The sequence below is a fragment of the Melospiza georgiana genome, chromosome 22 (assembly GCF_028018845.1).
Source record: "Melospiza georgiana isolate bMelGeo1 chromosome 22, bMelGeo1.pri, whole genome shotgun sequence".
Classification (NCBI taxonomy): Eukaryota; Metazoa; Chordata; class Aves; order Passeriformes; family Passerellidae; genus Melospiza; species Melospiza georgiana.
This window is the reverse complement of record NC_080451.1, coordinates 7,115,500-7,351,123: the sequence shown is the minus strand read 5'-3', so window position 1 is coordinate 7,351,123 and position 235,624 is coordinate 7,115,500. Positions and strand designations below refer to the sequence as shown.

The following is a 235,624-nucleotide window of genomic DNA, read 5'->3' as shown; positions in this document are numbered from 1 at the left end:
CAGGGATGAGGCTGGTGTGGGATATAGGAGGGATGAGGCTGGTGTGGGATACAGGAGGGATGAGGCTGCTGGGGGATGCAGCAGGGATGAGGCTGGTGTGGGATACAGGAGGGATGAGGCTGCTGGGGGATGCAGCAGGGATGAGGCTGCTGGGGGATGCAGCAGGGATAACGCTGGTGTGGGATACAGGAGGGATGAGGCTGCTGGGGGATGCAGCAGGGATGAGGCTGCTGGGGGATGCAGCAGGGATGAGGCTGGTGTGGGATACAGGAGGGATGAGGCTGATGGGGGATGCAGCAGGGATGAAGCTCCTGCAGCCTCCACTGCCATGGAAGAGCAGGTCAGGGGGACAAAGCCACCCAGAAGCCCCTCCTCAGCCCAGGACACACAGACACAGGGAGTGTGGCCCCTCTGCCTGCTGTGGCTCAGGTGAGGGGGGATGACCTGTGTCACCCTGCACAGGCTCTGCATGGTTCCCACAGCACAGGGCAGAAGCCTTACCAGGACTGGTGTGGCACTCTGACACATTCCTGGCTCCCAAAACTTTTAAAACCACAGATGGGATGGATGAGCACCCACACCCCATCCCATGTACAAAGGACAACACCAAATCTCAGCAGGGAACTGCTCCAAGTGCAGCAAATCCCACCATGGGCTGTGCCCAGCTCATGTTTGCTGTGCTCAGCAGTTGCCCTTTAATGCCACCTGTAGTTCCCATTAACGCTGGATTCCAGCTGTAGGTGATAGAGTTGGAGAGCCAGCTGGCTTCTCTTGAGTTTTTCTTATTTTTCTTTGTTCCAGCTCTCCCCATTTCAGACTATGCTCTTACCTGCTCTTACCTGCTCTGCAGCTGCTCCCAAACCCAGGAGGCTGTTTCTGTCAGAAAAAAGAAGAAAGAAGAAAAGGTACATTTCTTGATCTGTACTCTGATTATGGGCTTGAAACTCATTGCAGGTTGCCTTTGCTCCAGCCTGCAAAATCACCACAGACCCCAAAAGGGCATCAGGCCCCACTGGAAGTGCTGGCACACCCCTACAGGTGACCAATATCATCTCAATAAAATAACAATAATACTAATTTATCAACCTCTACATTGATAACAATGATTTTTCCAGTTGGAGCACACTTTCTAATTTCTCCATCCTTTCTGCAGTTCTTAGTACTTCCCATTATATTTTCCATACCCAAGCAGGACATCTCCTGGCAGTCCTTACTTACCTTAAACCCTTGAAATCCCCACTTCATATGGATGCAGACAGTCCCAGCCTCCTGCCAGCATTTTTGCATCCAGGAGCAGGCATTTGGCTGGTCCTGGGAAAAGCTGGCCCAGGCTTCTCCTGAATCCTCCCATCACCCTGAAGCCCCCAAAATTCACGTGGTGCTCAGGGTGTCCTGCACCCTGGTGCCAGGACAGAGATGCCAACACCCATGCAGGCTCTCCAATTAAACCACATGGAGTTCATCCATACTTTAAAATAAGCTTTATTTAGATCTTTTATAATTTTATATTTGCATCCATGCCTTCAAGGATTCTCCCCCACTCACAGGGGGAAAAGTTAAATCTAATGTTACCCATAATTCATATGCTATTTAGCAAAGTTCTCTTTTAAATAAATCATCCTCTTAGTAATTTTTAGAATTACTTCCTAATTTACAAAAAAGCTGAAATGCAAAGGAAACTACTCGATAACAAGGAGATCACTCATCTGTTCTGGTGGTTTAGAGTTTAAATTATAAAAAACGCAAGGAGAACAAAGAAAAAAAAACAGAACAGAACCCAAAAAAACAACAAAATATATAAAAATGCTTCTCTGCAGAGAAAAGATGCCATGGGGCAAAGCCTGGTCTGCCACCCCAGGAGAGCCTGGGGGGGCTGGTCCCTCTGTCACCCCCTCCATGGCCTCTCTGCATCATCCCTTGGAATGGAATATACAGCGCGAGGGCATCGGTTTAGTTTGTGATTTAAGACAAAATACCCTTATTTTTTTCAACCAGGGCGCAAGTATCAGAATTAAGAAAAATAATACACTATTATAGTTCATTAAATAAATCTTAATACATTTTTTTTAAGAGCTTAAAATTATACTGTAAGCATTAAAGCATAAGGTACTTATCTTGGCATAAGCAGAGCGCGGCACGTGTTAGTGGAGAGGGGAGGCGGCTGCCGCACCGGGGGGTGGTTTGGGGGCATTTCCAAGGAATTTGGAAAAACAAGTTCCACCTGTGCTTCCAAATCACCCCAGAGCCAGAAAAACCTCCCTAGTGGGGACTCGTACCGATTTCCCCAGCCCCCTCTGACGGCAGTAACACCCCAAACTGGAGAGGGGTGGCCGGCCCTATCTGAGCAACCTCTTGGGATATGGGATATCTGGGATATCACCTTTCTCCCAGCTCGTGCCGGATCCCCCTAAAATTTACTTGAAGCAAAGGGTGAGCACCCCTCAAAAGCAGGGAAAAACAGAGGGCAAAGCTCCCACCAGCTTGCCCCCATCTGATCTCCCGGCATGTGTTTAGGTTTGCGTTTTCCAAGGCGTTAAGTGCTCCTGGGGCAGCTGAGGGAGCCCGGGCTGGGGGGTCCACAGCCCCAATCTCCCCCAACAGCAACATCCCAGGACAGTACAGTACAAACACCCCCTTCCTCCTCCCCGCCCCATCCCAACCGACGTGGAAAAATATAAAAATCCCAAAACTTCTGCAATAATTTAGTTAGAATAGCTCCTCTGGGTTTGTGCAAATAAATTAAAACAACTAAAAAGGAACGTTAAAACACTTATTTCCAGACCGGCAGGCGTAAGAACCAGCCCGGGTCGCCTCCGCGGGGCTCGGCCAGGAAGACATCACAGCGAAGGAGATTTTCTTGGTGTTGTTTTTGTGTGTTTTCTCTCTAAGATCCCTCAGCTGGGCAGGTCCTTCGTCCCCAGGCGAGGACATCCCGCAGGCTGGGCTCCGGAAAACAGCGGTTTCGGACAAGAGACATCACAAGCACAAAGTGCACAATATTTCTCGTATTTACAGAGACACAGCAGTCCTTCAAGTTTCAAGTTTTGTCAAAAGAACAAGAAAAAAGAACAAAAAAACCCTCCCAAAACAAGAAAAAAAAAAAAACCCAACCCAAACGGACAAACTGAGGCGACAACAAAGGAGTTACCAGGATGGAAAAAATCAACAAAAAAAAAAAAGGAAAAAAGGGAAAAAACTGAAGTTACGACACAGCTGCATCGCTCCCAAGACAACAGGTAACAGGTCCACAGGTGGGACGGCTGTGGGTGGGGATATGTACATGTGCAGGGCCGGGAGAGGCTCTGGCGCCGTCACCAGTCCGCGTCCTCCTCGATGTAGTAGTCGGGGGCCGTCCCGTCGAAGAGCCCGGGATCGAGGGACTTGCGCTGCTTCCCCCGGGCAAACACCCTGGAGATGGAGCCAAAGCCCATCTTCTCTTTCTTCTTTTTCCGTTTTTGGTCTTCCAGGTCTTCTAGAGACTGTGGGAGGGAGGACAAGACACAAGTTTAGGCATCCAGATTTTCCTTTACCATTTTTCCCCTTCACTCACATCAAGGGTGATGGACCATGTGGTCCCAGTCCCAAAAAATTTGAGTCCAGGTCCCAAAAAATATTTGCAGCCAGATCCCACAAAATATTTTCATCCAGGTCCAAAGTAATGTTAAGATCCTGGACCAAAATACAATAACATTCCTGAAACCTGTGTGGTGGAATTTGCAGTGTAATTGGGCCCCCTCTCCACAGCTCAGGATTTTGGCCTCTTTAATTCAACTGGATCAGGATTCCAGCTCTGGGAATAAATAGTCAGAGCATCTGTCCAGATTGCAAAAATATCCCAATGTTTTAGGGCCAAATGCAAAAGAATAACATGCTTTGGCTGGACCTTATAAAAATCAACACTGGGATAGGCCTGAGCTCAGTGTATGCCTATGGCATTACCTGGACTTTGGGGCAAATTATGGGAATAGGAGACATCCCAGACTTACAATTCAGGATGACTTCCATTCATCCCAAATTGGTTCCTCTGACCCACCACCCCCAAGTACTTTCTATCACAGGAAGGAGTCTCACAAGCAGGATTTGAGAGGATTGGTGCCCTACCTGTACGATTGGATTGTGCAAGTTCTTCTGTACCGGTCCAGGACTGTCCCCCTATGGCACAAGGAGATGGATCCATTGAATCAACAACCCTGATACAGCCCAAGACCCTCCACCCCCAGGTCAAAAGGCAGCATTTGTGCAGCTGAACTGCAGTGGGGCTGGGATAAACCCTAGGGAGGCAGCTTTCCATGTCAGCCAAGCCCCAACATGCCCCACCCTGCAAACCCAATGCTGTTTTGGGAAGTGGAGGCCCCACAGAATGGCCAGAGCCCAGCTCCCCAAGGCAGAGCACCAAAGCCCCAGCAGGCAGGCTGGGAAGGAGAGGCCCCACAGGATGCCCAGAGCCCAGCTCCCCAAGGCAGGGCACCAAAGGCCCAGCAGGCAGGCCCTTACGTTGCAGAGCGAGTGCGTTCGGTGCCGGGGGGAGTTGATGTCGCTCGGCGTGGATGACCGGTCACCCTCGGCCGCCGAGGCGTCGGAGATGATGGACGGCTGCCGGGAATGGCAGGGGCTCACTCTGACTGCTGCAAGGCAGGGGGGAAACAGGGAATGAACACCAGCAAACCTCTGATGCACTTCCAAAAGAGCATGGGTTGTGGGTTTGAGCCCCACATTGGGTTGCCAAATGTTGTGGTCTCTCTGAGTGCCACTGAGGGAACCCCAGTCAGCCCCAAGATGGTGAACAGCATGGGGGGGGCACTGTCCTGTGCCCTGGGGGTGTGGAAGGCAGCCAGGCTGATCCCTGGGGATACAGAGGGCAGCCAGGCTGATTGCCTGCAGCAGAGGAGACACTGGAACAACAGTGGAAAATGAAGGGGTCGACTCTCAGCAGAGGTTAATCCAAGGTTTATTTTAGGAGCTCCATGGAGCCCCTCTTGCTGAGAGCCCCAGGAGAGGTGCCAAGGTTACATTTAAAGAGAGGTGGAAACCTAAAGTAGATAACATTTTACTAACCAATAAATGACCCTAAGGGATAGACACTGGGGGATAGATATTTAGGACTGCATATGGGGTAACACTTGGGGGGTTGACCCCTGGCCTCTGGCTAATCACTTGATGTCCTAGACTGAAAGTTCTAGATGGAGGGGATGGGATGCTGAGTGACTGACAGAGAGCCAGGGTGGGGATTTGGGGATGATCTCGGCAAGGGGAAGGGAGGGGGTACAGGTAGAGGGAGGGGGTACAATCTGGAGTAAACCATTTGGAAAAAATACAGGGATACAAAACCAAATCTATTACAAAGTATAAAAGCACACTACAACAGGGAGGGGTGGTTTTGACCATCTTTCCTCCCCAGAAGGGGTCTGGCACTGAGGATTTGCCATCCCAGGGGTGCCCACCTTGCCGGTCTGCCGAGTGCTGGGGGTGTGAGTGGTAGAGGGTCTGCTGGCTCTGCCGGATGGCGGCGGTCAGCGGGAGGTCAGCCTGCATCACCCACTCCTGGTTGCCGTTCAGCACCGTCTCACCAGGCATGGCCAAGGAATGGCGCTTGGGCACGTCCTTGGTCAGCGTAGCCAGGGACTGCTTGGCCTGGGGAAGGACATTAGGACATTGAGGTGGTGGTGGGGGAGTGGGAAAACCATGTGAACATCTCCCAGAGCAGCAGAACAAGCAGCAACACAATGCACCGCAAACCCACCCTCCCCTGGGCAAGCAAAGATGCCAGCTGTGCCAGAGATATCAAGTTATTTTTAAGTGATCTCCATGCCAAGGATGTCAAGCTCCTTTTGAGAGATGGAATATTTTCCTCTCATTTTTGCAGTAGTGCAGCCACTGCAGCGAGCACTGAGATCTGTACAAATGATCCAGCTCACCATGGCCAGCTCGGCCTCCAGCTCCTTCATGCGGTTGTCCTTCAGGTCGAGCTGGGAGCGGAGGGCGCTGGCGTGGTCCGTGGCCTCCTTGGCCTGCCGCCTCAGCTCCCACTTCTCCCGCTCCAGGAGATCCTTCTCCTTGGCCAGGGCCTTCACCGCGTCCTCGCTCTCCTGCTGGGACAGGGGTGGCCATCAGCAAGGGAAAATCTAAACTAAAAACCCCTCTGTCACAACCCCCCTTGGGGACCACACAACCACGAGCAGTATCTTTGGTGTCACAAGAGCTCTGTGCTGACAGGAATGTCAACGCTTTTTGGGGAGATCCAGAATGCAACTGTTCCCCAAAAATAAATGCTCACTGTGCACCTGGTTCAAATTACATCAAATCCCCCAGCTCTGCTTTCTTTCCTCCATTTAACCTTCAATTGCTGCGGTCATCCCAACCCCTCCAAGAGCCCAGCTGGGGCTTTAGTGGGATTTTGCCAGACTACAAAGCAGCTTTCCCACTCAGCCCTCAGTGCCACGAGGGCACAGCGTGGGCTCTGCACTCACTTTCCTGTGCTGCTCGTAGTTGCGGATGAAGTCGCGGAGCTGCTCCTCGCGGCTCTCCAGCGTGGCGTACAGCTGCTGCATCTGGCTCACCAGGTCTGTCTTCTCCCCCTTCAAGCGCTTGCGGTCGGCTTTCATGGCTGTGGGAGACAGGGTCACTCCAGCATGGCAGCCCCTTGGCTCCATCTCTTTTATTTTTCATGGAAAAAGCATCAAATTTGCAGTTCTAAGGGTTGGGCTGGGAGAAGGTGCGCAGTTCACCCCCATTGCTGCACCCTTCAAAACACTCCTCATCACTGCCCATGCTCCAAGGGGCAGCTCAGACCTTGGAAAAGGAGGTTTGGGAGCAAAACTGCAGCCTCAGCCTCAGGGCCTGGCACAGGAAAAGCTGCTGCTCTCCTTCCAGGATAAATAAACCACAACCAGTTTATTTTCAGCAGTGAGGCAGATTCCAGAGTGCTCCCACGAGCCCAGGGCACGGCTCTCTGGGTGTCCCCATCCCCTTCCAGCTCAGGGATGCTGTGTTGGGATGAGGGGATGGAACAGAGGCACGTGGGATGTGCTGGGTGTTTCAACAGCCCTGAGAGGAACCCAAAACCCTCATGTTTCCCCTCCTCACTGCACCAGTGAGGGATGCTCGCTGACCACCGATCCCAAGACAGCCATGAAAGCCAAATCCAGGGAGAATTACAGAAATCTCATGTAGGACAAGGAGTTTTGGTCACTTCTGTACATCAGTGCTTTACCCAATACTGAACCTGGTCCTTGGCAGAAGTGCCCTGTTGCTCCCTGCTCCAGATACACCCCACATCACCAAAATAATGCCCAGTTTAGGATTCAGATCACAAATATTTCATTATATATCCCTGCTTTTCCACCCTGCTAACTCAGGGATGCCATGAAACACCCTCTGCCCCTCCAAATGTCCCTGCACTCATTGTATTGAATCACTGGATCTTGCAAGTTGTTGTTTGTGTTATTCAAAAAATCCTAAATGCCCCCAAAACTCTCCAGAGAAAAACAAACCCAAAGCCACCCAGAGGCTGTGGATACTACAAAAGCTGCCAGAAGATGCTGCAGCATCACGAGTGGGACCTGTCTCCATGCACACATCCAACCTTTCTCCATCAGCTTACAGAAATCAAGGCAGCTGTTTCAGCCCACACTGTGTTTTCTACCTGCTGTAATGAGTCACTTCATCTGGAGGTTAAACTGCACGTCAGGAACATTTGGGTTCCTCTCAACACTGTAAGGAAAGGAGGGGCTTTGCAGGTGAGAGGAGAAAAAGATAGGGGAAAAAAATGAGACTAAATAGTGGAGGAAGAGGGAGATGCTTTGAACTATAGAGATTTTTATCTGTTAAAATCCAAGAGATGAAACTCTTTGGACCAACTATTCTGCCAGTAAGCACTGGAGATAAATCAGAACGCCACAAACCAGAAAATGAGGTAGGAAATGCTGCAAAAATTCACATTGTCCTGTGACAAGGAGCTCTTGGGAGCCTTCCTTGCCCACTTCAATGAACACGACTCCTCCTGGGACAGCTCGGCCTCTTCCGACACCACGACTTCCCTTGCTTTATTCCCATCTTAGGAAATTCCTACAGAAACCCTCTAAAAACAATCACAACCACACCCATGCCTTTGAAAAAGCCCTTTCCCACTGCCTGTGTGTACTTAACCACCACCTTCCCCTGCCCAATTCTTACACAGGAATGAAAAACTTCCTAAAAATAAAAATTAATGATAAATTGACCAAACCATAGTGGGTCCAGACCCCACAGACACATACGTATCTATATATGTAAAATTTAATTTCCTCAAGGATACTCAGAGGCTCTTACAAAAGTTTAAGTCACATTTGCCAATCTCTGATGCTGGAGGCAACAAAAAGAATCCTAATGAACTTAATTAAATAGTGAGTCCCCTATAGCATACAAACTCCTTTAATTAGTGGCAGTGTTCATGGCCCTTAAAGATTTACAGAAAACACTTAATCATTTGCCAATAATAAAAAGAAAATGCTCTTTAGTACTATTAGAAGAAGGGTAACTATATCCCAAGGTTGAATATGCTTTGATATACCAATATTTACCAACATTTATGCCAATGTATCAGTATTACAAGAAGATTATGAGGTTTGGGTATTGAAAGAGCAGATTTTTTCCTATTAACCCAACAGGACAATTTACCATTCACTGCATTTCATATTTGAGAGATTTGCTGAAATTAACAGACCTTTTTTTTTGCTCCCTTCTATTGCTCTCCTTCCTCCAAGAACGATTAGCTCCTAAGCTTAAAGAAGATTTATCAGTCATTTGAGAACTTCATTCCAAGCCAAATTAATAGGAAATTAATTGAAAAAGGCAGGAGAAAAATAAAAAGTGAGGCAGAAGTGAGCTGTGAGGGCTGCCAGCAGCTCCTGGACCGAGCCCCACTTGCTGCAGCAGCTTAATTTGTCCTTAGCAAACAAGCCCAGCTAATTGCTCAGTCGGGGAAAACGAGCCTTTGCAATCCATGGCCAGCCAAGGAGGGATAAAGCAGATTTTCCCTGGCTATCGTGTCCATCTGAGGAGGTGAAATGGCTTTTTCCTTTAATCTGATGATCCAGGGCCTGGTTTCTATATCCCAAACCCCCACAAGTATCCAAATAAACTCCCCCAGCCCATTGGCACAGCAGGCTCTGGACAAACCTCTGACCTCTTCATAAACCCAAGAAAAGAAGGAAGAAATCCTAAACCCAGCCCATGAGTGGAAAGTACTTCTCTTACTTGCATTATTCATTTTCCCCTCCCTCCAAAGCACGTGGCAGAAGGACAGGGGGGACCCAGCAGCCCCCCTTGGACTCAGCAGCTCAGCACCAGCCTTGGCACCAAGGGATGGGGGAGATGGGTTGGGATGGGCTGGGTGAACCCCCCCAGCTCCCACCACCATCCCCACCTGCACCAGCTCACCCTGCCCTGGTGTCATCTGAGCTTCCACCTCCTGCCACTCGATCCTCTCTCGGTCCTTTGGGAGAAGGACACAGAGGTAACGGGGCCAGCTCTGAGCTGGGCCCCTCCTGCAGCCACAATTAAAATCCACCCCCTCACTCAGCCCCTTTTATTCCCAGTTCTACATGAGGAGCCAAAATCCAGTGGCTCCATTGGAGAGGCACAGCCCTGTCTGGGACAGCAGCAGGGCTGGAACCACCCAGTGATGCCACCACTGGCCCCAGGCTGACCTCACCATCCAACAGCTTCCAGCTGGGAATTACCTCCTGTATCCTAAACCCAGGCATCCCCCCAGCATGGGGGCTGTTCTAAATACTCCCTTCTCTCTTTGAGATTAATAGTGTCAGATGAAGGGGATACCAATTACAGAACATCCTGATGTGGAAGGGACCCACAAGGATCCCTGATGTCCAACCAACCCCTGGCCCCACCATCCAGCCACGGTTCCCTTAGAGGACATATGAATAATAATTAGTTTCACTACCTTTATTAATGTGATATTAGATGAAAAACTACTGCTTGAACCACAGAAGCAGCATCTCTGCCTAGTTTCACATTCCTGGGATGAGGCAGCAATGCCCAGATACACACCAGGGCACTGACAGAAGATGCAGCACACCCCTGAACTCCAAAGAGCAGCTTCCCATGACTCCCATCCACTTCCAAATCCTTCTCTCACCCCACACAATGTGAATTTTCATGCCAGGAACAGAATCAGAGCTGACTTTCTCACTTACTGAATCACACACTCATTTTCTGATGCAGGGCAGGGCCTCCTTGGGGAGCATGGCTGAACCCCAGAGACCCCCTGAGCAACAAGAATGTGCAAACCCATCCTGTCCCATTAACATTTACTTAATTCCTCCTGTTTCTTCCTTGCAGCCATGAAATCCAATATTGTCACCATGACTAACCCATAAAATCAGGATGGCAGTGCTGCTCCTTGCTTTGCAATTAAAGAGCCCTGTGAGGTCCCTGGGGCAGCTGTCACCAGCAGGAAGATCTTGACATTGAAAACATCAACATTCCATGGTGTCAGGCAGAGCCAGCACTCACTCCTGGGGCTGTGCAGGTTTGGAGCAGGCAGGAAATTAGAGCCCAATGTCAAATTTCAGGAAAAAGTGAGGTGAGGCAATTCTCCATGAGCAAGTTTAGCTGGTGACAGCCAAGGGCTTTCCAAACCTCACCCAGCAGTCAATAAGGTGATCAATAACTTCTGAAAACTTCAGGTGGGTCTTCAAAGGAGAACAATAGGTTTTCTGTAGAGATCCAGGTCCTTATGGTGGAGATGGCTTCCTTGGCTGGGTTCACAGATGGGACATCCATCAGTCAGGACATCCATCTATCCAGGACATCCATCCAGTGGGACACCCATGTGCCAGGTCACACATCCTTCTGGGATATCTATCTGATGCCACCTCATCTTCTGGAACATCCATCCACTGGAACACCCTTTCTTTATTACTCACCCGCTCACTGCAGCAAGTTGAGTGTGCTGTGGATCTCTGTATGAGACTTTGCCCAGCCCAAATACTATTTCTGAAGAATCACAGCTTTGAGCTGAAGGTGAGAGAAGGAGAAAACCAGGCTACAACCCATTCATGGAGCAGACACAAAGTTGGTTCATGCCTTTCCAAGCAGCAGGGAAAGCCAGCCTGAGGTTTCCAGGCTGGCATCAAAAATGAAACAGAAACCAGGTTTGCTCTCAGTGTGATAATCCCGCAGGCGAGCTCCAGCAGATTGGATAAAGCTTCCCAGAAATGGGGTTTGTGCCATTAGCCCACATGCTCATGGATGTCTCCCAGCCAAGAGGCTCCTCAAGTCCCCCAGGCACTTGGGCACAGTCCCTGCCCACAGCAGGAGCAGCAGTAATAAAGCTGTCTGCAACTTCTCCCATCAGGGATTTCCACACCAGAAATCCAGACCACATCCACACCTTTCCAGCCAGGATGGGGGAAATAATAACTGCACAAATGCTGGAAGCACAATTCAGAGTCCCAGACGTGGCAGAAGTGGAGAGGGAGGTAGGATGTAGCACGATGGGATTTTAATTGGATGATAATGGAATAAAAAAGTGCAAGAGATGGAATTAGCCCAGGAAAAAAGGTGGATTAAAGATGCACAAAGCACATGCTGACAGAAATAAAGGAACTGGTGGAGTTGCTCCTGCAGAGCACCCTGTGCTGGGCCAGATCCCTGCCCCTACCCTGCACAGCAAGGACATGGTAAACAGCACAGGGAAGATGCAGCACAGGCTTATCAGCTTTATCCTGTGCCAAATGCTGCTGAGAAGGGCTGGAAATGCATCTCCAAAGGGGGACAATGAACCCACCCTTCATGGAGCCCATCACAAACCAAACCCTGTGTGGCTGTGCAAAGTAAAGGCTCTTAAAAACTGCTGGAGCCCCCAAAGCAAACCTGAGCAGCAAACCCTCTGTGCTTCCCTCTGCAGCACAGCCCAGCAAGCCAAGATCCCTCTGAACCAGCTGCACTGCACTTCCAGGCTCAGAGCCAGCAATGATGACAGATTTCAATATAATTTATCTGCTAATGACATTCCACAGGACCCACCATGGATCGTGGGCTGCTGCAGCCTCTGCTGCTGGTGTGGGGCAGCCTTTGGTGAGGAGGATGTGGGGCTGGAGATGCAGGACACAACTGACACAGATCCCTGAACTACAGGACAGCGTGGCCAAGGTTCCCTGTGCTCCTGGCACAGCCTTATCCCACACTCAGAGCCATGGTTTCCCCACTGTGTCCATCAGCAGCTCCATCTCCCCTGGCAGACCCAGCCACCAGGCGCCGTTTTCCCTCCACTTTTGGCTACGTTTCTCTCTGCACAATTTTTCACAGAAAGGAAAAAGGATTTTTTCCCCCTCCAGCTGCTGAGCTCGTTTTCAAGTTATCCATCTCAGTCACTGCTGCCAAGCCTGCTCTGCTGCCCAGAGCCTCCAGCCCAGATCCAGCCTGGACAACTTTCCCAAAACCACAAAAGCTTCTCAATATTGCAGGACAGGGAAGGAGCATCAATTGAGAAAAGCTTCTTGCTGTGTGCCCATCCAAGTGTCAGCTGAGATTCTCTCTTCCTAGCCACCACACCTGCAGAGAAGTCCTGGAAAACCAAGCTCAGAGGCTTGAATATTGGCAAACAAAAGCCTAATAAACCCCCAACATTATATTCCTTAAATACTCTCAATTTTCAAGCCAAACTCACTTTTTCTCTGGGCTATCCTCCACAGAAGCATTGCAGCTTCTGAGATGACTTCTTACTCTTATTTTTTTTGTAACTAGTTTTATAATAGTTCTGCTTTTCTGCATTTTGCATTTATCAGCACATCCCCCCTGCCCCATCCACATGGAGCAAATATTCCCTAATTAAGACTTTTCTCCTCCAATTACAATTCTATAAACCCAGAGCATTTCCTGCTGCCTGAGGCTGCACTGGTGGTGTGGGGGGAGGCAAGATTTTGGAGGTATTTTCTCTGTTGCTGATTTATAAGGACATTTTTGTACATCAGAGAGTGATAACAAAACTTCCTGAAGTCCTTTCCCCAAATACTGACTCAGCCCAATTCCCTGTGCCTTGGAGCATCTCAGCATCCTGGGCAGGGGGAGATGCAGAGGCCCCACAGCTCCCCACGTGCTGCTCAGCCTCTGAGCCTGAAAACTTTTGACAGCTTCTCCTCATAATCCTCAAATATGAGCTGACAAGTGCAAGTTACACTCGGCATGCTGGGGATTTCAGATGATATTTAGAGCCAGGGTTTGACGAGTGAGAGCCTTCCCTGCCCAGGATCATCCCCTGGCTCCAGCTAACAAACCATCCTGCCTGCATTGATTGGCAGTTTGGTTTTAGAGCAGAAAAGCTGCAATGTTGTATTTTGCTCCACACAGCCCAGTCCCAGGGTTTGCTGTGCTGGTAAGGAAGGGGGAGCACAGTCCCAGCTGACACAAAAACCCCCAAAGGCAGGCATGAAGGAAGGAGGAGAGCCTGAATGTCACCTGGAGGAAACTCACAGCTTCCCTCCTGCAAGTCTGAGGGGCTCAAATCCAACCCAAAGCCCATCACCAGCTGCATTTCAGCTGCTGCCTTGGCTCTGTTCTACAGCTGTGGAAGAATTCCTTTGCAGTGCTGCAATCAGCCCTCACATCCCATTTCCCAGCCCATGGCTGCACCCCAGTCCTTGCCAGCCCCACACTAGCCCTGGCTGGGACAGGAGAGCAGGGGAGTCCCAGGGACACCAAACCCCCAGCAGGAGCAGCTGAGGAATGCACTCTGCAGAGCCCAAGTGAAAATGTTGGCTTTTCCTTCCCTCATTGATCAACATTTTGAAAGTTGAGGGTGCTGGGGAGAGGTGGAGCTGAGGGAGATACAGCCCTTACCTGTGGAAACCCAGAGCACTGGGAATATTTCTGTCTGCTCTGGGCTGCCCTGACCCCCAGGGCAGCACTGACTCTGACCCTCATTCATGGAGAAAGTTTCCCAGATTTCAAGATAGACTGGAACCCACAAAAGTGTGAAATAGATTATAGAGAGTAGTGTAGGTGTATCACTTGGTAAGACATTTAGATTTGGGGATTTTTAGTGTGTTGTGGATGGCAGCAGGATGGAGGGCACAGGGATTTGTCCTGGGTTTCTTCTTCATGCTTCTTCCTTCTCCATGGGTTTGGGGGCATTTTGTAATTGGGCAGAAAAGTCTGCATTGCAGCTCTTTGGGATCAGTTATTGGGTTAAAAGGGGAAATAATCCAGGTGTCAGTTCTTAATTGGACAGTTTAGATTTAAAAGCCCTTGTACCAAGAGATTGTTGGCCATTTTGTGCCTTCTAATGAAAAGCTGCAGAACTCACAGCAGTGAGACTGTTTTAGTGATAAGAAATAATAAACACCTGAGTGTGAACATGAACTGCTGTCTCAGTGCCTTCAATCCCCAGAGAAACCCACACTTACCCTGCAGAGCCTCCTTGGCACGTGCCAGCTCCTGCTCCTTCTGTGCCAGCTGCACCTTCAGCTCGGTGGCCGAGAGCACCTCTGGGGATTTGCTGCCGTGGGTCTCCTCCAGGTCCTTGCTCAGCATTTCCTTCATTTGCCGGAGCAGGTGCACCTCCTCCTGCAGCTGGGCCACCTCCTCCCGCAGCAGCGCTGGAGGAAGAAGGGACACAATGGCAGGAAGTGAGAGCCAGGTCCGGCACAGCCCCAGCTCCTGCTGCAAAGCCAGGCCCTGGGGAAATGCTGCTGGGATTTGCTGAGCCCCCGCTGAAGGGAGGAAGTGATGAATCTGACTCCATGTTCTTAGAAGGGTAATTTATTATTTTATGATCTATATTATATTAAAGGATACTAAACTAAACTAAACTATACTTGGGTGCTGGTTGACAGCCAGTTGAGCCAGCAATGTGCCTTGGTGGCCAAGAATGGCTCCTGGCCTGTGTCAGGAATGGTGTGGCCAGCAGGAGCAGGGAGCTCATTCTGCCCCTGTACTGGGCACTGGTGAGGGCACACCTTGAGTGTCCAGCTCTGGCCCCTCAGTTTGGGAAGGATGTTGAGATGCTTGAGCATGACCAGAGGAGGCAACGAGGCTGGTGAGGGGCTGGGAACACAAACCCTGTGTTTGAAGGAGCTGGGGGTGTTTAGCCTGGAGAAGAGGAGGCTCAGAGGAGACCTTATTGCTCTCTACACCTTCCTGAAGGGAGGTTGCAGACAGGTGGGGTTGGTCTCTGACAGAACCAGAGGACACAGACTCAAGCTACATCAGGGAAGGTATAGGTTGGATATTAGGAAAAAAAATTTTCACAGAAAGAATAATAAAGTACTGGAATGCTTTTCCCAGGGAGGTGGTAGAATCACCATCTCTGGATGTGTTTAAATAAAGACTGGACATGGCACTTGGTGCTACAGTCTGGTTGAGGTGTTAGAGCATGGGTTGGACTCGATGATCTTAGAGGTCTCTTCCAACCTCATTATTCTGTGATTCTGTAAAGAATTCAGAAAGGATACAGACAGAAGGCTAAAAGATAATAATGAAAAAATTCGTGACTCCCTCCAGAGCCTCGACACAGCTGGGTCATAATTGGCCAATAAGTAGAAATAATTCATATTAAACCAATGAACAATCAACTGGTGGTAAACAATGTCCAAACCACATTCCAAAGCAGCAAAACACAGGAGAAGCAAATGAGATAATATTGTTTTCCTTTTTCTCTGAGGCTTCTCAGCTTCCCAGGAGAATCCTGGGCAAGGGGATTTTTCCAGAAAATATGGCAGTGACAGGGCAGCCCCTCCCTGCTGGCAAACCTGCACCACATGGGACTGGAGAAGGAGGATGGGATGGATGTGATGGGAAGGCACTAGGAGAAGGCAGGGAGCCTCCACTGGGTGATGGCTTTAGCATTAAAAAAATAAAAATAGTTGTTACTATGTAATAGTAACAAAGAAGGACTTTCCTATCCAAAGCACCTGCTGACAGGGCTGGGGTCCAACAGAGTCTCCTGAGCTCCCACACATCTCAGCTCTGCCTCCAGCCGCCCACTTGCTCAGGGAACACTCAACACAACCACTGTGAGGCTGGGAAAGGGAAGATGACGCTTCCATCCACAGCCCCAAATCCTGAATTTTGCAGATTTACACCCAGTGATTGCTCACTCCTCCAAGCTGCTACACTGCAGGAGTATCCTGGCAGAACCCAGCTGGGATCTCCTCCATATGAAGCACTGGAGGAAAGCTCCAGCACCTCATTTCCTACAGCTGCACCCACTATTTAGTGCAATAAAGTGCTTTTCTGCTATTTCCACATTGCACCCATCACCCTCATCCTGCAAAACACTTTCAGGCTGTGCAGGTGCCACTGCAATCCTTCCTCTGAGTCTGACTTTGCTTTCCCTCCCCTTTAAAAACAGGTGTAGAAAAGCTTTTTCACATCCCAGATTGGCTTATTGATTTCATAGAATCCCAGAATGGTTTGGATTGGAAGGCACCTTAAAGACCCTCCAGTCCCACCCCCTGCCATAGGCAGGGACACTTTCCAGTAGATTGAGTTGCTCTAAGTCCAACCTGGACTTGAACACTTCCAGGTGTGAGACATCCACATCTGTATTGGAAATTATTCCAATACACATCCTCTTAAGTTGGCATCATGGACATGGGGAGAAAAAAATGCCCCCATCAGCACCCACATCACAATTACCAGAAAAACAAAACAAAAATCAAACCCAAACACTTCCTCTCCAAACCACCACGGCTGTGTCCTTTCCCCAGTGCCCCCGAGTAGCAGTGAGCCTGGGGGACACCAAGGGGACACAGAACACAGGGATTTTTCTCCTTGTTCTTCCTCAGGGCCGTTTCCTGTCTGGCTTGGGAGGTGATGCTGGTGGCAGGACAGGGAGAGCAGCAGGACAGGGCAGGGAGAGCAGCAGGACAGGGAGAGCAGCAGGACAGGACAGGGCAGGGAGAGCAGCAGGATGGGGAGAGCAGCAGGACAGGGCAGGGAGAGCAGCAGGACAGGACAGGGCAGGGAGAGGCAGCTCCCCCCGGCAGCTGCGCCAGGAAGGCAGAAAATCTGCTGCACATACTTGAAATGCTTCCCCAATGAAAACTGGCAAGGCCCCATTCTGTAAATTATTTAGCAATAAAGTCACTAATGAGGAACAGTCGAGCTCCGGGCTGGGGGGGGGGTTTGGTGCAGCCCAAAGTGATTTCTTGAAATCCGTGCAAAAAGCAAGAACTGGAGGAGGCCAAGGCCAACAGGATCCTCCCCAGGGATGGGAGGAACACAGTGTGATCCCTCCAGCCTCTGGGAACCCTGAGAGGATGTGAGGGCTCACACATGGTGCAGTTTTTGTGTGCAAAGCCCAGCAAACACCTTCCCCAGCCACAGAAAGCCCCCTGCAGCCCCACAAAGTACCCCTGGCTGCAACAAATTGGCTTTTTTTTCCTCCCTGATAACTTATTTTCACCTTTCCTTGCATGCCACTTCATCAAGGGCTATTCCTGGGAAAAAAAATGAACCAGCAGATGAGGATGGAGGCAGGGCAGCTTGCACAGGGTTGAGTGATCCCAATGGATTCCTGCAAATTGCAGCATTTTGGTGGGAACCAAGAAAATCCCTGCACAGCAGGAAGTGATCTGGGACAGGGAGAGGGGAAACAAGACCAAGGACAGACAGAATTCCAGAGGGGTGCTTGGGCATGGCCCAAGGTGCTGCAATCACTGCCCAGTGCAGCTCTCCAAAAATGCACTGACCCACTCTGCTCACAGTTAGAAACTCTGAAAAAAGGGAAAAGCATCTCTCCTCCTAAACAGGCAACAAGGGAATTTCATCCTCACTTAGTACTCGGCTCCTGATCCAGGCAGAAACCGCTGAAGGATTCAAATCTGAGATCTGTGAGAAGCTACAGATGTAATCTGGAGAGAAACACGCAGCACCACGCTCCTCATGCTGGCTGCAAGCCAAAGCCTATGGAGAACCTGAATTATTGATCAGCCATACATCCCAAATTCTTGCTGGTTTAGACATATAATTTGAGATAGACACACACACATAGATATATATATATATATATATGTAGAAAAAAGGATTATGCTTTGCAATATATAGTTATATTTGCTACATATACATTATTATATATATGACAAAGCCAAATCTAGTTTAAATAAATAATTTTTTTTCTCTGATAACTTATTTTCACCTTTTCTTACGTGCCACTTCATCAAGGGCTATTCCTGGGGAAAAAAAATGAACCAGTAGATGAGGATGGAGGCATCCAAATACATCCCAAATTCTTGCTTTTAGACATATAATTTGAGATAGACACATATATATATGTAGAAAAAAAGGATAATGCTTTGCAATATATAGCTAGTTTTGCTACATATACATTATTATATATACAGCAAAGCCAAATCCAGTTTAAATAAATAAATTTTTTTTTTCTCTGATAACTTATTTTCACCTTTTCTTACATGCCACTTCATTAAGGGCTATTCCTGGGGAAAAAAATGAACCAGTAGATGAGGATGGAGGCATCCAAATACATCCCAAATTCTTGCTTTTTAGACATATAATTTGAGATAGACACATATATATATATGTAGAAAAAAGGATTATGCTTTGCAATATATAGTTAGTTTTGCTACATATACATTATTATATATATGGCAAAGCCAAATCCAGTTTAAATATATATATATATATATATATATATATCTTTTTTTTTTCCCCCTGAAAACTTCTTTTCACCCTTCCTTACATGCCACTTCATCAAGGGAAAAAAAATGAACCAGTAAATACATTCAAAATTCTTGCCTTTTAGATATATAATTTGAGATAGACATATATATATATATATATGGATTATGCTTTGCAATATATAGCTAGATTTGCTACATATACATTATTATATATATGGCAAAGCCAAATGCAGTTTAAATATATATATATATCGGTTTTTTCCCCCTGAAAACTTCTTTTCACCCTTCCTTACATGCCACTTCATCAAGGGCAAAAAATGAACCAGTAAATACATTCAAAATTCTTGCCTTTTAGATATATAATTTGAGATAGACATATATATATATATATATATATATATATATATATATATAAAAGGATTATGCTTTGCAATATATAGCTAGATTTGCTACATATACATTATTATATATTTGGCAAAGCTAAATCCAGTTTAAATATATATATATATATATATATATATATATATATATATATATATATATGTAAAATTGGGAAGCACAATCCATGCAGCCAGGGGTTGATAGGAAAATCCCTCTTTCCAACTCCCTCTCAGGGCTCCTGAAAATGTCATGGAGTCACAAACTGGTTTGGATTGGAAGGGAGCTTAAAGCTCATCTTGTTTCATGGGCAGGGACACCTTCCACTATCCCAGGATGCTCCAAGCCCTGTCCAGCCTGGCCTTGGACACTTCCAGGGATGGGGCAGCCACAGCTTCTCTGGGCACACACCTGTAATGACACCTTTGTACAGGATTTCCATCTCTCCAACGCTTCCTCTGGTATTCTGCCCACCAAAATCTCACCAATTCTCCCCCTCAAAGCACTGCTCTCCATCACTCTTCTCCAAGCTTCCATCCCAACCCTCCAGCACCTCCTGCTCACAAGGGTCCTATGGAGAAATCCCCTGTTATTGGCATGATTTGCATTAAAAGACTCAGCTTGAAAGGGAAATTTCAGCTTAATTTTAAAACAGGGGGGAGAAAACCCTCACTGCTGTGCCAGGTTTAAGTACCCAAATAAATGACCCAAAACGTGCAGGCAGCTCTCGGAGATTGTTACAGAGAAGTTCCAGTAGCTGGGAATGTGGGGTCAATTATTCAGGCACCTCATTTCAGCCTCTGCTTCTGCCACATCCAGAGGGCTGAGGGAGGGTTTCCATGGGATTCCTGTCAGCTGGATGGAGCTGTGCCCCTACTGAGGCTGCAGAGGAGTCTGCAGTGAGCATCAGCCCTCTCTAGCAGGGACCAGGCTCAGTGCCCCTCGCCAGGGACTCCTCACACCCCCCAGCATGATGCAAAAGCAATCAGGAGGAAATAATATTTTTAAAGGCTTTTTTTTTTGCAGTTCAGCCTCACAACGGTCACTATGTCAGAGTGCAAAGTTAAATTTGTCATTAGGAATCACCTCCTAAATGCAACAACCTCAATGTGAAAAGCTTCCACAGCACTTTCCCCACAATATTTTTGTCCCTTTTAAATTTTCCCTCCTCTTTTTAATCTTTTTTTTGGAGGGGAGGGGAATTGGGTGCTTTCTGTAATTCCTGACTACCCAGAGGAGGAGATATTGCCTTGCATGAACAAACCCCATCACTCATTCCAACCCCTTCTACACCTGCTGCAAGTGGGCAGAGATGAAATGAATGCAATTTAAACATTTCCCAGACCAACTGATGAAAACTACCATTCCCACTGAAATAATTGGCTGTTAATTATATTTTAGTTGATCGCATTAAACTTCCACGACACTGCTGGATTCAGCATCCTTTATGCTTCAACCACTGATGGGTGTTAATAGACAACATCAATGAGATTTTTTTCTTTTTTAAATTGTGGTGAACATCTCCAGACAGCATTTGGGGCTGAAGTTTCCACTCCTGCTCCTGCAAATCCCATCTTGGACTCCTCTGGGCAGCAGACCAACCCTCCATGCAGCAGCAAAGCCTTTTACTGGCCTTGGAACAGGCACCACTTTAAAGAACATCCATTTAAAAGCCTTTTTTTTCCATGTAACTCAGCTGACATGATTGCTGTACACGCATTTCTGCCTTTGGAGGGGACATATTAAAAATGGATGCAGAACAAACGGCGAGTGAGTGAATCAGTATCTCAGGTGAAACCTGCATTTTGTGCTGCTTTGGTGAGTTTGACAGTGAGATGGTTTTTGCTTTGCTGGGCACAAGTCAAGGGTGTGTTTTTATCCAGAACATCAGCAGGATAAATATACATGTACACAGACCTCTGTCCTAGGATGAGAAATGCAAGGGTCATAGAGAACCATACTAGAAAAAAATAAAGATTGAAGACTCAGGGATGAGCTGAGTTTGTATTTTAAAGAGCATCTCAACCCCTCTGATTTTTAAGTAGCTTCTCAGCTTGGGACCTCCTTCTTGCAAAGGTGCAGAAAGCTGGAGAGGGATTTCTGACAAGGGTCTGGAAGTGACAGGACAAGGGGGAATGGCTTCCCACTGACAGAGGGCATCTTAGATGGGATATTAGGAAGAAATTCTTCCCTGTGAGGGTGGGGAGGCCCTGGCTCAGGTTGCCCATAGAATCCGTGGCTGCCTCATGCCCAGAAGTGTGTGATGCCAGACTGGACAGGGCTTGGAACAACCTGGGATAGTGGAAGGTGTCCCTGCCATGGCAGGGGGTGGGATGAGATGGGCTTTAAGGTCCCTCCAACCCAAACCATTTATAAGAGAACCCAGCTACTGCCACTGCCCAGGCCTTGCTGGGGCAAAGCCAATACACCCAACCTCTTCCTTTGGCACCTGGGCACCACGATGGACTCACAGTGGCTCAAACCAAGCCCCCTTTCCACCCCACAGCATCATCTCCTCAAGGGGATAAGCACAAGGGCCTGATTTTGTAAATCACCACTTCAGCCCAGCCCTGCTGTGCACCCCAAGCACATCCCTCAGTAGCACCATGGCACTCCATGCCCTCAGAGGAGCTGTCACACCCAGTGCTCCCTCCCAGGTGGGTATCAGGGCACTCAGCAGAGCCTCTCAGATTAATAAAATGAATTCTGCCTTTGCACACCTATGTCTTACTTTTAAATAAGCTTTTATTTCCACCCTGCGCTGCTGCTGCTGCAATGCTATGGGTGAGCAGTCACACCTGGCCACAGACAATCCATAAGAATTTCAGGTTAAAGCTTTCACCCCGTGACAGCAAATCCTTGCAAACACCACTTTGACCATTTCCTGAGTTAGACACCAGCCTGTGCCCACATGGTCCCAGCTCTGGGACAGGACCCCAGCCACACACACTGACCCATGCCCCATCACCCAGCTGGGGCAGGAGGTGCTTGCCAAGTTACCCCCATGTCCTGGCATTCCTCACCCCAAAAATAAAGATTATTTCCACCACGCAGTGTCCCAGTCTCTGCCCTGCCCTGCCCACACGCTGCTGGGTGTCTCACAGGGAATATAAGTAAATAAAACCCCGTTTAAACCCCTGTGCAGGCCGGCGGGAGGGTGCGCAGAGCCCTGTGGGGGCCAGGCCGGGGGTGTGGAGGCTGCCGGCAGCACCCACGGCAGAAAGCCACGGGCTGTGGGCTGCGACCCCCGGGGCTGGCTCCGAGCCCTCCAACCCCTCCGGGAGCCAGGCAGGACTGCGGGGGAACCGGGGGCCGCATTCCCGGCCCTCCGGGGAGCCCCTGGCCGGCCCTCTGTGGGGACAGCACGGCCACCACCGCCACCGCCACCTCCGCCACCCTCCCCGCGGCCCCGGCGCTGTTTCGTTTCCAGGAGGAAGCGAGCTGCAAGCACAAAGCCAGCGAGGGGAAGCTCCGAGCGCTCCCGGGGAGCCCCCGCGGACCCCCTTACCTGCGTGAGGGCAGCACAGCGCCCTGCCCGCAGCACCGCCCGCGGCCGCCCCTCGCCGTGCCCGGCCCGCCGGACAATGGGCCGGGCGCGGAGCGGAGCCCGGCTGGCAGCGGCGCGGCCCCGCCGCGCTCTCCTCCTCCTCACGCTCCGACTTCATGGCGGGGCACGGCGGGCCCGGGGCCGCGGCGGGGTCCCCGGTGGGCGGCTCCTCGCCGGTGCCGCGCGGAAGTGCGGCCAGCGCTACCTGCGCCGGGAATTTGACCCCTCGCCGCTCGCTTGATGTCACACGGCTCGGAGGAGTGGCTCTGCCCCGCACTGCCCCGGCCGCGGCGGGACGGGGGCCCCACAAGACTCCCGGAGCCCCGGGGCCGAGCAGGAACCCGCGGGCGGCCGGCGGCGGAAATGATTCCCGGCTGGAATCATCCATCGCTCCCGCCGCTGCCACCCACCGAGCGGCCACAGCCGGGTCCCCGCGGCTCTGTCGCCAGCGGTGTTCGCGATACTCGGAGCCGGCAGCACCGGGGAAACTGAGGCGGGAGGGTGGCGAGGCAGCGGCCCCGGGGCTCGGGCCAGCTCGTCCCCACGAGGCAAACACGTGCAGCGTTTCCTCTCGCAATGCAGTTCTTAATTATTTTATGCGGGACGGCGTGAGCAGAGACAAAGCAAAACGCGTTACCTGCCTTTCTGTGATAAAAGCCACATAAAAATACAGCAGAACAACCGAACTCTCTGAAACCCAGCACGCTGGTATAGCTTTTCCATAGATTCATCAAGGCTGGAAAAGACTTCCAAGATCAAGTCCAACTCTTAACCAAATAGCACCATGGCCACTAAACCATATGGCAGTGTCTCATCTGCTTGGTTTCTGAATACTTTTAGGGATGACAACTCCACCACTTCCCCTCAGGAGCCGGGTCCAGTGCCTGACCACTACTTCAGTGAGGAAATTTTACCTAATACAAATATTTTTGTTCCCTATGGCGCACGGTGCACTGTTACCTGCCCTCACCCTGCTGCCTAGGCTGCCTGTTTCCAAGCCCCTCCACAGCAGACCTGCTTTATAAATTTTAAAGCGGCGAAGAACTGGGCAAAAGCCCTTTGGGTTTGTGAATTTTTGCTTGTCTTTACACTGATAACCTCACTAGATAAGCCCTGCATGGCCGGGGGATGCTCTGGGGGCAGCCCCAGCACACTGCAAACACACACCTCTTGCTCTGCCCAGAAAGGCACAGAGTGCTTGCACAAAGCTCCTAAAACACAAAAACCCCACCACATTCCACTTTTCAACAGCACCGAGCCTCTGCCAGCCACAGCTCCCCCACCCTACAGCAGCACTATCTCAGGCATGGGGAAACTGAGGCACACCCCATGTCCATAGGCTTTGACGTTTTGGGGAAGTGCGTGACAGTACAACTGCGGGAGGAGTGAGCTGTCCTGGCTGGGAAGGAATGCACCCATGGCCAGCCTGTACACAAAAATCAATAAACCAGGTTGTCACCCACCCCGTGACACCCTCGTGTCCTCCCAATAAACCACGTTGTCACCCTCCTGCCCTCTCAGTACACGCTGCTGGGCATTGCCCCTTCCCTGCCCTGCTGCTTCCTTGCCAGCAGCTCGGGAAAAGCAAGGAGAGGGAGATAAGGAGAAGGAGAAGGAGAAGGAGAAGGAGAAGGGGAATGGAGTCGGTTTTGTTGAGCAACAAGCACTGGTTCTCATTACAGCAAACAGGCTGGCACTGCCACATGGCCGGGCACATCTCTGCGGTGTCCCTGCCCCTGCCATCACCTACCTCAGCTCCGGGAAGGCCAGGGAAGCTCTGCGTCACCTCCCTCCCATGGCAGCCTGTTTGCACAGCTCCCCTGGCCGGGATCAAGTCGGAGCCCGCCCGTGCCCGCTCCGCTGGCGGTGCTGCGGGAGCGCTGCCACGGCCGGAGCCGCCCCACGCGAGCCGGGATCCCCGCGGCACCTGCGGCTTTAACCCTGCTGGCTTCCTAATCCCCGAGCCAAGGCAGCCGTGCGAGCTCGGCAAGGTGCTGAGTTCAGCGCCCCGAAGCAGAGGGAGGAGGTTCTGCACGTCACGGGCATTGCACAAGCCCGAAGCGCCCCAAGAGCCGCTCCCTGGCAGAGGAGCCCGGGGAGCAGCGGGAGCTGGGCTGGAGCTGCCTCTGCTGAGTAATGGTGGCCCGGCAGAGTTACTCACAGCCGCAGCACCCGGGCGGGATGAGACACTGCCGCTCTTTGACCCGGCTGTGGGCTCACAAGGATTCCCCTGCCCGTTCCCTTGTGGTTAATGATCCCTTTGGAAGAATGGAAAAATGGTGCTGCTGAAGCACCAGCTCATGGCTCGCTGGGTTTGTGTGGTGCCACCAGGCTCTGAGTGTGTCCCTGTGACAGGCAGCAGTCACCCTTTGACTGTGGGGTTGGTGTTGGTGTCCTCTCCTTGCTCTGGATCAGTCATTGCTGTATGGCCAGTGGTGGTCCTTGCCCAGGTGGAAACTGAGCCCAGGGAGGTGTTTGTGTCCCTGGAGTCACTCCCTGAGGATTCTGGCTGCTGCTGGGATTTGCATTAAGGGCCAGACACAAATCAGCCAGCCTCCTTCAGCCCTGCCTAGCCAAGAGCCTTCCTCAGGGGCAGGAGAGACCCTTCCCACCCAAGCCTGGCCCTGAAGGTCTCTGCAGGCTGATCCAAACTTGACAACCCCCACCAGTGGACAAACCTGTATCATGTGTCTCATCTCCAGCTTCCTGGGCTTGGAGGTCTCACCAGGGTTATGGTTCTGGAGCAAGCAAGCTACAGGTGGTCACCACCAAAAGTTGTCCTGGCTCTGCCAAAAATCCCCACCCCAAGCACCACCCCAAGGGCAGGGCCCACCAGAGACGGGCAACAGAGAGTCAGAGTTGGGGTCAGAAAGTTGTCCAGCCCTGGCACAGGCTGCCCAGAGCAGTGGTGGAGTCCCCAGTCCTGCAGGGATTTAACAGACACATGGATGTGGCACCTGGGGACACGGCTTAGTGGTGGCCTTGTTTGGACTGGATGATCTTAGAGGGGTTTTACAACCTTGATGATCTTATGATTGTGTGAAAAAGCAACTCAGCTCCAGCGCTGCTGCTCCAAAGGGAACAGCTCTCCCTCCCTGCAGCACAGAACAGGAGCTGGTGGCTGATCAAATGCAGCCCGAGCATCTGCCTGGTGCTGTGTGCCACTGCCCTGGAGGCACCAGCACCCGCAGCCACTGCTGAGCGAGCTCAGCCCTGCTGGAGAATCCCTGCAGAAGGCCAGAGATCCGTCCCTGCACCTTCAGAGCCACATCTGACCTGGAGGACAGAGCTGTCCACAAAAACCACCCGAACAGAAAAATCTGGAGACCTCATACAACGCCCCCTGCTTCCAGGAAAACTTCCTAAAACTTCCCTCCCACAGCCATGGAAACTCCCCTCTCCATCCCCCTCTTCTGCAAAATAAAGATAACAGAGTGAGGACATGTTTCAAAACAGAGCTGATTTCTTTTTTCCCCCTGGTTTTTCTTTCAAGGCAAAACTTCTCTCAAAAATGACAGATTTTTGTCAAACACTTCACTCATGACAAATTGGCATTGTCATGGAGGAGAGCGCTCGGCTGGGAGTTTCAGAGGCACTTTGGGAACCTCCATCTGCTCCTCCTGAGCTAAAATCCAACGGTGCTGAGGTTGGAGAACGGAATGTGTGAGGCAAGGATTAATTAACATCGATCTGGCTCCAGAACCAGAGGCACTGAGAGTAATTTTCATTGAGGAACTTGGCACCATTTAGCACCTCCTCCTCCTCCTCCTCCAGTGCTGTTGGAGTATTTTAAGCTCCTGAAAATCACACGTGCATCACCAAGAGTTTTTGCAGTTATTAATGAAAGCCTCGATAGAGAGAAAAATCTGAATTTTTTTGTTAGCTCCCTATCCAGGCCATACACAGCATTTCCCCCTTCTTTAAAGCAGCACTGCAAAAGCTGTTTTAAAGAGGCAAAAAAGCAACAGGGAGAGGGCAAACATTATCATGTTGGTTCTAATCTCATTTGGTACAACTTCCTGAGCACATCACAGTTACTTCTATTGTGTTTTTTAATTTTATCACGAGGATTATATTTATCATCCCAGACATTTTATGCCTAACTTCTGGGCTCTTCACAATATTTTCATTCAAATGCTAAAATGCTGTAATGAGTCTAAGATAATGGCCCTCAAATATAAATGACACAGATCAGAATAGGGGGGGAAATTGGTTAAAAAGGAAAACAAATAGAAATTATCCATCCTAATTTGCATTCAGAGATGGTAACTGGGGGAAAAAAACTGATGTTTTATGGAGAGGGAGGTTTCACCTGAGCCCAGCAGGACCTGCTGTGCTTCTGCAACATCTGGATCCAGCTGCAGATGTCAGTGACCCCTCCCTGCCCTCCCCAGCTCCATCAGCACCAACGAGGGAGGGGTGGCACTGCCAGCTGCAGGTTTGTGGCCCTGCAGGGACAGGGTGGGCACGGATCAGCAAAACCTGAGTTCCCCGAGAGCCCTGAACCGCCGAACCCCACCAGAATCAATATTTTCCTTTTTCAAACAATGCTGGGGGGAAAAGCACATCTCATATAGATTCAGTGTTATTCTGGGTTTTACATTATTCATTGAGCCTCATCCCATGTCATGCTGCAGTGAATATATTACCATAGATGATGCTACAAAAATTACATGACTCCTGCAAATCCCCGATAAAGTGTCAGCCTGGGCTGCTAAAGGAGCTGCAATTGCTCATTAGCAACGTGTAATTAACACTGCCACATGCTGGGGCTGTGCCAGTACAGGGAAAGAGAAGGAAAAAAAAAATTATTATTATTGTTAATAATAATAATAATAATAATAATAATAATAATAATAATAATAATAATAATAATAATAATAATAATAATAATAATAATAATAATAATAATAATAATATAGTAGAAGAAAAATAATCATAAATCAGGCAACAACAAACCCCAGACCTGCGTGATGGGTCTCAAACTTCAGTAAACATTTTCTTGTTTACTACTACTACTACTACTACTACTACTAGTAATAACAACAATAATAGAAAAAAAAAATCATAAATCAGGCAACAACAAATCCCAGAGCTGGGTGGGGGGCCTCAAACTTTGGAAACATTTTCTTGTTGAAGGCTAATAATAAAAAAAAAAAAAAAAACAAAAATCAGGCAACAGGAAACTTCAGGGCTGTGTGGGGAGCCTCAAACTTCGGGAAACATTTTCTTGTTGAAGCATAAGAATATTAATAATATTGATATTAATATTATTAATATTAATAATAGCACTACTACTACTACTAATAATAATAATAATAGCAGCAAAATAATCATAAATCAGGCAACAAAAAACCCCAGAGCTGTGTGGTGGGTCTCAAACTTTGGGAAACATTTTCTTGTTGAAGCCTAATAATAATAATAATAATAATAATAATAATAATAATAATAATAATAATAATAATAATAATAGAAAAATAATGATAAATCAGGCAACAGCAAACCCCAGAGCTGCATGGCGTGTCTCCAAATTTGGGAAACATTTGTTGTTTCTAAAAATGGCTTTGCAGCCTCGATGCCACCTGAGATTCCAATGGGGCTGAAGGTGGGCAGCTCCACTCTGATATTGGACATTGTCTTTATACCCAGCTATTATTGCATTTTAAGTTTTTTTAAGCAGCCCTGGAGCTTCCACAGAGTTTGTAATGCTCTGTCTTCATCAACCACCCCACCTACATATATATATATAAATAAATAAATAAAGTAAAATAAAAAAATGTATGTATTTTAGGGAATTCAGTATAGAAAATATGTTTTTATGACACCCACACAACCTGCTGCATTCATCAACACAACCAAAACTCACCCAAACCCCATTTCTTTCCACCCAAAACCTGACTCTCACTTGGCACAAGGCTTGTGCACGTGCACAGACTCCAAGTGATGCCACAGCCCAATTTTTGGTTGCTTGCAGGAATTGCAAAGACAAAAAAAAAAAAAAAAAAAAAAAAGTGGGAATAAAGGGTAGGAAAGCCCAAGGGGCTGCATGGATCAATGACCCCTGAGCCTGGACATATCCCATTCCCCTCCTGTCACTGTGTGTATCAACAGAATATTTATAAATCAATTGAAAGCAATTAATCAGCTCGAGAAAGGTAAGGGATAATGAAGAAAAGAGATTAGCTGGTGATGCACAAACAGGGCTCCTCTGGGGAGGAACTGCTGTGGTTGGAAGCCTCCTCTGCAAAGCCTATTAGCTCCACTTAAAAAAGAAATTTAAAAGAGGCAACCTGAATAATTAAAAGGACGAGTTAATGGTTCATGCTAACAGCTTCTAAAAACCTGCAGCAGCCGTGTTTGTTAACCAGGGGGACCTGCAGATAAAGCACAGCTCCAGGGCTGCAGCTGCAGCCCCACAAACATCCCTGCAGCCCCTGGCAATGGGGAGCCAGGGAGCCTCACCTGGACCTGCTGGGCTCACCTGAGTGACCAACCCTGAGAGCTGAGCCATAAATAACAGAGAAATCACTCCAGGATGTGAGGAGAAGCCTCCTGTGATGTAAATCCCAATATTGCCCACCCAGTGTATCCCATGGTGACCTCCCAATGACCAACCTGCTCCTTGTTGGCTAAGCCAAGACTAAATCTATAGCTTTGTTGGTTGCCAGCTGAAAAATTAACATTTGGGCAGGGCAGTCACCATTTCTGCCATTTTTTGTAAGTTTTTCTACTGATTTTTCCACCCTAACCCTTCCACACCAAACCCTGAGGAGGGGCAGGACCAGCAGCTTTTCCTTGGCTGCCAATAATAATTTGTTTCACACCCAGAAGATGCCAACACCAAGGCTGGGCTTAATCCAGTCCACACCACCATGATGGTGCCAGTAAGAACTGGGTAATTTTGGCCAAAATAACTTTCTGAAGCTGCCACTTATTATTTTTGATGAGAATCCAAAAATGCAGCATCCCCCAGCTGTGACATCCTGGGGATGTCTTGTGAGGAGCTTTCCCAAATTTATGGGGAAATTTGCACCTCTTCCAGTGCTGGAGGATCCCACCTGAGAGCTGGCATCTTAATCAGGAATCCCCAGCAATTCAGAGGACTAAACACAGCATTTCAGTGCAATTCTTGCCTTTTTCAAGTAGTACTCAACAAAATTGCCAGCTCAGAGCTGGAGCTCGTGGGTTTTTTTTCCAGAGGAGGAGGGTAAATATCTCCCCACCTTCCTCACCAACCTGCAAGGCAGCAATTTAACCTTCAAGGCAGAGCTCACATTCATTTAGTAACAGCCCTTATCTACAGGTTAGGGCCAGAGTAATTCCACTGGGAACAATATATAACAGATAAAAATAACTGCAGTGCAGCACAGGCACGAGCAGCTTCCTCCCTGCCCATCCACTCGTGGCAGGTGAGGGGCTGAGAGCAGGAAAACTCCCCAGGTTCTGTGTTTAGGGGCTGATGTTGATTTAACAGATTAAAATCCACAGGCTGAGCCCACCCTGGGCTCCCCAGATACCCCAGAGCCTCCTGCTCCCACCCCACTGCCCTTCAACCAGAGCCCTGCTTCAAAAACCTGATTTTTCCCCTCTTATTGTCAATATTTTAAAATATAAATGAAATAAACTTGGTTTTTCTAAGCATCAAGACAGATAATATTTTACTTACCTATTATGCACCACTTAATGAACTTCTAATCTGTGCTTATTAAAGATTTTCCCTGCAAAGTTTGTTCTGCCCTGCCAGGAGGTTCAAGACACACCTGGAGGTTTTAAACCACTTTTTTTTTGCCACCAAAGTGTTGCTACTACACTAAAAATCACAGCACACCTGACTGTGATGAAACAAATAAAATAAATCCTATAAAATCCTATAAAATTACAGAGTGGTTTGGGTTGGAAGGTCCAGATGCCACAGAGCCTCCTGCTCCCACCCCACTGCCCTTCACCCAGAGCCCTGCTTCAAAAACCTGATTTTCCCCCTCTTATTGTTAATATTTTAAAAAATAAATGAAATAAACTTGAAGGTTTTTCTAAGCATCAAGACAGATAATATTTTACTTACCTATTATGCACACCACTTAATGAACTTCTAATCTGTGCTTATTAAAGATTTTCACTGCAAAGTTTGTTCTGCCCTGCCAGGAGGTTCAGGACACACCTTGGAGGTTTTAAACCACTTTTTTTCCAAAGTTACACCAAAAAAAAGTAACACCAAAGGGTTTCTACTTCACTAAATTTTACAGCACACCTGACTGTGATGAAATAAATATACCCATGCCTATAAAATGCTATAAAATCACAGAGTGGTTTGGGTTGGAAGGGACCTTGAAGCTCCTCCTGTTCCACCCCCTGCCATGGCAGGGACATCTTCCACTATCCCAGCTGCTCCAAGACCTCTCTGGGCAAAAATAAAACCAAAGTGGCCTCAAATCAGTTTGGAAATGAGGTATTTCAGTCTGAAAATGTGGAGAAAAATGCCAAGCAGTACCAAAAAGATCTTGTTTTTCTGAATACCCACAGTATTGGTGGCAATGGGGGGTGTAATGCTGCCCCATCTATTTTCCACACATTCCCAAAGGCAGGAAAAGCCATTTAAAGCTGAGGGGGCTGGAATTAAACACCACCCCAGGCAGCAAAGTTAATAAAAGTGACAGCCTTTTATTCACCTGGGCTTGTGCTGCAGTGCTGGAGGCAGCAGGGAGCTGCTCTGATGGAGTTATCAGGGCACTGCACCAGGCAAACCTGGGGCTGGGAGAATAAAATAAATTTTAAAAAAATTTATTAAAAAAAATTAAAATAAAATAAAATAAAATAAAATAAAATAAAATAAAATAAAATAAAATAAAATAAAATAAGCTGGGCCTGGGAGAATAAATGAAAAAAAATTTAAAATGTAAAAAAATAAAATAAAATAAAATAAAATAAAATAAAATAAAATAAATAAAATAAAATCTGGAAGAATAAAATAAATTTCAAAATTATTTTATTTTAAAAATATAAAAAATAAAATAAAATAAAATAATAAAATAAATAAAACCTGGGGCTGGGAGAATAGAATAAATGAAATAAATATTTAAAAAATATAAAATAATCAAATAATCAAATAAATAAAAATAAATAAAATAAATAAAACCTGGGGCTGGGAGAGTAGAATAAATTTAAAAAAATATTTTTTAAAATAAAATAAAATAAAATAAAATAAAATAAAATAAAATAAAATAAAATAAAATAAATAAAACCAGAGAGGGCATCAGAAGGCACAGAAGCTGATGTCAAAGCCAGCAGCACAAACCCAAGTTCTGCCAACATCAGGGTGGGGACATGTGGGGCTGGGTCCCTGTGCAGTGAGCTCAACACTTTGTGGATCAACTCTTGTTAGGGTGGAAAAACCATCCCAGAGGAGGGGTGAGGATGCACTGCAACCCAGCTAAGCAGAGAGAAAATAAACAATGTGTTTTATTTCCATCCAGATGAAGCAAAGCAGTTCTGCTTCCTGGGGGAAACCACTCTGTGTGTCTGGAGAGCCCAGGGCAGTGGAGCAGAGCAGCTCCTGCAGCAGCAGAGCCCCAGGTGAGGGAGCAGGGAGCAGCTGAGAACACCCAGCTCCAGGAAAACGCCATCCCAGTGACCCCAGCTGCTGCACTGGGGATGGAAATTGGGGCTTGAATGATCAATTTGAATTTTAAGCTGCACTAAATTCCTTGCCAAGCTCCCCAGGTAACACCCAGTGCTGGGTTAAGGTCACAGGGGGTACCGACCCTTGCATGCCCTGTTTTTCACAATCCCAGAATGGTTTGGGCTGGGAGAGACCTAAAAGCTCATTTTTAAAACCATTTTTTTTCCCACTAAAATGTTACTGCCACACTGAATATCACAGCACACCTGACTGTGATCAAACAAATATTCCCATTTCCATGAAATCACAGAGTGGTTTGGGCTGGAAGGGACCTTAAAGCTCATCTTGTTTCAATCCCTACCATGGGCAGGGACACCTTCCACTATTCCAGGGTGGCTCCCAGCCCTGTCCAACCTGGCCTTGGACAATTCCAGGGATCCAGGGATGCTCTGGGCACCCTGGAAAGGTCCTGCCACTCCTGCAAGGGAGAGCAAGCAGGGCACAGTGACACTGATATGAGAATGATATTCCCAAAATAATCCAAGGTTAAACATGGGACAGCAGGGAGGGAGGTGGGACAGGAGTAAAGAGGGAGAGAAGGGAGAGGAGTAAAGAGAAAGGGAAGGGCACAAAGTGAGGCAGGAACAGAGAAATCCATACCTGATACTGAGCATCTTTTACCTTTTGAGTGCACCAGGTGTTTGAGGAAAGATACAGGTAAACCCAGAGGAAATGTGGATTAAACCCCCAATTTTTAGCTAACCCAGGAAGTTTTTTTAGTGAGCAGTAACAGTGCTGCCCTGGTGGAGCAGGAATGTTTATCCAAGGATAAACATGGGACAGCAGGGAGGGAGGTGGGACAGGAGTAAAGAGGAAGAGAAGGGAGAGAAAAGGAGTAAAAGGGAACAGAAGGGAGAGGAAAGGTGTAAAGAGAAAGAGAAGGGCACAAGGTACAACACAAAGTGAGGCAGGAACAGAGAAATCCATACCTGATACTGAGCATCTTTTACCTTTTGAGTGCACCAGGTGTTTGAGGAAAGATACAGGTAAACCCAGAGGAAATGTGGTTTAAAACCCCAATTTTTAGCTAACCCAGGAGGTTTTTTTAGGGAGCAGCAGCAGTGCTGCCCTGGTGGAGCAGGAATGGGGCCACAGAGGTGACCCCACAGCAGAATTTCCTGCAGCACAGGGAGCACCAGGGTGGGACTGGGGTGATGGAGGCAGCAAACCCCACCAGGGAAGATGGGCTGATGGCTCTGCAAGCACTGCCAGAATATTTCAGGGAGCAGCTGTGCCCTCCCAAAACCATGGAGAACCATGCCAGCTCCCAGCCTGAATCCCAACCCTCTGCACAGGGCAGTTCCCAGGCCAGGTAATGAATAATTGCATCTGGACTCTTCTCTTCTTTCTTCTCTTCCCAAACTTTGTTTTTTAACTCAGACTCACGAAATTCTCATAAATAAATTCCCATGAGTATAGAAATGACTCTTGCATTTCCCCCATGTGCTGCACAAGGCTCAGCAAGCAAAGCTGACAGCAGGAGCTGTTATCCCTTCCACATGTACTCCATAACCCAAACCACGACTTTCAAATAGCCAGAGCTAGAAAATGAAAATAAGCCATACATGATCCTAAGAGACAGGTAGTCAAGAAGCAATTGTATTTACTCAAAGCTAAATATGATCAAGAGTAATAATTCAAGTAGGGGTTTTCAGTGTGGTACTTGAGGAAGACAAAAAAGATGTTATTTCCTGCTATTTATTCACATAAAGGTTCTGCATTCACCTTTCTACCCTGCCCTCACAGGACCTCTCCCAAGCTGTGCCCAGCACTGGGCATTTTCCCAGAAAAAACATTGTTTTGCTGAATAAATGAGGCCAATAATAACAAAAAAAAAAATACCCACAGCAATGGGGGGATTTGGAGGAGATAAAAAAAGCCAGAGGCAAATGCAATTCTTTCTACTTAGTGCAAGCAGCAGTGTGTGGGACGAGGATGGGAGAAGGGGCACACAAATGACTTCAGGATTAAGTTTATAACTTAAAAAATTAAAAAAAGAACTGATAATTCACATACTAGAAACCCACTACCCCCTTCACACACTGCTGAGCACACCCAAAAGATTTCATAAACTCAAAATTCTTCAAAACTCTTTCTAACTTGGTAAAACAGTGATTTTTAAATAAATAAAAAATAAAACCCAGTGATTTTTAAATAAATAATCCAGCTGTTTTGTGCTGGGACAGGATGCTGGCCAAGCCCCCTCTCTCAGAGGCTGCCTGAGAGATTAGAAGAAAAAGCATCTAAAATTCAGGGTGAAAGGGTCTCCATTTCAATATTTCTAAATATTAAAGTCTCAGCAATGCCTTAAATAATTCAGAGCCTTTAGGAGAGGCACAGCCCCACATTGAGCCTCTTTTGGTAAATGCCCTTTTCACCAACTTCCCCTCAGCTACACCACAAAAATGATGGAAAAAATCCCTTTATTTTCTTAAGGGAGATTCACCCTCGCACCACAGTCCCCACAGGAGTACAAATATTTGATGCAATCAGAAAGAAAACAAAACAGTCCCGAAATGACAACTGAGAGGGAAACAATCTGGGGAGTTTTAACCTTCAAAATCTGTCTCTTAATTCTGGTTGTGATTTCTGCAGGCAAGGGAGGAGGGAAAAAACACAGAGTGGTGGCTGCTCCTGCCTTGCAAAGGCAACTGGAAATGGGATTTTAGGAGAACATGACTAGGCCAGAGTTAATGCTATTAAAAAATTCAAAGTGCAAAGAGAGCTGATAATCCCAGCTGGTTCCTGGGACAAGAATCTGATTGTGCAGCACACAGAGGTTTGGTGCTGCTGGCTGATATTGATTTGATTTGATTTGATTGGAAGGGGGGAAAAAAATAAAGGTGTCGCGGGCATCATTTTATGAAAATCTTTTCTTTGGAATTTTTTCTTCCTGAGGAGCTGAGAGGCCTCAGGAACAAAATGCAAACATTGATTATCTGCTGCTGTGGAATGCAACAGGTGCATCTGGGATTGGTCTCATGTGGTTGTTTCTAATTAATGGCCAATCACAGTCAGCTGGCTTGCACAGAGAGTCTGAGCCACAAACCTTTGTTATCATTCATTCCTTTCTATTCTTAGCCAGCTTTCTGAGAAACTTTTTCTTCTATTCTTTTAGTATAGTTTTAATGTAATATATACCATAAAATAATAAATCAAGCCTTCTGTAACATGGAGTCAGATCCTCATCTCTTCCCTCATCCTCAGACCCCTGTGAACACGGGCACAAAAAGGGAGAAGGATCAAGAAGGAAACTCAGAGCTCTTCAGCAGCATCAGCTCAGCAAGAAGAAAGGAAACTGCTGGCAAACTGAACTGAAAAATCTAGAAAAAACAGAGATTTGGAGACAAAATCATCAAAATGATCCCCTGGGCTGTGGGAGCTGCCCAGGCATGGATGTGTGTCTGGGAGGGCTGAGCAGCAGCAGCGTGGAGGGGATGCAGCTGCAGAACAGCCCCAGAGCATCCACAGCAAGGCAGGAACACAAAATGCTTCCCTCAGAGCTGCAGCACTGCCCTGGGAGCTCTGGAGAGCTGAAATCCCAAACTTGATGATGATCCTGTGCACCTCCATCTCCTGCACGCTCCAGCCAGGCCCTCCATCTGCAGGAGCCACTGAGGGACCACTTAAAAGGAAACAAGTGGAAATGCAGTCACTGTATTTACACACAGAGAGTATTTTGATTTTTAAATGATTTTTTTTTTAAGCACACAGTCAAATACTGCCTTGATTTTGTACCAATTAATCCTCCAGGCAGAGATTTCCTTCTGTTCTTCAGCCACTTGCAAAATCCTCCCAAAAGATTGCTGGGGGTTATAGAGGAATTATGTTGGTTAGTGAGCCAGTTATTATCCCTCTGATAAGGGGAGCTGATCTGGGCAGAGAGGCATTGGCTCCACACTATTTGCAAGGAAAAATTAAAGCAGAGATAGTGGCAGGTTTGCTCAGCTCCTGCCTTATCTCCAAAGTGTGGCAGAGATATTGTTTGATCCAGTTCTGGCCAGGGAAGGAAAGCAGGGCTCCAGGGGAATTCAGCAAAGGCAGTTTTTTCCAGGCTCTAACACTGCAGAGAAAAATCAAAATACAGCAGCAGAGGAGTCCAGGAGAACCTGAATTCTGGGGGTTTTGGGAACAGACACCTGGAAATTGGGTGTGCTGGGACTCAGGTCTATTATATGGCAAAAAGCACCCATAAACCTGCAAGGTGTCATAAATCCCTTCCTTGGTGGATGCAATCAAGCTGGGCAGGCTGAAATCAGCCCTGAGGGGAGGCCTGGGAGCACCAGCTGCCCTCCAGAGAAATCCCTGCAGCATGCCAAGCAGCATCTCCAGAGAAAATGTGTCCAAAAGAAACTCTGCTCTGCCTTCAGAGCCAGAAATAGGGCAGGACTGGATGTCACCTGTGGTGCTTTGCACCTTGTTCCACTTGGGAACCACTGGGAAATGATTTGCAACTGAGGAAAGTTTTTTTTTTTTTTTAAAGTTTTATAGCATTTTATTTTTAGATTTGGGGTCACCAATGAAGCTCCCTGGAGTTATTCACTGCCCTGAGCCTGGTGTGAGAGGGCAGCAGCACACAAAGCTTTGAGGAGATGGGGATGTGGTGCAGGACAATGAGCTTTGTCCCAAAGCCAGCTTTCCTCTGGGAACTGCAGGTTTGGGAGCAGGTTTCTCTCCACTTTCCTTAGGAGCTGTCATTGTTTGGGCTCATTTATTCCTTCAAGGAGGTTTCTGAGCCTTCACTACTCTGCAGCAGCAGCACAAGCAGATTTACAAGCAGGAATCTCTCTCCAAATGTACTCCAGGGAGGAAAAGGATATCCTTGGGAAGATAAGAGTATTTGAAGGGCTGGGTTTTTAATTTTAAGATATATTTTAATCCAAATTGTCTGGACTCAAGGACCAGACAAACAGCATTTGGTCCTGCCACTTCTCATGGTCTCTGCCATCTCAGCAGAGGAAGGGAAGAGAAGCAGATCAAAAAAGCCATGTGGGGAAAATAATGAGTTTGGGTTTTATTGGTGGCACAAGGTACAGCACAGAGTGAGGCAGGAACAGAGGAATCCACACCTGATACTGAGTTTCTTTTACCTACTGCTGGGCTTTTGAGTACACCAGGTATTTGAGGAAAGATACAGGTAAACCCAGAGGAAATGTGGATTAAAACCTCAATTTTTAGATAACCCAGGAGAATGTGAATTAAAATTCCAGTTTTTAGATAACTGGGGTGATGGAGGAAGTAAACCCCTCAGTCATGGTCCATGTGTTGAGACTCTGGAAAGAGTAATGAGTTTATTATTATTATTTACTATTATTATTTATGAGTTGTTTATTATTATTATTGTTATTGTTATTGTTATTATCTTTTTAGCCTTCTGTAAGTATCCTCTCTGTATTCTTTGGTATAGTTTAGTATAGTGTTCTTTAATATAATATAGTGTCATAAAATAATAAATTAGCCTTCTGAGAACATGGAGTCAGATTCATCATTCCTTCCTCTGCAATGCAAATACAATGAGGGAACTTCATGGTCCTCACTGCAAGACACTGAACATCCCAGAAACCAGCCCCAGGAAGGTGTGGGGAGCTGGGGAATGCTCCATCTAACTGGATTAAGCTCCAAAATCATCTCTGGAGCTGCAGCAAAGCAGCCAGGGCACTGCAGCTGCACGCACAGATCCGATTCCTCCCCATGAACAGACCCCTGGCATTTATCTCTGCTGCCCAAAGATCTGCTGGAGCCCTGAGCATCTCACCATGAATCAGCATCAGCCAGGGCTCTGCTCACTCTGCTCTGCCCCCTCATCCCAGCATTAATTCCCCCCTACCAAAAAAAGACCTGGAGCAAAGCACAGAGTGAGGAGCAGCCCTTGGGTCCCAGGCTCTGCAGCTCTGACATCTCCCATGGAAGGGAGGAATTTCCCTCCCAGTGAACAGTGGGTGATGCATTCCTTGGCAGCCTGCTCCCATTAGCAAACACAATCTGGATTTCTGCCTGCCTCGTTTGTTTGCCAAGTGCATTGGAAAGGAATATTTTTACCCACTGCCAGATAAAACCCACAAGCCACCGTGCCCGGGGTTCTGCTGCAGGTATTGAGGTTTGTTCCTGCAAAAAGGACCTCCAGAAACCCCCACCTGAATCAAATCCATCCCACAGGGATCTGAGAGTGGCAAGGAGGTGGCATCCCAACCCCTCTCCTGGCCTGGGATAAAAGGTGGGGGAAATAATGGAAAATTTTCTGTACCAGAGCAGGGTTAAAAAGCTCCTGCTGGATTTGGGATGGAGAAGAGGAAAAACCCTCCCAGCTCAAGCTGCCACCTGTGCTGGTCCCTGTCAGTCCCTGGGTTTGCTCTCCTGCAGCTCTGGCCCAAACTCAGCTCAGCTCAGCAAACCTGGGTTTAAACCAAGCTGCTTTCAGCTCCTGGATTCTCCAAGCCTGGGTTTAAACCAAGCTGCTTTCAGCTCCTGGATTCTTTAAGCCTGGGTTTAAACCAAGCTGCTTTCAGCTCCTGGATTCTTTAAAGCCTGGGTTTAAACCAAGCTGCTTTCAGCTCCTGGATTCTCCAAGCCTGGGTTTAAACCAAGCTGCTTTCAGCTCACGCCCCAGTTCCTTTGCCTAGGGTATAATTTAAACAAAACTCCCTGAAAATGCCCAAAGCAGACATTTGTGGTTCCACAAGTATTTTTTTTTTCTCCCCTTGGTGATCTGCACATCAAACACATAAAAAAAACCCCAAAAAACAGACAGAGGAAAGGGCTTGTTTGAGTTACTTTCTCTTTCCTCTGACCCAGCTCTCACAGCTGAGCCTTTCCTGCACCCCCAGTGCAGCAGAAGCAAAATTCTGAACACACGTGGGAAGAGATCCTGGGAAAGGGGGGCAAACAACTCACAAGGTCCTGCCATCCAGCCTCAGTAAGCTTAAAAAGCCTTTCTTTTCCTCCCTCCATAGGTTTTAATTTAATTTTTTCCCCCATTTCCTGCCTGTATTCTGCTCCTCCAGCTGGAACATGCTGCACACAAAACTCCAAACCTGCACAGGGGTTATTCCTATGGGAAAGGAGCTCCAACAAGGGGAAAAGCACAGCCAGGACAACACACAGGGCCAACAGCAGCTCCCTGAGCCCTCATTGTGAGACTGCCCCTCCTCAGCAGCCCCACAGCCAGACTAAACCCTCCAACCTGCATCCCAAAGCTCCCAAATCCCACCGGCAATTTCCACAGCCATCCAGTTCCACCCTTCATTTCCAGAGCAACCTTTCCCCCTCTTTACTTGGCTTCCAAGTTCAGTTGAAGACATTAAGCTGAAGACATTCACCTAATTACAGCTATCTCTGGCATCGTTTTTGTCTCCCTCTCACCCCCCTGCATTCAGCCCAGGTCAATTTTGCAGCTTATCCCAAAAATCCCTGCTTGTTTGGGATTTTTTTTTTTCTTTGCAACAGTTCCACTTCAGCCAAAAGGCAGGAGAAAAGGAGATGCTGTAGGGGAGGGAGAATAAATGGAAAAAGCTGTGCCAAGGGTGGCAGAAGGAGAAAAAACCTATTATTTTAAATTAAGAATTAAGAACACATCCGCTCCCAGGATGCTGTTGAGCTGAGGATGGGGTGACTCTGGAAAAGGCTGGCACGGAGCAGCTCAGTCTGATTCCCTGCAGGGAATTTGGGGGGCACAGAGAATGGGGGAAATGATCCCCATTTCACCCCTGCAAGCTGCATGCCTGCAGCTCTTGAAGATTTCAGATCAAGCAGGATTTTCAGAGCACCAAAGCTGTTTAGGTGCCTAAATCCCATTGAGAGTCCCTTTGAACGCTGCCACCTTCCTAAATTCTGGTGTTTTAGTGCCATGAAACACCCAAACACCCCAGGCACACATCCCAGTCCCAGGGCTGGGAGCTGCTGAGCATCACCAGGACATCCAATGTCCAAACCCAGGAATTCCTCTGGAGAAGTTGGAACCCAGGAAATTCCTCTGGAATGGCTGCCCTGGAGGATTTGAGACCCTGGTAGAGGGTCAGAGATCTTGGCATAGAGTCAAAACCACCTGTGCCTTTGATTTTAACCCATGGAAACAATTACCAACTTTGTGTGAAGATTTACAAGCCACAAGAGTTTGAGTAGAATGATGGTGAATTTGCCACAGGGTGAAAAAGTAGAATTTTGGGGATTTAGAATGGCAAGATGGAAGAATCTGAGCTTGTTTTATCCTTCTTATCCTTCTTCTTGTCCTCCATCTCCTGCTGTGATGGTGGCACTTTTAGATTGGTTTAGAGTAGAGACAGATTGTCTAACATAGGTGATAGGTATTGGAAAATTATTGTAAATAAAGTACAAATAATTTTTAGTATAAAAAGCCAACACCACCCCAAGTGTGCCATGAACTGACCTGCTGGACGGATCTCAGCAGGTCAGAGAAAGAATGGAATAGATAAGAGCAAATAAACAGCCTTGAAAAGCAGAGCCAATGAATCTTCTTTGGTCATGGGGCCGGAAAAAAAGAGATTTTAATACCTCAGGGTCATCTCAACCTGCAATACATGGAATATGTGGGCAGGGAATCCCCATCTGGGCACCTCCAACTTGTTCCATCCCCAACCCTTTCCTGTCTGAGCTCGAGTTCAGGTTTGTCCTTTTCTCCTTTTTCCCCCTCTTGCTCTGTCTGGGCGAGCATGGCGTGAAGCAGAGATCATTACCTACAAACCCTCTTGGAAATGGTTGTACAACAAACCCCCAGCATTTCCTCCTGTCCTGGTGAAGGATGAACCTTTGAACCAAGGGACAACCCCAGGGGAGATGTGGCAGGGATGGAGCCACAGCTCCTGGAGCTGTGGGTGCTGCCAATCCCCCCAGGCAAACACCCCAACACCCCAAATCTGGGCTGGTTTTTACCTTTCTGAGGATGCAGCTGCAAGCAGAGCTCTTGGGGCTGCAAACCTCCCAATTTCTTTCCTGCATTCTCAAGGCATTTCAGCTCCGTGAAGCTCTGTGATAAAGCAGGGAAGGAACGTGCCAAGGCATGTGTTTGGCTTCTATCGTGTCAAATACATTTTAATTGGTGATAATTCCTGCCTGCCTGGTATATCCAGGTGAAAATGAACCCCGTGTGCTCCTCTCTGCAGGTTAATGTTCCTCAGGCAAGCTGGTATTAAAATCAAGGGGCTGGAGCAGTGGGAATTAAAAAAATATCAGCTTTTAAAGGGCAGCTCTCCCAAAACCATCATGAGATGTTTAAACTTAGCTGCAATCTGGGAGGAAAGTCCTGTTTTAATAAGTGTAAGGGATTTGGGGATGTTCTCTGTGAATGGGAGGGACATGTGGCATCAAAGCAGCCCCTGGGGGGGCACATTCCCATTTTACCAGGTACAGGCACAGCCTGGTGCTCAGGGGAGGATGTACAGCTCCCCACCACCTCCTCCAGGCTGAGATATTTTGATCCATTGCCTTATTCATGTCCTGAGGCAGAGGAAGGCACCTGATGTTTGCTTCTCCCTCCCTCTGACCAGGGAGCAAACACGGGAAGGACAGAGGAGGGTTTGGGAATCATCCCTGGGCTGGAATCAGCCAGAAACCTGAATGGGGCTGTGATTAATTCACACACAGAGCTGAATTGGTGGGATATTTGTATTTTTGGTCATTCAGCCACCTTTAATTACCCCACAGATGATGCCCCATGGCATTGAGGTCTCTGCCCTCTCCCTCTCCCCAAGCTGGGTTTCTGCATGAGGGCTGTGCTGGTTTGAGGGTGGGTGAGCAGCCAGGATGAGCCACAGGAGCCCCAAAATGTCAGTGATGGAGCCACAGCAGCTCCTCCTGCACCAAGCAGGCAGGGGTGAGCTCCAGGCAGCATCAGCACAGGTAATCACCACCCTGCACCAACACCACGGGCCAGCTCTGCAGGGTTTCCACCCCATCTGTATTTCCCCCCCAGTGCCCACCACCTCTGCAGGTCCAGAAGTGGCAGGTGGGAATGGTGAAAATTCAAATATTCATTGGGGAGGGCTGGCAAGAAAAGCACAAATCTTCCCTTTGAGCTGCATGTGAAAGGCAGCTTTGTGCTCGTGTGCCTTTGGAATCTGTGCTGGAAATCTGAATCCAATCTGATGGGGGCCTTCATTTTATTTTTTCCAAAACAAGCCAAACAACTTTATATAAACAAAATATGCTAAAGCTCCTGTTTTCCCTCACCTGTCTGATTATTTCTTCCTTTCTTGCTTCGCTGTATCAAAATAAACAAACATTATTCTATTGATTCTGACTGTTCTCTGAAGATTTCTGGCAGAAAGCTGAAGGCTCCTGAGTTACTGCAGAAAAATAACTGGTTGGCAATGTTTCCTTGGAACAAAAAAGAGAGAAAAAAGTGGCTGTATCATGGCAAAGGACATGCTTTGCTTCCTCAGACTGGAAGGAAGTGTGAAGTATGACTTCGTTAATAATTCATTTTGACAAGTCTCCATCCTTCCTGCCTTTTTTTTTAAATCCAGGATACACTAGGAAAATCAATAGAAGAAATACAAAGTTTTGTTTTATTTTATCTCCCAGAAAGCAGCAGGGTTCACAGACCCTGCATCTCCTTGCACTCAGCACATCCAACCATTTCCACCAACCATTCCTGCAAAAATACAGGAATTTTCCTATTTCTTTTCCACAATGGCATGAAATTAAAGGCCTTGCTCTCCTCAGTACCTTCTGCACCCTACAAAACTTCAAATTAACCTTTTGCTTTCAGAGTAATTAATGCTGCAACACCACTAACGACCTGGTTGGATTCCAATCCACTGGAGAGCTGCTTGTGAACCCAGCTGGGATGCCCTTGGTCCACACTGGATGCAGAATTATAATCTTCTTAAGGAACACTGCTCAGCTCAGTAATTGCCTCACATTGTAAAATCCTGCAGCAAAAAACTTGCCCTGAAGCACATTTGATATGTTCTGGCTCTTGGCTAAGCTCTGCACAAGTCCATTGGACTTTAAATTTTACTTTTTTTGTAAAATTTTCTCCTTTAAATTTTACTTTTTAAAAAATTTTCTCCTTTAAATTTTACTTTTTTGGGGTTTTTTCCCCTTTAAATTTTACTTTTTTTGGCCTTTTCCCCTTTAATTTTTACATTTTTGTAAAATTTTTCCCTTTTAAATTTTACTTTTTTTGGCCTTTTCCCCTTTAAATTTTACTTTTTTGGGGGTTTTTCCCCTTTAAATTTTACCTTTTTGTAAAATTTTCCCCTTTAATTTTTACTTTTTTGTAAAATTTTCCCCTTTTAAATTTTACTTTTTTTGGCCTTTTCCCCTTTAAATTTTACTTTTTTGGGGGTTTTGCCCTTTTAAATTTTACTTTTTTTGGGGTTTTCTCTATGGTTACCATGGCAGGATTCAGCACATTTCATGCACAGGGAATGAAAGCATCAGTAGAACAACAGAGACCACAATACAAGGTCCTCAAGAGCAAAAATCACATGAAATCCCACCAAAAAAAAAAAAAAAATCTGGATTAAATCAGCTGCAGCAGTTCAAACTGAGCCACCTTCACCCTCAACCAGAAATCCAGCCCAATCCAACCCTGGTGTTACTGCTGAGGTTTACTCACCACCACAACCCAGAGTGATGCTCAGGTCACCAACCCTGTGTCCCATTTATCTTCACTGGCAGCTCTATTAAAAATCTCAAATGCCTGACTCATAAAACATTGAGATTTTGTCCCAAACCCACCCTGAGCTGAGCAATTCCAGCGCAGATCCCAGGGAAGGGAGCACTCAGCAGCTCTGCTCATTCCACAGCATCCTCTGCCAGGACTTGGCTCCCAAAACCCAACTTCCCCTCCCATGTTCCACAACGAGGAAAGACCCCAGGGGAGGAATTCAAAGCACTTTCTGGAAATCAGGAGCTTCATCTAAGCCCAGACAGGGTTAGAGGCTGCACATCACCCCCAGCTATGCAAAACCAACCCACAGGTGGCTCACAACAGAATTCTCTTTGTTCACAAAGCCCTTGGAGTTCATTTGCACTGAGTTTTTTTCTCCAAAAATTTGGGATTTTTTTTCCCCCAAAAGCTGGGATTGTTGGCGTGGCACAACCACCCCAAGTGGTTCCCCCTCACGAGCACTTTCTATTAAAGCCATGTCTCTAATGTTATTTACCAATAACCAAGCTAAAACACTGTATTTCAAGAAAGAAGCTGCAAAGATTATTAGATATAATCTGAGATTTAACTGAATGCACTGAAATCAAATGGCATGAGGCCATAATATAAGAGTTTTTTCTCAGAGAGCTATAGGTTAGGAAAGAGTAATGTATCATGAGTCTTTGAGACTATTTTACAATTGCAAAAGCTACTTAAAACTTTCAGAGAGGATGTGACTTTTGTATAAAAATATGAAAATTAGTTCAGGGCCGTGAATGCGAAACCACTTCCAACAATAAAGGAGGAAAAAATAAGAAAGAGAAAACCCAAGCAACCTGTTTCACCATCAAGGCTAGTCCTAACAAAGGAAAACCTAGGAAAACTAGGAGAACTTGGTGCCTGAGGCTGCACTGCCTGAGGCTGCAAACAAGCTCCCTTCTGCCCATCAGGCTGCTGGCTTTTTCTTTTTTCCCCATTTTAAGACTTATGATCAGTGCTTTAAAGAGGGAATTAAACTGATGGATTGTGGATGGTGTAAAACCTCGATGTCCTAGGAAGATGTACAAATAAATGTTATCAGAGTAACTAAAAGGGCAAGAAATGGGATTGAGAATTTTCTCCATCTTCCCTGAATCCCACAGCGCTGGGATCACCCATGCACAAAACCACCTGCAGATGGAAAGGGCTTGATTGGAACAACTTCAGCCCAGGGAATTCAATTTGTGTTTCCACTGACACCAAGCCATGGCCACCCCTCTCCCACCACTGCTGATCTTGAACTGGGACCAGAAGCAACCTCAAGAAAGCCAGGAGGGGTTTTTTTGGCAGAAACACAAAACCAGCACAGATTTCTGTCATGGCCTCAGCTCCCACTCCCTGCCAGCACATCTGGCCAGCTGTGCACCTGCCCTTACTCATTTGGCCACTGCTTCAGCAATTACAGATAATTAATCATCACCCTGCAGTTGTTCTGATTTCTGGTGCCCATCTCCTGCTCTGGAGCTCAGCTGGAAGGGGAAGGGTGGGAGAGGCTTTCAGGGGTGCAGATCAGAGAGTTTCCATCTATTCCCTGCTGCAGAACAAGGACTCACACAGATGGGAGAGGTGGCTGCTCTTGGAGGTGAGGAGGACCAAGGCCAGGAGGGTTTGGTGGCCCCCAGGAGCATTTGGTGTCCCTGGCAGGATTTAGGAGCCCCCTAGGAGGGTTTGGTGACCCTGGCAGGGTTTGGCGGCCTCCAGAAGGGTTGGGCTGTCCCCAGGAGGATTTGGTGGCCCTGGCATGGTTTAGTAGCCCCCAGGAAGTTCTGGTAGCCCTCAGGAGCATTTGTTGGCCCCCAACAGGGTTTGGTGTCCCTGTCAGGATTTAGGAACCCTCTAAGAGGGTTTGGTGGCTCCCAGGAGGGTTTGGTGGCCCTGGCATGGTTCAGTAGCCCCCAGGAAGTTTTGGTAGCCCTCAGGAGCATTTGTTGGCCCCCAGGAGATTTTGGTGGCCCTGGCAGGATTTAGGAGCCCCCTAGGATGGTTTGGTGGCCCTCAGGAGGGTTTGGTGGCCCTGGCCCTGCACAGGGATGCTCTTTTCAATTTTCAGGCCCAAAAGCCACACTAAACAACCCCAGCCAGGTGCAAGAACAGACTGGGAGCTCTAAGGCACACAGGTAATTTCATCTGCTGGGGGAATGCAGTGCCCAAGAGAGCAGGTTCACACCTTCCCCTTTCCCTGCACACTGGGACAGCATTGCTGTGTCCCAGCAGGGAAAGGTTATCCAAATATCCAAATACCAGGGCTGGGAGCAAAGGGGATGTTCCAGCCACGCTCCCTAATAACAAACACCAAAGCAATCCCTTCCAGGAGGAGATAAAGAATTTCTTCCTCCACTGGCAATAAATCAAAGGGCACTGCTCAGCTGATGGGAATTGATTTTTCTCCCTTGCTTTGCACTCAGAGTGTGGTGAGAGCCCCCAGAGGTGACAGAGCCCAGTACATGGCAGGGAGGGGACACAGGGGGGACACCAGATATCCACCATGGCATTCCTGCCCCATTCTCAGCTCCCACCCCAATGGAGAGACACAGGAATGGAACCATTTTAGCTGGAAAAGCCCTTTAAGATCACCCAGTCTAACTAACCCAGCACTACCAGACCATCACCAAAACATGTCCCCAAGTGCCACATCTGCTGTCTTTTAAATCTTCCCCTGCCCTGAGCAGCTGCTTCAGGGCTGGATAACCCTTTTGGTGAAGAAATTTTCCCTAATATTCAACCTAAACCTCTCCTGGTGCAACTTGAGGCCATTTCCTCTTGTCCCATCACATGGGAGAAGAGATTGACCCCACCTGCCTCAAATTTCCTGTCAAGGAGTTAAAGAGAGCAAAGCTCCTTCCCAAAAAGAAAAGGGCACAAGTGAACTTTAGTAGGGAATGAATGAGATTTGATCAAAATAAGAATGGGAAGGGAGTGGGAAATTCTCTTTAGCACAAGCAGAGCTAATGCTGTAAGGGGGGAATGCAGAGCTGGGATGGGATGGGATGGGATGGGATGGGATGGGATGGGATGGGATGGGATAAACTCCCTGCACCCTCCTGCCTTTACAAGTGATAATTAGAATCCTCACTGCCTGCCCAGAAAAACCAGGCATCTGCCATTCCAGCTAGAACACAGCTCCTGTTCTGATCCACTGTTAATTAAAAAGATTTTCACCATAGGTTCAATCAAACCCAAACCTCTTTGGCTTTTTATCTGCACAGAAGGAAAGGTGGGGAATTAAAAAAAACCTGTCTGTAATACAGATCATCCAGAGATCAATCCCACCAAAGTCTTTAGCAGGAATCACTGAAGGCAGGGATTCACCCCCTTCCTCTGCTGCAGGATGGGGGACCCTGGATTCATTTGGTGCCCCTCTAAACCCCTAAAACAGTCTAAAATGGGTTTGTGTAGAAGCAGAGGCCTGATTTAGCCGGTTATAAAGCTGCACTGTTATCTCACTATTGGCTTTATTGCAGCACATAAGATTTTTAATGAGAAATAAATTGCTAGAGATACATTACCACAGGGGAACTCTGATCTGCTCGTTTGCCAGCTACAGCAGCACGGACCACACTTCTGAAATCCAGAGGGAAAAATGCACTCGTGGTGTCTTTGTGTCAGTGTTCAGCTGGAATGGGCACCTGAGGTGTCACCTGGGTGGTGGTGACACCTGCAGCGATGCAGGGCAGTGGTGGTGGCACTGATGCAGGTGATGCCCTGCAAGTTCTGTGCCAGGGGAAGCAGAGCCTGGAGAGGTGGAAGGAAAAGCTCAGCTGCACCAAACCAGGGAGAAAATCACCCTTTGCACCCCTTTGCACCCCACTTTGGGATCTACCTTGTCCCCCTGCCTTGGGAGCAGCTGAGGCGCACCCCATGATAGAGACATCTCTGGCTGTCGATATTTACATCAGCCAAACCCAGCAGGGAGACCTTCACACATCACTGTGGGGTTAAAAACCACAACAGACTGGTGTTTCAATAAAAAACAACAACAAAAAAAAGGAAAAATTGGCCTGATGTGGAAGTGCTGCCCTGTCCTGACATGAGCATTGGATCTTTGTCCTTCTGCCACCTTCTGCAGAGCTCCTGTCCTCCTCAATTCTCCCCTGGCATCTCTCCCACCTTTCCTCCAGCCCAAGGCAGCTTCAGGTACCTGCCCAAAATGCCAGGACACACCAGGCAAGGTGATGGCCTTGGGAGGAGAAGGATGGCAGAGCCCTTGTGGCCACCAAGGGGATCTCATGCACGGGGGGACCAGAGGTGACCTCCATGCTGCCCCCAGATGTGCTGCTGCACATCTGGATAAATCCCTTCTCCTTTTTGCTTCCCTTATCAGGAGAGGCAGATCAAAGCACAAACATTTCAGAAATGATGCCCAGGAATGCCCTTTCCATGGACAAACCCTGCATTTCTCTCCCTTTCTCCCTCCCACGTTCCTGCCCACATGCTCCAAGCTCTGCCACTCCTACCCCCACACAGCTCTGCTCTCCTGTGCCAGTGATGCCTCTGGGCAGATTGACCTGGAAATTACTCCTCTAAACGTGTATTCACACTTACATGGGCAACATTATTTTATTATTTTTATTAGTATAATAAAATATTGTATTTTTATATTTATAAAATCATTTTATATGTATCTTAATAGATTATATATTAATTTTTATATAAAATACTGTATTATTTTTATTAGTATAATAAAATATTGTATTTTTATATTTATAAAATCATTTTATATGTATCTTAATTGGTTATATATTAATTTTTATATTAAATATTGTATTATTTTTATTAGAGTTGCCACATCTGATAACCCTCCTGATAAGACAATGGGTACAGGTTCCTTCTGTGACACCCCCACCCCAGAGCTCTGCCCTGACACTCTGAGTTCTCCCTGATGGCAAACTGGGATCCTTCAATACTTTAATTAACAAGAACTGGAGCAAATCAAGCCAAATCTCATCTTCTGCCCTTTCTTTAATTTTTTCATTGACATTTAGGGGGAGAAGAAAACTCCTCAAAGGTGAAGTTTTGATATTCAGAGTGCTGGGAGAAATACTGGCTCCTACTGAGGACAAATGTGCATATTCTGGATATCCAAAGGAGAAAGAGAGCATTTAAACTATAATAAAACAACTCTAGGTGTTTGGTATTGTGCTTGTAAAATAATAAAGATCTTTATCAGCTTCCAGCTTGCTGCTGATGGTCAATAACACACATCCTCGTGCTGTGGGACAATGGGATTTGGGGAGCTGTGTAGAATGGTGTTTGGAGGAGATGTGCAGCCACATTCTCATCCAAAGGGTTTTGGAACCCCAAGCAAAGCAAAAACCAGCAACAGAGCTGAGCTTTGCAAGGTGTTGGTTTTGATCAGAGAAAAGGAAGGTACAATAAAAGGTATTTTGCAATAAAAAAGCACCCAGGTTTGTCTCCACTCTGGGGTGGAAGGGTTCTGTGTCTGCCTTAGCCCAGAGCTGCCAAGTGCTCCCAAAACCAAAGTGAACAAGCTTGTAAATTATGGCTGGCACATTCCTCTGCATTTTTATTTTTTTTTTTTCATCCTTGCTGTACTTTCCAAGCAAGCAAGAACCAGCTCCTTCCCCCTCCACAGTCCTGGCACTTTGCACAACACAATTTCCTCACCAGGATTTCCTGGAAACACACACAGGCCTGAGACAGGGGGTGGGTGCAAGATGCTCCCAACATGATTTTACTCCAAGAGGATCCTTGTTCTTTCTGTGTGCTGGCAGTGGGCAGAGCACAGGTGTGGCCCTGGGAACGCCTTTCCCATGCTGTGCTCTCAAACTCTACCAGAGTGTGGCTGTTCCTTAGCTAATGCCTTGGGTATTTTCCTGGAGAGGAGCTCAGGGCTGTGGAATGGGCTGAGGGAACAGAGCACAACAGTTCATCTTGTGTGGAAAAGGCACACAATGTCCAGAAACTGGCATGTTTATAGCCTTTAAAACTGCTCACTTCTGAAACTGCTGCAGCCACTCTCTTATGAATGGAGAGGGACCAAGAGGAACGGCTCAGACCTGGCAGGAGGTGCAAATAAAACCCCAAACCCTCCAACCCTCCCTCCCCAAAGTGCCCTCCTTAGCTTTAATAACTCATTATCCTATTATGAGGCAAAGCTCACAGGATTATGGCATTTAGTGATATTATAATGGATGTGAGCCAGCCTTGCAGAGAGCTTTTTGTATTCCTGCTTTGTGCTGACCTGGCCTTAGACCTGGGGTTTGTGTCCCACTGAGCTACCAAAGACAAACACCCCCTGCTCCCCATCAGGAAACACACATGTAGTAAATAAATGCTTAGTAAATTACATATATATACACAAAAATAGATGTATATGTGTAGCACAGGTGGGTGGGAATTTCAGAAAATAGAAATATACATGCATTTAGTAAATACATGCTTAGTAAATTTTATATATATACATACATACATATATATACATATATATATATATATACAAAAATAGATATATATGTGCAGCACAGGTTGGTGGGAATTTCAGAAAATAGAAACACACATGCATTTAGTAAATACATGCTTAGTAAATTATATATATATATATATATATATATATATATATATATATATACACACAAAAATAAATATGTATGTGTAGCACAGGTAGGAGGGAATTTCAGAGCATGAGATTTTCTGGCTGCTTCCACTCAGACAAACAGGTCATACAATCCTTGAGCAGCAAAATAAACAGCTTAGAGCAAACAAGAGGCTTTGTGTGCCACTATTTTGTATTTTCTGGCTGGGGCTGGCCATGGCTGAGGCCACCAAGCCCAACCCCACCCTGGTTTCATCCTTTGGGTCACCCAGTTCTGTGTGCAGCTGCATTTTCCTCTCTTTTGGTGCACTACAGAGTTTCTTCTGGCACAGATCAAAGCAGAAATAATAAAACTGGATGCTCCTGTGTGCAGAGCCATCCTCAGTTTCACAGAATCGTGGTTTGAATTGGAAGAAACCTTAAAGATCATCCAGTTCCTTCCCCTCCCATGGGCAGGGACACCTTTCCAGGGTGTTCAAAGCCCATCCAAGCTGGCCTTGGTTCCCAAAATTAGTTTTAAGCACTCCCCAGGTATCCCCTCCATTTCTTCATCCCTCACTAAAAGGCCACTAAACTCACAGGAGAAACCCCAAAGTTGTTGAATGCACAAGAAGGCAAAGCAAAAGAAAACAAGTTTTCCTCCACCTTTTCTCAATTATAGCAGCAAACAAGTTTCCAAGCCAGCAGAATTAGAGCCCAGACCAAAGGCATCATTTCAATGTGAGAATGAGAGACAGCTTGGGTGGTTTGCTTTGTGGCAAATATGCAGATGCATTTTTGCAATTCCAGCTTAATTTCAAAACTTCCTTTCCCTGGAGGAGGGCACAATCACATCCTACCTGCCCAACCCAGCACACCAGAGCTGTGTTTCCTCACAGGGATGGTTTTTACCTCATTAACACCCTCCTCCAGCCTTTCCATCCCTTGGGAGTTGGAATAGATGACCTTTGAAGGTCCCTTCCAACCCAAATTATTCAATGATTCTTTGATTCCCACCCCATCAGCAGCAGCTCTCACTGATTTCACAGGTCTGACATGGCTGCAGCCCATCTCCCATCACAAGGAATTTCTGGGAGTATTTGCAGCATCACAGGAGCAGTCAGACAAACAACTATCCCCATTTCTACTAAAACAAACACAAGTTTTTAAATTCCAGCATAAGAGGGAAGGACTATTGCAGCAGTGTGAGAGGAGGCTGAGTTTTCACTCTTTTCTCCAGCATTTTCACACCAGCCCTCTCCCAGGCAGGTTATTGAATCAGAAACATCCAGGCTCATCAAGGCTCTGTCTAAACAGGATTTGAGGTCTCTAAGGGCCACTGGAGAATATCAGGTTTAAAGAGAGATGCACAACAATGCACTGAGAGCCAAGTTCCTTCCCAGACAGAGCTACACACATTAAAAGAGGCACATTAGAACTGGATCTCCCCACTCTCCTGCCAAGTGATCAAATTAACTTCCCAAATCTTGCATTTCACATCTGTGAACTCTTGCTAAGGAACACAAGAAATTATTTCCTAGCAGGGAATGAAACTGTCCCAGTGGCCAACACCAACACCAGCCCAGAGCATGGAAGGGAGCAGAAAGAAGCAACACCATGAAATTCTCCACAAGGACAATTTATAACAATCCTCTCACAGCCTCAGCTTCCTCACAGACAGAAGTAATTTTGCACCCTCCAAAAAAAGATTTTCATGTGACATGGGCTGATTTAAGAAAAATTCCAGGAATAAGGAACTTGTGAGTAACTTTTGAATAAGGAATTTTTGAAAACTTTGCACTGGAGCAAGACCCCTAAGATGAAGCCCAGTGAGGAGGGTCCAGCCCTACTTCCCCACCCCACCAGGAGGAGGAGGAGGAGGTGGCCTCTTCCCCAGCCACACAAAGCCAACAATCCTGACACATGCTCCATGCTGGCCCCCTGGCCAGTCAGTACAGAATATTTTAGACTTCAACAAGGCTGTGAGATGCCTCTAGACCCCAGCCTGTGCAGTGTTTACACGCTGTAATGGCCCTCCCCTCTGCTTCAAGCCTCCTTATGTAGAAAAACCTCCAGTGCAAGCAGTGGGAGGCTCTTAATTGCCTGTGCTGCAATCAATACAAACAGTGCTCAGCAATGCCAAGCACCACAGACAATGCTGCCTCCCCAGTGGCACCATTTCCACATTTTCTTACTGCTCCCACTGCAAAGAGAGCAGGCAGAAGGTACTGATCTACTGCTTCCAGGATGGGCCCAGCAAACCCTGGGGCTGAGGGCTTGGATCCAAAGGGGTCCCCTGTTGTGGGGAGGAAAGATGAATCTGGCTCCATGTTCTTAGAAAGCTAATTTATATTATATTATATTATATTATATTATATTATATTATATTATATTATATTATATTATATTATATTATATTATATTATATTATATTATATTATATTATATTATATTAGTATACAGAATTATATAGCATATATATAACATACATAAAATTATACATAATACATATAAAATTATATATGATATAATATGATATAATATGATATATGATATGATATGATATGATATAATATAATATAATATAATATAATATAATATAATATAATATAATATAATATAATATAATATAATATAACAGTATAATATAATATAACAGTATAATATAATATAACATAATATAAATTATAATATACTAAAGCTATACTAAAGAATACTAAAGAATATTGAAAGGATACTTACAGAAGGCTTAACAAGATAATAATGAAAAAACTTGTGACTCTTCAGAATTTTGGCTGTGATTGGTCATTAAGTTAAAACAATTCACATGTTGGATAAACAATCTCCAAACACATTCCAAAGCAGCAAAACACAGGAGAAGCAAATGAGATAATATTGTTTTCCTTTTTCTCTGAGGATTCTCAGCTTCCCAGGAGAGAAGTCCTGGGCAAAGGGATTTTTTAGAAAATGTGACAGTGACACTGAGCCAAGATTTATGTGGAACCATCCAGGACATCAACAACCAACCACTGCCCTTCCAAAGGCTGGAGAGAGCTGACACCAAGCCCTGCACGTGCCCAGCTCTCTTCCTTGGCTGGAATAACAAGGAGGAAGCCCTGGGAGCTCTGCTGGCAGGCAGGATGCAGAGCATCCCAGTCATCCCTGCCCTCACATGAACCACTGCCAAGCTGGGCCCGAGAGGAATGACCACAGGAATTTTGATTGAATGCCATCTGCAAATCATCTGAAGTTCTCCTCAGCAGGAGGCACAGCAGCTGGGATTTGCAAAGCTGCTGGGGCAATCTGAGCTCCTGGATCATCCTGGTTCCTGGGATACTTCACAGTCAGCACTAAGCCTGCTTAACTCCAACAAAGCACAAGAGAAGAGTCTCCCCTTACGCTACCAAATCCTGCTTCAGAGCCTGAGAAAACTCAGCAATGCCAGAAATGTATCTGAAAAACCCAGGGTTAAGCAGTTCTTGAGGATGGCACTACCTTTAGCTGAAGTGAACACTAAATTACCTTTAAAAATATGTTAATTGACAGGGTTTCACCAAGTTTATTAAACAGTTCTTGCCTCTATCACAGGCAAGTCCTCAGCCCTGCAAGTTTCCAAAGGGCTTCCACTGAGTAATTACAGCCCTGCCTGTGCTGTTAGCTGGCCTGTTATCCTCATTTGACTCTCCTGTTCTAATTACTGAGATGATTTTACCAGGTAATTTGGCAGGGCTGTCATCACCTCTGAGTGGAATGTGCTTCACTGACAGTGCCACACTCGAGTGTTGCCCTGCAGCCCCCAGAGCAGCCCAGGGGCCACGGGTGGGAATTTCTGCAGCATCCAGGACCACGTGCAGGGCATCAACATTGCACACCCCCAAAAGCAGGGCACAGGCAAGACAAGCAGGTGGCTCCTCTCCAAATGACTTGGGATGAGGTGTGGGATGCCAAATTAACACTGAGGGGTGGCAGAGAAGGAGGAGGAGACAAGGCAGTGTTGGCAAGCACAGCAGCGGCAGCAGATTGGACTTGCAGCAGACCAATAAATATGAATTTTTAAAAAAGCCATATCTTAATATGCAGATTAGCCTTGCAGCAGACCAATAGATATAGATTTTAAAAAATCCAATATCTTAATATGCAGATTAGCCTTGCAGCAGACCAATAGATATAGATTAAAAAAACCCATATTTTAATATGCAGATTAGCCTTGCAGCAGACCAACACATATAGATTTAAAAAAAACCCCATATCTTAATATGTAGATTAGACTTGCAGCAGACCAATAGATATGGGTTAAGAAAAATATCTTAATATGCAGATTAGATTTGCAGCAGACCAATAGATATGGATTAAAAACCCCATATTTTAATATGCAGATTAGCCTTGCAGCAGACCAATGTAGATTTTAAAAAAACATATTTTAATATGCAGATTAGCCTTGCAGCAGACCAATAGATATGGATTAAAAAAACCATATTGTAATATGCAGATTAGCCTTGCAGCAGACCAATAGATATAGATTTTAAAAAAACATATTTTAATATGCAGATTGGACTTGCAGCAGACCAATAAGAAAAAATATATCTTAATATGCAGACTGCACTTGCAGCAGACCAATAAATATGGATTAAAAAAAACCCCCGTGTCTTAATATGCAGATTGGACTTGCAGCAGACCAATAGATATAGATTAAAAAAAAATCTTAATATACAGATTAGATTTGCAGCAGACTAATAGATGTGGATTAAGAAAAAACATATTTTAACATGCAGACGGGACTTGCAGCAGACTAATAAATATGAATTAAGAAAAAACATATTTTAATATGCAGATTGGACTTGCAGCAGACCAATAGATATGGGTTAAGAAAAAGACCCATTTTAATATGCAGACTGGACTTGCAGCAGACTAATAGGTATTGGTTAAGAAAAATATCTTAATATACACATTAGATTTGCAGCACACCAATAGATATGGGTTAAGAAAAACATATCAGAGAGTGATGGAATGGTTTGGGCTGGAAGGGACTTGGGAAGCCCCATCCAAGCTGGCCTTGGACACTTCCAGGGATGGCACAGCCACAGCTTCTCTGGGCAATGTGTGCAGGGGCCTCAGCACCCTCACAGGGAGGAATTCCTTCCCCATATCTCATTAAATATCTCATCTCTGCCAGGTTAAAGCCCTTCCCCAGTGCAGGACCTGCTGCTCTGGGAGTGCAGGAGATCCCTGGGTGAGCTCCCAAGCAAGGGCAGAGTCTGAGCAGGGATGAACCATGAACCTTGGCAAGGCAGAGCTCTGCTGCCACCTCATTCCCCACTCTCCTCCCACCTGTGGCCCCAGTGAGGGCTCTGTGGTTTTCCTTCCAAACCAGGGCTCTGAAAGCACTGGCAGAGGACATGGGCTTCAGCCAGGCTGCAGAGAGCACCAGGCTCCTTAATTACCTCTTCTCCCTGGCTGTGCCTGTTTGTGCACAGCTATTTCATGAAATTTGTCAGTGTTAACAACGCAGCCCCCTCCAGAGACCCATCCACTTCACAGGGCTGCAAATGTGATTGGTAAGAAATTAATTTAGGGTGCAGCAATATATCAAAAAGGAGATGGAAATAAAACAAGAGGCCAGCCCTGCTGTACCAGGAATTTCAGGGGATCAGCAGCAAGACCATGGTAATGATAAAAACCATGGAAACTACACCATGATCATCTCTATAAAACAAATCCCAGAAAGAAAAAAAAAAAAAAAACCCAAAAATCACCAAAGCATCCCACCCTTTAATGGTAATCATTGTGTTAAAGTGGGATCCAAAGCTTAAAATGCCTCCTTATGATACATTTCTGCAGTCTTTCCTCAGGTTCTAAATGTGTCAGCTCCCTGTTTCCCATAAATCTGGGCTTTCTTTTTAATCTCCTTAGGATATTGTGGGGGAAGAACTCTTAAGAGTTAACTTAAGACAACAGCCAATAAAACTCAAGAGATTCCCATAGAAAGGACTTCAGAGGAGCTGGTGAAGAGGAGATGCCACGAGATGAGAGGAGCTGGAAGGCTGTGGAAGAGCCTTTCCAGTGCACAGGAGGTCACCCAGCCCACTACATCCCAGCTTGCTTGAAAAGCAGTTTTCAGATGGGTATGAGAAAAATAACAGAATCAGAGTTAGATTGATAGAGCTGATTCCATCAGCTGGAAACTGCCTTTCTTATGAGCTCAAGGAAGGGGAGAAGAAAGGGAAAAGACTGAAATGTCACCCAGCAGAACACAGAACCTCCTGAGGCATCCCTCACTGAGGGTTCCTGCTTTGGCAGGGAGGGACAGAAATCCCTCAGCCTTGCAGAGAAGCTCTGGAGGGCCCTGAGACTTCAAGAAATTCCATCTTTTGCAGGAAGCTAGAAGGAAACTCAAGAAATTAGACTTAAAATCCAACCCAACTGTGAGTGGTGCTCGAAGCACCTGGCAACAACATAAACCAGCACAGGTCCTTATTCATGCCTTCAATCCTGGCATTGGGCAAGGAAACAACATCAATTTACACCCCTGTTCCTCCTTCCCCACCCAGCACACAGGAGCATCTGAAGGGTGCAGGTCTCCAACAAAAGTGGGGCTTGAGGACACCCCCACCAACAACCCCATCCTTGTGTTTCACAGGAGATGATGAATTCTTCTTCCAGGAGAGGAACTGAGTGGCCTCAGTGGCTGCTGTGCCTCTGAGTGCCTGTGAGAGAGCTGCCATATGGGCTCAGATTTATCACTCGTGTTTCCCAGCTTGCACATCTGTTTTCTATAAGCAGCTGTCCGAGTCAATGCATCTCCCCTTTCCTCAGGAGCTGCCCGTGGAGCCTCCCAAGGACAAATCATCCTTCCCTTGGGGCTTCTCTGCTCAATGGGCTCCCCTCTGTCACCTCAACAGCCCCAAATGCTGCTCACAAAACCCCAGAGTGGGCATCACCCTCTAAAAAAGGGTAAGACTGGCAGTGCTCACTGGTTTAATCAGGGTTCTGAATGAGAAGAGAGTGATCTGTTCCCATCAGCAGCCCAGGAAATTCCCTGTCAGCTCCTCAAATTCCAGTGAAGTCAAGGAAGTTGTTCCCATTGCCCTGTGTCAGGACATGTCCTCCTAAACTGAAAGCTGAACAGAGGGATCTGAGAGAAAAGGGGAATTTTTCCAAGGTCAGGAGTGTTGGGAAAGTGGCACAAAGCCAGGGGGGTCACGAGGAACTAATGAGGCTTCCCAGACCCCTTCTCATCTGGACAGGAGGAATGTTTGGCATGCAGGGGGCAGAAAGGGGATCCCAGATGCAGGAAAACTTGGTTCCTGTGGATGGCCACCAGAGCAGCTAACCCTTACTGCTTTGAAATTCCAATGAATCCCAATGATTTCTCTTTCTTCCAGAAAAATGAAAAAGGACAAACCAAAGGACCTCAAACATTTCTCTGCTGAAAATGTTGCGTACAATCTCTCCTTCCTTCTTTTTTCAGTGTTTACAAAAAAACCTACCAACTTGGTACTGAAGGGCAGGGATAAACTGAATAAAATGATAAAATTATTCAGAAAAAAAGACTACTAAAGGAAATAGAATTATCTACTAGGAAATTTCTGCTCTGAGAGTTAAGGACACAGCTCAGTGTGGCCCACCAGGGCAGCAGTGCCACTGGGCTTGCAGTGCTGTGGGGACAACGTGGTCCTGCCCAGCCACTCCACCATCCCAGCCTGGCAATTTCACATCACTTCAGCAGCTCCAAGTGACTCAGAGATGGGCAAAATTCTGCATTAATGGAAAACAGGACTGTCCTCCTCTCCAGGCTGTGAGGTGCTCTCAGGCAGGACACACTTTGCTCCAAGAGAAGTGCAATTAGGCAGCAAAACAGATTTAAAATAAATGAATATTCTCAGCTGGTAATGATGCCCTCCAGCAGAAGTGCCCTGTTACCACCCCCAAGAGGAACCACGGGCAGCCCCTCAAGGGTTAAAGAGGAGGGAGGCTCTTGTGGATGCAAAGTGGGGAGATGAATTGTGAGTGTATTAAAAGTGATAAGACAGCAGGCAGGGATTGAATCAGAGATTGCAGAGGATATTTGAGAAGAAACTCTCCATCGACAGAAGAAATAAAAGGTCAGTGAAGAGAGACAGTGACTCCTCTCAGAAATGCCACAAGTGCTTTCCTGACACAAATATTGACAGCAGAGACAGATACAGAAAATTTATTCATTTCCCTTGCCCTGATAGCAGGGAAAGTCAAGCACCATGTGAACAGGGGGAGAGGAGGATGGAATAAAGCAGGAAAACTGAGCAGGTAATCAAAGGCCAGGGCCACTCAGGGCAGGCAGGAGTCACCCAAGCAGGACACCACTCATGATTTAATATTTACACTAAAATCCTGCCTCTTGCTGCTCCACCAAAAAAAAAAAAAAAACCTCCAGCAACAAGAAAGGAAATTTATCTCAAAATGTCTCTGAATTCACCAAACTGCACTGCAACAGATTAAACCATAACAACACAGCCCAGAGAGGACAGACAAAATATTAAGCAGAATTAAGCCTTAAAGGATGTTATGGTCCTTGGAGAAAAATGAGCTCAATTGCTTTTATCCTTATGTTTTACAGCAACTTTAAAAAGCCTCTTCTTCAGAGAATGCTCAGCAGTGACTTTCAGACCAGGCTTTCAGCAGCTGCCTCCCTCTCTTCCCTAACATATATAACCTAAATTACAGTGGTCACCAACAGTATTACCCTTGCAAGAGCTTTATTTCAGGGCACTGTCTGCTCCAGTAGTGGCAGAAGAATTTACAATGTGCCTTTGCCCCTGAAATGCAGATTTACAGGAAGAGACATTTATTTTTATTCCAGACTAATGATTCTCCCTTTCCATCAATGCATTTAATTCCTTGAAGAGCTCAGTTTCCAGAACTATTTTGCAAGTCTTCCTCCTACACCTCAGTTAATTATTCCTGACAAAACAGCAGAATGTGAAGTGCTGCTCTCTATCTTTGGGTAGAGGTCCCACTGCTGCTGGGCTGGGGGAAGGTGGAGATTTGAAGGTATCTGGAGTCACCAGAGAGGTTTTCCTGCAAAATGCTGCCCTTCCCCAGCATCAACAGCAAGCCCACAACATTTTTCATTGGAAAATAAAGGAAGAATTAATAAAGCAGCTCCTGCTGGACTTCCTGCACTGAAGGAAAGCAGCCTCTGTGCTTTCTGCTCTGTCTAGACACTCCTGTTTGTACCAGCCCAAGCTGCCCATCAATAATCTTTAAATATTGAGGAGGGCTCCTGCTGCCCCCAGGGCTGCTCTCAGCCCAGGTGCCACTGCTGGGGACAGCCAAGGCCATCAGGCAGAGCAGGTGGCACCTGCTGGAGTGGGTGCAGTTGCTTAAGTGCACAGAGGCAGCCCCCAGGAAGCAAATCCAGCCCTTAATTATTAATAACATTTAGACAGCACGTGCAGAAGTGAGAGAGAAAGCCTCAAACCCTGCTGTGCACCATGGCCTGGAGCAGCTCCTGTGCTCTGTGCTCTGTCCATGGCAGCCTGGAGCAGGGATTCACCTCCCAGCATCAAAAGGCATCTCCTGTTTGCTGCTGAGCTGCCAGGGCAGCCTCTGGTACCAAACATGCTGCTGGGGAAAATCAGTGCTGGGCTTTGTGGCATCATTGTGCCCAGAGCCCAGGCTGTGAGCAAAGCCTGGCACTGCACTGCAGGTCAGCAAAGCCTGCCACAACAGCTGGAAATGCAGGTCTGAGCCCCATTTTTGCTTCCTACCACATAGGATGGTGTGGTAAGTTCACATTTCTCTTGAAGAAAATGAGGAATTGCAGCCAAGCCTGGCTGTGGCTCTTCCTTGGCCTTGAGATGCTGCAGCACATGGCCAGGCAATGTTTGGAGCAGTGCTGATGGATCCAGCCATTGTTCCCACCACCAGCTGGGGTTTTATTATCACACTGGGAGGTTTGCCTGCCCTTTGGTGGTGTCTCCTGGCTCCATCTCCTTCCCAAATCCATGTTCTGCCTTCCCCCAGCCACAGACCATTCTCCTTCCTTTGTTCCTGGAGGACAGCTTTGTTCCCTGCATAATAACAGGTGATTTAGCAGCTGTCACATTCAGGAGCTGCAGGATTTGAAGGCAAACTCTGCTGGGTAAAATGTGCTCCTGGAACCCCTCTGGCTGCCACATCCACCAGAGACAGAGATGGCAAAATTCACTTCTGTGGCAGAAAGACTCCAGTCATCCACACAGACCAAGGGATGCTCAAAGCCACCCAAGACAGATGCCCAGCTCTCATCTGAGGCTGCCCAGTGCTCCCCAACAGTTATTTGGGCTGCTAAAATGACATCTCAGTTCCTCAGAATGAGGTGCCAGAGCCAATATTGCCCCCAGACCTGTGTGCCTGCTCACAGCTCTTTGCTGCAGCACCATCCTTGGGTGTACCAGCACCTGCCTCCAGACCAGAACCAGCCATGCTCAGCATTGCTTGGATTTTTGCAATAAAAAAATAAATAAGTAGAAAAACAACCCATAAGTAACTCAGCAATAAACCAAAAAATTAAATAAAAAATTAAACTCAAATCCACTGAGCTGTCACAGATGCCACAGTCTGCTCCATCCAACTCCAAAATCCCTTCCAATCCCAGTTTATCCCTCATCCCTCTACATCCAGACTACATCCCTCTCACCCTGCCCCTGACATGAGCCCAAAAAATAAAAAACACCCCAAGTATTTCAGTTTCTCCATAATTCATGACAAGCAATAAAACACAACAAACAAACACAGGGAAGACAGATTCCAAATCAGCACAATTCCTTTTCCTTTGGTGCCCCAGGCCTGGCATGCACTGGGTTACACTGGTTTAAAGGTGGGCTCATTATGCTGCAGGCAGGATCCCATCAGTGAAATTAAGTAAAATTAATACTCTGTCCACCCATGCTGGGGTGCAAATAGTGGGGCTTGGAGGACACCCACAGCAACAACCCCATCCTTGTGTCTTACAAGAGATGATGAATCCTTCTATAAGGAATACTTGTATGAAAGTACACCTTAAAAATCAAAACAAATTAACCTTAAATATTGTATTATGTATTATGACCTTAAATGTTATATATGTAATTATGTGGGAATAGCAGGGAGAGAGAATGGTATAAGAAATAAATGATTGAGAGCGATATGTTGTGATCCACCACAAGTATTTTCCAATTAACAGTGAAATTCTTAAGTCCAGATACTGATAAACACCTTTAATCAACAAAAGACATATTAGGTGTTAAGTTCTAGCACTACCTACACTACAACAGTACTAACCAACGTACAATGATAAAATTATTTAGCCAGTTTCCATCCCCCCCAGTCCCTCCCCAGACTTCCAGCTCCCCCCATCTCCTTCTCCACCTCTCTGGCTCAGCCATTCCCATTTTCCAGGCAAGTCTTCCCTTTCCCAACACACACAGAGGCATTTCATGGCATTCCTTACCCCAAGGACAATGAAATTAAGGTCCTGCTCAGCAATTCCCACTTTTCCAGGCTCAGCCATTCCCACTTTTCCAGCCATTCCCCTTCCTCATCAAGCCAACACTCACAGAGAGGCATTTCATGGCATTCTCTATCCCAAGGACAATGAAATTAGAAGGAACAAAAGACTCAAACCTCTCTGCTCCATGGCCTTGCAGACAATAATCCCAGCTGCTCCAGGGATGCACTCAGGCACAAAGAGCCCAGCTCTGGTGCACAAGAGGGTCCTGGCTCAGCCATTCCCATTTTCCAGGCAAGTCTTCCCTTCCCCAACACACACAGAGGAATTTCATGGCAATCCCTACCCCAAGGACAATGAAATTAGAAGGAACAAAAGACCAAACCTCTCTGCTCCATGGCCTTGCAGATAATCCCAGCTTCTCCCTGGAAAGCACCCAGGCACAAAGAGCCCAGCTCTGGTGCACAAGAGGGTCCTGGCTCAGCCATTCCCATTTTCCAGGCAAGTCTTCCCTTTCCCAACACACACAGAGGCATTTCATGGCATTCCTTACCCCAAGGACAATGAAATTAAGGTCCTGCTCAGCAATTCCCACTTTTCCAGGCTCAGCCATTCCCACTTTTCCAGCCATTCCCCTTCCTCATCAAGCCAACACTCACAGAGAGGCATTTCATGGCATTCTCTATCCCAAGGACAATGAAATTAGAAGGAACAAAAGACTCAAACCTCTCTGCTCCATGGCCTTGCAGACAATAATCCCAGCTGCTCCAGGGATGCACCCAGGCACAAAGAGCCCAGCAATGGTGCACAAGAGGGTCCTGGCTCCCTGGGGCAGGAGGTTGTCACTGGAATATGCATCTCATTGGTTACCTGTCAGCCTTCCTGGGCTGTTATGAAGCACAGCCACTGCCTGGGGCTATAATGGGATGGAATAACGAGGCAGCCCCTCCACACAGCAGCTTTGATTAGGTGATGGGAACTGGCAGCATCCGCTGCTTTTGAAAAAAAAAAAAACCTACAAGCTCAAAGCTGTAAAATAAAGGGATTGTCAGGAATGTGGCCACTTTTTCAGGCTGAGAGGGATGGAGAAGGGAAATAAATTACAAGCTTTGTTTCTTGCTTTAATCTCTCCATCTTTGGAGGTTCCATCTTTGCTGTCCCTCCAGGCTCAGATATTATTTCCTGGCTCCTCAGGTATGCTAGGAAAATGACATGTTATAATACCAGGGAATTACAGCCTGTGCAGGGGGAAGGAGGAAAGCTCCCTGCCCCACAAATCACTGCCAGCAGCTCCTGTCAGCAGCCTGAGCTGCAGCCTGGGGAGGCACCTGCAAATTCACCAGGCAGGACTTTGCCATGGCTGGGATTCACCTCTCCCACCTTTCATGTGGGCAATATCTTAAACTCACTGCAAAACCCTGGACAAAAATGTGATTTCAATGTGGCTGCACCTTGGTGACTCCAGACCCTGCCAGTTGGGTCATTGGGTGCCAGCTGAAAAATCTGGCTTTGAGCTAAATGCAACTTTTGCTCTGCTAACACAACTGCCCATGCAGCACCTTCCACCTACTCCTGTTCCCTGGCACAGATTTGTCCAAGCTGGCACTGAGACAGGGCAGACAGGTATTTTTCCTCCCCACAGGCTAAGGAAAACATGTGCAAGCAAGATGGGAAAGCCCTGGGGTTTGGAATGCCAACTGGAAGAAATAAAACTTGACTAATAAAGCACAGGCTGTGGAAGATGTTCTGGATGCAAAGGGTGCAAGGGCAGGGAGAAGAGCAGCGTGCAGGTTAATGAACACACCAACCCACAGAAAATCAAATTCAATCAATCTCTCTGTGAAGGACACACAGCGAGACAATGGCTGGGAGAAAGAAGGCAGAGATCACTTGGGCTTGGCTTTTTCAGCCCAAAAAAGGAAGGGGAAACAGGGAAATATCCCCAACAAATTGGTATTTCCCTCAAGCAAGCAGATCTGTGTGAAGCTGTGATTATTTCAAGCTTGACCACGTGAGGATTTGCATGGGGCAGGATTTGGGATTGGGCTGCTGTGGTGAGGATGAGCATTCCAGAAGCAAAGCAGCATTTTGCAGGCTCAGCCCAGCTCTTCCTTTCAGCACCAAGCCCATAAACAATGGCCCAACAGCTTAACAGGGCTGAAATATGATGGCATTCAAAGGGGATGTCAGGAGGATTAACAGCCCTGCTCAAGCCGTGCTGGGACGGGAGAGTCCATGCTCAGAGTGCTCACAGGGTGAGGTTTTACATCTTCATTAAGCACCAGCCACTGCTGGGCTGCTGGGGAAGGATTTGTCCTCTCCATGACCACGGTGGTGACACCAGGGGTGGCTCCCACTCAGCCCTGCTGGCATCAGGAGAGGCTGGGAATGGGATGACCACCTGTGCTCCCTCTTGGGAAAGGATCACCAAGAATAATTTTTACCATGACTGAAGGATCAAACAGGTCTGATGGTCACTGAGGTCAGAGAGGGTCCCTAAATGGAGAACTCATCCTAACAAAGCAGATTTGGACAGGCTAAGTGATTACATGATTACATGCCAGGACCCAGGACATCCCTCTGGCTGTCCTGAGCAGCCAAGACCAAGGGGCTCAGAGACCCTGGCACAGAGCCCAAAATGCCCCTGTGGTTTTGATTATGACCCATGGAGCAAGTTACCAACCTTAGATGAAGATCTGCAAGCCAGTACAAATTAAGTAGAATGACAGTGAAGTTATCACGGGGTGGAAAAGTAGATTTTGGGGTTTTTAGAATGGGGGTTCAGGGGGCAAGATGGAGGGATCTGGGTGTGTCCAGCCTTTCTCCTGCTTCTTCTTGGCCTCCATCTTCTGCTGTGATGTTGGCACTTACAGATTGGTTTAGAGTAGAAGCTCACTGTCTAACATAGGTGATAGGTACTGGAAAGTAATTGTAAATATTGTACATGTAGTTTTTAGTATAAAGACATAACACTGCCCTGGGGTCAGGCAGAGTGCTGGAACTGTCCTGCTGGATGGACCTTGGCAGGGCAGGAGAATTTTATAGATAAAATACAATAAACAGCCTTGAGACCGAGAAATGAAGAGTTTGACTCCTTTTTCAAGTGCCAGGCTGGGAAAAGAGACTTTCTAACACATCTCAGGGTCACTGTGAGCAGCCAAAGATCCCAACAATTACAGGGTGTTTGACCAGGTGACAAATCAACACGAGGATAGAATAAAAGTCTGCTAGGAGGCTTTGCAATATTAGGATACAACACAAAAGCAAAAAGAAACCTTAAAAGAGCAAACAAACAGAAGGGGTCATTATGTTTCCCCTGTTTGCCATGCAGAGATGGGGATTCATGGCACCTCAGGACACCACCCAGGGTTTCCACTCACACACACACCACTTCAGGTGCCCACTCTGAATACTGGGGAGCACTGTCCCCATGTGAACCTCAGCCTGCAACTCTGCTTCATCAACTGCAGGCTTGGAACTTCACACTCTTCAAGTGCATTAATGCACTTTTTTGAATAGAAGTGAGCTCAGACAATGGTTCCTATTTTTATGGACTGATCCACCTACACATCTGGTCACAACATGAGATTTCAAGCCAGCTTTTCAAACTTGCAAAGAGCTATCCCAGCTCTGCTCCACTGATTTGTGCTGTTTTACATGACATAAATATTTATACAATTACTGCTACTATCCTTCAATGACCAAAGTGATCACATTTCAAAGGATCTATATTTAAAGAACACAATGCCACGATGGAAATGCAACTTTAAATTTTAAATAGCTGTGTTCTTAGCACACATTACACACACAGAGAGTCACTAGAGGTGCTTCAGAATTCCCATGTTCTCCTCAAAGCCACAGCAGCTCCTTCCATCCTGCATCCCAAACTGAGCATCCTTGGTGACACCATCTCCAGGAGGGAAGGGCAGTGAAAAGCACAGATTTATAACAGCACTGGGTTTACCATCTTCTGGGCAAAGCCAGAAGGAAAAGCAGTTTATTTTTATTAAAATAAACTTTTTAATAGTTTATTGAAATAAACTGTTTTTATTAAAATAAACTGAGGGTATCACTGCCTGTGAGATGGACACATTGGTGTACCCCACTCCCAACTGCTGCTCTCCCACCCCCTTGGATGAGCAGGACTGCTCCAGGTTTCCCTCTGTGAATCTTTAACTACCTGATATTTCAATACAAACTGAGTATTAGCTCTTCTTCTGTGATTTCTGAACCACCTTACTCACCAAGTGATGATGCAAAATAAGAAAGAATAATAATACATCTAGATTAAGAGTTAATAAACTGGGATTAAAACAACTTCATAAATAATGTCACGCTCCTTACATGTGGATGGGTGTAATTACTAGGGAAGAAGAAAAGATAAAACTCATTTGGGTCAGTGCAATTGTCTTTCTTAGCAGGAAAAAACAACAAACCCTGATGAATTATTAGCTATAGAAATAACTCCAAAGGTTTTCAGGTTTACCATGCAAGCAGCAGCAGAGGGAAACCAGAGAAAAATCTCTGTTGCTGTTTCACATCCACCCCTAAGGTTTGGTTTATCCTTTTCCCTCCTTTCTCCTGAATTAAGTGAAGCAAAAAATAAACACATCTGCAGTGTGCAAACTCAGTCCTGCCTCATCTACAAGTTCCTCTAAAAGGAGTAACACAGCTAAAGGAGAGGGGGAGAAAAAAGGACCAAGTGGAAAAACATATTTAGGGAAGAGGGAGGAGGAAGAGGAGGGAGGGACTGTCCTCCTAGAGCAGTGCCCAGCAGCTGCTCCATTCATAAATATTTCACCAATCCCAACTCAGCCTGCCAAATCTGAACTGCTGCTTTGATGAAAAATATAAAAAGGCCTTTCCATTAGTGCTTTTGATGTTCTTTGCACACAGAATAACGAATAGAGGAGATTCATCTTCTTCCCCTCCTCTGTCCTCCCTCACTTCAGTCTTTTATCTGGCCCAACCTCCCAAGGACAGAGAAATCAGGATTTGAGCAGGAAGACAGAGCAGAGCTTTTGGCCTCTATGCATTTTCCATGGACTCTTAAGAGTCACAGAATCATTTTAGTTGGAAAAACCCTCCAAAATCCTCAAGTCCAGCTCTGAAGCCAGCACTGCCATGGTCACCACTAGCCCATGTGCCCAAGTGCCACATTTATGTGTCTCTCTGGAGATGGGGACTCCACCACCACCCTGGGCAGCTGTGCCAGGGCTGAACAACCCTTTTGGTGAAGAGATTTTTTGTAAGATTTAACCTAAACCTCCCCAGTGCAACTTGAGGCCATTTCCCCTCATCCTATCATTTCCTCTTGTCCTCCTTCTGCACTGTTCTGCCTCTTCTCACCTCAGGGGATGAGACAGCAAAGACATGGGGATACCCAAAGGTTTTTTGGATGCTGTTGGCATTCACACTCCGTTTCCACCTGGCTGGACCATATTGACCATCATGACTCTACCAGGAGTTGTTCAGAGAAGGTGAACAGGAGTTTTGAACCCTTCAAAAGCATCCACCGAGGACAGACAGATCCCTGCTGTTATCCCCTTTTGCCCATGTGGCACAGCTGGAATTTTGTGAGCTTTTATGGGAGGAATCAACCCTGAGCTCCCCTGCATTTTTTGGGGGGCTCATTTGGGAGAACCCCAGAGGAGAAAGGAATCCTCCTTAAAGCTCAGCAACGCCAGCGGCGCGGAGGCAAAGCCAAGGCGGAGGAAGCCGAACGTGACCTTCTCCCAGCCTCTTAACGCTCTCAGGAACTTAATAGCTCAACATTTATCTTAACTCAGCAGAGATGTGCCAGGGATAAAGTATCCATCTCCCTGCACACCAGCTCCAGCGTTTCCAAGCCCTAAATTGCGGCTTTTATCGCCTTCTCGCACTTCTGCTGTTCCACAGCATCCAAAGCAATTAAATCCAACCTATTTTTTCCTACTTCTATTCCTTGAAGTGGAGCTTTCTTGTGTGGGGCAGAGATTACAGGGTTTGGGCTGGATTTTGATTCACATTTATTTTCCATTAAGGACTCGGCTCCTCTTCCTCCTCCCGTGAAGCTCGGCAAATTCAGCAAATAGGAATTTGAAAGCAGTTTAAAGGAAAACAAACAGAAACTGATGCCTTGCAGAATTTCTGCAACAAGAGTCCTGGAAACATGCAAAGCATTTTAAAGGAGTTGAAAGAGAGCGACAGTCTTATCACCAGGAGTGGGATGCTAATGTTTGCAGGAGAGTTATCGCCGTGCATTATTCATCCTCCTGGTTTGTATTTATTAGGAATTATTAGGAAACCCATCACCCAGAGAGCTGCAGCACTAACACAGCAGAAAACTCCTTGTGCACAAGGGCTCCTGCTTCTTTGGGGGTGCTGGGTTTCCTAATCCCATTTCCTGCTCCATAATCCCACTGAAGGGGAGGAGTGAATCCCTCACTGTGTTTGGGAGATGCCCCAGTTTCAGGTGGAGGACATGGAGGTGGCCTTGTGCTCTCAAGTGGGGTCATCCCAAAATGATCCACAGGACACAGGAGAGCTCACAACTCATCTGGATTATTTCAGAGCAAGCTGTGTTCCTCCTTTTGCGATCAGAAGGCTCTGACACCTCCCAGACACTGAAGATCAGAGCATTTCTGTGCTCCTGGACACCGCCAGAAAAGTTGCCAAGGAGGTCCCAATACAGCACATGTGTGATCCCCCACTATTCTGCAGGTGCACCGCTCACTACTTGCACCTTTTTTATCCCAAATCTCCTTCCCACCTGCCTCTTTCACATTCTCTGAGCACACCACCCAATGCTCCAGTATCAGAGGGCAACACGCTGCCTTTTCTCAGCTTGCTTCAAACCATGCAGCCACTACAGAAATTAGCTGAAAATAACCCATTTCCCATCCAAACATCCATTTCCCAGAGGAGTTTAGCTTTTTAAATTATGCCACCTTCTCCCAGCAAACAAGCCCTTCTGAAGGGCAAGGCTCAAGCCACTGCAGGGATGCAGATTTTCAAACCATTCATTATGCAAATGGCTCATTTATTGCTGCTGAGCTGAAAGCAGGAATTCCAGGCATGCAAATAAAAAATAGTTGGGGAGCAACAGCCAGTAAGTGCCTGTTGGCTTCTGCTGGCTTGGGTAACACACAGCACAGGCCCTGCAGGCAGCAGCTTATGGGGGAGTTTCAAACCAGAGGATGAAATTGGTCTGCAACCACCACTGGTGGCTCCTGGGCTCTGCAGGACCTGGAAGTTCTGCCAGTGCTGCAGATCCTGCCATGCCCCTATTGATCCTGAAGCCTTGCTCATGACAGCAAGGGGGAAATTCAATAATTCAGGGTGAGGGGACGCAAGGGGTGGAGCTGAGGTGTGAGGAGGTTATGGGAGATTTCATTGACAGGGCTGCAACAGCGCCAGGAGCAAAGCTTTCCCCAAAACCTTAATAAACATCCCGGGGCTGGGTGGGAACGAATGCTAATTAGCATCTGATAAAGATTCAGAGAGAGAAACTGGCTGGGAAAGGAGACAAAACTCAAAATTAGCCATGCAGGCGGGAAATTTTAAGCAGGACTATCCTGGGAACAGCCTGCCTCCACAATTCTCTTCTCACAGTGCCTGCAAGCACAAGGAGTGGAGGATGCTCCACGGCCAAGGATGAGTCTTTGTCCTCCAGGAACTGAATCATGTACAAACATTGCTGAGGCCCAGCTCCTTCCAGCTACTGAATCTAATTCAGGTCCAAGTCCTGGAAATGACCTGGCACGGGGTATCAGTTTGCACTGCAGCCATGGGAAATAATAAGGAATTTAAAAAGCAAAACAGGAACGTTGAGCTGAGTATTAAAGAACCTTTCAAGTTCAAACATGGGGAAAAAAATGCGATGCCGAGCCAGTCCAACGTCAGCACTCAAGGTCAAATGGAAAAAGAAACCTCTGTGGATTTGCCTTTAACAGGCTGTTGTTAGTGCCATTATGTTTAATATCATTAACACAGAATCATTATGTAAATTCTGGTTTTTAAGCTCAGTTGTCGCTATCACAAGTTGGTTTTAATCTGGAAGCAAACTAAAAGCAGCTGGTGCACTGACCCGGGCTCGGCACACTCAGCACTCATTTTCTCCCACTGAACAGAAGATTTGCTCGTTTTTATGTGCTCCTATATCCTTAAACAGCATCATCAAAAATCCAGCTCAAGATGTGACACAAGTCTCATTGCAATTTTTGCTGCCAAGTGACTGAAATGACAAGAGACCCTGGCAGGAGCTGGTTGAGTGTTCATCAACGAGCAGATTAATTGCCAAGACAGAAAGGTCCTGATACACAAGCACCTGACAACAATCAGGTAATCACTCATTTCGTGTGCATCACTCAAGGTCCTGGAGCTGGCACAACACCCAAATCTGGAGCCACATCAACCCAAAGCGATGACAAATATTGTTTCCTGTTTAAACAGCAGAGCTCAGCAATTTCAGACCCAGGAACTGAAAAGAATAAATTTACCTGAGCCCATCATTTCACAGCAATTGCTGTATTACATGAAAAAAAAAAAAAAGGTTTTTACAATGGAGAGACTGTTCCTGGCTCCCAACAAGAACATAAGCAATAATGTACGTGCAACAATGGCACGATTGAGCGTGTGTTTCAATGAGCATTCACACACACGGTCCTGAACAGATGAAGGACAAGTGCTACAGGCTGAATGGGCTCCATTGAGTAGAGCTAATTAGCTGGATAAGCATATGCAAGACCAGGACCTAAATTTGTTCTCTGCCTCCTGGGACAATGATAACTCCTTTTGCTTTTTGTTGTGCCAAATAGATAGAGCAGCTCTAAGGCAACGTTGTAACCCCTGGCTGCCTCAGAGCATTTTTTCGTGCAAAGGTGTTGAGGTTGGGAAACAGCAGCTCAGGTGAAAGAAGAGCATTGTCCATGCTCTTGTCGGGACTCATCCCTCCCAAGCTGCCATTAAACATTGCTAACACCCAGCCCTGCATAACACCACCAAAATATTTGCTGTGATCAACGAGCACAACCTTTGGATAATGGATCTGATAATCCAGAGCTGCATGCAGCAAGACAGGGCACTGATTTCACACATCTGAACCACACATTGCCACAGCAGAAGGTGCAGTCTTTCATTACAGCCTTGATCCCGTGGCTTGTGTTTGCAGGATGGAGCTTTGGCACAATCTGTGCTTGTCTGGCTGGGCCCTTGGAGGTGGTGGGGATGGAGAATGGGAACAGCAGAGAGCAGAGGGCAGTGCTAGGGAAAAACAGGGATAACCTCCTCCAGATCCCTCTGAAACATGGCTTTTGCAAAGGACTGAGGTAGACACGTGGGTCTTGTGAAACAGCTGCCCACACCTCCCAAAAATGCAGCCCCAGCTGTGGCTGCTGCTTTCTCATCCCCAGCCAGAGTGCAAAGCAAATATCCCAAGGGAATAAACCCAACCTGGCCCCTGGATAATGCTCTGATGTCCCTAATGGAGCACCCCCAGAGAGCTGGGGAAGCCTGGTGTGCACAAGGACAGGAAATGACCCTCAGAGCCTCCATCCTCTCCTTACTGGAACCACTGGCAAAGCTCCCAAGGCCTGAAGGAACGGGACTGAAAAGGCTGTAGGGCAGAGAGTCAGTGACAACAACGGGTAAAAGGACTTGGCAGACACAAGATGGGGCACATCCATCCAGTCCTGTTTGTGGCACTCAGTGTGGGATCTGCTCCTCACACAGAACCATGCACAAACCCAACCCCAACCCCACAGCAGCACCCAAAACACCCTGCTCTGACATTTTTAAAATATAAAACATGCCAATTCAGTCATTTCCAGTAAGATTTGTGCCACTAGTATCTTCTTTTGCTGTTATCAAAGGAAAAAGAAACACAACTGAAACACACCGTAACCAAACCAGGTTCTCCCTAAATTTTATTCCTTCTTTAATCTAAACATAAAGTTGTAAGAGTGGGATATTTGCTGTAAGGAAATGAGCTGTCAAGTGATTTATGGTCTTGCTTTGTCTCCATCTCAACAGCTCCAAGTCTTCTCCAAGACCTATTTTTAGCAAGCTGTAAAAATCAGAGGCAATGAGGGACAGGGTGGGGAGCCAGGCATTGAGAAATGAACAGAGCAAACTCACCTACATCTTCATTATCCTAAAATGCACCTGTGAGTGCTGAATACCACAGGGACAGTCAGGGTTATAAATGCCTCTACTGCAAGGTCCCTTCACACATGAGGTCACACAGACCACAAAGGAGAAGTGGAGGGAGAAACACCCCTGGGTTTGGGTTTGTTTGCTGGGGTTTTGGTGCTGCTGGAATTTGGTTTGTTTTCATTAATAAATGTGCCATAATGGCACAGGGCCATTGTGCACAAGGAACTCATGCACTCTTTAGGTGGTAAACAGGGCCAAATTCAGCTGGGGTCAGGCTTTCCTTTATCCCCAGGATGCCTCAAATGGAAACCCACACACTCCCCAGTAGCTCAACTATTAAATCAATAAAGGCAGCTGCCTGATTCACATTTTATTGGTCATTCCAGACAAAATTATTCTGATAATTCCCTCTAACAAAAACCAACGTCCTCTACTGCAAAAACTATTATTTCCAGCACCTTCACTTGCAAATTATGACAATAATTACTCTAAGTCCCCATATAGCATTTTTCCATAGGAGAGCTTTAAGAGCTTTAACAATGGGAAGTTATTACCAGAGCTTTAACAATGGAAAGTTATTACCAGCATCCTTATTTGTGAGAATGAGGTGCAGAAAGATCAAACAAATTGCTGAAGATCATTCAGCAACTCTGGGAAAAGAACTGTAATCTCCTGACCCTCCATCCAGAGCTGATTTGGACAGGGAAAAGAAAAAAGCATCCTTGAAGCATGCATGAAAAGGGTTTGCTTTTGGAAAATGAGCTTTTCCAAAAGGAGGAGTCACAGCAAATGTCTGAAGCATGACAAAATTCTGAAAGAGATTAAATGATGCTGTTAATTATTGTGAAGGTGGGGAATGGATAAACAGAGGCTGCATGTGCCTTTTGACCATTTTATTATCCCCTCTGGGCTGCCCCAGGGAGAAACCCCAACTATCACAAGCAATGCCACATTTAAGGATTAAAACTCTTTTCTCTCCCTCATCTTTCTTCTTCCCTTTGTTTTGGCCCCTGAACTGTCCAAGCTGACACATCCAAAACCAACAGTGAATTTTGACCCTCTTGGCCAACACAGTTTGCTCAGAAGTACCAAACACACACTCAGTCTCCATGAAACTCTTCCTGCTCAGAAGTATTTCAGGAGAAAGAACAGACCTTAATCAGCAGAGGAACCATGGAGAAACAGAATATTTATCTGAAGCCACATCCTTCAACCAAACAGGATGAAATCCTCTGAGGCAGCTATTAAGGAGATTGCCCAGCAGAAAGGAAATTCAGCAAACCAGATTATCTCTAACAGGCTTATCCACTGGAAAAAATCATCAGAGCAGTGACAAGATGGTTTTGAGAGACAATTAATGAAAGGTAGGGGAGAGGGGAGATTGTAACAGGGTGACAAGGAGTGAAAAATCCATAAAATACAGATTGTCATGGCTGATCAGACATAAGGACATTACACGACCCATCACACGTCTGGAAGAGGAAAGGGAGCCAAGATGTTCACAGGGCCTTGTGTCTATGGCTTTGCCAGGGGCAGAGCTGCTTTTATCTTCTTTAATACAGCAATAAGGAGAATTCCCCTGCTAGATCAGTTGACAGCCATGAACGGGATCAAAAGAGCTTCCAGCAGCACCACTCCACTCCTCCCCACAGCCCTGCCCTGCTCCTGTCACCAGCTCTGTCCCACATCTCCTCCAAAGCAGGATCCCCAACGTTTAAACCAATGGCAAACCCCCAACAAACTGAAAATGGGTGAATGGATGAAGCCCACTGGATGGAAAGTCAGTTCAACAAGTCTTGGATGGAAATTTTCCCACTACATGAAAGCCCCACTCCTTGGGCAGGCCCACAATGGGAATGAGGAGCACAGAGCTGTGGCTTTGCTCTGCGTTGCTGCTGGGATAACAGGGCTTCTCTTACACAATTATTTCATGTTATTTCCAACCCAGATTCCTCCCAAATCTCTGATATTGTCAGAGCACAGCATCAGGCACAGCAGGTAACCCTAGATCTGTATGCCACCCTCCCTTACCTTCAAAGTGCTGCTACCCCACAGGCTCCTCAGCAGTGGAACCAGGCAGAAAAACAAGAAAAAATCACAATGAGGAAAGGATGAGGGCTCCTGGCATGAGAAGATTCTGTGCCATCAGCTCTGGATGAGGATGGGACAAGCAGGGACAGCAAAATTCAGGGATTTGCCAGAGCTAATGACACAGACAACTTTCCACTGACCTCACCAGGCTTTGGACCAAATGCCTGTACAAAGAGCTGCACTCAAGAGCTATCAAGAAGCTTAATTCATTAGCATTTTTAAAGTACTTTTAGATCCTGGAGTGAAAGGATATCAAAGTGCAAAGTCATTTTATTAGTGATAACAGTCTAAGAACAGCAAGTTGAAGCCTTCAGTCCAAAGCCTTGCAGCACAAATGGGTTTGTAACACAGAGATGCCACTAAGTCCTAAGAGATGTTAAAATTTCCTTGCATAGACTTTTACCAGATAAAATTTTCTAAGATTTCCTTTAACTCCACAAATTCTGGTGGTATTAGTAACATTCATGCAGCAGGATGGACCCAAACCCACAGGGGGAAAAGCAGGAGGGTGTGAAGGCTATTGCAGCCCTCGAGAGGCTCCTGTGTGTGTTGGCAGAGCTGCTGGGCTGTGCCAGGACCACAGGGACCCCACAGCTCTGAATTCCCCCTGGGGAGCAGAAATTGAAGCTGTCACAGGCTCCTTGCACGTGGATCTCCAAAACTGTCCAGGGAACGGCTGCAGGCAGTGTGAGAGGACACACAGCAAGGAGCTGGCATGGCTGCAGGTTGGCCTTGCATGCAGATCCTCTTCTTCTCCAAAAGAAAATCTCGAGCCTATGAAAACATTGGCAGCGGGCGCCGGAAGATGCTCAGTGCAGCCTTCTCTCATTTCTCTGGTGGAACAGACCCCATCCTGTTCCCTCTGGCCCCAGATCAAGCACGAGCTCCTCACAGGAACTTTCCATTATCCTGTGGCAAACACACCAGGGCAATCCAGCTGCTTAACCAGCTCACACTCTGACCCCCCTCCCCAGCAGCAGCAGCAGCAGCGAGGTCTTGCATAAACTCAAGGCATTTATTTCTCCTGGGATGTGCCAATTCCAGCAGCACAGCCCCAGAGAGTTGGGGCAGCAATTCCCAGGCTGCCAGAGCTGCAGTGGGGCAGTGGAGGCATCATCAGTGTTCTCTGCCCTCCTGGCTGACCCTGCTGTTTGCTGAGCCCCTCATTTATTTCCATCGCCTGACAGATTTGAACCAAGGGAAGTGTGGAAGCTCTCAGCATCCCTGCTCTGTTTCTACTTCAGTAAATCCTTTCCTTGCCTTGCCCTGCTTTTCCACTAGGCTGTGAGCTCATCACCAAATCCATACAGCCACTGCTCACAGATATCCATGTGAGAGGCACAGGGAGTGCCAAGTTCACCCTCAGCAGCTCCAAGGGGAGAATCTCCATCACTTCAGCTGCCACCCTCAGGCAGAGGGGCTCTGGAAATGCACACAACACCTCTGTGGATTCAGGGATCATCCATCAACACAAGTGTCCTGGAGCCACCAAGGAGCAGGAACAGCCCTGGCAGGGTGGGGTGGTGCAGAGGGATTGCCTGAGGTGTGCTCACAGCACTGATAAATGCACACAGCTTACCCTGACATTCCCTCTGCCACGTTTATTTGCTCAAGAAAAATGTTTGGCATCTCCTTATCCCTGCTCATTTCCGATGTGGTTTCTGCTCTCCCCAGGGTCACGGGCAGTGACTGAGGCATCCCTGAGGCTTTTTTGTGTTTGCAGCCATCTGCCAAAGCAGGGAGGGCTGAAGGAGCCACCAAAGAGAGCTGTGCTTCCCTTGCTAGGGGTGACCAAGTGACTAAAAAGCATTTAGTTTATTCCCTCTTCCCAGAGATCTGGTATCAGATAATGCAGTGGCTCAGCTCCAGCAACATCATCCCTTCCAGCAGCATGGTTCATGTAATCTTGGCCAAGGCAGGAGGCTGCAGCTCCAGGAACAAATGCTTAATTAAGCTGCAGCACACCCAGGGCCTCCCTCAGTCTGGTCTGCAGGGGTGCAGGAATACTGGAGTGTTTCATCCCCCAGACATCCCCACCCAGCTCCAACAACACCATCTCTTCTTCCAGCAGCATGGTTCATGTTATCTTGGCATTCTTGGCCAAGGCAGAAGGCTGCAGGTCCAGGAACACACATTTAATTACCCTGCAGCACACCCAGTGCCTCCCTCAGTCTGGTCTGCAGGAATATTGGGGTGTTTCACCCCCAAACATCCACACCCAGCTCCAGCAACACCATCTCTTCCAGCAGCATGGTTCACGTTATTTTGGCACACTTGGCCAAGGCAGGAGGCTGCAGCTCCAGGAACAAATGCTTAATTAAGTTGCAGCACACTCAGTGCCTCCCTCGGTCTGGTCCACAGGGGTGCAGGAATATTGGGGTGTTTCACCCCCCAGATATCACACACAGCTCCAGCCACATCGTCTCCTCTTCCAGCAGCATTGTTCACATATCTTGGTCAAGGCAGAAGGCCAGAGCTCCAGGAACACACATTTAATTACCCTGCAGCACACCCAGTGCCTCCCTCAGTCTGATCTGCAGGAATATTGGGGTGTTTCACCCCCAGCTCCCCACAGCCTGCAGGTGCCCCCTCTGTCCCCCAGCCACCACATCCCTGCACTAACCAGTCTGCAAATGAGCTAAAAAATCCTTAATCCTGCAAACAGCCTCTGTATGAGAGCCTGGAACCACTGCCAGCTCTGCAGGGGTGGGGGAGAGGAGAAACCGTCCCCAGCGCAGGGACAGTCACACAAAGGCCACATTGTCCCACTCTGCAATTAACTCCAGCAGAAAGAAAAGGCCAAGGCTTTCTGTTTGTGCAGGGGCAAGGCTTTTCTAGGACATATCCAGCAAATGGCAGCTCCCTGCCCTGCAATGTGCAGGATATTGTGCACCCCAAAATTCATTTAGGGCACAGACCCCAGTGGCTGCTGTCTGCTCAGGGAGCTGCACTTTCAGTGTCTCACCCCCAGCTGACACTCTCTGGGGTGTCTCTCATATTTTTCTGATATGAGTTTTACAGGGGAAACAAGATCCAAAGGCTTTCAAAGACTCTTTACAATTTGTCAGCACTTTCCTCAGGCTGGAAGGGATGAAGTTGTTGGGAATATCATGAAACAAGTGGCACATCACCTCTTTGAAACTCAAATAGCAAGAGACCACATCAAGCCTTCAAAAATTAATCTGTACTTACCAACTAATCAGCACTGACAAAAATAACCCATCTAATTATCAGAACACTAGCACCTAAATAATGAATTATATGCCTTATTAAAAAGTATAATAGATTAGAGGACGTGAAACAATTGCAATTAGTAAAACAAGAAACGCTGGGAAACAAAAAACCCTACAAGTGTGATGTGAATTGTATAAATTAATGTTCCAAAACAGCGACTGATCTCCTTCAGCTCATCAAACAACAGGAACTTTTGAAGCCTTTCACAACCCAGTGAATGCAATTCACCTAAAAATCGCTGGAAATTCATATTAAGACATTATTTTGCTGCTGAGAGTTGCTTTGTCCAGGATGTGTCCTGGACATTACTGGGAGAGCCCAGCTCAGTGCACGTAATTGCTTTGTGAAGAGGAGGAGGAGGGGTGGGGGACAGGGATGCTGCACAGATAACAGCCAGGGGAGCGAGGGATGCCTCTGAGCACTCAGCACAGGCAGCATTATCAGCTCTCCTTTAATATCACCAGGCCCCTTGGTGATGCTTGGTGCTGCATTACCCAGGCTCAGCCCCTAGAAAACAGCACAAGGTGGGGAGGGGGTGAGGGACACTCATTAAAGCTGTCCCTCAGTGCTTGTGGTGTCCAGCTCTCCATCCCATGGACAAGGAGGCATTTCCCCACCCCAGGGCTGCTCAAACCTATGATTTTGGTAAAACACCCCCTTGGTACCAGGTTTAGCCCTTTGCTTACTGACCCTGCCATCGTTACCAACACAGCACACGGATCCTGGGCTCCAGCCTGACAGAGGGCAGGGTTAGATAGGGTATGGGCAAGGAATTCTTGGCTGGCAGGGTGGGCAGGCCCTGGCACAGTGCCCAGAGCAGCTGGGGCTGCCCCAGATCCCTGGCAGTGCCCAAGGCCAGGCTGGACAGGGCTGGGAGCAGCCTGGGATGGTGGAAAATGTCCTTGCCATGGCAGGGGTGGAATGGGATGAGCTTTAAGGTCCCTTCCAACCCAAACCATCCTGAGATCCTGTGATCTTTGCAGAGATTATGTGATCTTTGCAAAGATTCTACAACAGATATCCACAGTCTGCAAGATTCTCCAAGTCCATGCAGATATCCACGGTCTGCAAAATTCCCCAAGTCCTCAACCTCCCTCCACACTCCTCAAACACCAAGGGGTGAATAAATCCCAAAAATGCTGTTGGCTTTCTTCTTTTCACCAGGACTACTGCTGTTCCATCCTCTGCAGTATTTACCTTTCTATGGCTTTCATGCTTGCTGCAGTCCTGACACCACTCAGCTGCAGAACACTCTCCTAATTGTACCCCAAGGTATAGCACAGGAGAAAAGTTGTAGCACAAAAAGAGACCAAAAAAGCTTTAGAGAGAAAAAAGAACCCTAAATTGTTGATTGCAAAATATTTTTTAAATGAATAAAAGAAATCCCAAACTCTGCATGTCTTTGAGATGCATAATAGCACCTGAATAAAGATCATTGATCTTTAAAATAACATCCTCCAAAGATGATGAGATTCTTCTTCAGTTTAAAACAGCCTTTTAAGAACTTGAGTGCTGTTCATGTGGACTAGAGGTTATGACAAAGACAGAGTAACTCACTTCCTGTTCAAAATTAATTTTATTTAGCTCAGCCCTCAATAACTAATGCCATTCCTTGTAAAAACATCCCCAAATATCTCCCTCCAATAACCTGCACCAAGTTAAGTAAGAAAAAGAGGTTTTTGGTTAACTGTCCCTTGTAGTGGTCAATACTGTAACTCACAGCTGGGTTTACAGTATTTTTCTCCTCACAGGTAATCAACAGGTACCTTTATTAAAATAAAGCATTTTTTTATTTAATGCCCTAGCTTGCTCCACCTTTCAAAAGAGGTTTTCCCTCAAAAGAATGTGTTAACACTTCACACAAAAATATTTTTCATCTGAGCTCACTTTGAAGGGAGAGTTTCAGCTGGAGACAATTCAGAAGGTCAGGAATAAAACCCAGAGAGCAGAGGGGAGGGGGTGATGCATGGGCAGGGGCTGAGACCCCACTATACATTAATTTAATTTGGAGCATGTGACAGCTCTGGAGCTGGTGGGGCACTTAGAATCTCCTGTAGGAATGCTTGCATGTGTGGATCCTTCCAGAGAAATAAGCCAGCCTTTAATTCAGGCATTTTGCACTATAGTAGAAAACAGGAATTTTCCATCCAAGCTGAAAATGAACAACTTCTTGCCTCCTTGCAGCTCTACCACTGAGTGTGTCAGTGCATGGGAAAGAGAAAATGACTGCAGAAGAAGTTAGCTCCAAGCCAAGGTGAAGCCAAGAGGTTTGTTTTCATTACTAAAAGCCACAGAAAAGAAATGCAAAACACCAAAGAGCCCAAAGCCAACGGTGAAATTCACATCCAGCCGGAGGATTTTCTAAGGGTAAATGTTTGTTTTTATCCCAGTGCACTTAGGTCAGCTTGAATTTATGTTAATACCATCAACAGAGCAGTGCCAAAGTACCCAGCGCCTGACAACCTGTGGGTTAGGGGTTTTTTACAGCTATTAATTTGTCCTGAACCAGCTCTGCCCCTTTCACACTGCACACCTACAGTAACATTGAATTTGGCCACAACCTGTGGAGACTGCAGAAACCCAACACCCTCATTTATTCTAAGAATTATTTCCTCACTAAATCCCCAATCTCCACGTTTTTGCTGTGGCATTCACACTCTCTGAAAAATCCCTTTGCCCAGGATTTTTCTCCTGGGAAGCTGAGAAGCCTCAGAGAAAAAGGAAAACAATTCTTATCTGATTTGCTTCTCCTATGTTTTGCTGCTTTAGAATGTATTTGGAGATTGTTTACCAACAGGTGATTGTTTCATTGGTTTCTACTGTGAATTATTTTTACTCTTTGGCCAATCAGTGCCAAGCTGTGTCAGAGCTCTGGAAAGAGTCACGAGTTTTCATTATTATCTTTTTAGCCTTCTGTCTGTACCCTTTCTGTATTCTTTAGTATAATATAGTTTAATATTCTTTAATATAATATAGTATCATAAATAATAAATTAACCTGAAAACATAGAATCAGATTCATCATTCCTTCCTTCATCAAAGCACCCCACAAATATAATATTCCACATTTTTACCAGCTACCACAAGCATGGTGGCATTTTCTTCCCAGTTTGCCATTCCTTGCTCACCTTTCTATCCTAAATCACTCTCCTGCTCAGTGTTTGCAACACCACAGTTATCACCAGTTGTGAATTTAATTAATGTGTTGTTTCTCCCTTCAACCAGATCATTACTGGAGTTGATAAATCAAATGTGCCATTGTGCTCCATACCAGTGGATTTGTGATATTCCCCAGAGGTCAGAGGACACACAAACTGAGGGATGAAATTCACTGAGACATAAATATAGCATCCTCATCTGTGACAGTCGGATACAATCAGACTCAGTGATGTGAGCATTATGCAAGAGAACTTTGTCTCTGGCCTCTTCCACAGAAATGCCACATAAAAGACCAATACAGAAAACCAAACACTGGCTGACAACAATTTCAAACATTGCTTCTCATTCTCCTTTCATTTGTGCAGGTCAGTAATATTTACTTTTGTTTCACCAGAGCTTGTGTAGAAAAATACCAGCAGGGCAGTATTGTTATTGATTTTAAAGGAAGAATGGAGATTAAAATAGGGAATGCTCTGTTTGTTGTCCTTGAGACTGCTTGGGATCTTTTGCCCCCTCTTATGAGAATTGGCTGGATGGGGCTTGGAGCACCCTGCTCTGGTGGAAGCTGTATCAGGGGATTGGAATTGGAGGATTTTTAAGGTCTCTTAAAACACCAACCAATCTCTGATTCTGTGGCTGAGCTGGTCCCCATGTGGTTCCCCAATACACATCACACACAGCCCCAGCATTAACAAAATCATCAACAAAAGAAAAGTATCATGGGGTTGTGATGAAAACTAAAACCCAAAGCAACCTTGGGTTTGGACCAACCTGCCCAAACAGTGAGCCTTGGTGTCCTCCAGAGATGTCCAGCAGGGACATTTGTGACCTGAGACCCATCTGTGGTCCCTCAGCTGCCTGGTGCAAGGTTTTGCACAGGTATCAGCCCTGGGATGGGGAAATGCCTCACTGTCCATGGGATGGAGAGCAGGACACCACGAGCACTGAGGGACAGCTTTAATGAGTGTCCCTCACCTCCCTCCCCACCTCATGCTGTTATAGGGCAGGGGCTGAGTACCATGGATCTCCTGCTGCCCCTGGGCAGATCCCAGCACCCCACCACCGAGCATCTCCCCACTGGCAGCAGATTCCAGCATCCCCAGTCCTGAGCATTTTCTGCTGCTGGTGAGGAGATTCCAGCACCCCTAAGAACCAAGTATCTCCTACAGCCCATGTGGAGATTCCAGCACTCTCAGTATCCAGCAGCTCCTGCTGCCTGTGGGGAGATTCCAGCACCTCTGAGTACCACACATTTCCTGCTGCCTGTGGGGAGATTCCAGCACCCCAGTATTGTGCATCTCCTGCTGCCCATGAGGAGATTCCAGCACCCCAGTACCATGCATCTCCAGCTGCCCCTTAGGAGATTCCAGCACCCCCAGTCCCATGCATCTCCTGCTGCTCGTGGTGAGATTCCAGCACCCCAGTCCTGAGCATCTCCTGCTCCTGCTGGGGAGATTCCAGCACCCCCATACCGAGCATCTCCCCACTGGCAGCAGATTCCAGCACTCCTCAGTCCCGTTCATCTCCTGCTGCCCGGTGCGGGGCAAAGCCCTGCGGAGGAGCCGGTGCTGGTGCCGGTCCCTGCCCAGCCCGTCCCGCCCGGACCGGCCCCGCACCTGCCCGGGGCTCTGGCGTGACGAGTCTCGCCTCCCCTGGGAGCCCTGCCAAGCTTCGAGGGCTTGGCAATTAACTTTCACAACAAACCAAAAGCCTCAAGAGCTTTTAATCTCCAAATAAGTAGGAGATGTGGGTGCCCGCCAAGGCTTTTGTGCCCGGGTTTATCGGCGAGGCGCTGATAAGGACCTTGCTGCTTTGTGTCTGTGAAAAATGTGTGTTTTATATTGGCTTTTCACATATATTAAATTGAATGTTATGTGTGTTGTGTTAGAGAGTTATGCGGTATTAATTTTATTAAGTAGTGTGTTAAACATAGCTTTAGATTATAACATAATGTTAATATAGAAACTATGCTATGTAAAATACTTTTTTAAAGAGAGGACTCACACTGAGATAGCAGCCACAGGACACCTAAATCTTTCAGAAAAAAATAATTTATTGCTCTTGATTCAATCTATAGCAATCTATTGCTATTTATTTATGATTATCGAGTTCTTCCTGCCTCGCTCAGCCCTGAAGATGCTGTCAGGATTCAGAGGAAGAAGCTGACACTGCCCAGACAGAATCCTGTGTTTGAATGGAATTGATGCATCATGTATGAGGTGTATGAATATGCAACAGGCTGTTGCTTTTAAGGGTTAATCCTCTGTTAACGTGGGTCCTTTTCTGGGTTTATTTTGCTCAGAAAGAGGTACCTGAACTGTCCGTAACTCTTTGTTTTTATTGTCTTGTATTGTCCTAATCCAAACTGTCCAAATTTTTATTACTCTAATTGCTATTTTTATAACCATTTTATTACTATTAAACTTTCAAAATTTTAAAAACAAGTGATTGGTGTTTTTCACACACCTTTGTTTCCACAGGAGCTCTCAGTTATCCACCTTAATTTCCACAGCAGGAGAGCAAGGAAAGGCACAGGGTAGCTGTGCAACAGGTTAAAAGTGCCACCTTTGTACAAATAAGCTTCAAAGAAATGCTGAAGAGCAAAGATTAAAATTCCTGAACAGGTACCACCCTCTGAAAAAACCTGGTCATGCTGTTCTCCATCATAAAAATAAATTTTAAAAAACAAAACCCATAAAACACATGCGTACATTCAAGATTTCATCACAAAGTAGCTGATCCTGCCAGCCATCAGCTACAAGAGGTGAAATAACTACAAGACAAGCCCTGGTTATGCTGTTCTCCATCATAAAAAAATAAATTTATAAAAACAAAACCTATAAAATACATGTGTACATTCAAGATTTCATCACAAGACCCTCCCTGCCAGCCATCAGTTAGAAGAGGTGAAATGAGTCCCAAAACAAGCCCGGGCTTGCCTGAATAAACAGGCAGGAAGGAAATTGCTGTGTGCAGCTCCCAGCCCAGCAGGATCCTCATCGGGAGTCTCTGCTGGCAGCAGCGCTTGTCACACAGACAGACAGACAGACAGACAGACACCGTGCTCGTGCCTGCAGAGTTCAGTGCCTGACCAGCAACCCATCGTGAGGACACTTTCAATAACCCAGAACAACTCTGCTGTGGTAACACCAATCTCCAGCACACCCCTCCTGTCCCTGGGAGCCCAGAGCTGCTGCAGCACACACGGATTTACCCAGAACAATTCTGGGCAAAATTCAGAAAGATTTGGCTGTTTACTACCCCGGACAATCCCCTGGAATCCTCCTTGGCTTACTCTGAGCCTTAGCCATAGCATCTGTGTGTGAAAAATGTGGATTTTATGATTGGCTTTTTGCAAATATTGAAATGAATATTATATGTGTTGTGTCAGAAAGTTATGCTGTGGCAATTTTCTTAAGTAGCATGTTAAATATAGTTTTAGGTTATAACATAATGTTAAAATAGAAACTATGCAATGTAGGATACTTTTTTTTAAAGAATGGACTTGCAGCGACATAGCAGCCACAGGACACCTGAATCTGTCAGAGAAAGAGAATTCATTGCTCCATTATCAGAAGAAATGAACTTCTTCCTGCCTTGCTCAGCCCTGAAGATGCTGTCAGGATTCAGAGGAAGAAGCTGACACTGCCCACACAGAATCCTGTGTTTGAATGGAATTTATGCATCATGGATGAGGTGTATGAATATGCGACAGGCTGCTGCTTTTAAGGCTTAATCCTTTATTAACATGGGTAATTTTTCGGGTTTATGCTGCCCAGAAAAAGGTACCCGGACTGTCTGTAACTCTTTGTTTTTATAGTCTCATATTGTTCTAATCCAAATTGCCCAAAATTATTTTTACTCTAATTATATTGCTATTCTTATACTATTAAACTTTAAAAATTTTAAAAACAAGTGACTGGCGTTTTTCACATGTAGTAACTTATGCCTCCTCTTCCCACCCTTGTTCCCTGGCAGACTGGAATAAAGAAATAACTTCATGTTGTTATCTATAATCAAAGTTTATTTTCCTTACAATTTTTTACTCATTTTCAACGATGAAAACTTTTGGGTGTTATTAATTACCCACTTAATCCTACTTTCCTAATGACATGTACACAGATTTCCATAAGATCAGAGCAGCTCTGCTAATCAGGGATAAACCCAGCGTACTAAAGAGGGTTATACTCTTACATTAGTCTTTCCTGTTGTTCTAATTAATGGTATTACCCTCTAAACTGTGCACACACACTTAAAGAAAGTTAAGATAAGCTGAAAAAAATGCTGCAAAGCAACCAGAGTATATTTAATAACTTCCTACTTCATTTACTTGAAGCCAACAATATCCATCCCTCCTCTTACTCAAGATACTTGGTTTGGAAAGTGGCTTTGGCCATTGATATAAAAAAGCAAAATGATCTTCAGAGAATCAATTACTTCATTTTTCTGCTTCCCCTCTCCTCACCAGATTGCCACAAGGATATCAACACTCATTTGCTGATTCAAGTCCAGCAAAGATGAAAAACATCTCTGCAGAATAAGCTTGTACTTACATCGGCAGAAACAACCAAAAAAGAATTAGCAAATGAGAGCTACCTCACAAAAAACTGCAGTTCAGCAAAATATCCCTCAATTTGGAGCCCTTATGCACAGCTGCAACTAAAAGGGACCGGAATAAATCACAGCAAGTCTTCAAGGCCTGGATAATTTTCTTCCTTTGAGAGAATCCAGAAGTTCAGCTGCTCCCAGCTCAGAACGTGTTGGAAGATCCAACACCAGCAGCTTTGAAAGTATCTGGGTGACTTCCAGCACTCAGCTGAAGTGACTCTGGGCAGGTTCTTGCAGCAGGAACCCCAACCCAAAACCCAAAGCCAAATTTGTGTCTTGACAAGGGACAAGTCCTCTCCAGCCTCACAGGATGGACCCACTGCAGCAAAAATCTGGTTCCTCACACCAAATTCTCTTAATCCTAACCCTGAGCCCCTCCTGGTGTAAAGGTGGTACCAAAGGGTGGAAATAACTCTTCAGAATTATAGAAACCTTGGCAGCAGCACCAAGTCCCACATGTCTAAGAACAAGGTGTATCAGGAGGTTGATACACCTGGAGGATCCAACACCAGCAGCTTTGAAAGCATCTGGGTGACTTCCAGAGCCCAGCTGAGGTGACTCTGGGCAGGTTCTTGCAGCAGGAACCCCAACCCAAAAGCCAAAGCCAAATTTGTGTCTTGACAAGGGACAGGATCCACTGCAGCAAAAATCTCGTTCCTCATACCAAATTCTCTTAATCCTAACCCTGAGCCACCTCCTGGTGTAAAGGTGGTACCAAAGGGTGGAAACAAGCCTTCAGAATCAGAGAAACCTTGGCAGCAGCACCAAGTCCCACACGTCTAAGAACAAGGTGTATCAGGAGGTTGATAAGGGCTCTAAAATAGGCACAGCCCTGCAAATTTACATCTCAAGGGTGTAAACACTGCTTTTACTGCTCCCAAGGCTACCCTTAAAGGGTCTCACCATGAAGGATTGACTTGATTTCTCCCTGCACAATATTCCAATCCACTGGGAAATGTCTGTGCAGAGCCAGGTTTGACTGAACACGGTGATGAGGTCAAAGGGACCTGTGCTGCCATCCCAGTATGGACAGGCTGTCACTGACAGCCCAGCCAGCCCTGCTCCTGGGCATTATCTGCATTGTTCATCTGCCAGCAAGCACAGTTAATGCTTATCTGAAAATGGGGTTTTAATCCTGCAAAGTGGTCCTTACCACGGCATTGTCATACTAATTAACAGGTAGAGCTCTCAAGGCTTTTTTATTCATGTTTCCCCAACCAAAATAAAACAAATATAATTGTAATCATACATCCAGATTCTGCATCCTCTTTCCAGGACCTACAGTCACCCCAGCAGAGGAAACACTTCAGTCCACAAACCACAACAGCATAAAAAAACCCAGCCCAAGATAATTCAGCTCCATTTAAATGGTGAAAAAAAAAAATCTTCAAGGAACCTACAAGGTATTCAAACCTCTTTAGTAAAGTGCTTTCCATTAATCCTGCCACACGTGAAATGCTGAATCAAAGATGTTCAGTAAATGTGCCTGTCAGAGGAATTACACCCAAAATCAAACTGCTCCCTAATGAGTGCACTCAGGAATGACAGCGATAAGCAGGGCACAGGAGATGTGTTAAATTACATCATTTACCCAAATCCCCTGGAAATTATGCATGTCCAAGGAGGAGAGGCACATAAAAAGGACCTCTGCAAAGGTGGCAAAATGCAAAGTGCTTCCTCGGAAAAGGAACAGCAGATTGTTGTCGGTGCCACCCTTGGAGCACCTGTGGCAGCTGCCTGGGGGCACTGCAGACCTTCCACAGCTCCAGCAGGGCTCAAACAACTTGTGAGCACTTCTGGGAGCGTGAGTGAGTCCCAGAGCTGGAGCCAAGCCGGGCAATGACAAGGGCATGAGAACATGGGCGAGCAGGGCAGGGTGGCAGCTCCTCAGCCCTGTTCCAGCACGCCCTGCTCACCCTGGTGCCTCCCTCTGATGCACTCAGCAGCTCCTGAACGGGGCAGACAGGGCTGGGGACATCCCACAAGGGGACCCTTGTGGTGACAATCCACCCAGCTCCTCTGTTCCCAGTTCTGCCTCACCCACCCAAAGATCCATGCACAGCAGCACTGCAGGAATCCATCCTGAAGCCAACACAACTGCCTGGCCACTTTCTAGTTAATAAATCTCACAAAGTTTCTGCTTATATTGCAATGTGCTACCCCAAACCAGAAGTTTTTGATGTTAAATACAGCTTTTTCACTAAATATGTGGCCTTTCTGTGGTTTCACTATGAGGTTTTTTCAAAGCTCTCCTCACAGGAGCTGCACAGCTTTGGCCTCACCACCTCCCTCTGCTTTTCATGGAAATTTAAGAACCCCATTAATCAGCCCTTTCACCCTGAGCTGTCAGTTCTGGACCTCTCTTGACCACGAAACGAGATCATGCAGGAAACTGAAGCTCATTTGAGCGAACCCTGTGTGGCTTTAAAACAAGCTCCCTTCCCAAGGATGACAAAAAGGATCTTTGCAGATTCAATTACACAATGCAAATGTGGTGGGGAGCACACCTGAAATCGTTCCTCTGCTCCTGCCTGAGCCATCACTTCAGCAGGGAAAAAAAACCAGATTTGGGCAAAGCCATTTAGCAGCTCTGGATATACTAGAGGGGATATAAAAGGTCAAGGAATTAATGTTAAGAATCTGTGGTGGATAAAACAACAGGTTCTGCTGGAGCAGATAATGCAATAATTGATGAACATAAAAGCAAATAATTGGGTGCATTTAAGGCTAGAACAAACAATGATGAACACAGAGAGAGAGAGAGAGAATATTTTACCATCCAGAATCTGTTTTCTCAATGTGCTGCTGTTATAGCAAATCACACAAAGACTTTGTTCAGCTCCAAGGGAGAATCAAAAGCCCAACAAGAAACTCTGAACCGGGCTCTGCTCATCCTCACACCCTTGCTGAGGAGAAGGACAGGGCTCCAGGATGGGAACAGATCCCTCAAGGTCTCCTCCAGCATCACTGCTGTGCCCTCCTGCCTCCCACATCACAGGGCACCTGCACTTGGAGATTTTCCTACTGAAAATCTCAGTATGGTCCACTAAAACCTAAACCTAAAAGAGCAGACCTCCAGCTTTCTTCTAACGTGTTACTGTTCCCCTTCTGCAGATTAAGGGAATGTCTAGACTATCTAAATCTTTAGCATCAAAAGTTCCTCAAATCTATTCCTCAAATCAATTTGCTTTGCTTTCCACCCCTAATAGAGCAAATCTCCCTGGAAAACAGGCAAACACTTCCTGTGCTTGTGTGCCTGCAGCAAATTTCGACCCACAACTGTATCTTACAACACTTGGAAATACCCTGAAAAAAAAATACCATTTTATGATGGGAGGGCAGAAACCACTCAAACCAAAAAGCAGAATCTTACAAATAGCTTTTAACTCAGCCTTTAAGTTTATGAGATACTCTTGTGCACGCCTGAAAAAGCAGACAAGGCCAAAGCTAAGCATTTTGGGATATTCTGCTGTTAAAAGAAAGCAAGGAAGCTGATTTTGGGGGATTGGCCATGGCATGGCTGCTGCCCAGTCCCAGCTCTGGGTCCCCACTGAGCTGATGATGACCAGCAGGGATCCTGTGCTGCTTTTCCCAGTGGATTTCCAAGGAGGATGTGCACAGTTTAGTTAAAAGCAACAGGCTGGAGCAGTGTGGATGCTCTGCCAGCCTTCATCCTCCATCATCTCCATCATGTGCTCTCTCCCTCACCACTGGAAAACTCCCCAGCTGTCCAGGGACTGAGGGAGCAGTCAGCAAGTTCATGTTCTGGCTGAAATTAAACAGCAATGAGAGTCCACTTCTGCAAACAGCATGATTTGATAAGAATTAAAAGGCAAAGGAAACTCAAAAGGTTCAAGTTTCAGGTTCTCAGTTTCAAACACAGGCAATGGCCTCAATCTGCTGGAGCAGAGGAACAAGCTCTGTTTCACCTTTCCTGCAAAATCCATTTCCCAGCCATGTCAGCTCTCATGGTTTCATTGCTGCTGCAAAAAAGAGAGCAAAACCTGCAGATAGGCATCAGACCATCATTGTACTCCCTTATTCTCTTTACATCCCACAAATTCACACCAAACAACAATTTCCCCACCTCCAATAGATGCTGCTTTCTAATTTAACTCCCCACTGAGGGAGGACACACTTTCTATGAAAAAGGTGGTGATGGAAAGGTTTGGGATTCTCCCCCAGGTGCCACCCAGCAAAGTGAGACAACAAAGAGGAGATGGCACAGGACAGCAGCAGGAAAGGCTGTGACATATCAGCTCCCTGTCAGATAAACCCAAAGGCTCAGTTCCCAATACAGCCTCTAAAATCTGTGAAATCTTAATTGAGAGGAAGAAGTGGCATGAAAAGACGTGAGCCAGAATGACTCTGTAAGGACCAAAAATGATGAGAAATGGATTTATGGATGCCCTCAGAAGACATGCTCCTTCCAGAAAAAACATTTGCAGAGGCAGCAAGGGATGAGGATGATTCTCCAAGACAAGATAAGCGCAGAGCTGGACCACATGATAGCAGAGCATCACTCAGTCCCTCTTCCTTCTTCAATGATAAGGCTGATCCTCCCCAAAACTGCTGAGTTTCAGCCCACAGGAGATCCAGGATCCCACCACACTCCCCTTCAGCTTTCTGTAGGCACTTCTGCTCCTTTCCCACTGTCCAAGTGATCTGAAAGCAAATTCCAGCCTCATATACTTAAAATCTGTGCCTGACCACATATCTGAGAAGCAACAGCAAAAGAGCTTTTCCCATTTCTCTGTGCAAACCCAGCCCTGCCCACTGCAGCTCTCCCACCAAGCAAGTGTCAGAAATCCTCCTGACAAAAACCCATTTCTCACTAATTGCTCTGTGCAAAAACATTTCTCTGCTGCAGCAGCTCCTCTCCTGCACTCCAAGGCAGAGAGGGCTTTGCAGTTCAGCAATTTTCAGACACAGACACATCACTTTATCAAGCCCAGTTGAAAACCAGAAACCTGACCCCAAAAGCCACCCACACTGAGTCTGGGTGGGAAACAGCAGCCAGAATCACCTGTGGGCAGCTCTGTCCCCATCCCAGAGCTCCTTGCAGGGATCTGGGCAAGGAGAGCACTAACAAGATTAGGGAATCAGTAATTTATCAGATTATGGAAGCTAGAGCTGGGCTGAGGGGGATAGGATACCCCTGGGAGCCAGTGTCACGCTCAATCATGGCCAATAGCACTGCAAAGCTGTTCTGCAGGGATGGATTTTCCTCCTGGAGAGCCTCTGCTACCTCAGCTCCCCTCAGATCTCAACCCATTCCCAACATTCAACCTTAGCCTTTTGCTCTGGAGACCCTCACCATGACATCCCCAAACCTCCAATTACCATTGGGTGCAGAAGGAAAACCTCAGGAAGAGATTTTCTTCACCTTTGCAACTCCTGCAAACTGGCTACAGAAAATGCTTCAAAGCTTTCAAAAGCATTTATTCCATTTCCATATTCTGGTGGGACTGCTTCTTTTTCCTTAAAAAAATCTCAACCCATCCTGCAGACAAACTGACTACAGAAAAGGCTTCAAAGCTTTCAAAAGCATTTATTCCACTTCCATATTCTGCTGGGACTGCTTCTTTTTCCTTTAAAAAAAGCTAAACCCATCCCACCTCCTGCTACCACAGGACACATTTTCCAAACACCAAAATAATCAAGCTGGAGGTGCCACAAAATTCATCTCAATATCCAAAAACATCCCCCAAAAAGGCTCAAGTAAAACAGCACAGAAATGAAAACCAGGAAGGGATTGCAAAGCAACAAGAAGCAACCCCCTGAGCCTTCAGCATCCCAAGGGTGAGGGTGCAGACTGAAAAATGTGACTGATTCCCTGGGGTTTTCTGTGTAGCTGCTGCCCTGTGTTATGAGCACAGAGTTCTGCAGATGCTGTGTCAGAGCACTGATCTCACGCTTTGCTGGCATGAGAAATCCTGAGGATTGAATTTTAACAAGGTGGAGGCTGAAGTTTTGCTCTGCATCATGCTAGTGCTCATTGCCTGGCGTACAGTGAGGTACCTGAAGCACAGAGAGGAGAAGGCACCACTCAAGGAAAGGTGTTTGCACCCCAAGGCTGGGCCAGGAGCTCCTGCTCAAGGCTGCAAAGCCTCTTTTGGCATCTCAGAGAATTCCATATTCAGCCCCAGGGACAGAGAACACCAAGTCCACTGATTTATCTGTGGAGGAAAAAGAATAAGTAACAAGAGGACAGACTGTCCTCTTGGATGACACCCAGCCCCACCAGTGAATATCTGAGTGCCTGAACACAACCAACAAAATCATATCTAATCCTCCCCAATTTAAGACTGAGACTTATTCCTATGTCCCTCTGCCCACCTGCAAATCTAACACCATTTTCATGGTTATATTTCAAACTGGTGAGTCAAAAGCCCTGGATTAAGTCCTCCTTCAACTTCAGTTAATTTGAGCTTACTCATCCTTAGAAGCTTCATTTTAACTCTCCTGGACAAAGCCTAAAGCAATGAGAATCTAAATATTATGTTAACCATGCCAGATGAGGCTTTTGAATAGGAAAGCTGCAAAAAAGATACTTAAATGAACATCTTCAAAGCCTAAGATACAGCAAGGACCTGGTGTGTTATCAGCAGGCAGCTCCCTGTGTCCAAAGCAGCCATGGGAACACTGCTAAGCACAGATTTATTTCCCAGAACAAGCAATTGTTTTAGAGCATGAAACAAGTTGCTCCCTGAACTACGCAGGACAAAGGGAAACAAAGTAGGAAATTATTAGAAAGAGTAATAGTACAGCAAGACCTTGATCTGCTGATAAGCATGGTACAAAAATGCTCCCAATGCCCAACTGGGCAGCAGCATCCAAATTCCTCAGGCTTCTTTACAGTATCAGCTCTCCAGCTCTGGAAGAACAAATAGCAGGGAAGATTTCTGAAGAGATGAAAATGGTACATTTTCAACAGCCAGAGATGATTACTCACAAAATAGCAACAGCACAGAGGTAACTGATTGCCTCCCGGGCAAAAGTCAAAGTCCTTGTATTGTAGCTATGAAAGGATACTGAGATCAAGGAGAAAAAGAAAAAAACTCTATTTTAGGCTGTCATGAGCAGAAAGGTCCTTCTAGCCCCTTGGCATCTCCACATCCCAAGATACAACTGAGATCTTTCTTATGCTGCACGTGCTGAGATCCCAGCACAGCAAAGAGCAACTCTATTTATTGCAGGAGCAGGGTGCAGCTCCTGCCCCAGCCCCAGCTGGATTTTGGCAGCATCCATGGCAAACCCCACCAATCCTCACCACCACAGGCCAGGAGACAGAGATCACAGTGTGCCAGCATGGTCTGAAATCAGCAATGAGATAAACCAAACGCTGAGTGAGGTGTTATTAACAACACTCAGCCATTGATTGCGTGTTACATCTTCAAGCACTTTACCAACATTAATTAATTAAGGTGTTTTCCATTTAATGTGGGAAGGAGACTAAAGCAAAAACACAAGGCTGAATGGACCAAACACCTGATGCAGCATGGCAAGGCATCACCAGACTTCAGCTTTCCACACGGATACTGCTCTAAACCAAACTGCTGAAAATACAGGTGAATTTATAGGTTGGATATTAAGAAAAAGTTTTTTACAGAAAGGTGATAAAGTTCTGGAATGGCTGCCCAGGGAGGTGGTGGAGTCACCATCAAAACAAAGCCTGGATGTGGCACACTGGGTGCCAGGGTTGAGTTGAGGTGTTGGGGCTGGGTTGGACTCAGTGGTCTTGAAGATCTCTTCCAACCTGGTGATTCTGAGAATTTGGAGGAATTCTGTGAATTTGGGGGAATTTGGGGAATTTCCAGGAACCAGGGAGGTGGTGAAGTCACCATCCCTGGATGTGGCACTGGGTGCCAGGGTTTAGTTGAGGGGTTGGGAATGGGTTGGACTCGATCATCTTGAAGGTCTCCTCCAACCCTGTGATTCTGTAGGTTCTGAAGCCAAAAGCCCAGAGGTGCAGCAGCATGGACAGGGCTCCCAGCTCAGCATGGACCCTCCACAATGCTCTGCTGCATCCCCTCTCTCATTACCAGCATCCCTGGGCACATCTCTGCTCACAATCAACTCAAGCAGTACAAATTCAAGCAGGGATTCCAACACGAGGTGCTGACACACAGCTGCAGAGATGTTACCAGTGCTGCCTGTAATTGCTGTGCTAAAAGCTGGGGACACGAAGTATTGATTTCCATCCTGATCTGCATCCAAGTTTAGACAGAGGCTGCAGCCAAAATACTTCTCCCAGCTCACTCACTGGTTAAAGGAGATTGTCAGGGCTGAGAGGTTTGAATGATTAACACTCAGGCTAAGGACTGTAACAATGGACAAGTTCCATTCCTGCCTACCTACACACACCCACCGTCCTGCTCCCCCTCTTTGCAGAATTCTTTCAGTTTTGATTAAAATTACAGAAAAGAGGCCCTCAAAACTTACCTTGCCACGGTAAAAGCAGCCCATTGTAGCAGGAAAAAAGTCTCAGAGTGCACAAAAGGGGCAGAGTTATTACCCCCAGCTGTCTCAAGCTGCACCATAATTACACAAATAACACATCTGACATACTCAGTATTAATTACTGACTGAGCGTGGCACAGAGACACACATTCACCTCCTTCCATACAGCTTGGGACTGACCTGGAGCAGCTGCCTGCAGCACTGAGATCGTGAGCTCTGCCCACCACACAGAAGGAATTCTCCCCTGTCAGGGTGCCCAGAGAAGCTGTGGCTGCCCCATGACCCCAGGAAGTGTCCAAGGCCAGGCTGGATGGGGACTGGAGCACCCTGGGATGGTGGAAGATGTCCCTGCCTGTGGCAGAGGGTTGGAACTGGATGATCTTTAAAGTCTCTTCCAGGCCAAACCATTCTGGGACTCTACAAGCAAAGGGACCTGATGATTCCACCACAGGCTTTTCCTCCTGGACCAAAGCAGAACCCAGCACACACCCCCCTGCCACTGAGCACCACCAGCACACCCCAAATCTGCACTTGCAGGCTGCCACCCTATTCCCCATCCTCCTGCCACCCTATTCCCCATCCTCCTGCCTGCCTTTAATGCATTTGCATAAATCAAACAGCTTGGCAGCCCTCCTACTTAGGAGACACACAACAGCAGAGCTATTCAGAGATTCTTGTTTTCACCCCATCCTTCTGAACGTCGTCTCAGAATCCTTGAGGAAAAGCATATGGCTCACTATAGATATCTTGGGCCTGTCTACACAAACACAGAGTGATGTAGGAGAGCATTTATGGCAGCATATAAACAATAGTACCAAACTTAGGGAGGAAACACAAAGCAGAGTGAATCTCCTCGGTGGGTTTTGCAGAGATCAAGTACTCTCCCCCTTTTCCTCCCTAAGCATGACAGACAAAACACACTTTAGATACAATTTCCCACTGAACTGATTGACTTCTGTTACAACACCAGTGGCACAGGGCTGGATACATCACAGAGTTAATAACAGCTTATTAAATTCATGGGGAAAGACAAAGACTCATTGACAGCCACGAGGCCACGGAGTCACACCTTGCTGTGGCAGCGTCCTTTCTCCTCACTCCGAGTCATCAGCGTGCCGAGCCAAATTTCTCAGCTTAAACAGGGGGAAGATGGAGCAAACCCTCCAGCAGCTCCAGCTGCAGGTGCCACTGTCACATCCAGCTCCTCCAGGGCCACTCTTCCCCCTCTCCCCATCACAAGGACCCCACAGCTCCAAAGCAGGTGTAATCAGAGTTATAAGCACAAACACGCAGGCTTTGGGGAACTGAGCACATTTCTTTGGCACCTTTACAGGGCACCAACTGTTTTCCAGCACGCTGATAGTAAAGGAACACAAAGAGGAGGTTTTTTTCATCACTCAACAGATTAGAAAACCTCTGAGGAAAACAAAAAGAGCCCTAACCTCAGAGAACACACCCCCCTGTCCCCTGCCAGGACTCGCTGCAGAAACGTGAATCCCCCCAGAAGTGTCCTGGAGAGGAAACGAAAGCAAACACTGAACACACACAGAAATCAGCGTGAGCACGAGCAGCTGAAGGGCTTTACCTGCTTTCCTGGCTGCAAGCCTGCATTTCCACATGCATGCCCTGTACATCGTGTCACCATCTGCATTCCTGATGCCCCAGCTCCGCAGGGGAGGATGGAGGCTGGCATCATCTCCTTCTGCCCTTTCAGCAGATTTTTATAAAAGCAAAAGAGCCCTCAGTAGCCTGGCTGTGGTGAACGGCAGAGGGTGGCTGAGATTATCCCAGCCTCTGCACAGCATTTCAGAAAATCCCTGGCCACACAGGTAACTTCACTTCCTACATCCCCACAGCCACCGGGAAACTCAGCTGGGTGAGTGGAATTCACACCCCACACCCCCACTACCAAAACAGTGAAACACAAGCTGGATGGAATAAAACCACTAATGAATCCCTCTAAATCAGTTTGCCACCAACGACAACACACCGGCAACGCAATCCAATCAGTTCCAGCCATGGCAGGGGGATTGAAACAAGATGATCTTTATGATCCTTTACAACCCAAAGTGTTCTATGATTCTGTAATTCCATGATTACATCCTGCCGGCAGCAGCTATGCCCCGCCAAATGCTATGCTAGCCTTAAAGAGCTTCACCAAAACGCAACTGTTATTTAAAATAGCGCCGAACCACCCTACCAAGGGATACAGTAAATAAGTAACGAGTAAATAACAGCTACTGACGTTTTTATCACACAGGTGTAAATTCAGTTATCGGGAAAGGGGAGGGCTCGCACTATTTTTGTTCTGACATCAAGGCTGCTCGGGGTAAACTGTCATGCAAGCCTGTAATTATTGGGGAAATTTAAACCTTAAAACACAAAAGCATTCAAATAAAAACGTATCAGCGATGGCAACACACTCTGATTAACAGGAAACTGAATTTCAGCCTGGCGAGAACACCACGAGTACTACAGGAGCGATTCGGGCTCAGTTCCTTAAGCACCACACAAAGTCTCTTCCCGCTCCCCCTGCACCCCGCTTTCCGGAGACAACTTTGCAGGGATGCGGGGGGCACGGGGGGTGTGCCTGGCACAGGGGGTGTCCGAGCCTGCCCCCAGCCGTGCTGGGGGTGCCGGGGCTCGGGGTGGGCTCCATGGGCGGACCGAGCCCCGGGCCGGTTCGAGCCCCGCAGCCCGGTTCCAGCTCGAAGCCGGTCCGAGCCCCGGGCCGGTCCGAGCCCCGGGCCAGTCCAAGCCCCGGGGCCGGAGCGCGGATCGTGGATCGCGGATCGCGGCGGTAACATGGCTGCTTTCCTACCGAATTACGAAACCGGCTGAGGGCGCGGGATTACCGGGGAGAGCCGGCCGGGGGGAACCTCGGGGCGGGGTGCGGCGAGGGGATGGGAACAGAGGGGGCGGCGATGCTGGCGGAGGATGCGGGGGGCTGCGAGCATTTGGGGCGGGGGTCCCTCCTCATGCCGGGGCTGCCGGAGCCCAGCGCGGCAGGGACGGACCCCGCTCCGAACCCGCAACGGGACGCGCCGGGCACCCCCAAAAATAAACAATGGACAATAACAGCGAGCGGAGGCGGCGGCCGGGAGGGTCCCCCCGTGGCTGCCCGCAGCCCCCTCGCCCCCTGCCCGCGGCGGGACCCACCTTGAGCGCCGTGCGGGCCGTGCTCCATGGCCGGGTCGCTGCTGCCCAGCTCGGCCAGGCGCCGGCCGGTGGCCGCCAGCTCGGCGCGCAGCGCCGTCACCTCCTGGCCCGCCGCCTGCAGCGCCCCGTCGATGCGCAGCGCCAGCTGCTTGTTGTCGTCCATCATGTGCAGGATTTTGGCCTGGGGGGAGGGAGGAAGAAGAGGAGGAGAGAGAGAGAGAGAGAGAGAGGTGAGAGAGGGAGCGGCGGGGGGCGGGCAGGGGCTGTGCGGGGCTGGGCTGGGCAGGGGGCAGGGGCGGCTGGAGGGGAGCAGCGAGAGGGGAGTGGGCGGCGCCAGGGGGCGGCGCCAGGGGAGGGGGCTGGGAGGGTGCGAGGGGGGCTCGGCCGGGGGGACAAAGGGGAGGGGGCTCCGTGCCGGGGGAGGGGGATCCCAGAGGGGAAGGGGAGAGGGATCTGTGCGAGGGGGTGCAAAGGGAGGGGGCTTTGCGAAGGGGGACAAAGGAAGGGGAGCGCAAAGGGGAGAGGGGCTCTGTGAGGGGAAATGCGGAGGGGGCACAAGGGAAACACAAGGGCTGTGCGGGGGGTGCCGGTACCCCCTACCTGTTGCCCCCCCGGCAGCCGGGGCAGGGCCGGGGCGGCGGCAGCTCGGCCGAGGGCATCGCGGCGGGAGCGCGGCTGCGGCGGGCGGGTCCCTCCCGTGAGGAGCGGGGGGAGCCTGCGGGACCGGGGGCGAGACCCCCCCGCAGCCCCGGCGGGTTCGGGGGTGCCGGGGGATGCGGCAGTGCCCGCCGGGAGCTCACAATGGCACCGGGGGAGAACCGCTCTGCTGGCTGAGCTCGGGTTCACCCCCCGTGCCCGGCAGCTATTGCAGCAGGTGGAGGGAAACGGGTTCAAAAATCGCCCTGCAAGGATTTTGGGGCGGGGGGAAAGAGGGACCTGAGCGCTGTCAGCACTGCAGCAGTGCTAGTGCAGGAGCTCTGACAGTGGCGGTTCACGTGGCACGAACCCAGGGTGAAAAATCGAGAATTATTGGTATCATCCATTCGCTGGCGACTGCTAGAGGGAGCGCGGATGTTTCCCTGTGCCTTATCCATCCCTCAGAGGGATCCTCTTGTGTGTTTGCCAGGGCTGCAGCAAGCCTGCAGAGCTGCCACCCTGCCCCTGGCAGCCCTGCAGATGGCTTCATCCTCACTGAAGTGAAATTGTAGAATCGGAGTGATTTATGTTGGAAAAGACCTTAAAGATTGTCTCATTCCAACACCTTCCACCACACCAAGCCCCATGGACGGGGATGCTTTGGAGACCATGGTCCATGTGGCTGTACCCCCCCACTCCATCCCTGCATCCCAAAATCTGCAGGCAGCCGTGCTGGGAGTTGTCACCTGAGCCACCCGTACCTGGAAAAGTTCACAAATGGGTTTAGGAGCTGGGCAGGAGCCCCCATGGCAGTGGGGTGGGAGGCTCACAGGAACAGGAGTGGTGTGGGAAGCACAGGAAGGAGCCAGGATGCTGAGCCTGGACTCTTGTTAGGGGGAAGCCAGAGAAAATCATGATCTGTGAGTAAAGCCCAGCATAATTTGCTGAAGCCTCTGATATTTGCCTAAATGCAGGCTTTTGGCTGAACTGAGAATTTGGGGCAGTTCTTTGAACTTCAGGGTGTCCTTGTGCAGCACTGGCACTGCAGAGCCCTGATCCAAAATGCAGTAAAAAGGATAAAAAAGGCTCCTGCTCCTGAGAGCTGCAGGGATGGCTCCAGGAGAGGCTGGACCTGAGGAAAAGCAGGAGCATCCCACCACCCCACACAGCCAGGGACTGAGGGATGGGGCTCTGCAGGAGCTTTCTGCTGTGCAGAGTCCCCAGGCAGCTTCTGGGGACAGAAATGGGGAAAATCTGCTTTTTCAGTCTGCTGAGAAACATCAACAAGAGCAGTCAGGATCCCCCAGACCCTCAGGTCTGATCTGGATGCTGGGTACAACCAGCTCTCCAAGAGTCAAAAGGAATGAGTCCTGGCCAAGTGGCATCCAGTCCTTACATCCACCTGGATCAATCCATCTGGATATTGTAAACCAGAGAAAATTTAGCATTTACTCCATGAAATGGTGGCTTTTGCAAGGGACAGTTATTTCTGGCAGAGAGTTTCCAGCAGTGTCTGCAGCCCAAGCTGGGTGCTGGAGCAGGGCACTCAGAATGTCAGTGGAAAGGTCTGTTTGCCTTAATGAATCCCCAGAGGGCCAGCAAACAACCCACAAGGAGAATAAATGCAATTTTTGAAATTCTTTCTCCATCATCTCTACAGCCATCCCTGAGTGAGATAAAGTTCTGCAAGTCTATAAAGCAACTGAATTCTAATCAAGATAAATGCCCAGTTTCATACTTAATTTGCATGAGCATGTGCTGCAAAGTGTGTTTGCAAATGGGAGAATTATGTATGTAACCAGATAACCTGAGTGTGCAATCCCAGTCCTGGATATGCAAAACTTCCTCATTGCACTTGAATAAAAGTAAAGCTTCAGCAAAAAGGAACTTGGCTTTAAAGTACCAGCACGTTTGTTTTTTTTTTTTTTTTATCATAAAAAAATCAGGTTAAAGCTGATTTGAACCTTCCAAGAACCCATTTAGCTGCTAAGGCAAATTCCAAATGATGTTTCTTACTCAATCTAACTTTAATAACAGACTGCTTGAGTTGCTGCACTGTCAGAGCTGGAATTTTTAAAATTTACTGACAAAGAGAATTTCTACATTAGCACGTGGTTATTTAAAAAATGTGTCCTAAAGTTTGGCTGGGGCCTCATGGGAAGTTAAAAACCTCACTCTAAAAACTTTCCTTACTACTTTCAAGCCTTCCTGGAATCCCCTGAAGAGATCTTGGAAGTTTTTCTCCCCTTTCCCATGCCTCCTCTTATCCTTCCTGGGGAACAGCTGGATCCATTAAAATTGATTTTGGTCTCTCAGAGCAGAATTTGATTTCTCTGAGCTTCCTCCTGGCAGGAGCACAGAGTGTCCCAGCAATATCAGCCAGAGGAAAGGCACAAGGATGGGAAATTCCCAACCCAGCTGGGTTGTGCCAGCTCCCAGTCAGAAGGCCAAGCCTTTGCTGGAAACCTCAAAATTAGGATGAAATGAAACTTGAGGAAATTAATTGTGCCTCCATCCCTTACTCCTTTTAGTTTTGAATTAAGAAAAAAATTGAAATTAAAAGCTAATGAAATACACAAAATTAGAAACATTATTTCCCAAAGTTGCTTTGATGATGTTTTTTTTAAATTTTGTTTTTTTATTCCAGCTTTTACCAGGAAGTTGACAGCTCTGCAAGGAGTCTGTGTCCCAGAGGGATGGCAGTCCCTGGCCATGCAGATGAGGCATGAAGAGATTGGGAATATTTCCTAAGGACACAAGGGAAACCTGAGTCAATGCCAGTGAGTCACAAATCTTCATTCAACCTTGCTACACTCAGCATCTGCTCAGGTGCTGCAAGGGGAGCCTTGAAAAGCTGGAGAACACCCTCAGTTTTGGGCAATGTGCTCTGGCAGTGCCATCACACCCAGGCAGGCCATGCCTTGAGTGTGTAAATGGAATAAACAGGGATAGAGGAAGGCTTGAGAGTTCCACCCCTCATCTTTGCTCTTGTTACAGCCTAAGGAGCGCAGTAAAGGGAATTTGAGAAGATTTAGAAGATGAAAAAGGGTTGAGAAGCACATGAGTACCATTCAGGCCTTCCAAACCCTTTAATTTGCTATTCAGATTACCACTTTTTATAGTTTAATATGTACAATATGCAAAGGAACCAGTTTAACTAAATGGGAAAAGCCTTCTGTGTTAAGGTTGAACGTAATCTAATAGGGCCCTTTGACTTGATTCAATTAAATCCTTCTTTTTCCAATTAAATAATCATCCAGAATTTAATAAAAATGAATTTCCATGTGTCATCCTGCAGAATGATGACCTCTGTGATGGGGAAGGCTTATGTAAATTCTGCTGATCGCTCTTTATCTGCCTCTGCCTCACTTCCTCCAAAAAAAATTGCCTTCTGTCTGTATATTTACATTAATTTCTCATCTGCTCCATGTATCTCTGTTTGCAGGAACAATTCCCAGCTGAAGGAGCTGTGAGTAACACCAGCTTCCTTCAGTACATCCTCAAAAATGGACCCTCTGTGATGGGAAAATGATCTCCAAAGTGGGATTTTTGCTCTGTGCCTCGGGTTTGTTGTGCCCTGGCATGCTGTAGGGCCAGCTTCCAATTGGCCCCTTCCAAATATCACCAGAGGCATCTCTGTGGCTCTTTATCACCAAGAAAATCCAGCCCAAGAGAGCAGAAACAGCAGAAACTTCAGCAGCAATCCCCAGGAAAAGCACATTCCGGTCTGTTCCAGCACATCTCCACTAAATAATTCCCATCAAGGCTTCCACAGTTGTTAATATCTATTAATTTATTTTTTCCCCTCTGCAAAGGCGTATTTATAACTGCATTTTACACCCCTCTCACTCATAAAATACAGAGCACCAACTCTTTCCTTCCTCAGCAGCATCTTTATGCAAACCTTGCTGATGTGGTAGGTACTGCTGTAATAACTTATTAGTTATTAAAACTAATAAGTTATTAAAACGTATAACTAAGTTATAGTTACTAACTTATAAGTTATTAAAACTGAATTAAACACAGCTAAGGATGGACAGGTTTAAATTTTGAGTGAATATTCAGTTTATCTCTTGCCACATTTCCCCATCTCTCTCTCTGTGAGGGTAAAATGGTCTTGGCGACCTTCCTGTGCTGCACATCCCTGGGGACCATGAAAACAAACCCATTAATGTTTATAAAGTGTCTCAGACTGGGAGAATTACATCACTGTGGCGAGATACAAGCTTAATGGATCAAAACAAACCCCAGCTCCAAACCCCCCAGCTTAGACACATCTCAGTTACCCGGCACAAACCTCAAGGAATCCCACTGAGAAGGGATAATTGAGAGAAAAATGTGATCCCAGAGATTTTTCTGCAGTAAACCCATTTTATGTTAATAGAAAGCAGATTTCTAGAGCCCTTTGCAAAGCAATGACTTCCACAGCATATTTCACAGCTGAGCACATCCATGGCACCAGCTTTGGACACGGGGCTATTAAACCCAACATTTGTTTAATGAATTACAGCAGTCCATGGATCTGGGTGTGCTCAGCCTGTGTTTAAATGTTTATTGTCAGCAGCCAGCTCTGCATGAGCAGGTATCAGCCTCAGTGATGAGCTGTCTTTGCAATGGACACAAAACTTTGAACTTTTCTTGGGTTCTGCTTTCTTATCCAAGACAGATTACCCCGGAGGTTCAGGGTCTCTGCTAAACATGAAACTTTCTGGGTTCAGTGCCAGTTTGGGGTGTTTTCTCCTTGCTGATGAGCTGTTGTGCATCTCCCACCAGCCTGGGCTTGGTCCCTGTGACTGAAGGGTGGATTAAGCCATTAAAACTCACACGTTCAAGCGAGGCTGATGTGCTGCAGCCATCTCCAAGATGACCCCGCTCTCACCTCACCAGTCAATCTATAAACCTTGACAAAAAATTAACTCTGGTTCACCCTGCTGTTTTAACACGTTCTGCACTGCAAACTATGTGTGAAGTGCTCCCTTTCATGGTAGATGGAGACAGTGGTGATGATCACTTTGATTTCCTGCAAAATGCCTTTGATGTATGGTGGTCTCCACTGCAGAAATCCCCACCCAGGAGCAGATTTAGAGTCCTTTGGGCTGGAAGAGACCCTAAGAACCATCTCATCCCACCTCTGCCATGGACAGGGACGCTTTCCTTGGATACCAGGCTGCTCCAAGCCCTGTCCAACCTGGCCTTGGACACTTCCAGGGACCCACAGCTTCTCTGTGCCAGGGCCTCACCACCTTCACAATTAAGAATTTCTTCCTCATATCCAGTGAAACCCTGCCCTCTGCCAGTGGGAACCCATTCCCCTTTGTCCTGTCATTCAGGTGAAGTTTGAATGAAATGTCATTTCTTCTTCTCTTCCCCAGCACAAATTAGGGAGCAAAGATGTGGTTGGGCTTTTTCAGAACTGCCAGGGTGGTTTGGGAGATCAGGTCCTGCCGATCCCCCAAGAAGATGAGGATGGGGACTCTGTGGAGAATTATCATTGCAGCCCCAATTTACCTCCTGTTCTGTGATGAGCATCGTGTGGAAACTCCAATGAATAGTGAGAATGTGAAGCACTCAGCAGGATAATGTGTGCAGTGAAAAAAACCCTGTGATCAATCAGCAGACAAATATATACTTAAACGAGGTGTTGGTGGGAGAGATGCAGGAAAGGTGATTATGGGTTTGTCGCCGTGTTTCCCTCAGCAACAATGCTGACACGCAGGGGTGGGTCACCCTACCCTGCCATTAATGGAGCATCAGCACTCATCTGACAGCTCCTTTGTCCTGGGAACTCAATTCCCATGAAGATTTGACATTAGCAGAGGCACGGGGAAACTCAGAGCCTTTGCATTTTCATGACGCTCCAACTGCTTTAGCCTGGTGGATTACAGGTAAAATCGCTGTCCTAATTTGGGCAGGAGGCAGAAATAAATATTTGTACTCATCTGTTTCAGCTGTGGCAATAAACACCATGGGCAGAAGAGAGAAGGACAGCTCCCTTTGCTCCCTTCCCAGGAAACAAAACTGGGAACAGGGGCCACAGGGCAGGGAAGGGTCAGCTGGAGCATCATGTCACATTCACATTTTCTGACAAATCCCTTCACCCAGGATTTTTCTCCTGGGAAGCTGAGAAGCCTCAGAGAAAAAGGAAACCAAACATTATTTCATTTGCTTCTCCTGTGTTGTGCTCATGTGGAATGTGTTTGGAGATTGTTTCACTGGGTTTCTGCGAATTGTTTTCACTCATTGGCCAATTGGGGCCAAGCTGTGTTAAGACTCTGGAAAGAGTCACAAGTTTTCATTATTATCTTTTTAGCCTTCTGTAAGTATCCTTTCTGTATTCTTTAGTATAGTATAGTTTAGTAATCTTTAATATAGTATAGATCATAAAATAATAAATTAGCCTTCTGAGAACATGGAGTCAGATCCATCATTCCTTCCATTGTTGGGGCATCCCACAAATACAATAGCATCAGAGAAAATGTGATTTTTTTATTGCAATATTTGTCAAGTAACTGAAAGACAAGACCTCAAGGGCGGCTCAGCTCTCTAAAATAATCCTAAACTTCATTCAGGAATGGAGAACTCCAGATTGTAACAGAGAGGGGTTTTAACGTGCACAGCACCCTGTCCCCCATTGGCACCCAGCAGGCAGGGAGCACTTGAGCATCCACAAAATTCCCACAGGAGTTTCAGAGACAAAACAGCCCAATCCAGACAAAAGTGAAACTTAATTTACTCCTTCCCTTTTCCTTCAGGTGAAAGAACACAGGTTCTGCTCCAAGTGCCATCACCCTCCCTTGCTCTGTCAGTGGCACCAAGCCTGGGTCACACCTGGTTTGGGGACCAGTCTCTTTCACAGTATTTTCACAAGAATGTGCTGGGAGTGTGGAACAATAAAAACAGCCTTGCCCTCTCCCTGCCCCCTCCTCCATTTTCCCTGGTTTTATCCAGCAGGGTGGACTAATCCTGTATTGCATACAAACCTGTAATTACATTCCCCACTAACCTGTGAAAGACCTAAAAATACACCCAGGTAAAACTTCAGCATTGACAAGGCAGCTGAAAAATTGGCATTATGTTTCTACATCTACATGTTACTTTAATTGCAGTCATGTTTTAAGGTGTCCGTATGGATCCCTTGATTCTGTGAATTTGGGGCTTGGAGTGTCCTGATGTCCATTTCTTTAAGGGTTTGTACCACAGGTTGGCTACCCTGAGAAAAACAGAACTTTTTCAGGAGTGAGAGAAATCCCCCTACAGCAGATAATTCACAAATGTTCTTTTTTCTTGGGTTAGGCAGGAGGATACTGCAGGTGTCATTCAGAGATGGGGAAACTGAGGAGCAGCTGGGCTGGAGCAGGGTGTGACCAAGGTCCAGTGGTCACCTGCAATCATAAAACAGAGCAAGGCTTTCCACTTAAATCAGGAGCAATTCCTTCATCTCACCATGACTGACCCTAAAGGAACACCCAGCAATTCCTCCATCTCACCATAATTTAATCTAAAGGAACACCCAGCAGTTCCTTCATCTCTCCATGATTTACCCCAAAAGGAACACCCAGCAATTCCTTCATCTCACCATGATTGCCCTAAAGGAACACCCAGCAATTCCTTCATCTCACCATGATTTACCTTAAAGGATCACCCAGCAATTCCTTCATCCCACCATGACTGACCCTAAAGGAGCACCCAGCAGTTCCTTCCTCTCACCATGATTTACCCCAAAGGAATTCCTTCATCCCACCATGACTGACCCTAAAGGAACACCCAGCAATTCCTCCATCTCACCATAATTTAATCTAAAGGAACACCCAGCAGTTCCTTCATCCCACCATGACTGACCCTAAAGGAGCACCCAGCAGTTCCTTCATCTCTCCATGATTTACCCCAAAAGGAACACCCAGCAGTTCCTTCATCCCACCATGATTGCCCTAAAGGAACACCCAGCAGTTCCTTCCTCTCACCATGATTTACCCCAAAGGAATTCCTTCATCCCACCATGATTTACCCTAAAGGAACACCCAGCCAGGGAAGAGCAGGGAACATGTGTCTTCTAATAAAGTCTGTTTAACTTTGACATAGATTACTTCTAAAAAAACCCCATCAAACCACACTAAATACATGTGATAAAGTATCTCAGTATAAAATCAATTCTGAGGTGATTATCAGCCTCTGAAAAACTTGGGCTCTAAGTCAGTTCATGGCAGGGATCAAATTGAGCTGCTGTCAACTCATTTGGGCATTTTACTTTGCTTCTGATACCTGACAGTTCAAATAATCTCAGATAGTTCCCATTACTGCTGCATTTTCTGCTTTTTTTGCCCCAGGGAAGGGCCCTGCAGAACCAGGCTCCCTCCCAGCCACCTCCCAGCCTGCAGCATCACTCCCCAAACGTGGCTGGGGGGAATCCAGGCTGCCACAGCTCCCTGATCTCTTCCTGCACTTTGGGGAATAATGGTGGATAGAAAAATGGTAGAAGTGATGAGCTGTGAGCTGCCACAGGCAGACCCAGGTGCCTCCAGCTGCTGCTGGCAGCAATCTGTGCCCCCAGAGGGGCTGCACTGGTCACCAGCTGCAGTGCCAGCAGCAGCTCAGGCTCTCAGAGAGAAGGCTTGCAGCATTATCTTCTGCTAATGCAGGTGAGGCTCATTAATATTATTTATATTAATAGCTTTTCATGAAAGTGGGGAAGTTTTCTCCAGGGAACAGGGAGATGCCCTCAAATGATGGCTTGGGGGAGCAGGAGGCAGCCAGGGGAAAGCTGATTTTCTTATCATAGAATCAGAATGGTTTGGACTGGAGGGACCTTAAAGAGATCTTAAAGTTTATTTGCCATGGCAGGGACACCTTCCCCTGTCCCAGGGTGCTCTAAATCCCATCCAACCTGGACTTCCAGGGATTCAGGAGCAGCCACAGCTGTGCCAGGGCCTGCCCACCCTCCCAGGGAAGGATGGAGAGAGGGATCACTCTGAGAGGTCTCAGACAAAGCCAGGGCAGATATGAAATTCCCCCCTCACCCTCCCCCAATGGCTAAATTAATAATATTTTTCTAAAAGCACAGCTGGATGGATTCCTTAGAAAAATCTAAGGATGCTGGGAGGCTCCAGTGGATGCAGGAGGTTCTGTGGGTACCAGATCTCCATCACCCCAAAATCTTCAGGACAAGAAGCTGCCAGGGTTGTTGACACAAGGATTTTAAGAAGGTGATGGATATAAAACCCACCAAAGACAATTAAAGCAAGCAGGACAAGTGCCAACTCTTGTGTTTGCTCACTGTCAGGAGGTTTTATGGGCACAGAGATATATCTGCAAAGCCATTCAAGTGCATTTAATTTTTCCAATACCCACTTACTGCAGCCTGCATGAGGATAATGTGTTTATCCTATGAGGTTCCTGACTTCATTCTGCAGCACTTGACTCCAGGGTGGGTTTTGTATTATCAACTTCCTTCCAGCACACGTGGAAAACAAAACCTATTCCCATTGAACACCCTGGGATGAAGTTTTGCTGGGTGTTAAGTGCAGTTTGTCACACTGCTGGAGGCCCAGGGTGGGACAATGAGCCTGGAAAAGCCTCAAACCTGATGGAGATGGGAGCTGAGGTGTGGGGGATGCAGGGCTGGAGGGGGGAGATGCTCTGACTCAGCAAAGATAAATGGAAAAGGGGAAAAGATACCAATCTATATGGAAGGTATTAGGGAGAAATTCTGGCTGTGAGGGTGGTGAAACCCTGGCATGGAGTGCCCAGAGCAGCTGTGGCTGCCCCTGGATCCCTGGCAGTGCCCAAGGCCGGGTTGGAGCATCCTGGGACAGTGAAAAGTGTCCCTGCCATGGCAGGGGTGGGATGGGATGAGCTTTAAGGGCCCTTTCAGCCCAAACCATTCTGTGACAAAACCCCTGCAATGAGAGGGGTGATGCTCCATCCCTCATGCTCACACCCCTCACAATCCAAAAGCCCTTGAGAAACATGAGGAATTACTTAGGATTGTTTTGCTGATATTTTTTTGCCACCGCATGAAAGTAACGGTTCATAATCTGCACCAGAGCAGCTTGACTCAAGATAAAGATCTGCCTCATTTGCACTTACATAATTAGCAATTACCCTAATTTCACTTACATTAAATTACATTTTTTAAAAAATAAATGTTATCTTTTCTGACCAAAAAAAAAAAAAAAATCATCCTGGGTCTACTTCAGAATTTTTTCTGTAAAGCAGAAGTATCATTATCCTGTTCTCAGATGTACTGTCTAGACACTTTTAATGAAAATATTCATTATTGCTAATTTGCATCTCTTTCAATTCCAGGACAGAAATCAAATGAAGATGTCAAAACTCTGCTCCCTCTGCCTCAGGCAAAACTGAGCCACGGTGACCCCCAAGTCCTTCCAAAGGGGATCTGAGTTTGTGTGGAGGAAAAACATCTCCAGCATCCTCCTAACTGAGGGCAGCACGAGATGAAAGTTTAGCAGGGAAAATCAGAGGAAAATAATGGTGTCAGGATCTGGATCTGATTTCTGCAGCTTTAAAGGAGGGAAAAACCAGGGAGATCCCAGCCTTAGGGTGCAAGATGTGTTGAAATAGAGATGTAAATCAGGACAGTGGTAACTCATGTGGGTTCAGCAGTGACATTTCCTGAAGATAAAGCACATTTTACATGCACTCTGTACTTGCTGGTAACAAATCTTTCCATTAGTACAAGAAAATACATATTATACCTCAAACATGCTTCACTGAGCTTGGAGAATAAAGATAAAATAATCTTTTTATAGCAAATAGGAATGAATACTTAAAAATAATAAAAAGTTGGTGAATATTCATTTGAACTCTTAAGCAAATTTGCCCTTGTCATATTTGCATCCCTCTTGTGTTCTCCTTCTGTGCAATGAAGTTTTATTAGCATGAACATCCACAGAAAGTGAATGTGAAGACTCAATACCCATGGGAAATGAATTTAAAATTCACTTGCTGTGTGCAGTCACCCAAGAAACTTGATCATAATTGTTTATTGTACTTAAATATTTATATTGTTGAAGCACTTGTTAGATAAAAAGGCTGTGATGCTCCTCTGCAGGGTGATGTTCAAACACTGTCCCAGGCTACAGGAATCACCTCCAACCCCAGCAAACACTCATCTGGGACAGGTTTCTCCAGGCTGGATGATGTGGCAGGTGGCAAATTTCAAGGTCATCAACAAACATTGGGTGAAAAATCAAAAAAATTTCTCTTAATTCTTATTAGCATGTTGAGAGGATCCACTGAATGGCAGCACCTCCCATGGGTGTGCTCACACAGGGTGCTTGGAATGGAGCCAGAAAATAAAGTTTAGAAATTAAAGTTCAGAAATTAAAGTTCATCAGGATCATAATTTTGAGCTTTTTCACTGCCTGAAGTCCTCTGGTACAGAAACAAGAAGTTTCTCTTAATTCCTCTTAGCGTGTTGAGTGGACCCAGTGAATGGCAGCACCTCTCATGGGTGTGCTCACACAGGGTGCTTGGAATGGAGTCAGAAATTAAAGTTCAGAAATTAAAGTTCATCAGGATCATAATTTTGAGCTTTTTCACTGCCTGCAGTCCTCTGGCACAGAAACAATAAGTTTCTCTTAATTTTTCTTAGCATGTTGTGTGGACCCATTGAACGGCATCATGGCATCACCTCTCATGGGTGCACTCACACAGGGTGCTTGGAATGGAGTCAGAAATTAAAGTTCAGAAATTAAAGTTCATCATTTTAAGGAACATCATTTTAAGCTTTTTCACTGCCTGCAGTCCTCTGGCACAGAAACAGAAAGTTTCTCCTAAGTTTTCTTAGCATGCTGAGTGGACCCCGTGAATGGCAGCACCTCCCATGGGTGTGCTCACACAGGAGAGTCAGAAATTAAAGTTCAGAAATTAAAGTTCATCGTTTTAAGGAACATCATTTTAAGCTTTTTCACTGCCTGCAGCCCTCTGGCCCAGACTCCATCCCTCACTCTGCCCAGAGTTTGGATTCCAGCAGTGCCTTTGGGCCTCACAATGGATCCTTCATTCCCTCCTTGCCTTGCCCTGCTCCCCCTCTGCATCTCTGAATGCTCCAGCAGCTGCACCCACGGCCCTGCCTCCCCCAGCAGATTCCATTCCTGAGCAGGAATCCCATCCCTGCTCCCCAGTTAACACCTTCCCACCCTCCATGGCAGCTGGGCAGGGCACTGCAGCTCCCAGCCCACCCAAAGGCACCTCTGGGGTTTTTTGGGAGAGGTGGGCAGCAGTTTCTGCAATAGGGACAACTTGTTTTGCTTGTTCTCTTAGCACCCCACAAATCTGTGCCCCACAGCACTTCCAGAGCAATCCTCACTAAATCATTTTTCTCTGCCTGGAACACAATGAGGGAGCAGATTTTTTTATGGATATGGAGGAATAATTCAAGGTAAACCCCTGCTGGGAGTGGGGCAGGAGTTTCCACCTTGCACAAATAGCCAAGGGCTGGGGAATGAAAAAGACCCTGAAGTTCTGAAATTGAGGCTCAATTATGACAATAATGATGCACAGGAGAGAAAATTGCATGAGGACATGCACTGTTTTTACACATTGCCCTTAATGTGGATTCAGTGATGGGAGGAGGGGGTTTGGAGTCACCCCTCAGAGCAGGTTCAGGTCTCCATCAGCTTCTCACACACAACTGCGCCTTTTAATTATCACCCCACATTCAGATGAAGGTTGCCTGTGTCAGTTTGCACTGGTATCACACCCTGGTGCACCAGTCCCTGCTCCTCTGTGGGGACAGCAGGTGGCATTGGCAAGGTAATTACACACCAGCAATAATTGCACACCATCAATAATTAGCAACAATTTCAGTTGCCCCAAAGATGCTTCCAAGATCAGATGCTGAATTTCATGGCACTTCCCTCAAACACAGGAAACACAGGGAAGTGGAAAGATGTAATTAGGGGAATGTGAGAAGGAGAAGAGGATGAGGCAAACCAAAAGCTGCCACTGGCACTGTGGGAACGGGCAGTGCTGCTCCAGGGAGATTATTTGCAAAATCTTGAGCTGTTTGGGAATGATATTTGAAATCCAGAGGGTTGGAAAGAGAAAGAGGAGGAAATGGGAGCTGTGGATGAGCTCTTGCATGGGGGGATAACTGGGCTCCATTGCTGCACAGAGCATCCTCACAGTGGGGGCAGAGATAAAATAGAGATATAAATGTAGATGGAAATAAAGATAGATATAAATAGAGATATAAATAAGGATTTAAATAGAGACCCCCTGTGCCCAGAGAGCCCCAAAGCTGGAGAAGGGATGCACACACAACACTGCAATACACACATAACCCATTTAAATCCTTTAATTTATTATTTGATAATCCTTTATCAAATAATAATTTAAGAAGAGATGCTAAATGCTGTGAGCAGGGTCTCCCTGCATGGCCAAATCTTTCCACTCTAATGGCAGGAGATGTCAAATGTCACAGGAGTAAGATGGGTGATGACGAAAAGAGGATGAAGGGCATAAACTCAATACATGGTGCAACCCCACACTCACTACTATAAGAAAATGCAGGAGCCAAATGGGGTAAAATGGGGTAAAAAACCAAAACCAAATGGGGTAAAATGGGGTAAAAACCAGAGCCAAATGGTGTAAAAACACCTTTTCCAAGACAAAATTGTGTTGCCTGCAGAAGAAGTCAAAGTTGGCTTTTAGAGTTTGAAGTGGTTAACGATTTGGTTTCTTTAAACCAGGGAATTAATGACACTGAACTTCACAACAACAACAAAAAATGAAAGGCACCCCAAAGAATGTTCTCTTAATTGTAGCAGCCCGCTGCATTAAAGCTGCTATAGGAAAATTCATTTACAATTCAGCTATTAAATTGCAAACCATTACCACTGCTTTTATGGCTTTATATCCCTCTCACAAATTTATTGTGTAATTACTCGGAGCAACAGGATGGTTTTTAGCAAGCCAAGCTGAAATAAGGCTCCCATTCCAAAATCCTCCCAATTCTGCCTTTTCCAGATGAAATTTATGCAAAAGAGGCAAAATGTTACATGCAGTTTTCTGCCTGGGATTTGGGGGCATTTGAGGATGGAGCCTTGGCTGGTAGAAAGGTGGGATGGAAGAGACCACCCCATCAAATTTATTAGTTATTAATCAATATTATTATTATTACAATTATTATTAATTTAGTTTTATTTTTATTTAATAAATTCATATTGTTTATTTAATAAAATTTATTTTAAAAATTTATTTAGCGACCACCTCTCAAAATTTCTTGTGTAATTACTTGGAGCAACACGATGGTTTCTAGCAAGCCAAGCTGAAATAAAGCTCCCATTCCAAAATCCTCCCAATTCTGCCTTTTCCAGATGAAATTTATGCAAAAGAGGCAAAATGTTACATGCAGCTTTGTGCCTGGGATTTGGGGGCATTTGAGGATGGAGCTGGAATTTTGTCTGGTATAAAGGTGGGATGGAAGTGACCATCCAAACAAATTAATTATTAATTAATTAATTAATTATTCTTTCTCGTTATTTATATTATTATTTTTCAACATGATATATAATATATAATATATAATATATAATATATGTGTTATATATGTTATATATGTGATATATACTATATATTATATACTATATACTATATATATTATATAATACATAATACATAATACATAATACATAATACATAATATATAATATATAATATATAATATATAATATATAATATATAATATATAATATATAATATATAATATATAATATAATATATATTATATATTATATATTATATAATATATATTATATATTATATAATATATATTATATATTATATATTAATTATATATTATATTTATTTAGTGACCACTCCAACAATTGCCATTTCTTGCTATAGGAAATGAAATTGGGAATTGCTCCAATGGATCTCTGCAGCAGCAGAGTTGGGACTTCAGGATTTGGAATTGTCTCACTTCCTGAGGGGCTGGTGGTTTTGGGGTTTGTTTTTTGTTTGTCTGTTTTTTGGGTTTTTTTGGTGGTTTTGGGGTTTTTTTGGGTTTTTTTGTTTGTTTGTTTTTGGGGTTTTTTGGTGGTTTTTTTTGGGGGGGTTTGGGTTGGTTTTTTTTTTCTGTTTTTTCTTTTTTTTTGTTTTGTTTTGATTTTTTGTTTTGTAGAGGAAGTTCTTCGGGGGTACCAAGGGCCAGTAAATGGAGACAGCAGGCAAAGCAAAAGAAGCAGAACTCGCAGCCCATCCCACGCTGCTGCTGCTGTCTGCAGGGGAGCTGGACACGCTGTGCCTGCATTTCCTGCACCCCAAAGGCACAGAGAACACCTCTGGTTATGCAGGAGGCATCTCCCCAGGCTGGCCCTGGGCTGGAAGCAGCTGTGAGCTCCCTTCTCTGATCTCTGGGCCCCCCTCCAAGCAAAGCCACTCTGACTCTGTGGATGGCTCCTCAAAGGGCTGCACGGCCCAAACCTCCTCCAAACCAGGGTTGGGCCACTCCTGGTTTGTGCTGCTGCTTTGTGGGATATTTATAATTATCTAAAATGTGTGAGGATCATGACACGACCTCCAGGTCAAGCCCACCAGCCCAGTCCCCAGGAATGGTGAATCCCTGCAAGGAGAAGGGGAAGGAGCTGAAAATCAGGATCATTTATTCTGCTGAGCCCAGTGCTTGCCAAGTCAGCTCAGCCTGGCATGGGATGGGCTTGGAGGAGCTGCCAGGCTGGGATTTGCAGAGAGGAGGAGGAGTCTGAGTGAATCAGACACCCAAATCTCTCTGGGTTCAGCAGGAACTGGCTATTCAGCCAGCCTGGGATTGTTTTCCTTCTCGGGTTTTCTGCTCACTAAATCGTGTGGGTGATCAGTGGAGGAGGGGCTCAGTGTAAAACGGATTTGGGGTAAAGCTAATGAGTGATGAGATAATTATGAAGAATTACAGGGGGAGAAAAAGCCCCACCATCTAAATTTCCAATGGGAATTGCATTTTGGCAGCCACTGCTGGCCAAGGGGGAGACAGGACCTTCACACACAGTGCCCGAGCCATTGCTCTGCTGGGGTGCATTCCCAGCTCCACTGGAGGAATTCAGCAACTAATAATCCTTATGGAACCATTTTGGTGTGTTCCCAGCTCCACTGGAGGAATTCAGCAACTAATAATCCTTATGGAACCATTTTGGTGTGTTCCCAGCTCCACTGGAGGAATTCAGCAACCAACAATCATCATGGAATCATTCAGGCTGGGAAAGCCCTCTGAGATCATCCAGTTCCACCACTGACCCAGCAGTGTCTGGAGCACCTCTAAACCCAGTCCCCAGGTGTGACATCCACCCATTTTTGGACACTTTAAGGGGTGGTGAATTCACCATTTCCCAGGGCAGCCTTTCTCATGCCTGACCATCCTTTCAGTGCAGAAACTTCCCCACCCTGCCCAGGACAAACAATTAGGAAGGATGGCAATGGCCTGGGTGGATAAAGTGTGTTCATAATGAGAAATTGCTTCTCTGCTCCCAAACCTTCACCCTGCTGCCCAGAGAAGGGAGAGAGGAGCCAGTTGGGTGCCCAAAGCCCAGGGTTGGAGGGGAGGGAGCAGGCAGGGCCCCAGGCTCTGGTTCTGTCTGGGGCTGAGCCCACACCTGGCTTTGAAGGTCCCCACGTGCCAGGAGCCAGCAGTTGCCATGGAAACCAAGGATTTCCTTAAAACTCCTGCAAAAAGGAGGAGAAGGCCCAAGAAAGAGGGGAAATGTCTCCTTTGGGGGGGGGGTTTAGGGCTCTGTTCAGACCCCAGGGCTGTCACAGCACCCATGGCTGCACAATTTGTTCCCTTCAAGCAGAGCTGGTTTTGCCCTGTGGTGGTGATCTCTACCTTGCAAACTCTGTTTTCTGCCTGTGCTGCCTCATCTCTGCAAGGTGCCAGTCTCATCCAGCAATCACATTTATTTTTACAGTCTCCAAGGGTTGTCTAAAGATGCAGCTCCTCTGTCAACAGAGAAACTGGGTTTTAATTACAGCCCTTCTGGCAGGGGATAGAGCTTCTTCCTTCATCAATATATTTTTTAAATGCATGGAGAAGTCCCAGAACTGGCAGATGGAGGAGCAAAGCCCCCTGATTATCCAGATTACAGCCCCTCCATACCAGAGATACCTGCTGGGATGGGATGTGGGGCTGGAAATGGGTTAAACCCACAGCCTGAAGCTCGAGCCCTCATTTCCACAAGTCCCCAGATTCAGCTTTGCTCTCTGATGTTTTTAAATGCTGCTTTGTCCTTTGGCAGCCTCCAGGAATTGGGATAAATCAATAAGCCATCAATTTTGACTGCAGAGCTCTGTGGTACCCAAAGCTGTGGTGCTGCTCCCAAGTGATCCATATGCAAGCAAGCAGAACATTCCCAGACGGTTTTCAATGAAGTGGCTGGCAAAATCCCCTGGGAATATTTGGTTAGGATGAGAAACATATAGAAACACAGCTTTTTGGAGGCATCTTGCAGTAACTTCAGTTTCCATAGTGACTAATGTTTGTGTTTATATCCAGTCCCTGTGTTTCTATCAGATTTTGCTTCATGGAACAGCTGTTCCAAGTCATTTCACCAAGACAGATGATCCTGATAAGGAGCAAAGTTTCCATTCTACACAAATGCACATTTATTTAATAAAATCCAAAGAACTGAAACCTGGAAAAGCCCCTGTGCTTCAAAAGATTGATTATCAATGCAACCAACTGATGGGAAGAGAATAAAAGTGGCCACAGAATAGCTGCTGCCTAATGAGAGAGTGAGAAAAAGCAGAACAGAAAATAAATAAAACAACACTGAAAACACCTGTAACTTTATTTAATTTGGCTGTGAGCTTTCTATTCCTGGGCTTTATGCACAAACCTGATGCCTAAAAATCTTCCTGCTGCTGGAGATGTCACTGCAGTGGGTCAGGGGCAGCTCTTGGACCCCCAGCCCCCTTTGGAAAACCTCATCCTTGGAAAAGCTGCTGGGAGCATCCAGAGGAATCAAATGTAACTCACCTGGCCTCTGGGTTCCAATCAAACACTGTCACCAAGTACCCCATCCTGCAGCATTTATTTCCATTTCAATGGAAATCAAAACTGATTTTTTTGGTGATTTTTTTTTCTTAAATAGGATGGTTCGTGTTCAGCTCTTTGGAACAATACTTGTTTTATCTTCTTTAGCAGATAAAATAGAATATGAGCTCCCTGGCTGGATCTAGGCTTGGATCAAGCACCCCCAGAGTCTCTTTGCTATCAGCAGCTCTCCCTGGGCTGAACTTGCACTAAAGCAAGGTTGGTACACAGTCACCTCTGACATCTCTGGAAAGACCAAAGTGTTGGATATGCCCAGGTGAGTCCAGGAGGCTCCAGAAGAGTTGGAGATGGCATCTCCCCAGAACCTGGGAGGGCACGAGCCTGGTGTTGGCTGCCTCCCTCCAGTGCCTGGGTGACTCCACAGCCAGAGGTGGGTTCTTATGTTTGGTGGTACCCCAGAAAAAGTAAATAAACCTGCTTTTAGATAACAGCTGGAGCTAAGATCCCTGTTTGGCTTGATCTGCACCACCCACTTCTGCCACTGGACATAAGGAATCTGCAAGGAGATGGGACAACCACTACTGTGAGTTCTGCAGCTTTTCATTAGAAGGCACAAAGTGGCCAACAATCTCTTGGTACAAGGGCTTTTCAGACTAAACTGTCCAATTAAGAGCTGGCACCTGGATTATTTTCCCTTTTAACCCAATAACTGATCCCACAGAGCTGCAATGCAGACTTTTCTGCCCAATTACAAAATGCCCCCAAACCCATGGAGAAGGAAGAAGCATGAAGAAGAAACCCAGGATGACACCCTGTGCCCTCCATCTTGCTGCCATCCACAACACACTAAAAATCCCCAAACCTCAATTTCTCACCCAGTGATACACCTACACTGCTCTCTGTAATCTATTTCACACTTTTGTGGGTTCCAGTCTATTCTGGAGTTTAGGAAACTTTCTCCATGAATGAGGGTCAGAGTCAGTGCTGCCCTGGGGGTCAGAGCACCCCAGAGCAGACAGGGAAATATTCCCAGTGCTCTGGGTTTCCACACTCCTTCATGAGGCACCAAAACAGCAGCAGGCAGCTGCTGGGAGAGGACAGAGTCCTGCTCCCCTGCCATAAATAACTGCAGTGCACAGGCACTGGCAAGGACTACAGAGTTGCTTATCATTTTAATCACTTCTAAATCACGTTGCAGAGCTCCAAACCTAAGGAAATTATTTTCATTGTTAACCTCCTTCTTCTTAATTTGCAAACTTCCTGCAAGTAATTGAAATTCTTGCTCTGCAAAAGGAAAAGCCTTATCTACTGCCTTGTTTAGCCAAATTAAGAGAGATGGGACTCGACTCCAGATTTGCTAAATATTTTTCCCTGCTTTCTGAAACATTTATTACATTTTGCATTGCACAAACTGCTCCAACCTCCTGCTGGCTGCAGAAACATGGTGAATTATTTTAATCAGGAACAAGAATCGTGTTGAAAGTGACTGTAACGTGGCACAACAGGAAACCTGGGCTTGCAGGCTCCTTTGGAAGAAAATCCCAGCTCTCCTCTTCCCTCTTTGCGACTATCAATCAAACTCTAAAAATAAAGTCAGATATACAAAATTATCCTGCCATCAGGGCTTGAAAATATTTCAGTTAAGCAACTGTCAGTGCTTCCCTGATGGATCTCCATTGCCCAGGTTCTCTATCTTCCCTCTGCAGGCTGCACCAGGCTGAAGCTGGCACACATCCCAAGGATGCTGCTGGAGCAGTTTGTTTAACAGCAGCCTTTGAATCCCTTTGGAAGCACAGGGGGCCAGGGATGTGTCAGAGCCAGGGATGCAAACACCCATGGACTGCTCTGGAAGCCACAGGCACTTCAGCACCTCCCAGAAGTCAGGTTATGTGCTCTGTCAGCTTTGTTGGAGCATCAATCCCCCCTGGGAGCATTAAGTCTGCTCTCTGCTGAAGCTGCTCTGGGTTTGCCAGTGGGGAATGCAGAGCAAGCTGGGGCAATGCCTGAAGGAAGTGCATTTCTCCTTGTGCAAGGCTGGAGCTTTGAGCTGCCTTTCACACCTTCTCTGCATCCACCTCGTGCCCAGAGAGCTCCTGTGCCCTGCTCCTCTCCTCTCCTCTCCTCTCCTCTCCTCTCCTCTCCTCTCCTCTCCTCTCCTCTCCTCTCCTCTCCTCTCCTCTCCTCTCCTCTCCTCTCCTCTCCTCTCCTCTCCTCTCCTCTCCTCTCCTCTCCTCTCCTCTCCTCTCCTCTCCTCTCCTCTCCTCTCCTCTCCTCTCCTCTCCTCTCCTCTCCTCTCCTCTCCTCTCCTCTCCTCTCCTCTCCTCTCCTCTCCTCTCCTCTCCTCTCCTCTCCTCTCCTCTCCTCTCCTCTCCTCTCCTCTCCTCTCCTCTCCTCTCCTCTCCTCTCCTCTCCTCTCCTCTCCTCTCCTCTCCTCTCCTCTCCTCTCCTCTCCTCTCCTCTCCTCTCCTCTCCTCTCCTCTCCTCTCCTCTCCTCTCCTCTCCTCTCCTCTCCTCTCCTCTCCTCTCCTCTCCTCTCCTCTCCTCTCCTCTCCTCTCCTCTCCTCTCCTCTCCTCTCCTCTCCTCGGATATCACAGAATCACCAAATGCTTTGGGCTGGAAGGTAGCTTAAACTCATCTCCTTCCACCCCTGCCACGGCAGGGACACCTTCCACTGTCCCAGGTGGCTCCAAGCCCTGTCCAGCCTGGCCTTGGACATTTCCAGGGATGGAGCAGCCACTCTGCACCAGGGCCTGCCCACCCTCCCAGCCAAGAATTTCTTCCTCCTCTCCATTCTAACCCTGCCCTCTGGCACTGGGAAGCCACTCCCTGTTATCCTGTCTCTCCAGCTCTCTTGGAGCCCCTTTAGGCACTGAAAGAGGCTCTAAGGCCTCACTGGAGACTCCTCCAATCTGAAGAACCTTTCATCTTTCTACATCTTCATAAAATATTGGATATAAGAAACAGAAATATCCTGCTTTCCCCAGATTCACTCCCTTCTACACTCAAGGGGTAGAGCCATGTGCTCTGCCACTCCTGGGCTTCATCTCTTCAAGCCCACACCAGACACTTAATCCCAGCCAACAATAATCTAAATCCTCCCAACTGTTGTTGAAGCCCTGGGGAAAAGCTCTGCATTTATTTGTTTCTTCCTCTTGGAGCACAACAACATGTAAAAGCAAATCCAGCAAGGATGAGGAGCAAACATGCAGAATCTTGTTGTTATGGACCCATTCTGTTCCACCAGCACCAAGAGTTGGTATCTCTAAAACAAGATTTCTCCTGGGCTGGGAAGCAGAGGATGAGGCAATAAGATTCAGTTTTGCTCTGCAGACTATTTGTTTTTGTAATACTGGGGAAAGAGAGAACATATGTGAGGGGGGAAGGGTGGCAGCAGCATTTGTAACGCTTAATTTACTAAAAAGACACACTGCACAGATCTCCCATCTCACTTCATTGAGAGAAATAAGTGTTGGGTAAACCAGCCAGCCTGGATAGAGACCCATCCCTGGGGTTTTAAATGTGCTGCCAGGATAAGGATCCTTCCCAAAAGATGTCTGAGGCCAAAAGCATCACCCTTGTCACGCCCTGGCCTGGGTAAAACACTCACTTGTTCTTTTTCCTCCCATAAAACATCAGGGTTTTGATGGAGCAAAGCCAGTAATTCCCCATGTACATAGACCTTACCAGAAAGCAGGAAAGATGTTTGGATTTTTGTGTTACTTCAGAAATGACACCCCAGCTTGCTTTCCCTGTATTAAAATCTATGAAATCAGTGAGACCAAAACAGGTAGGAAGCGGCAGCAAAGCAGGATCAGCTCCTGCCTTTGAAAACTACTTAATTTATAATCCCTCCATATCAGAATTATTAAGAAAGAAAAATACCTCTTGCCTCCCAAATGTCACCGTATCCACCCGGCTCCCGCGAATCCCTGAATGGATTTACCAGTGCCAGGGGCAATCTCATTTTCTAGAAAACCTGTTTTACTGCCTAATATTCCAACCCAGTCTATGGCTGATCACTTAAAGAGGCTTTTCCCAGGCAGGGCAGGCTGCACGTCTCATTTCCCTCAGACTCCCTGCAGCGGCTCCGTGGGTGGGAGGGGAGAGGAGACGTGGCACAGCAGAGTGGGATCGTTTGCTGTCAAATTAAAGCTGTGATTAATTCCAAATCAGGCCTGTTTGCTGAGATATTGGTGAGTTGTTTGATTTCAATGATTGCAGCGTGCCCGAGAATGGATGGGAGTGATGGTAAATGATTTTAAAATTGTGGAAAATTTGGGGGGTTAGAAAGAAAGTTAGGCTTAGTAATTGTTGGGGAAATGGTAAAGGTAGGCCCTGGGAAATGTTAGGCCTTGTATTGGCTAGATCATGTCTCAGTATATGATAAATGATATAACTGTTATGTGATTAGATATAATTATTGCTTAAAGAATCATGAGAAACCATGTTAGGGCTTTGAGGGGGATCACAAGAAATCCATGCTTGGATGAAATCAATGCATACAATAGAACAATGTAAATTTAATAATTAATATGTAAGTCATATAATGATAGAATATAAAACATGCGTGGATTGAAACCATGACGGAGTCAGATTTGGGTCTGTGCACCCCTGACACCCAGAACTCTTCAATAAAAGCACCTGCATGCAATCATTCTGTGATTATGTGTTTCTGAACACATTAATAATTAATTATGTAAATTAATATGTAAGTTATATAAGGCTAGAATATAAAACACGTTCATCCTGAACCCATGGAGGGTCACATTTGGGTCTGTGCACCCCTGACAGCCAGAGCTCTCCAATAAAAGCACCTGCATATGATTTTTCTGTGATGATTTGCTCCTGAGCACCGACAGGAGGAGATGAACCCTCCACCCTTGGCACAGGGGATGGTGAGGGATGGCAACCCTTGGTCTGTGCCAAGGGATGAGATGCTCCCAGCTGGAGCATCCCAGTGCAGTTCAGGGAGGCTGAGGAACCTGACAAGCCAATAATCAAAAGCTGTCCTGAGCATTTCCCCGGCTGATCGATCACTTGCAATGTTTGCTGATGAAAGAGTGATCAAGGCCCAGCTTTACCCATCCCTGCAGTGCTGCCATCCCTGCAGTGCCTCTGTAGGAATCGAGGCCATTGATTTATTGTAACACACCTCATCTGTATGTGCAAGCACAGAGGGGAAGAGGCTGATCCTTCCACATGGACACAGCACATCGATCCCTTGATTTTAATTTGCCACCCTGTTAACCCACCCAGAGCTGGGGATTGGAAATTCAGGATGCTGGAGGTCCCTTTCAACACAAACTGCTCTGTGATTCCATGAATATCCCACACACGGTGCCCAGCACGGGTGTGTTGGGAAAGAACAGAGAGGATATTTGAGGCCCGATCCTGCAAATCTTAATCGAATTACTTAATTTGTTCAGTTTATGCCAGGAAGACCAAGAAGTGACTGGAATATGGGGATTTTCACAGGAAAAGGGACATATGAAAAAACCAGTGGGTAGATGCTGAAGCCACGCTGGCTGTAAGGAGCAAAATGTCACTCCTGGGTGTCTCCAGGAGGGAGAGACAACCCTGAAAAAATAATATTTAATATTATTTTTATTTAATAATATATTAATAAATATAAAATATTTATTTATATATTTAATAAAATATTATTTAATATTATTTTATTTATTTATATATGGATAAACATATATTTAATAGAAATATTTATTATTATTTTATTAAATAACCATGATAAATTCTATATAGAACCATATATAATAAATATTGCATATTTATACCTATTAAAAATAAACATTTTAGCTATAATAAACATTTCTGGATATCTAAACAACAACAAAGCTCATTACTGTGTAGTGCAAACCATTTTGCTGAGGGACTGACATTCTGGAAGTCAAGAGCTTGGCAGGCAGCAAACCCAGGGTGGTTTTGGTTGTTTAGTTGTGCATGCAGCTTTGTGCTCTTGGAAAACATTTAATTTATTGAAGATTCACCTTAGAGCTCATCAAAGCTTAGATGTGACATGCAGTAAATCATCTCCTATTACTCAGAAAGTCGTGCTGCACGAAACAAAGAGATGTTGAAAGTCAGCCTGGAACTGGAGAGGAAAGTTGGCAACTGGGAATTATCCTGCTACACCCAAACAGCTCAGAGGCAGAGCACTAATTGTGTGCTGTCTGTAATGGCATTTGAGCAGTAGCTGAAGGAGAGTGGGATTTCATGATCCAAACCCTTCTCCATCCACGTGAGCCTCTGTGAAGCAGCATCTTCCCACGTGCTTTCTGTGCCAGAGCAGATCCAGAAACATGTGCTTGGTCAAATGATTTACTGGGGGAAAAAATTACAGCTCCAAGCTTGAAATATTTAATCTTTATTTCCAGAATATTCTGAGCTGGAATGGACCCACAATGAGCTCTAACACACACACCTTTGGGGAGATTTTTTAATCATTGTTTTTACCCATTGGATTGAACATCCTGTGGTGCAAGTCTGGGGCAATTAGGAGGGGGTTTGTTTGGTTCTTTAACCAATCATGATGAACTGAAGTCCTAAAAATTTCATTACAAAGTCATTTTAAACTATAGGATCAATGAAAAGGAGGAAACTCTACTTGCAAGAGATTGACAGGAGTTTTGCTGGTGAGGATGCAGGGGGGCAAAGGCATGACTTGATTTGACCTGGGTTGTTTGCTGCTGCAAGGATGGATGGAATCACAAATCTGCACTGAGAGAGAGCAGAGCTCCTGGAAAGAGATGCTGAGAAACATCTTGCTGCTACAGGCTGGTTAAAGGCTGCACTTTGATCACAGGATCACACCTTGGGCTAAAGCTGACGAGATGCTGTGGTGCTGGACACTCTGGGCATAGGCTAAAGAATGGTTATCAAAGCCAAACACCACAGACTTTGACAGTTCCTTTTTCTCAGGAAAACTCTATCCAGTACCTTTGGCTGTTATTTACACATCAAGGCAGCAGAAGGAGCAGTGCACTGGGCAAGGGTTCACCACCCACCTTCCCTGCTTTTTCCTTCCACTCCAAAATCAGGGTAATTTCTGGACTATTCCCATGCCTCCCTTGTCTCCCAAGCCTTTGCCTTCACTACAACAATATATTCCTGGGGTGTATCCTGCAAAATGAAATTCCAGCAGAAGGGAATGATCACGAACATCCACACGTCCCCAGCTGTGGGATGAGGACAGCAGCAGGAGATGGAGAAAAAGGGAAATCAGGTTTGCTTTCCCTGCACACCCAGCCTGTGCATAGGGGGTGGCACTCAGGCATTGTCACTGGCCTGGAGACAATGTCCTCACTCCTGTCCATGAAAAATGAGGAGAAATAGAGGCTGTGCCAGTGGGCAGCCAAGCCCAGAGAGATGAGATCACCTTGGTGTGAACTGACTCTGAGGATGAGGAGAAGTGGACTTGTTCCCTCTCCTCTAGGGGCTGGGCTGGAGGGGTGAGGAAACAAAAGCAGGATTTTCAGAGCCAGCTCTTCATTATTAGCTGGGATTTCCTTGGTAGCTCCACCTGGGGACCCACAAGGCCACTCCTCTGTCCCACAGTCTGGACAGTCACTGGATCCATGAGTTCATGAACCACCCCACAAAGCTGCTGTTACATGTACCAATGCTTACTTGCCCAGAATATCTTATTTAATGCTCATTTTCCTAATGAGACATATATAAATCTCTACCCTCCATTCTTCTACTTCTAATTTAATTTCTCTGCTGGTGTTTTTTTATCTGCTTTGTGAATCCAGCATGAGAATCTCTCTTGGCCTCTGTCTGTTCCTCTCCTCACACAGCTTGTCTCAATTACCAGTGATTTATTTTCCTCCTCCCTCATTTTCATCACGTGTGTTGCCCCATCGAGGTGAATAGCAGCAAGGTCTTTCACAGCCTCTTTCCTCACTTGCTTTAAATTCCATCCATACTTTCAACCCTAAGAAAAAAGTCCATTTTAGCGCTCCTGAGTGTCCCAAGTCAAATCTCAGACTGAAAAAAGTGATTTTTCAGAAGGATCAGCCACTCTGCAAGGCAGAGCCCAGCTTTGGGGCTGTTGCTAATGGACAACAAGCACCTGACTTAAAAACCAAGTTGCTGTGAGGTTCTCTTGTCTAATAGAGCAGGACTTTGTGAGAGGTTTGGGGCAGGGAAGATGAGGCAGAGCAGAGGGGTGAGTGCTGTGGCTGCTCCCATGGAGACAGGAGGGCACCTAGAATGCCCAGAATGTGCTTTGTGAGTCATTACAGTGTCCCAGCTCCATATTAGAGGAGAGGTGCAATTGGCCTGCTCAGAAATTAGGTGTTCAGAGAAAATTGCACTCACACAGGTCCTCCTTAAGTGGGGAGGTGTTTTTCTCATGCAGCAGGATACAGGGGAGGTGAGGATGGGCACACAGACACGAGCTGTGGCTGCTGTGCTGGAACAGAGCAGAGAGCATCAGTTGTGCCATGAAAGGGTGGGATATTTGAATCACTCCCTCCTAACCACCTCCTTCACTCCAAATTATGCAGGAGTCACGTTACACCCTTAAAAATTATGGTTGTGACTAGGAGATCCTGCTCCTGCTCCACTCTGTACCAGAGGAGATGAAAGAGCTGGTCCCAAACACCCCTCAGCTCCAGCAAGTCTCTAATTTCAAGTTTGAGTTTCAACCACCAGCTTTGCCATGATGGTCACCAACAGGATGAGCCCAACATTCACCAGAGCTCCTCTGCCTGGGCACAGATGGGGGTAGAGAAGATGTTCTCATTGCCATGAGCAGAGTTCTGTGGGTAAATAACAATGCCACAAAAAATTTTAGAGGGGATGAGGCATTCTGAGGATTAGAGCCTGGCACTGAGGAGCACAGGAGCATCTCTGCATGCCAATGCCATCAACTGGATTTTTTTTTTCCAGATAATTCTATAGTCACCCTGAATCACTGGAGAACAGGGCAGCCCATACAGCCCACAATTTAGAAAAGATCCAAAGCCTTCATTCTGCCTCAGCCACAAACCAGCTCATTTCCCCTTCACGTGGGCTGGAGACACCTGATTTCAAATCAAACCAACCTCCTGCCTCTTCCTCAAGATGATTCATATGAATTTGTTATTTCATAGAAGAACTTTGACCCAGGAATACAGATTAATAGCCAGAACTTAATTAGGAAGCATTTGAAGAAGCAAGAGCTCCTTTGGCTGCCAGCCATGTAATTTCCTCAAGGAGCCTCTACTTTCAGCATCAGGGACCCATCCTGGAGGGCTGATGTTTATTTTTTCTGTTAACCATTGGCCATTATTGCTCTTCTCATGCTTTGCACTTGAGTTTAGTGTTTCCAAATTGGGAACTTTTCAGAGTTTAAAGCATTTCCTGCTTCACCAAGTCATGAGGACTAGATGGTCCTCATTGTGTCCCCAGGATGTTCTAGGGGTTACTGTGCATCCAAAAAGCAGAGAGTATAAAAAGTGTAAAGTTTTAGATAACCAAATTCAGTTTTGAACGGTGAGATACCCAAATTCAGTTGGGATAATCAGACTTCCCTCCAGAACATGACAGAAAAGCTCACACAGCACCAGGCCTGAGGAAGATGTCAGGATGGGGAGGGAGAGGGGGTTCCTCTTTTATATATATATATAGAAATAAACAAATAAATAAACAAACAAATAAATAAATAAATAAATATTTTAAATATATATATATAAATATATATAAAATTTGTCTATATAAATTTTTATATATGTATATATATAAACATATATGATATGATATGATATGATATAATATAATATAATATAATATAATATAATATAATATAATATAATATAATATAACATAATATAATATAATATAATATAATATAATATAATATAATATAATATAATATAATATAATATAATATAATGTTATATTATGTTATGTTATATTATGTTATATTATGTTATATATATATAAAAATTATCATATTTATATATTTATATCCAGCTGCCTGAGCTCAGCTGTATATAAATATAAATATAGATAAATATTCCCAGCCAGCACAGCCATAACTCAGCCAGACACAGATTCCTGCCACGTTCCCTGAGCACCCCAAACCCCTGCTGGCTGCAGCACAAACAGGAGTGAGCACGGATCTCACCCCTCACAGAGCAGCTGGTGCCAAACACCAAAACCTCAGAGCAAGAGGAGGGTTTGCCTTGGGGGGAGCTCCTCCTGCAGCTCTTATCTCCAGCAGGGCAGGATGGCTGCAGAGAAAGGGCTCTGCTGCAGGGTCTGGGATGTTCCACAAGGTCTTGTGGAGGAGCTCTTTTCCCCCATCACATCCCTGTGTTTGCCCTGGGAGCCCTGAACCCGTTTCAGAGGATGCTCTGCAGTGCCAGTGCCCCAGTGCAGCCCCCACAGGTTGTCTCAGGTGCTTGGGACCTCAAATAAGGGAATTGGAGTCCATTTTATCCCAAAAATCTGTTATCTGGAAGAGGCTGCTTCTGGCCCTGCAGAGCAGCAGGCAGCTCAGCCTCCAAAGGAAGGGAATTGAGGATTTTCATCTTCCCTGCCTATCTTCATCCCCAAAAAACTTAATGAAATGTGTGATTTTCTTTGTATTATCTGCCACTACAACCAGAATCCCACTTCTGATTAAATCTATCTGCTTAACAATTCTCAGCAGATCTCCAAGGAATCAATACTCATTACCCAGAGAGCTGCAGCCTCTCTAAAATTAGTATGAAAGGAAGTGCAAGTTTCTTCCTGCACAACCCAACTCAGTAGGTGTTACTGCTCTGAGGAACTTTACAAACCATTAATGGCTCCCAGGAGAGCACTAATCATTTTCTACATGTCCTTATCTGCTTAATCCCATTAGAAAGATTTGCAGCATGAAAGCTGACCACTCATAATCCCAACCTCAGATGGAAGGCTGGAATAACAAATGGTATTTGGGAAGAGAAAGAGGTGTCTTCTGTTCACAGAACAGAAAACTTGTTATCACCTTTCCAGGTGTGACACAAATGAGGGAATAATCCTGAGTATGTCCAGAAATACAGGAAAGAAGAGTTTTAAAGAAGTTTTACAGAGAGATGCTACCCAAAAAATTTATACTCAAGGTTGCCCCACATCAGACAGTAAACCTGAACCATCTTCAGCTCATGGGGACAGGAATGTTTGTCCTCAACAGCCATGTCAATAAAATATGTTGATGATTTTTGAGGGATTTCCAAGCCTCACATGGGCCTGACCAGGGGGGTGGCAGTGTCCTGCTCCTGGGAACAGGGACATTGCTCCTCCAGTGACTCTGCCAGAGACCAAACTGGGCAGTCCTGGCTCTCAGGGCTGCTCTCTAACCCTCTGAATCGAGTTAAAAGGTGCTCTGCTAACAGCTTATTCAATGGAAATCTCATTATCCAGAGCTCTGCCAAGAATTTATTCGAACAAGAGCCTTCACAAGGAGCTTTGCCAGTAGTTCATTGAAAGGGAATCTGTTATGGGGTCAGATATTATTTTATTCCAGTGAAAACCTAACAAAGATGGACTTGCCTAATAATAGGGTCAGTCCTGCCATGATTAAATGACACCTTGTCTAACTGGGTGAAGCTGAGAAATGCAGTAAAAACCTGTTTTATTCTGAGAGAAGCACTGGCCCACAGTGCACCTCGTGAAAATTGCCTTCATACCTCAACAATGCAGTTAAATAATAAATAAAAACTCTAAATACACCTCAAAAATCCAAATACACCTTTAAAATCCAAACCAAAAGCTTGCAGCCATTTTTCAGTGTGTGGACCTTGACAATTTCCATTGAACTCTTTTATTCAAGTGCTAAAGATCCCACAAGGGAGCTCCAAGGCTCCCAGGAGAGACTGACACAGCCTGACACCACCTGGTGAGGGTTACTAAACCCCAGGTGGATTTACTGTGATCCAGAGGAAACCCCAAATCCTTCTAGCAAGCATTTCTGCCAAGGTCACTTTTCCCCACTTTTCAGAGCTGATTTTGCCCTACTAAGATAAAGACTTTGCTCCCCCTGATACTGAATTTCATCTTGTGCACAGCAGAAGTTCCACCAGCCAAGGTCAACCTGAGTCACAATCCTGAGCTCCAGAGGGCTGAAAAAGCTCCCACCCTTATCAGCTGCAGGTTCTGTAACCATATCATCACTTCTATCATTCAAACCACTAATGAAAATAAACAGTGAATAGAAACAGATCCTGGAGAGACCCATCAAAACCCAGGCTGAGCATGAGTAATAATAACCTGCTTGTATTCCTGGTAATAATGTCTCCTGTGAATAGAGTGATATCCAGCACGCTGCCAAATAGCCCAGGATCAGAGAAACAGGACTTGGGGTTTGTTTTAGGCAGAGAAATTCAGCTTTTCAGCTGCAGGAAAAATGCTGTTGTGCTGCTTAACATGGAAAATCCAAAATGAAATATTAGGGCTGGTCCTCAAAAACATAAAGATAATTCCAACATACCTTTAAGATGGAGTAAGAGTTATTTAAATGCCAGAGTTGGGTCAGGGCTTTGAATAGATGTTGCCTGGATTACAGTAAAATCCCACATCCCAAGGTGCCATTGAATATTTCATGGCATCCTAGGTGCTTCTTGAATATTTCCAGGGATGGCAACCCCACCACCTCCCTGGGCAACTTATTCCAATGACCACTCATTCAGAGGAAAAAAAAATAATTCTAATATCTAATATGAATCCATCTTGGTACAATTTAAGGCCATTTCCTCTTGTCCTTTCATTTGAGACACGGCAGAAGAGACTGACCCCACCTCAGTCCTTTCAGGTGCTTGTAGGGAGCAGTGCTGCTGCTGACAGTGACAAGTTAGAACAAAATGTGTCCCCTGGTGCATGGGAGAGGGATGGATAAGATTATCTCACTCCTGTGGTGGGCTGACCATCTCCATGAGAAACCAAAGGAGATCCACCCTGTGCTTGCATTGGCCAATCTCCATCAGATGTTCCCCAAAGCTTTGCAAGCCCCTGTGCCAGTGTAATGACAAGTTAGACCATGAAAATGTTCCAGAATTTCTGTTTTTCACATGGAAAATGTGTCCCTGGGTGCACAGGAGAGGGATGGATAAGATTATCTCATTCCTGTGGTAGCTGACCATGAGAAACCAAAGGTGCACCCTGTGCTTGAATTGGCCAATCTCCATCAGATGTTCCCCAAAGCTTTGCATCCTCCTGTGCCAGGGCAATGACAAGTTAGAACACGCAAATGTTCTAGAATAAACACTTTAGAAAATGAAATGTTCTAGAAAATGTTCTAGAAAATGTGTCCCCCTGGTGCACGTGAGAGGGATGGATAAGATTATCTCACTCCTGTGGTGGCCGACCATCTCCATGAGAAACCAAAGGAGATGCTCCCTGTTAGAACATGAAAATGTTCTAGAATTTCTGTGTTTCACATAGAAAATGTGTCCCCTGGGGCATGTGAGAGGGATGGATAAGATTATCTCACTCCTGTGGTGGCTGACCATCTCCATGAGAAAGCAAAGGTGCACCCTGTGCTTTGCTCTCTCCTGCTGCTTGCATTGGCCTGATCTCCAGTAGATGTTCCCCAAAGCTTTGCATGCCCTGTGCCAGTGCAGAGGTGCCAGAGATGCAGGGACAGAGGTGCAGGGACAGCCCAGCTCTGTCCCACCCCTCAGAGCACACCGTGCCACCGTGCGACGGCTGCAGGCGCTGTGAGAAGCTGAGGAGTAAATTGCTCCATTGAATCTGCAGCAGGAGTTTGGCCACCAGCTGTGATGTCTTTAAAGAGCTGATTAAAAGGAGCTGTGATGCTGCCAGCATTACTGACAGACAAATGGACACTTGTCTCCAACGTGGTGCCAAGGGCTGCCCGAGGGAAATGCGCGAGAGCCGCCGGCAACGAGAGCAGCTCTGCCAACCCCACCAAGGATTTTCTGTCAGCAGCTCAGCTACACCTGTGAGAACAAAAGAGCCTAAAAATAGTGTTTTTCTCTTGAGCTGGATGGAAATATCATTGAATCATAGAATGGTTTGGGTTGGAAAGGATATTTAAGCTCATCCCTTCCACCATCCCAGGGTGCTCCAAGCCCCATCCAGCCTGGCCTTGGACACTTCCAGGGATCCAGGGGCAGCCACAGCTTCTCTGGGACCCTGTGCCAGGGCCTCACCACCCTCACAGCCAGAAATTCTCCTCTTCCTCATACCTCACCTAATTTTATTCACTTTTCAAATGATGAACAAATTATTTCCACTGCAGAAGCTCAAGAGCTTCCACAAAGTTCCAGCACTCTGAGGCTGCATGGGACATCAGGGCTTTCACACCCACTCCCTGCTCTGCTCCCAAAGCAATGACATCCTGTATTTGATGTAAAATGACATCAGCAGAAAGAAAAAAGTGCTATTTGAGACTCCTTAGCATCATAATAGAGCCATCCAGGCTGAAAAGATCTCATGCTGCAAAGAGGGGAATTAAAAATTCTCGTCACAGCTCCCAGTGAAGGGGCTGTCAGTGACTTCTGAGGCTGCTCCAAGGGGATTATGGAATTCTCTGTGTCCTCCTGGGCCAGCACAGCTCCACATGTGCAGCACACAGCCCACAGCAAGGAGCTGAAAGGGCAGGAACTGCCCAGAAGCAGATTAGCCATGGCAGCAGCCAGCAGCATCTGGGGGAGCTGCAGATCTGGCCATGGTTTTTGATGCAGCCAGGATTATCCATGGCTGTCTCAGATGTGGAAAGGCAGCCTGTGATCCCTGTGGATGGCTCTCCACAGCTCTCCACTTCAAGGGAATATCAGCAGGACTCAGCAAGGCCTGGACCAGCTGCTGCCTCTCTCTGTGGAGCGCTGCCTGTCCAAATGCCTCGCTCTGTTGGCACAAGGAAACACAGAATTCTGCTGCTCCAGGTTAAAAAACCCACCAGTTTTAACAGCTTTAACCTGGACTCTCCCACAAACTCGAAGGAGGCTCTGGAGAGGCTGCTTGGTTACCAGGAAAAGGGCAAAATGCTGAAAGAGAGATTGTTAACACAGGATAAAGACAGAGCCTGGGCTCCCTTCATGCTGGGATCAAACACATCCTGGGCAGACATCAATGCAAATTCTGGTTGAGGACAAAGCACCACAACTCAGATACATCCCTGGGACCTATCAGAAAATAATACTGTTTTTCCAAGCACTGTTTTTCCTATTCCTGGTGCCCATGCAGAGCACTCAGATGAGGTGTGGGCTCCTCCAGGGTGTCCCACAGGGAATGCACAGCTTCCACTCCTCCCCAGTAATGGAATTAATTTCTGCTGCCTGGCTGGTCTGATCCTGCTGGGTGAAATTCTAGACTGCACAGGGCCAGTTGTAAAACCCTGATCCTATCCTGGAATAAGAGGAATGTGGTTTAAGATGTGTTATCAAACTCTTTGTAAATAAATCTGTTAGGGCCTTTAATGCACACTTCCCTTAATGGGAAATCTAGTGCTCACTTTGATCCACTAACAGAAATATTTACATCTTGACTTGTGTTGTCTGTGTTGGGATTTTATGTTGATTTTTTTCCACTGAAAAATACACCAATTTTGCCATCACAGATGGGTAAAACTGCAGAGAGAACCACGTGTGTTCAAGCCTTGGGAGAAGGAGTGCAGAAGTTCACGTGCTTTATTCACTGGCAGGAGGAGACAATTTTGTTTTTTGAGTACAAATTCATGGCTGGATGGGCCCTGCCTGTGAATGCAGCCTGATGAATAAGTGCATTTCAGGTATTTCATAACCTGAAAGCTGCCAAGTTTTTCTGTCTCTGGGGCTGATTTTATTCATCCCTGTCCACCTCTGAGATGAAATACAGAATTACACTGGTTAACACACAGTGGCCTGTGCTCACCTGGTGTAGCACAAACCCAGCACTTCTCATTAGCCAAGGTCTGTGACTTCCTCCTGATGGGCAAAATGCAGCCACAAAAAGCTTTAGGATGGAATTACTGGAGAAAACAACTGAGGCCACAGAAGGGGTGAAAATAGTGCAAAAAAAAAAAAATAGTTAAGCCCTGGGGTTAGGTAGCAATAAATAAATAAATGTGTGATGGTGCAGGAATGGGGAGGTGTTGGAATAATCAATGGGAAAGGAGGCCCTGACCCATGAGGGGTAGAGAAAATGGGGCACAGGGTGCAGGGAGAGCTGGGCAGGGCGTTTAGAGCAGCAGCATCAGCCAGAAAATGGGAATTGCACCAAGGCTGAACACAAATACAAATACTGGTTTTTCCCTTTTTTTCCTTTTTTTTGCCTTTCCAACTGTGGAATACAAAAAAGGATCATTGAAAGAGACTCAAGTGGCCTCTGGAGACACGGTGGGATTGGATTGCTGACAGAGGAAATAGATGTTGCTGAAATATTAAGAATGTGTTGCTTTGGTATTTGCTAAGAAAGATGGGAGGGAGAGAGGCTGCAACTGTGACCCTGCAGGCAAGGGAGGGGAGCAGGAATAAATCCCACCATGAGGAATAAAACACAGAGTGTAATTTCACGTATCAAAATCCCTCAATGAAACCCCTGCTCTTGCTGCAGCAGCCATAGCAGTGATTTGTCCCAAACAACAAATTATTATTGAATAAGGGTTGTTTATTCCAGAATTATTATTAAGAAAGACAAGGCAGTTAAGGAGTTGAATTTGTGGGGTGCAAATCAAGCAGGAGCCTGGATCTCAGACTGGGCCAGCTGGCCAGAGCCACCAGTCTGTCCCAGCACTCTGCAGCAAAGCAGCTCTGAAAGAGGCTCCAAAAGAGACATCCCAAGCTGAGAGACTTATCTGAGGCAAGCAGAAATCTCTGCAGCTTTGGAGATTGCACCTGCCACTAGAAATAATTGCAGTTAAGGCTCGTGTCTGGTTTTTCCTCATCTTTTTTCTGTCTAACAGCTGTTTCTATAGATGATGTGGTAAGATATGTCTGAAATAGCTGCAGGCTACTGATGTGCTTCTCCTGCTTGGCCCAGCGTCTCCAGAGCACCAACAAATGCCACTGGCACCTTTTCCAAAGGGTGGAAGATTCATTTCAAGGGTTCTGAGATCTTGAGAATATTTACACTGCTCAGAACAAATCCTGCCTCTGTTGATATACCAGGTGTATTCACTTTATGATTATTCTTTTATAAAAATCTGACTGGTTTTACCCAGGCTGTGAGGAAAGTGCTGGTGTAACAGGAAAGGCAGAAATGAGGGAGTGAAAAGAGGATGGACAGGGAAAGGAAATGAAGATTAGAAATAAAAAAGGAAAAGAAAAAGCCCTTGTGTAAAGCTCAGGAAATGAGTTGGCTTCTCACAGATATTAGAACAAGAAAAGAGCGAGGACAGATATGGATGACTAAGGAAATCACAAAACCTATCAAGGAAAATAAGAAGGTTTCTGACATTTGAGGCATGATGAAACATGAAAAGTAACAAAAGGAGCACGAATGAAGCCAGGAAGGGCAGAGAAAACAGGCTGGAGTTCACGTGCAGAGTGTGATTTTTTCTTATCTGGATATAAAATATTGAAGTGAGGCAGTGGCCAGCCCGGGGCTGTGCTTTCACCCCTCCCTCCCCAGGCAGTGCCACGGCTTGTTCCTGCAGCCTGCATTGAACAGTGGAGAGGAACTCACAAAAACTGGAATAATTGAGATAAAAATGCTTCATCCCCATCTGGGGAGAAGGGCTACACCCCATGGATTCAGAGTGGCAGCACAGGAATGGCTGAGGATTTACAGAGGGGATGGGATGGGATGGGATGGGATGGGATGGGATGGGATGGGATGGGATGGGATGGGATGGGATGGGATGGGAGCTGAGCCTGACCTCCAGCAGCAGCACAAAAGCAGGTGACAGCAGCAGGGGCTGATGAAGTGACAGATGTGGGGTGTGGCATTCACAATTCACATTTTCCGAAAAATTCCTTTGCCCAGGATTTTTCTCCTGGGAAACTGCGAAGCCTCACAGAAACAGGAAACCAAATATTATCTCATTTGCTTCTCCTGTGTTGTGCTCACATGTGGAATGTGTTTGGAGATTGTTTACCCACAGGTGATTGTTCCATTGCTTTCTACTGTGAATTATTTTGACTGGTCAACCAGGGCCAAGCTGTGTCAGGACTCCGGAAACAATCACAAGTTTTCATTATTATCTTTTTAGCATTCTGTAAGTATCCTTTCTGTATTCTTTAATATAATATAGTATCATAAAATAATAAATTAGCTCCTGAGAACATGGAGTCAGATTCATCATTCCTTCCTTCATCAGGGCACCCCACAAATACAATAGTGGGGAATCACACAGCTCCTTCCTCACAGAAAGCAAACTCTATTTTTTAAGCAGCAAAAGCTATTTGTAAATAACCCAGAAAACTCCCTTCATGTGCTCCAAGGGATGTAACAGCTGTTGGAAACAAACACCAAAGATGCTGCAATTTCCACAGGTTGATCAGAGGGCTGGGAGTTCAGGCTTTACCTGCAGGAAAGCTGTTTGTTCCAGAGATGCCCCCAGGTCACACCAGTCCTACAGGCTCAGCAGAAATATCTGGATACACCACCACAGAAACACAACTAGCTCTTGGTTTAGCTGTGTTACAGTTTAGGAGTATTCATAATTCATCCTCCTGATCCCTCAGGCATCCTACCAACTCCCATTATCACCTTCTTATTCTAATAGGAACAATCTCAGTGCAGCAAATCCCCCATTTTCCACAGCTTTCAATCACAACCAAAGAGGAGAGATGAAAAATCTGCATTTCAAATTATTGTTTGTTGTTATGACAACATCACATGGATTTGGTCCTTGCTGCAGTCTCAGGCTTCAGAGCATTTCCAAGGCTTTTATGCAAAGAATGTGTTTTTAAGACACATATGCCACAAAGCCAAAGGGGTCACAGCTTCATGTGATGTAAAATATCAAGGGAAGCCTTCTGGAATATGATTCCAGAGAAAATTATCTCAGCAGCCAAGCAGAAACCTTTCTTCCTCCTGAATTTCCCCATAATATTTCAAACAAAAACACCTGAGAGGGTTCTGTGGAAGGTGCAACAGTGGTGTCCTTTTCCTCCAGCTGGGGTTTGGTGCATGGGATTATTCAATGGGTGTACAAATCTCATTTTCTGCACTTGAAAGAGTGTGAATAGACATGTGAAAAAAAGAAAAAAAGAGAAATATACAATGGAAGCCAATAAATTGCAGTACAGGAATGCACATGATAACAGCATTGCAGTTTTAGAGCCCAAATTTATCATTATGGGTGCCTGAGACAGGGAACAGGCCGAGATTTCATCTGGTGATTTCTGAGAATGCAGCTCAATACATTGAAAACAAACACCCAAAAAACAACAAACCAGCAACAATTCCTATGAAGTCTAGAATGAAAGATTTCCCCCAAAGTCAATAAACCACAGTTAATGGCATCAATTCCCACCCCAGCCCTGCTGATCCTGCACTGACTCCATCCAACACTGGACAAAACTGGGACGGTGCTGGGATATTGTGAACAGGCACTTTTTGACAGACCATTAATAGAATTATAAAATTTATAAAATTATTAATAGAATTACAAAATTATACAATCTATAAAAATATTATTTTATAGATTACTTAGAAAGTTAAAGCTGCTGTTCAAGGGAGTCAAAGCAGCATCAAGGGGGGAACAAACAGGAATTATCTTGGATTAGCAGAGACTGTTTCAAGCTCACAATTGCCTGAGACTGGAAAGAAAGTGACACAGGAGGAAGCCACCATGTCCTCCTGTGCTGGAGGTGTAAATCCCACAGGATTCATCCTTCCAGGGGCTGATGAAATGCAATTCCAGGTCACTGAAATGCAACTCAGACTCAGTAGATAAGGGAGGGTGATCTGTATCTGCAAAGGTGAAGCTGAAGGACAGGTGAAAGGGTTAGTGAGGATCAAAGGGGGATCTCTGATGGGACAAAGGTTCCTCAGGAGAGGGAGGAAGAAGAGGAGGAGGAGGAGAGGTCTTGGCTTTGTGGGGAAGGCATTCCCAAGAGCCCTGCAGTCATCACTGGGTGAGGAGGGACCAACAGCAGCATCTGATTGAAGGAAAACCAGCAACAAAGTCCATAATGGTTTTACAGCACTAAGGGAAAAAAAAAAAAAAGAGGTTGAACTGAACTATTGCCATCAGTCTTCAGCTGAAAGCACAACCACACATCCATGGCCATTTATAAATAGATTGGGAGCCTTATTAAGGGTTAGTAAAATTGCCCTGACTCCTTATCTCTCCTTTCATTGACATGAATAGCTGCCATTCATTCTGGGCAGAGAATTTTCCTTGTCCTGAATAAAAAACCCCTGCTCACAATCCCCGCTTTTCATCATGTGTTCCCTGCATTAGTGCAGTTTTTCAGCCACAGATGTTTATTCCAGCCGAGCCCAGACTGGGCTTTACTGAGCCCCTGGAGTGCATAAAAGTCACCCAAAGCCCAGAGAGGGGGTCATGCAGAGAAAAGCTCTTCCCTTGTGTTCCATTTCATCCTCCCCTGGCCATGAGGAGCCCGTGGTGATCCCATGAGCCAAGGGCTGAGCAGCCTGAGTGCCTGGCACTCGTGACAGCTCCCTCATGGCAGGGATAACCTGTTAACCACCAAAGTGCCACAAAACCACCCCAGCTCCATTTAGCAATCCCTCAGGGATTGCTGGGAACTGCACTGAGTGTTAGCTGGGGCTCACACAGCAGAAATTCCCTCCCCACACCATCCCAGCCCACATTACCATGGTGTCCTGGCAAGAGGAAACTTGTCACAGTGACATTTTATGAAAAATCCCTTCACCAGGATTTCTTCTCCTGGAAAGCTTCAGCTTCTCCCTCTTTTGCTGCTTTGGAATGTGATTTGGAGAATTGTTTAGCCAGTGTGTGAACTGTTCTAATTTAATGACCAATCCCAGTCCAGTTGTGTCAGGACTCTGGTCAGTCACAGGTTTTTATTATTCTTTCTTGTTGAGCTTTCTGATGTCTCCTTTCTCTTCCTTTAGTACAGTTTTGGAATATAGTATAGCATAGAATAATGTAATATAATATAATGTGATATAATATAATGTGATGTGATATGATATAATATGATATGATATAATATAATATGATATAATATGATATAATATGATATAATATGATATAATATGATATAATATGATATAATATAATATAATATAATATAATATAATATAATATAATATAATATAATATAATATAATATAATATAATATAATATAATATAATATAATATAATATAATATAATATAATATAATACAATACATCAGCCTTCTGAGAAGTTGGAGTCAATTCACATCTCCCACCTCGTCCTGGGGTCCTCACAAACACCACAATAGAAATTCTCTTATACAGCCATCAATATGGCCATTTCCCAAGACTTGAGTAAAAATCCCTCCTTGTTTAAGAACCCAAGGAGGTTAAAACTCAGCTCCTCAATGCCCATCTGGTGCTGTGGGCAAAGCCCTGGGAGGGAGGCTCTGGGGCTGTGGGCAGGAGGAGCAGCACACCAAGCCCCACTGCCCACCCCAGACGTTCACTCCATCACAAAATGTCCAACAACAGCAGCTTAATAAGATTTTACAAGCACCCACCTAATCTACTTCATACACGAGTTCATGAAAGGCAAACTCCAATTTCATGGAAAGCCAAATGGATGGATGCTTAGAACATACAGATTCAGGAGGAAACACTCACAATGATATTTCAATCAGCCTGGAAATAGGATTATCTCAGAAACAGCCCCATGCTGGGTTCTCATTAGCATGTAGCACTAGAAAGATTTCATCACCTTAATAATTTTTCAAGCTTCTGAAATATCCATGATTGCCCATTAGTTCCACTGCCTCAAAGTGACCCCTCATGTTTTTTTTGTTATTAAGCAAAAAGACAGAAAACAAAATGAGATGCAGCCTGGCAAATACCAGCTAATGACATCAGGGGGAAAATAATTGGAAACAGAGATTCAAGGGGGAAAAGATACCTTGGAGCCACAGTAAATGTGACTTAATTTAAATGGTGGACAATAAATAAGATTTGAGTTTGCAGCATGAGGCAGATGCCTGAGCTGCCTGTAGGTTTTCAAGCTGCATAATAACAGGTTCCCATTGCAAAGGGGACATCACCTGGTCTGGGGTGACCCTAAAATCCTCTCACCTTCACACAGTGGCACAGCAGAGTCACCCCAATGCCCTGTAACTGGAATCCTCAATTACAGCAGAGGTTAAAAGGGACCCCTGGGGCTGGGGTGCAGTGGGTGACACTCAGGGCTGGCTGTGGTGACAACATGTCAGTGCCAAAGGCAGGCAGGAAATTAATAGTTTGGAAAAGGGCAGAGCCAGAAATAAAAAAGGATGAAATTAAGAGAGATTCAGGCTGGGGAAATACACCTCAAAGTGACACATATATTTATTTTTCACATATACACACATAAATATATATATATATGTGTGTGTGTGTGTGTGTACACCTACATACACACACCTATATCTGGTTATAAGTGTATGCATTGTGTATTCAATGCATCCAAGTGTATATATTGTGTTTTCAAGAAGAATCTGAGGAAAGGAGTGAAAATCCCCTGGTTTGGATTTCTCTAGGCCCGTGGTGCTCAGCTGGATTTCCACACTTCCATGCAGGGGCAGTACAAATGGATCTGCAGGAAGTTTTCCTGGATTATCAAGGAGATTATTTGATTTTCTTTTCCATGATCTCCTGTTATGAATCCATTAACAGATCATTCCCAGACTGAGCCCCCTGATTTCCACCCAAGGAATTTAACCCCTCAAAAACTCAATTTCCCACAGGAGCATGGCTGAAGGCCTAAGATGACCAACACCACTTGTACACAGCTTTTCAGTACATTTCCACCTTTTGATGGTGGTTTAAAGGCATAAATAACCCCAGCAATGCCAGCCTGATTGAATTATGCCTGTTGCAGGTCTCTCCTGTGCTCTCCCTAAAATTCCAAACATCTCATGGACAATATCCACAACCACATCCATCCCAACAATCCCTAAGTCTGCTCCTACTGAAACATTAGAAAAATTCCTGAATTTGGTAAGGCCACAATTAGACCACAATTAAAGTTCATTAGTTCACAGTTCACAGTTAAAGTAAATTAGACCTTCAGTTAAAGGCATGAAAATGGAAGTTCAGGGATGCCCAATTCTTCCCTTATTATGTTTCCTTATATAAGTGATGCTCATGTAAACTGTTTAGGGCTTTGGGAACTCTCATTTTCCACTGATTACAGCTGAATTCTCCCCAATCTATTTTACATGAGCTTCTTGCAGACCATAAAGAACCAGTGGGAAGCTGGGTTGGAATAGGTAATTCATGGATTTTCATTTTACAGATAGGTAAATAAGGGAAAAGAAAAACTAAAGGCAAAAAAAATTATCTCAGCTTCTAAAGCCCACTATTACACCTTTGGTGGATAATAAAATTGCAGCTTGAAATGCAAACAGTCCCAAATTAACAAGTTTTGGTGAACAAAAGGAAGATAATAGCTTTTTCTCTGCCATACACATCTGTTCATTAGTGCTGTGTCCCAGACCACTACAGCTGCTCACAGTTTAAAAGAACAACAAACACTTCACACAATATTTACAAGAGGAATTAGCAACAGAATGTGAACAAATAAACTTTGCTTTGAAGTGTTTTGGCAAAAAAAAAATGTATGTAGCAAATTCCTCTGCATCCTCTGAAACAACTAGGTAGTTTGATTGTGCTGGTGTAGCCTGACCCAGAGGAAAATGGAATATTCTTTTAGTTTTGCTTAATTTTCTGGTTTCAGTTTGATTAACAGGTTGTTTTGGTATGTCTCACATTAGTTTTAGGGTTAGGAAATTTGGGGATTCTTTTTGCATGACCCATTTATTAAAACCAGACACTGAAAAATGTCCCTGATTTTATTAAACCATTCATTTTGTCCCTTTTTGCCCATCACCCTCTGTTCATACAGTTTCTACATCCTAAGGGATGTTCAGATGAACTTAAAAAATTTAGACTATTTCTATTAAAATTTTAGAACAGTTCTGGGGTGATTCTGTGACATTTAATCAGTTCAGGACAGCCTTTAAAAATCCATGGTTTTTTCTAATCTTGATTTCCCAGGACATGGCCTGACCAACTGTCTCACAATCCCCAGTGCCAATTTTACCACTTGTCTCTCATAGTTTCAGGAATTATTTTTTTTTTTTTGAGTGAAACTGCTGAACTTGTCAGGTGGGTTTTGAGAAATAAGATTCTAAAGAGGAAAGAAATGATAAAATGAAATATCCCTGTATCCTCTTCTCTGCCTGGAGCCTGTTCCCTTGCTTTGGGGCACTTTGTTCCTCCTCCTCTGCTCTTCTTGCTCTGAATTTCACACAGTCCTCAAAAATCCTCAATTTTTTCCCTCTCCTTACCCATTTGAATAATTAGACACTGTTTAAGTATCAGTGACTGGGAAATAAAAGTGGCTTGGGAATGCACAGGGGATAACCCAGCTGGGTTTCCCTGGAGCCCTCACTTCTAGGATGTACCTTGGACAGAGATTTCCCCCTAAATATCCCCCCAGATTTTTATTATTTCGTTTATTAACTAAACTTTAAATTTAGTTTATTGCCAACTAAATGCCAATTTTAGTTGGTATTTTACTAGACAACACACCATCCCAAAAAAGGTAAAAGAATCATCAGAAATTGATACAGCTGGGGGAAAAATAAGCCACTGAAACCCTGAATTTATTTCAAAATGATCCATCAGAACCAGTGCTGTGTGATTTGAAGTGCTCCAAAGCAGAATGATTCAGAAAAAGGGATCTGAATGTCATGCAGAGAATGGAAACATCCAGAAATGAGGTAGATAAACAAGTAATTTATAACCTTCCATGGTTCAGGGACTAAGCATAACATGAACAGCTTGTAGGTAGGAGGACACATCTTATTAATGAAATTATTCTGTGACCTGTTCATATCTCCCTGACTCCTGCCCCTGTCACAAAGCACAAGCCCAGGTCCAGCAGAGGCATTAAATGTAGATGCAAAATTTTGGGGGAAAAAACCCCAAATCTCCTCCTGAGCAGTTTCATTGCAATAAAAATAAAGAAAGGATGTGGAATAAATAGCTGTACGAAGTTAAAGAGAACTGTTGTTAAATTAAACACTTCCCAGAGTTGTCCCTGTGCCACAGGTGAGTCCTTGGAGCCATGGGCAAGTGGCAAATGCAGAGATTCTGCTGGAGAGCCAAAGCTTGGAAATGTCACCCAGTGCCCCAAGTGATGGCACAAGCCTTTGTTAATAAAGAATTGTGGCTTTTAATGACTTTTAATCACTGGGTTTTGAATCTGTGGTTGTAAAAGGAGGCAAAGAGAAGCCTGGCACCACTCACCATCCCTGGCATCCTCTGAGGGGGCAAGAAAGGCTGCCAGGGACCAGGGCAGGGGGAGAGCAGGGCAGGGTGGGCAGGTCCCTGTGGCACCTCCTGACAGGGGAATGACTCTTGTGGCACAGCTCATGGGTGAAAGCAGCTCAAAACACACAAACTGGGTGTCTCAGGAGAAAGAATCATTGAAAGAATGAGCATTCCTTGATGATTATCTATTGCAAAGAATTTTTGGGGTTCAGACCATAAGCACAGCCCAGTTACACCTGCTTTAATAGGAAATGAAAATTCCTCCTTTATTTCTGCTGCTCTGGTGTCTGTGTGTCACCGTGATATTTTCTGGAAAAATCTCTTTACCAGGATTTCTTCTCCTGGGAAGTTGAGAAGCCTCAGAGAAAAATATAAATAATAATTATCTGATTTGCTTCTGCTGTGTTTGTTGCTTTAGAATGTGGTCTGGACATTGTTTGCCAACAGGTGCAGGTTTGATTGGTTTAATGTGAATTGTTTTTACTTAATGACCAATCACCATCAGCTGTGCTGGACTCTGAGGAGTCAGTCAGGTGTTTTTATTATTCATTCTTGTTAAACCTTCTGAGGTATCCTTTAATCAGTTCAGGACAGCCTTTAAAAATCTATGGTTTTTTCTATTCTTAATTTCCCAGGACATGGCCTGACCAACAGTCTCACAATCCCCAGTGCCAATTTTACTACTTTCTTTAGTATCAATTAACATAACATAACATAACATATCAACTTTCTAAGAACATAGAATCAAATTCTCATCTCTCACCTCATCCTGGGGACCCTCACAAACTCAACATCTGTGATGTTTCTCTGAGGGGGAATCAGTGGAACCCCAACAGCAAGGACAAGGTTTTTATTGCCCCAAAAGCAAGGACAAGGTTTTTATTGCACCAAACCCACCCATTCCACCCCAGACATTTCTCTTGTGCCACCCCACCCTTGTCAGGCAGCACAGCCACCCAGCACAGTGCTTTTCCAGGAATAACTGTGCTGCAAGATGCTGTATTCCCCATTATCTGCAGGAAAGCAGGCAAAGACAATGGAGAAGAAAGGGAAATCCCACAGGGCATCGGTGGCTGGCAAGAGATATCCTGAAACAGGCTGGGACTGCAGACAGAGCTGGGAATGTAAGAATGATGGAGCTGGGCAGGGGAAACAAAAAGCCCCAACAAAACAAGCTCCTCTTTTGTCCTCTCATTCCTCTCCTCGGCTCACAGTCCTGAGATAACAATGCCTGTTCCCCTCATGGTGTGTGAAAGTTAGAATTTGTGGAGCCTGGGGAAGGCTGGGGCAGGGAGAGAGGCAAGAGGAATATTCCCAAGCACTCCCTCTGGCACTGGGCTGGCCCAGCTCAGCTCTGCAATTACCCTGCTGTAATTAGAAGCAGCTGCCCAGGAAGCAGTCCTGGCTGTGGAGAACAGGGCAGTGGCCATGCAGGAAAGCTCCCTGACCCTGTGGTTTTAAAGGGGATTTTCCTTTTTGCATGGGATGAGCAGGGAACAGGGATGGGAGAGCCACTGAGCAGGAGCTGCCTCTTTCCTTCCCCTCACCTGGGATCTGACAAATGGTGTTGGCTGTGCAGAGAGAGCAAGGGAAAGATGTAAAAAATGGGAATGGCAGCTTAGGTCAAACATTTGTCAGGTGCCTGGCTTTCCCAAACAGCACAGGGGGAGCTGTGGATGTGGCAGCCTTGGGAGCCTGAGGTAATATAGATGCTGATGGGAACAAATTCCAGCTTTGCAAAGGTGGAAAATGAGCAACACACTGCTCCAGTGACTCGATGGGATGGGATATGCCTGGGGTGCCCACCCCAGCCCTTCTCCTGCTCCAAACCCCTTGGAGCCCCCTGCTCTGTTATCCTTTCCAAAGGGAAAAGATGCTGAAGAAGTGTTCCCACCCCACCTGTCCTCTCTGCCTTCCCAGCAAGTCCCATCCCAAGTCCAGCTGCTCATAACTGGAGTGAGAAATGCTTGAGCTCATTAAATGTTCAATATTTTTCCATTTTAAGGCTTTTTCTCCAGGGACTGGTACAGAACTCCCACAATCACAGCACCCAGGAGCATCACCCAGGAGAGCTCTTCCCATATTTGCTCTGGACTGTGTCACTGGCATCACTCTACCCCTCTGTCCCTGCTTTCACACAACACCATTTCCCTTTTAGAAACCAAATATTTTTATTGTTCACCTGGGATAAAACAAGGTAGGCTTGAGCAGCCTTCCTTTCCAAATCAGATGGACACACCCATAAACCCCTGCAGCACCTCACATCCTCTGCTCTCCTGTGAGTTTACCAAACCCAGACCTCCCAAAATCCTGTGTTTTGGCCAAGGGATCCCTTACAAGATGTCCACAATAGAAAATTCTGAGTTCTGGCACTTTCCCTTCCCCTATTCTTCTGCATGTTTTCCTGATTGTTACTCAGTGTTTCAGGGGACACAAGCTTTTATTTTTAACTGAGTGACTCAGATCTGATGTGATCAATTGATGGTTAAAGCTGGGATGTTAAGGAAAAAACACAGCAAATACCCTGAGACTTCTGATAAAATCACAGACATCGGCGAGACTGGATGAAACAAGACACTTCCCAGAGTTTGCCCTAGATACCAGATGCAAATCAAAGCTAAACGGGCTCTGAAACTTGAAGTGGATGCAGCTCCCCACTGATTTCATCTGGAGCAGTGGGTGCTCAAAAACCTGATGTAAGCTATTTAGTTCCTCCAGCAACAGCGAGGGCCCGAGGGTCTCCCATCAAACACAAACCCCACTGAGGAATCCCCCAGCCCCTGCAGCAGATGCTGAGCCAAACCAGGAAAGCAACGAAGCAGGAAATACTTGAAACTGGGGTTTTGAGTAAAAATGGCTGAGGAAAGCAGGAGAGGAGGGACTGTGCCCCTAGCAGGAGCTGCCAGGCTGGGTGGGCACAGCAGCCCCTGGAGCAGACACTTATGGAATCCACAGGCAACCCCTGTGGCAGGGGGAAGCATGAGGAGGACTCCATCCTATCAGAAAGCTAATTAATTACTTTATTATACTGTATTATTCTAGATTATATTACATCTAAACTGAATCTCCACTGCACACCACTGCACTCAATCTTGTGACTCTCAGCCCACAGTCCCAACTCACACACACACCTGGCCCTGATAGGCCAAGGAAACAAATCACCATCACTTTGGGTAAATAATCTCCACATTGCATTCTACTTTGGCACAAACACAGGCTCAGCAAATGAGATAAGAATATTCTTGGGAAGAATTGTGCCTTGCTTTTCTCTGTAAAGAGAAATTGGGCTACACATGCTCCCTGAGCAGAGCTCAGAGTGACTCTCATCACTCACACTTTGGTTCTTTGGGTGAAGCACAATGGGACACTCTGCTTTTCTGCCAAATGTGGCTTTTTCTGGCCCTTGCAGGGCTCTCTGTGGCTCCAGCACAGCAGATACCAGAGGGCTCTGTGTGGCCAGTGAACAAGGCAGGTTGAACACTGTTGTGGTGTGCATTTTTTATTGCAACTGGGTCCTAGTATTCAGCTTTATAAACCTCCTGTATTTTCTATTGTTATAGCCTATTTATTACCAATAGATTGCTCCTTTTCCCCCTGTGCTGTTGGCTTTGCCCTAGCTGTCCATCTCCCCAATAACCTGCCCTTTGTTCCCTATTCCTCCTCCCACTGAATGTCAATCCCTCCCCAAGCCTGTCCCTTTCTCTAGAAACTTCCCTATCAATTTTGTATCCTTTGAGGCCCCATTGGTTTGTTTAAGTTATTCTCCTATTGGTTAAAACATTGTATTCCTCACCTTGTGTTTCACCCCCAGTTTCTCCCAATTGGTTAAAGATTGTGTCCTCCCTTGGGACCTCCCCCATTTATAAAATGGTGTAAGCATTTAATTCATTGTTTTTCTGTCCCTCACCCTCCTGGGATGTAGCAGCTTTGGAAAATGTACAGAAGACCTCTCCCTGATCCTTGTCCCTACCCCCAGTGCAGAAGAAATCCAGCACCACAGCAGAGCACTGAATATCAGAAAAAGGGGCTGCCAAACCCTAATACCTCTATAGGAACCTGTTCTCTACCAATTAAAAACCAATAGTTACATGCAAATTAAGGCCACGCTCAAGATACTCTGTTTTAACTTGGCAGCTGGTATTTGATTACCTGAAGGCTAAAAAATGGTTTATGTGGATATAATTGAATAGAACCACTGAATCATGGAATGGTCTGAGTTGGAGGAGACCTTAAAGCTCATCTTGTTCTTAACCCCTGCCATGGGCAGGGACACCTTCCACTACCCCAGGTGGCTCCAAGCCCTGTCCAACCCTGCCTTGGACACCTCCAGGGATGGGGCTGCCACAAATTCTCTGGGCACCTGTGCCAGGGCCTGCCCACCCTCACAGGGGACAATTCGTTCCTAATAAAGAACATTTCTTGGCATGTTCCAATCCAATGGATCCTGGTACTCAAAACTGCCGTGGTACAGAGGTTTACTTTCCCAGGGTGGAAGCATCAAACATGAATTTGCATTAATAATTCCCTTTCTTTGTTGTTTCTCTACGTCCAGGAGAAGCCCATGGTGTACCAGGGATACCCCAGTAACCTGGCTGAGTGGGAATACCCAAAAGCCTCACCCCCTGTGGGCTTTGTGATTAGCTGCTCACTTATTTGGATACAAAGGGTGACTTTAGGGTTGTTTAGTCATTCTGTCAGATATAAGACACTGGCCTGCAGATCCATCAGAGGATCCAGCCCCAGGCACACACCATTGAGATAACAGTGATGCACCAATTATACTGAATAATATTCATATTTCTAATAGCAAACCATCCATCGTGGGCATTAGCTGTCTTTGACATTGTTTAAAGTGATAAAGGAGATAAAATAAACCCAGCAGCTTCCTCTATTACCCAGAAAATAACTGGTGAGGAGTAATAATAGACTGCAAAGCACAGAGGAGCTGAAGCTTTCTGCTGCAGATGGACACAGTCCTGAGGGAAAGGTCTCTGCCTTGCTTTGTCTTCCTTTGCTACTTAAAAAAAATGAAGGCAGCAAAATCTGTGGATAAATTAAACAAGGCAGTTATTCTCCAAACACTGAATTGCACCACCAGCCTTAATTAGATCTCGCAGCCCGACTGTGAAAATTGGGGCCTTTAATTTGTGAGTTATGGTGCTTGCTGCTGTTTATTAACCTTGCATGCTCAAATTCTAGGTTTCACAGCACTGTGCATCAGCCAGCTATTCCTACTGGAGAGCTTTGCTAAAGTGGTGATTTCCAAAAATTCCTGCATCCTCAGGGAGAAATCAGCAAGCACTGATGATATCTGTGTGATGAACATTCACGTTGTCAGTGGTGCTGGAGATCAGCTCACAGACTAACCTGGGATGGGGTCTCAGCACACAAATCCTTTTTAACCCTCCCAATGTGCCCTGGGAGCTCTGCTCAAGCCATGGGCTTTCCTGGGAAGGACTTAACCCAGCTTAAAAATCCACATTTCTATCTGTGTGTTTTCCCCCCTGAATGTGATAATTGCCCAAGAACTTCCTGTATGTGAGGCATGAAGGAATAGTGCAGTAATTGCCTTAAATGCTAAATCTTGGGGGAATTCAGGCTCATACAAACAGATCCTTCCTCTCATTGGTGGCTGTTTCTATGTGGAGCTTAAATTGCAGTAATGAACCTGCCACCATGCTACACCCTGTTGTTTGATCAGCTCAGGGGCTCGTGGCTGTGGGAAATTGTCACCATGATATTTCCTGAAAAATCCTCTTTGCCCAGGATTTTCTCCTGGGAAGCTGAGGAGCCTTAGAGAGGGATGAAAACAATAATTATCTGATTGCTGTGTTTGCTGCTTTGGAATGTGGCTTGGACATTGTTTACCAACAGGTGAATGTTTGATTGGTTCCATGTGAACTGTTTTTAATTAATGACCAATCACCATCAGCTGTGTCAGACTCTGAGTCAGTCACAAGCTTTCCTTATCATTCTTGATAAGCCTTCTGATGTATCCTTTCTTTAGTATAGTTTTAGTATAGCATTCTATAATGTAATATAATATTATATAATTGATATAATGTATGATATAATGTGATATAATGTGATATAATGTATGATATAATGTGATAATACAATGTAATGTAATGTAATGTAATATAATATAATATAATATAATATAATATAATATAATATAATATAATATAATATAATATAATATAATATAATATAATATAATATAATATAATGAAATATAATGAAATGTAATATAATGTAATATAATGTAATGTAATATAATATAATATAATATAATATAATGAAATATAATGAAATATAATGAAATGTAATATAATGTAACGTAATGTAATGTAATGTAATATAATATAATATAATATAATATAATATAATATAATATAATATAATATAATATAATATAATATAATATAATGAAATATAATATAATGAAATATAATATAATATGATATAATATAATATGATATAATATAATATGATATAATATAATATGATATAATATAATATAATGTAATGTAATGTAATGTAATGTAATATAATATAATATAATATAATATAATATAATATAATATAATATAATATAATATAATATAATTATAATATAATATAATATAATATAATATAATATAATATAATATAATATAATATAATATAATATAATATAATATAATGTAATATAATATAATATAATATAATATGTCAGCCTTCTGGGAACTTGCAGTCAGATTCTCATCTCTCACCTCGTCCTGGGGACCCTCACAAACACCTCAAGAAATAACTCCATACCTCCAGCTATGACATAAAAATACTGTATTTAAAGGCTCCCTAGTCCTGGGGCTGCAAATCAGGGCTGAGAGGAGCCTGAGCTGCAGGCATCAATATCCATCAATATCCACCCATGGCCAGGTTGAATGGTGCAAGGCAGCAGCAATGCAGATCTAGAGAACATAAAACCCAAAAGTTTTAGCCTGATTTCATTAGAACTGCTGATGGATCTGAGAAAAAGGCAGAAAAGCTTTTGGGTTCACAAGCCCCTCATCAAAAGTGACAGAGATTACAAGTTCTACGTGTGCTTGAGTGCTCTGCTGAATTAGGGCCCTGCATCAGTTCGAGGCCATTGCTCTGCAATTTCTCCCTTAATTTTGTCGCTATTTGCTCCTTTCTCCTGATGCTGAATGGGCTCAAAGAGGGTCCTGCTGGATGCAATATATGGTTATCTAGAAGAGTCTTCACACTTTAAACCATAAAGAAACAATTTCCTCTGAATATAGGGAGTTGATTACTACCACAAGCCTTCCTAGGCAGAGGGAATGGAAAGCTTAGATGGCCTAAATCAAATGTGCTGCCTCAATTTAGTTTAATAAAATTGTCAGGACATCATTTAGTACCTCATCATTAAATATTGAAGCCTGCTTTTTAATTCAGGGGTAATTCTAAACCTGCCTCTTAGAGTTTACTTTTGCTTTTTCTTGAGGCTATTTCAGACTCGATGCCTAAAATATGCCAGCTATTAAAGTGAGAGCAGGGCAGAAATAAACTGATGGCAGGGCAGATATAAACACATAAACATGCACAAGGAGTAAAAATGGATGGGAAGTTAAACATGAGGAAGGATGCACTCCTTGCCCATCTCTGTGGCTCCTTGTTGCTTGTGATCCTGTTTAAGATGTCTTTCATAGCCCTTCTTAGGAAAAAAAACCAAAAAAACCCCCCAAAAAATAGAGGCAGAACTCAGAAGTTCTAATTCTGATAATTTTTGCTGTTTACACTTCAGCTTGGGGCTTCGTTGCCACAAAAGATTTGGAGCTACCCCAGTAAAATCTGCTAAGTGAACAGATTATTTACTTCCTTGGGATTTTTGTCAAGTGTTGATTAAATGAAGACATATTACTGGCTTCATATTTACATCTGCCCCTGCCATTTCCATTATTGAGCCCTCCTCAATCAGCACAAGGGAACACAGCAAACTGTTCCTCCTCTAAGCTGTGCCTGAGACATTGAGAAAGCAGATTGGGTGTAGGCTCCCCATTGGAATATTTCCCACCTTAATCCTAAATCCAGACTCACTTTTGCACCTTACACCAACCCCAATGGCTCTGCACTGCTATCAGAGCTAGGGAAGGAAAGTTAATACATTTTCCAGATCTCTGTAAAAACTTAGTTTGCACAATTATCTTGTCTAATTGCATTACACATTGACAGATGAATATATGACCCCCTGACATTTCAGTTTGCCACCTATAAATTTACAGAAGAGATCCCGTTCTTATTTAGTTTGTCTGATTTAGAGTTCAGGTTTCTTTGCTGAATTATGCCTTTAAAAATTAACTGTTGGTGTGCTAAATCAAATTTATTTTCCTTAGACTAAGTGGTAAAGCTCTGTAACTACTCTGTAGGAGATAAGGATAGGAGTTGCTTGAGCAATGAAATTATGGAAGAGATGAAATGGGAGATACATGGTGGGATCCCGGGAAACCATGAACAGAAACCTGCAGCCAGCTCTGATGGGAGCCAAAGCCAAACTGGAGGCTGTGCATTGAGTGACCCCATTAGTATTAGCAAGAAAAAGACCAAGAGCCTTAAGTGGAACAATTTCCATCATGGGACTGTAGTAAAAACAATGCTTTTAATGTGTTTTCCACTCAGAAGTTACCCCCAGTTCTAAGCAGTATCTGCTCAAGTAGAAATCCCCCATTTCTTGCCAGACTGTGCTCACAACTCCCCTGCCTCCAGCACAAACCTCCCAGCTGCACTTGCCCTTGTGCTGAGGGGATTGTCAGTTATATTTGAAAGTTTATCTCTATTTTATCCATATTTTTAGCTCAGAAAAATACCCAGAAGTGCACTTTGCTTTTATGTGCCCTTCTGCAGGTGTTGCTGGACCATCTGTAGGAGCTTTTAGCTCTAATGCTCCTCTCTGCTCTTCTCCTGGGTGGGGGCATGGCCTGGGGGTATCACCACCAGCTTCACTCAGCTGATGGTCTTAAACACACTCTGGGGTTTTGAGGATTTTGGGGAAGTTTTTTTGGGTTGCGTTTTTGTTTTCTATTCAAAAGTCCCTCTAGAGTTCTTGCTTAATCTCTTCTTCCTTTTATCCTGGATTTACAAACCCCATCAGATTTCCAGCAATAAAATTCTGCTCCTCACTCTCTGCCTCTTCTTCCTTTATTTCAGAGGTCATGTTTGGATGGTCATTTCACACATGATCTCTTTTCTCATCACATCTGTGGAAATAGACCTCAAATGGAGCAATCTGTTGCTGTGTCCTGCTCATGCAAGAACTGTCTGGGAAATCCTGCCCACAGGGTAACAGGGTGGTAACAGCAGCCTCCACTGCCTGTAGCTCATGGGAGTTTGGGACATGAGGTGTGTCCCACCTGCATATCCAGCCTGGAGCCTTTGGGACTGGAAGGAGCAGCATCAGTTTCTGTGGGTCTGGATTGAAGGCACTGAGACAGCAGTTCATGTTCACACTCAGGTGTTTATTGTTTCTTATCACTAAAACAGTCTCACTGCTGTGAGTTCTGCAGCTTTTCATTAGAAGGCACAAAATGCCTACTAATTTCTTGTTACAAGGTCTTTTAAGAATAAACTATCCAATTAAGAGCTGGCACCTGGATTATTTCCCCTTTTAACCCAATAACTGATCCCACAGAGCTGCAATGGGGACTTTTCTGCCCAATTACAAAATGCCACCCAAACCCATGGAGAAGGAGGAAGAAGAAGCATGAAGAAGAAACTCAAGACAACACCCTGTGCCCTCCATCTTGCTGCCATCCACAACACACTAAAAAATCCCAAAACCTCAATTTCTCACCTACACTGCTCTTTATAATCTATTTCACACTTTTGTGGATTCCAGTCTATTCTGGAGTTTAGGAAACTTTCTCCATGAATGAGGGTCAGAGTCAGTGCTGCCCTGGGGGTCAGGGCAGCCCAGAGCAGACACAGAAATATTCCCAGTGCTCTGGGTTTGCACAGGGCAGCCCCTGGGAGCAAACTTTGCTGCTGGCAGCAGCCTGTGGGATCTGCACAGGCAGATCTGCAGGAAGACATCATTTCCATTTGCCTCAAGGAGATTAAGTTTGCTGCTTGCCGTGGTTTATCCTGTCAAATCGAGCTGGCTGCAGGGCTTATCAGCAAAGCAGTGCAGCTGTCAGATAAAGAGGAGACTTCCCAAATTCACCAAGAGTTGTTCAGCACAACCTCGCCCACCTTCCTTCCCCCCAGCACTCCTGCAAGTCATTTTTGGAAGTGAAAAAGAGAAAACAAAGAGGTTTTTAGGCAGATCAGAACTCTCATTCACACCTGGCACAGCTGGATGTTCACTGATACTGGGCCAGGTGTGTTAAGTCATTTAAGCCACGATTTTTTGCCACTATTGCCTTAGAACAATAAAGAGAGATTAGAGCAGCCCTTCTGTATCAATTCCCACCCTTCTCATCCCAAGGCAATCACCCACAAGGCCAAGAACAGCAATCTTTGTGCTTCACAGGTGGAAAACACAGTGAAGGGTTAAGGAGCTGGTCCAAGAGCTCTCTGCCAGATGGTACCAAAGCAGGGAGGAAGGGTCAGAAGTATTTTTGGTGCATTATCCTACCAGATAATGCACATTTGGTCAAGCACCATATTGAGGGGAAGGGTTTGGGAGTTGGAGTGTGCGAGGGGACACTGGAGAGCAAAAATGAAATGGAAGGAGGGTAGGGAAAGTTCTTCTCAATCCTCTTGGCACAAAGGGCTGTGTGCCTGGGGAGAAGCACAGGTAGCCAAGCTGCAGAATCCACTGGGAAGGAGGGGCTGTGCTCATTATTAGGGAATAATCATCTGTTTGATTGCATTATTGATTATGCTGCTTCATTATTGGGATTGTATTATTTAATTTCATCCCTTGTGTTTCCTGCTTGCTCTGTCACCACACAGTAACCAGAAGCTTGTGCTGTCATTATTAATACTCCCTTCTCTTGAAAACAAAAGATTTCCCTTTTGATCAACAGCCTGTGGATCATTCAGAGAGGCAATAAAGTGATCTCCAAGGTTTTTCCCAGTTAAACCAGTCCACCCCACACACAGCAAATGTGACCCCTGACAGGACAGCTTCACCCGTTGTGGGTTTTCCTGAAATACCCTCTGTCAAAATGGGAAGCTGCATCCCAAAATCTGCTACACAAAGCTTGGGCAAGTCCCTGTGCCACCCCTCCTCGCAGTGCTTTGCTGCTCCAGCAGGTTTTAAACCACCCCAATTACAGCCAGACTGTGCAGATCTATCCAACAGACAAATGCAGCTTGGAGTTCACAAGCAGGAACACATTCAGGACGATGCTGCTTTTAAACTAATGGGATTTGTAGCTCTCCCAGGTCAGGGAAGAGCCAACTACTGTGATGCAGAGACAGGAGAAGCCACATTAGCCAGGGCACTGCAGGGCTTTCCATATTACGGCATTAGAATAAAAATAATGTGCTAGAAAATGCTGTTTTGCAGCAGATTGGAGAGCACGGCAATTCCTGGCATGGTGCTGGATCACAGCCCAATCCTATAGCATTAATTATGCAAACACCAATGAGAGACATTTTGCTGGTTAAAGCAAAGAAAAATAATCAGATCAGTGTTGTTACAGTGTGAAGCAGCAAAACAGATCCTGTGCAAACAATTAAATTCATTTGTGCAGTCAACCTGCATGGATGTTTCTTCCAGATCTGTGAGTTCTTGTGCCAGTTTTCTCAAATGGGAGAAAACCTGGAGCTCTCACACAAGTCCATGTCAGACATGGTGCCAGTTCTCAGGTTTTAGGGTTTTTTAAAATTTTCATAGTTTATCTGACTGGTGAGTCTCAGCCACAGAGAAAAAATAGCCAGGCACAAATGTGTGCATTGCTCTTGTCACATCTGAGACACAAAAGCAAATTAGAGCCATTTTCTCTCACAAGGCTTAGTTAAAATAGTAGCAAATTTCAAAATTCAAGCAGAAGGGAGAAAAAAAAAAACTTCATGTTAAAACTAAATTTATATAAGGCCAGCTATTTAAAATAATCCAGTGGCTGAACACACAGACACCCAGCCTGCCTTAAGTCTCAGTTACATCAGTTTGGAGGATTGGACAACCAAGAAGGGAAAATCACCAAATCCCTGGGGAAAAGATGTGGGCAGGAGGCAAATCCCTGTGATGTGTGGGGGTATTGGGGAGCTGGGTGTGGTTCCATGGGGTATTTGGGAAGCTAGATGGGGCTCCATGGGGTATTTGGGGAGTTTGGTGTGGTTCCATGTGGTGTTTTGGTATTTGTGGAGCTAGAAGTGGCTCCATGGGGTATTTGGGTATTTTGGGGAGTTGGGCATGGCTCCATGGGATATTTGGGAAGCTGGATGTGGTTCCATGGGGTATTTGGGTATTTTGGGAGTTGGGCATGGCTTCATGGGATATTTGGGAAGCTGGATGTGGTTCCATGGGGTATTTTGGTATTTGGGGAGCTAGGGGTGGCTCCATGGGATATTTGGGAAGCTGGATGTGGTTCCATGGGGTATTTGGGTATTTGGGGAGCTCCATGGGTGGCTCCATGGGGTACAGCTCTCACTGTCACCCAGGTTTCTGCCTCGGGCACCTTTTCCCCCTGTGGTGTTTTGGATTCACTATCAAACTCATATTTGGAGCCCTGTCCACTTCCATCAGCTTCATTCTGCTGCCTTTGCTTGTCAGGTTTTAATTGCTTTGTCAGACATTAATTACAGCTCTTTCACAGCTCTGCTCTCTGGGCCATTGCACCCCAGACCCAGCTTTCCTCGAGAGCCTCCGAAACCCACGGAAAAATTCCCAGCCAGCTCCTCACCAGTACCTCCAGCTGTTGCTTTGTTTAGAGGCTGTTTTACAGGGCATTACTGTGGTTTTTCCTGAGGAGTGCAAGGCTGAGGTTTCCATCCCGGGATTCACAGCCATCCTCCCTTGCCCGAGGCAGCCAAGCGCTCTCCCAGCCCCTGCAGAGCCCGGCTGCCTCCTGGCTGCCCTCCCTCGTGACTCCTGCAGGGATGCATTGTTTAAAACCTCGCTTCTTGTCCCTGGTGCACCCAGGAGGTTTCTTTCTGAGGCAGCTTGTTAGCCATCTATTCTTCTCCTCGTGGACTTGGCTGTTAAGTCCTGGTTATGCGCTGTTGGCAGTCACAGAAAGCCAAGGAGCTGGAAAAATCACAGAGCAGTTTGGGTTGGAGGACTCATTTCATTCCACCTCCTGCTATTCCACCTCCCCAGGATGCTCCAAACCCCCTCCAGTCTGTCCCTGGACACTTCAGGGATGGGGCAGCCACAGCTTCTCTGGGCAACCTGTGCCAGGGCCTCCCCACCCTCACAGGGAAGGATTCCTTCATTAAACCTTATCCAAATTTATCCTCCTTCAGCTTTGAGCCATTCCTCCTTGTCCTGACACTCCAGGCCCTTGTCCCAAGTCCCTTTCCAGCCCTTCTGTATCCCTTTTTAGGGACTGCAAAGGGCTCTGAGGTCTCCTTGGAGCCTTCTTCTCTCCAGGCTCAACAGTCCCACCTCTCTCAGGCTGTCAGCAGATTTTTCTGTATCCACACTGCTCACCTTTAATAATTTGAGTGGTTATATGATGATAATGAACCCAAGAGATCACTCATTTTAGAGAGTCACCCAAAGCTTCAAAGTTTGTCTCACTCCCCAAATCCTGCTCTCTTTTTTCCAAGCTCGTAACAAAACCTTCCTCCACCATGTCTGCATCAGCCTTCAGCATCTGCAATGGCAAGTGGGACCTGGGTCTTTGGTATCTCTGTGTCTGTATGTAAATAGTACTAAAATGAATGTTTCCACAAAAATAATTACATCTACTTCTGGCAGCCAGATCTCACATCTCTTAGAAATGCTCTGACCATTTCTTGACTCCAGCTTTGATCCAGACATGCCAGGAATTGTTATTTCTATATTGCAACCACATTTCAGCACCAATCCTACTGAGTTCGAAGAGACCATGTTTTAAAAATGGCAAGAAAAAGTCCTTTACATCCAACAATAATAATGAGCACTCAAGAGCTCTGCTGTCCTGCAGGAAGGTCACTTGCTGAAGAGGATGCTTGGCAGGACCAAGGGATTTTTCTTCACACGTGCTGAGGGGTGAGCACAGCACACAGCCAGGAGCACAGGGTTCAGGCAGCTGAAACACCCCAAATTATTAAGCATTGCCACCTCTCTAAGAGAAAAAGGATCTGGATGCCCCAAAATGCAGCTCAGAAAAGCTCAGAGAGTTCACAGAATCACTGGGTTGGAAGAGACCCTCAAGATCATCGAGTCCAACCCAGCCCCAACACCTCAACTCAACCCTGGCACCCAGTGCCACATCCAGGCTTTGTTAAACACTCCCAGGGATGGTGACTCCACCACCTCCCCAGGCAGCCATTCCAGAACTTTATCACTCTTGTTGTGAAGAATTTTTTCCTAATATCAAACTTATATTTCGCTTGGCACAGACAAGAACTGTGTCCTCTGGTTGTGTCAGTGCTGCCTGGAGACAGAGCCCAGCCCCAGCTGAGCACAGGCACCTTTCAGGAGCTGTAGAGTGACAAGGTCACCTCTGAGTCTCCTCTTCTCCAGGCTGAGCACCCCCAGCTCCCTCAGTGGTTCCTCACAGGGTTTGTGTTCCCAGCCCCTCTCCAGCCTCTGGATGTGCGTGAGCATCCCAACATCCTTCCCAAACTGAGGGGCCACAACTGGGCCCAACACTTTTTTATTGGTCCTGTACAGCTCTAAATTGTGCCAAGACAATGATTTGAGTCTCCACGCAGCCCTCCCTGGCTCTCCAGGCCAGCTTTGGTGGATGCTGTGCCCCCTGTGCCTCCCCAGGCACCGTGCCCTGCCCGTGCCGGCTGCGGCTGCGGCTCTGCCGAGGGGAACCATCTGCTCTGCAGCCAGGAAAAGGCTCTCTCAGCTCAGATGGAGCCAGAGCTGCATCCAGACGAGCAAAAGGATTTCTGTTTCAGCCCTTTCTCTGGTGCTCACCCATAGTTTTCTTCTCTGATGTTCATTTTTCCTATGGTTAAGCAGGAATGTGCAGCCATGGTTGTTATTCTGCTCAAAGCCATTTTATTCCTCACAGCCCAAAGCAATCCAGGCTCTCCCCATCTCCCTGTTCCCCACCATTCAAAGGACCTCGTCCCCTTCTCTTTATGGCTTCCACAATGAACCTGCAGCTCTGAAAATTCATTTTTTTCCTTGACTTTTAATGTTGCCTTATGGGTCCTTTGTTCATTGTCAAACAAGCTGCTGTCGAGCTTTACCTCTTTGTCCTCTGCCTCTGTAATTAGCAAAACTTTGTTGCCAAAGCCTCTGTTGTGTACAAAGCACCTGCATTTCATCTCATTGGAAGCAGCAGTTTCCTAGCTGGAACGCAAGCACCTGCCTCTTGAAGCACAGTAATCCCACTAATTGGCTCCTCCTCTCCATTTTGCTTCTAAATATGCATTTTGTAGGGTGAAAAGAAGTGCTGCCACCTGCTACCACTCCTTTTTTTTTTTGCATCATTCCCAGTGGATTCCTTCTACATATTTATCCAGGGCAGAGAAGCTGTTCTCCCTCCAGGTTTATTCTCCACAAGTGTCATGTAATGGGTTTCCATCCTTGCAGGAGGGACAGGTGTGGCTCCCAGAGCTGCTTCCTGAGCTGACCTGCAGCTGCTGGCACATTTGGGATTTGCAAAGCCTTTAATTATCCCCCTTTCATTGTATCAGTCCACTGCTGCCTCTAAGCACGTAATATATTATTTTAGTAGGCAGCCACAAGAGAGCTCTTGGAAATGGAATTTAATTCATGAGCTGACATAGGTGTATGCAGTTTGTATTATAACTTACAGCTTTCTTAGCATTGGAGTGGTCCCCTGTATTTGGGATTTGCTCTTTTGTTGGCTTTCCATTAATGGTTGCAGCCCCCAGGACTGCTTGATGCAAACAAAACAAAACGTATAAGCATCTTATTTAGAAATTTCAAATACCTCACAAAAGCTTTTAAATGACAAGGTTTAGACTCATCAGATGTGTCCACAGGGCAAGAAGAGGAGGGAATAGAAAACAAATCTCAAGCACAAATCATTTAGCTTTAAACAAGATTTCTGTGGGATTTCGTGTCCCTTTATCGTGCTAAGGTCACACATTATGTTAGCCAAGTGAAATACACAGTTATCAACCCAGTTTTTTGATAATAAAAGCTACTGGCAAGAGAGCTATTGATAATTTTGGCACCAGAACACTAATTGATATTGCTTGCAGGCACTGGCAGTCCTCACTGCTTTGGGCAATCACTTTTGCTTCAATTTAGATATTTTCCCTTCATTCCAGACAGAATGCAGAGAACATTTTAGCTAAAGAAGTGAGTTTCAAGGCAAAACATGGAACTTGTTAAGAATCATTAGCATAATTTTGAAGGATTCTTGGGCTCCTGCCTGCTCAGTTTTGCATTATTTGGGGCTCAGCCATCAGCAAACTGCTGAACAAGGTGTTCACAAACGTCCTCCTCAGTGAGCCCTGCACAGGCTGGTGCACACCTGACCTGGGTGAGCAATGTAGCAGGGAGATATTGCACTGTCAGAGGCTGAGGAAAGATACTTCCCTAAGTAGGAATGGATTTAGGCATGGACAGAAATCCCCATGATGCCCAAGAGAGGAATTTCTCAGAAGTGTCAGTGGCTCAGTCTCCTGAAGCTTCCCCAGAAAATGTGGTTTGGCACTCACAGGCCTCTATCACTTCTCATCTCCCACATATCTTATCCAAGTCTTTGCTTCCCTCCTTGCCTCCAGGAAAATACCAAATGCTTTCCAATACAGCACCTCTTGCTACTAAAAGCCATCAGGAAATCATCCCTTCATGCATACTCGAGTGTATCCCATCTGTCAATCTGTGAGAGATGCAGTCCTTACTTCCTGAAAAAAATCCATTTTAAAAACCATCAGCATTTGCCAAAATCTGTTTCCCCTCTAGAATAGGCTCCCTAATAAACTCCAGCCACTAAAGATCCTGGGCTAGTTCATCATCTCTTTTCCATGACCTTCATCTAACTTCAGCTCTCATACTCAAAGCAGGAGTGAGTTATTTTGATTAACGATGATTGCCTCTTTGTCAGCTCAGTAAATCAACTAAAATAAGAAACTCATACCTTGAAAGATTTAGAGGAGTTGCTGCCAAGTATTTTTATAAGGTCTTTATTCACTCTGTGTTGTGGGCTCTGCTCTCGGATGTGCCACAATAAAACCCCTTGCACTCTCAATTCCCCTCCCTCCTTCTGCAGACGTTGCATTTCCCTGTGTTTTGTGTGGAGCTGATGCATTTATACAGCTGGAGGGCTGGTTTATTTTCTGCTTTGTGCAGAGTCATCACTGATCATGTACACCATGTAAGCACAGCAGGGAGATTTGGGGTGGATCATAACTCTGGCTGTGTCAGGAGGGGTTTTGCTCACAGCAGCTGGAGGCTTGGCAAGCTGGGGAAAAGTGCTTGGAAGTTCCCAGGGGAGGAGCACCTCAGTCCATCCCAGTTTGACAGCCAAGGGGTAATGGCTGTAATCTGGTAGAGAATAGGTTTGGATTAAAAATAAAGAAGAAATTCTTCCCTGTGAGGGTGGAGAGGCCCTGGCACAGGCTGGCCAGAGAAGCTGTGGCTGCCCCATCCCTGGAAGTGTCCAAGGCCAGTTTGGATGGGGCTTGGAACAACCTGGAAGGGCAGAAGGGTTGAAACATGATGGTCTTCAAGATCCTTTCTCTCCCCAGCCCCTGTGTCAGGGCCTGACCTCTCTCATAGGGATGAATTTCTTCCTTATATCTGATCTAACATCCCTCTTGTTCTAAACTTCTCTTTCCTGTGCCCTGCCAGCAGCTGGAAGCTGTCAAAGAGGGGGGGATGGGACATGTTGAACTTAAAGATTTTTTTCCAGCCTAAATGATTCCATAGTTCTGTGATGGGCATGGCCAGGCCTGTGGCAGTGGTGGCCTTGCAGCCCTACACGTGTGTTAAGGATGAGATTTCCCCCCATCATTTTAGGAACAAGTTGAAACAGAGACACCTTTGATGCCTTTGACCCTGGAGATCCAACATGTCACAGGTCAGGAGAACACAGGTAGAGGATCAAACCATCAGCTTGTGCTGATGACAGCCTGGAAAAGCACCTTGTTCCTTCCTGGCCTCCTTGTAACAGGGTGTGAGGATGGGGATCACGAGGGTTTGACATGGAAAAGGGACAGCAAGGGGCAGAAGAGAAGAAGAGCCTCCTAAAGATGAGTTTCTGTCCATGGCACCCCATCAGCTCAAACACCAAGGGCACAAGAGAAAGAAGTTTTCAGCAAAGCAGTGACACTGAGGGCAGGGTCTGCACCTTAAATGTGGCTCAGATAGAGCTGAGCATTCATTGCCATGGATTTCACGCTGTCTTTCAACAGGCAGCAGTACAAAATGAAGCCCCTGTGCTCTGTAAAAGCAATGCCAGACACAAATAACTGTTTTCATGGAAAATCTTGGTGGCTTGTGCCAATATAAGCCGAGCAGTAGCCACAGATGTTAGTTAAGGACATCTTAGTGTTGTGTTCACTGTGCATTCTGCAGCCTAATTACACTGCCTTCATTATTAATAATGTACAAACTGAGTAGTGATAGATTGAGACAGTTTTCATTATTTTACTGTAGGTCTTTTACAATATAAGTCAAAAGCAAGAGGATAAAAAGAAAAATAAAAAGCCTGAGATGAGTAGAGATTGTTGCGAGCACAAAAATGAGAGATAAAATATTTCTGAAAAACAGACATTCCTCTCACTGCCATTATTGTAAAAATGATGGAGACTGACATCATTTGGAAGGGAAAGGGAAACAATCAGGGAATATTAATTGGGGCACACATCATGCAGTGATTCTGAATTCCTCTATGCAGAAAGACAGAGAGGAAAAAGTTGCTGTATTCTTAGAGCCCCTGGCTGTCTGTGGGCAGAAAGGGAAGGTTGTGCTTGAAAGAGGAGCCAGAGTTCCCCTGGAGTCAGCTGGAGCCCGTGTTCAAAGGGGGCAGCACTTCAGCTTTTGGGGTATGTGCTGTGTGCTTGTAGTTTTTTCTTTCTTTTTTTTTTAAGCTGAAAAATGAAGATGTCTTGACTTCCCCCAGGCTACCTAACCTGGCTTCACAGCTCACTCCTGGTACAAAAGTACTGGTTCTACCTGTTAACCTGGCTGCTAGAATATTATAAAACATATCAGGGTCCTAGAATAAATATCTTTTAAAACCATTGCAGAAAAAAACCCCAGATATTGGAAAAGTAATTCAAAAAGTCAATCTTACTTCTTTGGCTTTCACACAGTAGAGATACTCTCCCTATAGCCATTTCTGTGCAGATTTCTCAGGCATAAGTAAGCATTAACCACTAATTTGCAGTGTGAAAAGTATTATTGTAAGGAGAAACAAGGAAGATGGCCAGTGGGCCTGAGTAAATCACACGCTACTTGGATGAGCTTATCCTTATTTTTTGGGTATTAGGGAACAGCAGCAAGAAATCCTGCTGAGTGCTGCAGACTCCCTCAGCTCCTCCAAACCATCCCTTCCCAAACCCAGCTGAGCTGAGGGAACAGGGCAGGAGCTGCAGTGGTGCTGACACAAGGGACTGCATCATTTCTTGTTTTATCTTCCTTCATCCCTTCATGGCCTTGCTTTTAAAAGCACCTTCAGCAACTGGAGGATGTTGGATGCACCCTGAAGCCAAGAGGGATAGTATTCCAAGTGGTTTGCACAGATCCCTTTTATACAGGATATTTATACACTTATCATATGGGAAGGAAACTGAAAGGAATCAGGCTCCCAAAGCCCTCAGGCTGCTCTTCCCTGGGAAGTCGTTGTGGAGTGATCCAGCTCTTCTTCAACATCTCCCCCATGTGGCACCAGCAACGTTCACAGCACTCGATTCTCTTCCAGCCAGGAAGAAGAGGCTGCTCCTAAATGGGGAACATTTGGCTGTAAATCCACTCCTCACTGGCCACCAGCTTTCTCAAGGTGTTGATTCTCATGGTCCTTTGTCCTGGCTCCATCCCACACATCATTCCAAGGTTCAGTGCTTTCCCCCTCCACAGAAATAATCTTTAAAAGATCAGGCAATTTCTTTATGTGAGCTCTTTATTTACTTGGGATGTGTATTTAGAGCCTCTCTCCATTTAGGAGGGTGAGTGCTGTGGGCTTGAAACCTAATAAAAGTATAAGTTGGGTAAACGAGCAGCAAATTATTGGATTTGCCATAAAAGCCAGTCTCCACATGCTGGAGTGGAGGTTAAATACAGAGAGCAGCTCAAAAACTATCAACAAAATAATTAAATCTATATATCAAAGGAAAAAAATCATGGTTTCCTTATGATGAGAATTTTCCTGTAACATTTAACTCAGAGAAAGGGTGGCTAATTCCATTTATGTTAATATTAAACCAGCATACTTTCGCTTTTAGCTTAATCACTAAGCAACCAAGTTAGCAGAAGAATGCAGGTTATCCAGCAGTTATCCCACAAACACGTCTGGGGCTGAATTCTGACATTGCACCATTAAAATCCATGGAGATTTTCCCAAGAGACCCATGACAGGAATGCTGAGGATATAAAAACTGACATATGATTACTTGTTAATTGGTCCCAATCCCATTCGTAGCTCCAGTCCCATTCAAAGCCTTTTAATTCATGGAAGAGTTGGGCAGGAATGATAGCACCAATTATTGCTAAGAGGTACCAAGGTGCATTACTTGATATTTATTATTAACAGCATCTTTTAAAGCAATTTTCATCCTAAGGATCTCAAAGCTTTTACACATTAATGAATGAAGAGCCTCACACGATCGCTGTGAAGTAGACAAATATTATTCCCAGCTCACAGATAAATGAGGAAGATGGGAATTAAATTACATCCTTACATTTGTGCAGTGGATAAAAGACAACTTTTCCCTGAAGGAAGAGCAGATCTGAGGTGGTGTCAGGGTCTTGCAACCAGTGAATTCATCTCCTTGCTGGGAAAAATTGGAGTCCAGAGAAAATCCATGGTTTGCCAAAACTCAGTGCGAATGGAATCGAATGGAATGCATTTGGCATGGATGCCTTCCTAGGAAGGAGCTAAGCCTACAGCCCAGAAGGAGTTAAAGTATAAAGGATTACTACATCTGGACAAGATCTGTTGCCAGGGTTAACACACAGGGCTGTTTGGAATATTTCTGCAGGAATAGCAGCCCAGCACTCACTTTTAAAAACCAGCTCTCCCATTTGAATTTGTTTTCCAAAACAAGACAGCTTTTGCTTACAAAATTAGCTCCCTACCCAGCATCTGAGGCAGGGATCTGGAGAAACAGCTTAATTTTTATCAAGCAAGTGCTTAAAGCAACTGTTGATATATGGGGAGAGAACGCAAACACTCGCTGTGTCTCACAGAGCCATTAAATATTTATTGGTTTTTCTGAGACAAAAATACAAATGTACTTGGCTGGCTCCCACCTCCTGCTGGGCTCAGCCTGGTGACCCCTGAGCTCACAGGTTGGAGGGGAAGTTTGCAGCTGAGTCAGGAGGAGGATTTGCTTTGGGATGGAGCTCTCAGGCTTCCCAGTGGCTTGGTCCAGCACCATGGTACAGCTGCAGCTCACTTTGGGCTGAGGTGAGGGGCTTTAGCTCATTTCTTCACTAGAAATGGAGCAGGCAGGAGAAAACACAGCTCTCCAGGCAGGAGAAAACACATTGAGGGAAGAGAACACGTTTTCCTGAGTCTTCACATCTTGTGCTTCTCAAGCGCTGAGTGAGGCTAACTGGGATTTTCTGTCTCATTTGCTGGCTGCACAATTGGGTTTTTTTCCTGTTATTAACTGAAAAATCTGCATTGCTGATAAACTGCTGTGATAGCAAATCTTTTCTGGCCTCCCCTAATTGCTTCTTCTACATTTATGAAGATACTCATCGTTTCTCTCTCGTGAACTTCAATTAAAGCTTTGCACACACGCTCTGCTCATGAATACACATTGAGTTCTAAGTGAGAAAAAATTGTCACCTCTCCTTCAGTGCTCAACAGGACTCTGCAAATAAAACACTCTGTCCTGGGCCACCTGCTAAGAGGTGTGAGGGCCTTCTGTGAAGGCATCACAGAAACTGGAATTTTGGAATTACCTGGGCTTTTTTGGACTTTTCTCTGATACACCCTGACTTGAACTGGAGCTGTTCTCCAAGCCAAACCAGCTCATGGGTTGTGCAGGCTGAGATAAATGAACACCAAGATATGTGAACACCTATCTGCAGCTGCATTTTTATATTATTTCATAACAGAATTTGCATCATTTCCCTTTCTGCAGCCCTCAAAACACATTGGTGTGGCAAGGACGCTTTCAGAACTCCAATAATTTCAGTTTATTGAAACCCAGAGGAAATCCTCCTTCCCCTGTTCTTCCTGTTGATACTGATAGGACCCACTCGTGTGAAAACAAAGGTCATGGGGCATTGCTCCTGAAGCTCTGCTAAAAGTCTGAAAAACAGATGGTGAGAAGCATTTAAGCAACAAACAAAATACTGCAACAACATGGCTGGTTTTATCCAACAGCCCTCTGTAGAAAATGAGAACTATTTTTAAAGGTCATCTGGGGAAATAGCACTGCTCTGCTTCTAGTTCTGCAGCAATTATTGTGGCTGTCTCCACACCAGCCTGCTCAGGAAGGCAACAGGGACCACTGGAGAAAAGACTGTAATGTAAAAGGGCTGAGAAATTATTATCTTGTCTGGTTAGAAATGGAGGGTAATGCAAAAAAACATTAACAGCCCTACAGCTGGTGGGATGTTGAATCACTAAATGTAAGTCATGCCAAGCTGGTTTTCCTTTTTTCCAAAATCTCTCACCTTAAATGATTTATTTACAGGGTATCAGTGTCAGGCTTAAAAGGCTTAAGGTGGTGACAACTGAAATACTCAGATATTTTCCAAAGGAAAACAAGGCAATATCCTCTGTCCAAACTGGCATTAACTTCATCTGCAGACCTGTCCTGGCAGACACCTGCTAAGGTTTGTCCCATGAGTCAGTGAGGATTGGAGCTGTTTGATTCAGAGTAAAGGAAAAAAACCAACCAATCAACCAAAAAGAAAATGCTACAACACCAGAGTTTAAAGAAAAAATACTTCTAAATGTAAATGGAAGTGTTCTTTCTTCTATGATTTTTACGCAATGAGAACACTAACAATTAAGGTTAGAAGCACATCCAGGCTGATTTTCTGTCTTTACCTAAGAAATAAATGAACTCCCCAGCAGAGAAGCAGCTGAATATCTCAGTGCCCTCACACTCCCATAGAGTTGAGTATCTCAGTGCCCTCACACTCCCATAGGGTTGAATATCTCAGTGCCCTCACACTCCTTTAGGGTTGAGTATCTCAATGTCCTCACACTCCCATAGGGTTGAGTATCTCAGTGCCCTCACACTCCCATAGGGTTGAGTATCTCAGTGCCCTCACACTCCCATAGGGTTGAATATCTCAGTGCCCTCACACTCCCATAGGGTTGAATATCTCAGTGCCCTCACACTCCCATAGGGTTGAATATCTCAGTGCCCTCACACTCCCATAGGGTTGAATATCTCAGTGCCCTCACACTCCCATAGGGTTGAATATCTCAGTGCCCTCACACTCCCATAGGGTTGAGTATCTCAGCGCCCTCACACTTCCCATGGGGTTGAATATCTCAGTGCCCTCACACTTCCCATGGGGTTGAATATCTCAGTGCCCTCATGTTACTGCGCCTGAGTGGGCGCAGCTGGTGAGAGAGGAGACGGTGAATCTTGTTTCTTGAATCAGAAGTCTTATTTATTAAGATATTATATATAATACATTAAGACTATACTAATAGGAATATAGAGAGAGGTTTGCAGAGCAGCTAGGCTAGGCTTAGATAGAAAGAATCTAAAACAAAGTTGTGGCCAAGGACTCAGTCCCCTGGCTTGCACTGGTGATTGGCCCTTAATTATAAACATAGAACATGAACCAATCACCAATCAAAATAGGTGCTCCTGTTGCATTCCCCAGCAGCTGATAATAATTGTTTACCTTCTCTTCGGAGGCCTCTGGCCTCCAGAAGACACAGAAATCTGAAAAAAAGGATTTCTGTGAAAAAATGTCTGCAACACCCTCACACTCCCATAGGGCTGAGTATCTCAGTGCCCTCACACTCCCATGCCTGGGCACCAACTGCAATCCAAGTGAATCTAAGCCAGATGTCCCACAAAGCTGATCTTGTTCTTCAGTCATCATTTGTGCTATGATCTCATTCAAAAAGTCCAATGCAAACCCAAAGATGGTTTTGATGCCTTTTCATTCCCTGCAGAACAACACCTGAGGATAATCACAGCACTGCTGGGAAAGGCACTGGAGGTATTTCTCCCAAAGAACTTCAGATCTACTTGAAGTCAATTAAGCACTTCATGGAAGGAGCTAAATGGACTGAACTTCCTGAAAGCTTGGCTTTTGAGGGCAGGCATCCAGCAAAATGTCATGTGCTCCTTCATAAAAGAGACCATTACCCTTCATCTAGGGCTGATGCTGGTGCCTTTTCTGCTCATTAGACAAATTCCTCTGGAAACAGCTGGATTAGAGCTGCTGCCCATGAGTCAGCCCTTGGATGGTGTACACCTTCTGCTCCATGCCAGTCCACTCTCTCACAATTTGCAATTAGAAACAGAAACTCAAGTAAAACAAATCAAAAAGCAATTTAGGCAAAGCTGGGGGGTGATTTAAAGTTTGAAGGTGTAATGGATTCATGTCACGTGTGTCTCAGAAGCAATAAATCCTGCTTAGGGAAATGTCTGAGGAAAAAACACTGCTAGGCTATAAAATTCCACCTCTGAGGATTATAAAACAACAGGCACAGAGCAAACATCCTTCCTGAGCATAATAGGAGTGTCAGAAATGATTGACAGCAGTGACAATCTATCACAGGCTGCCGTGTCCCTGCCACGGCGCTGTGCATGGGGCTGGCAGCAGCGGAATTGTTTATTCACTCCAACACCAGGCAGAGGATGGGACATGGCAGGGGAATAAAGGCACCTTTCCTCTCCACCTGCTTGTATGCCCCAGTGTCACCCTGTTCATCTAAAGTTCTTCTAAGCCTTCTGATGTATACATTTTTGTGTAGAGTTTTTAATGCCGTTTTCATGTAAACAATAATTGTTTTGCATTCTTTTCTAGAGGGAAAAAGAATTAATTGACTGTTGGTTTGACCAGTGTGGTTGGCGAGGTGGCAATCATCCTCCAATCCATGGTCACTTTTGGAATTCTATAAATATTGAAGTCCAGAAATAAATGTGGCTTTTTTGCCTTGGATATCTCAGCGTGTGAATGTCATTCAGTATTGCAACACCCCAGCATTATCTAAGCACACTTTTGTCACCATCACATTTTCTGAAAAACCTCTGTGCCCAGGATTCTTCTCCTGGGAAGTTGAGAAGCCTCAGAGAAAAGGAAAACAATTCTTATCTCATTTCTTCTCCTGTGTTGTGCTCACATGTGGAATGTGTTTGGAGATTGTTTACCCACAGGTGATTGTTCCATTGCATTCTGCTGGGAGTTGTTTTCACTCTTTGGCCAATCAGGGCTAAGCTGTGTCAAGGCTTTGGAAAGAGTCACAAATTTTTCATTATTATCTTTTCAGCCTTCTGTAAGTATCCTTTCTGTATTCTTTAGTATAGTTTAGTATAGTATCCTTCATTATAATATAGTATCATAAAATAATAAATTACCCTTCTGAGAACATGGAGTCAGATTCATCATTCCTTCCTTCATCTGGGAACCCCACAAATACAACACACCTCTTAATTCAGCAGCACAATTCCCATTGCTGGAGCCCTCCCGCTGCCAGGTGGGCACAGACAGGGTGACCCAGGGAGGGAAGGTGATGTCAGGAATGTGCTGCACCCCTGGGACACCTCCAGGAGCCTCTGGGCACAGAGCCCCAGCTCCCACAGCAGGGAGGGAGATGCTGCTTTTTTCCCAGAGCTGTCAGCCAGCTCTGTGACCTGGGAAATCCTATCCAGGGTGTGGAAGGGATGGAGAGCACCGGGGTCAAGAGATCCTGCAGATTGTAATGACTTCCATTAAATCACTGTCTTCCCTGGGCTGAATTTGAGCTGACAGCCTATTGCTGAGAGACTCCACACAGCTTATTACCTCTCCCTGCGTGCAGCTTAACACTGCTGACAGGGCTGATGGATCAGCAGCCCCTCAGCCAGCCCAGACCACAGCTGCCAGCACCATCCTCCCCCCAGTGCCACCTCATCTGCCACCAGTGCCATCCTCCCCCCAGTGCCACCTCATCTGCCACCTGTGCCATTTCTCCCCCCAGTGCCACCTCATCTGCCACCAGTGCCATCCTCCCCCCAGTGCCACCTCATCTGCCACCAGTGCCATCCTCCCCTCAGTGCCACCTCATCTGCCACCCGTGCCATTTCTCTATCAGGAGGAGTGCAAAATATGCCCCATTTTCCCTGGAGAAAACTCATTTGCACATGGGGGATGAGAAGAATTTTTCCCCACTCAACAGCTGTTTCTCCATGCTGTGATTACCAAGAAGTGACCTCTCATTTCCCCTGTAAAGCCACAGTCACTACTGTCACAGTTGCTTGTACATGACTACCACAAAACTGAGGCATTAAAATCAGTGAAAAGTGGAGTAAATTTAGAAAACTGATGGGCAAAATAGGGTCTTCCAAGCAGCCAAGGGAGAAATAAATATGTAGGGATTGGGCTGATGCTTAGGGGCACAGAGTGCACATTTTAACAACCAGAAAATCCAGCAGTGAAACAACACCAGGATGGTGCCTCTGTGCTGTAGTTCCTCCTCTCCACTCTGATGAACATCCCTGTCCTTTGTGCTCCCAGTGACACCTCACTGGGAGGGCAGGGACCTGTCCCTTCACAGGCAGATGCACATGGGCCCAGCACAGGCTCCTGTGAAAGCCCTCACAGTGTTCTCCAGAGTGGAAAGCTCTGTGTGTTGCTTCAGTGATTCATCCTAAGCCAAAAAAAAATGACTCAAGATCAAAGTCAGACCCATGGTGGACCCAAAAGCTTTGTTTCAGCAACATCTCCTGGTGTGTGTCCAAGCAGAGTTCCAAAATTGTGTCCAATTTCTCTGCAAGGCAGAAGGGCAGCAGGCACAAAGCATCACCCCCACATCATCCCTGCCTTTCCAAAGCAGATTAATAATGGCAGAGAAGTGAGAAATGCCCATTAGCTGTCCCCTCTGAGCAGCCACTCCTGCTGGCTTAGCAGTCCAGCAAAAAGTTCAAACTGGATGTTTTCTCCTCAAATTATCCACCAGACAAAATCAGGTCCATGGAAGAGTCAAAGTGGCAAGCACTGGATTTTAGTTTATCTTTGTACAGAGCCTTGCACAATCAATCTTTCCATAAAATAACAGAAGGGAAGGGAAGGGAAGGGAAGGGAAGGGAAGGGAAGGGAAGGGAAGGGAAGGGAAGGGAAGGGAAGGGAAGGGAAGGGAAGGGAAGGGAAGGGAAGGGAAGGGAAGGGAAGGGAAGGGAAGGGAAGGGAAGGGAAGGGAAGGGAAGGGAAGGGAAGGGAAGGGAAGGGAAGGGAAGGAAAGGAAAGGAAAGGAAAGGAAAGGAAAGGAAAGGAAAGGAAAGGAAAGGAAAGGAAAGGAAAGGAAAGGAAAGGAAAGGAAAGGAAAGGAAAGGAAAGGAAAGGAAAGGAAAGGAAAGGAAAGGAAAGGAAAGGAAAGGAAAGGAAAGGAAAGGAAAGGAAAGGAAAGGAAAGGAAAGGAAAGGAAAGGAAAGGAAATAATTGCACTGGTAATATTTTTACCTGCTGTATGATTAGAGCTACAGGGCACTCTGCAGTCAGGGTTAGCACATATTTATATTCACACACTGGCAGGGATATTCCTGCTGATATTCCTGCCAGACTCATGTTTCTTTCATTCCTCAGAGGATTTATTTTATTGGATTTTTTTACTGGATGTTATCACCTGTTTACTTCCATCCTTCCGCTCACCACTACCACTTCCCACCTTGTCATTCTTCCAACTTGAAAATCCCAGGCAAGAAAACATCCTGTCCTTTCTGGGAAGGGATCCAGGCACATCATGAGGATACAGGAGCACTTGACATTTCCCTATTGTTCTTAGCATTTCCTAATCAGTCTCTCTATCACAGGCACCAATTAATATGCATTCAGGACATCTGATAAGTAGGAAAGCAATTCTTGGGTGCTAAAAATAGAATTCCTGCACAAGGGGATTATCAATAGGTACATTTTGCCCCATATTTATTTTTGTCTGCCTGCCCTGATGCCTGACTGCCCAGAGGGACTGGGATAGGGGTGGATGGGGCTTGGAGCAACCTGGTCCAGTGGAAATTGTCCCTGCCCAGGGTAGGGAGTGAAATGGGATGAGATTTGAGGTCTCTTTTAACCCAGACTTGCTGCCCAAAATGTCAAGTTGGATGCTCTTTCATCAAATTATCCACCAGTCAAAATCAGGTCCATGCCAGGAGAGGAGAGTAAAAGGGCCAAGCAGTGGATTTCAGCTTGTCTCTGTCCAGAGCCTCACACTGGGAGGATTCCATGGATTTCCATGGATTCTGTGACTTTATTCCCACCTGCAGGGGAATCTATGGGATCTCCTCCCACCGTGGGAGCAGATCCAAAAGTACAATCTCACCCCTTGTGTTCCCCATGACACTTCAGCAGCATTAACTCTGGTGGCTTGGGGGAAATGGAGGGGACTTGGTTACAGATGTGCACAGATGAGATCAGCACCATCCCCACAGAAACAGGGAGGGTTTGCTCCCTGTGCTCTCCACAGCCTCCAAACCTGGACTGGCTCCTGGTGCACACACACAATATTAAAATTAATGTGCTGTTAACAGCAGGGATCCCCAGGCCACTCCCCATGGGCAACAGGATCCCTGCCAGCCAAAGTCAGCAGGACCAGAGGCTTTGAAAGTGAGGAGGAGAAGGAGAAGGAGAAGGAGAAGGAGAAGGAGAAGGAGAAGGAGAAGGAGAAGGAGAAGGAGAAGGAGAAGGAGAAGGAGAAGGAGAAGGAGAAGGAGAAGGAGAAGGAGAAGGAGAAGGAGAAGGAGAAGGAGAAGGAGAAGGAGAAGGAGAAGGAGAAGGAGAAGGAAGGACCAGGCTCCACATGGGAGAACATGGAAGTAGAGCAGGCCATTCCCAGACCTGGGGAACTCAGAAGATCTCAGGACAACCTCAGGCCTCCTTTGCCTGATTTTAGAGACCACCCCATTTCAAAAGAGCCCTCTGACAGAAGCTGTAATTTTCCATCCAGGCTTTGCAAATAAAGACCAAAATGCAATATAAAAAGATAAATATAATTAATATTTCAAAGGGTGCTTTTTGTAGGTTGAAGGAAGGACTACAACACAGCAAAGCTACAGAGAGAGAGATTTTTTGGTTGAAGCAACAAAGGCACAAAGAAACATCTGCACATAATTTCATGACTTTTAACTGGCATTTTAGAGCTTGGCTACACCAACAGCTCAGTTGTCTGACACTTCTAAATCTGGCATTGAGCACAGATGCTTAGTGGACAGATGATTTTCTTTTGGTAGTGCTGATGCTGGATTCCCATCAATGGGGTTATTGCTGTATTCCCATCAATGGGTACATTGCTGCATTTTCTCCTGAAATTAAGAGCCATTTTCAACCCTGAATCTGAGGCTCAGCCCCAGCACAGGCTGAACACTGAGATGTTCTTCCCACAGCTGCAGATTTCAGAAGCCAAAATCAGTTTTAAAGAATCAGCAATTAATGTTCTCCACTGCTAAAGCTGCACATAAAAATGTCATATCCCTCCAGATGTGTGCAATGTGCCTTCCTCACATCCTAACACACATTTGTGTATTGATTTCCTACCTGTGCATCCATCAGGAGGTGCCTCATCAGCCTCATGGCACTTTTCAGAGATTCCTTCTCACTGGGCAAAAAGGCATCTTCATCCTCATCCAGGGTTTTTGACTTGCTGACAATGAAATGGGAGATCTGGTCATTCAGGGAATGCAGTGATTCAACAGCTGTGGAGACACAGAGGGAAAGCAAGAAACAGGAATTAAATCATGCTGGAGGAAGCCAACACAATTTTTTCAGTTTGAGATGAGAGTGATTTGCTCTGGAAAGGTGGAGCTGGAAATAATTGATCCCCATTTCCTCCCCTGGACTCTCCTGAGAGGAGCAGCAAAGGCATCATACAGACATGGGGATAAAAACCCTGAGCAACCTGGTCCTGCTCATGGCAGGGTGGTTGGGAATGAGGTTGTATTGAAGGATTCTTCCAACCCAAATCATTCCAGGATTCTGTGATTATGTTTCTAATCTCAAGTAACAAGTCATGGCTAAAGTGAAAATAAGAACAACAATAGTCAGTCTCTTGACTCACAGCCCAGAGACCTGTTCTCTCTGATGTGTAGTGAACCAGAACTCCACACAACACAGAGGAGAGAAGCTGGAAAAATTGGCTTTTTATTAGCTGGAGTAGGAGTGAGTCAGACCAACAACTAAAACATTGCTCACTTTCTTTCTCTGTGATTATTGGTATTTGAATCACTGTTAATCTCTTAAATTCTCCTTCGTGGGCTCAAACCCCAGGTATTATATGTGAGATTCTGCTCCCAGTCAGAAATCACCTCCTCCACAGCTCACAGAAATCCCCCAGCAATTTCACACACTTTATGAAGCTGCAATTTATATATGAACCAATGGCCACATTTATTTCCACCCAATGAAAATCTCTGGATTTGAAAAATCTGCGCTGCGATTTGCTCCTCAGCCGTGGTGAGTTTGGAAGTTTCATTTTTACTGCTGGCTCATTAAAAAAATGAGACCCAAATAATTCTTCAGTGTATTTTCTTTGTGCTGGTGGCTGAGGCAGTGGAGCCCTTTGATAAACTCAGAGTAACACATCACTGTCACAGCCTGAACGTGCTGCACACCCTGGCTGGCTCAGGCTGTTTATGAATAAAGCAATCTGTTATTTAGGGCTCTCTGACAAACTGATCTTAAGAACACGAGGAAATTGAAATATACTCGACCTAGTTCTGTCTAAAGAAGATCTTGCCACAAAATTGGAAGTAGTAAAGATTAGCCAGAAACCACTCATTGAGGAGCAAATCTTCCCCAGACAAAAGGGCCATAACAAATCACAGTTGTGTCTCCAAAATGCAGGAGGGAAAGAGCAGGATCCTCCTTGCTGAGAGGGTTTATTTTTCATTAAAATAATAAAACAAAATCTGTGCCTGGAGATGCCTTGGAGAGGGGACTGGGAGGATTCCCAGCACTCAGGGTGTTCCTGCACCTCCTGCTAATAGAAAAGGGGTTTGAGGCTCACTGTGAGGGAGGGTCTATTTTAAATAGATAAATCATAGAATGAAGCATGGAATGGTTTGGATTGGAGGGAATCTTAAATATCATCCCATTCCACCCTGTGCCATGGCAGGGACACCTCCCACTGTCCCAGGCTGCTCCCAGCCCTGTCCAGCCTGGCCTTGGGCACTGCAGGGATCCAGGGGCAGCCCCAGCTGCTCTGGGAATGCTGTGCCAGGGCCAATCTTGGCTGTGTAACAACTGCACTGCTGGGTGGGGCTCATGTGCACCCCACATGTTTGCCACAAGGCAGCCCTGTCACTTTGGGACACGAAACAGAAAGATGTGGACACTGGATTTTCTAATGCAAAAAATGAGGGAAGTTTAATTCTGACTCCAACATTTTTAGAGTTCCAAAAGTGACAGTGGATTGGAGGGTGACAGTGGCACCTCTCCAATGACACTGGACAAACCAACAGCCCATCAAATTTCTCCTCCTCTATAAAAGAACGCAAAACAATGAGTTATTTACATAAAGTGTGTGAGAAAGTTTGTTACAAGAATATAAACATCAGAAGGCTTAGAAAAACTTAAAAAATCAGGGTGGCACAGCCCAGCCCCATCTTGTGTCCCAAACTCCTCCTGCTCGTGGGCCTGGCCCGTGGAGGCTCCCAGGGCAATGTCTGAGGGGAACACGTGTTGGAACGTTGGGGGACACCAGACAGATGATGGACTTTGGACTGGTTGACATAAGAGATCTGGTAACAGGATGCCTTGGCAAAAGCAAACAGCACTTTGCAAATTAGACCTGGATTGCAGGAAGATTAAATCAAATGGGTTTACTGGAAAAAGAAAATACCATTAACTCTGCAAGCAAGAGATGTTGTTATTTGCATAAATTTCTGTATGTGATTTTAACTAATAATTGTAGTGCACATTACCGGTCTCCCTGATATGGTATATAAGTGTTTCTGTCCCACAATAAAATCAGATTTTGATCACCAAGTCAGTCTCCCCATCTCTCTCCATCACCAACAGACACAGGCCTGGGGAGCAGTGTGGCACAGAAAGGGGTGGAAACCATGGGCAGCTGAACTTCCCCAGGTCATTGAGAGGAATGGTGGATTTGTCTTTGCAAATCAGCTGTGGGGCTGCTGCTAGATAAAACCAGCTCTGGGAGATGAAACAATGGGAAGGATTCCACTGATTGATGAATGGAAAAAGATATTTGCTTTATCTGATAAATGAAATCAGACATTGAGAGATGAAAGAAACAATGGGGAAGAAAAACCCTAAATTCCATAAGAATTAAAAATGACAAGGGAGGGTTATACATTAGAGAGAAATCTTTGGGATCAGGTGTTTTGGGAGGTCTGGACCTCTCAAGTACCTCAGCCAATGGGGAAAGAGAGAAGGGAAATGTGGCTGGAAATTGGGATAAAAAGGAGGCTGTGTCCTCCAAAAACTGGAGACACCCCAGGGGAATGCCCCATGGCCTCTCCCTTTATTCAAATAAAACCAGAAAGGACTCCTCTGCCTCCCTTTTGGACATAAACCTCTGGTGATTGTGGATTAATTTTCCTAACATCACTATCAACAAATCATTTTGTATCATTTGTCCTCACACCAAGCAACACCTGTGAGCCCAGGGAGCTGCAGGTTTCCCATGCAGGAGAGCAGCAGGCACATGGCTGTGCACAGGCAGCAGCAGTTTGATTTTCTTATCACTTCTAGACTGAGCTAGCATCTCTATCAGACATGTCAGGCCTGAAAGCCATCTCCCCAGCACTAATGCACCAGTATTGATCCATCCCATCCTTTCTGACCAGTGAGGAATTGAGGACAGATCATTTTTTTCCTCCTCTGAAGTTTTGGCTGGAGCCCTAAGCCCACATCTGCTTTCAGTAATACAAATGTACACCAGAGTTCTCCTCCAGCTGATGGCTCCCTTCCAGATTTACATAGACTGAGAGCAGAAACTGGTACATGGAGAACTTCTCCCAGGCTTTCTGACTTTAAAGTAATTCAAAACAAACCTAATTATATTATTCTATATTATTCCAACCTCTTCATCTGAAGCTAGAGCTCTCAATTCTGAAATATCTCTGATATTTCTTCTCTTCTGTTTGGGAAGTTTAGTGCTGTTGGAGCAGTATGTGGCACATGAAGCTCAGGGGGGTAAATGCTTCTCTCATTTGTAATTCTTTAGGTTTAGAGAGATGCCAGAGGAATCAGAAAAAAATATTTTCCAGCAAGAATGTGGGGAAAGCAGATCAGTATTGACTTGAACCAATTTTTAGAGGGATCTGCCACAGTGCTGTGTTTATACTCTGCTTAGCAAAACAAATCTTTTCCCATGAACACAATGGAAACTGTATTGGAAAATAAAATCCTCTGAGTCTTCCTCATGAAAGTAAAAGAGGCATTTCCAAACCTCCAGCCTACACACACAGTGAAAACAAAGCTGAAAAGACCAGACCATTCCTGACACTATTTTTCTGGAAGTCCTGTGTCAATCTGCAACACAGTTTCCAAAGCAGAAGAAATTGGATATTTCTCATTTAAATCAAGAGAAACTTCCTGCCTTTTGCCCACTAAAAATCTAAAGGACAGAGATAATGAGGCAAACCCTTCATCTCTCACAGTGTTATGGCTCAGACATTTCTGCTGAACAACACTTCCACTAACCCAGACAGTTCTTTGTGAAAGCATCAAATTCTTCAAGGAAAAAAGTATGAACCTCAGATATAAACACAGGAATGTCCAGTGGAGATTAAAAGACACTTCTTGGTCCCTTAAAATGAAAAAAAAAAAAAAGGGAAAAAATGAAGACAGCCCCTTTCCCTTTCTGTGTCATTCCCCTTGGCTCAAGGTTGGTAACACCTCAGTAACACTGCAAGCGAAACAGGCTGAAGAAAAGTTACAGCTGTCAAAGTCCTGCCAGCATCCCAGCTTTCCCCATTCCAATTCCATCATTTCCCCACTGCAAGGATCAATTTCAAGAGGTGAAGGAACCATAACAATCCCCTGTTAGCTCTTTGGTGTCACCCCAAAAAGAGATCAAATAATCTCTTAGTGGGGCAGGGGTTCTGCCTGCTGCTATCAGAGAGGACGTGCTGTGCTGAGGTGCTCAGGTGAGGACAATTTGCCACCCCCAGAAGCAAGAATGGGTTGACAAAGTTGCTTTTCTTCAGGGCAGAATCACCAGAGCCTGAAGGACGTGCAGGGGAAAAAGGAAATTGCTTTCTGTCGGAGACGAGGGAAAAATTATACTTGCGCCAAAAACTCATTCAAGGAAGAGACTGAAGCAATAAAGTTGTTCCAGGAGACCCCATTTTATACACTCCAGCTACTGCCCAGATGAGCACAAAATAAAATAAAGCATAGATTATATATCCTGAGATCTACTGACAAAAGTCAGCAGAGTCTAAAATTAATTCTCGGCAGCAGGAGTGAGTAAATGAAAGAGGACGGACACGATCATAATTTTATCAAGGAAGGTGAGTAAGGATTCCTGGGCTGGCTCTGCCACAAGGAATAGAGAAGATGTTTGAGTCTGACTTTGGTGTGTTGATTCAAAATGCAGTAAAAAGGATAAAAAAGGCTCCTGCTCCTGAGAGCTGCAGGGATGGCTCCAGGAGAGGCTGGACCTGAGGAAAAGCAGGAGCATCCCACCACCCACCCCACACAGCCAGGGACTGCCCTCTGGCAGTGGGAGCCATTCCCTGTGTCCTGTCCCTCCATCCCTTGTCCCCAGTCCCTCTCCAGCTCTCCTGGAGCCTCTTTAGGTACTGGAAAGGTCTCTAAGGCCTCCCCAGAGCCTTCTTTTCTCAAGACTGGACAACCCCAATTGAATTGTTTGATTTATATTTTTCCCAGTTGAAACCTCTTTTTGAAGAGTATGTGAAACTGTTTTGCTCAGGTGATTGACTAAATTTCTTGAACTCTTTTTTTATTTGAACTCTTTCAATTTCTTGAACTCTTTTTTTATTTTCATCTCAAATTATAGCCTTTTGTGTGACTTCAGCCCCATGAATAATGATGGATGCTCTCATTCCCTCAAAGGAGGTGAGAGGGGAAAGTTTCCCCCCTCAGGTTTGGGGCATTGAAAGCACAGAGAGACAGACAGCACAAGGATCAGCAGTGTGTTCTGCTTTCTCTAAATCACAGCCAGCTCTCAAATATTCCCTCATCCCCACCTGCAAAAACTTCTGTCTGCACAGGTTTGGGCAGAAATTAAGAATGTTCTTGAGAAAGCTCAAAATCCTGCCTTTGGAACCAAAAAATAGCCAGCCCTGCAGCCCTGGAAATTCAAGGCAGTTTGGGTTATGGCATGTAGACAGTAATGTGTGTAATTATGTGTAAAAATAAGATATTTATACAGCTAAATTATAAATAAAGCCCGGTGTTATTTATATTATTGAGGTTGTTTTTTGCTGTGTCCAAAAAAAGGACATGCAAGACATGCAACAGTTCATTTTTGCCAGATTAATGATTCTGATTAGGAAGCCTTTCCTGCTGTAGCATTTGCTAATTGCATTTGGACAGATCAATTAATTTATTCACTTTGCAGTAGAAGAAACCTCCCTTGGTAAAAGCCAAGCTCATGAAATCACAGAGTCATGGAAGCATGGAATCCTCAGGGTTGGAAAAGGATCCCCAAAAAGATCATCAAGTCCATTCTTCAAGCAGATACCCCTGTGCCCATTGACCCACATCACCAAATGCCATCTCTGCTTGGTTTTTTGACACTTTTATGGATGCTGACTCCACCACTTCCCTGGGGAGTTGTTCCAGTGCTTTCCACCCCTACAGGGAAGAAATATTTCCTAATCTCCAGCCTGTTCCCCATTCTTGCACTGTTTAACACCTCTCACCCCCACCAGATGAGAAGCTGATCAGCAAAGCTGCAACATCAGGATCACAAGGCAGAAGCTCTGAGCAAACAGAGCCCATTTTCCTCTACCCAGGAAAACATCCTGCATCTCTGCAGCTGGAAATTCCACCCTGAGCCATCTGCCCCATCCATGTGCTTGTGCCAGACGTTGTTGACAGCCACAGCCCGACAGAAAGGCTGGGAAGATCTCAATCTGAACCACTCCAGAAATATTTTCTCCTGTTATTGCTAAGAAGAGACCTACAGCTTTTTTCTTCCTTTGTGGCCTTTAACTTGTTCCAAAGGAGGCATTCAATGAGCCCCCGCGTAGGAATAATTTACCACACCATTAAGTGAAGAAAAAAAAATATCTGGTGTCTGCATTAGGGGCTCAATCACCTTTCAAGAAACACTGCAAATAAGCCATTACAGTAATTACTGAGGAGCTGGTCTCTCTGGGTTCTGAATGGTTGGTGTGTAAGTGGCAAAGAGCTGCATTCAGAGCTTCCCACATGCAAAAGAAAGCCATCAGACCAGTAAATGGCACTAGAGTTCCAGAGGAAAACAAGCTCAGCAATAAAGGTGGTCATTTTTTCAGCTTATTAGGTTCTCTTTACAAACCCGACCTTTTTGGAAATGAAAATAGCATCAAGTGGAGCTCTGCAGGGTGGTAGCAGCTTTTTAATAATCAAAGTTTTCCATTGACATTTCCTTTGTGGTGCAGAAGCTTCTCTCAAAGTTGGACTTTAAATCACTTCAATAAAAATGACAATTTTGCGTTGTTTTGGTGTGTTTTGAATCTAGCGACGCAGAAATAAATTTTGTAATTTCTCCTTACACTCCCTCTCCATTTAAAAGCTCATATTTGAGTGGAAAGAAGATGTGAGTTCCAGACCTGTCTGCAAGGACAGATGTCCATATTCTCCTTGGAGAACCCCCCTGTTGCTAAAAAATTCCTGTTAATGTATCCAAGACATATCCAAACTGAGTAGGGAAAGAAGAGCTGTTGTATTTTGCTGTATCTTTCTGAGCTTTTTAAAACCATCCCTCTGGAAAGGACTTTTTTTCTTTTCCTCAGTTGCTTCAGCTGTAAATCACAGCGAATGGTAGTAGTGAGATGAAGTTCACTAGAATTTGGCCAAAATTTTAAAAAAGAAAAGGCTCAGTGTTTCTTCTCAATAAAACACTGCCAGGATCATTCAGGAAATAAACAATATTTTCCTCTTTGGATAAAATGTCACAAGGGCTACAAGAACATCATCCAGGTGAACAAGTGATCCCACCCCTAAAAACTCGTTTATTCACCCCAGCTGTATTAGTTAAACTACTGAACATTATAATAAAAAAATATCACTCAGACTCAGGAGTTTTCATTATTATCTTTTTAGCATTCTGTAAGTATCCTTTCTGTATTCTTTAGTATAGTTTAGTATAGTATTCTTTAATATAATATATTATCAGAAAATAATAAATTAGCCTTCTGAGAACATGGAGTCAGATTCATCATTCCTTCCTTTGTCTGGGCACCCTGCAGATACAATAGGACACACAGCTGCTGCTTGCTCCTTGCTGTTGGGTAATCATTTATTTGTCACCTCCATGGCTGATGGTGTGCAACTGTTGTATTCCAGAAACAATTGCTGCTTTATTTAGATAAGAAGGAAGAGAACAGCAGAAATTCTGGGTGCCAGCAGCAGGGTCAGACGTGCAGCTGCTGTGAGCTGGCTCTGGAGGAGCGATGCCCATCTGTGCTCACATAAACAGTCTTGGATGGGGTGCAGGACTGGCTCCCAATTCAGACAAAATGAGCTCCAGGGTCTTGGATGGGTCTGCTAAACCCTCAACACATCAGTTCCCATGTGTAAACACACATTCTGCAGCCTGTGGAAATATCACACACCACTATTGTGTTTGCAGGGAGGAATGGTGAACCTGACTCCATGTTCTCAGAAGGCTGATTTATTATTTTATGATACTATATTATATTAAAGAATGGTGTACTGAACTATACTAAAGAATACAGAAAGGATACAGACAGAATGCTAAAAAGATAATAATGAAAACTCCTGACTCTTTCCAGAGTCCTGACACAGCTTGGCCCCAATTGGCCAAAGAGTGAAAACAACTCACAGCAGAATGCAATGGAACAATCACCTGTGGGTAAACAATCTCCAAACACATTCCACATGAGCACAACACAGGAGAAGCAAATGAGATAAGAATTGTTTTCCTTTTCTCTGAGGCCTCCCAGCTTCCCAGGAGAAAAGGGATTTTATCAGAGAATGTGAATGCCACACCCCACAAAGGAGAGATGCCACCACCAGGGGGGGACTCGTTTGGCTCTTCCCCAGCTACAAACTGGGAGTTGTTCTGCTTTAACAAACAGCTCCTGGTGCAAAGAGGATGCTCCATCTCCTTTGTGTCAAAGGTGAAAGAAAACCCTTCCTAAAGGGAATTTAAATTATTGGCTTTTCTGGGGTTTGAATGAACTGAAAGGGTTAGAAGACAACTGAGCTTGGTTTGTTTCCCACCAAACATATGGAAGAGACTGAAGTTTTATCTGTTGCTTTGAGTGTTGAGAAACCAATTGGTGTTGTCGTGGTAATCTGCTCAGGTTGCAATAATGAGAGAGGGTCACCAGCAATCCTGAAAGGAGCTTGAAAAACAAGATGTAAAAATCAAACACGCCATCTTTGTTCTCATCAGCTCCTGAGATCTTTTCTTTCAACCAGAAATCTTAGAAAAAAAAGAGAAACCAAACCAAAAAAAAAAGCACCAGATTTGTCACGTGAGAAAAATGTCAATGATTCTGAGACTTCAATGAAGTCATGAAAACTGGCAACCTGCAAATCTCTCCCTGCATGTGTCTGTATTTGTTCACAGATAAAAGAAGGGATGGAGAATACTGTTAAAGCAAGTATTTAAATTTCCTTGGGAGCTGCCTTGAGCAGCTCTGCTGCTTAAAACCTTGGATGTGACACTAACAAAACGCTGGGCTTAGCAATTCTATCTTAGGAAGAGCCCCTTTATTGGCAGAGCATTAGAAAAAGCTGAAATTCAAACAGTGGCAACACAGGTTGATAAACCTCGGCTGAGCACAGCGGATCAGAGGGTCAAGTTTTATCAAGCACTCACACAAACCCAGCTGTCTCAGGGAGCCTGGGAGGGGGATTTAGTTCCTGCTGCAGATAAAGGTGATGCTGAGGACCACACCAGATGCTCCATCTGCACTGGCCCTGCTGGCAGAGCCCCCAAGCAGCTTTTGGATGATAATTGTTTTATTCCCACGTTTCCTTCTCATCCATTCCCATTCATCCACCTAAACAGCATCAATTCCTTTTGAAGATGGAGAAATCCACGCCTTTTTTTTTTCATCTAAACCATTCAACTTGTGGCATGTACAATACCCTGGATATTTTAGATTAGTTGCAATTTGTGCAGTTTTGTAGTTCCAGTGTCCATTACTGCTTGATTTTGACTTGTATCATTGCAGCCAATATCCCCAGTCCTGTTTATGTGGAATAAAAATAACTATCTAGAAAATAAAGATAAAATGAGACTATATTCAGCATTTAATAACCCTGACATGATTATATCTTTGGAGCAAAATCTTCACATTCACACTTCTTCAGTGTGTCATTTATTTTTATGGGCCCTGAACTGAAGAATTTCTTCCTAAAATAAAGCAAATTTTTTCAGACCAGTGCTAGAACTTGTTATTTCTGTAAACTACATCTATAAAATGCAGTGAAATAGTATTTTTTTTTCCTAAATGCTCTTATCCTGTGATCAGTTTCTTTCTGTATCCACAGTTTCAGACTTCATGTTCCCTGTAAGTAAGAACAAGTCATGCAAGCAGCAGGCTCAGAAGTTGTGCCAGGGAATAATAGGAAAATTTTCTTCACATAAAGGGTGCTCAGACACTGGAATAGGCTGGAAAGTGGTGGAATCATCATCCCTGGAAATATTCAACGTGGATGTGGCATTTGGGGAGATGCCCACACAGGAAAAGTGTCAAATTCTTCTGCATTTTTATTTTTTTTTTCCACTGAAAAACACACAAGTTTTTAAGGGCCTGTCAATGGGAAGGTTTCCTTCAGAAAACATGCAAGTCCTGATGATGCTTAAGCACATCCTCCTCCATTTGAACAGGACTCAGTGGGCACTTCCCATTTCTTTTCAGTCGTGTTGTTTTCTGAGCGTGATCATTTGTCAAAATTATGACAGCAAAAAAACCCAACAAGTAGGGAATTCAATAGTAATTACAGAGTATTCAAATGTTTGCCTCAGTTGGAATCATTATTTCTTATCTATTAGGTTTCCTAGATGTTCCTGTGAAGGTGCTTTTAGCTCTGTTGTATCCAAAGGGATGTGCAGCACTACCTCACTTTTTTCATGTAGGAAAGCATCATGTGACACTAAGTGGATTTTTCTTCCAGGGGCAAATAATTTGTTTCTAAATTTCCCTACCTGCAGAAAACAATGTCTTCTTTGTTTTGGGTTCCCTGGGTTCTGTGATTTAGCTTTGAACCTTGACTTCAAGGCTGAGTGATTTCATATTTAAATTACTCACTCTGCATTTGTAAACTTTGCTTGTGGCATTCATTTCAGGAATTTGAAAGCAGTGAAAATCCCAAATATCCCTGTAGACAGGAATAACATATATTGCATTAACCTCCTTTCCTCACTTTCATCTGTAGCCTTTGCAGCAGGATTGTTTGGCAAAGCAATAAAATTAATAAAGGACAAGAGGAGTAAGTCACCAGTGTGGGACTGGGGAAGGATTGGTTTCTCTGGGTCTGGATTGAAGGCACTGAGACAGCAGTTCATGTTCACACTCAGGTGTTTATTATTTCTTATCACTAAAACAGTCTCACTGCTGTGACTTCTGCAGCTTTTCATTAGAAGGCACAAAATGGCCAACAATCTCTTGGTACAAGGGCTTTTCAGACTAAACTGTCCAATTAAGAGCTGACACCTGGATTATTTCCCCTTTTAACCCAATAACTGATCCCATGGAGCTGCAATGGGGACTTTTCTGCCCAATTACAAAATGCCACCCAAACCCATGGAGAAGGAGGAAGAAGCATGAAGAAGAAACCCAGGACAACACCCTGTGCCCTCCATCTTGCTGCCATCCACAACACACTAAAAATCCGAAAACCTCAATTTCTCACCCAGTGATGCACCTACACTGCTCTCTGTAATCTATTTCACACTTTTGTGGATTCCAGTCTATTCTGGAGTTTAGGAAACTTTCTCCATGAATGAGGGTCAGAGTCAGAGCTGCCCTGGGGGTCAGGGCAGCCCAGAGCAGACAGAGAAATATTCCCAGTGCCCTGATTTCCACAGGACAGCAGCATTTTGCAGGCAGCACTTGGTAGGGCTGGGGTTTCCCAGCAGTTGTGTCCCTGTGCCAAGTCCAAGGGAGGAGCTGGGGCTGCAGCCAGCACAGGGAGATTTGAGATCACTGCAGGGCCCTGGCAGGTGCAACCACAGCAGCAGCAGAGCAGGAGATGTTTAAAAGCCTCCCTCTTCTCTGTGACATGGATTATTAGGTAAATAAAAAAGGTTTTGATTAAAACATTCAAAACTCCCTGAGGCTACTCAGGAACTCGTTTCTGTTTTGAAAGCTGCCCTCAGTTCTTGGGCTCCTGCTGTCACTGAGGCATTTCAGTGCCTAAATTGCTTTTCAGGATGGAGCTTAAATCCTCCTGAAGGGACAGGTCAAGGCAGTGATCCAGCCCTGGGTGTCCAGCCTGTGGTGGGTGGGACATACCCAAAAATGAGTTGTGTGGAAGCACCCTGACCTGCTGCCACACTCACCCTGCCCTGCAGCTGACAAACACAGGCTGAGCACATCCTCCAGCCTCACTGCTCCATCCTCAGGAGCTCCAGCTTCCTTCCCTTGGGGGCAATGAGAATGACACAGTTCCTGAGAGCCTTTGTCTTTCTGAGCCTCCTGAACCTGTGTAAAGCTCAACATTAGCATTTAAAGTTAATTCTCCTGTTACTAACCCAGCCCATCACTCTGCTCCCCAGCAGCTGCCCAAGGGAACAACCATTCTCTTTGGCACAGAATTCTGATGGATGAAGGGAAAGCATTTAATCTTGACACTTGATTGACAGAAAGTGTCCCTGCTAATTATGGCCAAAAGACAAGAGAGAGGAAAGTGATAATACAGTTCCATCAACTGATTTTGGTGTCATATTGAGGGTGTCTGGAGACCACACAGTGCAAGAGATTTATTTTCTCTATTTCTTATAAAGTCAGGGTGAGATCAGCACCAAGTCTGCTCAACTTCAATTCCAGTGCATAATGTTGTGTTGTGTAAATAAGAAGCAAGCCCTGAATAACTCCATCTGCACAGAGGCCACTTCTGCTCTCTCCAGTGGAGCTTCAAGGTCTCTGGTGGACTTCATCCTCATCAGAATGATGTGTCTTTCCTCTAAATTGCTTTTTCTCAATTTCTCACCATGATTTCAGAAGGCCATCCTGACATGGGGCTGCACCAGCAGCACGTGGGTGAAATGCTGGGCTCCAGACACCTGAGGGACTTCTCTGCCAGCTTGGGGAAGGGAAAAGCACAGGGAAACCTGAGCATAAGGAGGACCCTTGGTCTACAGAAACCCCATCTTCATCTCCAGTGTCCAGCATTTTCCTTCCACCCACACATCAGAAATAAAGAGGAGGAACTGCATTGCTTGCCTGGTGTCAGATTCAGAGCAAACACTGGACAAAAGCCATCCTTGCAAACCAAGTCTCATCAAGCCTATAAGGACTCAGTGCAGGGTTCCTTGGCTCTCCCATACAAATACCACAACCAAGAGGCTCAAGTAAATTCTAGAACAGGCATCTGGTTTCATCCCTATGGATTTCTGCACCCCATTAAAAAGAAAACAAGCCCAAAGCTGTTTCCTGCCTCCCCAGTGAGGCACAGTTCCCTCACCTGAGCATCTCTCCCTGCTCTTCTTTCCAGGTTTGCCATGGCAACGAGAGAAGTGCGTATTACCCGTGTAAAACAGATGGGTTGTGCTTTTAAATTGTCTCTGTGTCTCCAGCCAGGTGATGATATCTCCTGGATACCAGGCATTTAGGAGCAGGAATACTCTGCAGCACAGCCAGTCCCAGACTGCAAACACGTAATGGGCTGCAGGCCCCTGCCAAGGGCAAGAGGGGGGCCTTGACTTCAGCAAACGAGGGCTAAAGTGGGTAAAAACCAGGGGAAATTGGATTCCCACGTCAGTGTGCCAAGGGCTGAGCCAGGCAAGCTGAGAGCAGAGCACACCCTGCTCTGGACAAGCCAAGAGGCTGCAGCACGGAGGGAGGAACTCGGATGCCAAACTGCAAAAGGACATCGTGAGCCAAGCCAGGGTTTCTTAGCAACAGCATCGAATACAGGGCCATTAACTGCTGCTAAATTCCTCCTGCTAGAGCCTGAGCCGGGGAAACCTTCAGACCCTTAGTGATGGCTGGAGTTGTGTTTTGTTCAGTCTGATAAAAGGGGAAATCAAAGGTAGCCACTGAAAAGCAAAGACTATAAATGGCTGCGTTTTGGGGAGGTTTCTCTGGATATCCCAGAGGTGCTGGACGTGCAGCTGGTTTGTAATTAGGCTGTGGAGAGCTGCTGAGGCAGGTCTACAACTGCCCAGCTGGAGCAGCTCTCCTGTTCTGCTGGAGGATTGGTTTGGCCAAGAAGGCAGCTAAAAAGCAGCTCATAAAACAGGCACAAAAACCCAACACAGACAGAGACTCAGAGGGCAAGCAGTGATTCATGGATCACAGCAGTTTGATTTCCTCTGGCAAAGTGCTGCATATTTGTGGGGCTCCCCTGACTCATTCTGTTGCCACTACTCCTGATTTAGTGGTGGCACAGCAGCTCAAACAACAGCCAGAGCAGAGCAGGTGACCAGCAGGCTCCTCCTGTTCCCTTTTGAGCACCATTTGCAATAATTCTATTCTGATTGTAGCAGTAAGCAATGGTGACTTTATTTCACCCTAAGCAGTTCTTTATTTTCTCACAGCCCAGCAGCCTGAACAGCTCTGGTTTGGTTTTGGGAAAGCTGCAGCTGAAATGCAGCTGAGCTCAGACTGAAAACACCATGGTGAGAATCAAAGTGTGTACTTTTACCACATTTCAAAGACAATTTTAAGACACTCTCGGGGAGGTGGGAGACAGAGTCTGTTTGAAGCGTTCCAGAGTTGGAATGTGTGGAGCTGGTGACACTGTGCTCACACAGAAAGCACAAACACACACAGGGTATCTCTCTGCAGTGCTTTAAACATCACATTTTCACAGTCTAGCCAGACTACACATATCCTTCATGTTTCTCATTAAAAGGGCCCTTTTGCTGCTGATCACTGAGTTATCATCAGAGGTTATGAAGCTGATGAGAGTAAAAGGCATAAGTACATTTGTAGGGTCTCTCAGTGCACTGGAAAGTTCCTTTCCTTTAAAAGTTCAGCTCATTTTGGGTTGTCTGTACTAATTTTTAGGACTCAGCTCTTCCTCTGGGACAAAAGGGAAACCTGTCCCAGATGCAGTTTTCATTAATCCTGTGACACACAGGTGTTACTTTTATCCTGAGACAAAGACACCTTCCAAAATTTTGCTGTGATTTTGATTCATGTCTCTGTATTAATACCTTTTGAGGAAAGCAGCTTAAAATTACACTTCAAAATACTTCCACAGGTATTTTGACACGAATAAAGGACAGATTTAAATCCACAAAACAACACACGGCACAGAAGTAGCCATGGTCAAGAAGTAATTTGCTGGCACAATCTACAGCACCATCTGCCTGAAGCATATTTAGGTGCCAATTCTGGTGCTCAGGACCTCTGGATCCATCTGATTCTTTCCTCAGCTGAGGAGCAAATCCTCCCAATCCCTTTGTAATCTGCATGAGAAGTCAGGATGATAAACTCCTTAATAATGCCAGCAGATAGCAGGCATGGAACGAGAGGAGATACAGGTTTCTTTAATGAAAAGAACATGAGGTTTATCATGTTTTTGCTATTAAACTCTGACGAGATTAGGCTAATGAAAAGCAAAACCAGCCTCCCTCCTCCCAGGATTGCTCCTCAGCCTCAGAAATGTTTGCAGTGAGAGCATCAGACATCTTCTCGTGGGTTTTCCTCCTTGTGTGACAAGCACAGCACTGCCACCACCACCACAAATTACACTGAGGTGTAAGACCTCGAGCTTTGGCTTCTCTCACAGCCTCCTCTTGTTACTCTTTGTAATGACTTTTATTTATATGCTCAAAATAAAAAATGATAATTTAAATATAAATAAGTATAAAGGAGAACTGCACACATAAGGGTATTTTTTTTTTTTTGCCACATCTTAAACCCCTCAATAGCTCCTGTCCTGGGAAGAGCTTTCATTAGCACATATTTCCATACCAAGATGAAAGAAGTGTGTGAGGTTAAAGTTTTCCCTGGAAAAGGAGATGATCTCCAGCTGTTAATGCCATTATGTTCCTATTCATTAGCATCTCTGGAAGCTGACAAATATGTTCTTAATGACATTTTTTCCCCCTTAATGCCTTTTAAAGTATTTTTCCCTTACTGCAGTGCTAATAAGGTGTAAAAGTCCTGTCCTGAAACCATTCACGCTACCACAGCTCACGCTCTGCTGCAGTTTTAATGGCAAAGTTTTCTAACAAATGCAAATTAAGCAAAGTATTTAGTGCTACTCAGAGTCAACATGTTCTCACATTAAAACCTTCCCCAACGTATTTAGTCAAGATTTAACTTTCACTGTGGTTTAAATAAAAATGTAGAGGTGAGTTTCAGTAAGAACTTTGTTTGTATCCAGGTAGTTTTCATTGCTACAACTCAGCTGGTAAAGGTTAGATATATATATATAAAATATATATGTTTGTGTGTATATATATCTGTGTGTGTATACATATATATATGTATATATATGCTTTCTGTGTGAGCACAGTTTAAATCTGAGAATGCAGCTTCACTGTTCTTCCAACTTTATCTTCTGAAGTTGCCTCAAATGAAAAAAAAGAAAGGCAGGAGAAGTTATGAATTCATAAAGGGGCTCTTTTATACTGAGTATCACCAATTTCTGATATATCTATGTGTGTGTGTGTGTGTGTATGTTTATAAATATATATATAAAATAAAACCAACTCTACCACTTTCAGAACTACTGGCCATGTGGAACAGCATTCAAATTGAAGCAGCTCTATTTCATATTTCTTCTGCATCTGCTTGCAAAAAGAATCAATTACATAAATGTGCTGCTAAGGTATCCAGCAAATACTGCAGTTTGCTCTGTCATTCTCCAGCAAATCAATGATCTCAGAATTGAAATAAATCTTTTTGTACATTCTGGACAGTTTTATAATTTAGAGGCAGATTCCAGCAGGAAAGGCTTGCATCAGTGCAGCTGTTTGGGGAAGATGGATGTTAGCACAATGTCAAATCTAATCAGGAGTGACACGCTGCTGTTATTTGATTCTGCTTATCAAAATTATTTATCTGCAATTGTTGCTTTTTGCAAAATGCTGTAAGGTGGAACATTTGTCAGTACTATCAGTGAGGGAGAAGTGTGATTACACACAATTTCCCCACCTCCAGACCATTCAAGCAAGTGCTTATTTTAATTCTTTGTAAGTGCAGCATTTGAAAGCACATTTAAGTGTTTTGCTGAAGTGGGTTCTGGATAGTGATAAATGAATCATTATGAGGACAAATTACCCAAACTGGGTCATAATCGACCACACTATGCAAACTCCAGAAGTGGAGTGGGGAAGTGAGTGACTCAGCCATGATAACAGGGAAGAGGCTGATTAGTGCAAATGAACACAAAGGGCAAATGTGAAGCTATTCAGAATATCATTTGAAGAGTTCATAGGTCTCCCTGACCTCGAAAGGGTCTTGAAATGGTTTGAGGAAATGTAGGAAAAACAAAGATTACTGATCCCCCATTTTGCAGAGTCTGTGTGTGCTCGGCATTAAATGGGCAGAACAATTGGGGCACAGCAGCCTGGCTGGGGCTGTCCCAGAAACACCACCAGGGCTTTGGCTTTGGGAGAGAGGGACAGGCAGGGGGGAACAGGGACAGATTTTATTGTAATCAATAATAATGATTACCAAAAATAAAACAAACACTCCTTCCTCAGCACTTGAGCTCCAGGGGGGTAGTCCCTGTCCTGTGCTGCTTTAAGGTCCCCAGCATGAGGGAAACAAAAGGTAAGAACATGGAACAGCTCCTTAAGCCTGTTATTGCCATAGGATAAATTACCTTGAGGGAAAGAGGAGGCCATTCAGATAAGGCTTTTCATGAAAGAATGATCCTTTTCTATCAGCTGCAGGACAGATCACACTGCAGCTCCCCTCCCTGCCTGTGGGTTTGGCCATCCATGGCTCTGTGACACCAAACAGGACAACTCTGCTCTGCTCCTGCACTGACATCTCCCTCACTCCTGGAAAACTTTCATTTTGGCTGGTTTTTAGCAAAGGAAAACTAAAAGAGCATCCACAATGAGGACTTTTCTGCGCAATTACAAAATGCCACCAAACCCATGAGGAAGGAGGAAGAAGAAGCATGAAGAAGAAACCCAGGACAACACCCTGTGCCCTCCATCTTGCTGCCATCCACAACACACTAAAAATCCCAAAATCTCAATTTCTCACCCAGTGATGCACCTACACTACTCTCTATAATCTATTTCACACTCTTATGGATTCCAGTTTATCTTGAAGTCTGGGAAACTTTCTCCATGAATGAGGGTCAGAGTCAGTGCTGCCCTGGGGGTCAGGGCAGCCCAGAGCAGACACAGAAATATTCCCAATGCTCTGGGCTTACACATCCTTCCTGTTCAGATCTCAGGCCAGGGTAATCCTGCTTCACTCAGAAAGGGAAAGCATCATCCTGGCTGCACACCTTTGGCTTTGACATCTGCCATTGAAAGGAACAGTGGATTTGTCTTTACAAACCAGCTGTGGGGCTGCTGGTAGATAAAACTAGCAATGGAAGATAAAAGAAATCATGGGAAGGATTCCACTGATTGATGAATGGAAAAAGATATTTGCTTTTACAAATGAACTTTAGGTTTGCTGATAAATGAAATTAGACATTAAGAGATGAAAGAAACAATGGGGAAGAAAAAACCTTAAATTATCTAAGAATTAAAAATGAAAAGGGAGGGTTGTACATTAGAGGGAAATCTTTGGGATCAGGCATTCTGGGAAGTCTGAACCTCTCAAGTACGTCAGAAATGGGGAAAGAGAGAAGGGAAATGTGGTTGGGAAATTGGGATAAAAAGGAGGCTGGGTGCTCCAAAAATTGGAGAGACCCCAGGGGAATGCCCCATGGCCTCTCCCTTTATTGGAATAAAGCCAGAAGGTCTCCTCTGTCTCCTTTTGGGACATGAACCTCTGGTGTTTGTGGATTAATTTCCCAACAGCTGATGGCTGAGGGCCCTTTCTGGCTGCACACAGAGCCCAGATGTGGCAGCCCCCACGTCTGACCCGCACTGAGGGACAGAAGGGCTGGGAGCAGCTTTGCACAGACCCAAGCACAGGCTGGAGGAGGATGTTGTCAAAATAACCTCCAGAAATAAAACAGAGCAGCAGCTCCAGAGACAAAGTTTTTCATCCCAGCCCTTCCCTAATCACACTAGAGATGACACAAAGTTTCAGACAGAGGAATTAATTACTCTGTTATCCAGCTCCATTTAATGTGGCTGTTGCTCTCTGTTGATAAGGAGCAAACAATAAGATTTTGCCTTTCTTGAGGAAGCCCCCAGCCTGTTTTCCTCTGGTTCCTCCTACACATTGCTTTTGCTCTAACAGAAATATCTGATATTTTTTTATTTGATGGGGTAAAATAATAAACATGAGATGAAAAAGGAGAAGGACACCCTTTTGGCTGGAAATCTGAGAATGCAGCTTCATTGTTCTTCCAACTTTATCTTCTGAAGTTGCCTCAAATGAAAAAAAAAAGAAAGGCAGGAGCAGTTATGAATTAATAAAAAGCACTACAATGGACTTAATACAGATTCAGGTTCCTTTTATACTGAGCATCACAAATTTCTGATATTTTTCCTAAGTTGCTTCCATAAATTCTCATATGGTTTAATTAATTATGAGACTTCCATGTGGCGTTGAGAAAACAAAACAGGTGAAATATTCTCCTCTGGTTAAACTGGTGCAAACTCAAAGATTATTTCTTGACTGATGCATTATGATTTATATATACATAGCAGAGTGCAAGGTGGGGTATATTAATTATATTATATTATATTATATTATATTATATTATATTATATTATATTATATTATATTATATTATATTATATTATATTATATTATATTATATTATATTATATTATATTATATTATATTATATTATATTATATTATATTATATTATATTATATTATATTATATTATATTATATTATTTTCAGGCAATACAACCCATACTAACTCCTACACTTTTTGAGGTCAAACAAGCTCAAGTGGCCTAAAATTGCCTTATCATTAATGCACTTTTGTGCTAAGAAATTAAAGAGAATTGGAGGTATTTTCATTTTAAACAACCTGGAAGGGAAAAAAAAAGAAATTCAGGTCTGAATTAACATTTGCATAGGCCAAGGACTGACCTCTTCCTCTGCCAAGGCTGCTGTGTGCAACAATGAGCACACAGGAATTATTCATGGAATAATTTAAGGGGAGAGAGGCACTTTCTTATAACTTCATGCTTTGCTCATTCAATTAAAAAAGAATGAATAAATGAGCACAGGTGGAGCTGAGCAGCAGTTCTGGGGGGAAGCTGGAATGCAGGACACAGTTTTGCATCTGGAAAGAAGTGGAGAGGACGTATTCTGTTCAGAGCAGAGCTCACCAGAGCTCCAGCAGCAGCAGGGCAGACTGTGGTGCCATCTTCCAAAGAAAAGAGCAAAGTTCCTCCTGGAAATTCAGCTGGGCAGGGCTTTTCTGGACTGGCTCCAGCCAAATGTGGGACTCAGGACAGCACAGGTGTTGAGAGCAGCCCGAAAACCTGATTAATTACCAAGTATTTCACCCTGTGTGTAGCATTTAGAGGTCAGTGCATCCAGAGGGAGATACAGGTTGGATATTAGGAAAAGCTTTTTACAGAAAGGTGATAAAGTTCTGCAATGCTCTGCCTGGGGAGGTGGTGGAGTCACCATCCCTGGGTGTGTTTAGCAAAGCCTGGATGTGGCACTGGGTGCCAGGGTTGAGTTGAGGGGTTGGGGCTGGGTTGGACTTGATGATCTTGAAGGTCTCTTCCAACCCAGTGATTCTGTGATTCTGTGAATATTAAATTAGTGCTCACACACACTGCCCACACCACTGCTCTCCTGACCCACAAATCCAATCACTGTCTGGGGATCAGTTCCCCCAATCTCCACCATCACTCCAGAGTCCAAGGACTGTATCAGCCTGTGCTCAGGTACATCAGCTGTCCCCAGCACCAAGGGGAGGAGCTCAAAATTTCTCCTTTAAATTATTCGAGCTGCCCTCAGTGCCTGTGGTGATGCCCTGTGAAGGCTGACCTAGAACAGAGATGAGATGAAGCTAAAGAATAAATTAGAGATTTATTAAGAGGCCTCAATGGATACACCTTGGGAAGTACAACTTAAAATAGCCAGAAAAATGGACAACCAGTCACGGGGTCTCACACTTTTATAAGGTTTGGTGCATTTGCATATTGGAGTTAATTGTCCAATTATAGCTTTAGGTTATGCAGTTATATATATATATATAGTTAAAGTTATAGCTTTAGGTTATGCAGTCCCACCCTGCTTGTTTTTCTCTCTTCAGCCCACGTTGTTCATGCTCTTGGGCCTGAGATTGGATCACTTGTCCTTGGTCCCCAGCTGGAGCAGGAATTGTTTTGTCTCCCTGCTCTGTGAGGAGAGCTCACCATCCCCTTATATGAAGCCCAGAATTACACACTAAAGCAGCACAGAATGTGAAAAATACAAAAGCTCAAACCTGAGGCATCAGTGGAGATATTTGTGGCTGAGCCTGTGGTGGATTGAAGCCACTCCAGAGGTCAGAGCCTGCTGGGTCCCCTTTCTACAAAGGATGTGCTGCCCTTTGGAGTGAGACACCAGGAACAGGCTCCTCCATCTCCCTGCCCCTGACACACAATTCATTTACTGCAAGGACAGAAGTGCTGGCACTCACAGCAGTGTCCCTTCCTTCTTTCTGCATTGTTGGGCTCTGGGGGTTGGGTGGGGTTTTTTTTTCCCCATCTCTTTGGTTTTTCTCCTTGTAAGCACTTGAACCCTTGGAAATAAAAGAAACAAAGGCACCACATTGAGTCATGGAGATAAGAGAGCTCAGAGGGATGGGGAAGAGCAGGAACTGACAGAGATGAGCAGAGTTGGGCAGAGATTCTCAAGGCAGGAATCAGCTTCCCAGAAGTTCAGGGATGCAAGGCAGGTTCCCCACACCAGAACTGCCCAGCAGCTCCTGGAGGAGAATCCCCCACATTCAGGATGGGTTCAGCTGGGGATCACCCCTAAAAGAGGAGCAGTGACATTCCTCCATGAATCACCTCAAAATTCAGAAGAATCAGTGTGGACTGCTCCACACAGCCCCTTCCCCTGTGTTCTGATCTCATGGTGAGATGGGACCATACAGTAAAAATCTAAGTGAAAAATAATAAAATTCTTCTAAAGTTTAGGGAAATTTTGTGCTGCTGCTCTGCACATTCTTGTGTTATTGTTGTGAAAACCATAGATCTGACTCTGTGTGTATCTGTAACACCCATTTTCAGCAGGGTATTTTTCTTGACTCCATTTCTTGACGTGGTTGGGATTCCTTCTTGCCCAAGTGCATTGTTTTGCTAATGTGTTCCTTGCCAAATTGAGTGAGTTTGCTCTGAACTTCACCCCTTCAAGTCATGCTTGCTGTTAATTTTTCTCACAAGCCTTTCTGCTAACAGCATTCTTCAGCCTCCTAATAAATCACATTTATTAAATAGCAGTAAGAAAGGAACCCACTTTAGGTTCCTAAACACCTCCTGAAACAGTGAGAGCAAGCAGACGCCCAGAATCTTGTTTCTTTTCCTTTTACAAACAACATACCAAAGGCCTGACACCTTTTTATAGCATCAGTGTGACCTCCCTCACTTCCCCCAAGGAGTGACTTCATCCCTAAGCAATCTGGGGGCTGTGGATGCACCGAGCACGAGGCTTCCACAGTGCATTAAAATGTAATATTCCACGGGCTCTGATTTATGGGCTGTCACTTAGGGCAAGGCATCGTGCATCTTAATTGGCTGCTCCTTTCCAGCTACTTGGTTTGCTTGGGAGATGAGGAATTTTGCACCCACCATAAATTTTCATGGCGAGACAGGTCTTTGAAAGGCAAAGGAGTTAAAAATGTAAAAGTGAAGCAGCCAGAGCTGCATCTCTAACAGTCTCTCTGTGAAACACATGAGAATGGATCATAGGAAATAATTATGCATTTTTCTTTGCCTGATTTACAAGTTCCAGGGCTTTCCCTGGTTGGGATAAGATCAACTCTATGAGTCCATAGAAAAATCAAACCCACACCTTTGCAGCAGCCTCAGGGAGCTCAGTGACAACAGAAGATCTCCAAAAGCTCCACGGTCACAGAGATTAGTGCCTAATTACAAAAATCCACGACAGATCCACTGACAAATTTTCAAAAAGCTTCAACTTTTTATTTGCCTCACATCTGACAGGGAACGTGTCACCTTCAGGGTGTAAGATCCTCAAAACCCTTAAATCAGACAGAAATACTGTGAGTGCTGGCAGTGTCCTCCTTGAGGAGACTTTAATCTTCCTCGGCCACATGGATTTTCAGTTAAAAACTATAGATCTGAAATTACAAACTCTGGATCAAAGGAATGCTTGTCCAACATGAGCAGAAAGGAGTTCATTGTACAGACAACAGGCCCATGAGTCAATTACAGAGCTGTTAATTACAGATTTGTACTCAAAACCCATTTCTGACCCATCCTATGAATAAATTATGTAGGTTGTGTTTTCCATGGCCTTTTAACCCTCCTCCTTCTCAACACACTTCAGAATTCTTCTGTATCTGCACAATGACAACCATCACTCCCTGGTGTGGCACCAGTGTCACACTTGGCTGAGACCATCAGTTTTTGGGGTGAAACAGCAGGAAATGGGGGTTTGTTGTGCTGGGTTGGACATATAGTTTATGTTATGTTATGTTATATGTTATGTTATGTTATGTTATGTTATGTTATGTTATGTTATGTTATGTTATGTTATGTTATAGATGCTGTACTAAAGAATAGAGAAAGGATACTTACAGAAGGCTACAAAGAACGACAATGAAAACTTGTGACTCCTTCAAGAGTCCTGACACAGCCTGACCATGATTGGTCATTAAGTTAAAACAATTCACATGAAACCAATGAAACAATCATCTGTTGGATAAACAATCTCCAAACACATTCCAAAGCAGCAAAACACAGGAGAAGCAAATGAGATAATATTGGTTTCCTTTTCCTCTGAGGCTTCTCAGCTTCCCAGAAGAAGAATCCTGGCAAAGGAATTTTTCAGAAAATACGATGGTGACAGACAACCACCCCACCCCCAGCACCCATCTCACCACCTCAGACCTTCCCTTTGTTTTTTCAAGCCCTGCAGCACCTGCCTGACCCGGAGGAGGTGTTTCTGTCTGTCTGTCCTTTGGCACATTGATTTCTCCCCAGCTTTATCCCTCTGCCTTGTCCAATGACTTCACGCAACTCAAACATTTCTTTTGTATTGATTTAGTCTCTCTGTTGGACTATTTGATTTTTTGTTTGGTTGCTTAATCCTTACAATATTGATATTTTTCTGGCTGGCAGCCAAATAAAACCTTTGGAGACACATGAAGTACATATTAGGAGTCTCATTGCCCAATAAATTAAAGGTACAAATTATACAACCAAATCTGATGAGCATGTCATTACAGATGTCACATTTTGGCACCATGGTGCTTTACAAAAGAGACTTATTTCCATTTATTCTTGTGTGGAATTTAAAATTCCAATCAGCAGAACCACAGAGGGGGATTATGTTACCTTGGCCTTGAATTCAATTGTAATTTTAGTTCTATTAAAACTCCAAGCTTGCACAATAAAATAATTGTGTGTATTTGATTAGGATCTTAATGACATGTTTGCCTATTACTCCAGCTGTTTTCAAACTTAAATAAGCTTTCTATCCCTTGGAAAATTCTGGGAGACAAGATGGTATTTGTAGTATTGAGCAGAAGTTTAAATGCAAAAGACACCAAAGGGAATTGAACAATCCTGACACAAAGACATGATTTTCTCAGCATTTTGTCAGACCCCTACTGAAAAAGCAGAAATTAACTGATACAAACCAAAACTACACTTGACCTCTGAGATTTGTGGTGGTCAGTGGAATTAGTCCATTAAAAATTAATTTAATATCAGTTTGAGCAAGCTTGTGCTTTGCTGTGTCTGGAAACAGTTTGGAGAGGTGGCAGATCGGGAAGCAGCCATGCCACACTTTGTGACAATAAATAGCTTTTCTTGTCTGATCCCCACATATTCTGTAAGATTGCTCCTATTTAGAGGCTATTATTAACCTCAGAGGGTGTCTTGGAGCTGCTTAACTGGAGTCACTGGTCCAGCAGTGTCCTGCTCTCCAGCACAGAATGATGCCAGGGCACCTGCAAAATTCACTGGGAACAAGGGAGGAATTCACTCCTTTCTTTCGTTGCTTTGTGTCTGCTTGATCGCTGCAAAAGTGCAAATTAAAATTTGGATTTTAATTTGCAGGATGCAGGATCTGTTCTCTGGATTCAAACCAGTTTCTAAGGATTGGAAGTCGATTGTAATAATATCCTAGAAGAGTAAGATCCTCATCAGTAGGTAGAAATGTAGAGGAATAATCATACATCATCTACCAAGTGTCAGTATCAGGCAGCTCCAAATCCGAAGTGGTGGTTTGGAGATCCTTGTCTCCTCTCCTTGTTTGGAGGTCTGTGTGTGTGAATCTGCATCCTGAGATATCAGGGAGGAAATATCTAATATTAAAATATAAGAATTATTTATTAAAATAATATTAAGGTACTGCTTCAAGTCCTGGGAGGCTGCAAGCCTGGCACATGGCACCTCAGATAAAGTCAGTTTTTGTACTGTCTCAAGACTAAAACATGTGGCTGTAGAGGACCTATTCTCTCTTCTGTCTTTAAAACTCAAAGTCTTGGGAAAATTTGTGTTTTCAACAGCTGAAGAAGCAAGTCCAGCCCTATTTAAAGTCTCCTTTCCCCATGGATCTCAGCTTTACCTGAAGCAGGTAAAGCTCAGCTCACAAAAGCTGTGCCTGGGGCACCTAAAGGATCTCCTATAGCTACAGCTCATATTCAGAGAGTATTTACTGTACACATCATCAATTTGAGATGAAATATTGAGTAGTGCTGCCAAAACTCAAGGGGGGAGTGGTCACATAAATATCTATGACAAGGGCAGATGGATGTGCAAGGCTCAGTCTCTAATTCCAGCAGATTTCAAAAAAATGTAGCCTAAAAGTTAAATCTTATTTGTAGAATTGTTATATCCACAACAAGTCTATCACCTCTGAGGGCTCCTGCTCTTCTCTGACTTTCTCAGGTGAGCTCTCAATTCCTTTCCTCCTTTCTAGTTTTAGAGACAGAGAAAGAAAATCTAAACAAATGAACTTTGTGTTTTAAAAGCTTAGCAAAGGTTCAGGGTCACTCCTTGGTCTACACAGATACATCTGTCATCGAGGTTTAATAACTCAGGTTCTGTGGTAGGCAGTATTTAAAGTCAGAGAAACCCAGCAGACATAAATCCTCATCAAGTCACACTGCCTTATTTTCTCTCTGCCACACAGAGTTTTGCTCGCAGCACTGAGGGGTTTTTGTTCACAGCCTCAGCAAAGAAAATCACTTCCTACATCCCACTGTCTCTGCCATATCTCCAGACTTGTAATTTTTAATTATCCCTTCTAGCAAATAAGTCATCAGAAATGTAAGGAAAGATGTTCAAGAGCAGGTAATTCACAGAGCAGTCTTCAGTACCACAACTCAAAAATGAGATTAAAACCAGTGAACCCCAACCAAAGCCAGTTCACAACCACCACCACAGTGATTCAGAATAATGCAATAAATAAACTGCCCCAAAAAACCTCCCCATCCTCAGAAAAGCAAGGGAGGACACAAGGACAAACAGGGCTTGAACAGCAAAACAAGCTGAAGCACTCCCACCAATTTTAAGGGGATTAAGTAAAGCCCTCTCCTCCAGAGAATTCAACAGAAACTTCCCCAGGTTGGAGGGATACAGTACGAAAAGCAATTTAATTTCTTCCATGGCATTTATAAGTAATAAAAGCAGCACCAGGCAGTTTCCAAAAACAACTGTAAGGTTTTTGCAAGGATATTTCTGGGATATATGACCAGCACCCTCCTTTTTCATTTATTTCTTCTCCTTTAGCTCCTAGCTTGCAAAAACAACTGCAACAAGTATTTTAAAGTATTATGGCAGAAAGGTCCATTGCAAGGCCAGGGTGGATGGGGCTGGTGAGGGTGTTCCTGCCCTTGGCAGGGGCTGGGACAAGATGGATTTTATGTTTCCTTCCAGCCCTAAACCATTCTATGATTCTGAAACTTTTAATTCCTGTCCATAGAGGACTCCTCACACACAAAGCACAATCAGAAGCTATTCCCTCCACCTGAACTAACAGCAATAGATTAATCTCTAATATCTTTATTTTTTTCCCCAGTTTTTAATACAGCCATCACTGCAAATCCTGTCCCCATGATTATTGAAATACACTCCCATGATGAGAGGAGTGTTCCATTAACCCCCCAGCTCTCACTGAGGTAGTAAGAGCAGCAGGATGGACCTGACCTCTCACCACCCAGATGTCTGATGGCTTTAACTGGCTTTAATCACATTTTAATTACAGTTACAGTGAGCAATACTTGAGACGGTCTAGGGCTGCCAGATGTATTTATTCAGCTATTAGCTATTAGAATTTAAATCTGTTCCATTCCAGATTGCTGTGGTGTTAGGAAGAATTAAGCATCCCATTAATAGCCCCCAATAGTAAGTGGATAACAAGCTACACTTGCAGCTACAACATCAGGAGTCCAGGATAAAGAAATAGAAAATTTCCTACAGATGACCAAGGTGAAACTCTGCCATTTGTTTTCCTGGTTCTTGACTGCACTTTTGTAGTGGCTTTTGAGAACACAGCCTGATTTTGCTAAAATGGAGATGTTTCCTCCTTCAGGGTATTTTTATTTTAAGGAAGCAAAAGCTAAGGGTGCATGAACAGAACTGCAAACTGGAATTTGGATGTGTGAGAGAAGCAGCAATTTGCTTACCAGCACACAGGGGGCTCTGAGGAATGGAAAATCAGCAAGAGGAAAACATCTGCCTCTGGTTTGGGTGGGAGCCTGTCTCAGCTCTCCCTCCTCTCAGCCCAGGCCCACGCCCATGGGACGATTCCTCTTTTTCCTGTGTTCAGACAGAAATCCAACTGTGGCATTCACATTCCCTGAAAAAATTCCTTCACCTAGGGATTTTCTCCTTCAAAGCTCAGAGGTCTCAGAGAAAAGGAAAACCATTCTTATCTCATTTGCTTCTCCTGTGTTGTGCTCAGATGGAATGTGTTTGGAGATTGTTTACCCACAATGGTGATTGTTTCATTGCATTCTGCTGTGAGTTGTTTTCACTCTTTGTCCAATCATGCCAAGCTGTGTCGGGGCTCTGGAAAGAGTCACAAATTTTCATTATTATCCTTTTAGCATTCTGTAAGTATCCTTTCTGTATCCTTTAGTATAGTATAGTGTTCTTTAATATAGTATAGTATAATAAAGTAGTAAATTAGCCTTCTGAGAACATGGAGTCAGATGCCTCATTCTCTTCCCTCATTGGTGGACCTGCATTTATAATATCTGACCATGCCACTTATTTAACTCTGGATGTGCTTATTCCAGCATTGCTCCTGGGGCAGATTTTCCAAGGCACTGCAAATCTGCTGAGCTCTGCTCCTGCAGCCAAGCTGCCCCTAAAAGCTCACCTGAGGGAGGGATCCTACCAAGGACTGCCCTCCATGGAGCTCCTCTGGCCCAGAGCCATCCCCCAGGGGCTGCTCCAGCCCCTCTCCAGGAGCCAAGTGCTGTTTGAAAAATTCCTGTGCTGTCCTTTGGAAATTCAAGTTCCTCCCAGAGTTTTCTGTAACAAACAGCAGAGGGGACTGCAGTGGCATTGGTGAGTAGAGCCAGTTCCTGATGAAGAACATCTGAGGGCTGAAGGTACCACCCTGCAGGAAGGGTTCCCTTCTCACACCTTGGACAGCTTGGGCCTGGCTCTCTAAACTCCTCTGTACTTGGTACCAACCAGCAATTCATCCAGAGAGAATCTGAAGAGAATCCAGAGAGAATCTGAGCAGGAATGTGATGTAGCCCAAGTGCCCTGGGCTCAGGAGGAGCCTGGGAGGATGAGCTTTTCACTTGTCTGCCTCTGGGCCAAAGATGCTCCTCATGCCCCCTGCACCACCCCTGAGTTCTCCTGCCCCCTCCTCTCCCTGAATTCAAAGCAGATGCACTGGGAGGGTCCCAGCCCTCCTCCCTCAGCAGGAACGAGGAGAGGAGAGCCCTGCTGGAGGAAATGCCTCCAACAAATGAAAGCACAACGTGCTAAATAAAACCAGCTCCATTATTGGCTCTGCTTTCCACCTTTGGTGAACATCCAGCTCCGACCTCCTGCCTTTTACAGGGCTCATGAGGAACACACAAAACATGCAAAAATCCTTTTTTTCCCACTCTTTCAGGTTTTGAACGTGTGGTGCCCTGGGGCTGAGAGCCTGCATGCCCACCCAGCACAGCTCTGGACCACCCAGACTATGACTCTGCCACAGAGCACATGAAAAAATCACATCTGGGATATAAAAGACAGGTACCCCCATTTGTAATTATCACATGCCAACTAACGCCTGTTGTTGGGGAAAAAACATTTTGCAAGCATCTGGATGCTTAAACAAGCACCAGAGAAAGTTCATTAATGTAGAAATTGAAGTTAATTAACTAACTGATGGTCTCCTCTGTTCCATTCACTTTAAAGGAATCTGCATCCTTCCCTTGGTCTACTGACTGGCTTTATTCAGCTCCAGTTGCTATATCAAAGTGATATATTCTGCTTACAAATTCAAGGCAAAGCCCATTTATCTATTACAGAAGGAGAATGGATTTACATTTAAATGGCTGTTCTTCATGTATCTAATAACTCAGTTGAGTAATCAAAGAAGTACAATCTAAGCAGGAGCCTCTGTGTGTTTGGCATTAATAAAGCCTCTAAGATTCCTCCACACATTCCTCCCAATTTATTTATTTCAAAAAAATGGGAAAGCTGTTGTTCCCCAGCTGCAATCAGCCAGTGGGAAGGTTAGTTGGGAATTAACAGGCTGCTGGCTTAGGCTTACATTTCAGTTAAAAATTCAGGCTCAACAGGAGAGCAAGAAATTACCACGGCACATGGACTTTCATTCCTTTAAAAAAGTAAATAAATAATGCTTCAAAGGTGTGAAGAGAACCTTGGCAACAAAACTGTGGCCACTGAGAGCAGCTGGTATCGTGGGTTCACTGAATTCAGTGAGAAATTGCAAGGATTGAGCTGGCAAGATCCAAGCAAAACAATTTGCTAAAAGTTAAACACACTTGGAATAGGAAAAGGCCAAAAGGAAATAAAATTCAAAATTATGGTAATCAACTTTTTAATTCCTTTTCCTTGGGCTACATTCAAATTATCTAAACATATGCAGAAAAATCTGTGTGTGCATTAAAAAGCAAGTAACTCTAGTTGAACTAAAACTATCTTCCCTATGAATGGCTTGCAAAGCACAGAATTTGCTATTAAATCTTGAGTTATGGTAATTTCAATGGCAACTTGACCCCCAAAACCTATCAAAATCCAAGTCAAAGATAAGCAATAAGAAAGAAAATGAATCTGAAGGGAGACACAGAAAATTCCACACTCCCTGCCTCGGTGATGATCAGCTGACTTTTCACTGCAGCAAAATGTTCCAGGAGCTGGAGAGGTCTAAGCAAGCATTTAAATGAGGAGAGTTTGGAGCTGAGCACATCCCTGCTGCTGTTTGACTGCAGGGACCGTGCAGCTCCCACCATGTACACAGCAGATGGCCCAAATAAGGCTAATAAAGATACATTAATGTTTCTCTTGCCTTCCTTGTAAATAAGATTTCCCTGTAGGCTTGCTAATTCATTAGCCAGTTTCTCTACAGCTTCTGACCACAGATCACAGAGCCAGGTAGGAAATGTTGAAGTCTGCTGCACACATTCACCATCTTGTCCTTTCCCACAGTTCTGTTCTAAGAATTCTAAATTCTAGGAGAGTCTGCTGGGGTGTGCTGCAAACCTGAGCAATGGTTTTGTTTGCTGCTGAGCTCCCAGGAAGTTTAGATTCAGAAGCAACTCTTGGATAATTTATTTATAGATTTTCAGGTAAGCAACTCCAATTTAAGTATTTTCCCAAAGCCCCACTGCTGGCTGAATGCACAAGCAAAGCACAGAGCAATCAGATTTATCCTGTATCCCTTGTCTGCCTCTGGGCCAAAGATGCTCTTCATGCCTTGTGAAAAATGTGTATTTTATGATTGGCTTTTTGCAAATATTAAAATAAATATTATATGTGTTATGTTAGAAAGTGATGCTGTATTATTTTTTTTTTAAGTAGTGTGTTCAGTATAGTTTAGGTTATAACATAATGTTAAAATACAAACCGTGTATGGGAGATATGGTTTTGAGAAAGGAATGAGGTGCTCCCACTGAGATAGCAGCCACAGGACACCTGAATCTGTCAGAGAAAGAGAATTCATTGCTCTCTTATCAGGAGAAATGAACTTCTTCCTGCCTCACTCAGCCCTGAAGATGCCGTCAGGATTCAGAGGAAGAAGCTGACACTGCCCAGACAGAATCCTGTGTTTGAATGGAATTTATGCATCATGGATGAGCTGTATGAATATGCAACAGGCTGTTGCTTTTAAGGGTTAATCCTCTGTTAACGTGGGTCCTTTTTCGGGCTTATTTTGCCCAGAAAGAGGTACCCAGACTGTCTGTAACTCTGTTTTTATTGTCTCCTATTGTCCAAATCCAAATTGTCCAAATTTTTATTACTCTAATTATATCACTATTTTAATAACCATTTTATTACTATTAAACTTTTAAAATTTTATAAACAAGTGATTGGCGTTTTTCACATGCCCCCTGCACCCCCCCTGAGTTCTCCTGCCCCTTCCCCTGCCTGAATTCAAAGCAGATGCACTGGGAGGGTCCCAGCCCTCCTCCCTCAGCAGGAACGAGGAGAGGAGAGCCCTGCTGGAGGAAATGCCTCCAACAAATGAAAGAAAGCACAACGAGCTAAATAAAACCAGCTCCATTATCAGCTCTGCTTTCCACCTGCAATTACTGTACATTTCAGCTGAATATTTCTTCCTGGCAACAGAAACAGTTTCATTACAGCTTAAATATGTGACAAGGAAGCTGACTGCAGACTTGTGAAAAGCAATTATTTTGGACACTGATTACTTCCCATGCAGGCAGTGAGTGCTGTAAGTGCAGAGAGCTGGGGAAGACCAGCAGTGATGGGTGAGGGACTGCAGGGTCTGGAGCAGTTAATTAATGTTTTGGGGTGAGCAGGGAGGGGGAAACTGCAAACACCCAGCTTAACATTCAAATTAATTAACATGAAATAACTTAATATGTTTAGTTTAAATGCAATTAATTTACAAGGAAAAAAAAAAAAAAGCCAGCCTAGAGACAGATAGCTGGTGCATCTGGTGCAACAGTCAGAGCAACATCAAGTTCCCATAGCAACATATTTGTTAGAAACAAGACAAACATACTTAGGACGGTGTGGTTTTGGTTTTAGTCCATCTGAGGGATGAGGACTGAACCAACAGGGCTCAAAATATGGAGATCAAAACTTAAGAACAGCTCTGAAGACTCTTTTTCTTTCTCTAAGCTGAGAGGGCATCGCAGTGAGATCTGAATTAAATCTGGAAATGCTGGTGCTGATGTGGGGAGCTGCAGAAACAACTGCATTGCATCACACTGGGACCAGTGTCACAGCCCCTGTGGGCTCTGCACAGCTCAGCCACTGCAGGTCCTGCCACTGCAGACACAGACAAGGCAGCTCTGCTGTTGTGAGTCGAGGTTTGATGCTCCTTAATTACTTCATTAATTAGAAAGAGCCAATAAAGCACCCCAAACCTGTCAGTCAGCACTGTAATTGTATTTTTTTAATCAGTGAGTCATATCTAATGACGCTTCAAAAAGATGGAGGAATCCTGGCATACCTGAGCTCACATATCATTATTTTCTGAAGAAGTAGATGTCATAAAGCCCCTGGCAGGTGATGTGCTGTCTGTGTCAGGGTTGGGCACAGAGCCCCACAAACCTTGAACACCTTGTCCAGTTTGAGCAGGAGGTGAAAGACCAAGGGCAGAAGCTCACAGAGATCCAGGAGGTCCATGGGCTACCTGAGCCACTGCTCCCCATGAGAGTTTGTTCTTCCTGACATGAGCTTTAAAATCAGTTCAGAACTGGAGCAAAAAAAATCCTTAAGTGGCAAACTTGGGTTGTACTTTCAATTGATTTCAGACAAAATGATATTTCAGAGATAAATTGATGCTCTGCCCTTTCTCAAGAGTGTTAGACAGTGATTTCCTTCCCCTTTAAATGCCATTTAGTGGATGTGACATTCAGTGAGGATCTTATTGACAAGTGAATATTCCCCACACAATCACCAATCGTGGCCACTCAGCTGCTGCACTGATCAGGGACAATGACAAAGGGAGCTGCTCAACCACTCCACATTCATTTAGCTCCTGAATAAAACCTCTGCTTCACCTCCTACATTCCAGCTGTAGCATAAATCTGCTCCTCTCCTTCTCCTCCTTGAAACAGCACCAATACTCCCTTAAAATCAGATTTTAGAGGAAATTTCCATCCTTGTGCTTGACTCACTCATTAATTATTTACCAAGACCTTCAAAACACAGCAGCATTGATTGCAAATTTGTAATTAAGGCTGACTTGTATTTTCACTTAGAGCAAATGTTCATATCCTTTGTGTCCCCCCATCTCATAGCACCAATCCTCTGAGTATTTTAAGATTTCACTAGAATATTCAACAATGAGTTCAATTTGTGGGTGCTGCCTTGAGCAGTGGCTGTTCCTTGGCTGCCTGGTTGCAGGAATGGATCAACACAGACTCCAATATCAATGTTTTACTGAGCAAAACTCAGCTGATTTGAAGTTGGGATTGTTTCCTCTAATGGCTGTGATTTTCTGCTGTGCAGAGGCTTCTCTACCCCATCGTTGTTCCCTGGGGATGATACCACAGAAAGATAAAAGGCCAGAGGGTAATTATACAACTTTTCATTTCCACTGATCTCTCAGCATTGAGTAAAACACAAAAATGCCTCCTACACACACCAGTCAGCATCAGCACTAAAGATTTACCTGGCAAATAGAGAAAGGATTGAGGGTTTAGAAAGAAATTTACCTGGTAAATAGAGACAACATTGAGGTTTTTTTCAAGGACTAAAATTAGAAAACCTCTTTTAATCATCTGAAATATTTTGCTTTTTGCTGCCAGCTTGTTAACTTGGCTGTAGAGGGACCTGATAAATTATGGAAGTCCCTCCAGGAGTGCAGATACTTGTGCTGGAGCAGCAGCAGTTCAGAAAAACCTGGAGATCAAACCAGCATTGAGATGGCCATGTTTGCACATGGAATCATTTAGGTTGGAAAAGACCTCCCAGATCATCCAGTCTGTGAAAAATGTGTGTTTTATGACTGGCTTTTTGCAAATATTAAAATGAATATTATATGTGTTATGTTAGAAAGTTATGCTGTGTTCATTTTCTTAAGTAGTGTGTTAAGGATGTATGTAGTGTGTTAAATATAGTTTTAGGTTATAACATAAGGTTAAAATAGAAACTATGCTATGTGAGATATGTTTTTAAAGAAAGGACTCACACTGAGATAGCAGCCACAGGACACCCAAATCTTTCAGAGAAAGAGAATGTATTACTCCATTATCAGAAGAAATGAACTTCTTCCTGCCTTGCTCAGTCCTGAAGACACCATCAGGGTTAAAAGGAAGAAGCTGACACTGCCCAGACAGAATCCTGTGTTTGAATGGAATTTCTGCATCATGGATGAGGTGTATGAATATGCAACAGGCTGTTGCTTTTAAGGGTTAATCCTCTTTTAACATGGATCCTTTTTTGGGCTTATTTTGTCCAGAAAAGGTATAACTGGCCATAACTCTTTGTTTCTGTTGTCTCGTATTGTCCTAATCCAAATTGTCCAAAATTATTATCACTCAAGTTATATTACTATTTAAATAACCATTTCATTACTATTAAACAATTAAAATTTTAAAACCAAGTGACTGGCGTTTTTCACAAGTCCAACCACCAACCCAGCACTGCCAGGTCCACCCTGACCCTGTCCCTTCCAGGGGTTGTGACTCCACCACTTCCCTGGGCCTGTCCAAGGCCTGGCCCCCTCTCAGTGCAGAAATTTTCCCCAGTGTCCAACTTGAACCTGCCCTGGCACAACCTGAGGCTGTTTCCTCTCCCCTGTTCCCTGCAGGAAGAGCCTGAGCCCACCTGGCCCCACTTTCCTGCCAGGATTTGCAGAGCAGGAAGGTCCCCCCTAAGTCTCCTTTTCTCCAGACATATTTCCCCAGTCTGCAGATAAAACTTGCTAATTTCCAAGCTAGAAATCTTTATTTCTGACTTTATCTTGACTTTCAAATCAGAAAGAAAGGCACAAACACACCAAGCTCCTCAGCCAAGGATGGTGTTTGGGATTTTTTCCCTGTTTCATCCATCACACTGGTTACAGAGTCCAAACTCTCTCACCCACAGCTGCACAGTCACTGTTGTGCCAACAGGAAGAAAAGCAGCTTCTGTTGGCAAACCTGGTAGATCAGAGCTGGGTCAAAGCTGCCTCTGGAATAAGGAGGGGCCTTTTTCCCAGGCTGCTTTGTGATTTACACTTCCCTCAAGAAGCCAACACAGCAATTGCCAGGGCAGCTGTTGGGGAGAGGAGGATGTGAGCCCAGGCACACACGAGATCCCAGCCCACCCTTCCTGTCCTGGAGTGCAAGGCAAGGTGTGTTCTGTGGCCATCTGTCAGAGCTGTGCTGGTTAACTTCTGTTAGTTGGGCAGTTTTCTTTATCTCTTCCACAAACCAATCCTCCCTCCAGGCAGACATCTGCTGATAACAGCTATTGAATGTCACTGCATGGCTGATAAGAACTGCAGCATCCCATTGGGAGATGTGAGCCCAGAGGGAGGAGCCAAGCATTCCTACCTGGGTATAATCTGGAGATTCTGGAACACCAGCACAGCTTCTCCACTGGATTTCCCAGAGGAACAGCAGCTGCCTCTGCCCCTGGATCTTCAGAGGCAGAGACTGCACCTTTCTCCAGGATCCCTGCTCCAGCAGAACCACCCCTGACACTGCAGGAGGGCTGAGCCACAATTCCAACGGGACTGCTGCCAACAGCCTGACCCACAGGGTGTCAGGTTGGGTTCTGACTCTGGCAGTGTTGCTTTAGTTTACTGCATTGTTTATTTTATTTTTATTTTCTTATTAAAGAACTGTTATTCCTGCTCCCTTATCTTTGCCTGAGAGCCCCTTAATTTAAAATTTATACCAATTTGGAGGGAGGGGGTTTACATTTTCCATTTCACTTCCTTAGCACACACCTGTCTTTCCAAACCAAAGCACTTCCTCACATCCCCAGCACAGCCCTGCCTGCTGCCCCAGAGTGGCCACAGCCTCTCTCAGCCACACAAATGTTACTCAGACTTCACACACCTGCTCCTCTGCAATTCTCAGTGACTAAACAGCCCCTAAAACCAAGTGCTCTTAGAGAAGGGAAGGAAAAAACCACAAAGAGAATATTCTACCTTCCCAAAGAAACAAAACTTAATCAGATTTGCAAGAAGGAATTGTAAGACTTGAAATTTTTATAGACTGGTTCTATTCCTGAGATACCTGCAGGGGACAATCAATGGAAGACTGCTGCTCTTGTGTGATGACATTACCATATGGAGAAATTGTTCCCAGGTATAAAGAGGATTTCCTTTTGAGCAGAGCACTGGGCATCTGTGTCTTTGACAGAAAAAGGACAAACAGAGTTATCTGCAATACTGCATGGCTGATTTTTGTCACCTGGTGTCTCATTTGTTCCCTTCTAAATCCAAGGCAGGAGCACATTTGTGAAGTCTCTCCAGGAGGACCAGAAGCTTGGACTGAGTGCTTGTTTTTGATTGGAAAATAAAGCACAGATTTATTCCAGACTGTTCTGCTCCACGCTTTAAAAACAATGTCTGTTACAAGGTTATGACTTTCATCAAACCCAATATGTTTCTATTAGTGATACACAGAACTAGGGAAAAAAAAACTAAAATAAAAATCAACACTTGGGTCAGATAGAAAAATTTAAATTTCAAACCAGCAAAATTCCAGTTTATCAGCTGGAAAAACACACATTTGGATTTCTTGCTTGCTCACAACACAGATTTCTTTTTTCCTTGTGGAACAACTAGAAATACTGAAAACGCTGGGTTGGGTTTTCTCTTTCATTCATGGGTCTCTCGCAAACTTGATCAAGAAATTTAAATTCAGTATTAATGAGCATCAGCTTCTTCCCTGCTTAGGCAACAGCAGGGAAAAGGAGAGTGAAAAAAATAAATTAGAGCAACCATGAAATACTGATTTTTAAAGAAAAAAATGAGACATCTAGTTGTTTATTGATTTTTCTTGCAGTTATATGAAATAATCAAATTAATTAGGCCCCTCAAAAAATCTGGAAGACAAAATGTGTGTCTGGGGGGAAGGTGCACAACAGCATAAACCCCTTGTTCAGCATCAGCTCTCCTTGACCTGGGGAGATCCAGGTGCTACAGCTGAAGCAGGAAATTTCCAGAAGCATTAGACTTAAGAATTCTCAGCACCTGTGAACACAACACCCAGGAAATAGCTACAACTCACTGCTCTCAGAAAAGAAACAGATCATTTCCAATTTTCCTGGCTCTATTCTTTAAAACATGAGGTTTAGCAGTGCTTAGAACTCTCTGTGCTGCAAATCATGTAGGAAATGATCCCACAACTGCTGACTGTGGTAACATCATCCCCACCTTCCTCCTCACGTGCCCTGTGCTGACAGATGGATTCAGATCCCCACCAGCAAATCCCATTTGAATTTCCAATCAGATGCAGTGACAAAGTTCCTGCAGTTTGACTGTGGAGCATTCAAGCAGCTCTAATGGTATGTGTGCTTTAGAGGTTTTTAGGGAGAAAGATGGAGTGAAAATAATGGAATTAAATACTTTGCTGTAGCTCTGAGCTGGATGCTTTAACAGGTTCTGAAATGTCAAGGGCTTTGTCTTGTCTGAAAGTAGGAAAAACTCTTTTAAATAAAGTCTTGGACTACCCAGCTCCACCCAAAACAGAGGAAAATGAGTTTACATTGAAATAGTTTTCAGAAGTTACAAGGCTCAGAGCTGTCTGGTCAGAAAGTTTTACCACCACATATTCCAGTGCCAGCCTTGGATGGGAGGCAGGAGCGTGGCAAAGGCTGAGCAGCATCTGCTGGGCTGGAGGAGCTGGGAAAAGCAGGATGGGATGTGCTGGGCTGGGAGTGCCTCTCCACCCACGGCTGAGCAGTTTTACCCCCAGCCTCTGAATATTTATGGCTCCAAGTGCAGCTGTGCTGGAGCCGCCTTGTCTGCACAATCTCATCCTAAAGCCCCTCAGGATTTCACCTCCTGGCTTTTATTCATGCTTCAAAGAGGAGATGCCACTCAAAATGCAAGTTGGTTTGTATTAAACACCTGAGCAGTGTGAAACAAGTGTGGGGGAGCACTGCTGACCCTACACTGAACTCAGGGTTCAATGGAGCCCCCAATAATTCAGTGAATTCCAGGAGGTTTGGGGGAGCTGTGAATGTGGGTTTCTCACATCTTGAGGTGAATTAGTGAATTATTGCAACAGCACAGGAAAGGATGGAGATGCACATCCCAAATAACAGCACCCAGATGGCAATTCCAAGTGGAAATAAAGATTATTTGTTCCCACCATAGGTTACATCTCCAAACATGCTGCACCCAGAGCATTGCTGCAAAATCAATACTGGAAATCTCTCTGAGGAGAACAGCAAAACCTGATTTTCCATGTCATTCAACAAGCACCATCTCTGCTGCCTTCCCTGGCACCCCAGTGCTGGTGTTCCCATAACAACAGAGGAGATGCTCCACTGACCCCGCTGCTCACCGACAGCCCGAGCAGCAAAGGGGATCCAGAGCTGCTAAAATGCTTCCAGAACATTCAAGGACCAGATTCTTACCCAAAAACTCAGTCTCAGTCTTCAAATACACCTGCAATAAGACTCATCTTCATCCAATATCCATTGAAGGGGTTTTTATGTAGATGAAAACAAAAGGAGATAAAAGCCTAACAAAAAATTTGAGTCCAAAGCTGAAAAAATAAAAAATCTAGACTGAAAAATATCCAAACCTAAAGCCATCTCTTTTTAGCCCTTAATTTCCCCAGAATCAAGGTGTGTTTTACATATGGAATTCAATCAAAACTTTCACAACTCTCTACATAATTTTCTATATGGAATAATAACAGTGAACCCAGTGAAGCTTCAAGCATTGGACAGAGAAACATAAATCATGGCACACAGGATGAGCAGCAGCACTGAGGTATCAGTGGTAAAACAATACAGGACATTTGTAAAACAAATACAAACAGAAGAAAACCTATTTATTAAGTTAATTGGAAATTCAGCAAGGAATTTGCTAGGAGAAACTTGCTCTTCCATAAAGAATTGAGATTTCTTCCAAGGGCTGATATATGTGCCTTGACATAAGGACTGTCCAAATTGGTCATATGCCCACAGGCTCTGGAGTTAAATATGGATAAATTTCCTTAATTATTCATTCGTTTATTAACCATGACAGCCCCACAAAATAAGAAAAACACTTTTCCTCTCCACTGCAAAACAACAGCCCTGGCAACTCTCCCCATCACAGACCTATTTCTGCTCATTAAAGGAAATTATGGCACCATGGGTGATACTTGAAAACCATTTCACAGAAATAAACCCTGAGGGCAGCACCTTACAGTGGACACCCCTCGTTCCATGTAGGAAACCAAATGGAAGGAGACATTCAGCAGCCCAACCACCCCCTCCAGGGACTGGGGCTGTACCAAGAGGGATTTCCAGGAAATGCCAATTCTGCATTTTCTCTGCACTCTGTCACCAGGGCAGGGTCACACCGTGCTGGGGTCCTTCCCCAGGGGAATGTGGCACCTTATCACCTCGTGTGGCACCTTATCACCTCATGTGGCACCTTATCACCTCATGTGGCACCTTATCACAGTGACCTTTCAGCTGCCTGAACTCTGACTGGCTCTTCCTGGCACAGGAGCCAGGGCAGGGCTGTCACAGCACGGGGACAGAACTGAGTAAACCATTCAGTCACAAAAATCATCCCTGAGATGATGCCTTGGCCTGCTGAAGGTTTAGACTTGTAAGGGGGGAAAAAGTGGTGGCAATAAGCAGAAAATGGAACAAGGAGCTTGTTTCCTAATATTCTTGGGCTGTTTGTAGATCCCACCTGATCCCACTGAGAGCAGGACAGGGATGTGTTCATCTCCAGGGGCCTGCAGGGACAGCCCAAGGGGTGCCACATTCACATTCTCTGGAAAAATCCCTTCACCCCAGGATTTTCCTCCTGGGAAGCTGAGAAACCTCAGAGAAAAGGAAAACAATTCTTATCTCATTTGCTTCTCCTGTGTTGTGCTCACATGTGGAATGTGTTTGGATATTGTTTACCCACAGGTGATTGTTCCATTGCATTCTGCTGGGAGTTGTTTTCACTCTTTGGCCAATTGGGGCCAAGCTGTGTGGGGACTCTTTCCAGAGTCATGAATTTTTATTGCTATCTTTTTAGCATTCTGTAAGTATATATTCTGTATTCTTCATATAGTTTAGTATAGTATTCTTTAATATAATATAGTATCATAAAATAATAAATTAGCCTTCTGAGAACATGGAGTCAGGTTCATCATTCCTGCCTTTGTTGGGGCATCCCTACAAATACAAGACAAGGGGGAATGGCTTCAAAGTGCCAGAGGGCAGGCTTGGGTTGGACGTTGGGAAGGAATCCTTCCCCAGGAGGGTGGGCAGGCCCTGGCACAGGTGCCCAGAGCAGCCCCTGCATCCCTGGCAGTGTCCAAGGCCAGGCTGGACAGGCCTGGAGCAGCCTGGGGTGGTGGAAGGGGTGGGACAGGAAGGTCTTTAGGGTCCATTCCAACCCAAGCCAGCCTGTGAATGAAATGACATCCCTCTGGGAAGGGCATTCCCTCCTGTCCTTGGAGCTGCTCACTGCAGCTCCTCACTGGCCCAGACCCAGCAGACACCAAAGGCTCCTCACACACACGAGTCACATTTTCCCTGAGTCTGGAAACTGAAGCAGTGCCTCTGTACCTACCAAAAATGAGAAAAAAGCTTCATTCCTCAGGTGTGCCATGTGCAAAAGGGGAATAAACAATTAACTCTTCATCAAGAGCATTGCAATATTTATTAATGCCTCATGGTAGTTGAGCTAATTCATAAAATAAGAGTTACCAAGAGCAATTCCCCACAGGATTTGCCACCAAATTATGAGAGTAATTGCTCACCAGAACTTTATTTAGCAAAACCTCTCCTCTGGCAAGAACTTCCATGCACAGCTTGTCCTACACTTCATTCACAGAATTGTTTTGGGGTGAATTGTTGCTGACCTGAGTGGTTCCACATTCTCTTGGGGTGCTGCAAGCAGCACTGAGCAGGAATTATGTTTTCCTTGCACTTGCCCCTGGCACAAAGACTTTTGTCACTGTCCTGGCAAAAATGCCAAACATGCACCAGCCAAAATCCTGCAGTAAGCACAGTGTGGGTGCTCCAGGCTGATCTGAGATCATCTGCTCTAACATGAAGCTGAATTAAATCAAATTGATGCAGCCTAGAAGAATTCCCAAGGTTGCCTGGGACATCAAATAAAAGTTTTACACAGAGCACAGCCATAGAGAAACTGACTGATGAATCTGGACTGATTGCCAGGAGCACAGAAGGCCCTTGATGTGACTCTTGTAAGAGCTAGTTTCCCAAAATACTTTTTATTTCCTTAAAATGCCTTTTTTTTTTTTTTTTTTTAAATAAGCACATTGCAGAGCTATTGCTGAGAGAAGAATCCTTTTTCTCTTTGGATTTCACTATTCATTTTGGTAGGGTTCAATTCATGAAACTAAGAACATTTCTCACAACAGAAAACACCATAAAGACAAAAACTCTGATTTTCAAGTTTTTGTTTCCTTTTTTTCCTCTTGCAGGTGAGATCACCAGTACATCACCCTCACAGCTGAACATTTCTTGGGTTCAAACTCTCTGGCCAAATTTGATTTACATCTAATCTGGCCTATTTGATAAAACAAATGCTGCTGCTTGTAATCATCAAATCACATGAAATCAGCCCAAATGACCCTGAAATGAACCCAAATCTGTGCAGATGAGCTAACCTGAAGCAGATATCATCTCCCTCATGGAGTTTGATTGCAGCCCAGGATCTGCCCCAGGCAGCTTTGGGGTGTCAGTGAGGGGCTGGGCTGAGAGCTGCAGGTGGGTGAGGAGGGATGGAGGGAGGGAAAGAGGGAGGGAAGGATGAATTGAGGAAAGGAGGGATGGAGGGAAGAAAAGGAGGGATGGAAGGATAGAGAGATGAAAGGGGGGATGGAGGGAGGAAAGGAGGTTCAGAGGGATGGAAGGAGGGATTGAAGGAGAGATGGAGAGAAAAAAGGAGGGATTGAAGGAGAGATGGAGGGAGAAAAGGAGGGATGGAAGGAGGAAAGCAGGGTTGGAAGGATGGAGGAATGGAAGGAGGGATGGAGGAAGGAAACGAGGAATGGAGGGAGGAAAGGATGAAAGGAGGGATGGAGGGAAGGAGGGATGGAAGGAGGGATGGAGGGAAGGAGGGATGGAAGGAGGGATGGAGGGGTCACCTGAAGCCCAGAAGAGCCTCCCTCAATACCCCAAGTGAGGCAGAGGCACCAGCAGCCTGGGCAGTGAGCACCCAGGCCTGGCTGGGGAGGGACCCCGTGCTGGCCCTGCCTGCCCTGGGGTTTGCCAGCACAGACCCTGCAACTCCAGAAACTCCAGAATCATTTGAGTCAGACAGGCTGGGAGCTTTGCAGCGTGCTCTGCCTCCCTCTCCTGGTCTGTTCCCAGGAACTCCATAAATCAAGCAAAGCGAGCAGCACCAGCCACACTGGGATGGATATTTGTGTGTTTGAGGTGCTCAGACCCTGCAGATGGAAAGTGGGGCCTGGGAACCATCCCCAGCTCCAGAGTAGGGCTCTGGGAACCATCCCCAGCTCCAAAATGGGGCTCTGGGAACCATCCCCAGCTCCAGAGTGGGGCCTGGGAACCATCCTCAACTCCAAAATGGTGCTCTGGGAACCATCCCCAGCTCCAAAATGGGGCTCTGGGAACCATCCCCAGCTCCAAAATGGGGCTCTGGGAACCATCCCCAGCTCCAGAGTGGGCTCTGGGAACCATCCCCAGCTCCAGATCCTGAGCTGGGGCTGCCAAACCCACACTTGCCATGGCCCAACAGCAGGGAAGAGAAACAGTGCAGCCAAAACACCCCAAATCTGTGGGATTCACATTCTCTGAACCTGGGAGAAGCAGTGAGAGAAGAAAAGAATGATCAAAACAATTCCTATCATTTGCTGTGCCTGTGTTTGTGCCAAAGTAGAATGCAATGTGGAGATTGTTTACCCACAGTGATGGGGTTTTGTTTCCTTGGCCTGTCAGGGTGTGTGTGTGAGTTGGGACTGTTGGGTGAGATTCTGTGCAGTTAAGTGCTTGTGCAGATTCAATTTAAATGCAATGTAATATAATACTAAATTATATAGTATAATAATGTAATTAATTTGTCACTGTCATATTTTCTGGAAAAATCCCTTCTCTCAGGATTTTGCTCCTGGGAAGCTGAGAAGCCTCAGAGAAAAAGGAAAACAATATTATCTCATTTGCTTCTCCTGTGTTTTGCTGCTTTGGAATGTGTTTGGAGATTGTTTAGCCACAGGTGATTGTTTCATGGGTTTCACATGAATTGTTTTGATTTAATGACCAATCAGAGTCAGGCTGTGTCAGGGCTCTGGAAAGAGTTATAAGTTTTCATTATTAATTTTTTAGCATTCTGTAAGTATACATTCTGTATTCCTCAGTATAGTTTAGTACAGTCTTCTTTAATATAATATAGTATCTTAAATTAGCCTTCTAAGAACCTGGAGTCAGATTCACCATTCCTTCCTTTGTCTGGGAACCCCACAAACACAATATTAATTAACTTCCTGATACCAACAGAGTCATATATGTCATCTTCTCCCTCATTGGGGCACCCTGATTTACAACACTAATCCCCCTGCAGATCACAGGTATCAGAGCCAACCATTCCTACTCAGCCTTTCTTACAGAAATGATCATTCTCTCATGAATTCCCTCTGATTTATTATAAAATACCCTCCCCAAGGGAAAGGAGGGGAGGCACCTAAGCCACCATTCCCTAATTCAATCAATATGAATGGAAGCAGCAAACCTCAAGCGGAACATTACCCAGCTCACTGAGGGTTAAGCATAACAAAAACCCTCTCTCCAAAAAAAAACCAGAGAAAACACAACTTTCCTGGAGTGCAAACAGCACTAGGCATTCCCAGGTAAATTTTTTTTAGAAAAGCTGAAAGGGACAGGAAAAAAAAACCACAAAAAACATCTAAACACTTTGTTCCACTCCCAAGGCAAAGCAGCAGCCCCAGCCTGGTTTTGGGTTTTCTGTGGATAAGCCTAAATGTGTGATTCATGTCTGGCAATAGTCATAGCTGGAACACAGTAAAATGCTAAGATCAAGAGGATAATTAGCATTAGATGTAATTAGATCCACACAGTTGGATTCTGGAGGAGCTAATTTGTATTTTAAACTTTCTTGTGTGCCTTTTGCCATCAAAGCTGGAGATCATGGTGACTTTGTTTCTTCCCCCCACATGGAGAACATTAAAATATTAAATGGTAGGAAGGCCCTCACAAAACACTGGCACAAAATCCATCCATCTCTGATTCTAATGAATATCAAATTTTAACTAAAATGCTGAACTTCACAGAGAAGAAAAAAAAATTCTCACTTCTGAAATGCCTTCACTGGATTCCTACATGTGTATAACAAATCTTCACAGGAGTTAATCCCTTTTAAACAACTGTGAATGTTAAATTACCCTTCTAGTTCATCTACAGTTTGCCTTGAAGATAAAAGCTTTGTGTTTATCTGCAAAAGCAGCATTTTGCTGTTTACAGGAAACAAATCCCACCTTATCAATTTGTGGAGCTGGCACTTATCATTTAATGAGTTTGCCGTACTTAACACATTATTTACTAAAACCCTGCACTTGGAGAAGGGGGAAGCAAGAAAATCTCATCTCATCTTTCCATTAAGAAATGGAATTAAGAAAAACAATAAATCTTTTTCCTACTTTTGTTTTTTAAAGCAACCAGTTCAGCTGGAGCTGCCATCCCCAGTCTGATAAATCCAGAGGAATTTAAGATAATGGATCATTATTTTCCAAGTCAGTGTGTTATTGGCATCTTCAGCACACAGCAAACTGATAGATAAGCTGGAAAATAAACTGCTCTCAGTCTGCAATAAACCACTGGAAACATGTTCCTCAAGCTGAATGAAAAGTAACTTAAAATGGGAAAGAAAAATGAAAAAAAAAAAAAAAAAGGAAGGAAAAATGGGGTGGAAAGGAGGAAAAAATTATTTCTTGGAGAACAGTTGTGCTCTCTCTCAGAATACATTTTGAGAAACAAAAAACCCTTTTTAAAATTATTATTATTGCCACGATTTTTTACTTAAAACCAGGTGCTTAATGGGAAGTCAGGATCCAGGCAGTTTTCCCAGAGCACAGCAGGAGACACCAGGCAGCAGCCATGGGGGGGAAAGAAAAATGAAAAAAAAAAGAGGAAAAAAGGGGTTGGAAAGGAGAAAAAAAAATGTATCTTCAACAATATTAGTGCTCTCTCTCAGAATACATTTTGAGAAACACTTTTTTAAAATTTTATTTTATTATTGCCAAAATTATTAAGAATTTTTTACTTAAAACCAGGTGCTTAATGGGAAGTCAGGATCCAGGCAGTTTTCCCAGAGCACAGCAGGAGACACCAGGCAGCAGCCACCGGGGGTCAGCACCACAGCACAAAGAATTTATGGTACAAACACCAGCTTTTCAAAAAAACCACAGTTATTCAGCCTGTGGGAATTGGCCACAGCTTGCACAGATTGGTGCAGAGCTGTCCAAGAGAGGGACTGGAATATTTAGTGAGAACTTTAGCAGCCATGGATAGAGCTGGATTTGGAGAGTTCTTTGCAATCATTATCTGTCTGTGGGTGAAAAACAGATGAAGAAGCTCCAACATTTCACAAGCTTAAAAATGACATCTTGATTTAACCAGTTTGACTCCCAACTGGAGTCTTCCAGGACTTTTCAGAAGCTGGAAATATGGAAAAACAGGGTGAATTTCTGTACTCAGAGCTGTGTGGTGCCATGGCCAGGCCACTCTTGATATTTCCAGTACATTTAAGGGAGCTGAGGCACCTTTGCAGTGTGGCATTCACATTCCCTGGAAAAATCCCTTCACCCAGGATTTTTCTCCTGGGAAGCTGAGAAGCCTCAGAGAAAAAGGAAAACAATTCTTATCTCATTTGCTTCTCCTGTGTTGTGCTCACAGGTGGAATGTGTTTGGAAATTGTTTACCCACAGGTGATTGTTCCATTGCATTCTGCTGGGAGTTGTTTTCACTCTTTGGCCAATCAGGGCCAAGCTGTGTCAGGGCTCTGGAAAGAGTCACAAGTTTTCATTCTTATCTTATCTTATCTTATCTGTAAGTATCCTTTCTGTATTCTTTAGTATAATATAGTATTCTTTAATATAATATAGTATCATAAAATAAAAAGTTAGCCTTCTGAGAACATGGGGTCAGATTCATCATTCCTCCCTGCAAATACAATATTTGCACCACCCTGCCCCTGACCCACCAGGCTCCCAGTGCAGGCAGGAAAAATCCAAATCTTATTTAAAGCCTGCAGAAATGGCTGCACTGTCCCAGCTGAGCACCCAGTGCTGGTGGTTATGGAATCACAGAATCCCAGAAGAGTTTGTGTCAAAAGGGACCTTAAAGCTCTTCCCATTCCACCCCTGTGGGTTTCTGTGGGTCTGGATTGAAGGCACTGAGACAGCAGTTCATGTTCACACTCAGCTGTTTATTATTTCTTATCAGTAAAATAGTCTCACTGCTGTGAGTTCTGCAGCTTTTCATTAGAAGGCACAAAATGGCCAACAATCTCTTGGTACAAGGGCTTTTCAGAACTAAAAACTAAACTAAACTTTCCAATTAAGAGTTGACACCTGGATTATTTTCCCGCTAAGGGGGTACCAAGGACACAGAAAATAACAAACCACAACTGCATTGCTCAGGTAACTGGGCAAGCTGGAACAAAAGGAATAGTGGAAATAGAAATAAATTGAATTTCCTGGGACTTGCTCTGCCCACAGGAGCAGGACCAGAGGGTGACTTGGGTCTTCAACCCAGCTGGGCTCTGGCTGCTGTGCTGGGAGCCCTCACTGAGGGGCTGCTGGGATGGAGCCTTACAGGATAACACTGCAAAAATGCAACATTCCTAACCTGCAAAAATGCAACATTCACATTCCTAACCTGCAAAAATGCAACATTCCTGACCTGCAAAAATGCAACATTCCTGACCTGCAAAAATGCCACATTCCTGACCTGCAAAAATGCAACATTCCTAACCTGCAAAAATGCAACATTCCTGCCCTGCAAAAATGCAACATTCCTAACCTGCAAAAATGCAACATTCCTAACCTGCAAAAATGCAACATTCCTGACCTGCAATCCACAACCCTCGGGACACTGCAGGGTCTTTCTCTTCTGCATCCATTTCTCCCTCCCAGCCTGTTTTCTCTTTACCAGGGCTTTGAGGACTCTACATTTCCATTTCAAAACTAATGGAATCAAACATATTTCCTATTCTAGCATAGTTCCCCCATGTTTAAATTTCATATTATGTATTTCATTCCAAGCCAAGATAACATATGGATATTTTGAGGGTATCATATTCCAGCTCTTTAGGAATGTTTAATTTTGGAAGGGCTCACATGGTTTTTATTCCATCATTACACCCATTGCATTAGCCAGGAACCTCAGCCTTGTTCAGCTAATTTATCAGTTAAACTCATGATGGCCTGGATGTAAAACACTTTCATTATTTCATATCAGAATTTAGGGAAAATTTCCATTTACATGATTCTCAAAAATCCCCACCTACCATAAAACAGGATAAAGCCAGAGCAAAGACAAATTCTTTGCTTCATGTCTTTCTTCCCCTTTACCATTCTAATAATGCATGGCCATTAAAATTGCCTCCAAGACCTCCAAAGAAAGAGTAATCACTAATTCCTGTTTGTAGCTGCAAGTGTAATCACACACATGTTTTCAGTTCATTATTTTGGTGTCAAAAAACATGAGGGTTGCAATGGCAACGAATTATTACATCCATATAGTTTGCTATGAGCATTAACTGACAAAACCAAATTAGTCCATCAGGAGGGCAGATGAACACTGCCCATAATTGAATCAGGAGTAAATCAGCTCACAAGTGCTTTGTGTACAGATGCTCTAATAATGGAGTCTGACTGTTGAGATGACAGGGGACAATTTATATTTAATTTACACAAAAAATAGTGTTTAATATTTTCTGTTTTCTGCTGCTGGTTTGGGGTTTGGGTTTGTTTTTCTTTCCTGGTACTTGGTAGCACACAGCAGTCAGAACATTTGGGGAAAGCTTTTCCTTGTTATTTAAGAATAACCCCCTCCTGCTATGGATATGCTGTAGGTGCATATCCATAATTCCACACTTACATCCATGGTGCCCCCTCAGCGGCTGCTCTGTGCTGGGCTGGTTTTCAACACAATAATCACACCTCAGTGTGTGCTGTGTGGTTTTGAACACAATAATCACACCTCAGTGTGTGTTGTGTGGTTTTGAACACAATAATCACACCTCAGTGTGTGTTGTGTGGTTTTGAACACAATAATCACACCTCAGTGTGTGGTTTTAAATACATTAATGACACCTCCATGGGCCCAGGGGCTCCCCCAGGGTGAGGGCAGAGGAGCTGCTGGCATGGAGAGCACGGGGGCACCTCAGCTCCCAAAAGCTGCTGCAGGTTTGATCAGACCCCACAAGCCCAGGGTGCTGCTCTGGGGAATGAAGCACCAGCTCCATCCAGGAAAAGGGGATTCAGCTCCACCCAAGGCCATCTTTTACCATCTCTTTAATACCCACATTCCCACATCCTCTTTTTTTTTAAATACTGCTTTTTTTCTCCCCTCTTCCAAGCAGGTACAATCCATCACCCTCAGGACACCAGCTACTGTCTGGCCATCAGAAAAAGCCCTCTTTGCTGTAAGAGATCCCTGTTCTGTGCTCTCAGCCAGGCTCTGCAGCTCTCAGGAGCTTTTCCAGCCTGAAATAAACCAAAGCAGGAAATCCTCTCTGAGATAACAAAATTTCCAACCTGTTACACCCCACTCTGCTCACTGAAGTGTGGCCTCCATGGTTCTCTCAAGCCCTTCATATTGAGTTATATATTTATATATTTATAGGGTATTAGCAAGTCCTTGTCTGTGATGCCTCTGTCCTTCAGGGCCCAGTGAAGCTCCCCAGGCAAACAACAGCAGCAAAATGTTTGTGTGATTAAAGGAGAACTTTATAGAGCAGTAAAAGCTCCAGACAGCAAGGGGAGTCCATCCACTCTTCTCCTCCTGGGAGCACAGTCCTACCTACTGAAGTGAAAAGAGGGAGATAAATGTCACTTCTTTTTATCCCTAATAACAGCACATCCCACTGGGTGGAAAGGAAAAATATTTGTGATCTTCCCATTTCATTTCTGTGGCTCCTGCATCTGTTCAGCTCAGGCAGGAGCACATCACCTGTCAAGGAGAATTTTTACCCATTGCTTTTCTGGGGGAGGTAAATGATGTTTCCTCCTAGTGCTGGAGTTGGCTCTGGAGACAATGAGATTTTCCTGTTCTCCTCTAAAACACAAAACTCCAGGGGCTTCTCAAGCAGTTTGTTTGTGGTACATTGCTTGTCATGTCAGAAAAACAGGCTTGGTTTTGACAAAAATGACTCCTTTTTCTGCACCAGCACACACAAGGTGATTCAGCCTGGCAGGAACATGCACAGAAAGCTGGCAGGGATTTCATTCTGCACTTTCTCACCACCACAGTGGTGGGCACAGATTTATGTGGTTGCTTTTGAGCTGCTGAATGTGACAGCACCAGCACAAAAACCCAGAGCACAGCTCCACTCAGGGAACAGAAACTTCAGGAGCAGCCAGGTTTAGTAAAAGGAAAATCCCCAACCATGAAATCTGACAAAACCAAGTAACTGTCAACTGTGTAATGCTGCAGTCAGGAATTTTCTCTTCCAGGTGTCTGCAGCACAACAGCCTTGGGTGCCTGCACTGTAGTGACAGACAGGAGGTGATGGGGACTGAAACTGAAAAGGAGACATTTAGGTTAAATACATGGAGGAGATTCTTTCCTGTAAAGTGTGGGCAGGCCCTGGCACAGGGTGCCCAGAGCAGCTGTGGCTGCCCCTGCATCCCTGGGAGACTCCAAGGCCAGGCTGGATGGGGCTTGGAGCAACCTGGGAGAGTGGGAAGTGTGGGAAGAGTTTTAAGTGTGGGTTTTAAGGTTCCTTCCAGCCCAAACCATTCCATGATTCTATGACCAACAGTCACAAGTCAGTGATGCCTCACCTTAGCAGGCCCATGGTTCCCCACCCAGGAGGCCCAGACTCTTTGGGATCACCAAATTAATCTCACTTCACCCACCTGACACCTGCTCCAGTTTCTTCTTTTCCCAAAACTAGTGAATCTAACCTGAGGCACAGTAATTAAAGCAGGCTGCTGCAAACATCTCTGGCATCCACACACACCCCCTCCTCTCCTGGGAGAGCAAATGAAACAGCTTGTTACCATGAAAGATTTATCACTGACTAATGCACGTAGGAAACCTGATGCTCCAAGTGCCAGAGAACATTCCCAGCCCTGATCCTGAGTGGCCCCAAACCAATGATCCCAGCAAGTTTCATGCTGATTGTTTGCTGCTGTTGTTGTCCACAGGAGGCAAGGAGAGCTGTCACTAAAGGTCTGCTCTGGGAGCTGGAGCCTGAGCTCACAAAGTGCTGTAATTCAGGAAACCCAGCAGCAGAAATGAATCCATCCATGGAAGTGTCCAAGGCTGAGTAGGATGGGCTTAGAGCAGCCTGGAAGAGAGGGGTGAAAAACTGGGGTGGCTGTGAGGGTCCCCAGGATGAGGTGAGAGATGACAATCTGACTCCATGTTCTCAGAAGGCTAATATAATATAATATAATATAATATAATATAATATAATATAATATAACATAATATAATATAACATAATATAATATAACATAATATAACATAATATAATATAACATAATATAACATAATATAATATAACATAATATAATATAACATAATAAAACATAATATAATATTACATCATATTACATCATATTATATTAATTATATCATTAATTATATCATATTAATTATATAATATATTATAATTATTATAATATACATTATATGGTCTATTATTTAGTTATATTATATATTATATTAATTATATTATGTTATATGTGTTAGATGTTCTAGGATGTTATGTTGTATGTATGTTGTGTTATATATGTTTTATGTGTTGTGTTATAATGTGGTTTGTTATATTAAAAGAAGCTATACTAAAACTGTACTCAAGAAAGAGAAAGAATACAGACAGAAAGCTTAACAAGAATGATAATGAAAACTCCTGACTGACTCCTCAGAGTCCTGACACAGCTGGCTGTGATTGGTCATTAATTAAAAACAATTCACATTACGCCAATCAAACATTCACCTGTTGGTAAACAATCCCCAGCCACATTCCAAAGCAGCAAACACAGGAGAAGCAATCAGATAATTATTGTTTTCATTCCTCTCTGAGGCTTCTCATCTTCCCAGCAGAAGAATCCTGGATAAAGAAGATTTTTCAGAAAATATCACAGTGACAGAGAACAAGGTGGGTGTGAAGTCCCTCCCAGCCCAAACCAGCCTGGGGCTCTGTGCCACCCCCCTGACAGGCACTGCCAAACTCAGATTTTGGGGAGAAGGTGAAGCTGCACCCCTCTGCCCTGCCCCAGCTCCAGGTAAGTGCTGTGAAAGCAGATCCTGTTTGGTGGCTGTTGAATTAAATAATGGAAAAATGCACAGGGGACTAAAGGGCACACAGTAAGAGAGCACAGATGGTAAATGTTCATCTGAGCCTCAGTTTAGAAGGTCAGAGATTTCCTTCCACATCTGATCAGGGGCTGAAATTTTCCCATTAATCACTTTTTTTCAGATCTAATACCCATCAGATTTGAACTGCTTCAAGGAGCCCAGCTCCTGAGCAAACCTTCACCCAAGCCAGGGGGTGCAGAGCAGCTCTTTTCAAAATACTATTTTGTTTGTTTAAAACCACATTCAAGCTCCAGATCTCCAGATGAAGGAATTCTATGTTGCATATTCCATGCTTTGTTTGCAAAACAAAATCTTTGCAAAAGATGCCAGGCCAGATGAGACTCCAGGGATTTCATGCTGCATGATAAATATTTTGCTTAGGTAATGCCACATCAATCTCACCTCACATTCCCCTTGAGAGGAGCTGCATCAAGAGCTAGAAACTACAGATCTGGGGGAAAAAGTCAAAAGCCTTGAGCCACATGACATTAATTTCCATAGAAGAACTCCTAAGAATTTTTTATCATGTCTTTAATTTTCTGCTGGGAGAGGCAGCCAAACCAAAGTGGAATACAGAATGCATGTAATGGATAATAGATATGTAATGGAAATATAATATGGAAGAGATTCACTGCAAAATCCTAAGTTCTGGATGATTTTCAAATTATTTTCTTGTTCATTCTGGTCACATTTTGAATCAAGTTCCTTATTTCATAACCAATGGAAAATTAACTGGCAAGATATAAAGAAAAAAATATTGGGAGCCCAACAAATCAGCAGCATCTGAGAGCCAAGGAATTGATGAAAAATGGAAATTAATCTAATGGAGCAGTGAGTCAGAGAATAATGCATGGCTGTAAATCCAGAAAAGTGCAATACACCAAACAAATTGCTTGGAATTTGGCCATGTATAACATAAATGGTTTCTCCACTGAGCCAAATTCTTCCAGAGAACACTCAGCTCTCCTGGAGATCAGGTCTCACTCCATAGATTCAATATTTCATGAGAGAGCAGATGGGAAATATTCTTCAAATTCTTAGCAACCCCCATTTTAAAAGTTTGGTTGTGACAATCATAAATCCTTCAGACTTTTAAAAAAAATTCTTTCAAAAATGAGCAACTGGAGTCTTTCATTTGGGTAATAGCAAAATTTACAGCATGAACCTGTGCCAGATTCAAATTTGTGCTTCAAGCAAGAAAGACCTCCAGCACTGCCTGGCAGGCAGGAATTTCTTCTGAGATCAGGAGATTTAGGATGGGGGTTTGAAGCCTCTTTCCCAGTGACTCCTTTTGGAAATCACCAGCCTTGTAGGGAATGGGAAAGGCAAAACATCACTCACCCTTCATGGCTTGCCAAGGAAAACAGAAATCTTATTTCCTGAGTGACCCCAGGCAGGAATCACAGCCTCCCTTTGGGAATTACACTCCCTCTAAAGGTGACCACATCCCCAGTGGCACTGACAGATCAGCCAAATTTAATTTCTGCAACAGCAAGGATTTTCTGCCTTGGGAAATGTGGGAAATAGAATTATAACATCTATATTGTCTCACCCTTCACATGAGCCTGAAAATAGAATAAAAGTTTTTAAAATGCCTCTCAGCTGCCCATCTCTGGATGAATAAAAACCCTTAATCCAACAGGGAAACTGGAGTTTTGCGAGGGAAATCTCAAAGCAGGAGCTCAGCCAGCTGCAGCCTTCCCATCCCCACTGCTCCCTGCACCCAGGGCAAACAAACACCCAGGTGAGCACCAGGAACAAAAAGTTATGGGGCTGCAGGAAACTGGTGAGGAAAGGGGCAACAGGATAAAATGGGAAAGTAGAAAAATAACTTCCCAAAGAGCATCCCATGAGCTGTGCCAGAGGTCAAACAGAGAGTGAGGAGCTGTGCAAAGGGCAAGGCAGGGCTGCCAGCAGCCACAGGCTGCTCTGTGACTGCAGAGCTCTCCGTGAGCTATCCAGGAATAATTGTGCAGGATCAGCTGCTCAAAACCCCCAATTTTACAGATCTTTTATCAGTGGGGAGGAGGTGCAGCTGCCAAGGGGAAAGCTGACTTCCAAACAGTCAGTATTTGGTTTTCAGAGCCAGTTACTGGAGAGCAGCACAGGGAGAAGGGGATGTGTTTGCAGGAGAGCACAAACCCCCTGATTTCTGCATCAAGAGCAGAAGATGCTCCACAGGACCTGAAGCACATTCTGCAAGCAGAGCCCAGCCTCTCCTGACGTGTACTTTGGAGGAGAAATGTCCTCACACCACAGGCAGGAGCTCTAAAAGCCACAAGATCATGGCAGGTGGCACATCAGAGTGCTGTCAAGCTGTGATCTATCTCAGGCTCAGCAATTCTCCAGGCACAAGCTTTGACATTTCATTAAGGGCAGCATCTTTTTCCTTCAAGCACATCCCAGAGTTATTAAGGAGCCCAAATGGCACCAGTGACAGTGATGTGGTGCTGGGTACCCACAAATGTTTCCTGTGAGATTTGGACTGTTTGGGTCAGAACTTGGCTCCTCAGAGATTGCTGGTGAGGGGAATCACAGGGGCAGGATCAGGTTTTATGATTTGTGAAGGCTTTGGCACAGCCCTGCTCCACACTGAGACCTTTTGTGGCCCTGTCCCAAATGTCAGCTCAGTGACACAGGACACAAGTGTGAAAAATGTATGTTTTATTATTGACTTTTTGCAAATATTAAAATGTGTTATGTTAGAAAGTGATGCTGTACTAATTTTTTAAGTAGTGTGTTCAATATAGTTTTAGGTTATAGCATAATGTTAAAATAGAAACTATGCTGTGTGAGATACTTTTTTAAGAGAGGACTCACACTGAGATGGCAGCCACAGGACACCTGAATCTGTCAGAGAAAGAGAATTTACTGCTCCATTATCAGGAGAAATGAACTTCTTCCTGCCTCACTCAGGCCTGAAGATGCTGTCAGGATTCAGAGGAAGAAGCTGACACTGCCCAGACAGAATCCTGTGTTTGAGTGGAATTTATGCATCATGGATGAGGTGTATGAATATGCAACAGGCTGTTGCCTTTAAGGGTTAATCCTCTGTTAACGTGGGTCCCTTTTCAGGCTTATTTTGCCCAGAAAGAGGTACCCAGACTGTCTGTAACTCTTTGTTTTTATTGCCTCATGTTGTCCTAATCCCAACTGTGCAAAATTTCATTACTCTAATTATATCACTATTTTAATAACCATTTTATTACTATTAAACTTTTAAAATTTTCCAAACAAGTGATTGGTGTTTTTCACACAAGGACCCAGAGCTGGGTGTCCCAAAGCTGGGTGTGCTCCCCCTGCCCATGAGCACAGACACAGCCCCAGACCCTGCAGCTGAAGTTCTGCTTTCAGGAGTGCTCAGTGTGTCTGTCATTGCTGTAAGGATGGAAACTCATGGGAGCACACCTGAAATCCCTCTGGATGTCACTGACACCCATGGCAGCCATCCTAACATTGCATCTCACCTCCTAGCTGAGGAAACATCCAGAAAATCCTCCCAAGATGATCCACCAGAGTAAAGAAAATCTTCTGGGTGACAGACTAATGTGGGATTTGAAAACCCACAAGTCCCAGGCTTCCTTTTGGGGCATTTCCCTCTAAGAAAGGGAAAGGAAAACAAACCAAACTTTAACTACCACCTGTGTTTTCCCACCTTGCTAATTTGGGGAAACAAACTGCTCGCCCAGGATCAGAGCTTTCTCCTACATCTCTTCTTTGGGTAAGACCTGATGGATCCACAGCCTTTGGACTGATCCCAGGACATGGAATACCAAATATTAATACCAAAAGTTTAATACCAAAAGTTTAATACCAAACCCTCCTAAAGAGCTGCCTGACATTTTCCTGGAGGCAGCAGCATGATCTCAACCTTGATTAACTGAGTAGCAGTCAGCTAATTAGTCACCTAATGAGTCATCCTGCCAGCCCTACCTGTGAAAGTTCAAGAGGCAGAGCAGAAGTCCCACAGAGACCTGCAGGAAACTCATGCAGAGTATTTTTAATGTCACCACATTAAACATACAACCCAAACATTGTTAGTAACAGAACTGGCTGCTAGGAGAGAGAGAAAACAGAAGGAAATAGGGTGGGACATTTTGCAGGATAAATTTGCCACAATACCTGTACCAGCACAAACAATAATGAAGTACCAGGAGATCTGAGAAAAACAACCTCTAAAAATTCAGAGCAAGTGCTGTTATTGCATCACTGCAGAAACCCAGGTTTATTCATGGCCCTTAAGTAAACAAACACATCCTTTCTCAGAGCTGTCAGCAAGAATAGGAAAATAAGAGTAAATCTTGTAAAATCCCTTATCCAGTCTGTTAAATTTGGGGAATTTGGAGGAGGATGTGAGTGCACAGCTCTGGGGCACCTCAGGGACTGGTGCTTCAGAGCACCTGTAAGGAGCAGGAGGCAAACAGGAGAAATTTGGGATTAGTCATGTCACACACCACCTACCTAAGAGCCAAAAGGCACAGATAAGAAATAGCCAGGCCCATTGCAGAGAGTTAGAAATGTATGAAAACACCTGGGAAAAGGAGCAGAGCTTCTGGGTGCTACAGTGACACAAACAGCCAGGGAAAGCCATGAAAAAAAACCACTTTGTCCTTCACAGAGCTGAATACCAAAGCAGATACTCACATGCTGCAGCAAGTCAGCCTCCACTTAGAATGTGATTATTTTGAAATGCAAAAATCACCACACACGTTTTGCTCACACCCAAACAGAACTTCCACCAGCAGAGGAAGAGCAGCTTGTTCCAGCCCAGGTTAACCCAAACCCACAGGGCCATCCCACCCCTTGCTGTCTGTAAATATTTGGACACAAAGCTTTTGAGTGGTTTCAGGGGTATTGGAGGCCAGTGCACAAATGCAAAAGGGGTCACCCCAATCCCTTTGGAAAACACCAAATTTTAGGGAAGAACTTGGGAAACAGAGCAAGGACAGAAGGAGCAGCTTGTTCCAGCCCAGTTTAACCCAAACCCACAGGGCCATCCCACACCTTGCTGTTTGTAAATAACTGAGCACAAAGCTTTTGAGTGGTTTCAGGGGTAGTGGAGGCCAGTGCTTAAATGCAAAAGGGGTCACCCAAATCTTCGCTTTGAAAAATATCAGATTTTAGGGAAGAATTTGGGAAACAGAACAGGAAAGGGACAGCAAGGACAGAAGGAGCAGCTTGTTCCAGCCCAGGTTAACCCAAACCCACAGAGCCATCCCACACCTTGCTGTTTGTAAATAACTGAGCACAAAGCTTTTGAGTGGTTTCAGGGTGGTCAAGGCCGAATTGTTCAATTGCAAAAGGGGTCACCCCAATCTTCCCTTTGGAAACCACTAGGTTTTAGGGAAGAACTTGGGAAACAGAGCAGGAAAGGGACAGCAAGGACAGAAGGAGCAGCCTGTTCCAGCCCAGTTTAACCCAAACCCACAGGGCCATCCCACCCCTTGCTGTCTGTAAATATGTGGGCACAAAGCTTTTGAGTGGTTTCAGGGGTAGTGGAGGCCAGTGCTCAAATGCAAAAGGAGTCACCCCAATCTTCACTTTGGAAAATATCAGATTTTAGGGAAGAACTCGGGAAACAGAGCGGGAAAGGGACAGCAAGGACACGACAAACCAGGATGAAGGATGACTTGGAGATGAGCACATTCCCCTCTTACCTGCTTCCATGAGCTGGCACTGCTGCCCAAACACCTGGGAGAAGGTGACAGGCCCTGCAGCAGGGCTGGAGGAGGCCGGGGGGGAGTCCATGGCTTCCCTGCAGAGCTGAGTGTTGGTCATGGAGCAGAGCCCGAGCTCCCAGCCCTGCCGTCCCCCACGGATCCTCAGGGCAGGAGGAGACACCCAGGGAGGAATGGAGCTGCCCCTTTCAAGGGAGAGGAGCAGCACACGTTTTCAGCTGAGTGCCAGCAGTATTTTCATGGAGAAATCCAAAGGTCTGTGCCTCTCCCAGGAGGTTCTGGCGGGTCGTGGGCAGGTCCGGAGGCTTCAGGCACAAATTAGCGCCGGGCACTGAGGATCGGCCCCTTCTGGGGTATCTGCCATGATCACAGCAAAGTCCTGAGGGTCTTTCTTCTCCTGAATATCCAAGCCCAGCCCTACCTTGTCTATGAGCTGGGACACATCTCCGGAGCACGGGAATTCTCCTGTGGGGATGCGGAGCCTCCGTCCTACCCGCCCTGCCGCTGTGAGGGCACCGGGGATGCCGGAGCACCGGGGATCCTCTTCCGCAGGGCTCGGAGCCCCAGCTGCCCCTCAGGAAGCCGAGCTACCCCTCAGGAGCCTGGGATGCCCCTCAGGAAGCCGGGCTACCCCTCCGGAAGCCGGGGTGCCCCTCAGGATCCAGAGCTGCCCTTCAGGAAGACGAGCTGTCCCTCAGAATCCAGAGCTGCCCCTCAGGAACGCCAACTGCCTCTCAGGAAGCCGAACTGCCCCTCAGGAGGCCGGGCTGCCCTCAGGATCCAGAGCTGCCCCTCAGGAGCCAGAGCTGCCCCTCAGGAGCCCGGGCTGCCCCTCAGGAGCTCAGGGGAGGCTTTAGGGGAGGTTTCCAGCGGGGGTTTTCAGGGGAGGGTTCCAGCGGAGGCAGCCGCGGGCAGCACCGGCCGGGCCGCGCTGGGCTCGGGGGGCTCTCGGCATCACCCCCGCCGCTCGTCCCTTCCCTCCAGCCCGCTCCCCCCTTCCCCCAGCCTCACCGGCGAGGGGGAGGAGACTGGAGCCACGTTAAATAACATCCTGTGCCCTGCTGCAGTGCCCGCCCGGCCCTCCTCCCTCTGCCCGCCTGCAGCGGCTGCTCCCGGAGCGCTCTGGAGGCGCTGGGAACTCCGGCAGGGAACAGCGAGCCGTCTGCCTTAACCCCTTCCCCTGGCTGCCTTAACCCTTTCTCGATTGCCTTAACCCCTTCCCGCCTACCTTAACCCCCTCCTGGCCGCCTTAACCCCCTCCTGCCCGAGGGATGCTCCAGGGACAGGGGAAAGGATGCGAGCACCGGCTGCCAAACCTGCCCGCGGTGCCCATCCCTGGAACTCCTTCAGTGCAAGCACCAGGCAGGGCTGTTTCCAGGGAAAAGGGGCCCAGAGTTAACTCCCAGCAAAGTCTGACAGCGCTGATTCATCTCTGTCTGAAAAGCTCCCCCTGCCAATGCAAAGGATGCTGACTCCGGCAGCGCTGCGTGAATCTGCGGTCCGTGAGTCAGCGGAGCTTTTTTTGGGAGAAGTCTGCTGGGAAGAAAGGTTCCCGCGTGGCTGGGAAAACACACGGGGAGCCGGGTGGGAATGAGAAAATCTGCTGTGAGCTTGCAGCAGCAGAAAGGCCAGGGCAGAGAATGAGAGGTTCCTGCAGGTACACAGGGCTGACCGCAGCCCAAGGAGGCAGAGAGGGGCCGGGAACACCTGGAAAATTCCGAGCAGAGGGAATTGAAGTCACATCTCGTGCTCTGTGCTGCAGCAGCTCCTGGAGCTGCACAGAGTGAGCAGCCAGCCGGGAGCTGTCCACAAAATCCCAGCTGGGTCGGTTTATTGTGTTTGCTCCCTCTGATATTAAATCAATTTAAGGAACAAATATTTTACAGTGAGGGTGGAGAAGCCCTGGCACGGGCTGCCCAGAGAAGCTGTGGTGCCCCATGCCTGTAAACACTGAAGGTCAGGCTGGATGGGGCTCTGAGCAGTCTAATGAGGTTGGAGATGTCCCTCTCATGGCTGGACTAGATGCCCTTTAAAGCATCCTTTAACTGGTCTAGGATTCTATGATTTGTATGATTTTAGGCTCAGATTATCTTTGCCAGAATCCAAACAAACAGATCAGAGACTACTTTGCATGTTTATTTCACTAAAGACACAGGAGCAATCTCTGCCCTCCCACAAACCAGAGATTCAACCTGACCTTCCTGTCTACCACATGGAGGAAAAGCAAAAATTGGGCTATATGGTCCATATATCTTCAACATTTATTCCCATGGCTGCTTTCTTCCTCCCTAACTCTCCCTGTTGCTGTCCCTGACCATGTCACATGAAATCCTCCCAGAGCTGTTTGGTAACTTCTCTGCAGAACCCACTGCAGAGCAGCATCCAGCTCTGAAACAGTAAAGCTTAATTTAGGACAAAAAAAAAAAAAAAAAAAAAAAAAAAAAAAAAAGAAATTATGCAAGAGGCTACCTGCAAATCCTTATTTCCTTAGCAAAACTTTTCCAGCTTTGGTATCAGGTATTTTGGGAAGTCTGAACCTCTCAAGTACCTCAGCCAATGGGGAAAGAGAGAAGGGAAATGTGGCTGGGAAATTGGGATCAAAAGGAGGCTGGGTCCTCCAAAAATTGCAGAGATCCCAGGGGAATGCCCCATGGCCTCTCCCTTTATTGGAATAAAGTCAAAGGATTCCTCTGTCTCCTTTTTGGACATAAACCTCTGGTGTTCGTGGGTTAATTTTCCTGAGATGTCCCTGCTCAGCATCACCACCTTCTCTCCTGAGCAGAGGAGCTCAGCAGTGCCTTCCCTTCCCTCTGGACACACTCCAAGGGATGCTCACTTGAGCTCAGCACATTTTGTTCCTAAGAAATGACCCTCCCTGAGGTACAGAAATGACATTTTCCACCTCACTGCAGCTCACCTGGATTTCCCTCCCAGCTGGCACCTGTGCTGCTGTGCTGAGTCCCACACATCACCCAGGGCCAGATTCCCTCCTCTGGGTTTCTGTGCTTGCCACAACACCTGGGATCTGTTCAGTTTGTACAAGGTTCCTTAAGGTGCTCCCAGCTCTGCTGCTGCCATTGTGAGCTCCATCAGCTGCAGCACAGAAATAACTACAAACAGAAAACAGAACACAGAACCTGACTCAAAGCTTCTCTGTCTAGGTGAAAAGGAAATAAATGAGTGTTAGGAATAATGAGAATAATGTGCCCCTTGTTGAGATGTTGGAGCTGAATTTAGAGGAGCTGTGTTTGCACACAGTGAATGAAATCTGTGGGCTCAGTGCCCTGGAGTGTGGGAGGAAGGTGAAAGGAGAGGGAAATTAACCCCAAACCCTCACTGAGGGGGGGCTCTTTCTGCAAAGGACTCCACTGCTGCAGCCAGGTTTGCTCATGGGCACATTTACCCATGTTAGGAAAATCAATCCACAAACACCAGAGGTTTATGTCCAAAAAGGAGGCAGAGGAGTCCTTTGGCTTTATTGGAATAAAGGGAGAGGCCATGGGGCATTCCACTGGGGTCTCTCCAATTTTTGGAGCACCCAGCCTCCTTTTTATCCCAATTTCCCAACCACATTTCCCTTCTGTCTTTCCCCATTTCTGAGGCACTTGAGAGGTTCAGACTTCCCAAAACACCTGATCCCAAAGATTTCCCTCTAATGTACAACCCTCCCTTTTCATTTTTAATTCTTATGGAATTTAGTGGTTTTTCTTCCCCATTGTTTCTTTCATCTCTTAATGTCTAATTTCATTTATCAGCAAACCTAAAGTTTATTTGTAAAAGCAAATATCTTTTTTCATTCATCAATCAGTGGAATTGTTCCTATTGTTTTTTTTTTTTTATGATCCACAGCTGGTTTGTAAAGATGAATCTCTCATTCCTCTTACCCAGATGCAGCAACACAAGCACTTTAAGAACTCCACAGCTGAATTTCCATCAGCCAAGTGCCAGGAAAAGTCCATCTAATGCACCTTTATCAGCCCTTGCCCTGGAACAACAGCTGAGAGATCTCCCCAGGTAATTTAATGAGGCTGCTGCTGTTCATTTGCTCCCCATTTATGACCCCAAAATGCAAAGGGGGCTGTAGCCCCACATTTCTCTTCACAGAGGAAAGCAAAGCACAATTCTTCCCAAGAATCTTTCTGGGTTTCACATTCTCTGAACTTCAGAGAAACAAATCACCACCACTTTGGGTAAACAATCTCCATATTGCATTCTACTTTGGCACAAACACAGGCACAGCAAATGAGGTAAGAATATTCTTGGGAAGAATTGTGCCTTGCTTTTCTCTGTGAGGAGAAACGTGGGGCTCCATGGGCTCTGTGCAGCTCCAGCCCGTGCTGGCAGCAGGGACAGGTCACACCAGGACAGACATTTGGAAAATGCAGCTCAGTGGAGATCTGCTCCTCTTCCCTACCCAATTATCCCACTGAACACACAACAATGTGCCACAGGAAAATGCATGACAGGGAGAAAGAAGCTCAGCTAAACTCATTTCACCATGAGAACAGACGGTCCATTGCTGTGGCACTTCTCAGCTCCAGAAATACCCCGTGGGACAAATGGGGTTATTCACCACAGTGTTCTTTGCAGCAAAGCATTTGGGAATGGGGGAGGGCTCAGGAAAGAGCATTCAGAAATTATCCTTCATGAGATGTCATCAGCTAGGAGTGGCAGCAGGTGAGAACATATTTCTTGTGTCAGAAATCAGCATTTCCCTGGTGCAAGGCAGAGACTCTGGGAGGAAAAATAGCAGCTCAGGATTTCTGCATTTTCTTCCAGCACTGTCACAAGGAGGGCTGGTGGAATCACTGCATGCATGGGGATGTGTGGATGTGATCATTCCTCCTCAGACCACACCACTGCCATCAGCTCTGGGAGGTTTCTGCAGTTCTGGTGCCTGTGTCATGCAAGGCAAATGGAGTTTTGTAGAACTCACTTTGAAGAAAAGCACTTAAGGTTTGGCATCAGAGGCAGCAATTAAACACATTTCTGCCTTCCTTCAGATTACATCTCCAGCAGCTCTTGGCTGAAAGTCAATTCTGTTTGGTTGAGTTTTATTCTTTCTGAAAAAAAAAGAAGTTTGGAAGGCACAGAAGAAAATGACGTAAGTGGTGCAGAAAGAAAATGCCCTTAAGGACTTAGGGAATATTATTGGGTTGATTAAGGCTTTAATGTGGATTAATTAATATATAAATATCCTTGTAGGAAAGAAATACCAACTCTGAAAGGACTCTGATCAGTTGGTGCTGGGCCCAGAGAGGAGCTGAACTCAGACACAGGATCTGCCAGGACAGAGTACTGCAGGATTTCCCTTGAAGGACAAATTAAGAAGCATTCCTGAATCAATACAGCCCAGGTAAGCCTGGTAGAGGAACCCAAGGAGGAAGTTCAGGGAGTCTGTCAGTTCTGTCAGTTTAACACTCCAGCTGTAGGAAAATTCAATATATAAGAGAGTAAATACATTGTGCAGGAGGCAAGATGAGTTTAATAATGAGCACTATGTTTTATAGCATGGATTTTCTGATGCAATGTCCATCCCCACACAGTCACTCCCCAGAGCTTCACTGGAGCAGTGCAGAGGCCCAGAGGAGCTGACTCTGGGCAAGGAGATGAGCCTGCAGTTAATCCCCCTCCCCAGCTCTCACACAGGCACACAAGGACAAAAAGATTAACAGCAAACCAACCCTGCAAAATGCTGCTGGAGTCAAGGTGACCCAAAACTTAGCAGAGCAGCACAGAAAGGGGGAGTGGCCCTGCTTGCATTAGCAGCTCATATCTGAGAGAACATGAACTGTTCTCAGAGAAATGCCCCTTCTTCTTCCAAGGCAGCTGCAAAGCCTGATAGGAACCAAATATAGTCCAGCATTGTCACCAGGATATTTTATGAAAAATCCCTTTGCCAGGATTTCTTCTCCTGGGAATCTTCAGCTTCTCCCTGTTTTGCTCCAGAGAATGTGATTCTCTGGAATGGAGAATAATTTACCCAGCATGAGAATTGTTTTTAATTAATGGCCAATCACACTCAGATTCTCTGAGTCTGTCACAGGTTGTTATTATTCATTCTTGTCTAGCATTCTGGTGTCCCCTTTGTCTTTCTTCAGTATAGTTTTGGAATATAATTTCTTATAATATTATATGATATAATACGATACGACATGATACGATATGATATAATACAATATGATATAATACAATATAATACAATACGATGTAATGTAATGTAATAATAAATATAATATAATATAATATAATATAATATAATATAATATAATATAATATAATATAATATAATATAATATAATATAATATAATACAATACAATACAATACAATACAATACAATACAATATAATATAATATAATATAATATAATATAATATAATATAATATAATATAATATAATATAATATAATATAATATAATATAATATAATATAATAATATAATCCTTCTAAGAACATGGGGTCAGATTCATCAATTCCTCCTTTCTCCTGGGGACCCAGCAAATTCCATAGATGGACTCATGTCCTTTGTGCCCACTCCTGAGCACACACAGCTCTGTCCCACAGCTTGGAGGAGCATTTACCTTGGAGCATTTACCTTGGAGCATTTACCTTGGAGCATTTGCCACCAGCACTGGCACCAAGCTCTGAGGCACCCCCTGGCTTTGCTGACTGTGACTTTGGGAGGGGATCCAGCCACCAGCAGTGTTGTGTCCCCTGCATCCTTCTGCCAGCACCACACACACAGAGCTGAGCAGCCCCCAGGCAGCAGCTTCAGGGTGAGAAAGTGATCCTCCTTATCTGTTTTTTGGATGGAGCCTTCTCCCAAAAAAGCCACAGCTCTTACAGAAAGGAGTAATTAGTGCTGCTCCATGTGGCAGCACAGACAGACGAATGGAGCACGCAGCTATTTAAAGAATATTTCTCAAGGTTCTTGTGCAGGGACAGAGTGACAGCTCAGCACAATCAGATCCCTTCAAACTCACCTGAAGCTGGGTGGCATTTCCTGAGAGCCAAACAGGCTGTGACAGTGCCAGAGGAGCCTGGCAGCCTGTCAGGCTGCTGCAGGCACTGGCAGGCGACAGTGACAACAGTGGCTTTTCTCTAAGAGACCACATTTATAATGCATAAGGAACCTTCAGATTTTCTGGGGTGAAAGAGCCATTTTTAGCCTCTGTGAAATTAACATTAATATACATAATTCAGCTGTTCCCAAACCTATTTATTATACCTGCTGCTGTTTTTAAGGGTGGGATGCATGGGATTCATGCACCCATGATGATGGCTGCCCACCACCCTCAGTGATTCCCTTACAGGGTTTTCAACTGAAGGAGGCTCCATTTGGAGTAGATTTAAAGGAGGTTTTTGCAATGAGGATGGTGGGGCCCTGGTTGCCCAAAGCTGTGGTTGTCCCATCCCTGGCAGTGCAGGTTGGACAG

General features: G+C 45.3%; 1 protein-coding gene across 1 annotated transcript; it reads right to left on the bottom strand.

Moving 5' to 3' along the window:
- Positions 1-1,466: 1,466 nt before the first annotated feature.
- Positions 1,467-229,653, bottom strand: KAZN (kazrin, periplakin interacting protein). The gene is made up of 10 exons (XM_058039356.1): positions 228,165-229,653; positions 170,631-170,788; positions 96,718-96,898; positions 14,406-14,597; positions 6,468-6,604; positions 5,916-6,086; positions 5,442-5,631; positions 4,495-4,625; positions 4,102-4,152; positions 1,467-3,479 (listed from the first exon to the last, which is right to left on the bottom strand). Exons 1-10 carry the CDS (start codon positions 228,283-228,285, stop codon positions 3,312-3,314), a joined length of 1,500 nt encoding a protein of 499 aa, XP_057895339.1. The 5' UTR covers positions 228,286-229,653; the 3' UTR covers positions 1,467-3,311.
- Positions 229,654-235,624: the final 5,971 nt, after the last annotated feature.

What these genes read in the sequence shown, in the direction of transcription:
- KAZN (XM_058039356.1), bottom strand. Translation starts at nt 228,285, where the DNA reads ATGACCAACACTCAGCTCTGCAGGGAAGCCATGGACTCCCCCCCGGCC. An exon ending in GCACTCGGCAGACCGGCAAG is followed by an intron (nt 4,626 to 5,441) that starts GTGGGCACCCCT and finishes CCTGCCTTGCAG; the next exon opens with CAGTCAGAGTGAGCCCCTGC. An exon ending in GAACGCACTCGCTCTGCAAC is followed by an intron (nt 4,153 to 4,494) that starts GTAAGGGCCTGC and finishes CTTGTGCCATAG; the next exon opens with GGGGACAGTCCTGGACCGGT.